The sequence below is a fragment of the Schistocerca nitens genome, chromosome 2, assembly GCF_023898315.1.
Source record: "Schistocerca nitens isolate TAMUIC-IGC-003100 chromosome 2, iqSchNite1.1, whole genome shotgun sequence".
In the NCBI taxonomy this organism is placed as follows: domain Eukaryota; kingdom Metazoa; phylum Arthropoda; class Insecta; order Orthoptera; family Acrididae; genus Schistocerca; species Schistocerca nitens.
In genome coordinates this window covers 661,985,990-662,236,097 of record NC_064615.1, presented here as the reverse complement: position 1 = coordinate 662,236,097, position 250,108 = coordinate 661,985,990, and the positions used below count along the sequence as shown (strand labels likewise).

General features: G+C 42.2%; 1 protein-coding gene and 1 non-coding gene across 2 annotated transcripts; one reads left to right on the top strand and one right to left on the bottom strand.

The window, feature by feature from the left end:
- Nucleotides 1-6,563: 6,563 nt before the first annotated feature.
- LOC126235228 (phenoloxidase 1-like) lies at nucleotides 6,564-147,590 on the top strand. The gene is made up of 10 exons (XM_049943959.1): nucleotides 6,564-6,577; nucleotides 29,050-29,200; nucleotides 29,292-29,393; nucleotides 47,024-47,188; nucleotides 59,733-59,861; nucleotides 75,980-76,168; nucleotides 84,509-84,644; nucleotides 88,402-88,625; nucleotides 95,091-95,258; nucleotides 147,465-147,590. The coding sequence occupies exons 1-10, from the start codon at nucleotides 6,564-6,566 to the stop codon at nucleotides 147,588-147,590; spliced, it is 1,404 nt and encodes a 467-aa protein (XP_049799916.1).
- Nucleotides 54,648-54,722, bottom strand: Trnat-cgu (transfer RNA threonine (anticodon CGU)). Its single transcript has one exon. It is a non-coding gene; the product is annotated as a tRNA-Thr (tRNA).
- Nucleotides 147,591-250,108: the final 102,518 nt, after the last annotated feature.

The window sequence follows — 250,108 nt, the reverse complement described above, 5'->3', positions numbered from 1 at the left end:
GTGTCTCCTTCACTTAGATGGTATCTTTTTTTGACTAGCTTTTACATTATCTCATTTCTATTTAAACAGTTAGTTAGAATTTTAATTATTTCTTCATCAGTACCTCAGATACTTTGCAGTTCACAGTTCAATTCAGATATTATCACATTTATGAAATTGACTCTAAACAATATCAACATTTCACTCATACCCTTTGTTTTACATCAGTCTATTCTCATAAATTATGTACATTCCATTCTTAAGTATACCTGCATTACTTTGTGATTGCCCCCTAAACTGTACAGAAGCAGTGGTCTAACAAGAATGCCCTTGGTGATTTATAAATAAGTAAAAATGAGGAAACAGCTGTTTTATGGGGCATACCATTGTAGATTTGTATTGAACTATTTTTAGTGGAGGTTTCAAAGGATGATGTTCTTACAGACTGCTCTTGGAGTTTGTCTTTTTGTCTGTATTATGTTTGTGTATGTTGAAGTTTTTATTTATCTAATTTAAGTTCTTTATCACATATTTACATGTTTCTAAATAAAAATGCAAGTCTATAGTAGGATCAAAGACTTTTCAAAGTGAGGCCTGTAGGAATCTGTTTGCTGTACATGGCACATTGCTGTTATAGCTCTTTCTTGGGTCAAGAAGGTGACTGAGCTAGTAGTTGTACTATCTCAGAATATAATCCCATTCTGTAGAATGCTGTGGAATTGAGCAAAGTATGCAATTCAGTGTGGGAGCTTACTTTGTGTGCAAGTAAACATACGCTGTAGCATGCTTCCGTCAGTGTTGGATTTGTTTGGTTATGTATTTCTGCCATTTATAATCATGTTCAAGCCATATGCCCAAAATTTTATTTCCATTGAGTGTGTAAAGTTAGGAAAAGTTGTTTCTCACGTATTTGTTATTTGCATCAAACTGGTCATTTAGCTCCTCTGTAGTTTTATTTATGTTTGCTTATAGTTTTTCTGGGATCGCCCTGTAAGGAGGATGGTAGTGTCATCTATAAACGAGGTATTTGTTTGTGATTCAGTGCTTAGATCTAGGTCGTTTATGTACAGAAGGAAAAGAATTGGCCCAAGAATGGATACTTGAGGGCCTCTACTTTTGTTCTGTCATTCAGTTCATGTGTTATTGCAATGTTTTATTTCCAATTTGTTAAGCATGAGTAGAACCATTTTAATGCAGTGTCTCTAATGCTGTACTTTAGGAGCTTTTCCAACCACACTTTCTGTTCCAATATGTCAAAAGCTTTGGTTGGATCTAAAAACTACCAGCAACATTTTGATTTTCGTCCAGTGTTTTGTCAAAAATTCTGCATATTTGTAGATTTATTTTGCTGGAAACTCTGTTGGACATCAGTACGGATTGTGTTCTGATCCACGAATTTCATTAATCTATTATTTATAATTCTTTCAGTGATTTAGGGAAAACCTACTGGTAAAGAGACTGGTCTATAGTTTTCTAAATTTGCTTTGTCAACTTTTGTAAAAATAGCATCTCTATGCCAATTTTAAGACAGCCAGAAAAAATTCCTCTTGATCATATCTGCAAGTAATGTTGAAATGTTTATAATACATTTCTTTATAAAGAAGTCTGGAATACTGTTAGATCTTGAGGACATTTTTTAAAGGTTTTTGCTACTTGAATTATTTCATTTAGGGTTGTTTCATAGAGAAGATTGTGTGGCAGCAAGAATTTACTTTGTTCTGATGGTTTATTGGGCTACTTCTATTATCAGTGATTATAAAATTTTTTGTATTGTCTGCATAGTACTGCCTGAAGAGTTCTGCGCTCTCTTTGGGGGTCAGTATCTCTTTTATTGTAACTGTTCATAGTGATATTTTACTTTTTACTATTTGCTTCCTGCTTTATTACCCACCAAATTGCTTTGCCTTTATTTCATGACTGTGATATACACTGAATTGCCAAAGAAACTGGTATAGGCATGTGTATTCAAATGCAGAGATATGTAAACAGACAGAATGTGGTGCTGTGGTCGACAACACCAATATAAGACAGCAAATATCTGGCGCAGTTGTTATATTGGTAACTGTTGCTACAGTTGCAAGTCATCAAGATTTAAGTGAGTTTGAACATGGTGCTATAGTTGGTGCATGAGCGATGGGACACAGAAGACCATTTCATGAGTGTACCATGAATATCAGGAATCAGGTAAAACATTAAATTTCCGACAACACTGTGGCCAGAAAAAGATCCTGCAAGAATGGGACCAAGGACAACTGAAGAGAATCATTCAACAAATTGCTGCAGATTGCAATGCTGGGCTATCAACAAGTGTCACCTTGCGAACCATTCAATGAAACATAATTGATATGGGCTTTTGGAGCCAAAGGCCCACTAGTATACCCTTGATGACTGCACGACACAAAGCTTTATGTGCCTTGCCTTGACCTGTCAGAACCAACATTGGACTGTTGATGGCTGTAAACATATTGTCGGGTTGGATAAATGGCATTTCAAATTGTATCGAGCAGATGGACATGTATGGGTTATGGAGACAACCTCATGAATCCATGGACCATGCAAATCAGCAGGGGACTGTTCAAGCTGGCAGAGGCTCTGGAGGCTCTTTAATGGTATGGGGCATGTGCAGTTGTAGCGATATGGGACATCTGATATGTCTAGATACAAATCTTACAGGTGGCACATATGTAAGCATCCTGTCTGATCACCTGCATCCATTCATATCCATTATGCATTTCGAAGGACTTGGGCAATTCCAGCAGTTAATGCAGCACCACACAAGTCCGGAGTTCCTACAAAGTGGCTCCAGGAACACTCTTCTGAGTTTAAACACTTCCGCTGGCCACCAAACTCCCCAGAAATGAACATTTTGGAGCATATCTGAGATGCCTTGCAATGAGCTGTTCAGAAGAGACCTTCACTCCCTCGTACTCTTGCGGATTTATGGACAGCCCTGCAGGGCGTGGTGTCAATTCCCTCCGGTACTACTTCAGACATTAGTCGAGTCCATGCCACGTTGTGTTGTGGCACTTCTGCTTGCTTGTGTGGGCCCTACATGATATTAGGCAGGTGTACCAATTTCTTTAACTCTTCAGTGTAAATTTATCATTAGCAATTATTTTTGGTTGATGTACGACTTTTCTAAAAATCTGAAGGAGAGGGGGTATGTTGTGGCCTTTTCTGTATCTGAGTAATTCTCTTCTTGTTTTGCTTGAGATTTTTAGAGTTGTATTCCTTACCGCCCATGTGTTGAGAGGAAACACTTTTTCAAATTATAGTTGAAAATGTTAGAGAACTTTTCAAACTTTTTTTGTTGGTGTCACACATCTGAGGAACTTCTTTCCATCTATCTCTTGATAACAAGTGATCAACGGTTTCTATACTCTAAGTGTCAGCCACAGTTCTTTTATGTTTTTGGTTGAGCAGTAAGTAGTCCGAGAGGTTTACCATATGGGCTATGCATTTTGCAGTACAGGTTGTGATTACAAATACTTGGTCCAGAATAGTAACAGTAGTTTTGATAATTCTTGTTGAGGTTGTTGTTGTTTATTTTAAATCAAAGTGTCTTTTAGGCTGAGTAATAGTACCTTTTTCCAGCTTGTTCCAAGAAAATCAGTGTTAAAATCCTCACACAGTACTGTTAAATTCTTACATACATGTATCCTATTTAGTAATGTTTTAAGTTTATTGAGAAATGACTAAAAGTTCCCATTTGGAGTGTGATAAAAAGTGTAAATGTCATGTTGGAGTATGATAGCTACACATAACAACTGTATTTATACTACTGATTTTTACACCTGTCTCTTTCTGCAGTGAGGTACTGAAAACTTAATAGTTTTGAATTTCAGTCTCCTTTTGAGGAGTAGCCTGGTATAAAAAATGAAGCAGTCTGTTCTACCTGTGACCAGTGTTCCATGAGACAGAGAACACTGGCAAAATAAAGTTCAGTATTTAGCAAAACCTCAGTGTCTAAAACTTTGTAACTGGTTGGACATTCTGGTGGTATATGGAGAGAGACCAGTCACAGCAATTTATTTTTCTGGATTTTGAATTTCCATATAAATTTTCTGAAGTGTAATTCACAATATACTCCATTAGTAACCCCAACCTCTCACCTTGCTAAAACATCATGTCAGTAATAAAAGTACATTCATTTTATTATTATCTGATTGTTAATGAAACTATTTTCAAACTCGTTACCAATTTATATTCAGCTATTTTTATTTCAGTACAGGACAGGAGTGAATATTGTTTCATTGCTTTAATATAAGATGTCCACTGAACATGTAGGTTGACCCTTTATAAAGCATTTCTCCCTCAAGAATTATCATGCATTTTGTGGTTCTAGTGGGATAATCAATACCAGATGTTACGTAAGACAAATACTTCCACACTAATCTCTGTACCTCGAAGGTTGACACCGTCTTCTCCAATACGACTAGTCATCAATTTTTAGCTTCATTACTGGAGCATGACAGTAGAAAATACAAGGCGAATCCTCTTCTTAGTATTGAGAACAATTAAGGATAGCAATTATTTTTCTAGTCACAAGCAAATAATAATTTGAAAAGTAATACAAACACAAGACAGAATGAACTAGCAAAATAGAAAGGATTTAAATATAGTGCTATTGATTTTTCCTTCAGCTAATTGCACAATAATTAAGAAAGAATGAATGTCACCATATTCTAAAATTCATCAGTTTAGCATCAATTTGAACTTATGTTATGTTCTCTTAATATTATTGCAAATTCCACAAAAGTTTCAGTTCAATAACTAAACTAACCATTGTGTTAGTAAATTAACTAGTCATAAGTTTGCCTATATCCTAGCCAACAAAATAAAAGTCTAGATGTTTCATATTGTGCAACAGAAGGGAATACACCAATAACAAGCATACATGAATGTTACAAGCTAAACATATATTTCTGACTACACAATACAAATGGCTTCCTCTCTCTCTCATCATTCAACACAAACTGACTGTCCAAAGCACAAATTGTAGAGGCTCCATACCTCCACTTGCCCACATTGATCAGCAACTTTCATTGCCTTGATGTTCCCATAGAGTTCCCCAGCCCCCTCTCCAGGGTGTGGAGCGTTGGAAGGTGTGGCAGGAAGTTGGCATCTGTGAGGCTTGACAGTTGTCAGTCAACATCACTGAGTGTTGCACGGATACTGTGTATGTTTGGTACTGTGTGAATTGAGGCGGAAAGTGATGTGGCCAACCATAGCAGGAGGCAGAGGGGCCAGTAATGGTTCTTGCACTTCTGGCAAAAGTATTTAATTTTCTGACATTTGCAGGCTGTTAGGATACATAGGAAATGTGCTGTTCAGGCTGGTAATTTGCAGAGTGATATTAGTTGACATGCCAGGGAGAGTTGGGAAGACAATGATGTGAAATTCACTGTTGTTGGCAGATGGCAGGTTCTAATGTGGCTGTTGGTGATTGTCTTCATTATGACATCTGAGCCTGCATATGTTGCTTCCACAGAGGTCATAGCCAACTAGTATTAAGGTGATTTCTTCTGGTTAAAAGTCTTGTATGTCAACCATGAGCATTTCTGGTTTGGTAGGTCATGATAAAATCGTATGAGGGACATCTGGATTGCTGCCTTCCTGTAGATTGTTTGTATCTTCTTCAGTGATGAGGATCCATGCTAGTTTTGGTCTGTTAATGGATCATAAATGTACCTGAGAGAAGTGCCTGCATTGTATTTAGAAATGACGAGGGGTACCTGCACATGTGAGGCAACTTTGCTTCACTGACACTCGAGGCACACGTGCCCACTGACAACAACCTGTGTGACACGTGGTAAAACAAAATTTCAGTGACAAACTGATTCATTAGTTGAAGACCTGTGTGTGAGAGATTATGTAGGCAATTGAATACTGTGCACCGCATAGATGTGGATAGTATTTGTCGGATCTTGAGTTATGACATATCACAAAGGAAACTGACCTCCAACCCCAGGATAGATCACCATTCACTGTCTTAGTTGCTCAGAGAAGAGGTTGTTTGAGGCACCATGCGTTGTGGCAATTGGGTGGACCTGGGATCAAGCTGATGCAGTGCACTGTGCTATTTCTAAAAGTGCACTGGTAGAGTCTAACTCAGCAAGCATCAGGCGAGAGGTCAGAGTGCAATTGTTGAAGTGGAGGTAGTGAGGCACATAGCACTGTACTGAGCTGTCTAATTTGTCAGCAAGACACATTATATGTTGTGGTGCTTACTGGCTGGAGGTTTAGGGTGTGGCCATCTAGTGGGGGCATGGCCAAGCAAGCTGGTGCCACTGCAGTTTGACATTTGTCATAGCTCATTGTGTGCATGCACATCTGCAAGGGATGTCTCATGTATTTGCTGACACAGGTCGTCATTGGCAAAGTGTAGTTGCTGTGATTCGACACTGGTCTTCTGGGGTCATTCTTGGATCATGTTGATGGTTTGAGTGATATTAACACATTTTTGTAGAAGTGGACCTGATGTAGGTAGTAGGCAGATGTGAGTGTTCGTTCTTGGCCTGTGGTGTAATTGGTCAAGAAAGGCCTAAGATCGCCTGCTGTGTGGAATAGTGGAATAGAGCACCATGGGTGAAGTCAGGTGAGAGGTGGAATCTGTGAAGGAAGTTAAACCCTGTCCTGGTTTTAACCACGCTGATGACGTAAAAGGTCCAAGGGCAACTTAGCTCATCCAAAAGTGTATCCACACTGCTGGCAATGATGCAGCCTGCCAGGAAAGGCAAGGGGGCCAGAAAAGATGGCGCAATGTTTGCAGCTGGCAGTGTGGTGCTGTGTGTAAAGTGGGATTCGACATGTGTGAAAGGGCCCATGACATTAGCTTCACTTGAGATTGGCTGGCCCTGAGTTTCTTTGGAGAGTGTGCCAGGTGGACAGGTGATGCACGAAGGTATGCCAAAACTGAGGTGCTGTGTTAGTGAATACAACCTGTCTGCTAGGGCAAAATTTTTGTCTAACAATTTCGTCTTATATGCAATCAGTGCAAGTTGTAGCTGAGGCAGGAGTTTGATAATCCATAATGCCCAAATGGCTGGGTCTGGTATCAAAGTGGGATCCACTAGTGAATGTATTTGATTTCACTATTGTGAAGGAGATTCCTCTGTGAGCTGCTGGTCAAAAATCATCTGTTGCCCATCTTGATCAGGGGTGCATGCAGTCTGTTGCAGCAATGCTGTTTTTGCTGTGTTGTAATTGTTGTTTATCAGCAGTGATAGGTGAGGTGGCAGATCAACATTACAAATTCTGAGTTGTCATTTACAATGTCTAGTGAAGTGAATACACACTCAACCATTGCAAAACCACAATGTCACCTGATCAGACTAGAAAGGTGGATGTTTAGATTGTGGTGTAGCTCTACACTGGTAGTACCACCTGAACGGAATAGTAAGGCAGGACTGGTGCCAAAACTATTGTTTGCAGCATGGTTGGAGCTGGGAACATGGCTTCAACATTGCACAACAGATGTGCATTTGAACTGATGATGCTGGTGACTGCATTGCAGTAGATGCAATTGATACCATGTCCATTCACATGGGAACCAAGTGTGAACAGTCTGTGAAGCTGGTTGCTGTGTGACCAGCATGTAAGTTCACTAACAAAGGCTCTGATGGTGGCAACTGTTGTTTTACATCATTGTGTCTTGTGTAGTGATGTTTGTGCACACTATGTTCATAATGGCGTGGATATTACATTTTGGTTGCCAGCATTCCATCACCACAGATCAGGGCGCCAGTTAGAGTTGGCACTCTTCACCACAGTTCACAGCTTTTGCAGCACCTCCCTCCATTGCACCCCAGGGTTCTGTAATGGCCTGGAGGAACGATGGCACAGCACAATGAAGACAACACAAATGTGCCATAAGATTTCCTTGAAAGTGCTCAGGACCCCAATTACAATTGTGTCTAGTAGGAACACATATATAAAAGGGTTGATATGCTTACTAAACAGTTGAACATTTGTTACTCAGAGATAGAATAGTCAGAACAGTTGAACAGTTGATGCTCATGGGTATGATTGTCAGCTTCTCATTATCCTAAAATCAGGTCAATCTAGCTTAATATCTATGCATTTTTCTTATGTATAAGACCTTTCTGTGCTCACCTTACTGCAAGCGGATATTTACAAAGAAGTCACTGAAAAGAAGGAAAGTTGGTATCCACATATTAATTACAGACCACATGTGTATGTGAGACATCACAGCATATTATAGTATAATATATGTACAGATGTAGAAATTAATACATCATAAGCAATGTAATTAATTAACAACTGCTAGTGTAATTGGTTAAGAAGGTACACAAATAACAAGTGAGAGGAAATTGTGAAAACACAACCTAGCAATGTAGATAATTAGTGGCAAGTGTTGTAGATACACAAATTCTAGCAATGCAAATCCATGTGTTTTTTGCACAGTATATATGAACCAAGATTTAATATAAAGAACTCAACTGAATTTACATGCAGAGAAAAATAAGAACTAATAAGTATTCCTCTGTGTACAACATAAATATGTTGTACTGTACTACATAAAAATGCTAAGTTACATCTCTGTTTTTGCATGCATAATGGAGGTTCTAAAAAAAAAAAAGTTTATGGCTAACTGCAGAATTACTCTGCTGCTACTAATGCACATTTCCCACAAGGTATGTAGAATACACGAGAAGTAGGCCATTCCAGGGGTATAGCGCTGTTGATTACCGTGCATGATGTCATGAGGTGGACAGCAGTGGTGCAGACTTCAAGTCTCCATATAGTGTGTGCACACCTCACGATATTTACACCCACATATCTACAACATGTCCCGCAAGACGGCAGTTATTGTCCCCATCATGCCTTAAGCCTTATTTTTATTGATTAACAAACGTATATTAGGCCCTAAACAATTACAGGCGAACTGAAAGTGCATGGCTTTGTTACCTTTCTCTAGTTAGTTACGAATGTTGTCAATATGAGGAAAATATGTTTTCAAAAATGCAATATTTTTACACTCCACCAATGCTGCACGTTGTTTAGGTAAGCTAGACCTCCTTTAAATATTATATCGATCTAGTCGTGATTCAAAAATTCTTTTGGACCTAAATGACAAATTTCTGGTGACCCTAATAGCGTTTGAAGGCGACGTAACCTGCCAAGTACCGTGCTTCAAAGCACCATGTCCAATATCTTCGCTGTAACACTCTTGGCCCTCAAAGTCGATGTCCAGAAGCAGATATTCTTCTTTTCTAGTATCAGAATCAATGAAAGCATTATTTTTGACAGACTTGGCGAATGCACTCAAACACAAAAAATTGTAAGTGCCTCCTTCGACCCTGATTACCATATAGGTGGAAGTTAAGTTGACAGAAGAATGACAGGACGAAGGTATTTAATTGGGGTTTTCTGTTAGTATTAAAACATGCATTCTTTGCTTCTAAAGCAGTACCGGTAGGTTTAATGTTGACTGCGCCGAGACAGTAAAATAATTTTCTATAATGTTGATTTAACCAGTATGTCAATATAGCTATAGGTTACACCAAGATTTTTAATGCAATTAAAAGAGAACTGTAATCGAAGTTTTCGACATTAAAAAGCCTTTTCTAAACGGAAGGGGACTGCATCTTTTTCCTGCCTTCATAACTGAACTGATTTTTTTTTTTTTTTAAAAAAGAAAGAGTGTCAGTGTGCGTACTTGATTGAATTCATGACCACTTCTGAGAGGAGTCTTTTCATCTGTCGGGAATCTCGAGTTTAGCGCATTGAAAACATCATTTACTAATTCATTCTATGATATCAGCCTCCTGAGCCTTCTTGAGGACAAACCTTACAGCATACGCAGCACACCTTGAAAATAACTGAGCAATCATTCTGACATTTTGGTGAATACGTCCAGTAACATTCACATATGCTTCTGATAAGTGATGTGTAATTGAAAAAAATCACAAGTGTCACGACTCAAATGGTCCAGTATTAAATGTTTATTAATAACCGTTCCATTAGTCAGCGAAATTCTTCGCCGAGAAAAAAGTTTCGGAGCAGCTTCAACAAGAGAGGCACCCTTATTTTCTGTTCACTGCCCGCAGGATATGTGGTATATTTTGTCTATTGTTACGTTTAGTTGTTTCCGTACCCTCAGACTCTTGGCTACCATGTCGCAAGTAATGGGAACAACGCCCAATCGAGCTTCTTAATGGTCTTTTATTACTGACTGCAGCAGCTCATTTGTGTTTTTGACGCCAAAATCATAATACACAAACTGTTTCCGTGTCAAAACTAAGCTTCGAACTGTCACTATTTACATTTTTGTATGGACTGAATCGGAACAAATTCGTCCATCAGTGTTTATTTCGCCGAAACTGAGAACAGTCATCGCTTCAAATGGTTTAATCATAAACACTTTGGCTTTAATCAGATTTATCACTTCTTTTACTTCTCAAATAATAACACGCATTTGGAAAGGCTGATTTCAATGTGAGTGCATTTGTCTCGTCCTCTCGACTCCATTTAAAACATCTTTCTTTTTTTTTTTTATGAAGAATCAAATTTGATTGGCCATTAAACACTGCAACAAACTTGCCACCCATTTCTTTTCAGAGCCACACGACTGGTGCTTCATTGTATTTTCTTCAGAAGCGTAGTTTCTTTTTTCAAGATAGAATTGCTTGCTCTTAGTAAAGACAATTCGCCTTTCGGCTCCTTAATTATTGTCTTTCTTAATATCTCTAGGTTGGCGATCGGCTCCGTGGATATGGCCTACATTTCGGAGAAATCCAATGTCACATAGTCAGCACTCTTTCGTACGGATCTGGTGTAATAGCAACGATCTCTTTCATTTGCGACCTATAAGAAAAAATAAATTATTGTAAACATATACTCTTTCTTTACGGAAGTAGTATTTTCACAGAGACGAAAACAGGCAATTATTTGAATGATCAAATTGTTTGCGAATTACGTATAATACATACTGTCTCGCTCCCAGTAAACTAGTATTAGTAACAAATTAATTCGTACTTGATCTTGTGTAGGACTAGAACATGATGTAGCCGTCTGAAGATTGTAGCAGTACCTGTTAGGTATTTTATGCGTCGGAGCAGCGTCGGGTTTAAGCACTTCCCTGACTGTCAGACCTCATATTTCATTTCTTAAACCTCGTATTGAAGTCACCTGGAAGGAAATGTTCAGAGCATATTGTTGCATGGCCTCATTAACTTCATCCTTTCGCTTGCATCGAGCTACACACGTGTTTAGACGCATGAAGTCTTTTACTAATCGATGATAAAATACTCCCAGAGTTCTGTAAGCAATATTTTGGCACTTGACTTTCTCTTATTCATTTTCAATAATTACTACGATGTCTATATTACTATACAGGGTGATTTAGCTGCCCCTACGATAGGTTTTATGCAACCCAGAATGCCTTCAAAATCCACACGTGAGGTTTTCATATAGTATTGCTTGCTACGTGCAGGCTGTTTGTCCTTCAGAAAAAAATAAACAGGAGCTTTCTTGTGGGAAATTTAATGTAGTTAAATTTTATACTAGGATACGTTTTTGTTGCATGCCATATTATTCAAGAAAAACATAACTGAGGTCACTTTCATATGTTTTTATTGAACATTTAGAAAATTACGGCCTCTTGGAAAAACCAGTCCCAGTACAAGATATATCGGCATCAAATTTCTTACAAAAAGATCCTGTCCATAATTCCTGTAGGACTAACTATTTAGATGTAGCAAGTAAGAGAATATGAAAATCTTATTTGTGGTATTTGAAGGCGTTGCGGGTTGTGTAAAACCCAAGGGTAGGGGCAGCTAAATCACCTTATATAGTGGGTTGTTGTTTGTCATTATGACCAAAAATTTCGATAGGTTCTTGACCGATTTACTACCAATTTTTATGCGATACTCTAACGAACATTCAGATGGACCGAGGCTATATACTTTTTAGAATAAATATAACACACACATAAATAAGTAAAATATAAATGGGAAAAAGGTGTTACCAAAAACTCGAAAAGCTCTTAAACCATTTACTTAAAATTTTAACACCATGCTCTAATGGACATTTAGACGGACATAGGTTACATAATTTTTTTTATCCCTGTGGTGCACTTTCCCACTGCAGTGGACAGCTGTTAATATCGTTTCTTTGGCGTTTTTAATCAGTTCTGATACTGTAAATGCACGTAGTCCACTCCGGTGGATACGCCATACTAGTGTTGTGCACTGTGTGTGTTTGCAGCTTCAGGACATTAAAAATGTCAGAAAAGCGTCATTAATAGCGTCCATTGCAGTGGACAACTGCATCACAGGATTAATATAGATATCAAGAAAAAGATAATAAAATACCAAATTTCCTTGTAACAAATACAACACAGACGTAGCAGTAAGTAATAAGCAAAGAATAAAAATTTTTTTTATGAAATGTCTGTTAACGTAGTGCATGTAATCTTACTGAGAAACGGTAAGTTCTATTTCATGGTGTTTCTTATCAAAGCAGTACCACCAGACTCTTCAGTCATTGCAGTAACTTTATCTGTTGCAATCAACGAAAGTTTTTCCCAACAAAGATAATTTTGTCAATAATGTTTCCTAAGCAAGTAAATATGTCCTCGGCCGGATTTGTATCGTACATTGCCACTTAATCCATGAGTTCCTCCATCATGCTGAACCCAGCATCTCAGAAATACAGCAATCTGAGCAATATCCGTTACATTCATGCTTTCATCCAATACGAAACAAAAAGAACAAATGTTCAGTCTCATCTTTCAGTTGCATTTCCACTTAGTTTGCTATTTCTTTGATGCGTCTGAAACCTCTCCTTCCAAAAGCGGAAGAATCGTTGGACACAAGATTGTTGAGGCAGCAACAAAAAACACTCTTTAACAAATTCTGCATCGCTGACGGAACACACTGTTTTGGCTATTTTAAGAACTGTGTGATAGCTCACTTTCATTGCGCCGTCATTGTGGATGACATGGTTCTCTTCTTGTAGATACGCTACAAGGAAAGAGACTTCGATACCGACAACACTAACGACACGAAGTGAACAGGCTCGTCATGTCGTGCTCACACCTGTAACAACCGGGTAGTGTTAGCAGAACTCCCCAGCATGGGACCTCCCGGCCAACAATGCCACACGATCATTTCATTTTGTGTTAGCAGAGAGGTGGAGGTGGAACTTCTGGCTGACAGCGCCTGCGGGCAAGCAGTGTGGATGTTCATGTGCGCCCGCGCCGGCAGTGGCGCATTTGCACACCCTGCTCTAGTGCGCGTCGGGAGTTTCATTTGAGCTGAGACAGCAACAAAATACCCAATACTTGAGTAAGTCCTCATTCGGGTGCTCTTACGACACCAGGTGTTTGAAGAGGGCAGCAGATGACCCGTGGCAGAGCATATGTTTATTTACATGAGAGGTCAACTTAGATGAACAGGATATAGCTTTCTCTATTCACAACAACTAACTCTGGTAATATTAATAATAAGCCACAGAAGTCTTATTCTTGGGTTATGTCCTATTCACGCAGCGGCACGTTTTCTGATTGCTCCCGCTCGATTCCTCAGCCGGCAGAGTTAGACAAAAGTCGGAACCCTTTGGTCAAATGGCATAATACTTCGGCTCGACCTTTGAGATCCTATAATATCTTAGACAAATAACAGTACTCCATTGCTGAAAATGAGAGCTGTGTATACGGCATCTGTGTGAACCAGGTGTACTGTCCCCAGATAAGCGGTGTTAACGATACGCTTCTGTTAGGTATTGGTCGTTTTGACACTGCTTGGGCGAAATGACATTGTGATAACAAAATGGTGAGAGAAATGCTTGTTCTCTTAGACAGAAGAAAGGAACACAAGGGGGTAGGAGAGACTCGCGTAGATCCACTTCTGCCGCTTACTTCTTAAACTGTCTTTCTTTTTTGGATTTTTTTTTGCTGGGCAGCTTTTGCGCCTCTCCTGTTTACGCGCTTGGTGGGGATCCTTCTCACCAACCCGTCAGTATAGTCCTGGGATTAAAGCCTCCATCATCAAGTGAAATGTCAGAACTACCTCTCTGATGCCTTTCTCTTTCGTCATGTGACAGATCCTGAGTTTTGTTTTAATTCTATTAATCTTGTCGGTACATCGGTCTACGAGCTGTTAAGCTGATTGCATGAAAGTTCTTGCTTTTACCTACTGTTCTTCCGCAAGTCCGATATTCAATATGCTACGTAAGTAGACTGTGTATGAATTATGCACCAATCACTAGATGTCGTAAAAACTTTCCATGAAGTCGAAATAACTGTTTTGGTTAACGGACATCGTTTCAGTTGCGGCACTAAGATTCAGTACTATAACGTGAGCATGGTCAACGCAAAAGTTACTGATGACAGTAATGCGGGTTCTATCTGGACAGCTGACACTCCCTGTTCCTGCTATGCTAGGGTCATAAACGTCCTACGACAAACACTCTGCCCCTGGCAACAGGCCAGGTTGCTACCACCTTTACTCCCACTTTCTTCAGCCTTCCCCAGCCTTTCTCGCAATAACTGGTTGTAGCAGATGAAACTGACTCGTTACTACAGACATGCTTCTACTCCACATTAACCTGATTTGTGGTCAGAAAGTTTTGATCAACAACGCTTCCTCAACGAAGAAGCAGCGTCCACAAATAGGGGACAGCAGGTCAAAAGTGGGTACCTTAACTTTTAATTCATATGAATTATTTTCAGCGAGCTATAAGTTTTCAAATTAAGATTACTGAGATCTCTTTTATACCCGACAACATGATACTGATTTGGTTTGAACTTAAATAAAACCATCTCAGCATGAAAAATAACAACCTCATTAGATGCAAAATATTCGATTTGGCACCACCAGTGAGGTAAGACTAGGCACCAACCAAAATGAATGGATAAAACCTCAAAACAAGAAAAAAATTTATTCTAATGAAAAAAACGAAGAGAAACAGAAATATTTATAAATACTAGCAAGGGTTATTATAAATCTCTTTTAAGTACCAAAATTGGTATTCCCACTAAGAAGTTCATATTTTCAAAATATTATACTAATAAATCCAAAGTTCTCACTAACTAACCCTAATAAAAACAAGAACGCACGTTATTAAGAACAGAAATGGCAGACAAAGTAGTTGTCTTCTTCCTCAACAATGGAACAATTTTCAAGAGCAAAGCGATGACAAGATAGACACTGCATCCATCTCTCCTTCGACAATGAGTCTGAAAATAGCCTACTGCAAAGTATATATATTTCATCTGCTCCTTCTTCGCCTGATGAAATCGAAGAACCTTACTTTTACAATTTTATTTGGAGTTGGTGTAGCCTTTACAGTTGTCGTTTGCTGCTTCTTCATCTTCTTTATGGCTTGGCCCTTTTCGTTCTCTGTCTGAAAAAGTTTTCGTTTTATGGTTTTCTCTTCTTCTCTCTCTTTGTTGGCGTTTTTCTTCAGCTTCCAGTTGACTTTTGCTTGAAGAGAAGACCCGTATTACTGTTTTTCTCTTTTCCTATTTGTGATTTTCTTTGGACTTTCTACCAAGAAAATCTTCAGACGAAGGCCTTAGAAGTTTTGGTGACACAGAAAATGACAATGGCATACCAGAAATTCCAGCAACTGCAACCAATCCGTCCAATGTCTTTTCCAAAGTCCCAAGAGCAGCTACCAATTCATCTTGTAGTTCTGGAAATTCTTCGATTGTAAAAGATCGACAATATTTGCTTTAGTGCACACTGACCTGAGGACCATCGTCTTGAAATGTCTCAGCTTATGATACTTCCTCTTGTGGTGCTTTGCTGGGTGGTTTTCTTTTTTTTTTGTTTAAAGTGAGGGGAAAACCAAGTTGGCTTGGTTCTGGGCCCAATAGCGTGCCTGGTTTTGCCCCACAGTGCAAAACTGAACGAAACATGGCACTGGCAAGTTAGCATTCGATTTATGTTCGTCATACAAACACTGAAATACACTGGCAACCATGTTTAATCGAATTATTTACTACCTATTTCATATTGGGTAATGTTTCTCTTCAGAACGCTGCTCCAAGAATAGCCAACAACAGAGAAAATTTCAGCAAAAACATTAAAGTATTCTAGAAGGAAAATGAACAGGCATCCGTTTGTTGACGACTATCTACAATTCCCTGAATGGCGGCTTCTAGTAGTTTCGAGTGTTACCAGGCCAATGCCAGTACTTGTCACGGAGATTTGGAGGGACCTGGTTTTCCCTAACTCGTCCCTATGTAAATAAGATGAAAAATAAAAGTTTCTTATTAATTTTACTGCCGAGATGTTAATGAAAGAAAATGCTAATTAACATTCCAACAAGCCACAACACTGACAGAATTATCAAGCAAAGGTGATTGAGGCACTTAAATCATTGTCTGAAATTATGATCTAATGAATATACACTTGTCTTGGTCGCCAAAAATACAGGAAACGTTTTGGCGACCAAGACAAGTGTGTAATCAGTGCCAACATGGTAGCAAATCTCCTCAAAGACTTCTTGTATAAGGTGATGAAATTATGATTCTCGCATTCTCTATAGTCTGAAAGTTGCTGTATCTTAGTAACACTGATTTGGGAAAGCTGATGCGAGGCAGGTCCCTATCTGCTCTGATGCTATTCCCCACTAGATTTGCAATGGAGGGTATGCAACGGAGGAGAGACAGTCATTTGCAATGAAGGGGATGATTCAGTGATCTTTATAAATGTTATTTCCAATAAACTTGGTAGCTTATATAAAATTAATCTTGAATCCTTGCTAGAGCGTTAAGATGAGTTGATAAAATGTTCATCTAGCACACCTTTGAAGCTACAGGGGTTATTTCACCGGTAGGTTGCGATCCTTTCCTACATATAGCGCAGAAAATAGCAGCCATCTTTATTTTAGATAGTAATGCTCTGATGTAATTGACGATTGCTAGGTGTTATGAGCTGGTTTATTCCAGTTTTTGATGGAGTCTTCAGAATGGCAGGGGATGCAACGCCTACAATGATAGCATCAAGTCGATCTTCATTGAACCTCATCAAAGACCCACTGTTGGTTTCATGCATCTCGCCCACATGCTGTGGTAAGCCTCTGCATCTGGCAAACTTCAGCCTGCTTCTGTCTTTAAGGACCAGCTCTCGTGTCTCTTCCACCATTCAGCTGCCACCACCAAGGAAGGCTCTCATTGGTCGTCTTTCACTCTCGTTTTTACGTTAATGATTTTGATCCTTAAGTGACTCAGAATAGTACAAAAATTTAGTAGTTATGTTCTTCGTCTAAATTAAAACTTTAAAATCTAAGTACATAATAAATATAGTATTATAACAATTTATATAATAAAATAAAATATTTCCCTTTGAATTTGTCTCCAAGCTTTTTTCCTTATGACAAGCTTTTGTCTGATCTTAGTGACACTCGCCCCACTATCTTTCTGTAAGGTGCCCATCTTTGTACCCTCCAACAGTATTGCGTCATAGCTAATAACTTTTTGTAACAACATGTTATATCAAAATATATCAGAACCGTTAACATTGGACCAAAAATGATGATGGTGTATCTGCATTCTCGTAAATTCTACACACTAACTCGAGTAATACTTGAACCGTTGGTGGCTCCAACGAATTTAGAGATTCTGAACAACTGCTACCTATGCTTTTGATCTTGGTTGATCGCAAGTCTTCTGTAGCTCTGTCAAACTCCCACATTCGTTGTTTCTATCATACCTATTTTAATAAAAACAGTTCCCAGTCTGAATATTGTACAATTCCTTTATATTCAACGCAAGCAAAACTTGTGGCTATAAACATTTACAAAAGCGGAACTGTAGATATGTGTACAGTTTCATGAACTATTCCAGTGTAAAGCAAATCCACGAACATGTTTGCTGTAAAACTTTATTTCGTAATGTGGATTAAGGAAAAAGTTTTGGTTACACCTCATGTCTATGAACTTGCGAGGATTAATTGTTCTGTACGCTGATACAAGGGACCTGGAGGAATACGTACTCATACAGTATGGAGTCACCCATAAAGTATCTAATTATGTAATACTCGCATCTCGCAAGGCAAGACTACAGATTTGCGCGTCATATTTTCTCATATTCGATGTTCACTACAGGGCCACTAGCAGCTCTACTGTCGTTTCCTGTTTCCATATCGTAACATGGGCCTTGCACGTCTCATAATTTTGTGGTGTAGACTGCACACCAGACTGGTCGGTTAGTCAAGTGGTATGTGTGTAAGGCTACTAGTATACGAAGTACTACAACAAAGATTCTGTTCAATGCTATCACGCTGGCTGTTTCAGATTGGTATAATGTTAACTATATGAAATTTTTCTCACATTCGACATTATATTACAGAATATATTGCAGTTACTAACATATACATAGGTTATTTGACAATCTTTAAACAATATTCATTTTTGGTCATGATGAATCATAAATATAATTACTTATGTAATGAAAAGGTAAGAAAATCAATTTTTCAATGGTGTTAGCTGTTGTAGTGTCAGAACTTCATGCATAATCAGCAGTTAAATATGTGACCAGGTTAAGGGTATTTTGTAAGATATTTTCTTTTCATAGACGATGGTTATCTCGGAGAATGAGATGATTCTGATGGAACATGCGTTTACAGAAAAAAGGTTGTGTCTTAAATATCACGTATTGTGTGTGATTGGGCGCAGTAAATGAAGCTCGAAAATAAGCATGTTTGCGCAAAGTTTATTGTAATGTGTAACACCTTTATCTAATGGCAGACAACAATACACACAGAATAAACAGAATAAGCCAAAGCATCGAAAGACTGGAAGATAACACAAATCAAAGAAAAACAGCCGGCCGAAGTGGCCGTGCGGTTAAAGGCGCTGCAGTCTGGAACCGCGAGACCGCTACGGTCGCAGGTTCGAATCCTGCCTCGGGCATGGATGTTTGTGATGTCCTTAGGTTAGTTAGGTTTAACTAGTTCTAAGTTCTAGGGGACTAATGACCTCAGCAGTTGAGTCCCATAGTGCTCAGAGCCATTTGAACCATTTTTGAACCAAAGAAAAACATTGTTGCTTTTTTAATATAACATTAACATTGTGCCTGAACACCCTCCCTCAATTCCCTAATTATCAGTGTTACAAAAACAAATTACAAGCTCTAGGTAAGTCCTAACAGCGCTCTAAATTTTTCATATTTTATTTTACTTAGTGGCTTTGTTAGAGTATCAGCTTGTTGGTCATTTGTGCTAATGTGCTTTAACATAACTGTCTTGGTAAAAACTTTCTCTCTCACAAATAAAATTTTCACATCAATATGCTATAGTGTATGATGGAACTGAAGGTTCTTGCAAAGGCTTATTTCTGGAATATTGTCTTCATAAAGTACAACAGCTCTTTGACTGCCAGAAAGACTACAATACAAATTATTGAGCCAACAGGCTTCACTAGTTGCCATGCTTAAAGCCACAAATTCCGTTTTTGTTGATGATAGAGACATATTTTACCTGGGTTCCTCTGGAAGAATCCTTGCAATTAATTGGTGAGAAACTGGATGAGGAAACAACCAAGCTTTGTCGCCATGTGCTGAGGTCGACGTACTTTTTATTCAATGACAAATATTTTGAACAGACTGACGGAGTGACTATGGGGAGACCATTGTCCCCTATAGTCGCCAATCTTTTTATGGAGGATTTTGAGGAGATGGTGCTGAAGACGGCGTCTTTAAAACCAACCTGTTTCTGGAGGTTTTTCTTGGATATACCATATTCACCAAAATTGCAACATGTTTATATACTCTAGATACCATAACCTAATTACCACACAATTCAGCCATGTCACTCAACACCACTCAGTTCAGGAATATGGAAAAAAACACCTTTTATTCTCCATGTGTGGTGGATCTATGCCCCCCTACAATATCTTTCTATTCATAAAAGAGTTCATCTGGTTTTGATGGCGATTTCCAAGATTTTTTTTGACTTACTCATAGCAATTTTTGCTGCCCCAGTCTGATTAAAGTTTTGAATAACACCTGGATACAGATGATACTCATAATGAAAGATCACAAAAGCACCGACTTCTCTCTTTACTGGTTTCATTTGTGGTCCTTTAGAGTTCTGTAAGTTTTCCTCCTCTTCTTCGTGCTCTACTTCCAGAAGACATCTCTCCCTGTAACACTCCCAGAATTGTCTGTCAGAAGAATCTTGTGTATAGTCATATTCATTTCTCTTAGAATGCCAAATTTGCTTTCTTTTACGTTTTCCTGGTTGTCTTCTAGGTGTCTGTGAAGCGGTTTCTGCTGCAACACTCACATTCTCTACCGTTCTAATACTGGTACTAGTTGCATGAGAGACATTTTTTTCAGGTGACACTGGAATCTTTCTTCCTTTATTGTGATCTTTATCCCCAGGAATGTTGAGAGTTCCCTTCGTTTGAAGACTGAGCAGAAATGAATTATTCAGATAATCATCTTGTATCTTTCTGTATCTGATGCGTTAAAGCAATGATTCAACATTACAGGGAACTATCCCAAACTTCCTAAAGTCACTTTCAAGGTTACTTTTTAAATTTGGTTGCATCACATCAAGAGCCCTTTTCAGCAGATCAGGAAACTGGTTTTTAGGAAGAACAGTACACTTCATTCCTTCAAGTGTCTGCATCCACTCACACGGTACCTGCCGCCATGCAGCTTCATGAAAGAAGGCAACGTCTAAAGGTTGAGTGAGATGGGTCGAGTTTGGCGGAAGACACACGAAATGAATGTCATTTTCTCTGCATATCAGAAAAATTTGGATGTCCAAATATGTAGAGAGATTTTCAGCAATCACAACCTTTTTTCCTTCGAGTTTCTTCAGCTTTGGGCAGCAGTATGGTCTTAAACCAGTCACTGCGCAAACTATCCTGAATTAGAATGATTGTACCTGCATCCCTATGGACCTCCCTCCGTCCATGTGTTACACAGCTTCCCAGACTTGTATATGGCATAGGGTGGTAAAAGTTACCATGCTGCCTGCCACACATCAGAATGTAGCAACTAGATTTAGAAAAGCTACAAATTCTTTCTGGGTATTTTGCACCTCAGCGACAGATAACTCTGCTTTTACCTGGATCGTCTGCGAGATTTGTCTCATCTAGATTCCAGATATGTGATAGTGTAGCATCTCTAGTTATACTGGACAGATTTTCAATGTATTTACGCAACATGGTTTCATCAATAGCTGCCCCACTGCATTTGATGTTGGTGTAAATCATTCAGTCAATTGAGGATGTCGTTGAAGGAAACCTGTTGTCCAATCTTTCCCTGGTATATTGTTGGAAAATGCTTTGACATTATGCCCCGTTCTATCCAGATAAGATTTTACTACATAACGCAGATCATCAGAATTTAAGGGGAAGCCATAATCGCTCATCATTTCTATATACGATGCAAACGCATTCTCCTGATCTCCGTTTTTGCTCCATTTTATGATGGGTGCAAAGTAGGCCCACAATTGTTGAAAATGTAAACTTACTTATTTATTGTTGAATTAGAGGAAAACAAACGCAACCGCTTTATCAGGCAATGCAAATTTTGATTCAGCATTAAATTCTATAACAAATGGTCGTATACTTACCCTTTCAGTAATAAAATTCTGTTCTGTAGAGACAAATTTTCAAACGCAAATTTCAGTCTAATAAATAACACTTCAACTCAATGGCTTCCACTCAACAACTAAGCACAAAACGGCAGATCCAGAAAGTACTGGAAGGAAGACTGTGATGTCATCTATGATTTAAAGCAGAAAGCTTTTAATTTCACTGAAAGACTTTCCATCTAGAGGGATTTGAAACTTTTTTCATTTCTGGAGCAAAGTAACTCCCATAGCAGTAATCTAGCCCCAATTTACAATGTGTTATTAATGGTCCTGCAATAATGTGCTTCATTTAATTACAAAACGCAGAACAACAGAATATTAACAAACTTTTAAAAATATGAGATGTGAAGAAGTAATAATGATAATGTTGACTGGTCCTCAGCTACTGCGTGAAAGTACAGATGCATATTCATACATTATTTCGTGTACACAGATATGCAACATTTGTAAAGCTGATTTTGACTGACTGACAAAAACTGGATCATATTTGAATGTTGCTCTCATTCTCCTCCAGATGAATTCCCCCTAAGCTGAAACTTCCTGGCAGATTAAAACTGTGTGCCCGACCGAGACTCGAACTCGGGACCTTTGCCTTTCACGGGCAAGTGCTCTACCATCTGAGCTACCGAAGCACGACTCACGCCCGGTACTCACAGCTTTACTTCTGCCAGTATCTCGTCTCCTACCTTCTGGAAACATCCCCCTAAGCTTTTAGTCTCTTATGAATGAGGACGCTTTTAGAGGTAGGAAGTGGATTATATCCACACGATTTTGACACTATAGTTTACACGCCGGCAAGGGGCAGTGGAGGCCAGCTGCCCCTCCTTTTTTCCAAGAATATATTGGTATAATCTTCGCAAAGTGAGCTTACATCGTGCACAGTCATCAGATTGACATATAAGTCCATTATCAGTTTGTGGAAAGACGCATCATGTAATGGATATTTATTGGTAGCAAGTGTATTCAGAGCTATTTGCTGTGAAATCTCAAAACTATTTCGCCCGTCACCGTTATTCACTTGCCACTAAAAAGGTGGACTTTCTTTTAATCTAGACAGAAAAATAATTTATACGAATCTCATACAAACTATACTGTTTTCCTGATAAAGTTGTAACAAGCCGATGTTGGTTTGGTGTGATCTACTCCACTACTTAGCGCTTAAGGAATGCTCTGAGAAGGAAAATTAAATCTTAAGCCGGCGAACCCAGACCCTGCCAGATGTGTAGGTCCCAGACACGCTGTTAGACATCCGAAGAATAGCTGCCGTCGGTGCACCTAAAATATGTCAGTGAGTAAAGGGGGGGGGAACTCTACTTTAGGACAAACAACAGTCTCTACTTGCACGAAAGAATTTATTACAAGAATTACCATACACATTTGAGTTCAAGATGTGGAAACAGTAATCTTAGGAAAATCCTATATAAACTAGGAAGATCCCGCAGAAAAATAAACACGAGGAAAATATTGATTAGGGTCACTAGCAACTTAATGCCGAAAATCTACTAAAAGTTCTTCAAAAGATGTTGCTATCAAAACCAAAACTGTATACTCTGGCAATATAAAGTAATCTTCTATAGTTGGACAATAATTTGTGTCTGACAGATCACTTCCTCAAATTTAAAAGATCACTCATGAAATATCTGGCTGGCATAGACACGAGGGGATGCGAATAATTACCCCAATCTAATGCAGACCTGCTGTCAAAGCATGCTGTTGACATCATTTAACGGCTGAACAATGGGTCATTTACTTTTTGCAGAATGGAGTGATAACCTCAGCGGCAGTCGGCTGTTGCGTGTGTCGCCTCTCGTACCTGTTGATCTGACAAAAAAACTATGCTGGCGTCTGACTGAATTTAACACTCTAAAACTTGCGAAGCTAAGACAAATGGCTTTGTACACTCGTCAAGGCTGGATGACGTGCACGATGTTGCCCTCAAAAATTCTCAGAAGGATGTTGACTGTAACAGCTCTTCTCGTGTCCTCCGGTATGAACAAAGGAGAAATCCAGCACGCGAATCAACAAAGTGTTCACTGAAAAGTATCTCTCTCGATATCACCACAGAGCATTAAGTGCTCCGTGCAAAGCACGCCATCTCCAGACAGAGACAGTGGCCTCAATTATCCCTACGTAATTGACTACATTGTCGCTAATTTCCCCACCGTACAGCAGCTCCGGCTCTTCCACGACTGGTACCGGCCAATGGGCGTGCTTTTTTATACAATGCATTGTCGCTTACTCGACCAATAAGAATATCCAAAACAAACTTCTGTGTATGCTGGTTTCTTCCTGTACAACCAGCGTTCGAGATTCCCTTCTTGCGTTAAAAGCACAGTGAGGCTAGGGGCTTAGCATGTGAAGCACACGCACTGACCACAGTTGTATCATGTAATTTTACTGTTAAGTGAAGACACGTGACGCTGCATTTTGTGTCCACTAGTTGGCCTTCCTGCTGCGAGGGTTGCACTCTTATGGTCCGCTAAATGGATTTCCCTGTCACACTTCTGCATTGTCACTTCAGTTCCACTTTACTACCAAAATACTACGTATTTATCTGCTTGCTAATGAGGCAGGAATTGTTAGTACCTTGTTTATGCATGCCATGTCTGTTCTTATTGCACTTCGTACTAAACAAATTACCTAACTGAGTTCAAAGTGTGACTTGTGACAAATCAAACGAATCGGGTTAACTAATAGAATGGACCTAACGAGGAGATGATCATGTTAGGTGGTAAAAATTACCCTGCCATCTTACAATGTCACAAGAACCAACATGAATGATGTTAACACATGTATGATAAAATTCAGCTGGCAGCTTCCTTATTGTTCCTGATAATTTTCGTTGAGAAAACATCAAATGCCTTTTTAAAATGAAACATTTATTTAAAACAGCACAATAGTACGGCTGTATTGGTAGAATACGTCAAAACCAACAAAGCACAACCAACACTACTCTGAAGTGAATTCAAGAAGTTTCTATAACGACAACTGTCGACCCTCAAAGGTGATCAATGCGTATATATAACAATACTGAATCCCGCAAAGCTTTATATATACGATGAAGTATGCACAATATCAGAAAGTTCCTTCATCATCTGTAATTTTGGAACCACATATGTGATCTGAAAGCTCCACTTGCAGCACATACTGCCTCCATTGAAGAGAGAACTGTAATTTACTTTCCCACATAACCGTGTCTTTAAGAAACTTGAGTGAAATGCCACTTGTAGTTGTTGGCCTTGTGCCTCTGTCCCCGCAATGATCAGCATCACTATAAGCTTCAATATTACAGTATTCATTCTTCTCAAACTTCATGTCCTTCAGTATCCATCCGTGTTTAAATGGTAAAGATAACTGTTTTGCATCCATCATACCACATTTCTCTTCACATATTCATGTGATTTTTGTGGGAAAAATTATCGAATTTGTTGACTTGCAGGCCCAGAAAGTAATCGTCCTTTTCTACTGTGATCTGGAAACGTTTACCCAATTGTTAAATAAATTTAGTTGTTGCATCAATTGAGCCCATACCCAATCCATCATCAGCTTAAAGCTGCAGTACCATGTTTTCACAATAGAATATACATGGATCTGAATAGCTCTCCCATGAATTACATTCAGTAAGAAATTTAACAAGACACTCATACCAGCATTTTGAGGTTTGCTTTAAAGCATACAGACTCTTCAGCAACTTATGCGTAGGTTCTGTGCCATTAGCAAAGCCCTTTGGTTGATACACGTAGATTTCCTCCTGCAAAATACAATTGAGAAATGCTGTCCTCACACCAAATTGCCGTATACACCAATCATGTTGAATTGCAACATTCAACAAGGTCCTCATCGTCTCAGATCGTGCTACAGGGCTAAATGTGTCAACACAATATATTCCAAAATCTTGAGTATATCCTTTTGTCATAAATCGAGTCTTATGTCGAACCACTTCATTATTTGCATTTAGTTTTGTGGCAAAAACCCATCGATTTTCAGTCATTTTATTTGTTTTAGTTTTGTAAAATATTTTCCACATTTTAATTGTCTTCAGGAGCACTCATTTCTTCCTCCAGTGCTTTCTTCCACTCTTCAAAATTTTCTGACTACACTGCTTCTTTATAATTCTTTGGTTCCTCACAAAGAAGCACCTTGGATGCTGCGCTGAATCTTCATAGTGAGGGGACGGTTTCTTCAAATTTCGCCATTCAGGTAAGTTGTGGCTTCCTCTATCTTCATTTCTTGTTTCCAAGCTATTCTCTACTTGTCCCTCAGTGTCATACAAGTGGCTGACAACCTGTTCAACACTTGCAGCTACATCTTGGTCCATACAATCCCGTTGGCTATCCTCTTCAATAACATTTCACGTTTACTTTCTGTAACCGCTTTCTTTTCATCTACATCCCACATCAACAACCCATTTTAGTTTCTTGAGTAAGTGGTTGCTGTAATTGTTTCTGTTGAACTTTACATCTCTGCGAACGCGCACGCGCCCACACAAACACACACACACACAGATTTTTTCAGAAAAAGAACTACTGTATCAACAGTGCTCATAATCATCCAGATATCTTTTTGAAGATTTAGCATCAAAATTCTTCTGCGCAGGAATGGAAGTGTAGCACTGTGTTCCAAATATCGCTAAATTATTAAAACCACTTTCTTCCTTCAAAACTTTCTCAATTGGAGTTTTACCTTTAATTTTCGTGGGGCCTGTTAGACTCAAAGTGTATGTCGCAGCCAAAATTGCCTCATCCCAAAACGCTTTTAGTAGGTATTCAGCAGAGAAGAGCCAAGAACATAAAATCTATTTTATCACTCTGCTGTTGAGGAGTATGTGGTGCAGTAATAGAATGTTTTAGTCCAGTTGAATCAGCAAACATATGTACATCTTTTTATAGAATTCCTTAAAATAGTCTGTACATAATTCTTCCACAGTAACATCATCTTGAGGTTTTATCATTGTAATGAACGGTGGTAGCTTTTGTTTAATTTCATCTTTGTGTTGCAAAAGCTACATTACTCTGGAACTGGAAAAATTATCCTTAAAATCGATGATCCTGCAAGTTATTCATTCCATTAGACCAAAATATCTAGATAAACTGATTCTGCAGGTTTAGTCTGTCGCCAAACGCTAGCTTATGATGTCTATCATACATGCACCCTTCACAAAGGCAACTACCAAACGTAGTCTCTATGATCCTTCAAAAACTGGTGCACATAGTGCCTATTTTAATGGCACATTTTATCGTTTCATCTCTGTAAGATGTCACCAGTTTCAGGAATAACACAAGACTTTTTTTTCACGACCAGGCTTCACAGGCAAATGATAACGGTCATTTTCGTCATTGGATGTAGCAAATGCATCTGAGAATTGTTTAAAAAACTAAAATTTTGCCATTTTTTCTTTTATTTGATTTATTCCTTTTTGGGCAACTTTCTTAGCGGAAAGTAAGCTTCCCAATACATCTGCGCAAATTCAAAAGTCTTCAAAATATTGCTCTGTCTGTTTCTGTCCAATGATTATTTATATATCAGTTCGACCTATACCATATGCTTTAGTTTGTACACCATTTTTGGCACTATCCATCTTCCTTGGATTTTCGAATGTTTCATATCAAGTGTACCAACACGCTGATTTGCTATGTGATGTCTCGCACCATCGTCAATGTACCACTCACCACAGCCCAGTTTGTGTACATTCACAGAAAAATTGTTGCGGCTCATCATTAAAACATCTCCTTAATTTTTGAAGTGTCTGTGTGGCTACAGTTTCTTGAACTACTCACTGATGTGCACTAGTTGACAAGATGGCAGTCTTTTTCTTTTTGTTTAAGCCAGTACACTCATTTCATCGATATCCCTTTTTCTTGCATTTAAAACAAATGAGCTTTTTCATACTTTTTCTTAAGTGACCTTCTTTGCCACATGAAAAGCATTCTCTTTCTTTGTTCTTTTTATAATGAGGTGTTTTTGATATATATTCTTCAGATTAAATTAGATTGCGCCTTTGTCACTGTTTGTTGATCTTCGTTTTCGACACCTTTACTATACCAACACTTCATCAATGGTCTGTTATTCCCAGCTCATAATTTAAACACCGTTTTTGTATCTTACTCCACGTTTTCTCTACAGCAGGTATATCGTGCCATGTAACATAAATGTAATCGAAGTCATTGGCGAAAGTTTTCAAAAACTGTACACAAAGCTCAACCCAGCCGATCGACTTGGCTAACAAAGAAAGTAGAGCTCGTACTTCCCCAATGTTGTTCGCTAGTGAGTTTTACAAATTGTCGTTTTAGTCGACAACTGTGTCATCTTTGGTACGTCGATAACGTCGAGCTATCGGGTTCAACTGTCACACTTCATGAAAACTTTAGTAACCGCGCAAGTCTGCTACCATTTTCATAAAATATGAAACGCAGTTTTAAAACGAAACATTTATTTGAAGCACCACGAAAGTACTACGATGCTGGAAGAATACCTTAAAACCACACAGCACGAACAATACCACTTAAAGTAAACACAAGACATTTCTGTAACGAGAACTAACAACCTTTAAAAATTAATAATGTATGTATATATAACAACATTGAATAAACATTGATACTTTTAATTTTTCACTCACTTCAAATTCCGTAACAATACTACAAAGAGCCAACTTATATTACAAATAATAAAAATTAGACTGCACTGTATTATTAATTTGTGCTTTGTTGTGTAAGATGTTATTAGCATCAGTACAACAGCTGAATTTTTAAATCTCATAAGTTCTGTTTACGCTCTTCTGCTTTATGTACCAGCATGTTCTTGAACTTATTTTGTTACGTGCCTTACAACGCAAAAAATTGTTAATATTACTTCTAAATTGTTAATGAAATGTTCGGATGTCACCTTGCAGAGAAATAACTACCTCGACTGCATAAATTTCACATTTGTCGACAGAAGAAGAATACATGGCAGGGTAGTTATATGGTGAAGGGAGAGGGAATGGTGGATTCAGAAAATGTATTTTCCCTTCCTTATGTTTTAAAGATGGAGTTATCTTAAGTGTATTGTTTTTATTGGAGAACGGAACAAAATTTATTAATCGTCATAGGGATAGCCCGCACAGGAACCCCGGAATATTTGAATAAGAAGCATCACAGCGAAGGGGGCTGCAAATGGCTGCAACATACATTGCAGCAAGGGTAATGCAATGGTGAGGAATCAAAATTGCAAAAAAGTGAATAGACGGAAAAACTCAATATGTTGAAACATTCTGGATTGTCACTATACATATGGCTCCTTCCAAATATTGGTACCCTAAGCTGAAGCCTTATCCGTCAGTGTGTAGAGATAGATGTGGATAGTAAAAAAAAAAAAATCTTTTACTCACATAATCTAATTAACTGCTTTAAGGAGGTAGAGGTACAGCAGGTCATAACGTAACTTGAAGTAACTTATATTTAATTTGTTATGACTGAAAACGTATTTCGCTGGTATTTTTACTTTGCAGATATGATTTTGAACGACTGAGCAACAACATGGGAAGAGTAGAAAGACTACTTCACTGGGATAAACCTATTGAAGAAGCTTATTTTCCTAAACTTGATAACATACTTGCGAGTAGAGTCTGGCCTTCACGTCTGAAAAATGCTAAACTTCAAGTAAGAAATTTATTTCATATACAGCTTGCATATTATTAACTTGAATGTGATTAGAATCATAATTGCTTATGGAAGATCTGTAAAACATCAGGATATCAATCGAGAAACGGATGGACTCATGATTGACATTCAAGACTTGCAACGATATCAAGAAAGAATCTATGAAGCTATTCATCAGCGGGCAGCTGTAAACGTGAGTAACATCTTTCATGTGTAACTTGTAATAATTGACTGGGTCAGCTGAAAAAGACCTGCTTCGTTTGTCTTCTCTTCTTTTTGCTTTCTAAAATGAAAGAAAATGTGAAGTTAATAATTGCGTTTGTATAGCATCTAACTTATAGAAGTATTGCCAATTTTTGTCTCGGTATCTACGGCACGTCTGTTTAATGATTTTTCTGAAGTTTCGCCAGCACGAGTAACTAGCTTGGCCAAAGTCAGAAAAATCAATAAGCGCGGAAGACCTCGAGACAAATGTCAATAGGTAATACGCCAACAAATGCCCACGAAACCTTCAAAATGATCTATATTCGTATAAACTATACTTCGGTTGCAAAGACTAATAAGCTTTGTTGTTATCAAAACACGAACACGCAACGTATATTTGTCTGTGCGAGAAACACGCTTCTTTTAAATTCATTCTGTCGTATTGCAATATATCCTGCTGTTGTGCCTTATTGCGAGTCATGCTGTACACCAATTTTACTGGAGTCTTTCAAAGCTGTATTATAGGTTACTGGTAGTTGAAATAATTGGGATTCGTGGTATGAATACCAACTTACCGTTTTCTATATCGGTGAACGTTTCCTCAACGATGTTGTATTGAGAGTTAACTATTTTTCTATGTCTTGTTATTATATGTTACGCAAGGTGCTGTTGTATACGTTCCATGTATTTTCTAATAATGCTTTATGTAACAATTGCTCTTTGCTAAGTCAGTTGTCTGTTCTTTCTTGTGCAAGCGTATTTTAAGTGACCCTAAAGTGTACTCCTTTAAGCATAGCAAAATAGTTACTTACCTTTAAAACAAAAATTTATCAAGAGGTTGTGGGTTCAGATACACGCAAGTAGAAAACTGGTTACGTAACTACTCGTCAGGTATTACAAAGGAGTACACCAAGTCAGAGGCGTGTTGCATATCAGCAAATAGTAGGAAGTAGCGTCAACCGGCAAGTTAGTTGCAGTGAATGAAAGTCGCCAAATTATTTTGTTGATCGTCAGTCAAAAGACAGTCTGAAAAGTCGGTTACGTGCTTTCACAGATTGTAAATTTGTCTATTATCAGTGGTTTTTATTAAATGACAACTGGAACTTTTGCTAGAGGATCATTACGGAAAAGGCAATTACTTCTCTTGGTGATTTGGACTGTGCTTGGCATTAAAGTCGAAAAGTTGTATTCATTAGCAATCGGACAGGAAGTTAAACTGACAGAAGAAAAACTGAACAGAATATAAAGTCTTGGATTGAGAAAGATCATGAGGCCCAAATTTTATAGGTTCGAGTGTAAGCAGCAATACAGCCAGGAAAATAGCCAACTGCAAATCTGTTACTCAAGTGCTTAAAAAATTAGAAACGCTAAATAGCAAGAAATCAGATTCAACGAGTGAAGTTTTGCAGATCTGTATGCATATTCATGAATACGCGAAAGATTTAGCGACAGAATGTGAAGTTATGAAAAAGAGCTGGATTATGTCGCGGATTCTTGGAATGTTACTGCCAAAACTTCATCACTTCCGTATTGCGTGGGATAATGTAGCAGCTTCCGACAAAATTCTCGACATATTATCTGAACATTTGCGTCTGGAAATAAATGAGACAGGACAACGTAACATATCCCAAAATGTTTTCATCTCGTAAGAATATAAACACCTTGTCAAAATAAGTCAGCAGGAAAAGTTTACAGTTCAGTGTTTCAAACGAGGCAAAAATGGGCCTCCAAAGAAAGGAATAAATCATGACCCAAATATTTAGCATATTGAAGAGTCAATTATTCATGTAACAACTGCAATCAAAAGCGTCATTTTTCCGGAATGTCCAGGTTTAACATTAGACCGAAATGACACTAACGAATAACCCGACAGCAAAGAATCGAAAGGTTTCAAACGAAAAGCACTAGTTGAAATGCGACTGTGGAATCTGTGAGGCAACTAGAAAGTAATTTACATAGTGCCTTTAGGGACAGAAGCAGACATACAGATACACGTCAGAGACGCCGTATAACATTCACCCACATCCTCCACACCGTGGTTTACCTCTATGGATGTGACCAGCTGGACAGGCCTGATGAGGCGTCTTCTACCGGCTGTTACAACTGCTTATTGTAGAAGGACGACGTCACCGACTTGGGTTCACGCAACAACTGCAAACAAAATGGTCATTTTGCCATGGAGTGAATAATTGTCTTTACAATATGCTAAATATTTGTCTCAGTATTTATTTCTGCAATGTTTCTTTGCATGCCCGTATTTGCCGCATTTGAGACATTGAACCGTAGACTTTTCCTACGGACTTGCTTTGACAAAGTGTTTATATTGTTCTGAAATTAAAGCATTTTGGGAAAAGTCTGACTGTTCTGTCCCATTTAAGCTATCTTCTTTCAGACGCAAACGTTGAAATAGTGTGTCGACTATTTTATCGGATACTGCTACGTTATCCCGTGAAGTACGGAAGTGATGAAATGTTGGTGGTAACATTCCGAGAACTCGCGACGTAATTCAGCTGTCTTTCACATCTTCACCATCTGCGGCTATATCTCCCACTACTCTTGAATCTGCATTGAATTTTGAAGCGCAGACTTACTAGTATCGTATTTATAACTAATGAAATTTCTCTGCAGACATGCACTAGTTAAATCTGATTTCTTACCGTATAGCGTTTCTTATTTTTTAAGCATTTGACTAACAGATTTGCAGTTTGCTATTTTGCTAGCTATATTGATACTGACATTCAAACGTATAAAATTTGAAATGCCTTAATTCTTTGCTGGATGGTTTTCCGCTTGTATCATTTCTGTCTAATGTTACATTTGCATATTACCGACTTGGGTCCACGTCGACGTTCCATTTGCGCGTTTGACTTGGTGGAAATAGTGGAAGAGCATAGAGGATGCTCTTCGCTCCTGTACTACCAGAAATCTTAAGCTTTTTTTAAAGAGAGTCTAAATTCTCTCGTCAGGTCTGTTAGAACTGGTGGATGTGGTCCTCTTGGTAATGTCATGAGTCTGTTCCGAACGAGGAAATATGGTGGTGGTGGGGTGAGGGCAGCACTTCGTCTTCATATTGGGTTGTTGGCTTAGAGTTGTGGGCACAGCCTGTAGCTGTTTCTCACCTATGCTGGCGAGCGTCCGGATAGCTTTTAGTTGAACCCAGTCTCTCCTTTCTTCCATCTCACCAGCCTATACGCCGAGCTGTAAACTTCCACGTAATGCCTTGTTGTGCAAGGTATTGGTGGGGCCTTATCAGCAGAGCTGGCCTTCCACAATTCCATTATCTTTTTGTTGGCTGCTTTAAATGTCTGGGCATTGTCACTATAAATGGTATGTAGAACACCGTATCTGCTAATAAAACTTATTAGTGACAAGGAAAATCGATTCGTTGTTGCATTGCATATTAGCTCTAGGCGAACGGCTCTAGTCACAGCACAGATGAACAGTAAAATATGGCATTTATATGTGGCACTTACTACGTCTTTGGGTACCAACAGCACTGCAAAATTAACATTAGTGACTTGGAAGGGTTTGTGCGGTGTCACCCAGTCGTTTGACATTGGAGTTTCCATTTCTCGAACGGCGTCGTCGAGCGTTATTTTACGTGAGAGGCAGCGATGAGCAGCCTTCTTACCACAATAACTGCAGTATTCCCCACAGAATCGATGGGTTCACGAGAGTCATACTCAGTGGCCTCACACGTCTAGCTCCTAGTGGACAGGCATATTCTTCACTTGGCCGTGCAGGATCGTACAGCCTCGTCAAGTACCTTGAGTCAGGAAAGGAGCCTGCTTGCAGCGAGACAAGTATCGACACAGGGGGTGCGACGACATGTGAAGCACTGACTGTCTGCACAACGACCATTGTCGCGGACTCCTTCGAATAGCGTCACCATGAAGGTATACGCGTTTCGTGGCTCCGAGTGGGACGAATGTAGCCAGGTTGCATTTGACATCGTTATACGTGCCCAGCACCTGGTATGATGATATGACCTGTCATTGGATACACACTGCTGGTTCATATGACCAGTAGTTTGAACACCAGCAGTTACGTTTCTGACATGTTAAGGTCAGTGGCTGTACACTATCTTCGAGGTCTCTGTCATGTTATCTTTCAACACGATTACGTAAGACCGCACGATGTTCATGCTGTTTTAAACAACTACTATACAGAGGGCGTTCGATGACTGCACTGGCCAACACGTTTATCGTGTTCCCATCATCTCTCACATCCGGTCGTGGGATGCTGAGAGACTGGCACGCCACAACTCTCTGGGCACTACGGCTACTGAAGCCTGCCGTAGAACGGAAGCAACGTGGAATGTCGTAACTATATGTAACATAGAAGCTCTCTTCGACATGATACTCAGCGGTGATAAAAGCTCTGTTGCTACCAGAGGTGTCAGCTTTCTGTACTAAATTTCGTACCCCATATACCACCAAACACCTACAAATTTAATCATGTACTCTTCCTGCTACAATGTACAGGCGCAATAACCTAAATTTCGTTATTTATTACCGTTGTGTCGCAGTTTTAGTAGGCAGTAGTGTATTAATTTTTACAAGATGTGAGACCGTCGCGAATGAAGACAGTGATCAGGAAGTACAGAATTTGTTTCTTTGATTGTAGTTCACGAACACAAAAATTATTGCTAGGTTATCGATTTCGGTCGATAATGACCAATGACAGGTTTTATGCTCATCGACTAGAAACAAAGTGTATTTATTGTGACAGGGCTCCACACTGAAAGTGCTACTTACTTGACGCCACCCATTGCGTACGCCGGCGGTGTCACTGATTGAGCTAGCATCTGAGGACACACATCAGCGGTGTAAGAGCGAATCTTATGTACGCTTGACACTGGACGTCAATGGGCGAGTGGTGGACAACGTCAGCAGAAAACTGGACGAAACGTCAACGCTACATCACTTCGCTTAGTCCAGTGACGAATGATGAAAATGAGGTTATGAGATACCTTCTGTGATATAAAAAGTCGTAATATGGTGTCAGAATGAAGGAACTATTATTGATAAAGTTTGCTATTGACCAAAGCAAAATCCATAAATTGGCCAAGTTTGTATGGTACGCTGCTGCGAATCGATAAAAAAGAAACTGAAAGAAAAGTGGTGGTTAAACGTTTCAAAACACAGACATTAATTTTTCTTGGGAAATATGTGCATTCCTTTTTTTTTCTTCTGACTGCTTTGGTGCGGCCCGCCAAGAATTCCTCTCCTGTGCCAGCCTCTTCATCTCAGAGTAACACTTGCAACCTATGTCCTCAATTATTTACTTGATCTATCTATTCCAAACTTTGTCTTCCTCTACAGTTTTTGCCCTCTACAGCTCCCTCTAGTACCAAGGAAGTCATTCTCTGATGTCTTAACATGTGTCCTGTCGTCCTGTCCCTTCTCCTTATCAGCGTTTTCGACATATTCTTTTCCTCTCTGATTCTGCGCAGAACCTCCTCATTCCTTACCTTATGATTCCACCTAATTTTCAACATTCGCCTGTAGCACTCTAAGGGGAAAAAACGAAAAGAAACGACGCACCACGAAGGAATATCCGAATCGGATGGAATTCGACAGATGTGATGTGCATGTACAGACAAACAAATGATTAAAATTTGAGAAAAACTGGACGATTTGTTCAAGAAAAAGAGCTTCACAAACTGAGAAATTCAATAACGTATTGATCTGCCTCTGGCCCTTAGGCAAGCAGTTATTCAGCTTGACATTGATTAACAGAGTTGTGGGATGTCCTCCTGAGGGATAGGGAGCCAAATTCTGTCCGATTGGCGCATAAGATCGTCAAAATGCCACGATGGTTAGAGGGCCCTACGCATAATGCCCCAAACGTTCTCAGTTCGGCAGAGATCTGGCGACCTTGCTGGCCAAGACAGCCTGGCATGCACGGAGACAAGCAGTAGAAACTCTCACCGTGTGCGGGCGGGCATTGTGCCGTTGAAATGCAAGACCAGGATGGCTCGTCATTAAGGGCCACAAAACGGGGCGTAGAATATCGTCGAGGTACGGCTTGGCTGTAAGGATGCCGCGGGAGACAACCAAAGGGTCGTGCTATGAAATGAAATGGTACCCCAGACTATCACTCCTGGCTGTCGAGTCACCTGGTTGGCTACAGTCAAGCTGGTATCCCACCGCTGTCAGCCATGTTCCAGATACGTGTTCGCTGGTCATCTGGGTCATTTCGAAGAGGGGCTCATCGCTGGAGACAATTCTACTCCAGTCAATGAGACTGTAGAATGTTATCTTGCTCATTTTCTAACGCTCTTTCTCGTGAATAAATCATCCAGTTTTTCTGAAATCGTAATCATTTGTTTGTCTGTAAAAGAACATCGTATTTACCGATTTCCGCCTCATTCGGACGATTTCTTGATGGTGCGGCCTTTCTTTTTTTTGTTTTGTTTTCGAGTGTGCATGCAGACACATTAAACAATGCTTAGGAGGCGATACATAGAACGTTTTACTTTATACGTGATTTTTTCCTCTCTAAATTTCAAAGAAAATAAAGAAACAACTCCATTTTTCTCCTACAGCAGAGCTGACTTTCTCAGTGCTGAAAAAGGTTATTAAATGAAAATTGTTTCATCAATTCATGTTTGTATTCAAGCCAAGGGTTTGCTAATTTTTTTGTCTACGTATTGTAAAACCTAAGCCATGTTTCGTTTTTTTCAAATATTTGGTCTGGAAAGAACACTCACTGCAAAAAAAAAAAAAAAAAAAAAAGAAATTCAAGTTCTCATAGAACTTTTGAAGAGCAAACGAAGACAAAGCGAACACTACATTAAAGACTAAGAAGACAGAAAAACACTACTGTAACATGAGTCAATAATCAACAGGTACACCACACAACGCACAATAATATGTAACGACCTTCAGACGAAACACTCTACTGTACTATGGCGTGGCTGCCGTCGCTGCGGAAACCGTTCAGCACAGCGTCGTTGTGCCGCTCTTCCATCGCATTTAGGGACCCCATCCATACACGAAGTGCATGTCAGCATACTCAGTCAGTATAGCTGTCCATACAGCTGCGTCAACGGCAGGCACCGTGAGCGAATGGAAGCAAGCGACACAGCGTTTAGGCCTACCGTCGAGACTTAAACTGCTGTTCGCAATTTTCTGTGCAATACTCATACAATGCTGGCAAGAAACCGAACGAAATGCAGTAACTCTGTAACGGGCGGGCGGAGACCGTGGTTCCTTATACCAAAGTGTACAGAAGATGTCCAACGGGTGCACGCTCATCATCGGCAGCATGTTGTAAGTGACGTCCCGGGAGAATTGGCAATATAAGGGATATGACGTGAACCATAATTCGAAGCAAAAATGTCTAGTGTACATGGGCCCTATATGCATACCTTAAGAGCCATGAGCCCTTCCCCATCTACGGTACTGTGAAACAAATTTTTTCTGCTGCAAGTTTCAAGATGAAAAAAGGTAAAGATCCGCGTTCTGATCCTGAACGAGCCAATCAAGCCAGAGCGACCACCGTGTCATCCATCCTCTGCCTATGGCGTCACTGGATGTGGCATGGACGGCCGTGTGGTCAGCACACGCTCTCCCGGTTGCTGTCGGGTTTCTTGCCCTTGGAACCGCTACAGATCGATCGAGTAGCTCCTTAATTGACCTCGCGAGGCTGAGTCCACCCCGTAACAGTCCTACCACGAAGGAAACATCACTGACAGTTCTGGGAACGGAACATATGCATTTTAGACCTATATTACTAGACTTTTTTTGCTTCGAACGATCCTTTCTGTCGCCCGCATCTCGTGGTCGTGCGGTAGCGCTCTCGCTTCCCACGCCCGGGTTCCCGGGTTCGATTCCCGGCGGGGTCAGGGATTTTCTCTGCCTCGTGATGGCTGGGAGTTGTGTGATGTCCTTAGGTTAGTTAGGTTTAAGTAGTTCTAAGTTCTAGGGGACTGATGACCATAGATGTTAAGTCCCATAGTGCTCAGAGCCATTTTTGATCCTTTCTGTCATTTTCCTGAATATTGTCCACACTTCCTGGGGTACACTGTATACTGCTTTCTTAACACAGGCCAATAATTCATATAAATATCTAATCATATGAAGATTTTAATGAACATATTAATTTTGAATATTGTGTGCTTGTTAATGCAGGTCTCTAGATGTTAAGCACACCGCGATTCGCAAGTATATCATATCTAAAATTAGTATGTTAACTCAAATGTTCATATAATTATACAGTTATATGAATGTTTTTGGGAAATGTCCATTGTACGTGTTCATGAATCAGTATATGACGTGCTGCTGATGACGGACATGCGCCAATAAAAGTCATATATGCTGCTTTCTAAATATTGTTCGTTGTGTTTCTATGTGTATACTCTCTTTTCTAGAGCCAATGTACATTGATGTTTTGAAGCATAGTATTTCTACGGTTCTTCGCCTGTTCTTTCAGTTTGTCAGCAGTGTGTAAACTTTACCAAACGAAGTTTGTGGGTAGCAGTCAGTATGAATATTACTTTCGTCATTCATAAACTCGACTGACATTGTTAGTTCCTTCTCAGTGACAGTGTGTTCCGACGTTTTGTAAGACTGACGCTCGCCATAATCTTACATTCACCGTCTATACTGGAGAGAGTGACTGACATTTTACTGAAGTCCCGTGTGAAGTGATCGCACCATCATTTGATCCTGACATTCCGTTCCGCTGACGTCCAGAGGCAATCAAGTAGACGAGTATACTATATACGGAACGGACAACGCGAAACACAGAACATCAGATAACGTGATGAAAATGTTTCGGCTCGAAGGCGAAATATCGCGCGACTTTGTCGTTCACCCCCCCCCCCCCCCCCCCACACACACACAGACGCATCTACATACATACCCTGTGAACAACTGTGAATTGCATGGCAGAGGTTACATAGCACGTTTCGGCATAGTGGGGATTTCCTTCCAGTTCCAACTGCGCAAGAAGTGCAGGAGGAATGACTCTTTGAATACCGCTGAGCGACCTGCAAATAGTCTAATATTGTCTTCACAAGCTCTACTTGAACGATACGTCGGGGCTCCTTGAAAGTATAGAAATTGGCTTTACCAGAATAAGAAACTTCCTGGCAGATTAAAACTGTGTGCCCGACCGAGACTCGAACTCGGGAACTTTGCCTTTCGCGGGCAAGTGCTCTACCATCTGATCTACCGAATCACGACTCACGCCCGGTCCTCACAGCTTTACTTCTGCCAGTATCTGTAAAGTCTGGAAGATAGGAGACGAGATACTGGCAGAAGTAAAGCTGTGAGGACCGGCCGTGAGTCGTGCTTCGGTAGCTCAGATGGTAGAGCACTTGCCCATGAAAGGCAAAGGTCCCGAGTTCGAGTCTCGGTCGGGCACACAGTTTTAATCTGGCAGGAAGTTTCATATCAGCGCACACTCCGCTGCAGAGTGAAAGTCTCATTCTGGAAGCATCCCCCAGGCTGTGGCTAAGCCATGTCTCCGCAGTATCCTTTCTTTCCGGAGTGCTAGTTCTGCAAGGTTCGCAGGAGAGCTTCTGTAAAGTTTGGAAGGTAGGAGACGAGATACTGGCAGAAGTAAAGCTGTGAGTACCGGGCGTGAGTCGTGCTTCGGTAGCTCGGATGGTAGAGCACTTGCCCGCGGAAGGCAAAGGTCCCGAGTTCGAGTCTCGGTCGGGCACACAGTTTTAATCTGGCTGGAAGTTTCATATCAGCGCACACTCCGCTGCAGAGTGAAAATCTCATTCTGGCAACTTTACCGGAATAATTTGCACGTATCTTCAAGAGCCGCCTCCTTCAATTTACTTCAAGAACCCGTCGACTCAGATTCTTCAACACTTCCGTGACGTCCGAGGTACCCGAGATTTCTCAGATTCTGTATTGTTTCACGTGAATTGATTCTTGACTCATACAGAACTTTTGCAAAGGATGGTTCTCACTGGCTGTTTCCAAATATGCATGGAACAGATAAAGGTCCTGCCAGAGGTAATACAGACCAAATATCTACAAAGAACCATAGAGACAAAGACTCAGTTCTGTTATGCCGTGATGCTACGGACTGTGGGATGTATGGCATTTATGGTAACAGATCTGAAGCAAAAACTTAGTGTTTGTTATTTACTGTCACCACCCTTGATTTTGATTTGATTAAAGCAGGGAGAGAAAAATAACAGTGATCGTAACCCATTGTTGCCCTTACAGACACTGAGTTCGTTGTGTGGTTCCGCTCCGTGTGCTTCTACTGAAATCAACTGATAGCCTTAAGAAGCAGTAAGATACCATTTACTAGTTTCTTATTAGACATGATTTCTCCAGGCTCTACCGACCCGAATATTCTGAGTCTTTTGCGCTCCAGAGCTCTGGATTGGGAGATTAGATGTGGTGCAGTTTCATTCTCCGCACCACAAAGTCTACACATAAGCGCTTCTTCCTCTACACCCATCGCGTGAAGTTTTGTCTTAAAGTCCTCATGTTCAGTGATGCTGTTAGAGACAGAGTGAAAAGGGGATGCAGTAATATGCTGGATTCTGTTTCGGGTATAAAACCGTTGAAAACCAGTAGATGCTCACTGTAGACCATTTCCGTGACAAGTAATTGATCATGGAGCTCCTTTAATAGAGAAAACAGTGACCAAGGCTTTTATTGTATTCTTATTTGTGGTTTGTTGCATTTCAATGATATATGCAAAATGAAAATACATATCTATTAAAAACAGCCACATGGCACCATGAGATGCTGTAACCTCCGCTGGACACAGTACTCGTTAATGCCTGTACTATGGTAAGTGAGCGGGTTTCACCTTATGAGAAAGGATTTTTGTATAGATATCGACCGCGTGTACCTGAATGGTGGCAAATCAGACTTACACCCACTCTGTAATAACAATGATCCGTCAAGCAAGTTCGGAATGCAATTACACGTCAGGATGGACCAAAATCAACCCTGAAGATGCTACCAGTTTGATAATAATACGGTCGCCAGCCTAATTAGGCATTAACTGAGTTTCTTCCCTGTGCAAGTTGGTATATATTCATGCAAAACAACAATTTGTAGCCGGCCGCGGTGGTCTCGCGGTTCTAGGCGCGCAGTCCGGAACCGTGCGACTGCTACGGTCGCAGGTTCGAATCCTGCCTCGGGCATGGATGTGTGTAATGTCCTTAGGTTAGTTAGGTTTAAGTAGTTCTAAGTTCTAGGGGACTGATGACCACAGCAGTTGAGTCCCATAGTGCTCAGAGCCATTTGAACCATTTGAACAATTTGTAACACTGCATAATATAGTAGAATTTTAGAACCAGAAAATCTATTGAACCGATAGTTTCACGTTCTGTACTGATATGGAAAAACCATGAATACATAACACTACACTATAATGTATACTACAAAACTTTATACTGTCTATTAATCTGATTAAAATTGGGCATAGGTTACCCTAGAAATAGCACTTTCGTGCCACACACAAAATGTCAATTTTGATAAAGATAAAGCACTGATAAATTTTGACTTTTATATTGACTTTAGTTGGTCAAACCAATTTAGAACACTTCAGAATTCAAATGGATTAAAGGGGGGGGGGGGGAGACCCTGAAACTGTTATGATCGCTGTATTAAAAAAATGATTACTGAATTGATTATGCGTTCAAGATTTTCAGTATTTAAGTTACTACTCTTGTCATCTTATTTACTGCTCATTTAAATACCTTTATATCTGTCTCGAAATAATAAACTTCATTACTACCTCAATATTAAAGTTATCTTTCAACTTCGTTAGACCTTCATTATTCATTTACTGGTTCATTAACAAAACATTTCTTTAAACACCATTCTAACATAGCTAGGTCTGCAAATGATTATTATTAACAAAAAATTTAATTTTGCATTTCGGGACACTCGGATTGCACAATATTTGGAAAGGACCCTGTCTAGGTTAGTTGTGAGGATAATCAAATGATGGAAAGTTCTGGTAAAATTTAGGTTATTATTGCATAGTTCACTCTCTGATCCATACGAATACAGTACTAAAAGTTTCAACCTGCTAGTATCGGTGCGGCGTTTGCCGGGCGGCGAGATGGCGAGGCACAGAGCACACATACAACCACAGCTATGGCTCTTGATGTATCGGCACTTTAATTCTTCTTAGCGTCGCAATACTTTTCCGTTTAGTGCCTATGGAATTTTGCCATGCTGTATGGGCGTTGGAACGGCATACCCGAGGCTCAGTGAAAATACGTCTTCCTCACTTCAGAAAGAAAACAACCCTCACTGTCTTCGAAATACACTCCTGGAAATGGAAAAAAAGAACACATTGACACCGGTGTGTCAGACCCACCATACTTGCTCCGGACACTGCGAGAGGGCTGTACAAACAATGATCACACGCACGGCACAGCGGACAGACCAGGAACCGCGGTGTTGGCCGTCGAATGGCGCTAGCTGCGCAGCATTTGTGCACCGCCGCCGTCAGTGTCAGCCAGTTTGCCGTGGCATACGGAGCTCCATCGCAGTCTTTAACACTGGTAGCATGCCGCGACAGCGTGGACGTGAACCGTATGTGCCGTTGACGGACTTTGAGCGAGGGCGTATAGTGGGCATGCGGGAGGCCGGGTGGACGTACCGCCGAGTTGCTCAACACGTGGGGCGTGAGGTCTCCACAGTACATCGATGTTGTCGCCAGTGGTCGGCGGAAGGTGCACGTGCCCGTCGACCTGGGACCGGACCGCAGCGACGCACGGATGCACGCCAAGACCGTAGGATCCTACGCAGTGCCGTAGGGGACCGCACCGCCACTTCCCAGCAAATTAGGGACACTGTTGCTCCTGGGGTATCGGCGAGGACCATTCGCAACCGTCTCCATGAAGCTGGGCTACGGTCCCGCACACCGTTTGGCCGTCTTCCGCTCAGGCCCCAACATCGTGCAGCCCGCCTCCAGTGGTGTCGCGACAGGCGTGAATGGAGGGACGAATGGAGACGTGTCGTCTTCAGCGATGAGAGTCGCTTCTGCCTTGGTGCCAATGATGGTCGTATGCGTGTTTGGCGCCGTGCAGGTGAGCGCCACAATCAGGACTGCATACGACCGAGGCACACAGGGCCAACACCCGGCATCATGGTGTGGGGAGCGATCTCCTACACTGGCCGTACACCACTGGTGATCGTCGAGGGGACACTGAATAGTGCACGGTACATCCAAACCGTCATCGAACCCATCGTTCTACCATTCCTAGACCGGCAAGGGAACTTGCTGTTCCAACAGGACAATGCACGTCCGCATGTATCCCGTGCCACCCAACGTGCTCTAGAAGGTGTAAGTCAACTACCCTGGCCAGCAAGATCTCCGTATCTGTCCCCCATTGAGCATGTTTGGGACTGGATGAAGCGTCGTCTCACGCGGTCTGCACGTCCAGCACGAACGCTGGTCCAACTGAGGCGCCAGGTGGAAATGGCATGGCAAGCCGTTCCACAGGACTACATCCAGCATCTCTACGATCGTCTCCATGGGAGAATAGCAGCCTGCATTGCTGCGAAAGGTGGATATACACTGTACTAGTGCCGACATTGTGCATGCTCTGTTGCCTGTGTCTATGTGCCTGTGGTTCTGTCAGTGTGATCATGTGATGTATCTGACCCCAGGAATGTGTCAATAAAGTTTCCCCTTCCTGGGACAATGAATTCACGGTGTTCTTATTTCAATTTCCAGGAGTGTATTAGGAATGATTTCTCCTGCCAGGCTGACCCTAAACAATCTACATCGAAATCTAATTAAATCCTCTCCAGCTTGCTGCAGTAGATCTTGGTGGATACCGCATCGGTGTGGTGACTTGAATGGTTGAAAAGCTCCCACCGGCCATAGGAATTTTTTGAAATCATCGCTTTTTTGACAGATTCTCAGTTTTCCATCGCCTGTGAACCAGTGCCTCTAGTTACTGGCTCCTGGACTGTATTATCTGCCAGAGTGCACTTAGGGAAATGAATCTTCAGGTGCACACCTAAATTCTCTCTCGCTGACCTTATATACCCACGATCCTGCTTCTTTAGAGTACCTCCGGGTTAGTTGGGTTTCTAATGATGCTTTTATGAAGTATGGCGCAACTAGTTGTGTCTTCCATTTCCTCATAGAACACCTTTCAGGAAGATAGCTTCACTTGCTTGATCGCATGGTTGTATTTGACAAAGGCTTCCCTTTCTATCTTGCAAGGCTAAACTGATTTCTTACCTAGATTGCTGTGTCCTCTAAGACTTTCGCGATGGCATGCTTCAATAAAACTTTTTCGGTTTTCAAGCCGCGTCACTTCTGCTTAGTAGGTGTAACGGCAGCGTCCGGAACGTTCCAGAGAGGACTGGAGTGACTCATGCGTGCAAAGCAAGTTGGGCAGTTCCTAGCAGCTATGGATTGCCGAAGATACACAAGGAAAACGTTTCTCTAAAGCCTACAGTTAGTGCAATCAAGCCACCCATCTACAGATTACCAAAACATCTGGCACAGTTGTTAGCACCCGAACTGGACACTGCGAACGTCACGTTGTTGACTCGTAGCCATTTGTTAAGACCGTCAGGAAAATAAAGGTAGGCCAAAATGACGTAATGGTTAGTCTGGATGTTGCGTCGTTTTTTACGAGAGCACTGGTGCAAGACAAGTTGGATCTTTTTTCCTCACAGTTTCCATGTGAGATTGTCGAGCTTTTCTGTCATGCCTTAACAACAACGTACTTTCTTTGCCGCAACGAATATTATGAGATGACGGATGGAATGGCTATGGGATCCCCACTGTCTCCGGCTGTCACGAACTTTTTCATTAAGCATTTTGAGAAGGAAACTCTAAATCCTTCGAGGTTGCATCAGTCTTGCTTAAAAAAATGGTTCAAATGGCTCTGAGCACTATGGGACTTAACATCTGAGGTCATCAGTCCCGTAGACTTAAAACTACTTAAACCTAACCAACCTAAGGATATCACACACATCCATGCCCGAGGCAAGATTCGAACCTGCGACCGTAGCGGTCGCGCGGTTCCAGACTGAAGCGCCTAGAACCGCTCGGCCACAACGGCTGGCTAGTCTCGCTTCCTACGGTACGCTGACGACATCTTTGTGATATGATCTCATTATGAAAATGCATTGCAGAAGTTCGTCGACCACATGAACGGTGCCCATTGCAACATCAGATTTATTATCGAGCTGAAGAGGGATGGTAAATTTCTGTTCTTGGATGTTTTAGTTGAACGGAAGGCAGGAGGCCGACAGCGTCATTCAGTGTCTCCACACTTCCTGGGAAGGGGTAGTACTATCCTCTTCAGGAAGGTAAGCTGTTTCACTCATGTTTCCTTCCTCATGTTGTTTCATTCTAATGGTCACAAGTCCCTGGAACATAATTCTTGAGGGTATTTTTGTTCTGTTAGTGCAACTACAAAAATGCTCAATTTTTTCCCTTGGACATAAGTCTGCAATCGGCATTAATAAAGTCCTTTCTTAATATAAATGCACGTCCTGAAGTTCTTGAGATTTCAAGCATAGCTCAGCTCACTTCCAGTTCCTCCGAGGCGTGAAACGTCCCCTTTATACAGATAACTTTTCTGGATCAGGGCCACGTCTATCTCCTGTCTTCGCAGAAAACGACTAAGGGTAGCAGTTACCCCTTTACTGTGTTGCAGGTTTACCTGCAATACATGCAGCCGACAACTTGCCGCCACAACCTGCGAGAATCGTAAGTACAATGTTAGGCCCCGTTTCTCGCATTGCCGTCGGGGATTTTTCGCAGACTCAAAGGTCTGGGCGTCCGGCAGAACGTTTTGGTTTATTAACGCCCAATCCTCTGTCGAGACCTTCTGGTTCTGCGTCCTTATTTTCTCAGAGGAGGAGTATCCTCAAGAAGTTTTGGTACTCAAGCTGATACCTTTGCGGTCTTGATGAGGTCAGTCAGTGTCTTGACCAAGAGCTTCGCCTCCTCCCACGGAGATATCTTGAGCACCATCTCCTTAAGCCACTTCACTGTTCTCATCTCATCACAGACAAAGTTAATAGCAACTTTGTCCAAATAGACCCTCCTGTATTGTGGATATTCCTGTTGGAGAACCACCATCTTCAAAACCGAGACTGCTGTACTACAGCTCTGTTTCCCTATTTCCTCCTCAGCTTTTTCTGGATCCGTTGATCCCGCGAAGTGTGAGTATTAGACTCCTCCCTTGTTCTCTTTTTCCCTGTCTTACAGGCAGAAAGCGTCTGATTATTTCCTTCACTCTGAGACAGTCGTTTTTTGGAAATCTTAGGTTCAACACCTTTTAATTCCTTCCTTTTATGTTTAGGTAGCCATTCTTTACTTGCCTTTTCTGTTTTTTCGTTGAGACATGTTCTCCTCTGAGACCCAGACAAAGGTTTGATCTTGTTCCGTTTCAACTTCTCAATAACAGTTCCCACTTCTCTCACTGGTCTATAGCCTGATCCAGTTGCGGGAACTGCTTCTATCCGTTCCAGTCCTGACAGTTCGATGTTTGTGGTCCCATCAAGTCCCTCAGTTTTTGTTTTGTTTTCTGCGTTCTCCATTTTGATCCCACGAGAATTGGAGAACTATTCAGTCGACACTATGGAATCGCACGTGGTGCAAGAGTAATTACTCATAGAGATCGCCTAGTATCCCTGAGGCTCCGTTAATGTCATTTCTTCCCAAGTGGAACGCGCTGCTCGGCACGGATCGTATCTCACCTTGGGTTGGATATTTGGGGAAATGGGGAAAGACTACGAGAGTGGACATGGGAGAGATGGGGCGTTGTGGGACACCCTTCATCTGCTTCACCTGCTGAGGGCTGGGAGACCCTGCGAGCAGCTGCGCTACAGCTGGTATAGCCCTCAGCTCCACGTGAACACGTAAGTCTCTCCGCCTGCAAGATACGAACTTCGACAATGCAGTGTCCCCCAGAGGGTTGTCACCCTTAGTCAATGGCGTATCTTTCCTGTTACAAATATATACGAGCAAAAGAAGCTACAAATGTTTATGTCATTTGTTCAGATACGTTGTTCCTGTTAACACCAAAAAAATATTTTAAAATTGAGTTTACTCTTGACTTCACGGAGGACCTCACTTGGCTATAATTTTATCCAAAGTTGTTGACACACAAAAAGTGTATACATCTGCTTTGTAGAGGTATTTCGCACTTCTTTCAGAAATGATTCAATAGAAATGTGTAAGTTTAAAAGTTTTACATTTAAGTATGGAACATTTAAAACAAAAACATCTGCTTTAAAGTGGACTGATGGAATAAATCAGGAGAATAACAATAAGAGCGGTGTCAGGTAAAAGCGTAAAACTGATTATTTTAAGGACTATTACTGGATTATGTGCTTTATGGAGGAGTACTATTAACCTGAATGAAAAATTACTGCACTATCGCAAGTCCTTTGTCAAACGTTACTGAGAAATGTATTTTCTTACACAAAACATGCTGTAGCCGAAGTATGTAATAGTAGAAAATTAAGAAAATGTCGTTCTCAATATGTATCATTGTCACAACTGATTTTGGAATTTGTGTACTGACTTATAAGCTACTACTCCATTGACTCATTCTTGTTGAGTATCAGTTCGTTTTCTGTATCTGTGTGTGTGTGTGTGATGTGGATAGTTATAACTTTTTTGTTTTTACAGGAGAATGGAGAATTAGTGCCTTTAACAGAAAGTAATGGCATTGAAATTTTAAGCCATCTGGTTCAGTCTACTGGTCTGTCTATCAATGAGCCTTATTATGGTGCTCTGAATAACGATGGGCATACTGTAATTGCCTTTATCCATGACCCTGATGGAAGACATTTGGTAAGTGTTCAGCTAAATAATTATAATGCATTTTGATATTTCTAAAGAGTTTGACTGGGAACCTTTTTTGAAAGTGAATCTTTATATGTGATTTCTATTAATGAATATTTATTTATAATTTGCAGTGTGACTCACTGTCAGTGGTTCTAGTCTACAGGTCGAGATAAAAGTGTCTTTCATCTTGGCAAAGTGTTGTTTCCATTAGACAGCATAAATTTGTAGGAGGTGCACCATTAAACCGTGCCTAAGCTCAACAGCTAGTCCTAATTTAAAACACATTTTTACTGAAATTTCAATCAGTAGCTCCTGTTTTGAAACAAGAGACTGAATACTTTTCAGTTGAAGAAAGCAAAGTTTTGAAACGTCGCGTCGGATTAAATCTATGCACTGGACCAGAACTCGAAGGTGGAACTTTGCTTTTCGCGGGCAATTGTTTTACCGACCGAGCTATCAAGGCGTGATTAATGACTTCACAGGTTCAGTTATGCGTCTTTTGGCGGGCCGGGACTCGAAGCGGGACCTTGACTTCTGTTGGAAATACTCTCATCGGATGCACACACTTCGTAGCGTGTTGCAGACAATCCCCTATGCTATGGCTAAGTTACTTCTCCGCAACATCTTTTCTTTCAGGAGTCTTAGTCTGTTAAGGTCTGCAGGAGAACTGTGAAGTCTCAAAGGTAGGAGATGAGTTTCTGGCGGAAGTAAAGCTGTGAGAGGGAGTCGTGAATAACTCAGCTGTTAAAAGCATTACGTGTCAAACGCAAGACCCCGGAAAGAGGCGTTGTCTGCCACACAGTTTTAATGTGTCGAGGAGTTACGAAACGTGCACACTCAGCTGCTGGGTGAAGATTCATTCTGAAAATCACCGGCTAGATGCCTTTCTCTTGCCTGTTGATAAGGTAATGAAAACAAGTTGGTCTCTATTTCAGAGTACTTTGTTACTAATTCCTGTTGTGACGATGAAAACAAATGTTTTTGGTCAAAAACGCACGTAGTAGGCTCCCTTAGATGAATGCAATTTGCCCAAAGTTTCTTCTGGGAATACATTCCACCCCTGTAATCCGATTTTGAAAGGTTTGTAAAATATCTGTCAATTTCTTTAGTTGTGGGAATATGTAAGAGTAAAGGTTTATCAAACATGGTGAACAGGCTAAAATTCCAATGAGACGTCTACTCGCGTATTTTGGGTCATTTAAATTGTCCAGAAGATGTGGGCAGTATATGTTTGCAATTGTTTCATCATTAGTCCAGAAGAATCTCTTTCATATCCCACGAAATATTAGCCGTAGTTTCAGACAGATGAAATTAGCATCTTTTTTCTTCTTGTCAACTGAACCTATCGATTCCGGACGTTGACTTTGACTCACGATGTAATGATTTTGTGGAGTGTGTCATCATATATGTCAGTAGCCCGAAGTTTAAATTTCGCTGAAAGATGAGCTCGCCTCAAGCAGAAGGCCGCTGCTGCTGCAATTGCCGTTACTGTTGCTCACTCGTCTATTCTCACTTAGAGTACATTTTATTACGATGAAACTTCTAGTCACATATAACGTTTTGATATTAATTATGAAGGTGGTACAAGCTCTTTAGCATTCTCCTGAAAACTATTCGGCAAACAATTTTTAAGCTATTTCAGTATTTTAATGACATTTGTTAGTGATTTCAGACTTACTGTCCGTGAAACTGCTGCGATTACTGTATATATATATATATATATATATATATATATATATATATATATATATATATATATATATAGTCTCAAACGTGACTGAAGGTTGGCGTATAATCCTCATGAATAAATTTTAATTTTACAGGCGTATCGACTTTTCAGGCTTTCCCCAATCTACACTTGGTGCCAAGTCGAAAACCAGGATTGTGACCCTTGTGTTATCTCTTCACTTTTCCCACAGAACCAAGTTTGGTTCCCACGTAGTATGCAACTGGGATAGTTAGTTGTCTGACTCTCGATAGGTACTTGCTTAACTCTAGAAATATAGCCTCTGTTTCACACTGTGTTCCTACGTTTTAATTGTTTTTTAATAGTTTTATTTGCTGTAAAGTGATATATTAAATCTTGGATGATTTATTTTAGAAAATACATTATATAACACTCTAAGCTGCTGCTTAATTTTTTTTAAATATCAAAGACTAGTATCCAGCACGAGCTGAACAAACGTGATGGACACAGGAAAATATCACGCCAAAGTCTGCTTGAAAACTGTAGTACAAATGCAAGCTATATTTACAGTTTGGTTAATTTATTTCCAGCAAAGAAGAAATGCCTTTCTTAAGAGAAATAACAGTAATACTTCTCCAAACTCTGCAATGGCAACGGCAGTGCTCAGTTTCAGAAATAATGGATGCGAAGGACTACTACAACTGAACACTATAAGAAAAGACTCTCCTGTGATCCAGAAACGCATCAGGAGCGATTAGAAGCTAATATCCGGGGAGGGGGGGGGGGGGAAGGACGTTTGAAAGCTAACGCACAAATTGCTGAACACCTTACCGGCCTTCAAAGTAGGATTCTCTGAGAACAAAATGGTGCATTGACGTATGATCCTATGGCGGACTGTAACAGACATGGGTTTCTTTCCAGTGAAGGCATTTAGGTGGAAGGTCGAACTTGTTAGTTGGTGGTTTGCAGACACAACAGTGAAATTTTCTTTATTATACCCACTGTTCTGCACTTGTAATAAGACGTTTCGTGCATGGTTCCCATGGCTCCCTATATCAGCGTTCACGTTGTGAGAAGAACGAAAAATGCACTAGAAACTATCCCTGATATTTGATTTAAGACATTAAGGGGACGGCTAGTCCTTGTTCAGAAGACGCAGTGTGACGTTGGGTCATAGACCAAGTAACTGAAAGCGATTCTGTTGCAAATGGTGTGTTACAGATTCCGTCGTTTCTTGACAAAGATATTTAATTATAAATCAACGTTGAGTGCTGCAGCAGTACGTACACAAGAATAGAGGAACACTGCTGAAAAAGGTAGCTTCTGAGATCAGCAAGGATGTACGCAGAGGATTGATAAAGTATGTTACACATGTCATCCCACGCTAAGATCATTGCGCAACAAGAGTGGCGAATTCACAGAAGGGAGTGCATGTTCTGGATTTTCTGCAGACGAAGCTCTGCTTCGGTACGGTTAACAGCTGCATCACAGCGTGGGAGTCAAAATGCGCGACTAATAGAAACATAGTCCCAAGTTGAAGTACGTAGGCCAGTATGATTCTTGTGGGAGAAACGTCAAAATTGCAGACAGATTTACAGTGAAATTCTGTTGGTATCTGAACCGAACGCAATGTCACATCCAACCGTAGTGAAGTTGTGCCAACAGTTTGACCAAGGTCTCACAGATGTGGATGATGCTGACCTGGAAGTCCAAAATGGTTCAAATGACTCTAAGCACTATGGGACTTAACATCTGAGGTCATCAGTCCCCTAGACTTAGAACTACGTAAACCTAACTAACCTAAGGACATCACACACATCCATGCCCGAGGCAGGATTCGAACCTGCGACCGTAGCAGCCGCGTGGTTCCGGATAGAAGCACCTAGAATCGCTCGGTCACAGTGGCCGGCTCTGGAAGTACAGACCTTGTATCATGAGACATCTATCTCTTCAGCTGACTGAAAGATCATCTGGCGGAAATCTTCCAACGATGAGGACGTCCACACAGCGGCTCTCGAATGGCTCTGTGACCAAAATGTGGACTTTTGTCGTCGAGGAACTGACCGTTGTTCACAGAGATATGATGACCATGCTGAAAAATGGTGTCGTGTGTCTATGTCAGTTTGAAGTGTAGAGCAGCATTCAGGAAAATTTACTTGGCCTACCATAATAATCTGTAACATAACTTTTGAAGTTCCGCGTAGCAGCTCTCCACCAACCGGTCCGCTACTGGAGTAGCAACAAAGTGATTTGCATATCCCTAAATCGGCGTACAAGACGTGGGCCCCAGAGTAATTTATACCGTAGTTCATCTTGTGAACAGTCGGTGCATATTTAAATGACAACAAGTCCCTAGTGTAGCTTGCTGACTTGAGTGGACAGTATAAAAGGGTGGAATCGATTGACTGAGTTCAAAATGGTGCAAATGGCTCTGAGCACTATGGGACTTAACATCTGAGGTCATCAGTCCCCTAGAACTTAGAACTACTTAAACCTAACTAACCTAAGGACATCACACACATCCATGCCCGAGGCAGGATTCTAACCTGCGACCGTAGCGGTGACTGAGTTCAGTTTAACATTTCAACACTTATTCATTTATTAATAACTTGAGTCCAGATGATTGCCTAAAAGTGCAGTTTTACTTGAACAATAAAACTGACCTAATAACTGATATAAAACTGGGGACAGAAAAAAATTTTAAACTCTCTAACGCAATAAAATTCTACAGCATTTAGTACCACAAACATAGCGACAAGTGGAACAGTAATTTCAATTTTTACTTAATTTTAAAAACGAAATATTTAATGACAGCCACTAGTTTGCTTTTAAGTATAATAAAACTTTAATTCAACTGTGTTTTAGAAAAACACATGCTCATTTCATCAATTTACAAGAAGGTCAATACCAAATCTTAATTTACCTAGAACCAAGAGGACAACGGTAACTCCTCTGGGATAGTGCGTTGGATCTCAAGGGCTAACTCTGTCATAGCCTCTTCGTATGAAAGTCAGTGCACTCCAGCTCACACACATCTAAGGAAATGTTACAGACTACCCCGAAACAACTCAGTATTAGGAAGAGGAAATCATGGCTTCTCAGCACAGCCAGACAGTGTAGTAGTACTACCTATAAGTCTAATAAGCAGGCTGTGGATCAGTAACGTGCACTCATTCAATAAGAATAACATTAAAATGCAGTGAGCAGTAACAAATCACCGTACCCGTTTCTATCTCAGCCATAAAAGCGTCAAGGCCAGAATTCACTACGTGCATCCCAGTTGGTTGGACACACTATAATCATTGCTGTAAGTTCACTCTCCACCGTCTTCAGAAACCACAATAAAGCAGGCCAGCGATGACTAAATGCATGTGGTAGGTCCCATGAAAAAAGCGCATTCACAACTTGGGGCAACGCACACATACAAAGCGAGCGAATAACTGCCTTTCCTCATGGCTCCATGCACCGACTGACTTCTTCCCCGTTCTTACTGCTGCCAGTGAGGGAGCAGACCACAAGGCATCGCGAAGTATAGTCGACCTATGACTTGGGCCTGATAGTGCCACCCTAGGAAATAGCGCCTTACACAGCCCTTTAGTAAAATAGTAAAATCCACGAAACTCCACCCTGACCGCTATCGATCATTTCTGATGTAACGATGACATTACTATCACTTCTTTTCCAAGAAGTTCTTCGTTATTACACTATAACATTATCAAAACACGGGCAAACTGCTCGAAAAATTTCAACACTGGGGAGGTACCGTGCAATTAGTCGAGACAATAGCATACAAAGTTGTCTGGATGGGCAGTATGCGTACGGTACATACAGCATCGGAATACTTAATGTGCGTGTGGCCATCAACGTAGTTTTTCCATTCTTGGCCACCAGGTAAAATAACGAAGAACTTCACAGTACAGATATAGATGTGTATTAGTAAAGTTATCTTCTCATCGCAAATTATTTGGTGGATTTTACAATTTTTCTTGGGGTATGACACCAGCTGCTGATGCGAGAGTAACAGTGTTCAGGCTGGTGCTTTAAGCTGCAGCGACCTTGGAGCATCAGTGCGAAAGATGTGACACTTTTGGTGCCGCTGGAATCCCCCCAAAACCACAATGTGAGTATGTAGTCAGACACGAAACATCAGAGTGGTTTGTCGTCACTCGAGGGTGAATGGCGGACAATGTCTGGGTGGATGGTGAAAGAGGGAACTGGCCGCACAGCTCCCCCTTACGCCTTAACAACCAGTATGAGGTGCTGCCATGTGCTGATAAAATATCTGAGCCAGTATGGGATGCCTCGTTTGTTTCTCCAGTGACCAATTTTTCGGCCAAATCTCGACAAGTGAATAGGGAAGCAAGCTTGTTACTAAGAGATCCAACGTTGTGCATTAGATTGGGAAAGGAGGCCAGTATACAGTCGATGTGTTCGCTTGGAGGTCTCGTCTGAGATGTGGACGATGCTCTGCTAGCGCAATTGAGCGCACTGGAGGAAACCAGCTGCAAATCATTGGTCCTGGCGGCGCGAATGGAGCTTGCCGATTGGGTTCTGGAGCAACTGTCGGTTCCTTTAGAAGGTTGATAGCACTGGTTAAGGCAGCTAACACTGCACTCAGGGCGCAGCCACGACTCAATAATTGCAGCATCACACTTAGGGTCGATCGCGGTCCTCTGGTTTGGAGCCTAGTGTAAGACCTAAACCAGAGGCATGATAAGAGTGTTGTGGGAATAGTATCGCCCTGCTTTACTGAACTGTAATGCGGAGGCTACATGTGGTAATGAGCATGGCTGGGGACAGGTGGAGATGCGTAGAGGAGGGTATGGACAGAATGAAGGGTATGTGGAAAGGACAGTGAGAGGGGAGAAGTGGGAGTTGCTCGAGCAGGTGGAAGGTGTAGAGAGGATGTTGCAGGTGGGAAAGGAAGAAATGGGAGGAGGATATGGTCTGAGGGAGGCGAGAGGAGGGTATTGCCAGAGAGAGGGGGTGAAGGAAATGGACAAGGGAAAGAGGAGACGAAGATATAGGGAGAGTGGGGAGGAGTGGATAGATGGAGGTGGAAGGATGAGGACATACCGAGGCAGGAAGAGATCCACACTGAGAAGGGGAGGAGGAGGTGTTTTGAATATATGTGTTGAATGCATGGAAGTGATACTGACTATACATTGTTAGTAGGTTGATTGAAAGCGGAAGTGCATAACAGCGAAAACCTAAATTCAGTTTTAAATGTGTATCACAAGGATAGAAGTCAATGATGGCGAAATACTTATTGCCACAGGGAATTTGACAATATCTACTTAAGTTATTACAGATTCTGAATGTGAAATACATGAAGATGGCGATGATCCGTTCAACTCCACATTTACGCTATTTATTCGATGTTTTGATGTGTCGGCATTGAATCGTCATACCTGAACTTTACTTAAGTGACGCCATTTGCAACAAAATTCTACTGGCTGTTCAAAGACTGGTTGATTGAATGTTTGCAAGCAGCTTAGGTTCATTTAGTCTAGCTGTTATTTAAGTAGCTAGTGACATAAAAGCCGATAAAGTAGAGAAAAATGTTGCAACGTTACATTGGAATGACAGTGGACTGTGGACCAAGGCGGTTCAAATGCCCTAAAGTGCTTAAGGGAAATGCTGTGGTGATTCGTTTGAAAGCTCACGGTCAATCTTCCTCCCCCTCCTTGTCCAGTCCGAGCTTGTGTTCTACTTCTGATGATCTCGTCGCCGACTGGACGTTAAATTCAGTGAAACTTCGTGGCAGATTAAAACTGTGTGCCGGACCGAGACTCGAACTCGGGACCTTTGCCTTACGGGGGCAAGTGCTCTACCAACTGAGCTACCCAAGCACGACTCACGACCCGTCCTCACAGCTTCAATTCTGCCAGTACCTCGTCTCCTACCTTCCAAATTTCACAGAAGCTCTTCTGCGAAGGTTCGCTACGTAGGTGGGTGTCAACAAAGTATTTTCGCATTTGGGAGAGAAAGTTGGTGATTGAAATTTCGTAGACAGATCTCGCCGCAAAAAAAACCACCTTTGTTTCCGTGACTGCCACCCCAACTCGCGTGTCATATCAGTGACACTCTCAACCGTATTGCGCGATAACACGAAACGAGCTGCCCTTCTCGCAGTCTTTGTTTCGCCTTACCCACAATATTATCTATGTGGTCTTTACAATTTAAGTTGCTTGTAATTGTACGTCCTAGATATTTAGTCGAATTGACAGCCCTTAGATTTGGGCGATTTATCGTATACCCAAAATTTATCGGATTTCTTTTAGTACCTATGTGGATGACCTTGCACGTTTCTTTGTTTAGTGCTAATTGCCACTTTTCGCGCCATGCAGAAATTCTCTCTAGATCATTTTGTAATTGGAATTGATCGCCTGATGATTTTACTAGACGGTAAATTACAGCGTCACCTGCAAACAATCTAAAGGGGCTGCTCAGATTATCACTTACATCATTTATATAAATCAGGAACAGCAGAGGGCCTATGACACTACCTTGCGGAACGCCAGATATCACTTCTGTTCTACTCGATGATTTACCGTCTATCACTACGAACTGTGACCACTCTGAGAGGAAATCACGAATCCAGTGACACAACTGAGACGATATTCTATATGCACGATGCACGCAATTTGATTAATAGTCGCTTGTGAGCAACGGTATCAGAAGCCTAGAAATATGGAATCGATCTGAGATCCCTTGACGACAGCACTCATTACTTCATGGGAATAAATTGCCACTTTTCGCACCATACAGAAAGAACGATATTTTCTGAATCCGTGTTGGTTATGTATCAATAAGTCATTTTCTTCAAGGTGATTCATAATACTCGAGTACATTATATGCTCCAAAATCCTACTGCAAATTTAGAGTCAGTGATATGGGTCTGTAATTCAATGGGTTACTCCTATTTCCTTCCCTGAATATTGGTGTGACCTGTGCTACTTTCCAATTTTTAGGACAGACCTTTCGTCAAGTGAGCGGTTGCACATGATTGCTAAGAAAGGCGCTATTGTGTCTGCATAGCTCGTGGTCTCGCGGTAGGTTCTCGCTTCCCGAGCACGGGGTCCCGGGTTCGATTCCCGGCGGGGTCAGGGATTTTCTCTGCCTCGTGATGACTGGGTGTTGTGTGTTGTCCATAGGTTAGTTAGGTTTAAGTAGTTCTAAGTTCTAGGGGACTCATGACCATAGCTGTTAAGTCCCATAGTGCTCAGAGCCATTTGAACCATTGTCTGCATACTCTGAAATGAACCTGATTGGTATAGCATCTGGACCGGAAGACTTACCTTTCTTAAGTGATTTGAGTTGTTTCGCCACACCTAAGATATCTGCCTATCTTGGCCACCATATTCGCATGATGTGAATCCGATGGAACCTATCTGGGTCTCTATAGGGCGCTATCACCACGTACACAAATGAAATACCCATTTTTGTAGGAATTACATGACTTGGAGTGTAGACTTCTGAAGTCACATACCTCCACAAACCTACCAACAAATTCGAGAATCGATGGCACTCAGAAACGATGCTGGGTTGCGTTCCATAGATGGACCAACAAGCTATTAAACACGTGGTCATAGTGTTTTGGTTCATCAGTGTAGAAAGCAAAAGAAGGAAACAAAACTAAAAATAAATTCAGGAAGGACGGATATCTTTTTATTAAATTGAACTTTTGGAGAAAACACATAAGAATCGACACAATAACAGAAAATTGAGAACGATATTTAAAAGCATTTTTACATAGGGTTCAGAAATTTGTATCATGAATTGGCAACCGTCAGGAATAACTAGAATGCTAGGAACTTATTAAAAGTTTGTCATAATAAAGACTTCCATTGTTTGCACCAGACTGGACACTGAATGCAAAAAAACAAGGAAAGGGAGGGAGGGGATTAGCGAGTCCTTAAGGTCTAATACCTCCTTGTGCACACGAGACCTGTCCAAAAAGGAGAGGATACTTAACGAAAGGATATTTGTGAAGAGCTGTGAAGGGATGAGAAGAATGGAGAAAAATAATTGGAGGTACGCCTAAACCAAAGCTGCTGGTAAAAGGTATAAAGAAATGGATGGTATCCTTCAATCGATTAAGGCAAATACCTGGATGCTTCCGCCAGCCGGCGTGGCCGTGCGGTTCTAGGCGCTATAGTCTGGAACCGCGTGACCGCTACTGTCGCAGATTCGAATCCTGCCTCGGGCATGGATGTGTGTGATGTCCTTAGGTTTCAGTAGTTCTAAGTTCTAGGGGACTGATGACCACAGCAGTTAAGTCCCATAGTGCTCAGAGCCATTTGAACCATTTGGATGCTTCCTCTAAACGAATTCCTTCCCCATCTTTGTCCTAACAGAGCTTGTGCTTCATTCCTAATGACTTCGTCGCCGAGTGGACGTTAAACTCTAAACTTCGTTCCCTAAATCTTTAAAGAAGAATGTAGTATAAGTGAATTTCGCAAAAAAACTTACAAGAAACTTGATCTAAATAGATAGTGGTTCCACGGTCTTTCAGTCAAAACCTCTGAAGGATAATACCAAACTGACGAATAATCCCATGCGTCGACCATTTGAGAGTGACATGACGTTCTGGATAATGTACAATTCAACCTGGAAAACAGGAGAGTTCTTCAATTGAACAGCGTCTTTATTTCGTAATAGCTTGTCAGTTCTGCGAAACAGTTATATCACTTAATATGTTTTATTCGGAACTGCCACTAGGAAACCAAGAAACTGCAATTCCCTTATAGGAAAAGGTAACGCCTTTATTCAGATAGTTCAAATGGCTCTGAGCACTATGGGACTTAACATTTGAGGTCATCAGTCCCCTAGAAGTTAGAACTACTTAAACCTAACTAACATAAGGACATCACACACATCCATGCCCGAGGCAGGATTCGAACCTGCGACCGTAGCAGTCACGCGGTTCCAGACTGAAGCGCTTGGCCACACTGGCCGGCTAACGCCTTTATTATGATGGTTACTAAAGTGAAATAAATACGGTGGTAATTATTTTATGAGCCTTTTGTGACTTTTCATCTTGGTGAAAACAAATTACCAATGTTTTATGTGACAAAATATGTTTAAAGTGAAAAAAGTATGGTTTGCTTCTGCATATATTGAGGATTTGGTGTAGTAGACTCAGCAAGTTTCTTCAAAGTCTCTGCGTGTAATTTATATATCGCTGTCGTTTTGAAAACAGCTCAAAGCTGTAAATTTTCTGTCATATGGGCACTACGAAGGAATTATCCGAATGGGGCGGAAACCGGTAGCTGTGACGTACATGTACAGAGAAACAAAATGATTACAATTTCAGAAGATTTGATCATTTATTCAAGAAAAAGAGCTTCACAAATTGAGCAAATCAGCAACGCGTTGGTCCACCTCTGGCTCTTAAAACAGTTACTCTGTTTGGCACTGATTGATAGGGTCGTTGGATGTCCTCCTCAGGGACGTCGAGCCAAATTCTCTCCAGTGGCGCGTTAGATCGTCATAATCCCGAGCTGTTTGGAAGGCCCTGCCCATAATGCTCTAAACTTTCTCAACTGGGGAGAGGTCTGGTGACTTAGCTGGACAAGGCAGCGTTTGGAAGCATGAGGACAAACAGGACGAACTCTTGCCGTGGGCGGATGGGCTTTATATAACTGAAATGTAAGCCTAGGATGGCTTATCATGAAGGGCAACAGATCGGATGCCACGCATGACAACCAAAGATGTTCTGCTTAGAAATGTAATGCCATCGCAGACAATGACTCCTGGTTGTCGGGCCATATGGCGGGCGGCAGTCATGTTGGTATCCCATCGCTGCCTGGGAAGACCAGACACGTCTTTGCTGACCATCGGGTCTCAGTTCGAGGCGGCACTCATCAGTGAAGACAGTTCTACTCCAGTCAGTGTGATACCAGGCAGAATGTGCCCGACAGCAATGCCAACGGTCTCGTTGGTGTACAGACGTCAATGGTAATCGCTGCAACGAGCGCTGTGAGCTCAACCCCTTTCTGCGAACCAGCTATTAATGGTCCTTGTGGTCAATGAAGCACCAGTTGCACGTCGGATTGATGATAATGATGAATCCGGGGCTCTGAGCCACTCTCTAAGGACTGTTCGGTCCTCACCTTCTGTCATCTCTTTAGGTCAACCGCTTCCATCTTGACTTTGTATTCGGCCATCGTTCATCCGTTTCTGCCAATATCGTCGAATTGTGGCACCGATCCTATTCAAATATCGAGCGATCCGCCGATTACTCCTACCGGCTTCTTTGAGCCCAACTGCACGTCCTCTGTCAAATGCGGATATCTGCGTATATTGTTCACGAACGTGTCTGCGAGCGTAGTTACTTTCCAACTGAATACACGGCATGACAAAATATATGCCCCGCTATCGACTTGTCTCCTGTTTACTATCTTTGCTAGCTGCGCAGTGAAATTGGGCTGCAGCATCACACATTGATCTATAGACCACCGAAGTTTACAATTCTGCATTTTGCTTTGTTACCTGTATGAATATCAATTTGTGAACAATCTTCGTGGTGCGTGACTTTTTTTTTTTCTTGGACTGCATACGTCGCCTGCAGCGTAAATAGATAGAAAAGGGTCACTTGCATTTCATTAGAGCTTTTACGTTTTATTAAAAAAAATGTAGCTATGATGAAATGTAAATCTACACTTTTTACCTGTTTATGCTGTAACCTTAAGTAAGTACGACCAGTCGTATCTATCTTCTTCAGATATTAATACGTATGTTACAATGTCAATGAATGGCACTCCGCCAGAAGACCACTACCGTCTTTTTATTTTTCTTTGTCTAATTTTTTTCTGTTGTGCGGTGATGATGTCTCAAACGATTAACACTATTTTTCAGGAGCAATCAGGCGTAATGGGAGGCACTGCAACGTCCGTGAGAGATCCCATCTTCTACAAATGGCACAAATATATCGATGACATCTTCCAAGAGTACAAAAACTTGTTACCAAGGTACACTGAACAACAGGTAATGTTCAACGGTGATCTTCCTCAGTCCTGTGTACTATGTGTTGTCAGTAGTTAGCACTACGTTTTCGTGGCTCCTGTCTCATATTGTGGGTTCGCGTTTTGCTTCTATTAGTTGAAATGCGGGTAAACAGGCCTGTAAGTTCAGTAACTACATCGCAGCAGGCATTAGGATTAAAAACTTGGAGATAATTGGTGCACAGGTGAAGAGCGGAAAAGGGTATCATGTTACTGCTGTTATTGTATGAACCTACTCATGTTATTCATCGGAACTTCCAGCGTCTTTCCATTCACTAACAGCTATGTTTACCCCCGTTTTCATTACTTCTGTCAATATTTCTCGCCACCACAACAGTACTACCCAAGTTTTAATTTGTTACTTCGTTAGTTAGTTAGTCAGTTTTTTGTTCCATGGATCATATTCCCGATAAACGTTAGGATGTACAGCATGTCGACAGAAATATTTCTGTGGTTTCAAGCTAGACATCTATAGATTTTTCTGTAAAAATGACTAATTATTTCTATTCAAGATTTCCTCTATGGTATAGAAGGCGTTATTAAGGAGAGACGTTGGTAATCTACATTTTAAAAGACTCGGGTTCCCGGGTTCAATTCCCGGCGGGGTCAGGGATTTTCTCTGCCTCGTGATGACTGGGTGTTGTGTGATGTCCTTAGGTTGGTTAGGTTTAAGTAGTTCTAAGTTCTAGGGGACTGATGACCATAGATGTTAAGTCCCATAGTGCTCAGAGCCATTTGAACCATTTGAAAAGACTTATGTTGATCGTCCGAAATTTTATTTTTGTGGGTACATTATCAAAGAGTTTTATAGCTGCGTATTTCACTCCTTGCTGTGACAAAGTTAGATTAATTGAAGTGCAGTGCATATCATTTCCCCTTCTAATGTTCTGCTTGTGAATATCTGTTCCTTTCAAACTAAAATGGATTGCTGATAAAAAGTTTCATAAGAATAAATATACTGCGAGGCGTGGTTAATATTCTTAGATGCTTCAAGAGATGCCTGAAAGATGTATGAGTCTAAACCCCACTCATTTCTTATTTCTTATTATTGTGGAAGGAGTACTTTTTACCTAAGTGAGGGATTACCCAGAATATTATCCAGTAAGACATCAGTAAATGGATATACAATTTATGTTAACGTACTGACTTAAGAATTTCCAAACTTGGCTGTTATTCTTATGGCAGAAGTAACGGCACTTAAACACTTAAACATTTCATCTATACTTTCTAGTTTTTGTTATTATGTACAACTACGAAAGTTGATTTTTGTACCATGTTTATTATTTCTTGTTGGTGTAGAGGTTAATAGGAGATGGAATATTCTTAGTTACAAAAATTTTCAAAATTTATAGCTAGACTATTTGCGCAAAACGTCAGTAAATCTCACAGAAACATCCTTCATTATATTCTCTGTTGATGTTTCCTTGCTCGACTTCACAAAAACGCATATACTGTCAACAGACTGCACTAATTCCGCCTCCTGACTGAAATAAAATCACACATCTGCAGCTACGCTATAGCTGCAGAATTTCCCCATCTGCTTGCATGTACTTACGATTGGCAGATACTCATGTGGGCCGTTGGTGATGAACGCTAGCACCAACTCTGGTCTGCACTGTCTTTTTCAGAATTCCTTACTGAATGAATTTTTTTGTTTCAAAATATTCTATGACCCCGTAAGAAAGATGTCTATTGCTCATTTACATATTAAGCTTAGATCTACGTTTACTACCACGTTTCATAATCATCTTTCTATCCGTTTCAGACACTTTAGAACCACTGCTACTAATTAGGTTGTTTTGTAAATAAACTTATGTCTGAGGTCGCAGCAAACTGACTAGAAGCGACAAATGGAAAAAATAGTGTGCACTCAATACGCCGTGTACTTGTGAATACGGCGAGACAGAAGCAATATAGTGTGTATCACAAAGGCATGCGCTTCAGTTTCGGTCATTATTAAGTGACCAGCATTCTCATGAAACAGGCATCTATCTATGATTTTCAGGAGAAAAGAAAGAAGAATAGGATTGAACGTTCCGTTGCTGATGATTATGGAAGATTGCGCAGCAAATTAACCGTAACCTATAAAAGTAACTATTTCGGTATTTATCTGGAGTGATTTACGAGAAAGACGGAACCTAAATCTGGACGGCCAGACTGGAATTCGAAGCGCCATGTTCTTGAATACGAGTCCAGGGCCTTACCACCGCGCACATCTCTCGACTTTACAGTAGGTCTGTTGTTCAGCCTAAACCAGGATATTCAAATTTATTTTACTCTTAGTTTTTCTCATTTATTTAAATCTCTGGATGATTCCTTGAAAAGTACATGTCTGATTTCCTTCCCATTCTAGTCCAAACCGAGCTTGCGTTCTCTTTGTAATGACCACGTCGTCGACTGGATGTTTATCGTTGAACTTCTTTCTTCTGTTTAATTTTGTGGCTTATTTGATGAAACGTACGCTTGTTTTTCGTTTTACTTGTTTTTAGAGATTTTTTACGCCATTAAAAACTGATTTTTACTGATGTCAGCTCATACGGTCAAATTTCAGTCACAGTTGCTAACACTGACATTACCTTTGCGTCTGTGTAATCTTTGACAGTTGCTAACACTGACATTACCTTTGCGTCTGTGTAATCTCTGACAGTTGCTAACACTGACATTACCTTTGCGTCTGTGTAATCTCTGACAGTTGCTAACACTGACATTTCCTTTTCGTCTGTGTAATCTCTGTTCAATATAAAGAGATTCGCATGCCACAAGGAGTTATTGCTGTCTAGTAGGAAAGCACTGATAGTTCTCTTGCAGAATTAAATTACTTTTTACAGAATGTTCTGTGGAAAGGTAGTTATATTAAATAATACGTTTTTTGTGAAAAGAAAAAGTTCAAGTTTCTGTGTTCAGCTTCTGATCATGCATCGTCCACTTGAGATAAGCAAGACGAACTCGTCAACCGATCGATGAGTGACATTTTAATCGATCAAGTCTACTTTGTTTTGACAGGCTGTCACCACCAAGCCAATATCTCGCAGCTTAACAAAGATATTTCTTTCTACAGCAAAGAGAGCTTGTATAACTGCGTGGTTCGGAGAGGTACTAACTCCGTTTCGAATTTCTGCATATTATGTACTTCAAGTTTTTAATATGTTGTAAGCTAGAATTTTCTTTCAACCTAAATGAAACTTCGGTATGTTGCCTTTCGATCGGTGTGATTTCATTACCAGGAACGGGGGTAGCTCTTTCCTCGTATCCTAACTCTGCTAACGCCATTTACGTCAGCGATAACAATACGTGTAATTTTACTATTTAAAATTTGCTTTAAATACGAGAAGTTAAGAGACTTACAGTGTAGGTATTATCGATCTGTTAAATATTTCAACATTAGACTACTACAGAAATATTTAGCACCTTAGGATCAGTAAGGTCTTGCTAAAGAGATTCTGTTAATATTTCCGTCGTCTGAATGGAATAACATTACGTTCAAGCTAGTTAATATTTTCAATTAGTCTTGGTTTTTCTACCTTAATGTTGCTGCAGTTAAAGAGTATTTTTGCACCAGACGCGTTTCGCTTTAATTTATAAAGCATCTTTGTGGTCATTCTGGAAACATCGATTCATAATATGTCTCTACATTTTTGCATTTATGAATTAAAAACAGCAATTACTTATAAAACTGGCTTACTATTTACTTACGGAGTTTTTGCCTCCTGTTTACATTATTGCAAACATCACTATTTCCTTCGCCGTTAATGGACGTTGAGGTCGAAAAAAACTTGGTTACACATTCAATTTCGGCAATTTTTCGTCTTTTTTAAACCCACTATTTCTCACTTTGTATTGGCGTTTTTTTTACTACTATACATTTTCCGCTCTCACCACACTCTTTATATTTATCTACATTAAAGCGACAAAGAAACTGGTACAGGCATACGTATTCACATACAGACATATGTAAACAGGCAGAAAACGGCGCTGCGTTTGGCAATGCCTATATAAGACAACAAGTGTCTGGCGCAGTTGTTAGAACGGTTACTGCTGTTACAATGGCAGGTATCAAGATTTAAGTATTTGAACGTGGTGTTATAATCAGCCACAAGCGTTAAGACATAACATTTCCGAAATAGCAATGAAGTGGGGATTTTCCCATACAACTATTTCAGGAGTGTACTGTGAATATCAGGAATCCGGTAAAACATAAAATCTCTGACATCACTGCGGCCGGAAGAATATCCTGTAAGAACGGGACCAATCACGACTGAAGAGAATCTTTCAACATGACAGGGTGCTACCCTTCCGCAAATTGCTGAAGATTTCAATGCTGGGCCTTGAACAAGCGACAGCATGCGAACCATGCAACGAAACATAATCAATATGGGCTTTCACAACCTCACGTTCAAGCTGGTGGAGGCTCTGTAATGGTGTGGGGCGTGTGTACTTGAAGTGACCTGGGATCCCTGATACGTCCAGATCGACTTCCTGTCGATATCATTTTTGAGACATGACAGGTGACATGAACGTAAGCATCCTGTCTGATCATCTGCATCCATTCATGTCCATTGTGCTTTCTGACGGACTTGGACCATTCCAGCAGGACAATGCGACATCCACACATCCAGAATTGCTACATAGTGGCTCCAGGAACACTCTTCTCGGTTTAAACACTTCCGCTGGCCACAAAACTCCCCAGATATGACTATTACTGATCATATCTGGGGCTCCTTGTAAAGTGCTGTTCAGAAGAGATCTCCACCCATTTGTAGACTTACGGATTTACGGACAGCCCTACTAGATTCTTGGTGGCTACACTCTATAAAAATACTTTCAGAAAGGGCTTCCTGACACTTAAATCTATACTCGATGTTAACAAATTTCTCTTCTTCAGAAATGCTATCCTTGCCACAGCCAGTTTACATTTTATATCCTCTCTACTTCGACCATCATCCGTTATTTTGCTCCCCAAATAGCAAAACTCATCTACTACTTTAAGTGTCTCATTTCCTAATCTAATTCCCTCAGCATCATCTGATTTAATTCCACTGCATTCCGTTATCCTCGTTTTGCTTTTGTTGGTGTTCATCTTATATCCTCCTTTCAATACACTGTCCGTTTCGCTCAACTGCTCTTTCAAGTTCTTTGCTGTCTCTGACAGAATTACAATGTCATCGGAAAACTTCTCCCTGTACCTTAATTTCTATTCTGAATTTTTCTTTTGTTTCCTTTACTGCTTTCTCAATATACAGATTACATAACATTGGAATAGGTTACACCCTGTCTCACTCCATTCTCAACCACTGTTTCTCTTTCTTGCCCTTCGACCATTTTAACTGCCATCTGGTTTCTGTACAAATTGTAAATAGCCTTTCAGTGCTCTGTCAAACTCTTCACGCAGTATGATATCTCCCATTTCATCTTCATTTACGTCCTCTTCCATTTCCATAATATTGCCCTCAAGTACATTACCCTTTTATAGACCCTATATATACTCCTTCCCACCTGCAGTTCATAACCAATAGATTGTGGTCAGAATCCACATCTGCCCCTGGAAATGTCTTACAATTTAAAACCTGGTTCCTAAATCTCTGTCTTACCATTATATAATCTATCTGATACCTTTTAGTATCTCCAGGATTCTTCCAGGTATACAACCTTCTTTTATGATTCTTGAACCAAGTGTTAGCTATGATTAAGTTATGCTCTGTGCAAAATTCTACAAGGCGGCTTCCTCTTTCATTTCTTCCCCCCAATCCATATTCACCTACTATGTTTCCTTCTCTCCCTTTTCCTACTGACGAATTCCAGTCACCCATAAACTGAAAGAACCAGAGGTTGTAGAGAGTTTCAGGGAGAGCATAAGGGAACAATTGACAGGAATGGGGGAAAGAAATACAGTAGAAGAAGAATGGGTAGCTCTGAGGGATGAAGTAGTGAAGGCAGCAGAGGATCAAGTAGGTAAAAAGACGAGGGCTAATAGAAATCCTTGGGTAACAGAAGAAATATTGAATTTAATTGATGAAAGGAGAAAATATAAAAATGCAGTAAATGAAGCAGGCAAAAAGGAATACAAACGTCTCAAAAATGAGATCGACAGGAAGTGCAAAATGGCTAAGCAGGGATGGCTACAGGACAAATGTAAGGATGTAGAGGCTTGTCTCACTAGGGGTAAGATAGATACTGCCTACAGGAAAATTAAAGAGACCTTTGGAGAGAAGAGAACCACTTGTATGAATATCAAGAGCTCAGATGGCAACCCAGTTCTAAGCAAAGAAGGGAATGCAGAAAGGTGGAAGGAGTATATAGAGGGTTTATACAAGGGCGATGTACTTGAGGACAATATTATGGAAATGGAAGAGGATGTAGATGAAGATGAAATGGGAGATAAGATACTGCGTGAAGAGTTTGACAGAGCACTGAAAGACCTGAGTCGAAACAAGGCCCCGGGAGTAGACAACATTCCATTAGAACTACTGATGGCCTTGGGAGAGCCAGTCATGACAAAACTCTACCATCTGGTGAGCAAGATGTATGAGACAGGCGAAATACCCACAGACTTCAAGAAGAATATAATAATTCCAATCCCAAAGAAAGCAGGTGTTGACAGATGTGAAAATTACCGAACTATCAGTTTAATAAGTCACAGCAGCAAAATACTAACGCGAATTCTTTACAGACGAATGGAAAAACTGGTAGAAGCGGACCTCGGGGAAGATCAGTTTGGATTCCGTAGAAATGTTGGAACACGTGAGGCAATACTAACCTTACGACTTACCTTAGAAGAAAGATTAAGAAAAGGCAAACCTACGTTTCTAGCATTTGTAGACTTAGAGAAAGCTTTTGACAACGTTAACTGGAATACTCTCTTTCAAATTCTGAAGGTGGCAGGGGTCAAATACAGGGAGCGAAAGGCTATTTACAATTTGTACAGAAACCAGATGGCAGTTATAAGAGTCGAGGGGCATGAAAGGGAAGCAGTGGTTGGGAAAGGAGTGAGACAGGGTTGTAGCCTCTCCCCGATGTTATTCAATCTGTATGTTGAGCAAGCAGTAAAGGAAACAAAAGAAAAATTCGGAGTAGGTATTAAAATTCATGGCGAAGAAGTAAAAACTTTGAGGTTCGCCGATGACATTGTAATTTTGTCAGAGACAGCAAAGGACTTGGAAGAGCAGTTGAACGGAATGGACAGTGTCTTGAAAAGAGGATATAAGATGAACATCAACAAAAGCAAAACGAGGATAATGGAATGTAGTCAAATTAAATCGGGTGATGCTGAGGGGATTAGATTAGGAAATGAGACACTTAAAGTAGTAAAGGAGTTTTGCTATTTAGGGAGCAAAATAACTGATAATGGTCGAAGTAGAGAGGATATAAAATGTAGACTGGCAATGGCAAGGAAATCGTTTCTGAAGAAGAGAAATTTGTTAACATCGAGTATAGATTTAAGTGTCAGGAAGTCGTTTCTGAAAGTATTTGTATGGAGTGTAGCCATGTATGGAAGTGAAACATGGACGATAACCAGTTTGGAGAAGAAGAGAATAGAAGCTTTTGAAATGTGGTGCTACAGAAGAATGCTGAAGATAAGGTGGGTAGATCACATAACTAATGAGGAGGTATTGAATAGGATTGGGGAGAAGAGAAGTTTGTGGCACAACTTGACTAGAAGAAGGGATCGGTTGGTAGGACATGTTTTGAGGCATCAAGGGATCACAAATTTAGCATTGGAGGGCAGCGTGGAGGGTAAAAATCGTAGAGGGAGACCAAGAGATGAATACACTAAGCAGATTCAGAAGGATGTAGGTTGCAGTAGGTACTGGGAGATGAAGAAGCTTGCACAGGATAGAGTAGCATGGAGAGCTGTATCAAACCAGTCTCAGGACTGAAGACCACAACAATAACAACATATACTCCTTCCACATTTCTGCTTTCCTTTCTTTGCTTAGAATTGGTTTTCCATCTGAGCTCTTGATATTCATACAAGTCGTTCTCTTTTCTCCAAAGGTCTCTCTAATTTTCCTGGAGGCGGTATCTATTTTACGCCAAATGATATATGCCTCAAAATCCTTACATTTTTCCTCTAGCCATTCCTACTTAGCCATTTTGCACTTTCTGTCGATCTCATTTTTGAGACATTTGTATTTCTTTGTGCCTGATTCATTTACTGCATTTTTATATTTTCTCCATTCATCAGTCAATTTCAATATCTCTTCTTTTACCCAAGGATTTCTACTATCTCTCGTCCTTTTACCTACTTGATCCTCTGCTGCCTTCACTATTTCATGTCTCAAAGCTACCCATTCTTCTTCTACTGCATTTCTTTCCCCCATTCTTGTCAATCGTTGCCTAATCTACATCTACATCTACATCCATACTCCGCAAGCCACCTGACGTTGTGTGACGGAGGGTACCTTGAGTACCTCTATCGGTTCTCCCTTCTATTCCAGTCTTGTATTGTTCGTGGAAAGAAGGATCTAAACATCTAAAACGTCATCACTAATTTACACTCACTCACACCTACTGACACACACACCCAACTCCCTCGCCCCCCCCCCCCCCCCCGCCCAACATATAAACATGATATAAAAGTAAGAAAAGTAATCTCAGGTCGGCAACTAAACAACCTACACAGAAAGAAAATGAAGCAGCAAACTGTGCTGAGTGCGGAACATGTGAAACTACAGTTCTGTTTCTCTCCTAAAGCTTTACAGAGGTAAGGTGCAGTGTAAAAAGTACGTATGCAGGGTTAGAAACAGTGGATTAAAATAAGGCGAAAAATTGCCAAAAGCGATTGTGCAATCAAGTTTCTTTCGAACTCATCTCCCTTTGCGACGAAGGAATTAGTTTTTGTTGCAGAACACGTAAACAGAATGAAAAAAATAAACGCAGGAAGTGAACTGTAATCCAATTTCATAAGAAACTACTGTTTTTGATCTAAAAATACCAAATTGTAGCCGACCGGTGTAGCCGAGCGGTTCTAGGCGCTACAGTCTGGAACCGCGCGACCGCTACGGTCGCAGGTTCGAATCCTGCCTCGGGCATGGATGTGTATGATGTCCTTAGGTTAGTTAGGTTTAAGTAGTTCTAGGTTATAGGGGACTGATAACCTCAGCAGCTAAGTCCCATAGTGCTCAGTGCCATTCGAACCATTTTGAACCAAAATGTAGACAGTTTATGTATTCTTATTTCCAGAATGACCATAGAAAATACCTTACAGGTAAAAGCGAGACGCAAATGGTGAATAACCACTTTAATTGCATTAAGCTGAAGACGGAGTAGCCAATAATAATTGATTACACTACTGGCCATTAAAATTGTTACAACACGAAGACGACGTGCTACAGACGCGAAATTTAAACGACAGGAAGTAGATGCTGTGATATGCAAACGATTAGCTTTTCAGAGCATTCACATAAGGTTGGCGCCGTTGGTGACACCTACAATGTGCTGACATGAGGAAAGTTTCCAACCGATTTCTCATACACAAACAGCAGTTGACCGGCGTTGCCTGGTGAAACGGTGTTGTGATGCCTCGTGTAAGGAGGAGAAATGCGTACCATCACGTTTCGGACTTTGATAAAGGTCGGAATGTAGCCTATCGCGATTGCGGTTTATCGTATCGCGACATTGCTGCTCGCGTTGGTCGAGATGCAATGACTGTTGGCAGAATATGGAATCGGTGGGTTCAAGAGGGTAATACGGAACGCCGTGCTGGATCCCAATGGCCTCGTGTCACTAGCAGTCGATGTGACAGGCATCTTATCCGCATGGCTGTAACGGACAGTGCAGCTACGTCTAGATCCCTGAGCCAACAGATGGGGACGTTTTCAAGACAACAACCATCTGCACGAACAGGTCGAAGACGTTTGCAGCAGCATGGACTATCAGCTCGGAGACTATGGCTGCGGTTACCCTTGACACTGCATCACAGGCAGGAGCGCCTGCGATGGTGTACTCAACGACGAACCTGGGTGCACGAATGGCAAAACGTCATTTTTTTGGATGAATCCAGGTTCTGTTTACAGCATCATGATGGTCGCATCCGTGTTTGGCGACATCGCGGTGAACGCACATTGGAAGCGTGTATTCGTCATCGCCATACTGGTGTATCGCCCGGCGTGATGGTATGGGGTGCCATTGGTTGCACCTCTCGGTCACCTCTTGTTCGCACTGACGGCACTTTGAACAGTGGACGTTACATTTCAGATGTGTTATGACCCGTGGCTGTACCCTTCATTCGATCCCTGCGAAACCCTACATTTGAGCAGGATAATGCACGACCGCATGTTGCAGGTCCTGTACGGGCCTTTCTGGATACAGAAAATGTTCGACCGCTGCTCTGTCCAGCACATTCTCCAGATCTCTCACCAATTGAAAACGTCTGGTCAATGGTGGCCGAGCAACTGGCTCGTCACAATGCACCAGTCACTACTCTTGAAGAACTGTGGTATCGTGTTGAAGCTGGATGGGAAGCTGTACCCGTACACGCCATCCAATCTCTGTTTGAGTCAATGCCCAGGCGTATCAAGGCCGTTATTACGGCCAGAGGTGGTTGTTCTGGGTACTGATGTCTCAGGATCTATGCACCCAAACTGCGTGAAAATGTAATCACATGTCAGTTCTAGTATAATATATTTGTCCAAAGAATACCCGTTTATCATCTGCATTTCTTCTTGGTGTAGCAATTTTAATGGTCAGTAGTGTATATTAGCTACTGGCTGAAGATAGTCATGCAAACATAGATATTAATCTTGTTTTAAGATTCGTTTTTTGTAAACAACATATGGGGAACGATTAGGACCTAGAGTTGGCAGCTACAGTCTATGTGAATGCCACTGCTCAAGACCAGCTGAACTTTACTAGGTGGTACTCTGGAAAGAGCCTCCAGCGTACGAGGTACATAGTATGAATTAGAACGAACAAAATTTGCATTTTTACCAACAACAGGAGGAAGAGTAAGAAATTCTAACTCTTGAGGTTAACATAGTTTCGCCTTGTGATCATGACAGACCGCTAGTGTACATGTTAACGTTAGCAGTTGTTAGAGCTTCAGATCATACACAATGTGACATTGTGAAAGTGGAGGAGTGGTTATTAATTGTAACTTGTGAGTTGAATGAAATCTCTTTACTTATTTAAACAGTTCCAAATAACAGAAAGATGACTCTCTCTTGGTTGGTCAGTGGACGACACGCGTTGGATGACGGGAGGATGCCCCCCTCGGTGCTGCTGGCAGAATCCTGGATCTCGGTCGAATCTCATGCAGACATCTCGCAGGACTGGCTGGTGAGACTTGACTCTGGCCGAAACTGCAACATGCTGCGGCAGGACCCGTGCAACTACCACTTCGGTTACTAGTTTCGTACTGCATATTAGTTAGCACAGACTAAATATCTGGCGACAACAACAACAAATCGGCTCTGAGCACTATGCGACTTAACTTCTGAGGTCATCAGTCGCCTAGAACTTAGAACTAATTAAACCTAACTAACCTAAGGACATCGCACACATCCATGCCCGAGGCAGGATACGAACATGCGACCGTAGCGGTCGATCGGTTCCAGACTGTAGCGCCTAGAACCGCACGGCCACTCCGGTCTCCCAACAACAACAAAACATAGTTCCTTTAACATAAACATAAGAGCTTGAAGTTCAATAAACAGATAAATATTATTCAATTTCTTTCGCTTGTGCCTTTGTCCTGCAGTTTTCGTAGGGACAGCATTGTTACAATCGGATTTGTCGGTTAAACTGAAGTGGTAAGCGGATGCCCTTCCTGCCACCACCCCGTACCCCCTCAACCCCTTTCCCCAGACGGAAACGATGTGCGCCGGCTCTCTGTGTCTAATGTAAATCATGAGATAGTGCGAACGTATACCAAATGTCTGTGAGTTGTGTGACTGATCTGGGACGTGGGGACCAGCCCGGTATTCACCTAGCGAGATGTGGGAAACTGCCTAAAAACTACCAGCCTGGCCGGCACACCGGACCTCGTCGTTAACTCATCGGGTGGATTCGACCACGGGCCGGCGTGCCTACTCGAGTCTAGGAAGCAGCGCATTAGCGCTCTCGGCTAACCTGGCGGGTTAGATAAATGTAATTCAATTTGTCGTCCCTTAAATAGAACGAGTATGCCCCTTGGTGCCTCTGGTGTGCGATGCCAACGCCATGAACCCAACAACTTTACAGTACTACAGCCCTCAAGCGCGGCAGGAAACTTAAATACCAAGGCTTCATTTTATCAATCAACTTATTTAAACGGTAGGAGAAGCAGAACTAAAGCTTTAGCAACAAAACTTTTAAAACTTGCACAAGCTGCGACATGGTCGTAAATGGAACAGTGACCCAGAAAGTGTTGAATAAATTTCTTTGTTTCACGTCTATGACCACAAACATGTTTTTAACAACATATCTGAAGATGGTCATTGCTGACCGAATCGGGGTGGTCTAAGAACCTACAAGTTAGAGATCATAGACGTGAAATAAAGAAATTTCTTTTGAAACTTAGTATACTTCAAAAAAGAGTTAAGGCTGGCGAAGCTCATAACTACTTTGCTTAAGTACATGTAAGTTACTGCCACAGAGGCTGCCAAGTACGCCCACAGAGTCACATCGGCTACAGATGGCGATGAACTTAACTATAACTGGACGTGGTCTCGCAGGCAAGAGCAAACACTGGATAGACTTTAACACAACTGACGTGGGGCGCCGTGCAGACCAAGTCAAGTAAGGCAGTCCGACCGTACGCAGATCAGTACTTTCGGTCAAGCACGCTTAATTAAAATAACGTGGTGGCCCGCTATTGTACTTGAGCGAGGCGCTCTACTTCACACAAAAGGGCTCCACAGTAACAGCCACATTAGAAAAAAAAAACAAAACAAAACAATACCAATTACAAACAGCACAACTGATCTCACAACGGCCTGCACTGTCGGGAACAGCATCACTGTCGGGAACAGCATGACCATGCGACAACACACCACAGGGATGCGTAAATGATCCACACTCCATGTTTCACCGTTTTGGAAATCACACTAAGGCGGTAGCCCACCAGTTCTCTTTTCGTTTAATCCGATAACAGGGAGAAGACAGGAAAACATCGATGCATATCACCCACTTGAGAGATGACCAATAACTCAGTAACGGTCGTATCCATCACATTTCGACGGCAGGTGTGCGTTATAACACACCTTCCTTACAGTACCCACAACGGGAGGACCAAACAACTTCTTAACGGCTGCGTGCTATATCGACGTTTCCTTCAAGTAAACCACTTTAAGACAGCGTTAACCACCTTACTGACAACGGTGAAGCTACGTACAACAGAGAATGACAGACCACTGATTAACCACCACTCTTGTCTACAATTTTCGGAAGCCTGTATCTTGACTGTGGCCAATGCAATAACCAGAAACAGCGCGCCACAACGTTAGGACTCTGCATGCAACGACGTGCTTAGTAACACCAGACAATAGAGGTTTTCACCAGACTACGGCCGAGCTATCGAAACCTACAACAGTAGACAACACCAACGCTTCATCGTTGCCGTAGTGCCCGTATCAAAAGCAGTGTTCGTAAAAACGGGCGCTCAGGAATTGAGAGCCGGCCCAGGCGTGCACCACACTTCGCGGTCACCGCGGACGCCGCTATCGCCACTGCACTGCAACGCGCGCATGTAGGATGTCAAACTCTCCGTGGAATACAGAGGAAGTACACATGGTGGCGCGATGGGGAGGAAACCAACCGACTCAAGTGACATTTAAATTTTCAGAATTTACGGAATTCCTCAGAAAAACACTAGACTGCAACAGAGGTAAGCAGCAGCCGACTTTCCGCATTCAGTCGTGCTTATCGTGGTCCTTTAACACTGACATGCTTGAATAAAATGACCGAGGCTCATTCTAAGCTCAACCCCCCCCCCCCTCCCCAGTTGGGCAATACCTTTGACGCCACACACACATCTTCGTTGAATACTTCAGAAATGTACTTGTACAGAGACAACCCTAGATTATTCCCTAGGCGCCTGCGGGCAGGCCTCACCTTCAACACCCCTCAAATTCCACATCCCTGCTAAAAGGAACTCCAGCACCAGTGTATGCCACTCAGTTGTATAGTGTCGAAGGGTATGGCTGCTCGCAGAATCCAAGGTATTGGTAGGGTGTTGTTTCTGTACAGGTACATTTTTAAAGTGCTCAACAAAGGTACAAATGCCACCAACAGTGTTGCCAGTCTGATTGTGTGTGTGTGTGTGGGGGGGGGGGGGGTTTAACCTTTGCCGTTTTATTCGTGCATGTGTCAATGTAGCACCCCACGAGATCACACCAAAGGACGGCGCGAAACGGGAGGGTTGAAAAATCATAAATACCGTTTGCTGCTTCGGATCACGTGCATGTTTGGCGTCCCTCCAGGCAAACGTTAACTTAGGATTATATTAATACCTTCAGCTGCTAACAGGCATTGATATGTATCAACGGGGACAGGTGAAAATGTGTGGCTCGACCGGGACTCGAACCCGGGATCTGCTGCTTCATGGCAGACGCTCTATCCCTCTATCCATTTGAGTCACCGAGGGCACGGAGGGACTGCAGGGACTATCTCGCGCACGCCTCCCGCGAGACCCACATTCTCACCTTGTATGTCCACACACTACATTCGTAGTGTCTCACCCGAACACACTCATTACTCATCGAAGACATTCTTACCAAGTCCCGTAAGAGTTCGGGTAATATGTGTGCACCCGCACAGAAGAAGAAGGTCATGGCCGGTACTGCCAGAACCATATACTTATATGTATATGGTGTCTGTTCTTTCGGACATGTCCGGAAGAACAGACACCATACCCATATAAGTACAAACGTTAACTTGTCTTGAATTCGAAACTAAAGGTCACTGGAACTTCTGTAGATTTACGCAATCTTCAATATTTCATCAATTAACTGATTGGTGATCATGAAGACTGCTCCACCCCGCCATTCGGTAGTCGTCTACTTAGCAAGTTATAGGCAGCTTCCGTTGGCTCGGGAAAATTAGATTTAATGCATAAATTGGCAGATTAAGTTCATCGTATTTTTAATTAAACTGGACTCATACTTGCATAAGCATTCCGAATCTGTGGTTGGAAAAGCGGTATTAATTTTATTTTACTCTCTCTCTTTGTAATGGGGCGTGACTGGACAGCTATAGAGACGTTGACTACGTGCTCTAAACGTCTCCGTAAGTCTGTGTGTCACAAGTGTGACTTGGAATAATGTATTCAGAACTTGCTGAGAAACGGAGATTATGTATAGGGACAGTAGTATAATCTACGAATCAGGAAAAGTGAAAAAGGAGGACGAGTACGTGAAATTGGCCCAGAAACCATCGAAACTGGAACTGACTTTTATGATTACTACTGAATTTTATGTTGAAGCCATAGAGATGGAGATAAAAATAAACAGAATAGAAGCAAAATTACAAAGAAAACAGGTATCAAGAACATGGTTCGTTCACGGTATTGCACTTTAGGCTGGAAAAAAGAGAGCTAGAAAAGAAGTTACGGAGCCCTTTGATCTCAGAAACCGAGTTTAAATGGAATGAAACATACAGGAAAGAGGTAAATGCTGGTCTGATTTATGCTTTCTTCCACGAAGATATTATAAAATGGGAACAGGGTTCAGGGAAAATTAAAATCTGTACGTTTGCAACACAGGACAGTAAGAATTAAAACTGCAAACCACAAAGAATAGTCCTTGCGTTCGCGGAAACTTGTTGGGCGAACTCAACTTCGAAACGGAAGGCACCGTGCATCTTTCACAATTTGCATGGCTTCCAAATAACGAGCAACGAAATCTGCGATGGCACCTGACGAGGACAATTAGGGCAGCTGAATCTTCATCTAACGAGAAAATGAGAGCTCGACTGGAAACACAAAAACTAGTAAATGAAATGGCTAGTAATGACTAGTAAATGAATGGCTAGAATAACAAGCGCGTAATGAAGTCGAACTCCTTATTATTAATGGAAAACTAATCAATAAGGGAGAAACGGACGCTAGAAAATAATAACGATTTACACAATCATTAATACTTTCTAGAACAATAAATTGCATTAAGTTTGTTATTGTTGTTGTTGCAGCTAGATTTTCCAGGAATCACGGTGACTTCTGTGGAAGTAGTTTCAGAAAACGCGCCAAGGAATGAGTTCGCCACATTTTGGCAGAGGAGTGATATCGACCTCTATAGGGGACTTGACTTCACACCCCGTGGACCAGTGCTTGCTCGTGTTACTCATCTACAACATTCTCCTTTTTCGTATCTGATACAGGTGAGTTTCTCTATATCTGACTAATATTTCTGCCATGTTTATATTAGTGGTATGTTTGTATTACGAGTTATCGGAAAATGACCGTATCTTTTATTCGGAAAATTTGTGGTAAGTTCCTATGGGACCGAACTGATGAGGTCATCGGTGCCTACTTAATCTAACTTAAACTAACTTACACTAAGGACAACACACACACACACATGCCCGAGGGAGAACTTGAACCTCCGACAGGGGGAGCCGCACGAACCGTGCAAGGCGCCCGAGACCGCTCGGCTACCCCGCGCAGCGTATCTTTTACGCTGCACGAAACAGCCGCAAGGGGGCAGAGTACAAATCCTAATTTAACTCTTGAAAACTGCTATGTCATGTGACTAGCTCATTTTAAATGTTGCAGTGCTATGCGTATTCAATTTTACACATAGCAAAAAAGTCGGTGACTGCGAGTAGAAGAAGGCGATGATCCTGTTATAGCTGGTTGAGTGTTTGGAACGCAATGTAATGACGCCCCTCGTGGAGTGGTTGTAGCAGCTACGGATTACACCGTTTCATTTATGATAATAACTTACGGACGCGCATAACCCAAGCAATTTATTAATTTTATTTTGTCACGATGGTCTCACATTTCTCGCATGGTTTTGCTAACGTAATGTTAGCAAAATAATAATAATATGCGAGTCGATTGACAGAGGTGCTAAGGGAATTATTATTTCATATGGTACAGCTTCAGTGTGGAAAATTCAGACTACAAAGTGGCGAAATAAGTGATTGTGTTATAATGATAGAAGCTTACGAAATGAATTAAAATTTGTTCCACGCCAGTACTCGAACCCTTCCTTAAGTTATTATTATAAATGAGAGTTAAATGGCTCAAGGAAAATTTAGTTATATTAGACCTATAGATCACCTAATCCTGAGGTACAGGCGGGATCTTCCCAGTACGTCCAACGCTGGGTTGCTATTCCACTACCGGTGAGTCTCGGCAATAGTGACGATCTAAGGAATGCTACGGTCGCAGGTTCGAATCCTGCCTCGGGCATGGATGTGTGTGATGTCCTTAGGTTGGTTAGGTTTAAGTAGTTCTAAGTTCTAGGGGACTAATGACCACAGCAGTTGAGTCCCATAGTGCTCAGAGCCATTTGCACCGATCTAAGGAAGGGAAAACAAACTCAAGTTCTGAATTGAAGTTTGTGTTAGGGAGGACATCGGGCTAGAGTAATGCGTGCAGGTGTGTGACTCTTACCGCTGCAGTGGTGTTATGGCACAAACGCCTGCCCAGTAAGCAAGGAGACCTAGATTCAAGTCCCAGCCGTGTCATAAATTTTATTCATTTCTTAAGCTTCTGTCATTATCGTAGATAAAGATGAGTCTAAAATGTCTCAAGGAAAATTTATTGATTGTGTTATGTCAACTCAAGTTGGACAAACTCTCAGAAACGACTTGGTAAAATAAAATTGATGAAAACTGGCTGATTTCTGTGTTTCTTCAAGTGACTGAAACGGTTTATTCTGTGTTTTTCTACGTTGGCTTATTGCTTGGAATTTTCATTGCTCATTGGTCCGGAATGTACTTCAGACTGCACATCAGCAGTCAGAAATTTATAAAAGTTGTAATGAGGAAATGTTCGCATGCAGCTAATGTGAATCTCATTACACATGAGCAGATGCGATTAATATATGTTTTCATTATTCTCGACTCCGAGACGGGACCTAATGATTTCTCTCTTACTTCTCCTTTCTCCTTCTCCATGACTTCTAATTAAATCTACAATTAAGAGTCCATGACTAGAATATGACGTACCGAAGGAAGTACTGAAGCATAAACATATCTTTCTGTGCTAATTCCTTAATGTTGGAATTTCAGACTGCTCTATACAAAGACTTTCTTATGTCAGTCATCTTGCATGCATATGATCGATATTATTCTCAACACTTCTAGTAGGCCTACAGGTCACTCACCTGGCAGGTATCAAACGATCCTGGCTGAGGGGTTGGTAGTGTACTAAGTTTATAGAGTTAATAGATCGTTGTTACTAAACACATCCTTTTTCGTAGAATGATATCGACGATTAGCAGTCTCTCTCTGTTGATACCAGAAGCTTGTTTTACTCACAAAGAGCTGAATTAGAACTGCTATGTTCAAGACGGAGCTCTCCTGCCGCCACGTTTAATGGAGCAGTTCAACGTGTAACTTGACTAGAAAGTCTTGGAAAGTTTTACTTGCCTTCAGCATGATTACCCTTTTGTAACACCGTGTGTACTTCCATTTGTGTACTGGTAGTAACATTAAAAATACCCACTGTTGGGAAGTGATAGAGACATGCAGATTTTTCTTAATTAACATCTTCATCTAAAACTTGACAAACCACTTTATGATGTGTAATGGAATGTAAGATAAAGTGCGACAGTGGTCCAGGAACCTTGATGCAGGACGTATTGACGTTCATGACGCAGGCGGTCAGGGAATGAAGCGAGTGTCAACCGATGATCTTGTTCGGCGATTGGATAAGGCGATCCAAGGAAATCGTTTATGAAGACAATTGATAACAAGTGAAGAGGAATGTTGTAATAGCCATTTTCTTCTTCATGTTAATGCTCGGCCTCACGGTGCAGTTGCAACATAGACACTCCTGCAGCATTTGCGATGGGAAAGTGTGATCACCCACCACACAGCCGGAACTTGGGTCCCACTGATTTTCATTTCTTTGCACACATGAACCACTGGCTATGAGGTCAGCATTTTGGCACAAATAACGAGTTGCAGACCAGAATAGAGAATTGCCAGAAAGCACAGGCGGCTACCTTCTGTCACGAGGGTACTGGAAAGTTGGTACCACACAATGACAAACGTCTATGTCGAAGTGATTACTATGTAGAAATGTGGCTGGAACCTGTTGCTAAACGCTGAAAATAAAACATTTTTGAATTTCACTATGGTTTCCATTTCGCTACCAATCTGACCTTAAAATAAAAATAGCCCTTGTACTACGGGCACCATGCTTCGAGGACTACTATCACTTCCACACTTATCAAATCCAGTGACGGGCGGTGCGCGGGAAGAACAACTATTGGTAAGCTTCGTATGACGTCGAATCTTTCCAATGTTATTTTCGCAGTCCGTTCACGATACATACTGCCCGAGAAGAAAGAGAAGCGACCAGAAGGGGAGGAGGAACCGAAATAAAACTTCACGAACTGAGAGGGTACGTGATGTTATTTCGGCGATTACAAAATCGACTCAATTTTATAAAGAACCTGGAAATATGAGCCCTCTGATCACTATGATGTTGCACCCCTTCAGGTCTGGATGCGTGCTCTGATTTGGTTGGGAAAGATGTCATAAAGCTGTTGTATTCTCTCCTGTGGCAAGCTGACCGACAACTTTTTTAACTGCTCATTTATGTCGTGGATACTGACATTGAGTCGGAGTTGAAGTCCTAGTTTGCGCCACATACACTAAGTGCTCAAAAGTATCCGACAACCTGGCTGAAAACGACTTACAAGTTCGTGGCGCCCTACATCGGTAATAGTGGAATTCAATATGGTGTTGGCCCACCCTTAACCATGATGACAGCTTCAACTCTCGCAGGCATACATTCAATCAGGTGCTGGAAGATTTCTTGGGGAATGGCAGCCCATTCTTCACGGAGTGCTGCACTGAGCAGAGGTACCGATGTCGGTCGATGAGGCCTGGCACGAAGTCGGTGTTCCGAAACATCCCAGAGGTGTTCTACAGGATTCAGGTCAGGACTCTGTGCAAGCCAGCCCATTACAGGGATGTTATTGTCGTGTAACCACTTTGCCACAGGCCGTGAACTACAGGGTTATTACAAATGATTGAAGCGATTTCACAGCTCTACAATAACTTTATTATTTGAGATATTTTCAAAATGCTTTGCACACACATAGAAAAACTCAAAAAGTTTTTTAGGCGATCACAAATGTTCGATATGTGCCCCTTTAGTGATTCGGCAGACATCAAGCCGATAATCAAGTTCCTCCCACACTCGGCGCAGCATGTCCCCATCAATGAGTTCGAAAGCATCGTTGATGCGAGATCGCAGTTCTGGCACGTTTCTTGGTAGAGGGGGTTTAAACACTGAATCTTTCACATAACCCCACAGAAAGAAATCGCATGGGGTTAAGTTGGGAGAGCGTGGAGGCCATTACATGAATTGCTGATCATGATCTCCACCACGTCCGATCCATCGGTTTTCCAATCTCCTGTTTAAGAAATGCCGAACATCATGATGGAAGTGCGGTGGAGCACCATCCTGTTGAAAGATGAAGTCGGCGCTGTCGGTCTCCAGTTTTGGCATGAGCCAATTTTCCGCGGGCTACGCGTGAAACTTGCCCGCACGCGTTCAACCGTTTCTTCGCTCACTGCAGGCCGACCCGTTGATTTCCCCTTACAGAGGCATCCAGAAGCTTTAAACTGCGCATACCATCGCCGAATGGAGTTAGCAGTTGGTGGATCTTTGTTGAACTTCGTCCTGAAGTGTCGTTGCACTGTTATGACTGACTGATGTGAGTGCATTTCAAGCACGACATACGCTTTCTCGGCTCCTGTCGCCATTTTGTCTCACTGCGCTCTCGAGCGCTCTGACGGCAGAAACCTGAAGTGCGGTTTCAGCCGAACAAAACTTTGAGTTTTTCTACGTATCTGTAGTGTTTCGTGACCATATGTCAATGAATGGAGCTACAGTGAATTTATGAAATCGCTTCAATCATTTGTAGTAGCCCTGTATGAACAGGTGCTCGGTCGTGTTGAAAGATGCAACCGCCACCTCCGATTTGCTCTTCAACAAGGGATGCCAGCCCCATTTCTTGAGAAACATGTCCACACCATAACACCACCGCCTCCGAATTTTACTGTTGGCAGTATACACGCTGGCAGATGACTTTCACCGGCCATTCGCCATACCTACACCCTACCATCGGATCGCCACATTGTGTACTGTGATTTGTCACTCCACACAACGTTCTTCACTGTTCAATCATCCACTGTTTACGCTCATTACACCAAGCAAGGCGTCGTTTGGCATTTACTGGCGTGATGTGTGGCTTATGAGCAGCTGCTCGACCGTGAAATCCGTTTTCTCAAATGGTCAAATGGCTCTAATCACTATGGGAATTAACATCTTAGATCATCAGTTCCCTAGACTCAGAACTACTTAAACCTAACTAACCTAAGGACATCACACACAGCCATGCCCGAGGCAGGATTCGAACCTGCGACCGTAGCAGCAGCACGGTTCCGAACTGAAGCGCCTAGAACCACTCGGCCACAGCGGCCGGCTTAAGTTTTCTCATCTCCCTCTTAAGTGTCATAGTACTTGCAGGGGATCCTGATGCAGTTTGGAATTCCTATGTGATGGTCTGGATAGAAGTCTGACCCTCTTCAACTCGGCTGTCAGTCAACAGACGAGGTCGTCCTGCACGCTTTTGTGCTGGGTATGTGTCCCTTCTCGTTTCCATTTCACTATCATCGGACCTAGGGATGTTTAGGAGTATGGAAATCTCGCGTACTGACGTATGACACAAGTGACATCCAATCAGCTGACCACGTTACAAGTGCGTGAGTTCTGCGGAGCGCCCCATTCTGCTCTCTCACGATGTCTAATGACTACTGAGGTCGCTGATATGGAGTACCTGGCAGTAGGCGGCAGCACAATGCACCTAATACGAAAAATGTATGTTTTTGGGGGTGCGCAGATACTTTTGATCACGTAGTGTATATTATATATGGGACAGACCTGGGGGTATTACTGCCCGCGGGAGTACATTAACATCGCACAAGGAATTTGTAGATACACACGTCTTGTGTGGACGGGATTGTGCTGTTGAAAAATGGCACCACGATATTTATGCAACGCGGCTAGTCTCCGACCAACGCTGCCAGATGAAACAGAATGTTGCAGGGAATCCATTACCTGTTTTCGGGTGACAGGTGCAACTATGAAGGGATTACGACGTGCTTGGTGAACAACATATAGTCGACGCAACAGTAGTATGTTTGCCTTCATGTTCTCGCGCTGTCCAACATCGGGTCACTGTTGTTTAGGAACACCTAAAAAATCAAGATGTTGCACGATTCGACAAGCCTGCTAAAGAGTGACCCATAATAAGGCCACTGTCGTATTTTGTCAGGTGATGGTAACACGCTACCTTAACACTGATCACTCAACATCTGACGCTGTTCAATTTATACACCATACTAGGCCTGGTAACAACACTAGCCACGAACAACACTAATGTACTCTCGCGGTCGTTCTGCCTGTCACAGAGAATTGCAACTCTAGTCATTTACACACCCATTGACGGTGTGTGCACGTACTGAGTTACACTGACATCCGACTTCTGGGTGGTTCACATTTGTTGTCAGGAAGTGTATATAAGCTGGAAGAAGCAATATGTTGCTTTAATCTTCTACGGAAGAACAGTCTCGGAATTTCAATAGTAAATCACACCGAGATACACAACGCCTCTCTTGTAGCGCATACCACTCGAATAGGGTACTCACCTCCGTGCCGCTTTCGCACATATAGAACGAACTCGTGACGAAGCATGTTTTCTTTGAATCTTCTCTGTTTCCTCTGCGAGTCATACCAGGTAAGGGTCATTTGCTGTGACTGTGTTCCGTTTGTAGCTCCGTTACTTTAACAGAACATTGCTCCTTCTGACATAAATACAACAGAGTTTTCAAAAATCATGTGTACCACATTGAAGAGACTTTGATCTTGTTTTGTATGTTGGTAAATTTACTTTGCTTGTGATACCACCGATTTGGTGAGTTTTAAGCAATGAAATGCCTTTGTATCTTCACCTTACTCCAGGCTAGCGTGCCTCTATTGCAAGCGTCTTGTAGCAAGGGTGCCTGTTTTCGGACGAACATTGTATTACATCTAATGCGTTTGGTTGTACTGTCAACTGACTTTGCATAATTAAAGACGTCTTCCCCTATTTACAGGGTGGCAGTTACTGAACTATATAAAAAAACGGAAATTAGTCGCAAACTACGGCGTGCACACACTTTATTCAAGATGTAAATGCCACTACAGATATTCGATATGCCTGCCATTATTGGCGATGATGTGGTGCAGACGAATAGCGAAATTCTGCATGACCCGCTGAAGTGAGGGAACATCGATGCTGTCGATGACCTCCAGAATGGCTGTTTTCAGCGCGGCAATGATTTTGGGGTTATTGTTGTGTGCCTTACCTTTAATATAGTCTCACAAAAAAGAGTCCCATATATTCCGATCTGGAGAACATGGCGGCCAATCGAGACCCATGCCAGTGGCCTCTGGATACCCCAGAGCCAGATTGTGTTCCTCCAGGACATCAAACTCTCTCCTGCTCCGATGGGGTCGAGTTCCGTCTTGCGTGAACCACATCTTGTAGAAATCAGGGCCACTCTGGATAATGGGAATAAAATCATCTTCCAAACCCTTCACGTACAGTTCGGTAGTCACGGCGCCATCAAGGAATATTGCACAGATTATTCCGTGACTAGATACTGCACGCCACACGGTCACCCGTTGAGGGTGAAGAGACTTCTCGATCGCGAAATGCGCATTCTCAGTCCCCACAACGCGCCAATTTTGCTTCTTGACGAACCCATCCCTATGAAACTGGGCTTCGTCGCTAAGCCAAACCATATAGCGCAAGCTAATTCCCATCGTGCCCTGCGGCCAACCGTGCAGTTTTAACGCCCTAAAGCAAACCGTTCAGAAATTATGACGATTTTACTTCATATAGTTCAATAATTGTCATCCCGTGTGGTGTTAAAGTTGTGTGAAGGTTTTGATTCTAGTAGTGTGACAGACTTCCAAAATGGAGTGAAGACAGTGATTTATTTTCATTTTTTTAATGAAACTCTAAGGAAACTAATTTCACATGTATTTTGGTATAAGAGAAGCAGCTCTTGTTGATTCTGAGTGAGAGTTTACTGCAGCTACTTCGAACGACGGCCTACAGTATCTTGTATTGGTCGCGAAGACACAACAGATCTCGGCAGTTCACTCGCCGTCTCCCGCCGCGCTGTACAAAATGCTGTTCTGTGTCTAGCGCTTGGGATTGTACCGAAACGCCTGCAGTTTTAACGTGGGTTCCATTTTAAAGCAGGCTCGTATTATCTTACAGAATAACGGAACTGATAGAGCCAACATATGTAGAAGCCGAGTGAAGAACTTTACAAGATCTCAGCCAGCGCAACTATTATTTTGTATCGTATAGTTTTCTCACATGCTCTTCTATCAATTACGACAAATGTTTTTTTGTCTATTATTCCTTTTAGTTATTATACCGTTCTAAATATGCTTACTTTTTTCTTAAAATATAGGTGGAAAATGCAGGACCACCGGTAAGAGGCACCGTGAGAATATTTTTGGCACCTAAGTATGATGAAGGAGGTCTGCCTATGTTGTTCCGAGAGCAAAAACTTCAATTCATTGAAATGGATCGTTTCAGTGTTGACCGTAAGTAACGTTCATTTCTTCACATATGTAGGAAACAGATTAATCTTGTTCCTACATGTTGTATTAGTGAATGGACTGCGGTTAGTAATTGGGATGTGCTTACTAACAACTTTTAAACTGACACTGAACCTCAAAATAGGTTATACTTTCTTACAAAAATTTTTGTTAATCAACAGTTCTTCAGAATTCAATCATTACGTACGTATTTCGAAACATTCAGTTTCTCATGTTCTCTGATATTACCAATAGCAAGTAAAAGAACAGTATAGCATCTGCAACGAACCATACAAATGTTGTCTTGGTTCCTGCTTTCACGCGGTATGATCGGCCCCAATTGAACAGCTCTGCTAGGAGAGTGAATATAGAGCTAGATCAGCCGCTTCGGGTAGCTGCTGTACTTTGTCAGGAATATTTTGGTTCCTGTTGATACTAAGGTAGATGGGACTTCACAAGGCATATCCTGCATCTCAGTGGGAAAGGGAAGAGTTAATTGGCTGGGATGATAGCGAAATCTTTAAGGGGAGGCACTGAAACTCATGGGAGTACCTCTTTTTGAGGCTACGTTCAGTGTCCAATAATTAACACAATGAAATTAAGCTAAATGAGAAGCTCAGAAAGGCAGGTACTAAGGAAGTTAAAATATCATAAGATTCACATAAAAGTACAGTGAAAAATAATGTTAGTATGTCACAAGATTCTCATAAAAGTACAGTGAAAAATAGCGTTAGTATATTGCATCAGAATATCAGGGGATTAAAAAACAAAGTAGATCAGCTTGTTGTTTGTTCAGAATATTGAGAATCTGAGGGTGGAATATATGTACTATGCCTGTCTGAATATCATAAAATCACAAATATGGATAAGGTAAATGTAGGTGTATACGAGTTTTCACCACATGTAAGCAGAGACACTGTAGAGAGAGGAGGAATTGCCATATACGTTAAGATTTATCATAGTGTGAAAAATTTAGAAACTAAAATATTTTGTGAAGAACAACGTATAGAAGCATGTGCGTATGAGCTTAAACTAAATAATGATATTTTTATAATTGGGTTAGCTGTCTATAGGTCGCCATCCGGAAACTTTCAGCTATTTTTTTGAAAAACTTGGATTCTTTGTTGTGCTATCTGTCAGCCAGAGTGAAACAGATTATTGCTTGTGGGGATTTCAATGTAGATTGTCTGAAAGAGTGTGATAGAAGGCTTGACACCGACTTGGTTATTTCAGTTTGACGTCAGTAACTGATTTCCCACTCGGGTGGTAGAGGAAAGCAGCATACTGATAGATAATGTTTTTGTAGACCTAGAGTAATTTAATCAAATAAAAACTTTTGGTGTTACGTATGGTCTGACCGAGATGCACAGATATTTACAGTATATGACATAGGTCCATACAATAAAGCAAAACAGTCGTCCAAAATGGTGAGTTCAAATAACGATTTAACAATTGCAAATTTTAAGGAAAGCTTGTAATAGTTGGACTGGGACGAGGTGTACAGCGAACCTGACGCTAATTTAAAATTTAACCTATTTCATGACACCTTTGTGAGTGTATTTGAAAACAATTTCCTTATGGAAACAGTGAAACATAATTGTAAGAAACTATATAAAAAGCCATGACTTACCAAAAGGATAAAAATATCTTGTAAACAGAAAAGTGAAATGTATCTTATCACTAGAAGGAGTAATTATCCAGAAAAATGAAACATTATAAAAACTACTGCACTGTAGTAAGGAAACTTATTAAAAATTCCAGAAGTATGTGCATTATGTCTGAGCTTAGCACCACTGATGATAAAATTAAAACAATTTGGAATATTGTTAAAAGGCAAACAGAGCAACTGAGAGTACAGGAAGACTATTTCTGTCAAACCCAATGAAAAGTTTGCTAACAAAAAGTCAGAAATTTTTAATAGCCATTTTTAAGTGTTGTATAGAAAATAGGATATAGCTATTCATAAGAAAATGTAAGGTTGCATATGGAAGAGGCAATACATACGCAATTTGATGAAACACTAATTGAGCCCACCTCGCCTATTGAAATTAGGAAAATAATAAATTCATTCAAAAGTAAAATCTCACATGAAATTGATGGAATTTCCAACAGAGCACTAAAAGCTTGTTCACAACAGATGAGTTGGATTCTCAGCTCACTGAAAGAGGGCAATTTTGCTATCATTAAAGCCTTGCATAAAAAGGGGATAAGTCTGATGCTAACAACTACTGCCCAATATAGCTTCCGATGGCTTTACCAAAATTCTTGAAAAAGTAATGTATTCAAGAGTAGCTTCACATATTAGTAAAAATGAACTACTAACAAAAGGTCAGTTTGGTTCTCAGAAAGGTTTTTCAACAGAAAATGCTATATATGCTTTCACTGATCAAATATTAAATGCTCTGAATAAATGAACATCACCCACTGGAATATTGTGTTATCTCTCAAAGGCTTTTGACTGTGTGAATGCTGAAATTCTTCTAGATAAGCTAAGTATTGTGGTATGAGTGGGACAGAGCGCAACAAATGATTTAATTCATATTTAATTGGAAGAATGCAGAAAGTTGAAATTAACAGTACAGGTAGTCTGTAAAAATCAGCAAATTGCTCTAACTGGGGATGTACAAAGAGTGGTGTCCCACTGAATTAGGACTTGGGTCCTTATTGTTCTTAATATGTAGTAATGATTTGCCACTCTACATTCATGAAGATGCAAAGCTAGTTCTTTTTTTTTATGATACAAGTATAGTAATCACATCCAACAAAGAAAAATTAGCTGAGGCATTGTAAATAATGGCTTTCATAAAGTTATTAAGCAATTCACTGCAAATGTACTCTCACTAAATTTTGAGAAAACAGTATATACAATTCTGTACAGTAAATGGCATAATGACATTGATAAATATAGACTTTGAACAGAATTCTATTGCTAAGGCAGAATATTCAAAATTTTGGGGTGTGTGCACCGATGAGAAATAGAATTGGGAGAAACACATCGATAATCTGGTGAAACAGTTAGGTTCAGCTACTTATGCTATCAGGGTTATTGCAAATTTGGGTGATAGACTTATCAGTGAATTAGCCTACTATGCCTATTTTCATTCTATGCTTTCACATGGCATCATATTTTGGGGTAATTCATCATTAAGAGAAAAAATATTCAGTGCAGAAGAGCGTGTAATCAGAATAATAGCTGGAGCCCACCCAAAATAGCCCTGTAGATATTTATTAAAGGAACTCGTGATATTCACAGTACCTTTGCAATTCATACATTCACTTATGAAATTTGTCCTTAATAATACATCTCAGTTGAAAAATAATAGCTAGAAGAAAGGATGATCTTTACTGTTCTGTGTTGAATCTGACTTTGGCACAGAAAGGGGTGAATTATGCTGCCACAAAAATCGTTAGTCATGTGCCATATAGTATTGATAGTCTCACAAATCTGACAGATAGCCAATCACCATTTAAATACAAATTAAAAGAATTTTTGAATGACAACTCCTTCTACTCAATAGATGATTTTTAGGTATGAAGTAATAAGTGTAAAAAAAGAATATATATATATTTTCTGTAATGAAAACTTATGTTAAACTGACACGTTCCACATCATTACGAAATGTCGTATTCATGATCTATGTAACATATATTAATGTAAAGCAATGTAATATAATATAAATGTAATTTGTGTCTTGAATGGTGAAGTCAAACGCAAAGTTTACATAGTTCTACTGCTTGTACTTACAGCGCGTCTATTTTACAGTGCTTCCTGGTACCAATAGATTTGAGCGGCCGTCTGTACAATCAACTGTGACAGTGCCTATTGAGCGCACTTTTATTAATTTGAACAGCTCCGATCCCACGAATTCAGATGGTTTCGTCTACTGTGGATGTGGATGGCCACATCACATGCTTGTTCCGAAGGGAAAGCCCGAGGGACTTGTATCCGAACTATTCGTAGTGGTGTCTGACTACGCTAAAGATCACGTATGTAATTAATAATATTATCTGTCAAACTGAACTGCAACTGTTAATCAAAATAAGATTTATTTTAAGCGTTATCACCGTCCTATGATCGATCTTTGCCTACTGATTAATGAATGAACTCCACGCATAAAATGTTCGCTTGTCGTCCAGAATCCGACGTGCAATTGAACGCACTAAGTATGTAGTTTGATATAATGAATTCCCTTGCGAAAACAAGATTAGGCGTAATACTGATAAGAAGAGAGTAATTTCTTATCTCATATTTTGAAATTTCGAAGTGTATTGGCTGTTCGTATATTGAGAATCTGGCAAAGTTGAGTTCTTCATTATTGCAGTTTGGCGTCGTTCGAGTCATGTTTTCTTGATTTGTGTTCGAAATATTGTTCATTATTTCTATTTGAGAATAATCCTTTAAACAGTGTCTACCAAGTATTACAGCCTTTCGTCAGTCGTCACAAGTAGTTAATTTTGTTTCTTCCATGTAAATCTATAACAACAAACGTGTTAGGAAAAATTTCATCATTCCATTTATTTGCAACATCTATTACAAGAGAGGTTCATTGTTATTTTTGTGAAATGCGTATATTATTCATGTTATAATACTAAAGGGAGTGGTTCAGTCTTTAGCACTTGCGACTAATCTTACGTTACCTTTCAGCATTAGGCTTTTAAGCGCTTGCGTTCTCAGTTACGATGAAGACTTTACAGGATCGGCCTTCTTTGATTGTGTTGAAACGACTTTGTTATTGACCGGATGTAATCATTTCCACTACAAATCCAACATCTACCCGTTTCATTTTTTTCTTTCCTCATTAGTCGACATCACAGATAACGACCATTTAGCTCTTCGTTTAGCTGCAGGTGAACAGAAATAGCTTTTTACATTTCAAGTCTGCTTTACAGTTTGCCTCCTAAGAGAAGTAACTTTCCTGATAACCTTGGGCTAACGTTGCTTATCGCCGAACTTCAGGACTACTTCTACAGCAGATTCAGCGTAAATCAATAATTAGTAATTTATTGTCCTCGTACATTGCTGTATTTGTCAAATACGCTTACATACCATTCCTTACGTTATGATTAATACTGCAACAGTGACTGGGGAACTAGGGGTGAATTCTTCAATTGTGTAGCTTCAGTTGTTATATACATCAGTTACTTTGCTTCATAGAACTGCTACTGTACAGTCATGCTTATACTGAAATTCAGAGCATTTGGGTTTATGTCAGTAGCGATCAAGTTTGTGGTCAGTTAAGATCAGTTCCTGTCTAAGGAAATGAGCGTTGAAGAAAATTCAGAAACCCCTCACTGGCCTCTTGAGCAAGGCCCTTCTTGTGGTGGTTTGCCATTTCCCTCCATCTACGTGCAATGACGTGTCAGACGTGAATGTTGTGTGGATGACAACGCTGAATGTTATTGTGCCTTGATGTGGATATAAAGAATAGAGAGATTAAATCTTGTGTCGTTAAATGTTCTGCTACTCTTGAATAACATTAGGAAAGCGGGCGGCCAACTTAACGTCTCCCTCCCATGGACGAATCACTACCACCAACAGTTGCCGCATGTTCTGACTCCATGAGAGACTGCGAAGTGCTTTGGAATTTAATTCAGAACTTGGGATAAAGTCTGAGGATGAGGAACTACGGGGCACCATGTCTCCTCTCACTGCTGGCAGTGAAAATTTATCTAGAAGCAGGATTCGAATCAGTAATGTCCAAGCCAAAAGCGACTGCACAATCATACGTTAGCGATCTCGGCTATGGAGGCGGCTAAGTCGGGGTTAGACGTGCCAGTTGCACTGTTATGAGAAGACTCTAACAGAATAACTGGAAGAAGGCACATGGGCGTAGTGTACGCTGTAAACTGCGACAGGTAGCGGCAGATTTCGTGACGGCAAGGCCCTGGTGGAAGCTGCACTATGGGAATTACGTTCTGCCTCTCAGTCCAGTGGCGCAACTCAGTGAGCAATCTAAAGTGGCACGATGGATTATGGCAAGAAGTGAGCTTTGTACTCGTACAAGAATTAAATTTATGTGAATGTTTCAAAGTTCAAGGGATGAATCAACAACATAAATGGTTCCAGGAGGAAGACATTTTCTGAAAACTGGAACAATTCATTGTTCTTTACAATGAAGTCAATACATCTCTCCACAACGTACGTACAGAAGCACACTAAAATTATCGTCATCTGCATGGAAGAAAACCTTAGAATTTAAGGGAGGTAAGGAACATGATAGCTTAAGCAGTGGATACAGCACAGTGGACGACTTGCAAGTCGTGGACGAAATTACAGATTGGTGCAATGAGTGTGAGTTATCACTCTGTGTGGAAATGATCAATTCTGGGATAGCTTACGACTAAGCATTAACGTATCTTGAGAGTGAAGGCACTGATTGAACCTATTATAGTATACAGAAGAAAATGTCGAGTTCCATTTGACTACTTCAGTACAGTGAGAAATCGATGATTGGAACAGGAATAAGGCAAAGAGATTTCATGTCGACATGCTTATTAGCAATCCAGTAGTAAGTGTTAAGAAGAAGATGAAGAAAAAATACTTTGTACATGGAAGATATATAATGCTTAAAAGCTTTGTGAGACGTGGTGGTCATAAATTGCACTTATAATACAAGTCTCACCTTTACTATAAGTATTTACTATATTTCTTTTATCCTCTACTTAAGCAAGTAGATATTTACTTTTGATGCGATACTTCGTATCCTTTGAAAATGGCTTAATGCTGAAAGGTGTAAGGTCTGAATAAACATAACAAGTATTCGTTTTTTATTATTAGTGAATAGGTGTTAATGGAAGGTATCTAAACCATTTCTAATGCATTGCACTGTTTACCTCTTGAAAAACAAACTCCAGTCACGAAAGGAAGAGCTTCAAACAGCATTTTTGTTAAATGGTCGTAAAAGTCAGCTGTAGTAAGTTCAAATTAACATATAATCAACAATGAAGTCATAGAATCGGTAGAGCGAAGTTTGCGTATAGATCAGCTGAGGACAGCCACTGGATGGTCGGCGTAAGAAATAAACAGAAGAATAGAAGTTCGACTGGAGTGCTTTTCATCAGCTAAATAGAAAATTTTGAAACGAAACCTCCAATGCATCGAAAACATTGAGTTTACAATTACTGTGTACTAACGATTTTGACTTATGTAAAGTGGGACATGAAATTTTAATGAGGATAGTTTGAGTGATTTCTCTGAGATAATTGAGGGACGTATGTTGGGAATCACTCTGAGATAATTGAGGGAAGTATGTTGGGAATAAATGGAACAGACAGGAAAGGAGACGTAATATCAGGGAACAGAATGGCTTGGAAGACGTAATTATGATCGTAATGAAATGAAGATGGAGGCGAATGGATAGCAAATGGAAGGAGGAAGAATTTTTTTATGGATTTAATGAGAGAGACGTCGACTTAATGGAGGGTGGCAGACGCCAACTGAAAACGTGTACATCAAAATTCTTGCGTGTTGCTGAAGACTATAAAGAATGGAAAAGCCTGGAGAAATGCTTTATCCAACAGCAAATGTTATTATGTCATGATGATCAAGAACAATATATACAGAATGTTCGTGGTAAAACTACGAGGGATACCCATAAAGCTTTAATTATTACCTAAAAAAGTGAAGCTGTTACCATGAAATTTCATCATGGAGTCCATTCTTCTCTACATATATGACCTCTAATGCGATACATGTTTTGCGACAATAGATGATTTGGCGGAGTCCTTGTTGTATAGGTCTGCATTTTGGCTTTTCAGGAAACTACACATCTTGAAAATCACCTAGTCGTTAATCTGGAAAATCTGTCACGCAATTGTTTCCTCATCCGAGGAAAGAAGAAGTCAGTGTGTGCCATGACAGGAGAATACGAGGGAGTGAGTCAAAATCTGATAGCTGAATGAAGCAATGTATGTGACTGGGTGTAGCGCAGAAAGAGCTGGGGCGTTCTGAAGCAAAACCACCACCTTAGACAGCTTCCCGTAGCCTCGGTAGCATATTCCTGTGACGGTCCGTCTCTGTGTGCACCACACCCGTGCAGTCCCAAAAAACGCCCGGCATCGTCTTGCTCGATGATATTCACATCTTCGTGTTTTATTGCCAGTGATGAATCTGCTTGTTTCCACTGCTTTATTTGCTCCTCTGTCTCGGTTTCAGAGTGATACGCCCAACATTCGTTCATGGCGGCTAGTTGGCTAAAGTCACCTGAATGTAAGTGAAACAGCTGCAGCATTTCCGCTACAGCCCACATTTGGCGGCCTTTTTGAAAGGGAGCGACCAGTCGCGGTACGTGGCGGGCGACGTTCTTAGTCATGTTCAAAACGCCGTGCAGAACTTTGAAAACTGACCCATGACTGATTTTCTCTTTTTCCAAAATCACCTCGATTGTGATAAGCCGGTGATGGAATACCAGGGGCTCTAGTTATCAATCCGTTCACGATTCTTTACAGATATGGATTTTATTTAGTCGAGGTACTTGCTTAAACTACGAGGTGCGACAGTAAAGTAATGAGACTAATGTGAAAAAAATGTTGCTTACAGTTTTAGTCAAGTTTGGTTTTGCCTCCTTCAAAGTAGTTCCCTTCTGATTGCACACAGTTTTTCTAGCGCTTTCTGCCATTGATGGTAACACTTCTGGAACTCATCTTCTGTAATATCCTCCAAGACCCTCGTCGCAGCTTTTTGGACATCTTGTGTTGTTTGAAAATGGTGTCCCTTGACTGCCGTTTTGACTCTTGGAAATGGAAAAAAGTCGCACGGAGCGATATCTAGTGAAAAAGTTGGCTGCGGTGGTACTGAAATTTGTTTTGAGGTTAAAAATTGCTGACAGAGCAGTATGGGATGGCGCATTATCGTGATGCAGAATCCAGTTATCAGCAATGTTGGCACGGACACGAAGAACTCTTTTACGAAGTCTTTCTAAAATTTCTTCGTAGTAATGTTGGTTAACTGTCCAGGAGGCACCCATTCTTTATGAAAAATACCCTTGGAATCGAAGAACCACACAAGCATGCAATTCACTTTTGACTTTGACATGCGAGCACTTTTTGGTCTGGGTGATCCTTTTTAGCACCATTGCGAACTTTGGCGTTTTGTCTCTGAATCGTACTGAGAAAACCAACTTTGATCACCAGTGATAACACGGCTCAACAATTCTGGATTGATTTCCGTTTGCTCTAACAGATCGGCTGCCAAATTTTTCCGTGTTTCTCGCTGTTGTGGTGTGAGATTTTTAGGGACCATTTTTGCACAAATTGTTCTCATACCAAGATCTTCAGTTATTATCAGACGAACCGTTTGTCGATTGATGTTCAGTTCTTCTGCAATCATTTTCGCGGATAATATTCGATGAGATCGTAAGAGTTCGCGCACCCTGGCCAAGTTGACATCCGTCCGTCAGGTTGATGGTCGTCCACAGCGGTCTTCATATTCAAAGTTCGTTCTGCCTTTACTAAACATTTCATGCCAACGAAAAACTTGAGCTCTTGACACAACCTCCTTTCCAAAAGCCTTCTGAAGCTTACCGTAAGTTGTCGTCGCCTTTTCAACCAATTTCACGCAAAAACAAATGGCATACCGTTGCACAATATTATGCGGTTCCATTTCCTTGACGAGAGACACAAACACGTGTTAACTTATTACAGCATAACTCACGACTGAGCAGTTGCATCGATGTGCCACTTGGACTAGAGGCAGCTTATAGACCAAGGTGAGGGTTGCCACATCTTGCAAAGAAAGTCAATCTCATTACTTTATTGTCGCACCTCATATGTGTGACTAACCCTGGTAATCCAACCCGGACTTTAATAGCACTCTGTGAAAGCTATCTGCCATTTCGTGATGTGACCATAATTTCTCTCCAGTGTATACTAATCTATATCTACATCTGCATCACTATTTTGCAATTCAGTATTAAAGAGTCTTAGAAATGACTTTTTATATTATGATCTGCAGATAATCGGAAACAGTCGAAACTAGTTATCTAGTTCGCGAATAAGTGATCTTGGAGAGTAAAGATTTTCGAAAGAACTCGACATTCATTGAAACTTTTTATTGCTCAGGGTCAAATGTAACTTTCTGCGTAATAAAGATATCTTGTTTAAATGATTTTGTAATTTGTATTGATCACCTGACTTAACTGGACGGTTTACGAGAGTATCATTTGAGGGGGAGGTTCAAATTGTGTCCCAAATCATTTATACAGATTAGAAACGAGATGGGGTCTGTAATACTTGCTTGGAGAACATCAGATATCACTTCTGTTTCGCTCGATGGCTTCCAATCAATTACTGCTAATGGTGTATTATCTTCAGAGCAAGCTTTGCTTTGGTATTTGCTTTAGTTCTTAAGACAATGTCTTGTACATCACCTTGTACTGATTACTTCCAGTTTGTTTTACTTTCGCGTACCTGCCGCATTCTCCAGTGTGCTGATAGCGGGCGCTATGTCGGCAGGTGGAGCAGCCGCCGCCCTCCGGCTGCCGGCAGCCCGAGGTGTACTGCGGGTGGCGGGGCCGCCGCTACCCAGACGCGCGCTCCATGGGCTTCCCTTTCGACCGCATGCCTCGGCCCGGCGTTGACACCTTACAGCAGTTCCTCACTCCGAATATGAGAGTGCAGGAGGTTAAGATAAGGTTTACCGAGAAAATACTCCCCCCACAATCTGCCCCGTTTAGAGTTGATTAAACCGATTCGGAACCTTGTGTTCGGCAAATTACTCCTCAGTTACAACATGCACATATAATTGTAAAACTTCAATATGAACTAATAAAAATAAAATTTCTCGTAATATAATTTAGTTTCGGTAGCACTGCAAACGTAAATTGTTATTTTTCTAACCTGTATAATAGTGTACTGTGTTATAAGATGGAGCTACTACCATGAGCAGTTAATTAACGTCCTGATCTATTAAGCCATGCCCTACCATATGAATGTTTATGTGCTTGTGTACAATAGGAAAAGTGATCTGCCCTCGAATGATTAACGAAGTAGTCACAGACAAACCCGATTACTTAATAATAAATCCAACGGTAATGAATATGCATATTGGTGTATTCTAACACCCAACATCAAAATGTAGTCCAAAACTTACATAGTGTGTATACTTCCGATTGTAGGCAAAAGCAGTGCAATGAGGCTGTTTTCTCCTATCTTTAATCACTGGATTCTCGAAAAGAACAGTTAGACAACGGTTTCATTAAACCAATCAAATGATTAAAAAAGTTGTTATTTTTTTATGTTCCACGAGAAATCTCACTTTTTTTATTTGACATATGACTGTATGTAACAATGACGATCTACTTTTGTCTGTATATGACAGTAAGAGCGATTCAGCTGATCAGACTATGACGACGTGTAAAGCCTGGTGGCTGGTGTAGACGGAACCATCAGAAGATGATTCGTCAATGAGCTGAAAGCAGTTACCAAATAAAAGTGGTTTAGCGATCTTGACTTAGGATTTTTTATCCACATATTTCAAAATATCTCACAATTGTATAAAAACGCAGTACAAAGTCTAAAGACGTCATCAGCATTCAGCACAGCGTCCAGTGACCTATCTTCCTTCAACTGTACTTTGATTGATACAGAGACGCGGTATTTAATATTTGGTGAGTTTGAACCAATAACGCAACGCACTGGAAAGATATTACTCTATACTAGAGCTCAACCTCCATTTTATGAAAAGCCAGCAGTCTGTGAGCCTCTGTGTTGCCACGCAGAAGGATACCATTTCACTTTATAATGCAATCCAGTTTCTGTACACGGAAAGATCGCAACATAACTTTAGGAATATTTAGAACACACAACTGAAATAAGCTACACATTACCTATTAGTCACCACGGAAAGTATCTGCAAAGACTAACGCAGAATAATCATCACTGCAAGACTCCTACGGCAGCAGACCAAAAACCAACCAGACGAGTACAGAACCAGAAACTAACAGATGGCCATCTCCCATTCGAACTATGAGGCCTCGTGACTACACACCTGCAAACGTTTCCCATTAGTTGATGGCCATAGTGTTACTCCAAAGATATAAATATGCTTCAGTAAGACAAAAAGAGACAGCTCAAAGAGCTTGGCTATACTGATTGAAGCTGACGATTGTATGAACTTGCGAAACATTGCTAAGATAAAGTCGTGATTTCAGGAAGCAAAATGTCCAGTGGAAGAAGCAACTTTCAGACGGCAATGTTCTTCTTCTTTCGTATCACAAGGGTGCATGCCACGCTGTAAGCTCAATTTCAAGAATATACGCACACAGTACAACGAGGAAAAGTGTAGAATCAGATGATAGCTAAACTATTTCATGTGAATACAGTGCTGGCCATTACAGTTGCAGAATCAAGAAAGATAGAAAATAACGAAATTTTCTTACTGTGCCTTTAAAGTGTAGTAGAAACACTATATGATTAAATTTGTAGCTTGTTTGGAGTGTACAGCGTTTCAGGTTCAGTGCACGAAAGTGATACCTCAGGCAGCAACAATTCCAGTCACTGAGCAAGTCTAAGCTTGGACGACAGATATGAGTACGTCATTCCTTTTTGGTTAAAGTATGTGCCAGGGTTCACCAGTCTTAGTAGCTGGCGAGTGGAGGTGAACCATTTTCTCGCCATTTTCTCGCACGACCCGGTGTTTTTAATGGGTGACTGATCTGGAGCCACAGAAACAGTCGAATAACGTCTGTATCGAGGAAATTCAGGACTGCATGGGGAACATGCGGACTTTGACGTACCGTACTCAAAAATAACGTCGAAGATAGAGCTCAGTCACAGGCATTAACACGTCCGAAATGTAACGCCTGCTGTCTACATAACCGGCTATGTGAAGCAGACGCGATTGAGTTACGTACCCCTTGACAGCAGATCATGCCAGGTGTTGGCCGGTATGATGAAGACAAATGCAGTCTAGAACTGTTCGTTTTCCTCGGAGCCTCCACATACGGATACGTCCCTCGGGACTGATCTCACTGTTGGTACCTGTCTTGCTTCAGACTAGATCATTTGCTGACTGAAGGTACGTGACGTTGCTGTACGATGCTGCACGGCCGAGCTAATATGTCTGCCCTTTCTGGCGCTAGTCTTTGAGATCCTGCCTTGCGCTTGAGCATGGCCCTCTTGAACCGGTCGCTCTCAACGAGAGCAGTAATTTCGCGGAACGATAAGCTGCAGTTTCAATAGACCACGAACCTGACGCTGTCGAATTCCGATAAGTGCTGGTACACATTTCGCCTTGTTACACGAGGCACAACACGACAACACGATCTCTCAACAATCGACCATCATTCAAAAGTGACTTCGAAACCCGCTGCATCATTTTTCCTTATACAGGACGGTACAAAATAGTCGAAAAGCTTGTAAGGGTGTTGCTCTGTAAGCTGTGCCGAGAAACAATCATTAAGTAAAAAAAAAATCGATATGTTGCGCCGCTTTCGAGTCAATTAGCTTTGAAATTAGCCAATCAGGGCGTTACACACCAAAAATTCAAGCACCCCTACAGAGACGGTGTCAACAAATTTGTTCTTCGTTTGCTTTCCTACAATCGAACAAGAGGGCGATACAAAAATAGGACGCGGGACGGTAATAAGGATCTAACCCGAGCCAAAAGATCAGCAGTCTCGTGCGCTATCATCTGCACGAGGAGAAAACGAACAGTAATTGTGTCTGGCGGGCCGCTTGAATTTGTGCGCGCAACCGCCCGATAGGCTACCTTCAGAGCTGATTAATTCGGAAACGCCGCAACTTATCAGATTTTTTTCGTTAACGACTATTTTCGAGCACAACCTACGCTGCAACATCCTTAGAATCCTTTCAGACTTTTTATAACCACTCGGTATATAGAACATACGCTGAGGTGACAGAACTTATAGGATACCCGTAACACAGTGTCGGACCTCCTTTTTCCCGGAGTGGTGCAGTAGCTCGACGTGGCATGGACTCAAGTCGTGGGAAGCATCTGCAGAAATATTGAGCTATGCTGCCTCTATAGTTGTCCATAGCTGCAAATGTGTTGAAGGTGCAGGATTTCGTACACGAACTGATCTTTCGGTTACGTCCCAAAAATATTCCTTGTGATACATGTCGTGCGACATGGATGGCCAAATCATTCGCTCGAATTGTCCAGAATGTTCTTCAAACCAACCGCAAACAACTGTGGCCCGGTAACATGGCGCACAGTGATGAAGTCCATGTAGCCGAACATAATAATTTCCTGTCAGTGATCGATTCAGCTCCACCGGAAGACCCAATCTACTCCATGTAAATACGGCACACACCACTATGGAGCCAGCACCAATTTGAACAATGCCTTGTTTATAACTTGGGTTCGTGGGCTTATGGTGTCTGTGCCACACTCGCACCCTACCAACAGCTATTAGCAACTGAAATCGGAACTCATGTGACCGAGCCACGGTTTTTCAATCGTCAGGGGTCCAACCGATACGGTCACAAGCCAAGAAGAGGCGTTACAGACAAAATGCTGTTAGCAAACGCACTCGTGTCGCTCGTCTGCTGCCAACGCCCTTTAACACCAAATTTCGCTACATTGTCCTAACGGATACGTTCTCCTTACGTCCCACATTGATTTCCGCGGTTATTTCACGCAGTGACAACTCTACGCAGACGCCGCTACTCTCGATCTTTAAGTGAAAGCAATCGGCCACTGCGTTGGCCGTAGTGAGAGACAATGCCTATAATCTGGTATTCTCGGCACACTCTTGGCACTGTGGATCTCAGAATACTGAATTCCTTAACGATTTACGAAATGGAATGTCCCTTGTATGTAGCTAAAACTACAATTCCGCGTTCAAAGTCTCTTAATTCCCGCCGTGCGTCAATTATCACTCCGGAAACCTTTTCATATGAATCACCTACGTACAGTCCGCCTCGGTCAGCGCTGCAGAATGCCAAGCCAAGGGGCTCGGGTTCGATTCCCGGCTGGGTCGGAGATTTTCTCCGCTCATTGACCGGGTTTTGAGCTATCTCCATCATCATTTCATCCCCATTGACGCGCAAGTCGCCGAAGTGGCGTCACAAAAAAAGACTTGCACCAGGCGACCGGTCTAACCGACGGGAGACCCTGGCCACACATTTCATTTTACGTGAGTACAAATGGCAGCTCCGCCGATGCACTATCCTCTTATACTTTGTCTAAGCGGTACTACTCCCATCTGTATATGTGCATATCGCTTTCCCATGACTTGTCATTTCAGTGATGATGACATAGCACGGATGTGCTCCTGAGGGATGTCGTGCCAAGTTCCGTCCAACTGGTGACTTACATGTTCAGAATACCGAGCTGGCTTGACGGCCATACCCATAATGCTCAAAACTTTCTTAGTTGAGGCAAGATATGGAGACCTTGTTGGCCAAGACAGGGTGTGGCTAGCACGAAGACAAGCAGCAGAGAATCTGTCCGTGTGCGAGGCGGCATTATCTTGCTGAAATGTAAATCCAGCATGGCTTACCATGAAGGACTACAAAACGGGTAAAGAATGTCGTCGACGTACCACTGTGCTGCAAGGCCGCCACCGAAGACAACCAAAGGGGTCCTGCTCTGAGGAGAAATGGCACCCCCAGACCATCACTCCCGGCTGTAGGGCCATATGGCGGGCAACTGTCGGGTTGGTATCCCATCACCACCTAGGTCGTCTCCAGATGCTACTTCCTTGGTCATCGAGATTGAATTCGAAGCGGGACTCGTCTCCAAAGACAACTATACTTCAGTTAATAAGATTTCAGGCGGAAGACGTGACTGCAGACGCCCTGGACTGCGGTGGGACATCAGCCTGACTGTCGTTCGCTATATGGCCCGACAACGAGGAGTGATGTTCTGTGATGCGATTTGTTTTCATAGCAGGTCCCCTTTAGTTGTCATATGTGGCACCCTTACAGCGCAGCGGTACGTCGACTATATTCTACGCCCCGTTTTGTAGTCCTTCATGGTAATCCATGCTGGATTTACATTTCAGCAAGATAATGGCCTCCTGCACATGGGGAGAGTTTCTGCTGCTTGACTTCGTACTTGCCAACCCTACCTTGGCCAGCAAGATCGCCGGCTGTCTCCCAGATTGAGGACATTTAGAGCACTTGGGCAGAGCTTCCAACTCTCCAGTTGGACAGAAGTTTGTTGCGAAGTTGCAGGATCGCATTTTTCGAATTTTCGACGTATGTACCATAACCACTTAACCTCATATTTTTATTTACGCTGTATTTCATTGTTTGGAGGTTAGTTATTTTCAAATAGGGCGCTTCTAACACTGTTTTCTACCGTAGGGCAACAACACACCAAAAATACTTCGCCACAGTGGAATAATAAAAATCGAAAACGGACGATAATGTAAAGTGTATCTTGAAAATCATGTGAACAGCCGTCTGATGATGAACTTGCCAGTTCGAAACCGGAAACGGCGCTATTTATCTAAATAAATAACAGTATTAATAGTGGCTGGTTGCTGTTTTCTACTTTGTAAGAATTAACCTACATTAATTGTACACAGCCACGGTCTCACCATGCCAGTTTTAGACAAAATAGCAGTGCGAAATAAGATCACGAACTACAGACATTATTTTCGTTGACTGGAAATAACACAACGGGAAACCTGATAGTGGATAAGCACTATGTTTTCACTGTCGCTTATGGCCGTATGCAGTTTCACGGACAACATCTTCGGCACGATAGCTGTGTGATTCATGGGAGAAATCATGGTATGTCAAAACAGCTATCCTGATATGAAGGCACTTTTCTGACAGAGGAGGCTAAATCTGGAAAAGCATTAACACCCACCTCCACCTGGTGTTCAGTACTTTCAGATAGAATCCTCTTCCCCTCTGCATGAATGCAAATTTATTAGCCATCCGCATATAAATAATATTGGAGACATCAACTTAATACATCAACTAGTTTCAGGTCAAGTTAATTTCATACTTACATTAAACTATTTACTCTAATCTCATCATAAGTTGGTGCACACTCTATAATACTGCACACATTACTGACAAACGTTTTCAGCTGGCACCAAGACCATGATGACACCCCAACTGCTCCATTACGTTTACGTGGCTTTTTCCCTTTTGTTTATCTGAAAACCTGAGTCACGATCCCTAAGCAGTGAAGCAGATGTTGAGCTTACGAAGCTGAAAGGAGAATAACATCCTCTATTAAAGATCTTAGTCACACAATTTTTCAGTGACTCATCTTATACTCTGAAAAAATTTATATAATGACTGAGATGTTATGTTTCTTAATTTCTACCAAACCTAATTTTTTTACCAATTTCTACATTGTTTTTATTTAAATAAATCTTTGCTGTATGATATTATTTAAGAAGTATCCTTTAACGTCTTCTCTAAAGATGTTTTTCAAGACATAATTCACCGTCAGAAGCTGCTGGTAATAATTACTTTCTATATAATAAGTTTTAGTCCACAGCCCATCGTCATATATTCTGTACGCCAATATAAAGAATACATTGCTTAATGCACTGTCAGAATATAGCCAACTGGAACACATGTTTACGAAAAACTCGCGAAATGAAACAGAAGAGGTAGGGAGCTGGTTGTGGCTTTTAAAGTTACTGAGACCACAAAATAAAGTATATTTTAATAACACTTTACCGAAAGAAATCTGAAACTTCACAATTATTGAAAATATAACAATAATTAGCCATGTATGGAAGTGAAACATGGACGACAAATAGTTTGGACAAGAAGGAAATAGAAGATTTTGAAATGTGGTGCTATAAAAGAATGCTGAAGATTAGATGGGTACATCACATAACTAATGAGGAGGTATTGAATAGAATTGGGGAGAAGAGAAGTTTGTGGCACAACTTGACTAGAAGGAGTGATCGGTTGGTAGGACATGTTCTGAGGCATCAAAGGGTCACCAATTTAGTATTGGAGGGCAGCGTGGAGGGTAAAAATCGTAGAGGGCGACCAAGAGATGAATACACTAAGCAGATTCAGAAGGATGTAGGTTACAGTAGATACTGGGAGATGAAGAAGCTTGCGCAGGATAGAGTAGCATGGAGAGCTGTATCAAACCAGTCTCTGGACTGAAGACCACAACAACAACATAACACTAATGGAAATACAGGAAACGAAACATTTTATGACAAAAAAAACCACTCGCAGTACACGTAGTGATCGAAGAAGAACTAAAAAAAAAACACAGAAAAAGACTTAATGCCAATTGACAAATGTCATTAACAATCGTAGCACAGATGAGCTATAAATCAAGCGAAATTAATCCAGAATTACTCAACAGTTGGTGTTAAACAGTATAATAAATTTACCAGCAGCTAAATTGACTGAAGGTCCAGTTAAAGATGACTTTCATTGGTAAGCCAAAATATTTTAAGTAACAAGCAGGTGTAGTACAGTACACTATAGTTAACAAGATAATGATGCAAGGCCAACCCAAAGTGGTAACTCTGGGAATACCAAGAACAGTTACAAACTAAGAATGTAAATACACTACGTAAAAACGAAATGACGCACCACAGAGGAATTATCTGAATCGAATGGGATGGAAATCCCCGGAAATGATGTATATGAACATGTAAACAAATGATTACAATTTCAGAAAAATTGGCTGATTTATTCAAGAGAAAGAGTTGGTCCACCTTTGGCCCTTATCCAAGCACTTATTGGGCTTGGCATAATTGACACAGTTGTTGGATGTCCTCCTGCGGGATATCGGGCCAAATTCAGACCAATTGGTGCGTTAAATCGTGAAAATCCCGAGCTGGTTGGAGGGCCCTGCCAATAATGTTCCAAACGTTCTCAACTGGAGAAACATCGGCAACTTTTCTGGCCAAGGTATGATTTGGCGAGGACGAAGCAAGCAGTAGCAACTCTCGCCGTGTGCCTGTGGCCATTATCTTGTTGAAATCTATTCCCAGGATGGCTTGCCATGAAGAACTACAAAACGGGTCGTAGACTGTCGTCGACGTACCGCTGTGCTGTAAGGGTGCCGCAGATGACAACCAGAGGGATACTGCAATGAAAAGGAAGGATACCCAAGATGATTACTCTCAGTTGTTGGACCGTATGGCGGAAGAAAGTCAGGTTGATATCCCATCACTGCCCGGGGCATCTCCAGATACGTTTCATTGGTCATTGGAGCTCAGTTCGAAGCTGCACTCATAACTGAAGTCAATTCTACTCCAGGAAATGAGGTTTCAGGCGTGTCTGGAGGCACCTTGGACAGCGGTGGGACACAAATATTACTTTCGCTCGCCATACGAGATGACAACCAGGAGTGATGGTCTGGGGTACCATCATCTTTTATACCAGGACCCTTTTGGTTGTCATCTGTAACATCTTTACAGCAGAGACCTACGCCTGCGATATTATATGGCCGGTTTCGCTGCCGTTCATGGAAAGCCATCCTGGGCTTACATTTCAGCAAGATAATGCCAGCCTGCACTCTGTGAGAATTATTATTGCTTGTCTTCGTGTTCGCCAATTGAACAGAATTTATGAGGCTAGTCCTCAGGACACTCATCAACTCTCATCAATCAATGCAAAGCCGAATAACTGCTTGCAGAAAGGCCAGAGGTGGAAAAGCGCGTTATTGACTTGCTTAATCTGTGAAACTCTTTTTCTTGAATAAACTTTCCAATTTTTCTGAAATTGTAATCATTTGTTTGTCTGTACATGTAATCAGTTCTAACGATTAAAGTCCCATTCGGATAATTTGTTCGAGGTGCATCGATTTTTCGTCTTAGAGTGTACCAACATTAAAATTATAGCCAGAATAAAATTTATTTTACAAGAACTTTTAAAAGCATCGTAAGTAATTCAATTGAATGACTGTGACACTGTGTTACTACTGTAAGCGCCGTATTTGACTACCGACTGTAAACTTTCACTCTGTCAACTTTGATGTTGTATGAGCCTAAAACGAGTATGAAGTATTGAAAGTTATCTAAATAAATATAAATAATGAAAGGTGGAAATTCTGTCTCTAATAGTAAGATGTCAACTGTCGTAATGAAACTTGTACTGTCGCAATGTGGAAACAAAGCAGCTCTGCAATAATTACGAGTTAATTGTCGTAATGTAAATGGAAGTCTTTCATACTGTAGAAGTTAACAACCTGACTACAAGAATTTTGAACAGTACAAACTACCTGATTAATGAACTTTAACATAAAACCTACGATAATTGGTTTGCAAAACTGATCCCAGATGTAAAAGTGATGAAAATTACTGAAAATCTAACTGCCTATGAATGATATAAGTTGTCTCTGATTGAATAAAAAGGATCATCAAAATGCAGGGTGATACGAAATACCAGGAATGTTTGAAATGAGTAGTGGCAGCCATGGGCAGCTGGCAGCACTGCTGGCTCGTGACAGCGAGTAAACAGTCCGCTATTTCAGTAATCATGGATCAGTGGAACGAACAACAGCGTGCGTTAACCATAAAATGTTTTATAAAAACAATGGTAGTTTGGTTGCGGCGCAGAGGGAGTTTCGACTTTTTTTGTAATTTAGGACGTCATGATGCCGTTCGGTCGAAACAAACGATAAAATGTTGGATTATTAACGTTGAGGAGAATGGATCTTCCCTCAAGAAGACGCCAACAGGACGACCAAGAAGTGTGCGTTCTCCTGCAAACATTGATGTTGTAAGCGAGTCTGTCTTACGGAGCCCACGGCGTTCAATTCCTAAGCAAGCAGCAGTGGTTGGAATGACACGGGAGAGTGTTCACAGAATTCTTCATCTTGATTTAAAATTTCATCCGTACAAACTACAGTTGGTGCAACAATTGAAGGACAACGTTTACCGGCTACCATTAGGAGTCTGTCAACAAATAACAAAAATTAACCATGACGATGAATTTCTAAACAAGTTGTGGATGTCAGATGCTATACATTTTTATCTCACAGGCTATGTGAATAAACAGAACTACCGTTACTGGGCAAACACAAATCCTAATGATGTTCATAAGCGCCCTTTACACGCTGGTAAAGTGGCAGTATGGTGTGGTGTTTCATCACATGGGATTATCGAACCACATTTTTTCGCAAATGAACAGGGAAACACGAAAACTGGCAATGCCGATCATTACGTGGAGATGTTACGAACTTCCGTTACACCTGCATTTCCAAACGTTCAAAAAGCCCGTTTCCAACAGGATGGAGCGACATCACACACTGCACGGTAATCAATGGCATATGTGCGAGAATTGCTTGGCAACCGTGTGATCTCACGATTCGATAACAATCCCTGCCTCCCTAGATAGATTTATCCGTTTGTGATTTTTTCTTGTGGGGCAACCTCAATAGCAAAGTCTACACTACTCGACGAAGAGCCCTAGATGAATTAACACAGAGAATTCGGGATGCAATTCACAGTATCCCAGCTGAGATGTTGCAACGGTCAATGAGGAATCTCAGAAGCCGATTTCACGAATATATTCGTACAGGAGGACGCCACCGAAAGGACATAATTCTTAAAAAACTGATAAATACCATCAATATTTCGTAAATGACGAAGTTTTAAGGTTTCAATTACTATGAATGCAATTTCTTTCCTTCATCACTACTAGTTTTATTGGATTGTGGAAATGTTCTCGTTTTTCTGTGTCATCCTGTATTTAGTCGTTACCTCTATTCAGCGCAAATCTAGATAATTGGTTGCAGTACTGCTCTGTTTTACGCACCTCTATGCTAAAGCTGCAAACTACTATATTTACACAGAGACACTCGTGAGGTGCAATGAGTTCTCTGTTAGCTACAAATCGAAGTATACTTTGGGAAAAATTATGATCAATTAAAAATTGTAAGAGAAAGGTAAGGAAAAAATTAAATATGGGCATAAATGAAAACACTAAGGTTTTTTCTTCATACTGTGAAAAACTGTTCAAGGCTGATTTTAAATTTAATGAACATCTTAACATCCAAACAATATATTTTCCTAGCCTTGAAATCTACCAACTCTCAGTGCAATAATGATAAAAAAAAGTAACGTCGGTTTAATATTTACCTCTGACATCCCAATTCTGGTATACACTTGTTTCCATTAAACATCCTCCTTCACAAATCAGTTTCCGTTACAATCTTGATATAATCATGTTCATTAAACACATTGATAAATTGAGAGTTTACATTTGAAACATAACATTACCATTGCTTCCTCATTCTAACACAACTTAACATTATCTGCACACTGTGCCCTCACGCGCACCACAGATAACAACCTACTTCTGCGATACAGCTTTACAGCCGGCCGAAGTGGCCGTGCGGTTCTAGGCCCTACATTCTGGAACCGAGCGACCGCTACGGTCGCAGGTTCGAATCCTGCCTCGGGCATGGATGTGTGTGCTGTCCTTAGGTTAGTTAGGTTTAATTAGTTCTAAGTTCTAGGCGACTGATGTCCTCAGAAGTTAAGTCGCATAGTGTTAAGAGCCATTTGAACCATTTGAACAGCTTTACAACATCGCTGCTCGCTCACAATCAATTCAGATACACAAATTATACATGACACCTATCAATAGGCTTTCACCTAATTCTTTTTCACCTTACACCCTATGGCGACTATGAACGAAACCAATAGACGTATTTCTTTATAATTAACAGGTGATCGTTAATAATGCAATTTTCCAAGTACTAACGGTCGTTGCTTGTCAATTAACGAAAGCTTTAAGGTTAGCCCAAAATTCAGCTAAGAGGCAGGAAATCTATATGGTAACATATAGAGATAAAGGGAGAAACAAACTATTGACAGAACGTATATTACAGGTCGCCTCTAAGGGTAGCTTCTGTACGCAAACGTTTAAAGAGAGAACTTTTTCACGTAATCCTGTACTGTTAGATAACTGAAAGTTTTCAAGTGAGGTAAGCCCCCAATCTGGGGCAACAAAGGAGTAAATAACGGCAGTAGCCGATCAAATACACAAAGAGAATCGGCTAGGCCCTGCGGCAGCGAGGTAAATACAGGCGTGGCGATGATATGACTCAGGCGGCTAGTTTTACAAGGCAGCTAGTGACAAATAATGCGGACCTAAGGAAACCAGCTGACCAGTTGTCTTACCAAAATAAGTACCTTTCGTCAGTCGTATTGCAAAACTGTTTGGTGAATGTCACAGTGATGTCGCTGACAAACGATTCATTAAATAACGACTAATAGTGCAACAAATACATATAAACAAGATTAAACGTCACTCAGCTTAGATATAAGCCAATACACAAGATACAGTAGACCGAAACGTAAAATCAACTTGACGAACATTAAGGGCGAGATTTAAATGAAGTGACCATATGAGCAGAGACTGATTAACTTAACTCCATTTTCGTTAAAATGCATGACCCCAAATAATAGGCAATAAAACACATTGCATCTTTAAGAAAACTGACAGGCGTGACATTAAAAGAAAAACTACGACAAGAAAGATACAGAGTGAAATTAGGAAAAGCTCCTTAAAGAAATTACAAGCAGCTCATGCCATTCAGTAACATGGTGTGAGCACACAACAAACTTGATGCAAGTTCGTGACAGTTTGCAAAAACATGAATAACACCAACGAGCGCCTTTAGTTCATAACACGAGACCGTAATAATGACACAAATGACAAGCAAGTGCGGAGGAAACCTGGATGCCGCAGCAGAGTACAAAATTGATGCATGTTACCAAAAGAGCTCACCATCAACCACAATATGGGCAGGCAACATTTCCCCAAGCAGGCTCGCTTAGTTTAGTGGTGAAGTAGATGAGAGTCCAGGTGGTGCCGGTAACACTCTGCAGGCGAGGCTGCCGCCTTACAGCAATGGTCGCCCAACTTGGAGGACTCAAAAGTCCTCAGTCAACACAAAATGCCTACTACCAGGCTTTCAGCTAGTCCTTGCCTATAGTATTCTTTTTGAAGCCCCTTAGCTTCGTCAGCGATCTCCGCCTTTCAGTGACAAAGTAAAGTTTAGTTTTTATTTGTTGCACCTAGGGAGGACTCGTGGGCCCCAGATCCATAAGCCTCTCCTAAGACGGTTTGTTTCTTGATTTGTAGTGTCTCATTTCTAATTTCGTATACAACTAGTTCGTTGGGGACGCTGTAGCGATGCCAGGGTTTTGCGCTGGTGATACCAACTTCTCGGATCTGGCGTATGACATGTCTTGGTTGGTCTCATTTCTCATGAATTTTTTGGACCTGGATTTGATCGTTACTATAAGAGGTTGTATATTTAGCTCCTCATGCAGTGTCTGGAGGCGTGTGTATCGTGCAGCACTAAATATCCATCACAGGACTTTATTTTGTAATAATTGCATGTGATGTATTTGGGTCTTGCTAACGACGCCCCACGATGTGCTCGAATACAGCATTCTTGATAATACACTTGCTTTATAAAGTCTAACTTTTGATGAGATTTTGAGAGCCCTACTTCGAAACAGAGGCATCCCTTCCCTCGCCATGCCAGGGGCTGTAAGCTTTAGGTCTTGTAGATGTCTATGAAACAAAAGGTGTCGAGGCAGTGTGACTCCCAGATACTTGACAGTCGAGGTCCATGGTACCTCTTCTCTAGGCGCAAATTGAGACGCGTATAGCGCATGTGGCGCGGCGCAGCGCAGCGCTTATTTTCTAACTTCACAGCTTCAAATGGGATCGAGGAAATTGGGACGCGACGCGACTTGGACGCGACTTGGACGCGACACGCGCCTGCATCTGGTCACACGGCGTTGTGGTTGTGGCACAGTTTCACGCGCCGCGCGCCACGCGATTACTGCGGGAGGGATGAGGCGGGGAGCGGGAAGGCAGGTAGGCCTTACTGTATACTGAATTTTACTGTCACTGAGTATCGTTTCGTTTTTCGCGGTTTAAGCGCTACAACTCTTTTCGATAGTACATAATAGTTTTCAGTTACATACACTACTGGCCATTAAAATTGCTACACCAAGAAGAAATGCAGATGATAAACGGGAATTCATTGGACAAATATATTATACTAGAACTGATATGTGATTACATTTTCACGCAATATGGGTGCATAGATCCTGAGAAATCAGTACCCAGAACAACCACCTCTGGCCGTAATAACGGCCGTGATGCGCCTGGGAATTGAGTCAAAAAGAGCTGGGATAGCGTGTACAGGTACAGCTGCCCATGCAGCTTCAACACGATATCACAGTTCATCAAGAGTGGTGACTGGCGCATTGTGACGAGCCAGTTGCTCGGCCACCATTGACCAGACGTTTTCAATTGGTGAGAGATCTGGAGAATGTGCTGGCCAGGGCAGCAGTCGAACATTTTCTGTATCCAGAAAGGCCCGTACAGGACCTGCAACATGCGGCCGTGCATTATCCTGCTGAAATGTAGGGTTTCACAGGGATCGAATGAAGGGTACAGCCACGGGTCGTAACACATCTGAAATGTAACGTCCATTGTTCAAAGTGCCGCCAATGCGAACAAGAGGTGACCGAGGCGTGTAGCCAATGGCACCCCATACCAACACCCCGGGTGATACGCCAGTATGGCGATGACGAATACACGCTTCCAATGTGCCTTCACCGCGATGTCACCAAACACGGATGCGACCATCATGCTGTAAACAAAACCCGGATTCATCCGAAAAATGACGTTTTGCCATTCGTGCACCCAGGTTCGTCGTTGAGTACACCATCGCAGGCGCTCCTGTCGATGATGCAGCGTCAAGGGTAACCGCAGCCATGGTCTCCGAGCTGATAGTGCATGCTGCTGCAAACGTCGTCCAACTGTTCGTGCAGATGGTTGTTGTCTTGCAAACGTCCCCATCTGTTGACTCAGGGATCGACACGTGGCTGCACGATCCGTTACAGCCATGCGGATAAGATGCCTGTCATCTCGACTGCTAGTGATAAGAGGCCGTTGGAATCCAGCACGGCGTTCCGTATTACTCTCCTGAACCCACCGATTCCCTATTCTGCTAACAGTCATTGGATCTCGACCAACGCGAGCAGCAATGTCGCGATACGATAAACCGCAATCGGGATAGGCCACAATCCGACCTTTGTGAAAGTCGGAAACGTGATGGTACGCATTTCTGCTCCTTACACGAGGCATCAGAACAAGGTTTCACCAGGCAACGACGGTCAACAGCTGTTTGTCTATGAGAAATCGGTTGTAAACTTTCCTCATGTCAGCACATTGTAGGTGTCGCCACCAGCGCCGACCTTGTGTGAATGCTCTGAAAAGCTAATCATTTGCATATCACAGCATCTTCTTCGTGTCGGTTAAATTTCGCGTCTGTAGCACGTCATCTTCGTGGTGTAGCAATTTTAATGGCCAGTAGCGTATATCTGTACAGTTCTTTTGTTTTGTTTATTCTTTTGTCAGAAACAATGCACAGTTCAATAGCTGGTGAGAAATTAGCCACTGGGATTATATTTTCTGCCTCCACAATGTTTCCACATCGTAAAAAGGGACATCGTGAGAGTAGTGAATAAGGAAATAAGAAATATTATAAAATCATGTGATCTAGAAGCAAGGCAGGAAAGTATAACAAGGTTTCGCACTTGCTGCCTGGTGTGCTGACGTATCTCTATGATGTGTTACAAAAAGTCGAAAAGGCTTACTTTCCACAGGTATGGCCCCATTGCGTTCCTGGTGAAAAGTGTCCAAGATATGAATTACGTAAGTTTCACTGGCATAATTGGGGTATGGACAGAATAAGAGACATTGTACTACGTACATGTGGTCATCACATTTCCACTGCAAGCTAGAAACAATCGGGAAGCCCTCACTAATAGCGATGTTTTAATCGGCTCATCGTGACGAGAAAAAGCATTTCAGTGGTTGCATATACACTATCAGCATTAACAAACTAATTATACAACAGACTACACAAATGAACTAGTGGTTGGTGTTATTCCGAAAGTATGAATATCTTGAAAGGGTGTGCTTACCTGATATATATAATTTGTTGAATTGCTGACAAAGGCAGATCTACTTTCATAACAATGTTTTTTCTAACGACGTGAACTCTTCCTCTCGTAAAACACACTTGGCCAGCTTCTGCAGTCCTATCGCGCGCACATTTTTAGCTGCTGACAATACATTGACCGTTGTGTTGTGCCACGTATCAATTGCTTACTTTTCTCAATAACAACTATTTATTCTGGAATCACACATTTTCAGTTTGGCAAGGTATAAGTGAATAACCAGCATCTGGCATGTGCGTGTCATTCCGCCTGAAGGGTAAGCTCGTCATCATTTTAATATTGCTCAGATGGAAATGAAATGAATGAGCATATGGCACCGTTGGCCGGGAGGCCCCATCTGGGGAAGTTCGGCCGCCAAGTGCAAATCTTATTTCATTCGACACAACATTGGGCGATTTGTGCGCCGATAATAAGGATGAAACGATGATGAGGACACAACACCCAGTCCACAAGCGGAGAAAATCTCCAACCCTGCTGGAAATCGAACCCGGGCCCGCTTGCATGGGAGGCGAACACGTTGCCACCCAGCGGAGCAGGTGGACATTGCTCAGATGAAGAAAAGGAATAAAATCCATTGGTAAGTTTCCATTACAGTCGCCCAGTGTTCTAAATACGGTGGATTGTGGGATTCAACCAAAATTCCAACAGAATTGGCAATTTATTTTTGTGTGAATTTTTAACCTTTTCTCATTCGAAGAAGCATCACCATTTAAGAATAATGGACACATTTCTCATGCTGACAGATTTAATTGTGCTTCTTTTGCCAAAACACAGCATAATTGGCACAAACTCATTTTTGCAGCAGCTATTGTGACAGAATTATGAAACAGAGTTTCATTAAACAAGTAATTTGCGACCAGAGAGCTCAACAGCTTACGAAAAACCTCATTATGTCGGTATGCGTTAACATAAGAGAAGAAATTTCATGTTTATTTTCATAGTAGGAAACTCTCTATTTCACTAGCTGTCGACCACTCTCAAAGAATTACAGTCACTGTCATGAAAAAATTATATATAGAAAGTACAACGTCTGATATATCTCATAATAAGGACGTTCAGTGTGTTTACGAACTAACAAAGTACTCTCCTCCTTGTGTGCCACCATTCGCCGAAATCTCGTTTCGATGTCTCGAGCGGTTTAGGAGATATGAGGGATGTTTTAAATATTTCATTATCGCGGGCGTGATATCGGGAATGAATGCGCTACATAGGATCCATTTTCTCGAGATCGGAGACAGATAGAGACCTCCTCCCAAGCCTAAGGAAAAATTCAATATGTTCGCTAAATTTCATATGCAGTAATATATGGAGTGTTAAGTATCAAACGCAAAATCATAGCAACTCCTATTTTTCATTGCAAACTTTTTGAATTTTGCGTAGTGTCTTACTTAATTGTCTACATCACAATAAGTATGACCGTTAGCGAGATGACGGGCACTTCGGCAGGAAGCTTACATATAATGCTACAAGTAAGGCAAAAATTAAAATATTTTCTCTGAATACTTTCTGTAAAATGTTTGAAAAAGATTACAGGGTGCGCGTGCTTCGGCTCTGTCAGCGCAGATCGTCGCCAATCGGAGTGTGCGGAGTATGTGTACGTATCGCAATATGCGCAGGAGCAGCGCGACATGTACGGAACGTGCGCATCGCGCTGTAGTTTCGTGTCACGACACACGTGCTACACGCGTCTCAATTTGCGATTAGCCTTACTCTTGGATAGTAAGGTTTCCGTCTAGTTCTGGACGTTTTTTTACTAAAATATAATGCTGTTGTTTTGACCGGGTCATTTTTGACCTTGTTATGTCTGCACCACTCTGTGGTGAGGTTCTGTTGTGCCTGTAGTTTTCTGGTGATGGTGCTATGTCGACATTCACTCGTAAATTACGCAGCGTCATCAGCGATCTGTGTCTGTTGAACGTTTTCAATCGCCAGCAGGTCGTTGACGTAGATCGTAAACAGGAGTGGTGACAAAACCGACCCTTGGAGTACTCTTGCCTTTACGAGTTTGAGCGCCGATCCGATGCCTTCAGTTTCCATTTGCAGCTTTTTGTTGGAGAGATAGCTCGCTATAAGTTTAATATAGTTATCTGGGATCGTTTTTTAGTCTGTCATCTTCCCTAACAAATTCTCACGCCAGGCGTTATCATACTCCCGTTCCAAGTCCAGGAAAACAGCAGTGGTTGAAGTTCTCGTATTGCCATTCTTCGTGACATGTTCCGTAATTCTCAACACTTGAATCTCCACCGAAATCTTCCGCTGGCACACATATTGCTCTGGTCGGATCGTCTCATCTTCAGTTAAAATTGTAGTGTTGGCAGAAGAGCCAACACCGTGTTACAAGAGGAGGCCGAAAAGCACGCGTTTTAGCTCACGCAGGCTGGCGTGAGGAAGGAAGAACTATACTGACGTCAAGTCTGAAACATGACAAGGAATGAGAATTCAGAAAGCGGACGTAGCTGGTTTCATGCTTAACTTTAATCCATTAATGATGAACGTCGCTCTTGACGGTACATGATTCACAATATCATCAGTTCAGAATTCATTCTAATTACTGAATATGGCGCCTTGCTAGGTCGTAGCAAATCACGTAGCTGAAGGCTATGCTGAAGCATCGTCTTGACAAATGAGAGCGTATGTAGACAGTGAACCATTACTAGCAAAGTCGGCTGTACAACTGGGGCGAGTGCTAGAGAGTTTCTCTAGACTAGACCTGCTGTGTAGCGGCGCTCGGTCTGCAATCACTGATAGTGGCGACACGCGGGTCCGACGTATACTAACGGTCCGCGGCCGATTTAAAGGCTACCACCTAGCAAGTGTGGTGTCTGGCGGTGACACCACAAAAATGCCCTGTAGTCTGTCCTTCATGAGTCTTCCGAAAGTTCTTCCAGGACTGCTCAGTAAACTGATCGGTCTGTGACTGGCAGGTTAAGTCTTTCCTTGGTTTTGGAATAGGAATGACTTCTGCCAGCAGCCATTTTTCTGGGAAATAGCAGTTGAGCAAGCAGCTATAATAAATTAAAGCCAATAGGGTACTTGATTTCCTCGGTAGTCTCTTGAGTTGATCATTTGTTCTTGCATCTGGATCAGGTGCTTTGTTGTTCACTAGATTCTTTAACTTGGTCCTCCTCCGCTGGGTGTTGTCAGTCGAGGTACATTCTTGGTCTCTTGTATGGCTATCCATAGCGCTGTTTAATTAGTTCTTATTTCGTATTTTCTTTTCCTGACGACCAGGTCTTCCTGAATCGGTGGATATTGTTTTGCAAATGTCTTAGCAAAGACTTTTGCTTTTTCGAATGGGTCGTTTGTAAGTTCGTTCCCAGTCTCCGGCGTCTGCTGAACCTGTTACAATCGGCATCAGTCGTCTTGCAACGCTGTGGTTGTTTTATAGCTGTTTGGATTTTTCTAGGCTATGAGTAGGCTCGAGAGATCCCCATATGGTGGCGTCAAGGTCTTCCACCAAGTTCAACAATTGTTCCCCCTGAACTCGCTATGGTTGAGTGTCATATCGAGTGTTTTACGTTGAGGTCGCTAACGAAAAATATTTTCTGGGAACCGTGATATATCCTCTGTAGTTCTTGAGATACTAGCTGGACATTTGGTCTTAAATAAGACGCTACGAAGGTTACTTATGTTGTTGTCTACATGGTTACTGCTGTTGCCTCACGTTTTTGAAACGGTCACAGCTGTACAGGAGGGGCGTATGGGCAGGCGGTGGGCGTTGTGGAATAATAGGTTAATTTTTAGAGAAAGGCCATTTATTTGCTAAAGCATGTTGAAAGGGGCTACATAGGCCAAGGGAGGTGAGGGTGAGCCAGAGCTTATAATTTGGCGAACATTGTACGCGAAGCTACCGAAAGTTGTTGTCTGCCAGAACTAAGTCCACAGTGCCGCAGCACCGGGAGAAGCGGGAGATGTTCAATGCTACAGGGCGCGCATCCGACTCGCGGGTGAGCAAGAATACAAGAGAGCGGGCCCGGCGACGGGCGGCCGGGTATATTCGACGCACCACGCGGCTTCCTCCGCCCTGATTGGTCAGGACCGAGAAAACCGTGCGGGCGGTATGGAACTTTCCAGAGCGTTGCCTGCTAAGCGACGCCTGGGGCGGCGTTACCTCGTAAGCACATGAGAGAGGCGCGTGATCAAGGTGCCCTTCCTCGGTGCTGACTTCCTGTTACTAGACCGTGGGAGGAAAGAATTTACAGGCAGATAACACTGCCGGCCGTGGCTTGGCCACAATAGAAAATTGAAGTTACCGTTTGGAGGCTCATATAATAAAGTAAAATCCCTTATTGTCTGGCTCATCCTTCACACAGCCTTTCTTCCCGATGAGTGATGTTGTTGCGGAGGGAAACTGCCGGCCCACCTCCTCTTCTATTTTGTCTGTACTTTCTATAACCTCTCATAGTCCGTAGTCGGAAGGTTTCAGACATGCGGCGATGTGTTTCTGTTAATAACAGAGCGTCAATAATGTTATTGGAGACCTGTAGTTCCACTTTTGTTTCAAAACCGAATCGCATTCCAGACGAAGATTTTTAAATCGTTCGTGTTTCTACTTTCCGTGGTGTATGGTACTTCTAGTCAACGATGTTCTCTCGTTTTCGACTAAGATAATTATCTTAGTGATAGTGTTAGGTGCTTCTGTGTTGTTGTCTAAGATTATTGCCATCTCGTCTTCCCGGTTGCTCAGTACACTTGGACACAATTTTCCTCTTGAGGGAATTCTTCATGGTGCATATTGGTGTCTGGTTTCAATCCATACTGATGTGCTGGCTTCTGTCGTCACAGTTGGTTCTTTTGTCGTTATTGCTGTCAATATTTTCACAGCAGTCAATGTTGTAGCTTTTGGTTCAACACTGGTTCGTGCCTTGTAGACTCTGTCCTTTCTTCCATCCTTTCCGATCGACGGCGACGGACAGCGGCCAATTGCACTGACGTTTTCAAAACACGTGACGTCACGCCGCGGCGTGGGAGCGCGCGGATACGGAATTTAGCGGCAGTCAGTAGCGAGCCAGTGGGTGTTGGACCTTCCATCGAGCTACGGACCCCCTTGAAGATATCTCCCGCAGTCGGAGACGAAACGTTGGGAATCGACACAGAATTCATCAACCGACCACGGCATAACAGCCCGGATAATTATAATGGACGTGACAGACTATGTCAATACATATTGCGGAATACTTAGATAAATTGTATTTATACCGTGTTACCATCTGGCAAATACAAAAATAGGTTACGGCGACAACATTAAAAATGCGCCAGACACTCCTCTCCTTCAAGTTATATTAACAGCTAGCTTACAGTGAAACTTCCCCTTTGAACAATTTTACACGACTGTGCTTAACCTGACACACAATATTTTTTTTAGCGCAACGCGATCTGACTTTCAACACACAATATTTTGTTAGCGCAACGCAATCTGACTTTCAATAATCTCTACAAGAGAATGGCCCTGACTAACATTAAACTATACCTTCCGAAAATCACTCACCTCACAAAAATCTTCGCTGCTCAAGCTACTGCAATACAGCGAGCGCCACTACTGCCAGCTAAATAAAAGATTCAAACTATGGAAGGCACTAACTACTGATAGGGATAGTTAGCAAATGAAAGATATTAATAGAGAACAAACAATGTATTTACCTTTATATCATCATATATATATATATATATATATATATATATATATATATATATAGAGCAGTTCATGACAACTTCCAAAACTCCGCCATCTCTCTCCCCACATCCACCACTGCTGGCGGCTCACCTTCAACTGCGCAACGTTATGCGCTGTTCACAGCCAGCTGCCTAACACTACAATGGTTGAGTATTACAACAATGCAAAGCAGCCACAGACTGCACACGGCACAGCCGGTGATTTTCATACTGAGGTGGCGTTACCAATAAAAAAACCTAAACAGCCTACTTACATAGCCCCCATGCTCCCCACAAAAAATTTTACAAATTTTGTTGGGCACTGGCCAATACATATTTGTTAAAATTTTTCATAATCGTAATTACAATAACAAAGAAATCAAATGCACACACTTATTGATTCAATGTTGGTCAAAAGCTAAAATTTTCTCACAGTCCATAAAGACAGTCCTGATCATTCATCACATTGCAGTGTTTTTCTCAAAGTCTGAGCAGTAAAAGAAAATGCACACGGAAGTAGTGGATTTCCATGCAGTCTTGAAGAAGTATCGTTGTCCTTCCAACGGAAAGACAGTGCTGACTCTTGACATGCAGGCAGGTAATGGGCCACAACAGAGCAAACCCACAGCGGAGTCAATCGAAGTTTTGAAGAGTATTGGTGGGTAGGTTATCACAGAGCAGACCCACTGTAGTCCTGGTAGAAATGACGGTACTGGTGGGCCACCAGAGGTGCAGACCCACTGTAGTCCTTGTAGAGATGGCCAGCAGCCATCTGTTGTGACTGTGCAGGTGCACAATCACCATTGAAGAGTCTTGCGGATAATTTAGCAAGTCCATAACCACCACTTGTGCACTCACAAAGTTTTTGGAATAGTCCTCAAAACCAGCAATGCTGTTATCCAGTCCCTTGCTGAAACATTAAAACATGTGCAAACACTATCACTCCCTACTTCTCACATATTGTCCATATACTATGACCAATAGAAACGTGTGCAGTGAAATGTAACTTACAAGTTACTTAATTTGATGACCTGGTGTCAATTACAATTTTATAACATAAGAATACAATTACAAGGGTACAGAAAACATCATTAAAAACATAATAGTAGAGATAACATTCGTAGTAATAGGGGCTTTACAAAAGAATAGAAATAAACATATACATCAGTGTTACAAAAATAATGACATAAGTACTTACATAAAGATCAGAATAGCTTTTGAAACATCAACTTTACACATGAGCATTAAAATAGAACAGAATTACTAATGTCTAACATCTTTACAAAGTAAATAACATATTATCAATGCAAATTATATTTGAGGATAACAGTATTCCTCATCATAGTGAATGTAGCTTAGTATTAGAAAAATTCTACAACATAAGTCTTATCAGATATACATATAAATGCAGAAAAAACATAAATACACAAGGGAACACAAACACATAGGGGGATAACACAATGGAAAGGACAGGGTTCGTTTTCAGTGTAACTTTTGGTACTGCAGTATTTTGCGAACAAAACCTTTTGTTTGTTCTTGGAGATCTCCCTTCGTTCGTCATTATTCCCAAAAAGTCCTATCTGTACCTCTTTTCTGTATTTTTTTCGTATAACTTCAAAATGCATTTCTTCCAATTCATCACAACGCAGTCTCTTATATAGTCTACCCCCTCTTAAGCTAACTTAAATCTACTGAGCTCAGACATTAAACTAAGGGACGAGGCAATGCAGCAACACATAAAACAATAAACGCAAACAGCAATGACAAAAATTGCAGATTTGCAAAGGAAGCAGCATTTTAGAAATTAGCAAAGCAATTGTAATATTACAATAATCTAAGGTAATGTGCAACAAATAATAACAAGAAATCATTAGTAAAACTGGCTTAACAGAATAATACAAAGTCAAATTCAATAACACTATGCCTGGCAAACAGCAGCAACTTATACCTAAACATGACATAGCTCAAGCAGAAAAAATAGTACACTAAAGATAACAATGCAGATAAGGGAAATGTATAATCACATCTTAATGTCTAAGTAATTAAAGTGGTGCACCACAACAACGTATTGTAAAAAAAATATTACCATATACTTGAAAAGAAAATTATGTGTTACTGTTACTAGTCCCTTCTTATTGTTCTTTCCTTTCCAAGTGCTCCTTTTTTTTTTTTTTTTTTTTTAATGTGGATTACAAAATTATTATTTAATAGATCTGTAGACAGAAAATATTTAAATTAGTACATCTATAAAATTTTATTTTAACCAGTGCTGCAGTGCAGCTAGAAACTAGATATTAAACAAAATGGGCAAAGCAAGGCGTGAAACGTCATTCACTAGCCATATGGCATTTCTCTCAATTAACACGACAATAGCCGTGAAATGTTTCTCATCGTTTTCAAGTTCGACCGTGTCGTTTTTGCGATGCTTTCTACAAAGGAACGTCAATAGCAATTATAATGGCCTCCCCTAATGGCTTTTTCTTCTACCTGTGCCGCTGGAAGGCTAATAGCCCCTTTTTTTTTTGTTCGGGCGGCTGTCGCCCAGGTGGGTGCCTGCGACGCATTACGTGCAGGTGGTCACTTAACTTTCGTACAGAAATATTTACGACAGCAGTTTCCACTACAATGACAGTCTTAAATATTTCACAGGTCAAGAATTAGCGTTGCAAATCTGTAAAAACAAAATCCTATGAATATAACAGTGTCCAAAAAATTTTCGTCGGCATTGTGATACATTCACGCATTTACACACATTTCATAATTCTAAAAGTACGATTCTCGGTTTCCAACATACGTCTTCACAAGGCAGAGTTCCTAACCGTTACTCATTACTCCTTACCTTATTATACATATATATATTCGTCGACGCTTCTTTAATATTTCATTACATGAAATACGTAGCATAATCAAATTCCTCATATAGCATCAGCTTCTTGACCATAAACATACCTCAGCAGCACAAAACACATCGTCGTCGTCAAAATAACATCATAACACCTCAGTCAAATCTCAAAAACGTCGTAGCTTTCTGCAATAATTTCAAAACCTAAAAAGTTCTCTGCTCATGTCAGTAGTGTCATTTACCTCAAACGTACTTTAAAAATCATGCTCCCTTACCAAATACATCATTCAAAGCTCTCATAGTATCACAATGGTTCTGAAAAAATATGAAGAGTTCACAAGGTACATACAAAATACAATTTCGTAAGAGTGAAGTTATCCAACTGTGTAATTACGTAAACATCTGTCACTGATGTAGTAAAAAAAATGTTTATCTCTCAGTTACATGATCAGATAGCTGTGTAATTTATGTGTTGGAGAAATATGGTACCGATGTGTAAAGTTGTATAAGCAAATACCATATTAGCTAGGGTTCCTTGTGGTTGCCACACACATGGTACACAAAGTAAGCGTGTACCCCCCTGAGGATAAATGTAATTATACCCTCAGGTGTTACAAATTACAGCAATGGAATGAAATGTATCTCGGAAAACTTTCTTTGTAATTCAAAAATCTTTAAAAATAAATGTTTTAAGTACAAAATTAATCACTGAAATACGTGTCCTGTAGCGCTAAACTGTGCGTCATGTTGTAAGATAATCTCTGTGGAAGTCTTGTAGTTATCGTCCTCCGAAAGCTAAGTTCTGCAGAAGTCAATGTACTTACCTGATGATACACAAAAGTGAAATGCTTTGCGTATAGATATCTTAGTTATTACGCTTATTGTTGTGATGAAGAAAGTACTGTACTGTAACGTATTGTTGTGCCACGAAAAAGGCTGTCTCATTGTTGCTATACCACAAGAGTTACTACTAAAACATGTTTTACTTTCCAGAAGAATTCAGAAAAACTGTGCAGATATAAAACAGATACACCGCAAAAGCAACAAGGTAAATTGTGTCACACATTAGTAGCGTCGTGATATAGTCGTGTAGCTGTCAAATAAACTAACCTCTGTGTCATCTGGTATCTCTCAGAAAGCACTTTAATTTCAGAATGTATTTGCAAGTAAACCAAAATGTTGCATTAAAATCTCAAGTTAAAAAAGCACATTATCTCTCAATAAACGGTTTTACGTGTGAAATGTGGTGTAAACCTTTGCTCTTCATAGTACTCAGAGTTTGAACAATGCAATTAACATGCGGTATACGTCGTTAAAGAATACTGGAATTTTTCTCAAGGTTAGCGTCAATGTTATTTTTCTCGGAGCCAGCCGGCGCAGGTGTCTGCCTGCGGTGCGGGTCATTGTTGGCGCGCGTCGTTAATGGGATTCGCAGACCGAACTTCTAGAAATTCACCTTACCGAGAGGGTCCTGCCGTGTTTAAATCCCGCCAGTTCTGATGCAATTCAGGTCTGTCGTTACGAATATATCGTCTGTCGTCATGTCGGTAGGTTCCGTAGTTTCTTCCTTGTCCGTCACGTGGTGGAGAATTTCTCCCTGAATCGTAACTGTGCATTTTGTTAGCGCAACGCAATCTGACTTTCAATAATCTCTACAAGAGAATGGCCCTGACTAACATTAAACTATACCTTTCGAAAATCACTCACCTCACAAAAATCTTCGCTGCTCAAGCTACTGCAATACAGCGAGCGCCACTACTGCCAGCTAAATAAAAGATTCAAACTATGGAAGGCACTAACTACTGATAGGGATAGTTAGCAAATGAAAGATATTAATAGAGAACAAACAATGTATTTACCTTTATATCATCATATATATATATATATATATATATATATATAGAGCAGTTCATGACAACTTCCAAAACTCCGCCATCTCTCTCCCCACATCCACCACTGCTGGCGGCTCACCTCCAACTGCGCAACGTTACGCGCTGTTCACAGCCAGCTGCCTAACACTACAATGGTTGAGTATTACAACAATGCAAAGCAGCCACAGACTGCACACGGCACAGCCGGTGATTTTCATACTGAGGTGGCGTTACCAATAAAAAAACCTAAACAGCCTACTTACAACAGCACTTTACATACTGCCAACTGCACAGCTAATTGATGTTTACAAGATGAACCGAAGGTGATCCGTGGGTCTGCATAGATCGAAAGCTACAATATGGTTCCACTCACAAGTATCTTTTCGATTATACATTTTGTGTACCACATTTTAAAATGAGCTTATGTAGCAGCCTTAAGTTTACGTTCTATGCATTCTAAGCAACACTGCATCATGCGTGTTACTAGAACATTTGCACGGGCAGTAATAAAATGCAAATGAATGACAACTAATATTTATACATTCACGACTATGTTAAATAAGCTACACTTAGTAGATTATGCACATCGTGTGTTTTACAGCAACCTTTGGGGGATACAATACACTTCACCTACAAGTAAAGGGGTACATGAAAGTAAATTTGTATATGTGGGCCGTCGCTGGTTCCATGTAAATGAAAATACAGTAATTGTAGGTTCTAATTACTGATGGACAACAATGAAATGGAAAAGCCATAATATGCAGGCTGTTAGTATTTATGGTAATAATAACATTCGATGCGTTAGTAATGGTAAAAGGTACAACTAGTGAAAATTATACTAGTAAGTCATAGCTCAAGCCTATCTAGCACTTACTGCTTAAACCAACAGCTGCGAACAGTGTAAAACTAATGCTAGCTGACAATACGTTCCACACCACGAACAGATACACTCACTGATTACAACACCAGATCATCTAATGTAAATTGTCTGAAATATTACCCTACAGCAGGTATAAAAATGGCGCTTATATTAACAAATGGCACACACCACATCTCACATAGCTGATTAGAAGAACAGTTATGTCAAGTTTACGAGTAATGTAAGTTGACGAATAATTTTAAAATCGATCGAAACAACGAATACGAGGTGCGACAATAAAGTAATGAGACTGATGTGAAAAAAAATGTTGCTTACCGTTTTAGTCAAGTTTAGTGTTGTCTCCTTCAAAGTAGTTCCCTTCTGATTGCACACACTTTCTCCAGCGCTTTGCCATTGATGGTAACATTTCTGGAACTCATCTTCTGTAATATCCTCCAAGACCCTCGTCACAGCTTTTTGGACATCTTGTGTTGTTTGAAAATGGTGTCCCTTGACCGCCGTTTTTTGAAAATAGAAAAAAGTCGCACGGAGCGATATCTGGTGAATAAGGTGGCTGTGGTACTACTGAAATTTGTTTTGAGGTTAAAAATTGCTGTACTGACTGAGCAGTATGGGATGGCGCATTATCGTGATTCAGAACCCAATTATCAGCAATGTTGACATGGACACGAAGAACTCTTTTTAAAATTTCTTTGTAGTAATATTGGTTAACTGTTTGTCCAGGAGGCATCCACTCTTTATGAACAATTCCATTGTAATCAAAGAAGCACATAAGCATGCATTTCACTTTTGACTTTGACATGTGAGCTTTTTTTGTTCTGGGTGATCCCTTTGAGCACCATTGCGAACTTTGGCGTTTTGTCTCGGGATTGTACTCAAAAACCCAACTTTCATCACCCGTGATAACACTGCTCAACAATTCTGGATTGATTTCCGTTTGCTCTAACAGATCGGCTGCCATATTCTTCCGTGTTTCTAGCTATTGTGGTGTGAGATTTTTGGGGACCATTTTTCACAAATCTTTCTCATACCAAGATCTTCAGTTATTATTAGATGAACCGTTTGTCGATTGATGCTCAGTTCTTCTGCCATCATTTTCACAGATAATCTTCGATCAGATCGTACGAGTTCACGCACCCTGGCCAAGTTGACTTCTGTCCACTGCGGTCTTCATTTTCAAAATTCGTTCTGCCTTCACTAAACATTTTATGCCAACGAAAAACTTGAGATCATGACAAAACTTCCTCTCCAAAAGCCTTCTGAAGCTTACCGTAAGCTGTTGTCGCGTTTTCACCCAATTTAACGCAAAAAGAAATGGCATACCGTTGCGCAATATAATGCGGTTCCATTTCCGTGACGAGAGACACAAACACATGTTAACTTATAACAGCACAACTCACGACTGAGCAGTTACATTAATGCGCTGCTTGGACTAGAAGCAGCTTATAGACCAAGGTCAAAGATATTATGTCTACGGAAGCCTGCAGGGTTGCCACATCCTGCAAAGAAAATCAGTCTCATTACTTTATTGTCATACCTCATACACTGCATACGACTTATGTGAAACACTGGATATTTTTGTATTACAACCGATTCAATATGTTTCTCAAAGATCATTACACAAAACTGTATCTGGTATTTTATTGTACTACTGGTTTCAGTTATGAACCATCATATGGTACGAAACTCGAACAGAAACCCCTTACAAATTACTAGAGTATGTAATATGATAAAAGAACCAAATTCAGATTTATATTATGAATTTTGTGAAAAAATTTTGTGCTGTTGGCAACTGCCTGAAGAAAATGTCCGAGATTCAATTTACTCGCTATGTTAGACAGGCTAAGCATTAAAATGAAACTATATCATTTACAAATAAGATTCAAAGACTCTGCAAGCCTAGCTGTGTTCAGTATGTTTAAATATAAAGTAAAATGAAGATATGCATATTGCAGTCATTTTAAGAAAAGTTTTAAACAGAGTAAAATGAAGACATATCATTGAATCTATATGCTGTATTTAAGCAACATTCTATATAATGGGATACTAACGAAAAATTGAGAGCAGTAGTACAGATATCTCCCTTACACTTGTTTTATGGTTTTTGTATGTCTTTGAAATTTTCGCTAAAATTCTTCTTTTCTAGGTCAGCTTTTTCATTTAAAATGTACCATAGATGTAAGAAGGTAGCCTGTTCTTCTAAAATATCTCTATGACGACCCTTGCCAGTTATATATATATAAGTTTTAGATTGTCTTCCATAACTGAAAAGAAATGTTTTTTTTTTTTTTTTTTTTAAAGTTTCAGACTAGATGTGGACTGATTGTTATCATTTTTGTAAATATGTTCTTTATATCTTACACATATTTTCAATAAATTTTGACCTTTATAAAAGTTACCACACTGTTTATAGTTTATGTCATATTTTCCTGAATGATCAAACTCAGTTATCTTAAAGATAGTGTGTACTAAACTAGTTTTGATGGTGTTATTTTGTTTATAAACTGTGTTATCGAATGGAGTTATAAGACAGTACAAGTTTTAGTACCTGAATAAGTTGTATAGTTGGTGCTTGTCCCAGTTTTTTTCTATCTTAACATATTACTTTTCTTGAGATCAATGGACTCATCTACAGGTATGTTTGTGTACGTTAATTATATATAAGCATAAATTTGGCTTCTCTCAGTATGTTAAAACGTGTTGTCAGATTCACTAATTCATTTGCATTTCTTATAGCACACCTGTTAATAACTTTCACTATAGGGAAATTCTTGTTAACAATGTTATTTACTTTCTTGGTAAGTAAATAACCAAGAACGCCTATGTGGTGGATGGTAGGTTTATAAGATGGTCTGCTTTGCGTAATTTTGACTGTGATCTTAGGATAAATGTACTGGGATTAATGTTTACACAAGCCACTTGGAATTATCAGTAGGCTCTTTATCCATAAATATTATATCATTTTCATTAAAGTATTTTAACATTTCTAAAGTAACTATCTTCTTTCATAATCACTACAGTATTTTCTTTATCAGATTTTAAAGCAACTGCTTCATCAGAATGTAATTTGTGGTTAATTTCCTTCATGGTTTACTTATTAGGATTACGACTACCTAAAAATTTTTCAGGTTCACTTTTGTCACTAATTTGGTGGTTATGTTATACAACGTAAGTTTTAACGCAATGAAGCACTAATTTAATATGTGCTATTAACATTTCTACATTTGTTACATTTGATTTGACGTAATGTTATATTGAAATCCTTTCTCTAGCAGCTCCAATTTTTTGGCATGCTGATTTTTTGGTTCGTAAGTGCAATAACCATTTTCTGTCCCATCTGTATGATAACATCTACTTCGTCGTAAATAAAACCATTTATAAAATCAAGGACAGATGAAACACAAATTACAATCACACGCTTTTATAGTATCACTTTCTTTTATATTGCCACTTTAATTATTCTGGAAGCCACTATTATTCAGAAAAACGTTTCACGTTATGACTCACTTCATTACTTACTTTTATCTTGATCGGTGCTTATGCAGGTGTTGATTCTACATCTATATGACTAGTCTGTAGTATACACATAAATGCCTGCAGGGGGCTCATCAGACCACCTTCACACTATTTCTCCAATTTCCCCTCTCGAACAGCGCACAGTAAACATGAACACTTTGATCTTACCCCCGCGATCATTGATTTCTCTTATTTTATTACGATGGTCATTTCTTATTATGTAGACAGACATCAACAAAATGTTCTTGCACTCGATAGAGAGAACTGGAGACTGAAATTTCGTGAAAAAACTAGCCACAGTCAAAAACGACTTTAGTTTAATGATTGCCACCCTAACACGCGTATCATATCCATGACACTCTCTCACCTATTTCGTTATAATACAAAATGAGCTGCCCTCCTTTGAACTTTTTCGATTTCCTCTGTCAGTCACATCTGATAAGGATCCAACAACAGAGCAATACTCTAGGAAAGGACGGTCTAGCATAAGGCAGGCAGTCTCTTCATTGGATTTGCGCTACCTTCTAAGTGATCTGTCAATAAAATTTAGTCGTTGGTTCGTCTTTCCTACAGCACTATATATGTATCATTTCAATTCAAGTTCTTTGTAATTGTCATTCCCAGACAATTAATTGAATTGACAGCCTTTACATTTGTGTGATTTATGGTGTAACCGTAATTTAACGGATTCATTTCAGTACTCATGAGAATGACTCCACACTTCATTATTTAGGCCCACTTGTCCTCTTTTCGGACCATACAGATATTTTATCTACATCATTTTGCAATTGGTTTTGATCTTCTGATGACTTTACTAGACGGTAAATGACAGCACCATCTGCAGAAAAATTTAAGATGGTTGCTCAGATTGCGTCCTAAATAATTTATATAGATTACGATGATCATTTCTTCCTGTGTAGGTGGGAGTCAACAAAATATTTTCGCACTCGGAGGAGAAAATTGAAGGTTGAAATTTCGTGAAAAGATTGCGCAGCAACGAAAAATGCCTTTTTTTAATGACTACTATTCCAGTTTTCCCTTGGAGAACGCCAGATATCACTTCTTTTTACTGTATGACTTTCTGCCATGTACTACGATGTGTGGTCTTTCTGACAGGAAATCACGAATCGAGTTACACATCTGAGACGATCCTCCATAAGCACGCAATTTGATTAGAAGCCACTTGCGAGAAGCGGTATCAAAAGATTTCTGGAAATTTAGATCCCCTGTCGATAGCACCCATTATGTCATGAGAATGAAGAGCTAATTCTGTTGCACAGAACGATGTTTTCTGAATCCGTGCTTACTATGTGTCAATAGACTTTTTTCTTTGCAGTAATGCTTAACGTTCGAACACAATATGTTCCAAACCTTACTGCACATCGACGTCACTGATATGAGTAAGTAATTCAGAGGATTACTCCTATTTCCTTTCTTAGTATTGGTGTGACCTGTGCAACTTGGGATCTTTCGTCGAGTGAACAATTGTATATAGTTGTTAATTATGGAGCTATTATACTCTGAAAGAAATCTAATTCGTATAAATCCACACCGACGATATCCACTTCTTAGTTATTCATGTTGGCAACAGTTCTTGATTCGAGTTTTGGAGTAATTACTTCTCCTTATTTGGTGTAAGAATTTGGGAAAACGTTATTTAGTAACTTCGCTTTATTGGCATTACCACTGCTATCACAAAATCGCGTGATGCCTTCCGTGTCTTACCGCTGGTGTACTTCAATACGGCCTGAATCTCTTTGGCTTTTGTGGTATACTTCAAGAACAAGTTTCGTTGTGTAAACTGTTAAATGGATCTCGCACTGAAATCCGCACTAAATTTTGAACTTCCATAAAACTTAGCGTGTTGGAGATTTTGTGTTCTTTTAAATGTGGAGTATTATTTTTGTTTATTCTACAATAGCGTTCTTACCTTTTTTGTGTACCATGTGGAATCAGTTCCGCCTCTTATTAATTTATTTCGCATAAATCTATTAACTGCTCTCCATACTATTACTCTGAATTCAAGCCACATGTGGTCTATGCTTACATAGTTAGTTGCGGAGGAGTGGAGATTGTCTCGTAGGAAGGTATCACGCGATTTTTTGTTTGCGTTTCTAAATAGACATATTTTGTGTTTATTTGTGGCGCGTTTGGATGGTACTGTGTTCAGTCTTGCAGGGAGGCTTTATGAAAAACATGATGCCATGTAACAAAAAAGCGTATATTACTTTTTGTGGGTGGGGAGCGTGCTTTTGAAGGAGGGTTTCTTTTCTGTCCTGCTTTATTTACGAGCTGCAGCCGTTTTATTTTAATTGTATTGTACAATAATACTGTATAAGATTTGAAACACAGCTTTGATTTTAAAGAAGCCTCGCTCCGCGTTACATTATATCTATAATATGTAAGCACCATCATTTCCTCTTTGATATGCACTGATCAGCCAGAACATTATGACTATCGGCCTAGTATCGATATAAACCCGTTCAGGCGATAGCAACGTCATCTGGCGGAGAATGACTGCTAGTCAGAGACACGCACAATGCACGTAGTATCAGTGAGCGTGCTGTCCGTGTGTAGAATAGGGATGGCGCGCGAGCTTGACCGAGGGGAGACTGATGGCTCGAAGGCTCGGCACAAGCATTTCGGAAACTGCACGACCTGTCGGGTGTTCGAGGAGTGAAGTTGAAAAATATCACTGCCGTCGGGAAGCATGATCGTCATAAAGGGGTGTACGAAATTTGCAACCAGTGTACGATACTTCTTGTCGGTCATGGAGCCTTGCACGAGCTTCACTGGACCCTTGGATGACCCGAGCCCAGAGCACAATGGAGCCGCCGCCAGCTCGTCTGTGTCCTTCAGTATAGGTGTCAAAGAGCTGTTCCCCTATAAGACAACGGATTCACGTCCTCTCATTGGCATGATGAAGAAGATATCGGGATTTATCAGACCATGCAACGCTCAGCCCCTGCGCCAACGTCAAGTGCCTATGGTCACTTGCCCATTTCAGTCACAGTTGCCAATGTTGTGTTGTTAACATTGGCACATGCATGGGGTCGTCGGCTGCGGAGGCCCACCTTTAGGAGTGTTCGGTGCACTGTGTGTTCAGACACACTTGTACTGCACGACAGTCCAACTCGTTTCCTCAAAGAGTCAGCATGTATGTCACAATCATGTTCACGGTACTCAAAATTTGTAACTAGTGGCGAAGCTTCTATGACTAATTATTATGGCTGTACTGTCAATATACGTAATGAGACGGTAAGCGTCGTGTACTGCATCTACTCGGGTATGGAAATGTTGTCATATTTGCTTAAAATTTATGTTTATGTCCATCCCCCCCCCCCCCCCCCCCGCCTGCCGCCGTGTCACCTGTATAGTGCTGTTATAAGAGAGTGTTCAGTGTTGTGCGTCCCCTGTCAGTGTTACGAACAGCCACCATTTGCTCACTAGTTGTGTTTTTTATCTCGTGCGAACAGAAACCAGGCCGGCCGCGGTGGTCTCGCGGTTCTAGGCGCGCAGTCCGGAACCGTGCGACTGCTACGGTCGCAGGTTCGAATCCTGCCTCGGGCATGGATGTGTGTGATGTCCTTAGGTTAGTTAGGTTTAAGTAGTTCTAAGTTCTAGGGGACTGATGACCACAGCAGTTGAGTCCCATAGTGCTCAGAGCCATTTGAACCATTTGAACAGAAACCAGAGTGTCACCTTGTTTATTTAATTCTGCCTGTCTACTTGTTGTGTGTTTTCATCCGCACCACAATGTTTTCATATTTTAAATTCCACAACTTTCCTCAATTTTACAGTTTTTTTTATAATGTCACCGTTTTAACTCCCTTTTTCTTGTTTATTTGTATTCTCATCATGTTTTTTTTAACTTTTCTGTAGGCTGTAGAGCAGCATTTTACGCTGCTGCCAGCCTCCCCCCCCCCTCTGGGGGGGGGGGGAGGGGGGGGACGTGTTTGTGTATTTGTAGAATTTTGAAACATTTGTACGTAACTCTATCTGTGTGTACTTATTTTCAGATTTGAAGATGGTTATTGTTCACTGAAATTAATAGCCTGATTGATAAACATTTGTGGTCAGTGACTGGATTTATAACAAAGGATTGGTGGTCAGTGAATGGATTTATAACAAAATAAAATTAATTTATTCCAGTTATCAGTATAAGGTCTATACATTTAAACTCACACGAGTGATGACAACCAACTCAAAGAAGCGTGAAACATGGTGTCAGGGGCTTAAATCCTGGACGGCCGATCAGTGGAAACACGTTACATGGTGCGACGAGTCAACGTTTTCGTTATTTCCAATATCCCGCCGGGTTTACGTCTGGAGAACGCCAAAAGAAGCCTACAATCCTGATTGCTTAATTCCTACGGTTAAGCATGGAGGTGGAAGTGTGATGGTGTGGGCAGCCATATCATGGTATTCTGCTGGTCCCATCACTGCTCTCAAAGGCTATTCAATGATTATATGCCAGTATTCCAAGAAGAATCGCAGCTGTTCAGCAGGCAAGTGGGGGTCCAATTCTTTATTAATAAAACATTCCCAAGTACAGCTATGCACATTATTTTACCTATACCCTGTACTTCTAACAGCAACAAACACCATGCTTAATTTATCCGTTGAAAAATTTCGGTTGAACGTATCTCCAGCTTTAGCCTGCCTTCAGTGCTTGTAATGATTTGAGCTTCAGTTCTTTCCACTAGCGCTTGGATCTCTGGTTCTTCCCCAAAACAATTACTACTGTTCTGTCTGTGGTTCCTAGATTTACCGTTGTCGTTTGTACTCTACCCTTTAAGGTTGAAGCCTTTTTGTTCTTTCCCGAAACTCTACACAGCCTCTGCTACACGATTAGCTGCCTCCTTTATGTAGTGGAACCCAGTCATATTAAGCGGAACCCAATACCCCACCACCCCAAGAAGCAAGTCAAGGAACCTGCAGGCTACATTGTCGCAGAACCGCCGGAGCCTGTGATTCAGGCCCTCCAATGCTACAGATGGTGAGTACCTTGCAAGCAACACTGGCAGTCTGCCACTTCAGACAGCCACAAGAGCCCGGCGATAATCTCTTCTGATCCAAAACGACACACATCATTAGTGCCGATATGAGCCACCATCTGCAGTTGGCTGTACACTGTACTCTTCATGGCATCCAGAATGACCTGCTTCACATTTGGAATGACTCCCTCTCGGTATGTACACTGAGTGTGCGCTGGACTTCTACCTTGCCTTAGCAGCCAAAGCCTTGAGTCACCCAATTATGCACTAACACTGGCACTCCCAACTACCAGTAGTCACACCCTCTCTGAATACCTGGTTCTTCCTGGCCAAGAGGCTTTGTAAGAAACAGGTGAAGCGACTGTAACTGGCTCAGGATCTTTATCAGCTACAAATAGCACCTGGACCCTGTTTGTTACATGAACTGGGTGGACGTTTAGATCGACCCCTGGGAAGTCTTTCACTGGCTGCCACATCCTGAAACGATTTCCCACTCGACAGTGCTGGCATTAACCGGGGCAACCTTAGTAGTGGACTGATCGGAGGACACGTGGAATGTGTTAGACGTCCGTTGGATCCCCACGTTCTCCCTCTGTGACGCCCATCGTTGGTAACAGCCACCATCTGTGTGACCGAGCACTGTCTTGCCTGGAGCTGTGACCGAAGGGTAACCAGGTCAGCCTGCGTCCGAAAGTAGCAGTCAATCTCTCTCTCTAAAGACGGCAGGAACATACGATACATAGTTATACAACGTAGGACTGTGCCGTGAAACTAGCAATAAATTTACGAATTAAACTATTAAGGACAAACGTAAATGAAAATAAGTCGGTTCTCTTAGAAACTCATAAAAATTAGCAAACGAGCGCTGCCCTTTCCTGTTGTCCTGATGGAACAAGAACTGCTTACTGAACCCTAAGTGGTACTGGGTGTTCAGACCTAAAACAAATGAAAGCATGTGTCGATAGAGACACGATAATTATACACGTCACATTTATTAAAAAGCGCGTCTGTGCCTAGTAAGCACACAAACGCGCAAAAAATTTACGAATCATACAATTAAGCACAGAGATAAATGGAAATAATTCGCTTCTGTTTGAAGCTCGTATAAATGATTCACGAACGAACGCTGTACTCTCCTGAGGTCTTGCTGGAATAAGAGCTTGCGTCTTATTGCGCTCAAACTAGGGTCTAGACGCTGTTTGTTAGATTAACTGGGTGGGCGTGTGGCAGTACAGGTGGGGCATCTATACACGCCACAGTTATTAAAACGTGGGACTGTGGCTAATAATCACACAAACATGACAGAAAATTATGAATTAATATGCAGGTGAATGAAAACAACACGCCTTTGTTTGAAAATAGCATAAATGATACACAAGTGAACGCTGTATCCTCCTGCGGTCCTGCTGGAAGAAGATCTGCCGCCTTACATTCAAAGACGGGCGTTACTTCTTAAGTTTCACGCTTCTGATGCATTTTATAAATTTTGGTTTCGTCTGTTGGTATATTAGGATGAAAAATTTAGCTTGGTTAAGCTGTTTCTGAAGTATTTTGAGGTGGCGCCTTCCAGCTCATAAATATAAAATAGACGTCAAGACCACTTCCAAGAGCCATTAAGAAGGTGCATTTATTACGCATCAAGTATCCTGTATACCAATGGAAAGAGGTTCATATTGATGGTTCTTATTTCTCTATAGCACTTCTTAATTTTGTTATAGGCGACATAGAAACATTTGAGATGTGGTGTACGTTCGAATTTTGAAAATTAGGTAGACTAAAAGGTAAGGAATGAGGAGTTTTTCCGCAGAATCGGCGAGGAACTGAAAGGATGATCGGACATCTGTTAAGACACCAGGCATTAACTTCCATGTTACCAGAGGGAACTGTAGAGATAAAAACTGTAGAGGGACACAGAGATTTACAGAGATTGCAATACATTCAGCAAATAATTGAGGACATAGTTTGCAAGTGCTACTCTGAAATGAAAATGCTGGCACAGGAGAGAAATTTGTAGCGGGCCATATTAAAGCAGTCAGGAGACTAATGAAAGAGAGTAAAAAAAGCGGCATCAATCCATGTGTTCCCCACACACGCTTCAACAGAATTGTTGCAGCAGAAATTTCAAAAAAATTGTCACCAACTGTTTTACCTCCTTAGTAGTTGAATTTCTAAAACTGCTGAAATACTTTTTTTTATTCCTGACTGAGAAACCAGATACCAGTTTTCTTAGTTCTTCCTTTGAAATGGCCTCGATAGCGAAATACTTTCGAAAAGCTTTACATCTCCTACTTCACCCTTTTAGGAGTGAAATTTCGGACAGTCCGTTGTTAAACGATGCCTACACCCTTTCCAAATTTCAAGTATCTACCTTTAGCGGTTTGGGCTGCGCGATGACGTGTCATTGAGGAGGCATGTATCGAAAGTCACTGCTTTACATCAAGAACAACTGGTGCTAAGATGATACTTTCAGGCAATCTCAAAATGGTTCAAATGGCTCTGAGCACTATGGGACTTAACTTCTGAGGTCATCAGTCCCCTAGAACTTAGAACTACTTAAACCTAACTAACCTAAGGACGTCACACACATCCGTACCCGAGTCAGGATTCGAACCTGCGACCGTAGCGGTCGCGCGGTTCCAGACTGTAGAGCCTAGAACCGCTCGGCCACCCTGGCCGGCAGGCAATCTCATACTGATTTATTTTGGATATGGTAAATCAGGTGAGAGTATCATCTGGAGTGCTCCAGGGAAGTGTGATAGGTCCGCTGTTGTTTTCTATCTACATAAACGATCTTTTGGATTGGCTGTTTGGTGATGATGCTGTGGTGTACGGGAAGGTTCGTCGTTGAGTGACTGTAGGAGGATACAAGATGACTTGGACATTATTTGAGCTTGGTGTAAACAATGGCAGCTAACTCTAAATATAGATAAATGTAAATTAATGCAGACGAATAGGAAAAAGAATCTCGTAATGTTTGAATACTCTATTAGTAGTGTAGCTCTTGAGATAGTCACGTCGATTAAATATTTGGGCGTAACATTGCAGAGCGATATGAAGTGGGACAAGCATGTAATGGCTGTTGTGGGGAAGGCGGATAGTCGTCTTCGGTTCATTGGTAGAATTTTGGGAACATGTGGTTCATCTGTAAAGGAACCGCTCATAAAACACTAATAAGACCTATTCTTGAGTACTGCTCGAGCGTTTGGGATCCCTCTCAGGTCGGATTGAGGGAGGACATAGAAGCAATTCAGAGGCGGGCTGCTAGATTTGTTATTGGTAGGTTTGATCGTCACGCGAGTGTTACGGAAATGCTTCTGGAACTCGGGTGGGATTCTCTGGAGGAAAGGAGGCGTTCTTTTCGTGAATCGCTAATGACGAAATTTAGAGAACCAGCCTTTGAGGCTGACTGCAGTACAATTTTACTGCCACCAACTAATATTTCGCGGAAAGACCACAAAGATAAGATAAGAGAGAGTAGGGCTCGTACAGAGGCATATAGGCAGTCATTTTTCCCTCGTTCTGTTTGAGAGTGGAACAGGGAGAGAAGATGCTAGTTGTGGTACGAGGTACCCTCCGCCATGCACCGTATGGTGGATTGCGGAGTATGTAAGTAGATGTAGATGTAGATGTTTTACCGAATTTTCCTTTCATATGACGACTGTACTATCTCGTATTAACTTGATTATTTCATACAATGTGCTTCCATCGCTGTAGAACAACACGTCCTTTGTCTTAAGCCCCGGTCTATGGCTTCACTGCAATATAGGCGTTTACCTTCTTACGGCTTCATAAAATAAAATGAAAGGAGCGCTGTTTCGTGCACGATTGTAGGTGGACGTTACGGGTCTCGGTATAGGAGCAGAGCCATCTTCCTCGGAGAGCTGGTTTGTGTGGACAGGAAGGGACGGCGCGTGTGCGGGAGCCGTCCCCGGGGCGGCAGTGGCAGGGCTGTCCGGCGCTGTCTCGGGGCTCGCCAACTTGCGCCGTCCCTGCCGCCTGCAGCTGGCGTCCAACTGTCTCCTGGCCGTGGCGCTCAAGTCTGGCCGGAGAACGGCTGCCGAGGCCACACTTACACGTTACTCCTTCTCGTCTGACGACTTTCCGCCACTATACAAGATACCCGATAGTTAAAATTAAAGTGCAGGAGATATTCTAATGCGTTAATGCGGAACCGATTTACACTGGAAAAAAATTTAGCTCCAGTTTTGGCTACCAGGTGCAAATCTGGCGCTGTGAACTCAAGAATGATGTATAGAAATCTCTCCGTACGTAATGGATTAGGAACGGGACGTTGGCAGCAAAGGTAAGAAAAATGAGGAAAGCACAATTTTTGAGTCATCAAGTCTTCTCACTAGTTTGATTAGGCACGCCACTAGTGCCAAACTCTTTCATCTCAGAGTAGCACTTGCAATCTACGTTTTCAATTATTTTCTGAATATATTCCAATCTTTGTCTTCCTCTACAGGTTTTATACTCTATAGCTATCTGTATCGCCATGGAAGTTATTCTCTGATGTCTTAGCAGATGCCATGTCATCCTGTCCCTTCTTATTGTTAGTGTTTTCCATACATTCCCCTCCTCTCCCATTCTGCATACTACTTCCTCATTCCTTACCCTATCAGTCTACTTAATTTTCAACATTCGTCAGTCGCACCACGTCTCAAATGCTTCGATTCTCTTCTTTTCCGGTTTTCCCTCAGTCCATGTTTCACTACCATACAATGCAGTGCTCCAAACATTCAGTCTCAGAAATGTCTTCCTCAGATTAAGTCTTATGTTTGATACTAGCAGACTTCTTTTGGCCGGGCATGCCCTTTTGCCAGTGCAAGTCTGCTTTAGATGTCATACTTGCTCCGCCCGTCGTTGGTTGTTTTGCTGCCTAGGCAGCAAAACAACCATGTCTACTCCGTAACCACCACTCCTGGTGTTAAGTTTCTCACAGTTCTCATTTCTGTTAACTCTCATTACTATCATGTTTCTTCGATTTACTCTCAATCCCTATTCTGTACTCATTAGACTTCATTTCATTCAGCAGTTCGTATAATTCTTCTTCACTTTCACTGAACATAGCAATATCACGACTGAATCGTATCATTGATATTTTTCCACTTTGAATTTTAATTCCACTCCTGAACCTTTCTTTTACTTCCATCACTGCTTCTTCAGTATATAGGTTGAACAGTGGGAGCGAAAGACTACATCCCTGTCTAATGCCCTTTTTTAATCCGAGCGCTTCGTTCTTGGTCTTCCATTACTATGATTCTCACTTGGCTCTTTTTCTATATCACCCGTCTCTCCCTATACCTTACCCCTATTTTCCTGAGAATTTCGAACATCTTGCACTAATTGACATACGACCGCTTTTTCAAGATCGACAAATCCTATGAATGTGACTTGATAGTTCCTTAGTCTTGCTTCCAATATCATCCGCAACGTAAGAACTACCTCTCTGATGCCTTTACCTTTCCTAAAGCGAAACTGATAGTCATCTAACCCATCCTCAATTTTCTTTTCCATTCTTCTATGTATTATTCTTGTCAGTAGCTTGGGTGCATGGACTGTTAAGCTAACTGTCCGATACATCTCGCACCTGTCAGCTCCCAAAGGTTTTAGAAATTCTCTATTTGATCTTAAGTCTTCCAAAGCTCTTTTAATTTCTGATTTTAATACTAGATCTTCTCTCTTTATATCGACTTCTTCTTCTTTTTCTTCTATCAAGTGGTCAGACAAGTCTTTCTCCTCACAGACACTTTCAATGTACTATTTCCATCTATCAGCTCTCTCCTCTGAATTTGGCGTTGGAATTCCCATTACACTCTTGATGTTACCACCCTTGTTCTTAATTTTGCCGAAGATTCTTTTGACTTCCATAAAACCGTAAATTCGGAGTGAGTCCTTCGGACAGTTGTTCTTTCTCGATTTCATCACATTTTTCATGTAGCCATTTCGTCTTAGCTTCCGTGTTCTTCCTACTTATTTCATTCCTCAGCGACCCGTATTTCTGTATTCCTGAATTTCCCTGAACTTTTTGTTGTATTTCTTTCATCGATCTGGTGAATTATTTCTTCTGTTACCTATGGTTTCTTCGCAGTTAGCTTCTTTATACTTATGTTTTTCTTTCCATCTTCTGTGGTTGCCTTTTTTAGAGATGTCCATTCCTCCTCAACTGAACTATCTACTGAGCTATTCCTTATCGAAGTATCTCTATTGACAGAGAACTTCAAGCGTATGTCTCTATTCCTTAGTACTTCCCTATCCCACTTCTATGCACATTGTTTCTTCCTGACTACTCCCTTATACTTCAGCTTACTCTTCATCACCACCAGATTGTGACCTGAATATATATCTGCTCCTGGGTACGCCTTACAATCCAGTATCCCATTTTGAAACATCTGTCTGACGATGATGTAATCTAGCTGAAAGCCTCCAGTATCTTCCGGTCTTTTCCACGTATACCTCCTCCTCTTGTGATTCTTGAACAGAGTGTTCGCTATTACTAGCTGAAATTTATTGCAGAATTCAATGAGTCTTTCTCTTCTGTCATACCTAGTACCAAGTCCATGTTCTCCCATAACTCTTTCTTCTACTCCTTCCGCTATAACCACATTGCAGTCCCCAATGACTATTACATTTTAATATCACTTACGTATTTAATTACCTGTTCAATATCCTCATATACTTTCTCTATCTCTTCATGTTTAGCCTGCGACATCGGCATGTGTACCTGGATTAACGTTGCCGATGTTAGTTTGCTGTCGATTTTGATGATACTAACCCTATCACTGAATAGTTCACAGTAACACAGTCTCCGTTCTACCTTCCTATTTTCCCGTTATATCATTTGCTGCTACTTTTGATGTTACCCTATACTCATCTGACCAGAAATCCTTATCTTCTTTTCATTTCACTTCACTGATCCCCACTGTACCTAGACTGAGCCTTAGTATTTCCCTTTTAAGATTTTCTAGCTTCCCTACCAAGTTCAAAATTCTGCCATTCCACGCCCCATCTCGTGGGACGTTATCCTTTCACTGATTATGCAGTCATTCGTATGGTCACCTCGCCCTTGGCAGTCCCGTCCCTGAGATCCGAATGGGGGACTACTCCGGAATCTTTTGGAAATGGAGAGATCATCATGAGACTTTTTCAGTTACAGGTGACATGCCCTATAGATTGACATTACATGACTTTAATGCAGTGGTTTCTGTTACCTTCTACATCCACATGTCGTTGATCATTGCTGATATTTCCGCCGGCAGTTTCTCACCCGAAAGGCAAAACAGTGTCCCGAACCTCTGTCCGCTCTTACTACCTCTTTGACAAGGCCGTTGGCAGAATGAGTGTAACTTCCTATAACGAAAGTCGGCGGCCGCCAACATTGATTTTTATTCAAAATTTAAGGGATGGCGGAGTTCTAACCCAGGACCGAGGACGTTTAAATTACCGATCAAAGATGCTACCCCTTTTTTATTATTTTTTAAATATAGTTCGATATTGTTCGTTTCGTTTGGTCTGAGCAGACGTTACTTGACATCCGTTCAGGTTGATCATTGGTTCCATTACTCAGTTTTTTATTATAGAGGACAGGCGGCTCTCTAACCAAATATGCTGAGTTACTGCGCTGGCCCAAAATCTAGATTTCGGACTTTGGCCATTATCAAGTATTACAAGTATTAATAATCATTAGACTTGAGTGGAACAAGTCGTCCCTAGACCACGGGCGAATGACAACATTTTTCTTAGTATACACCACTTAAACAAATTGTTCATTACGTTCACCAGAGACTTCGAAGAGACGCTGCATCTGTAAAACGATGTGATCAACAGTTACTTGCAGCAGTTCCATTGGAATCTGAGCAACGCGTTTCTGTATCCTGGTCTTCAGATCAGGTAGAGATCGAACGTGATCCTGGTAAACGCGTTCTTTTAGATTTCGCCAGAACCAGAATTCTCATGGATTCAGATCAGGTGATCTTGTACGTCTTGTATCTGGAAATTCTCTGGCGATAATGCGTTCGTGGAAGGTTGCAAGCAGATATTTCAACGGGCGCGCGACATGACGTATTGCCGCATCTTGCATGAATAAACAGTGATTTCCATAAAGTTGCCTTCTTGCAAAGCAGGAATCACATGTTGTGCAAGGAGGTCTCAATAATGTGCAGACGTCACAGTAAGACTAATAGGTGCTCGTGATGTATTTTCTTCAAAGAAGGACGGCCCCCGAATAAAGCTGCTTGTCCATGCACAGCATACAGTCACATAAGAGGAGTGCACTGGCTCCTCATGCACAATACGCAGTTCAACAGCACTCCAAATTCGGCATTTCTGTGTATTCACAGCACCCTGTAGTGTAATATGAGTCTAGTCACTACATAGAATATTGCCAACTGAGATACTATTAACTTCGCCCCATATCAGAAATCGAAGAGCAAATTCAGAACATTGCTGCGTATCATGAGATTTTAGTTTCTGCACCGTTTGGATCTTGTACTCATCGCTGTGGCCGTCCACTTCGTACGTCGTAGCGCCTACGGCATCGGCAGCCCACTTCACATCCAACTAACACGGGGTGCCTGATCACTGGCCGTATATGTACGAGGCCTGTTCAGAAAGTAAGCTCCGATTGATTGCCAAATTGAAACCACAGTGAACATCAGAAATGTGTTACTTGTAACATTTAGCTACACCTTTCAGCTACTTCTCTACGTAGTCGCCGTTCTGACTTAGACTTTTGTCATAGCGTTGTACCAACTTTTCAATAGCCTCATCATAGAAGGCAGCCGCCAGTGCTTTCCGCCAATTCTCCACGCTGGCCTACACCTCGTTGTCTGTGTCAAAATGTTGTCTTCAAAGACAGCGGTTCATGTGACCAGAGATGAAACTCAGGGGGAGACAATTGCGGACTGTATTGTGGGTAATCTCACATTTCCATTTGAAAACGATGCAGGAGCATCTTCATTGCCCCTGCAGAATGCGGCTGAGAATTGTCTTGAAGAAGAAACAGCACGACAGTTATGTAATGTGAGCTGCACAGCTTCAGGCGAAATTTCTCACCAGGCCCTCGTACTTGGCGGCAGACACTATTTTCTAGACATCTTTACGCACTCACTGCGAGCTCAGAAATGAGAAGAGCGACGTGATGCTAACTGGGGTTATACTAGAGACACTACCCAACACATCTGTGCAAAGCTTTATCGGATTTTCATAGTCGTTTCCATTTCGCGACCGATCGGAGCTTACTTTCTGAACGCCCCTCGTATATTCACCAGGAAAACCTACGTCGGCCGGCCGAAGTGGCCGTGCGGTTAAAGGCGCTGCAGCCTGGAACCGCGAGACCGCTACGGTCGCAGGTTCGAATCCTGCCTCGGGCATGAATGTTTGTGATGTCATTAGGTTAGTTAGGTTTAACTAGTTCTAAGTTCTAGGGGACTAATGACCTCAGCAGTTGAGTCCCATAGTGCTCAGAACCATTTTTTGAAAACCTACGTCGTCTGTGTTGTCAACACAAATATTTACCGGCAGCCACAACACAACACAACATCAGGTCTCCACCGACGGACGCCAGGGACCGACGCTACCGTTTGTAGAGTCTGCAGAACAGCTTCACCAGAGGCTGCAGCTAGCCCAAGAACTATGATACGCCAGGCACATGATCGCATATACTTCCGGAACATACATCCACCAAACGGGCTTTATAGGGCAGCGCACTGCCGGCCAAAGGCAGTTCGACGCACCGCTTGGAAGTATACAGAGCTGTCCTCCGGCAGCCACGTTCACACTCCTCTTCTAGCTGGACGGTATCTTGCGGATGGACATGGTATAGTCGACGAACATCTTGACATTGTAGAATTGTTTTCGTGATCGTTCCCCGTGCTTGCTCCGGTGGCTGAGGGTTCTAGGCGCTTCAGTCCGGTACCGCGCGACTGCTACGGCCGCAGGTTCAAATCCTGCCTCTGGCATGGATGTGTGTGATGTCCTTAGGTTAGTTAGGTTTAAGTAGTTCTAAGTTCTAGGGGACTGATGACCTCAGATGTTAAGTCCCATAGTGTTCAGAGCCATTTGAACCATTTCGTTCCCCGTGAAGAGTCGAGTCTTATTTGTTATTTTATATTTGTGACGATCCGCAGTTGGGGTTGAGTCTGTTGTTCTTTTGGAGATTGTATTATTGTTTCGTTTTGGTGAGTCTTATAAACTGTTTTCGGACTTGTATTTCGGCATTTCTATTCTGCTAGCGCAGATACTTCACTCATGCCAATGTAAAACACTGGATACTTCTCATGACGCCGCACGAGCACTAGCACTCCGCGGGGCACATGTTGTATGGTCAGTTACAGTAACAATAACTTCGTCAATAGCTTCCACCTTAATAGGATGCCTGCCTCTTCCAGATCGACACACCAAGCCCACATGTGTTTTCGAATTTCTTTATCAACTTCTTTAAATCATTTAATGACATCCGGCCTGTCCTTAGACATTTCGGTCGCCATACTCTCTTGCTGCAGGACTGTAACTGCTGCCATGCACATAAAACAATTTCACTAACAGCGAACGGTTTCTCTTAATTCTCACGTCATGGCTTGTCAAATGACGGCGTGGATATCATAACGTTATACAATCAGTGCACAGCGCAAGATTAGCACCTGGTGGCCAGATCTGGAACTAATTTATTTACCATTGAATTGCCCCCTCTGTTTATTGATTGTATAGCCACTGAATTGCTATTGATTTATTTAATGGGATAATAATAATTATTAAAAGGTGACAATTTTATTTAAGCATTGATTTTACTCTTTCGATTGTTGCGAGTCAGCGATAGTGCAATGCTGCTCGCTTTGGAGAATACACATTTTATAAGAATTATTTGGTCCAGGAAACACTTTTGCGATCACGGTTGCGATTTAGACGGTATTCGTGTAATTGTACTGATTAAAAGTTATCGTTTCCGAAAGACGCAGGTTCGATTAAAGCTGTGTGCACTTTTGCACGTAAAATGAAAATATCCATAACACGTCGCGTAACAAAAAGAAACATGCGAATCACAACCGTGATCAAACGAAGAAAATATATGATAACATAAATGTTCTTCACTGTTACTCAGGACAGGCTCAGATTAGACCTTGCAATTTTTAGTTATAGGGAATCACAAAGCGTTACACCTTCGAGATATTTGTTTTGAATAAATTGTATTTACCTTCTCTCTCTCTCTCTCCTTTTTATAGCCTTTATACCTTCACATCGATTAAGGAACTTTTCCTTTTCTACCGACCAGTACGAGAACAAAATTCAGACTCAACAAAATGTCTTACATCGAATTATTACATGCTTAACCCTTAACAATAATATTTAGTTTCGTAGTACAAACAATGCTAAGTTATTCCGTGCACTGGAAAGTCTGTGATACACTGAGCACAAAAATGAAAATAAAAAAAAATTATAATTACATTTTTAATATCATAAATACTTCTTTAAATCATGGAAATAAGGTTTGACATCGTCGTAATATTAATTTTCATCGTTGTAGCACTACATTGCCCCCTTTGGATGTACAGTCACACTTGTTTGACTGGACATCCAAGCAGGCTTATTTTCCTTGTCTGTTCTGTTTAAAGTTCACTGTGTTCTTTCACTTGGAAGCATGTGCTTTGTTTCTTTTTGAGTCTCAGGGAGTTTGAGTTACGCTCCCCCATTCGGGCAAAGGCCAATGGGAAAACCCCGGAAAAAAATCCAGGGCGGAGCGAGCAAATCTTCCATACCCTCTTTTTTATTTTCAACATTTGAATATTCACTTCGTATGATATTTAATAATGCTACAATTTCGTGATAGTGCTGCTGGTAACGACGGCTGGCGACTTGGTGTACTGCAACACCGATGTCTCGCCCCATCAGGTAAGTCTGCGATGGACTGCGATGACGTGGCAGGGTGCGGCAAGGGATGACGGATGATGTCGCTGCAGTATGCTGCCCTCACCGACACGTGTGCTCAGCATCCCAGCATACAGTCACATGAAATTCAAACAGCAGTATCAGTTCCTTAAATTAACATCTAAATTACATCATGTTTCACGCACTCTTTCACTCAACAATGTGTTTTTTTTTTTTTCGAAGTGTTCGACTGTTTGTGAGTTTCTTTATCATGATGCAAGTCCATTCGTCCTTCCGACGTAACTGATTATCTGCAATTAAAGGTTCATGTAATTCCGTTCCAACATTGATACAGTTCTGCAACGGGTTTAATGATATAGTCAGTAGCAGTTCCCAACACTGATACGACTCACCACTGTTGCTGACTGATCGATAAAAACACTTGCTCTTGAGTTTTAGTTTGCCTGGAATGTTACGTCCACGCATGTGGTCCCAGTAACACTCTGAATACTTGGCATTACTAAACACTCGTAGCACAAAATTTGAAAACGAAATCATGGTAACACAACGCACTCATTGAGCGTCCACTTTTGTGTTAAATTCCACTCTTTCGCCAGTGAAATAAAGTTCATACGCGTAGAGGATAATGTTCACAGGAAGTATTTGTTCATAGGTCATCTGTGACATGTCCACTCCACCACGTAGTCACTTGATCACAGTTATCAAGTCTGACAAGGTAAAGTCCTTGTGCTACCCATAAGAATGTCTTTACACAGTCTAGTTATATAATGATAAATAACTGAATGATTGTACATATCAAATGAAGTACATAATTGTAGTCATTTACAATATAAAAGCAAATCCTAAGTCATATATTTTCTCGAAAAGGTGCTCCTGGACTTACAAAGAATTGTGCAGTGATAAACACAATGCTGTATATGTTTGTCTGTGTAATGATCTGTTCAGTCATGGACAACATCTTGTTCGACCTGGTTTATAGCTCTTGCAAGTCCGAGCACTAACTTACGGGGTAAAATTTGTTAAACCTATACGTAACTCGCGTAAACTTTACATGTTGTAAGTGTATCCTGTACACAGTCTGAAAGGAAAAAATAACATAACCTGCTCACCCTAGTGAGTTCAAAATAGTTAACAATCAACAAAATGAAACGTTTATTTTCTAAAGTCACTATATCCTACTGTTGTGTGAAATATGCAGTTCTGTTCACTGTTCGTAGGTTCACACGCATAAGTTCCTGAAAGTTTACTAAATTTCAACAAGTTTGTATTATGTTTGATTAAGTGTCTTAGGGTGGAATCATCATGAAGAAATTCTTCTTCCCCTTGCTGCAGCTCGGCGTCCTCTTCTCCGTCGAACTGGAGCTGAAATTTTTCTTACAACTAATTGGTATTCTGAGAGTCTCTTCCTCCAAGCAGTACTGATGCTTCCAATGTTGTATGTTCCTGTTCTCCCACACGCCACATCGCAGTGTGTCCATGAAATACTTATAGACTAGTCCATTAATTAACAATTGTCACTTAGCCTACTCGCACAGTACTTGAGTCTCTGATGTTTGACTTCACCTCATTACGACACACATAAAAGGTCATCTACTGTACTTAAGATACATATCTTTTCAAGTCTTTGTGATTATATAGTCCTTTCTGTCTATTTGAGTTGGGATAGACTAAGAAATAACTATTTTTATGTGGTGTACCTGAGATCACAAATGGTCCTGAATATAACGGAAACCACTTCATTATTTTTTTCTTTAATAATGACGACTTCGGATAATTCCTTACTAACACCATATCTCCCACGTTAAATTGTTGAGTATTCTGTAGTCTCCGGTTGTGCGATTCTTGCCGTTTCTGTGCATTCTCGTATAGTGTGACCAATGCTTGTCTAACTTTGTCCTCCCAGTCTTCCGGTTCGGTATTTAGTTTTGGAAGTGGGTTGACCCAACTATTGTCCTCTTTTGTTTTTAATGTGAGTTCTGCTGGAGTAAAACCTGTCGATAAATGTGGTATGTAGTTTACAATACTTTCAAACGCCTCTATGTATTCTACCCACTTAGTTTGTTTAGCTGAGCAGTACGTTCTCACAAAGCGATTAAACTCGCGGAACACACGCCCTGTGAGATTACCTTGGGGGTGGAACTTCGAAATGAAAATTGGTTTTATATTATGTTTCTGTAAGAATTTTTTCCAGGTAACACTCGTAAAATTTGAGGCATTGTCAGAGAGTAATGTTTCTGGCGTTCCGAAATGAGGTATGTAATCATTTTCCAATCGGTTTATTATCGTTCTCGTGGCTGTTGTTTTTGTAGCAAATAGCTTTACAAACTTAGTAAAGATATCTAGCACTGCTACGAGGTATTTGACCCCTCCTCTGGCAGTGGGCAGAGGTCCAGCGATTTCAATACTTAAAAGTTGGCGCGAAGCAGTTGGAACAATTGACTGCATTAATGTCTGCGATGATAAAGCACACGGCTTTACGCGCTGGCAAATGTCATATGCTCGCGTCATCCGTAGGATCTTTCTATACATGTTATTAAAGTAACAATACATTCTTAGTTTCGCCAGGCACTTCCTTGAACCGAAATGACCCCAAACATTATGTGTATATATTATTAACTTTTGCTCACATTGCTGCGGAATACATAGTAGCCAGTTTCGTGAATCCTCATGTCTTCTAAAGAATAACACATCCTGATGTAACCTGTAATATTTATGCAATTTCGAAGTAGGATCCGTCCTCAGTTGATCCTTGATCTCTTGCCAAATATTATCTATATCCTGTTTTTGTGCCCTATTTTTACACATGTCTAGAAAATATTTACGGTTAACATTGTCCGCCATTAGTAACACTTTAAATTCCGATGCTTGCTCTGTGAGTTCACTAAATTGAGGTAAACCTTGGGGTAGCCTAGACAAAGCATCTGCCACAATATTATTACTTCCTTTGATGTAAATAATCTGGAAATCATACTCCTGCAACGCTAATGTCCATCTTGCCAAACGTGCATGGAGAAGTTTACAGGTCAGCAGGAAACTCAAAGCCTGATGAGCACAGTATACCCGAATGTGTCTACCATAAATATAATAATGAAATTTGCGAAACGCCCATACCACTGCCAATGCTTCAAGCTCTGTAGTGGAATATGCGCTTTCGCATTCCGATAATACACGACTTGCGAAAGATATTATTTTTATTTGCTCGTGTCGTCTACTGTTTCTCTTTGAAATAAACACGCACCTAACCCAGTACATGAAGCATCTGAGGTTATGCACAAATCCTTACTGAGATCTGGATGGTGCAAGATTTCAGCATTTAACAAGCAATGCTTGATCGTGTCGAAATCATGTGCACACTAGTCAGTCCACACCCACGGCGCATTCTTTTTCAGAAGCCCCAATAGATGTTCGCTGTTAAGCCGTTGATTAGGCACGAACTTTCGGCAAAAGGATACAAGACCCATATATGCCTTTAATTGTCTTTTGTTGGCCGGATATGGAAAATTTCTGATAGCCTCGAGTTTCGTACTATCCGGGAAGATTCCTTCTGATGATACTATATGTCCTAGAAAATCTCCGTCTTTCCAAACTTGGACTTCTTAAGGTTAACCGTAACACCTGCAAGTTCAAATTTGTGTAACACCAAGTTATTTAGTTTGATATGCTCGTCCTACGTTGGTGAAGCAATCAATAAATCGTCCACATAGACAGTAACTTTCTCTAACAAATCCGGGCCTAGGACAGTGTCAAGCGCATTGACAAAGACTCCGGCACTGACATTCAATGCGAATGGCAATACTCTGAATTGATAGCTTCTTCCTCTATAAATGAATGATGTATATTTCGTAGATCTTGGCGTTAAGACCACCTGCCAGTATGACGTGCGGAGGTCGAGGCTTGATAGATACTTTATCCCATGGAACTTTTGTAATAGTTCTTCTAGATTCTCAGGCCGCGTCCTGACAGGCATAATAATTTGATTAATCCGGCGAGCGTCGAGAACCAACCTTACGCTTCCATCGGATTTCATTACCGGTAAAAGTGGGTTACTATATGGCGATAACGAGGTCTCAATAATTCCCCATTCCAGCATTCGTCCAATTTCTTTTGTTACTGCTTCCCTTTTCGCGCTGGGTATTGAGTACGTTTGATGACAGTAAATTTCATGGGGAAACACTTGTTTGTCGTACACGTAACCTTTAATTAGTTCAGGTTTTTTCAAAAATACTCTACGATAATTAGTAAGTGTGTCTAATAATTGCTTTTGTTGCAGACTGTCAAGAGCAGAGGATTGTTGTACTTTTTCTACTATTTCAGAGAGGTGGATATTCTCATCGTCCTTCACATCTTCCATTACCGGGAATGTACTGCAATTGAAACTATCTTGAAGCCGCCATAAATGTGCGCGAATCGATTCTATCATTAAAATTTGACAATATTTGCCATGCAATTCTTTGGTCTTTACCAAGTCTAACCTGACTCTCGTGTCACCGAAACACATGCTGCATTCACCCTTTGCGAGATCGATTATAGTTTCCGTCTCTCGCAAAATATCTAATCCGAGGAGACAGTTCACGGCTAAATTCTTTACAATAATGAAGGTGCACTCTTTGGCTCCCATTCCAAAATTAATACAAATCCGTGTCTGTTCCCGAACTAGTTGGGCTTTCTGACTAATGGCTCCTGTAACTCGACAATTAGTGACTGGAAAAACCGGAATCGTTCTAATCTTCTTTAAGTGAAGAAAGAATGATTCATTCAGCACAGAAACAGATGCTCCAGTATCTAAAATCACCGTAGTTTGAATACCATAAATATCACAAACTATAGCTGCTTGTACAACTTCCCGTTCAAACAAATTACACTTCTTCCGAAAATCTTGACATAATTCCTCTCGTATATCGACTCCGTCATTATATCTTAACATCTGCATAGTTGAACTACGTTACTGAGCAACATCAACAGAGTTATTCCTACACACTGCATCTTTTGCGTCGTTCGACCCCGATCGCTGCTGACTCTATGCGACATACATTCTCATTGTTACTACAGCTGGTTGTCTGCACGCTTGGTTGCTCGTTATTACTAACATCATTCATGCAAGTGCCCCCTAGACACCCTGCGACTGACACACGGGAGCAGAATGTCGTCGCATCTAGTTTGACTGACTGGTACTGGTTGCTGGTTGCTGTTCACTTACCTCAATGATCTTGATATTTTGATTCGGTGGTTGCCATGGCTGCGCATTCATATGCTGCTGCATGTTATTTGACATATTTGTATTGTACGGGGGTTGTACATGATTGTTGTTGTGATATTGCGGTGGCCTAGGCTGCTGCCATTGCTGTTGTGCATAATTCTGTGTTGACCAGTTATGTGGTGGTTGCATGTTTTGCTGATTATTTGAAAAATTACCGTTATTGTAATTGGCGTTAGCTCTAAAATCTCGTTTCCGTTTCTTTGAAAAGTTTCCGTTATTGTTTTGTCCGCTATTGTTCTGTGGATGATAATTGTGATTCGGTGCATTACTGTACTGTCCATTTGTGTCCCTATTGTGGTTCTGCCATTCTGAATAATTCGGACTATTCCAATGATTTTGATTCCCATAGTAGGTGTTTCTATTACTATTGTTCTTGTGGTTTCGCCCGTTACAATTACCATTGCCATTATTCGACGAATTATTCCCGTAATGGTGTCTGTCCTCTTCGATAACCAAATCTAAAGAGTCCAGTACAGATAGAAAATGTTCCACGTTGTCTTCAGGAATGTGAAACAATTTCTCCTTTAGATCACGCGGTAACTTCCCCTTTAATATCTTTAAAACATCACACTCAGGAATTGGTGTGGATAAATATTTCACTTTGTCCAGATACTTTTCGAAATATTTCCGCAAAGTACCGCCTTTTCTATTAAATGGCTCAGGACTATAAACTTCTTTTCTCAATCGTTCTTGTACCCCACGCGACCAATACTTGTTTAGAAAAGCTTGTTCAAATTCATCGAAGGAGCTGCATTGTTCAGCTTTCTGTGTCGCGAACAACGCTGGCTCACCTTGAATATGGGTAATGGTAAAGACAATTTTCTCCCTTTCGTTCCAACTTTTTGGCATTATTCCTCGGATCCCTTTGATAAACACAATTGGATGGGGTCCGTTCTTATTATTGGTAAACTTCTGAAAGCATCCTGAGTCAGCAATGATTGTGTATGGTCTTGATAAACGGGTGTTACTCCACGTGTTGGATTGAAATTATTGCCCGTCTGCCCCCTACTTTCAGTTAAAGGCGTTTCATAATGATCAGGGTCTGTTTCTGTGATACTAACACACTCCGGTGAACTGTTATGAGATGTTTGCATACGTGTTTCATTAAGCACTTTCTGCACGTTTTGTAATTCAGTCTGGAGTTCATGAATCTTTGTATTGTTTTCATGTATCAGTTGTGTTCCTGCTCGTTGTAACATCACAGGTAGTTCGTTCTGTATAACAGTACTAATTTGTTTGTCTTTGTCATTTAGCCATGTGTTGAATGTGGTCACAACGCGTTCTTCTTGTTCTTTGCATTTTTGTTCTATTACGTTTTGATTATCAACCGTAAGGTTTTCTATACGTGTACTTATGTTGCGTATTTCTGCTTCCAAAGAAATGTGTGTTTGTTGTAATTTGTCCACATCCTGGGTTACTTGCTTTACATTCTGTGGTAAGTCATGGTATGTTTGATGCATACTTGAAATGTTGTTCTGTATAGCAGACAACTGGGCATCTATTTGCTGTCGCAGCTGGCGATCGTGTTCTTTTAACCGGTTTTCAAGCTTTTGATCCATCTCTTTTGAGACCTGTGAAAAGCTTAACTGCGTACACTCGTCTAATTGACTGATGCGTTCATTCAAGGTCCTAATCCGTTCATCTACTCTGCTAATATTATTATTAATCTCAGTTGCAAGCTGTTTAGCAGTTTTTTGTTCGCGCTGTATCTGTGATTGTTCCTGTATTTTAAACATTTGTTCCATTTTCATCATTAAGAGAGAAAATGAATCCATTACAGTTTGTGTTGGCTCTACCGGTGGTAAATCGACTGTAACTGGTGTTTCTTGTGGTTCTGCTTCACTATGCACTTGAACTACCGTCTGTAATCTGCCTGAGTGTTCTGCAGCAGATCGATCACTGCCTTTAATATTAGTTTCCTGTTCTATATCCTCTGTCTGATCTGAAAAAATATTATAATTTCTACATCACTAGTTATTCCTTCCTCCTCTGAATGTTCTACAGTTACTTCCTGCTGTGTAGCTTTTCTTGCACATCGCACTGTTTTCACCATGTTTGCAAATGTTTGGGTGCAAGTCTAATCGGGAATACGTCACACGCAACACATCAATTATTCCGTCACACAAATCATAAAATAATTACTACACTACACCAGATTGGAATCAGTACTATAAATGTTCACTTTCGTTTGATTTTAAATTCAGTTCCAATCTCGTTCAGTTAACCTCTACTGAAAACGCTTGATGCTGTATTTTACTGATCCTTCTCGCAGTTATTTAAATATAATTGACTATTATAGCTTCCTAAGAGGACACACTCACGAAATGTAAATTTTATTTGTTTCGTTAGTAAGATACAGCCCCATGTTGAAGTAGTTGTTGTGCCTACATTACACAGTACTTCGTTCTGCTGCCGCTGGGGTGGAATGGTACAGCATAAATATCGTGCTTAGGGTCGTCGTAGATTTCCGCTCATTACAGCATGAAACAAATAGAAAAAACACACATTAGCACACACATGTAAGCTAGTCCTGTCAATAGATTGCCACTGAATTGCCCCCTCTGTTTATTGATTGTATAGCCACTGAATTGCTATTTATTTATTTAATGGGATAATAATAATTATTAAAAGGTGACAATTTTATTTAAGCATTGATTTTACTCTTTCGATTGTTGCGAGTTAGCGATAGTGCAATGCTGCTCGCTTTGGAGAATACTGTAGTGTTGGCAGAAGAGCCAACACCGTGTTGCTAGAGGAGGCTGAAATGCACGCGTTTAATTACACGCAGACTGGCGTGAGGTCTGGAACAGGTCAGAGAAATAAGACTAGCAAAACAGGAGGTACTGGTAGAATACTTAACTTTAATCCACAATCGGTGTACATCTCTCTTGACTGTACATACTTCAATATAAATATCAATTGAATACGGCGCCTTGCTAGGTCGTAGCAAATGACGTAGCTGAAGGCTATGCTAACTATCGTCTTGGCAAATGAGAGCGTAATTTGTCAGTGAACCGTTGCTATGAACGTCGGCTGTACAACTGGGCCGAGTGCTTGGACGTCTCTCTAGACCTGCCGTGTGGCGGCGCTCGGTCTGCGATCATTGACAGTGGCGACACGCGGGTCCGACGTATACTAATGGACCGCGGCCGATTTAAAGGCTACTACCTAGCAAGTGTGGTGTCTGGCGGTGACACCACAAATACACATTTTATAAGAATTATTTGGTCCAGGAAACACTTTTGCGATCACGGTTGCGATTTAGACGGTATTCGCGTAATTGTACTGATTAAAAGTTGTCTTTTCCGAAAGACGCAGATTCCATTAAAGCTGTGTGCACTTTGGCGCGTAAAATGAAAATATTCATAACACGTCGCGTAACAAGAAGAAACATGCGAATCACAACCGTGACCAAACGAAGAAAATATATGAAAACATACATGTTCTTCGCTGTTATTCAGGACAGGCTCAGATTAGACCATGCAATTTTTAGTTATAGGAAATATAGGAAATCACAAAGCGTTACACCTTCGAGATATTTGTTTTGAATAAATTGTATTTACCTTCTCTCTCTCTCTCTCCTTTTTATAGCCTTTATACCTTCACATCGATTAAGGAACTTTTCCTTCTCTACCGACCAGTACGAGAACAAAATTCAGACTCAACAAAATGTCTTACATCGAATTATTACATGCTTAACCCTTAACAATCATAATATGATATATATATATATATAAATATATATATATATATATATATATATATATATATATATATATATATATATATATAATATAGTTTCGTAGTACAAACAATGCTAATTTATTCCGTGCACTGGAAAGTCTTTGATACACTGAGCACAAAAATGAAAATAATAAAATTATAATTACATTTTTAATATCATGAATACTTCTTTAAATCATGAAAATAAGGTTTGACATCGTCGTAATATTAATTTTCATCGTTGTAGCACTACACCATCATCAGAACGGTTCCACATTAACGCATTAGCGTTTCTACCAAGTTTCGCTGCAATACGATAATTACAGTCCACATTGGCTTCCATCAGTAGCTGCACTTTAATTGTAAGCATCCCGTACGTCTTCAGATTAGCTAACGTGCGAATATGTGAGTGAGTGAGTGACAATGATTGTTAAAAATACGCGCATAAGTATTGAGATTTATTTAGAGTGTTTACACGCAGTGTTGAACACTGAAAGCTGTGTGAACAGTCATGTCGTACTAAGCACAGCACAGCCCCAGGAGACAGCATACTAATCATAAAGCCTCTAGGCTTCATAAAGACATCAGTGCGGCGAAGGAGGGAGTCCACAAGTTTCTGTAGGAAAGCTGTCTCTAGCAGAAGCCATTCTTTGCTGCATAGGTACCACTTTGCTGGGCTAATGATTACTGAGTTTCAATCACTGTTCCAGATAGTCTAGACTTTTTTTGTGGGATTAGAATCGAGTGATTTTGTGAGCTAGTCGAGGTGCAATAGGACCTCTGATTGTTTTCAAACTAGGAACTTATGCACACAGCCCAATGTACTTATTGAATGAAAATATAAAAAAATATGTCAACTTACTGATAAGTCTCTCTCCAAGATTTGTAGCGGTTCCAAGTCCAAACATTGCTGAGCTTAGTTGCTTTATGAGTTCCAAAATGTGCTTTTTTCAGTTTAAATTCTCATCAATATAGACACCTGCGAAGTTTAAAGTTTCCACCCTATTTATTATTTAATCACCAGGTGTTGTACATATCATTAGTATAGTATCCCTAGAAGTGCAGAACTGAACTTTTTGTGTCTTTTTAAAACTGAGGGGGAGGCCATTCGCAAGAAACCAGTCAATGTTACTTTTAAATACATTTCTTGCCCTTTTTCTGTTTCTGTACGTATGCTTAGACTGACTACAATACATCTGCAAAAATAAACAAATCTGCTTGTTTTATATCAGATGGAAGATCATTTACATATTCGGGAACAATAGTAGACCTAAGATTGAGCCTAGAGGAACTCCATACCCGATTTCTCCCCAGTGTACATTGATCGAATTACTAAGTACAACCTTCTACATTCTTTTGGTTAGGTATGACATTATTCATTGGTTGGCTATACCATCAATCATATAAAAATTCAATTTATCTGGAAGAATTCTATCATTCACTCAATCAAATGTCTTAGATAAGTTGCAGAAAATACCAACCGGCGCAGCATTATTATTTAACGTTTGTAAAATTTGAAAAATTTGGGGAGTGATCATATAAATGCCATTCTCAGTAGACAACTCTTCTGACATACAAACTGTGATTTTCTGAGGATATTATTGTTGCCCAAGTAGGCTACTTTCTACAATACATCATCCACTCAAAATTTTGCAAAATGGTGTTGGAAGTGAAACAGATCGGTAGTTACTGTATATCTCCTAACACCTTTCTTCTGGAGGTTTGACAATGGCGTGTTTCAGTGTCTCTGGAACAATGCCTTGAGTCAGTGATGCATTGTATATTACAGATAACACAGGGCTTATTATGTGTGATCAAACGCTCAGTACTCTACTGAAACCACCATCAAAACCGAAAAGGTTTTGTTTTTCAGAGAATATATAATTTTATGAATTTCGTAAGAAGCTTTTGAAATTAGATCAAATAGCAGTTAGTCATAAAGAACACACGCCTCCAGTCAGCTGCTGTCCAGTTTCTATGTTGTTTGGACCAATTATTTGCTAACAGTAGCTAGTCCTGCGGGTTTTTGACACAGGATTTTTACGATCACTGTTCTTACGCCATGTTACTTGACTGCGACTGCGTCTGCGGGTGGTACACCATTCGCCGTACACCCGTTAGAAAAGCTGTGGAGAGACAGCAATGTATTGGGCAATTTCCTTCACTGTGCAGTCATGGGCAGGTACAAAACTACGGTTCGTTTCTGCCATTCTGTCACATTTCCACGTCGAATGTTCTCGCTGCGCTGATAACATACGAGTGCAACTGATTCGCACATGGTACACTCCGCTTCTATGGCACGATTTACGTCAGCGGTGGTACAAGTTGTACACCATCTGCAGCGCTACAAAGCGACTAACGTGCTGTTCCAAGTGGTGATTAAATATTTTGTCCGGTGGTCTTACAACTGAACAAAGCAGAAACATCAAAGTTTGATACAAAAAAAAAAAAAAAAAAAAAAAAAAAAAAAAAAAAAAAAACCAGCGATCGAGATGCATGAGGTATTGGCGCAAATGTACAAAACAGAAGTTGGTAACCTGAAAATGTGTTCGCGTTCTCAGATAATTTCTGTACGGAAAAGGATGAATCGGTTATGTGTAGCGTTTAGTTCGACCATTATGCGTCGTAACGATAGTTACTATGGAGGATAAGAAAACAGACGGGGAAAGCGGATCGTCAGTTCCAAATTTGTTGTGCTCATATTCAGCAGAATGCTAGGTAATTGTGAACAGGTGGTAGTTTCATTGACACGTGTGGCACAGATCCATACTTTACGCAAACCATCAACGCATTAAGTGACATTTTGTTTTAGTAGTTCGATCTATAATACAGTAAGCAGTCGACAAGGTCTCAGTTCATCACATTTCGATTGACATACAAAGATAAGTTAAATCAATTCTTCGACAAATTTGGGAAGCAACTAGTTTTCCCGTTGTTTCATCTGTTTTATTTGTTTTACGTTACCATTCACTGAACTTTTTAAATGTATGTACCTTCCACGATAACCACCGAGTCTTTCCTCCTTTTTGGAAGTACACAAAGGTGCCAACGATGAAATCATCTGCTATGGCAAATTCATTTTGATGAGAATAGCAAGTCGAAACTTGATACCGACGTCACGGAACTACCGATTGTGAGTTAACATAACCATGCGACTTTAACTTGCCTGATAATAATTAACGATAGTCACACACTTAGCGCCTGATAACTTGTGCCAAATACATTGCCGAAACTCGATGGAAAAGTTCATCCAATAACCTTTAGATTCTACTTTTAGTTAGAAACAATTGTGATCTCTTGGTTACCGTTACCAGTTAACAACACTGTAATATTATAGTCGCAATGATTGCTAAGAGGAAAAATTATCACAAACGGTAAAAATGATGTAATGAAATAGTATATACGAATACATATGATACAGTAGATAATCCATAAAGTATCAGATACTTGCGAAACGAAATGTGATGTCGCACACACTCGAGACACTCAACTGATTTATAACTGAAATTGCGTAAATATCAACAGAGCAAAATGTAGTCCATATAATAGTAGCAAAATACTGAGAAAACAAAAAAGCACACTCTGTTTAAAAGAAAATTCAAGAAAAAGTGTGGGAGAAGGAACAGCTGTGCTTCCCAAATTTATCTCATGTTGAAGACCTACGTCTATGAAACATGCTTTTGCTAATCCTACAAAATACCGCTACAACATCAACTCGTTTAATGTGTACTAAACTTACACGCAACTATGCTTCGCTAAGTTTTGTGCTGAAACGAAACTGAAAAAAGGCCGAAAGTTTAAATCCCGTATTTAGTTTACGCTGAAATAGCGCACTACACAACCATCGCCTGACCTCAACTAGGAGCTTTTGTAATAAGCAGACCAGTTGTTGAAAGCACTTGTAACTGCTAAATTTTTAGGGGTGAGACTCCGACGGAATTTTCGTTTGATTGCAATTGGCTGCAAATCGAATTAGCGTTAACTATCTTGTGGAGTGAACAACCGAACAGTATAAAATATCTGTAAAAGTATGCAAGTAATTTCCGTTAACAAGAATGGAAAACGACAGCCGTGTTTTATTACATTCCAGTACCCGAAGGTTTGTATGTGGAAGGTTCTCGGAACAATTCCGAATCACGAATACAGCAACGGCTCTTCTGCAAGGTACTCCATCTCGACAAATCAGGACGGGTTTAAGTAGTGCGGCTCATATTAAGTACAGCTTGTTCTCTCCACACATCGCCTCTTGAAGGGCTTCAATACCAGCTTAAGAGATTTGTGTGAGACTTCGGGTACCACGCTATACTAGCATATATAAATAAACTAGCTTGTGTATGTATTCATTCGAATCTTCTATTAGTGCATCTCTTCCTTCGGCCTCTTTGCCCATCTCCACCGCCCAGCTTCTGTCCACCTCCACCTCCTCCTCTTCCTCCTCCTCCTCCTCCTCCTCCCTCCTTCTGTTTATCTCCCCCTGTCCTCTCTCTCTCTCGATCTCTCCTACCCATCGCTGTGTCAATCTGCTCCATTCCCTTCAGTCCGTTTGCTCCTTCCCTCTCTAATTCTCTCTTCTCCTTCCCTCCTCTCTCACTCCGTATCCTCCTCCACCCTCTTTCTGTCCATCTCCTCCCCCCCTCTTTTTGTTCATCTCCTCCCCTTTACTTTCTGTCTCTGTCTCCTACTCTCCACTCTCTCTGTTGTCACACTCACCTCAATAGAATGCTGGTGGTTTTTCCCCTACATCATTTCTTTCCATATCATAACTAATATTTGTATCAAATTTGCCTGCAATCATTGCAGGGGTTTGGGTTGACCCTCGGCATTGCCCTTATACTCACCTTTCAGATATATTTCACACATGTTTAACATATTTCACGCGTATTTGTACACGTATTTCACCCGTATGCCTAGCCAATTTCGCTCTGCAGATTCATTTTCAGACAGCTCAGTGTTCATTACGTCGTATCTCCTGAACTATGTGTCGTAAAATAATATTGTTTTGCAGGCACATCCAGTGGTGCATTGGCCTACTGTCTCCTTTTGTGCTGTGAATAGCGTTAGTAGTAAAGAAGTAATAAATTAAAACGCTGTGCATGACGCGGCAGTTTCTCATGCAACTCAGTGTTTATGATGTCATATCTTCTGAACTATGTGGCGTACAATGGCATATTTTTGTAGGTACATTCAGCGGCATATGTAGATACTGTATGCGAAATATGTGGGTAACAGAGTTAGCAGCAAAGAAGTATTAAATTAAAACGTCATGTATGATGAGGAAGTTTTTCACGCATCTCGCAAAGATCCCCTTGAGTGCGAGGTCGCAAGTTCATTGAAATTACGACAAGAAAAATATTACCTGCTAGTGACTCACCGTGTACATCAGGAGGGCTACAGAAAATGGGTGTCCGGGATGTGCATAGATCAACCTTCTATGGGATGTATCTATTACACTTCAGAAAAAGGACATTTGTAGCAACGAAGTAATAAATTTAAACATCTGCGTGATGCAGTAGTTACTTTCGAAGTCTAATTGTTTGTAATGTCATATCTCTTGAACTAAGTAAGTGTTGTATAATTTAATGGTTTTTCTGGTACATTCAGTGATATATTTGATTACTGTCTGCACTCTGTCACGAATACAGTTAATAGTAAAGAAGTAATAAATTACAGCATAATGCTTCATATGGGAGTTGTGCTGTATGAACAGCGCAACTGTGGTAACCGATAAACATTTTTTCCTTTCCTGTGCCGGTCGTCAGTGAGGAAAAGTTTAGTAACCGTTTGAAATTATGTGCAAACACTGTTGCAAATCTCTCATTGCTCTCATTCTCAAACACTGGGTGACTAAGAATGAAATTTCTTGCGTCAGGGGCTGCACTGATTTTTCACCCCTACCCCTTTGGGAGGTGGATTTATCTCCACATCTCCACAGTGATTCTTCCCAAGCAGCAAGCGATATGTGTACCAAGTTTTGGTTGAAATCGGTCCATTGGTTTAGGAGGAGATGTGGAACATACATACATACATACATACTGTATGTACATACGTATGTACATCCACTTTTATAATTTGTACGGATATGGAATCGATCGGAAGGGTATTTTCCATATTCCATTGCCTCGAATAATTATCACCTATTTTGATCAAACATCGGAAATTCTGTTATATAATTTGGGACAATAGTAAAATTTCTACAGGGGAAGGAAAGAAGAGATGACAGAACTATTCATTGGCGGATAATTTCTTGGTTTTCCTTTGGGAAGAAAATTTATCGGCAACGACAGCAATGACCTTAACAAGCTTCAAGGTTTTAATCAAGTCAGTTAAATGTTGAGCATTAGGAATGAGAAATGCTATGAAAAACGTACAAATAAATTCATTTGTAGCCACGTGCTACAGAAGTCGCTTCAACCGAACAGATATAGGGAGATATGCAGCACATCCATAAAAATCACGTTAACGAGAGGTCTATTGTATTTGAAGCCCCCATAATTTGAATACGAAGAAAGAGACTGAAAGAATTTAGAGACGAGCTGCAGATGGCGGGTTTAATCAACACAGGGGTGTTCTGGGCACAGTTGGGGAACTCTGTTAAGAATGAGAGAGACAGAGAACGTTTTTGTCGTAGATAGCAGCTATTTTCACTGAGGTCCATTCACAAATGAAAATGAAAAGGCAGCAGGTACTGACAGAATATACTTTCTTTTTCCGTAGAATACTCCGAAGTTTTATTTATGGATGTGTATGAAATCGCTGTGTACAAACCATGACTGACGCGTCGTTTGAATATTTTGCTACAGACAGCAGCTATTTTTGCAGAGATCCATTCCCTAATGGAATTGAAAAGGCAGCACTACTAACAGAATGAACTTTCCTCCTACATGCAATACATCGGATTTTAGATTATGGATACAGTTGAAACCGCTGTGTAGAAAACATGAATGGCGCGTCGCTTGAATTTTTTGTGAAAAATACTGCGAAGCATCTCGCAAGTCTGGTTCAATAGTTCGCAAATAAACATGCAAATGACTGACCGACTTGTGTACTGTAATACATCCATTATATTGAATATCCTCTACACAAGAGTATTTTTTTATATAACAATAATACTAAAGAGAGCACTTTACACAGTATTACTTAAGAGTAAGTGCATAAAAATGAAACTTAGCTAATTAGGAATAGAGAGAAATAAAACAATCAACTGATAAATTAAAAACAAAACTGAAAGTGATAAGCTTCTTTTAGAATCTCCTCATAAACGGTGTAGTGTTGATGGCCTTCGGTTTGCGGCTGTCTCAGAATTTCTGTAGTTTTATGGACGGGAAAGATCTTCTAAACTTAGAGCGAGATTTACATTTTCTACAGATATTATCACCAATTGCTAGTTGCACTGCGTGCTTCAAAAATATTCATTCGAATTCACAGCACTATAACTTCTACATGAATGAAACAGCGTTTTGCGTTCTCCGTTTCAGCAGGTGCACTCCGGTTACAACTGTGCGGCGTGATATTCGTCCTGAGTACGACACCGCACCATTTGCAGCTCAAAACGTTCTACCATAGCATTGGTCTCCCAATAGCACGTTATGTGACGTTTTGGGAAAGGGATGGCGAGGGATTGTCAAATATCCCATCTATGTGCCTTCCCTCCCCTTCCAACAACTTCTTGTTAATGAGGCACCAGGTACCGACAGAAGAGAAAGGAGTAAACTCCAGATATGCTTGCAAACGTTTGTTTCGACATTGACTGTCACGTGGATATTTGTCGAGCATCCAGATGAGGGGCAATGAATATTTCTAATAGCTAAATGAAAACTTTGACCCTAGTTGTAAAAAGTACTCTACAGTTGCACCTTCTTGCATATAAAGGATACGCACTTGTAAATTCATACGTGACATTTCAAAATAAATCCTTTATAGTCCTAAGCGTAAGTTATAAATCACCTCATGTTTCTGTCTTCATTTCATTACGAAATCGGGTGAATCATGTGATATAATCTGTGCTGCCTATACTACTACATAAGGACGAGACAATGTTTAACGTTGTTACCAGAATTGTGGAAAAATTCTTGAGCAATTCAATGCAAATTTTTACGCGCTGTTACAACAAACGTTCTGTCGGACATGGCTGCAGAAGTGTATTCGTGTTATGCTGGAGCCAAGGTAGCCCCTGAGGGCCGGCAACCCATATTACACTGCAGAGGATGAGGTTGTCTATGTCCAAGGCGTACCAAAAGCACTATTGTAAACACCGGCTATTTACATAGAAGGTAATGGAAACAGGCATTCCGAGCACTACTTCCTGCAGGGAGAGCTCGAGCCACGGCCTGCAGGAAGTATCACTACGCCAAAACCTGATTGGCTGGAGACAGCTATTTAGGCGCTCGAACCAGCCCCAGAGTGGAGAGGGTTGGATCCCCTCATTCGAAGGCGCCTGATTGCAAAGCCTGGGCTACTCTCAGGTTGGAATCTCCGCTTTCGAAGATTGTGTCCGTCCGTCCGTCCGTCCGTCCGTCCGTCCGTCGTTTACTGCTGTAGCTGTTCGTCCGTCCGTCCGTCCGTCCATCCGTCTGCCTGCTCGTTGTCCGTCTCCGCTGCTGCCTGCTGTCCGTCCGTCTGTTCGCCGCCGCCTGCTGTCCGTCCGTCTATTCGCCGACGCCTGCTGTCCGTCCGTCCGTCCGTCCGTCTGTTCGCCGCCGCCGCCGCCGTCGCAGCCGGTGCTCGCCGCCGCCGTCGCAGCCGGTGCTCGCCGCCGCCGTCGCAGCCGGTGCTCGCCGCCGCCGCCGGTGCTCGCCGCCGCCGCCGCCGTCGCAGCCGGTGCTCGCCGCCGCCGCCGCCGCCGCCGCCGCCGCCGGTGCTCGCCGCCGCCGCCGGTGCTCGCCGCCGCCGCCGGTGCTCGCCGCCGCCGCCGCCGGTGCTCGCCGCCGCCGCCGCCGCCGCCGCCGCCGTCGCAGCCGGTGCTCGCCGCCGCCGCCGGTGCTCGCCGCCGCCGCCGCCGCCGGTGCTCGCCGCCGCCGCCGCCGTCGCAGCCGGTGCTCGCCGCCGCCGCCGCCGCCGTCGCAGCCGGTGCTCGCCGCCGCCGCCGCCGCCGCCGCCGTCGCAGCCGGTGCTCGCCGCCGCCGCAGCCGGTGCTCGCCGCCGCCGCAGCCGGTGCTCGCCGCCGCCGCAGCCGGTGCTCGCCGCCGCCGCCGCCGCCGCCGCCGCAGCCGGTGCTCGCCGCCGCAGCCGGTGCTCGCCGCCGCAGCCGCCGCCGCCGCCGCCGCCGCCGCAGCCGGTGCTCGCCGCCGCCGCCGCCGCCGCAGCCGGTGCTCGCCGCCGCCGCCGCCGCCGCCGTCGCAGCCGGTGCTCGCCGCCGCCGCCGTCGCAGCCGGTGCTCGCCGCCGCCGCCGCCGTCGCAGCCGGTGCTCGCCGCCGCCGCCGCCGCCGCCGCCGTCGCAGCCGGTGCTCGCCGCCGCCGCCGCCGCCGCCGCCGTCGCAGCCGGTGCTCGCCGCCGCCGCCGCCGCCGCCGCCGTCGCAGCCGGTGCTCGCCGCCGCCGCCGCCGCCGTCGCAGCCGGTGCTCGCCGCCGCCGCCGCCGTCGCAGCCGGTGCTCGCCGCCGCCGCCGCCGTCGCAGCCGGTGCTCGCCGCCGCCGCCGCCGTCGCAGCCGGTGCTCGCCGCCGCCGCCGCCGCAGCCGGTGCTCGCCGCCGCCCGTCCTGGTCGTTGTCCATCTGCGTCTTCGCCTGTTCCCAGTTTTGTGTTCTTGCTTTTTCGTGCTGTGCGTTTTTTCTTCCGGTCGTCATGTCCGCCCCCACTACCACCGTCCCTACTACCACCACTGCCATCGTCTATACATCCCCTTCCGCCGCCTCCACCACTATAACTTGGTGTACCCAGTCACACCCCCCTCCTTCCATCCCACCTCTCCTCACTATCCTTCACCCTCGCTCTTTGTCGCCCCCTCTCCCGCTTCTTCCTCTCGCTCCTCTCGTTCTGATCCTTTCCCCCCACTCCCCCAGCCTGTCACTGCAGCTCCGGCTCGGGTGGTGGCCCGTCGGGCCACTGTCAACGCCCAGCTCTCCCCGTCACCTTCGCCATCACCGCCGCCACTCCCACCGTCATCGTCATCGTCATCGTCGCCGTCGCCTTCACCATCTCCAGCGCCGACTCCAGCCCCGGGACCTGCCACTCCCCGCCACATTCCAGTTGTTCCCATCCCCCACACCTCCTCCGCCGCCGTCAAGCGCCCCAGTGGCACCCCTGCCTCGTCTGCTCCAAAAAAGGCTCCGCCTCATCCCCCTTCCCCCACCCCTGATGCCATGGATGTCTCCCCGCCCGTCCTTGCCCCCTCCTCCTCCTCCTCCTCCTCTACCCCCTCCTCCTACCGCTACCTCCTCTCCCGTCCGGATCCCTCCCTCCTTGAAGCCCGGAACCTCACCCTCTTCCTTCGCCATAATTGTCCTGGTGCTCCCATCTCCCTCCTCACTCCTCGCCGTGATTCGGTACTCATCTTCTCCCCCAGCCCTACCCTCCACACAGACCTCCTTTCCCGCATCCCTGTCACCCGCTTTGGCCCTCATGCCTCTCTCACCCCTGCTCCCTCGCCACCTTCCTCCCGCCAACCCCAACCTCCGCGTCGTCCGCCGACCCTCACTGCCATGATCACTCGGCTCATTCCAGTGATCACGGAGGAGGAGGTGTTGGCGGAGCTTCAGGCCCATCCCCATCTGGAAGTGCGTGCGGTTCGCCGTATCCATAACGCTGCCGGCCCCACCCGACTTATGCGGGTTTTTTCTGAGCATGCCCCCTCCATAGACCGTCTCCTGAAGGAGGGTGCCCTCCTTTTTAACCAGCGTTGTAAGGTTGACCCCTCCCGTTCCCCTCCTCAATCCCTCCGCTGCCAAAGGTGCTTGCGGTATAATGCGCACCCAACATCTGAGTGCCGCGAGGCCCCCACCTGCCCGCACTGTAGGCAAGCCCACTTTTTACGGCAGTGCCCCAATCTCCAGTCTCCCCCCCCCCTCCTGTAATACCTGTAACCTCCCTCATCCCACCTACTCCCAGAAGTGTAAGGCCCGACCCCCTCCGACCGCTCCTGAACTCACCGTCCCTGTCCGTCCCCTGGACGCCCCCACCCCTCCTGGCAATTCCCTTCGTCCCACCCCCACCGCTGAGGACATCATCAGGTTCATCACCATCGTCCTTCAAAATGTTCATCCCTTTCAGCGCCCCCACACCCTCCAGCAGATCTCCCTTGCCGCCCGTTCCATCTTCCAACTCAAGATGTACGCCACCTACTCCAACAACCAGGCCCATTTCACCTTCTCCCGTCTTGACACCCTCGTCTAAATCCCTGTCATGGCGCGACAGCAACGTATCCTTTTCAACAATATCCGCTCCCTCTCCGCCAACAAGAACCTCTTCCTGCACACCCTTGCCACCCACCGCGTGGATGCCTTCCTCCTCAATGAAACCTTCCTCCAACCCCACCACTCCATCCACACCTCGCCCTATCTTCTCCACCGCTCCGATAACCCCCTCCAAATTGCGCGTGGCGGAGTTGCCATTGGTCACCACCGCCAGATCCCCGTTCGGCTCCAACCTCTCCTTCCCGACCCCACCGAACACCTGATCCTTAGTCTCTTCTTCCCCGGCCTTACCGTTACCTGCGCCACCATCTATGTCCGCCCTAACGCCCCTATTCCCTTCGACTTCCTCTCCCACATTGACCGTACCTTCTCCTCCTATGTGATCGCCGCCGACCTCAACATCCATAGTCGTTCCGCCGCCCAGTTACGGCGGTGGCATTGGTTCCTCTCCAACCTTTCTAGGCGACCTCATCCCCATCCCCCAGCATACCCGTCCCGAATCCAACTCCACTCCTGATGTTATCCTCTCCTCCCCCAACCTCCTTGGCCGCATCACGGTGGATGTCCTGGAGCCTATTGGTAGCGACCATCTCCCTGTCCTCACCGTTTCAGACGGTCGTCGCCCTCGCCCCGACCCTCGTACTGACCCTCCCCCTAAGTATGTCCACGACTATTCCCGTGCCGACTGGAATGCCTACCGGGATACCCTCTCCACCCAGGTCGATAGCCACCCTTTCACCTACCACCACCCCGATGATGTCACCCATGCTGCCTCCTTTCTCCAGCAGACCTTGTCTGAGGCCGTGGAGGCCCACGTCCCTACTGTCGCCATCCACCCCCATCGTCCTACCTTACCCCCACAGGCCGTCCTCCTCCTCCTCCGTGAATCCCGCCGTCTCTACCGTGCCATCCTCCACACGCGTGACCCGGACACACTACGATGCCACCGGCAACTCCAACGACACATTCGCAATTTGCTCGCGGCTAAGAAACGCCGGGACTGGCGACAGACATTCACCCGTTTAAATGCTACCCTACCAATCAACTCGTCCAAGTTCTGGTCAGCCTTCCGTCGCCTTACTGGAACTAAACCCTCCCCCTACTATCCTCTCCTCCATGATGATCACCCCCTTCCCTGACACCCTTAGTAAGGCCAACCACTTTGCCTCCTACCTCTCCGATGTATTTTCCATCCCCGATGATCCCCAGTTCGATTACTCCCTCTTCCCGGATATCCGTGATCGAACTGACACCTCTGTCCCTCCCCTCACTCCTGGTTTCCAGTACTTGGACAACATTACACACGCGGAACTCAATGCCCCTATCACTACACAGGATCTCATTGCTACACTCCGCACGAAACGCAACACCGCTCCTGGTCACGATTGTGTCACCTACCGTCACCTTCGTGAAGCTCCTGTCTCTTTCCTCTCCACCCTGGCCAGGCTCTACAATGTAGTCCTGTCCACCGGTTACTACCCCGACCTGTGGAAAACCTCCCGTATCCTCATGTTCCTTAAACCTGGCAAACCGCCGTCCGCCGTCTCCTCCTACCGTCCCATCAGCCTTACCTCGGTCTTCAGCAAGGTCCTGGAATCCATCCTCACCCGCCGCATCCACCAGCATCTCCGCCAGCACCGCCTCCTTCCCGTTACCCAGTGTGGCTTTCGGCCGTCCTTCTCTTCCGACGACCTTCTCCTTCACCTCACTCATCTCCTTTCCGAACAGCTTAATTCCCGTCGCTCCGCAATCTTCCTCGATGGTGCAATCTTCCTCGAACGTGCCTATGACCGCGTATGGCATTCCGGTCTCCTCTTCAAGCTCCAAACCTTCGCCCTTCCCGTTAACTACGTCCGTCTGATCGGCTCCTTTCTCTCCCGCCGTCCTTCGTATGTCACCGTCCATAACACAGATTCCTACACCTTTTTCCCCTCTGCCGGTGTGCCCCAAGGCTCCGTCCTCTCCCCCCTTCTGTACCTTTTGTACATGGCGGACATGCCGCCGCCGTCAGCCCCCGTCCACCTTCTCCAGTTTGCCGATGACACCGCCTTCCTTGCCCTTGCCCCCACCCTACAGCGCTCCCAACACCTTCTCCAATCCCATCTTGACCGGTTCACCGCTTGGTGCAACCAGTGGTTGCTCAAGGTCAATCCCTCCAAAACCCAGGCGATCATTGTAGGCCAAACCACCCCTTCCTTCCGCCTCCTTGATTTGTGCATCACCATCTATGGCCGTCCTATCGCCCTCACTCCCACCCTTAAGTACCTTGGCGTCACCCTCGACCGTCGCCTCTCCTGGACTCCCCACCTCCGGACAATCCAAGCCAAGGCACGCTCCCGACTCAGTCTCCTCAAGCTCCTCTCCGGCTGCACGTGGGGTCTGGCCCCTCCACCATCCTCCACACTTATAAATCCCTCATCCGCCCTATCCTTTGTTATGCCCATCCGGCTTGGATCTCCGCCCCCCCTTCCTTTTATAAATCCCTCCAAATCCTTGAACGCCATGCTCTGCCTCGCCTATCACATCCGTCTCCCCTCCCCTACGCGGATCCTGTACGATCTCATCCCCTTCCCCCACCTCCTCCTTTTCCTTGAAAGGATACGGATCCTGTACACCTCCCGCAAACTCGATCCTCCTCACCCGCTCGTCTCCCCAATCCTCTCCCACCCCCGCCCGCTGCCGCGCCTGTATGCCCACGTCCCACCTGGTCTCCATCTCTCCACCCTCCTTACCCTCTCCCAAGGTGGCTTCCGCCAGCTCCCCCTCCCTGATGATGTCCTCCTCCCCTCCATCTACCCCTCCTATCAACTTTGACCCTGCCCCACCCCCCACTTCCGGTGTCCTTTCCTTTAGGCACCCTCCCTCCCTCCCTTCTCTTCCCTTCCCTTCCCTTCTCTTTCCTTTTCCCCCGTCCCCTCCCTCCACCCCTCTTCCCCCCGGGCTTCCCCTCCCCCTTCCTCCCTCCCCCCTTTGTCCCCTGCCCGTGGCATCTCTGCTCTCCCCTCTCCCTCTCCCTCTCCCACTCCCCTTCCTCCTCCTCCTCTCTTGGCAGGTTCCCGGACTCCCACACGCATAGTGAACATTCGCGCGCAGGAGATCATCGCCATCAGTGTTTAGTGTGTGTGCTTCGTTTTGTGTTTCGTGCAGTTACAACTCAACTGTTCACATGTGCCGTCGCCGTTCTCCGTGTTTTGTGCGCTGTGTCAACAAGTGTTAGTGTTTTTATCGTCCAACGTGAACGGCTTCTTGTTTTTTGCTTTTTGGTTTTTGTAACTACTTTCTTTGCCCGCCATTTTTTGTATTGTCTGTGTCACCTATATCATATTATTGTACCCCATAAGGCTGAAGAGCAGCGTATTAAGCTGCTGCCAGCCCGCCTTGTATGAGGTGATTAAAATTACAATAAAGAAAAAAAAAACCCCAAAGTGTAGTTCACTCCGGATGCCAACCTCGTATACTTCGACCGCTGACGATTACGTCTTCGTCTCTGAACTGGACTCTTACTAGTGCGTGTGTGTTACCACGAAGCTTTGAGGAAAATTAGAAGTGAACTTTCGTTTGCCTCAATTAGGAGACTTTTACTGGCATCGTTATTGTTACCTTTCGTTTGTTGTTCAGTCATCAACCTTGTGAACTTACATCTATAAAAGTTGTGTTTGTGAAAAATTGCGAATTGTCAGTCACAACAGTTAGTGCGTACGTTTCTAGCATTTTTGACTTGCATGTTGATATTACTGTTGCTATGGGTTCCTTTATCGATTGTCATTTTTTATTTGCATTTAACTGTTGCTATTTGAGTTAACCTATTGTCATTTTGTCATTTGGAGATAGTGACTGGATCTGTGGGGGCTAGAACATGGATTGCCAAGTGAGTTCAGTATAGGGTTGGCAGCAACGGAAGGAGACATAAACATTTAGGCCGTGTACGGGGATAATGCCATTGGATAGAGACGGCAAGAAAATGGTTTTCTCCGTTTAAGGAGGATCTTTTTGGCATTAGTGACGCTCCGCGTTTAGAAAAACGTTCGAGGTTTGATGAAGATCGCTTAAAAACTCTAATCTACAATGATCCACGTCAGTGTATTCGAGAACTGACAAATGTGATAAACTTTAAGCATTCTACTGTCGTGCGACGTTTGTATGCAACGGGAAGGTTCGGGTGTATAGGTACTGCATGCTCTGAGCCAAAATCACATAAATAGCAGGTGTTCGTATGTGCAGCTCTGCTTGCTTGTCTTCAGTTGGCTCGTGGGCAACACCGACCATGCCCATCCTGTATCGTTGCTGGTGACGAGAAGCGGTGCCTTTATGGTACCACAAGGCAAGAAAGGAATATTTGAGTCCAAAAAAAAGCAGAAACTCTCCGTATAAAGGCCTGCGCACTTTCACAAAAGGTATTGTTATGCATCTGGCGGAAGAGCGACGGTGTGGTGTATCACGAATGGGTTTCACGAGGTGTAACCATCGCTGCTGATATTTATTGTCCAAAAATGAGACTTCCTGCAGGCACACTAAAAGATCAACGATCAAGAAGACTGCTGAAGTGACGGTACTCACGATAACGCCCGGCCGCATTATGCTAGAGTCCCAAAGAAAGCTATGCAGGAGTTGGTTTGGGAAATCAGTCCACATCCCTCTTAATCGCCTGATCTTGCGCCCTCAGAGTTTCACCTTTTCCGTTCTCTGTCGAACAAGCTTCCATTTCGAATGATAATGCGCTCCGAACATGAGTCGACGAGTTATTCGTCTCGAAACCACGAACCACATGATTTATATAGTCGTGGAATCGAAATGTTCTGTACGTGCGTATAAAGAGGAAGCGATGTTAGCAAAAATCTAGAAAATTCATGACAGATTTACTTCAAATTTTTACACGCTACTGTAATAAACATTCAGACGGACATAGGCTGTATATTTTTGAAACAATGTGCAGGTTTTCTGTTATAACCGAACGCGAGAAAAAAATACTGTGCTGTGAAAATTAACGGTTTATTTTCCTTTCTCACAGTCAGTTTGAACTACGATACCGTGGCACTTAAACCGTCAGACAAACTGTTTGTAACATATATATTCTTATCTGTAAACAGAAGTTATATAAACAAGAATGAGTTGTTTTGTTTTCTTCCTCGAATTCGGTTTGAAAGGAAGGCTGGAACGTAGAATTTATGGCTTATTGACTGACGATCAGAATGATACTGAAAATCTGGATCGTACGAAACTTTTTAATCCTACCTGTTTGCTTGTTAAAATTAAAGAAAACATTGTCATACAAGCATATATTCTGTCACATCCAGCGGCTGGAGATGTCTTTCTCATACCAATGATCGCAACCGATTTATCCATTCATTTTAAGCGAACTTCAGTTGATAACAAGGTTTCCTTTGCAAAACCAATAAACAGGGCTCAAGGTCAGAGAGTGGGGGGAGAGGAGATGGGGAGAGAGAGAGAGGAGTCTAGGATGTACATTTAGTCCCTATACATAGATCGCAATTGCAGGGCATTGCTGAATTCACTAGTTCTAGTATAATGTGGCTTTCGATTAATGTATGAATCAATATCTTTCTAGCCATCACAATTCTGTAAGTAACCCTACTTTCGTACTGGTATCATCCATATGTTACAAGTAATATTTTGCTCACCGTTTATTGTGCGACACATAAAAACATCGAGTCTCACAGATCTGTACAGATTAAACATTCTATTCTGTTACCAGTTAATAACGTATTTGTGCGAAAGTGTGTAAGGTGGACATATATAGGTGACTGGGACATTTATTTGAGGATAGTTTCAGAATGAGGGGAAATTTCATGTCATCAGAGCGAAGGTGTCGCGTGTGACAACTCTGGAATAGTCGACTTACGGCAGTGATAGTAGTATCTCTGATCTTGTGTATCTTTGCCTCAGTTGTAAAGCGGAGAGTTGTCGATTGCTGGACATGGAGTAAGCTGACAGAACTTTAAGCGTAGTGCATATTGGAGGAGGATTTTGCTGAAGAAAATTTTTAGGAATTATTAACCTGATGGAAGGACGTAGAGACGCAGCATTTCTGGAAGAGAGAGAATGGACTTGCATTACTGATATGCTTTTAAGGTGATAATGTTTGCTAGCGCGTACTGATAGTGTTAGCGATCCTTGCACCAAAACAGTCCACCTCATCACCTCAGTGTAGGTCATTTCATCTTAATTCATTTCAATCTCCATAATCGTAAAAGTATTGCCTTGTAAGTTATAAAGAAAGTGAAGTTTTTGATTTTCTGTGAGTTTTATGTTATTGTGAAATAAGAGTTCAAAATACAGCGTTGTCATTTTAATGAACGGATTAGTATTTTCATTTCAAGTAAGATTCTTTTCTTTTTTTTAATATGAGAAAATCATCCCAATCTTTCTCCCTCTCTCGTTGTTGCTATTGATTATGTTGTAATTTTTTAGGTGAGATTGTTTTCATATTTTGTTGGTTCTTTCGTTTCTCATCTCACGTTTCCATTGATCAGATCCTAAGCGTTTTCTTTGTAATTCAGATTTTAATGGGCCAGTGAACAGTATGTGCTTCATAGTGTTGCTACGTAATTTCTGTGTTTCAGTTTTTTTGGGCAGTGCACAGTTTGATTTTCGTAGGGGTTTTTGAGTAAGTATTGATTTAATTTCCCGCACAGTGAATGCCAGCTACTTTTGTTTTTATGTAAATGTTTCAACCTTTTTATAACAGAGGATACTATATTCAGTTTTCAGTAAAACGCAGGCATAGATTCTAATGCTCTCGAACGAACGATCGAGTCAGAGTAAATAACTTTCAAGTTCCGTTAGGTATGCTGCTTTTTTGGTCGAGCAAGTTGTTGCAGTGATAAGTTGGACTGGTATCCAGGAAAACGACGATTCAGATCCCGCTTTGGCCATCTAGGTTAGGTTTTCCGTGGTTACGTTTCTAACGACCTCAACGCTGATGGAACGTTAAATACCAATTTTCATATTTTTACCATAGTTTGCAGGTAGTTCGTATAAAACGAATACTTCACTGGTCACATAGTGTTTCTGCTTTACTTGTTTCACTCGTACCTGTGTCAGCCGACCTAAAAAAAAAGCCACTGTTACGTAAATATTACAAGGACCTATAAAACACATGGGACGTTAACTGCGCCCAAGTATTTACACTGAGGTGACAGAGGTTGTGGAATGTCTCCTAATATCGTGTCGAACCTCTTGTTTGCCCGACGTAGCGCAGCAACTCTCCGTGGCACGGATTCAGCAAGTCGCAGGAAGTTTCAGCCATGCTGTCTCTATAGCCGTCCATATTTGTGAAAGTGTTGCCGGTGCAGGATTTTCTGCACAAATTGACTTCGCGATTGTGGTCCATAAATGTTCGATGGGATTCTTGTCGGGCGATCTGGTCGGCCGAATCATTCGCTCAAATTGTCCAGAATGTCTTCAAATCAATCGCGAATAATTGTGGCCCAGTGACATGACGCATTGTCATCCACAAAAATTCCATCGTTGTTTGGAAACTTGAACTCCATGAAGTGCTGCAAGCGGTCTCCAAGTAGCGTATCATAACTACTTCCAGTAAATGACCGGTTCCGTGTAATGCAAACACATCCCATACCTTTATGGAGCCCCTACCAGCTTGCACAGTATTTTGCTGACAACTTGGGTGTATGGCTTCGTGGGGCCTGCGCCACACAGCTCTGCCATCCTCTCTTAACCAGCTGAAATCGGGACTTATCCGACGAGGCCACCATTTTCCAGTAGACTAGGGTGCAGCCGATATAGTCTCGAGCTTAGGGAGGCACTGCAGGCGATGTCGTGCTGTTAGCCAAGGCAGTCGTGTCGGTCGTCTGCTGCCATAGCCCATTAAGTCCAGATTTCGCCGAATTGTCCTAATGGATACGTTCGTCGTTCGTAACACATTGGTTCCTGCGGTTATTACACACAGTGTTGCTTGCCTGTTAGCACTGATAACTCTGCGCTCTCGGTCGTTAAGTAAAGGCCGTCGTCCACTGCGTTGAGAGTAATGCCTGATATGGGGTATTCTCGGCACACTCTCGATGCTAAAAATAAATGTAAATGTCGCGTGACTCGGGCCTCCCGTCGGTTAGACCATTCGCTGGGTGCAAGTCTTACGATTTGAAGTCACTTCGGCGATTTGAGAGTCGATTGGGCTGAAGTGATGTTGATTAGGACAACACAACACCCAGTCCCTGAGCGGAGAAATTCTCCGACCCATCCGGGAATCGAACCTGTGACCTTAGGATGGACATTCTAACACGCTGGGTACTTTTTTTTAAAAAATTCTTTGGTGATCTCATTTTGTTCGTTGTATACGTTCGGGGTGGACATCTCATGAAACCCGTTCAGGTTGTTCGTTGATCCGTGCACTCAGGTTTTTTTTATTACAGAGGGTAGCTAATGCTCTGACCGAACACACAGAGCTACAGTGCTAGCTACCACTTAGCTACCGGGGGCGGCACTTTTGACACTGTAAGTGTCGGAATATTGTATTCCTTAACGATATATGCAATGGAATGTCCCATGATTCTCTAGCTCCAACTACCTTTCCGCGTTTAAAGTCTGTTAATTCCCGTCGTGCGACCATAACCACGTCGGACACCTTTTAACATGGATCACCTGTGTACAAATGGCAGCCCCACCAATGCACTGTCCTCTTATACTTTGTCTACGCGATACTACCGCCATTTGTATAGGTTGTGACGACTGCGATTCTACCCTCTCACTAAGTATTGCCAAAATACCCGAAAAATACCGTGTTAACTAATGTAATCCAAATCAAGCCGTATCTAAATAGACGTTTCTCCAAATTTTACTTCCCAACAATATCTGACCGTGCATTTATCCCAGTTTAGGATAGAATAACCATATTAAATAAGATTTAAGGAAATTGACAAAAAAATTGTTTCTAACATCAATAAACAAAAGAATACCAAAGTTGAGTGATGAACCCACAATTTTACACGACTCTCATTCAAAGTAATCACAACCCGTGTGGTTTGACAGCTACCCACCTTTGAATTACCCACTATAGAATGTTAGCACCAATAGCAAGCGACCTTCACTGTCATTGGTCGACGTTTAAGACATTAATGGCGGGCGCCCTTGTCTACGTAGTAAAGCATTACAATACTTCTAGTAAATGCTACGGCACACGAATTTAGACACATGCCCTCCAAAAGTTATTCTAAAGAAGACAAATGTAACGTGTATGTCAGCCAAAAGGAAATTAAAATTGTTTGCAATAATTTTGAGTCTTTGAGAGGAGAGCGCTGCTTTTAAATCTTATCTTGCGTGTTGTGACGATGGTCGCGATATCGACGGCAGCTGGCTGGTCCTGGTGAAACGCTGAGATCTGCTCCCACGGTCGTGTGATTGCAGCTGATGATTTTTCCTCGTAATCGGGCGGGCGGTGGTATTCATTAAGCTGCAAATCTGATTACAGTGGCGTTTTGCAGCCACAGGTTGGTCGATGTAATTGTTGTTACAGATGTCCGTATGTGCACAGTATTAATGTTTCTGCCACACACAGTTTATAAAACTTGCCGACGGCGAATTCTATAGAAAGTTAATTCGTATTATGACTGCCGCGATCGCGAAAAACCGTCCTGGGCGGGAATGTACTCACACACAATAGACAGTTCGCATAAGTTCATAACGACTGTTACTGATTATAGGCGTCAGACAGTTCATCGAAACGCGAATAAATATTTAAGTTCACAGTACTTGAGTGTACGAAAATACAGTCAAAATACAAGTGAAGTTCAATTCACAGACACAGAGCTACAATACCGCTCATCCTCTGTTGCATTGTCATAGTTACTTCGTCTCACGGCACAGTCTCAGTATTTACTTCGCCCAGTTTCTACATTCACTATTATCATAGCATGTACTGGTATAAAACAGTCATTCAAAACGTACATCGATTGCCACTAAACTCAATCTTCACTAGTTCGTAAAAGTCACAAATCGCACAGTAAAACATGTGTCCACATCTCTCGCTACCCAACAACTCCCCCTGCCGGTCTGGGGTAAGAATAGGCCCGAGGTATTCCTGCCTGTCGTAAGAGGCGACTAAAAGGAGTTTCAACCGTTTCGGCCTTCCATGTGATGGTCCCCCTTGGGGTTTGACCTCCATTTTGCAAAATTCTACAGAAGTACAAGCCTTTTGGGGAAGGACGCCTTAAGTGGTGTATCACTGGTCCTCCGTGCACTAAGACCTTGGCACTCAACATTGTAACGGCGTTGTAACCATACCCACTATTCCTCAAATTGGGCCTAAACGCCTGATGGGTTGTACAAGTTACGCCCATAGTGCGTCCCCATCTGCACCTACGATCATGATGGACTTTCCATGGCTGCCGAAATCCAGCACGGTAGCCAGCCCATTGTGGTGGGGTCGTCATTTACCCTCTAGGTTGTAGCCCCCTGACAACATAGGGATCGTACTGCCGATACCTGAGCTGCACCCTCCCCACGTCGGCCAAGGAGTAGATGCCCGTCTCCTTGGGGCATCAGGACTCTCGGCAACGGTCATCCTGCCAGGTGGCCCTTGCTGAGGCTGGGTGGCGCCCGTGGGGAGAGCCCCTGGTCGGAGTGGGTGGTATCGGGGCGGACGTTTCGCAGATGAAACGTCAACATGTATCAGGTCGCTCTGCGGTACTGTCTCTGGTTCTGGTTCTCCTGCCCTTTCCCCCTTGGCCACTCCCTGGGAGGAAGGACAGGCCCGCCGGCTTGGGGCGAAGTACTTCCCCCGCTATTTGGTCTGTTCTCGGACCGATGGGGGTACGTTGGCCACCTCCAAGCCCATGTTCTTTGTTCAGCACATCGAGGACATCTTCGGGGAAATCGAGGCTCTCAGTAAAATGCGTTCGGGGTCCGTTCTTATAAAGACCACCTCCGCCACACAGTCGGCGGCACTCCAGGCGTGCGACCGACTAGGGGACATCCCAGTGTCCATTGTCCCGCATCTGGCACTGAATAGGATGCAGGGGGTTATTTTTCATCGGGACCTCCTGCTGCAATCTGATGAGGAGCTCAGGGCCAACCTGGAGCGCCGAGGCGTGCATTTCGTCCGGCGAGTCCAGCGCGGCCCCAAAGACCGTCGCATCGACACCGGGGCCTTAATCCTCGCCTTCGAGGGGGACGTTCTCCCAGAGAAGGTAAAGGTGATGTGCTACCGGTGCGACGTGTGACCTTACGTCCCCATTGTCCCGCATCTGGCACTGAATAGGACGCAGGGGATTATTTTTCATTGGGACCTCCTGCTGCAATCTGATGAGGAGCTCAGGGCCAACCTGGAGCGCCGAGGCGTGCATTTCGTCCGGCGAGTCCAGCGCGGCCCCAAAGACCGTCGCATCGACACCGGGGCCTTAATCCTCGCCTTCGAGGGGGACGTTCTCCCAGAGAAGGTAAAGGTGATGTGCTACCGGTGCGACGTGTGACCTTACGTCCCATCTCGTATGCGCTGCTTTCGGTGTTTGCGCTTTGGGCACGTGTTGTCACGGTGTGAGGCTGAGCCCCTTTGTGGCGATTGTGGACGTCCTCTTCATGAGGAACATACATGCACCCCACCACCTCGGTGCGTTAATTGTCCTGGCATCCACTCGCCTAGATCTTTAGACTGCCCCGCGTATCAGAAGGAGAAGAAGATTCAAGAACTCAAAACTTTGGATCGTCTCTCTTATTCTGAGGCCAGGAAGAAGTATGACCACCTCCATCCCGTGAGGTTGACAACTTCGTTTGCCTCAGTCGTGTCCACTCCTTCCATGGTATCCTCACCCCTATCTTGTCCCCCCTCCACCTTCTCCCCCCATCCGGGGTCTACGCCTCTGCCTCCCAAATCTCTCCCTTCCAAATCCTCCTTCCCCGCGGCCGCTGCCCCCTCTGCCCCAGGGGCCACCCTTCCTCCTCCTCCCCCCCCCGCTGCCTGAGAAGCGATCCTCTTCTTAGGCGTCCATCGGGGAAACGTTCCGGACCCCGGCTTCCGAGGTCCGGCGTTCCAAAATGGACCCCGCGCGTGAGGACCTTCTTCGGGTCCAGCCCACCATGCCTGTGCCTCCTCGGACTTCCAAGATGGCCTCCAAGAAGAAGTCTCTATCCCCTTCTCCACCCCGGTGCGTTTCGTCTGACGCTCCATCCGTGAGTCGCTGCTCCCGGCCGTCCTCAGTTTCGCCGGGACGCTCTGCTGCCAGGTGCTCAGCTGGCCTCTCGTCAGCAAATGATGCTGCCCCTCCTACGCAACCCGTGACAGCGGCCGCAGCTGGCGACGACTCGATGGAACAGGATCCGCCTCCCGCCGGTTGTAACGTTGTTCCCTCGAAACCTGGCCCTCCGTGGCCGTCAAGGTGACCAGCTCTTCCCCCGTCTCGTTCCCCCCTTTTTTCTGACTAGCGATGGCCTTGTTACATTGGAACATAAGAGGTATTCGATCTAATCGGGAGGAATTACAACTGCTCCTCCGCCTGCACTGTCCGCTCGTCCTTGGTCTCCAGGAAACCAAGTTGCGCCCAACTGACCATATTGCCTTTACTCACTATACCTTGGAGCGGTATGACCTCACCCCTGTGGACGGTATTCCAGCTCATGGTGGGGTCATGTTGCTCGTTCGGGACGATGTCTATTACCATCCAATCCCATTGACCACCCCACTCCAAGCAATAGCTGTCCGTATTACTCTTTCTGCCTTTACTTTTTCCGTTTGTACCGTCTACACTCCATCGTCATCCGCAGTTAGTCGGGCTGACATGATGCACCTGATTGTTCAGCTTCCTCCGCTGTTTTTATTGTTTGGCGACCTCAATGCCCATCATCCCCTTTGGGGCTCTCCTGCATCCTGTCAAAGAGGCTCCCTCTTGGCGGATGTCTTCAACCATCTCAATCTTGTCTGCCTCAATACTGGCGCCCCGACTTTCCTCTCGGACTCTACTCATACCTACTCCCACTTGGACCTTTCGATCTGTTCTACCACTCTTGCCCGTCGGTTCGAGTGGTATGTCCTTTCTGACACCTATTCGAGCGACCACTTCCCCTGTGTCGTTCGTCTCCTGCACCACACTCCATCCCCACGTCCTTCGAGCTGGAACATACCGAAAGCTGACTGGGGACTTAACTCCTCCCTGGCGACCTTTCCGGACCACGATTTTCTCAGTTGTGACAGTCAGGTCGAATACCTCACGGCTGTTATCATCAATGCTGCCGAACGTTCCATTCCTCATACTACCTCTTCTTCACGTCGCGTTTCCGTCCCCTCGTGGAATGAGGCTTGTAGAGACGCTATCCGTGCTCGACGACGTGCCTTACGCACCTTTCGCCGCCATCCTACGTTGGCGAATTGTATTGGATACAAACGACTCCGAGCGCAATGCCGTAGAGTCATTGAAGACAGCAAAAAAGCTTGTTGGGCCTCTTTCACCAGCTCCTTTAACAGTTTTACTCCCTCTTCTGTCGTTTGGGGTGGCCTGCGCCGGCTGTCGGGCATTAAGGCCCACTCCTCGGTACCTAGCCTGACCTCAGGTAATGAGGTCCTTGTTGATCCTGTGGCTGTCTCCAACGCCTTCGGCCGCTTTTTCGCGGAGGTTTCAAGCTCCGCCCATTACCACCCTGCCTTCATTCCCAGGAAAGAGGCAGAAGAGGCTCGGCGACCTTCCTTCCACTCGCTGAATCTGGAAACTTATAATGCCCCCTTTACTATGTGGGAACTCGAACGTGCACTTGCACTGTCCCGGTCCTCTGCTCCGGGGCCAGATGCCATTCACGTTCAGATGCTGGCACACCTTTCTCCGGCGGGCAAAAGCTTCCTTCTTCATACCTACAATCGCGTCTGGACCGAAGATCAGGTCCCCATGCGTTGGCGTGACGTCGTCGTTGTTCCTATACCCAAACCTGGGAAGGATAGACACCTTCCTTCTAGTTACCGCCCCATTTCTCTCACATGCTCTGTCTGTAAGGTGATGGAGCGCATGGTTAACGCTCAGTTAGTTTGGATTCTTGAATCTCGACGGCTACTTACCAATGTTCAATGCGGCTTTCGTCGCCGCCGCTCCGCTGTTGACCACCTTGTGACCTTGTCGACATTCATCATGAAGAACTTTTTGCGTAAGCTCCAAACGGTAGCCGTGTTCTTCGATTTGGAGAAGGCTTATGATACCTGTTGGAGAGGAGGTATCCTCCGCACTATGCACAGGTGGGGTCTACGCGGTCGCCTGCCCCATTTTATTGATTCCTTTTTAACATATTGAAAGTTTAGGGTACGTGTGGGTTCCGTATTGTCCGACGTCTTCCTCCAGAAGAACGGAGTGCCTCAGGGCTCCGTCTTGAGCGTAGCCCTTTTTGCCATCGCGATCAATCCAATTATGGATTGCATTCCCCCTAATGTCTCAGGCTCTCTCTTTGTCGATGACTCCGCGATCTACTGCAGTGCCCAGGGAACATGCCTCCTGGAGCGCTGCCTTCAGCGTTGTCTAGACAGCCTATACTCATGGAGCATGGCAAATGGCTTCCGGTTCTCTGAAGAGAAGACGGTTTGTATCAACTTTTGGCGATATAAAGCGTTCCTTCCACCATCCTTACATCTCGGTCCCGTTGTTCTCCCATTCGTGGAAACAACTAAGTTTCTAGGGCTCACATTGGACAGGAAACTTTGTTGGTCTCCACACATCTCTTATTTGGCTGCCGTTGTACATGTTCCCTTAATGTCCTCAGAGTTCTTAGTGGTTCATCTTGGGGAGCGGATCGCACTGTCCTGCTTCACTTGTATCGGTCCCATAGATTATGGGAGCTTCATCTACTCGTCTGCTCGGCCATCCCTCTTACGCCGTCTCAACTCCATCCACCATCGGGGGTTACGTCTTGCGACCGGAGCCTTCTACACTAGTCCCGTCGAGAGTCTTTATGCTGAAGCTGCCGAATTACCATTGACCTACCGGTGCGACGTACTGCTGTGTCGGTATGCCTGCCAGTTGTTGTCAATGCCCGACCACCCCTCTTATCAGTCCTTCTTCGCCGATTCTCTCGACCGTCAGTACGGGTTGTACGTGTCTGCCCTGCTGCCCCCCGGAGTCCACTTCCGTCGCCTGCTTCGACAATTGGATTTTGACCTCCCTACCACCTTCAGAGAGGGTGAGAGCCCGACACCACCTTCGCTCCAGGCTCCGGTTCATATTTATGTCGACCTCAGCTCGCTCCCGAAGGAGGGTACTCCGGCTGCAGTGTATTGCTCACGGTTTGTCGAACTTCGTGCGTGACTTGCCAGTCACACCTTTATTTACACCGATGGCTCCAAAACTGACGATGGTGTCGGCTGTGCCTTTGTCGTCGGGGCCGTCACCTTTAAATACCGGCTCCTCGACCAATGTTCCAGCTTTACGGCCGAGCTTTTTGCTCTCCATCAGGCCGTTCAGTATGCAGGCCGCCACCGCCATTCATCGTATGTACTCTGCTCTGATTCACTCAGTGCTCTTCAGAGCCTTGGAGCTCCCTATCCGGTCCATCCCTTGGTGCAACGGATCCAGCAGTCCCTCCATTCTTTCGCTGATGATGGCTCTCCTGTCAGCTTTCTGTGGGTTCCCGGACATGTAGGAGTGCCTGGGAATGAGGCTGCTGATGCTGCAGCCAAGGCTGCAATCCTCCTGCCTCGGCTAGCCTCCCATTGTGTCCCGTCATCTGACGTTAGTGAGGTTGTTTGTAAGAGGCTTGTGTCGTTGTCGTGGGATACTTGGTCATCCCTTCAAGGAAACAAGCTCCGGGCAGTAAAACCGTTCCCAACTGCTTGGACAACCTCCTCCTGACCATCTCAGCGAGAAGAGGTCCTTCTGACCAGGTTGCGGATTGGGCATTGCCGGTTTAGCCACCGCTACCTGCTCTCCGGTGGCCCAGCCCCGCAGTGCCCTTGTGGTCAAGCATTAACTGTGCGCCATGTTTTATTGTCAATCTCGTGTTGTCATGTCCCTGCCATCTACTTTACCGGATATTTTAGCTGATGACGCTCGAGCAGCTGCTCGTGTTCTTCGTTTTATAACTTTGACTCGATTGTCCAAAGACATCTCTTTCACTTATTTTATCTGCATCTTTGTAAGGACTTTCTGGTGTCTCCCCCACCCCTTGAGTTTTACTAGATTTTATGTGCTCTAACAATTGTGACTGGGCGCTAATGACCTCAGTAGTTGAGCGCCCTTAAACCCCACCAAATAAAAAAAAAAAAAAAAAAGCTACCCAACAACACACACTCCCTTTGTTGGATGGACTATCGATATTGCTCTCTCTCTCTCTCTCTCTCTCTCTCTTTCTCAATACTCTCGCCCACAGTTTATACAACATCAAGTAAATTACATATATCTTCACACAACTATTTTCTACCAAACTTATTACAGTAAACGATAAACACAAAAAAATTAAAGCTTTCCACAATCAATAAACTCTAAACATATTTATCTACTTACAAAAAAGAAATAATTTCCAGTTATGTATTACATCTAGAAAACAACTTTTATCTCTATATTACAGGACAAAAGAAAAAAAATGCGCCACAACATCAAAGATATATGAACAGACGGGAAAAAACACACAAGATATATATATATATATATATATATATATATATATATATATATATATATATATATATATATATATACATACACTCCTGGAAATTGAAATAAGAACACCGTGAATTCATTGTCCCAGGAAGGGGAAACTTTATTGACACATTCCTGGGGTCAGATACATCACATGATCACACTGACACAACCACAGGCACATAGACACAGGCAACAGAGCATGCACAATGTCGGCACTAGTACAGTGCATATCCACCTTTCGCAGCAATGCAGGCTGCTATTCTCCCATGGAGACGATCGTAGAGATGCTGGATGTAGTCCTGTGGAACGGCTTGCCATGCCATTTCCACCTGGCGCCTCAGAAGGACCAGCGTTCGTGCTGGACGTGCAGACCGCGTGAGACGACGCTTCATCCAGTCCCAAACATGCTCAATGGGGGACAGATCCGGAGATCTTGCTGGCCAGGGTAGTTGACTTACACCTTCTAGAGCACGTTGGGTGGCACGGGATACATGCGGACGTGCATGGTCCTGTTGGAACAGCAAGTTCCCTTGCCGGTCTAGGAATGGTAGAACGATGGGTTCGATGACGGTTTGGATGTACCGTGCACTATTCAGTGTCCCCTCGACGATCACCAGTGGTGTACGGCCAGTGTAGGAGATCGCTCCCCACACCATGATGCCGGGTGTTGGCCGTGTGTGCCTCGGTCGTATGCAGTCCTGATTGTGGCGCTCACCTGCACGGCGCCAAACACGCATACGACCATCATTGGCACCAAGGCAGAAGCGACTCTCATCGCTGAAGACGACACGTCTCCATTCATCACTCCATTCACGCCTGTCGCGACACCACTGGAGGCGGGCTGCACGATGTTGGGGCGTGAGAGGAAGACGGCCTAACGGTGTGCGGGACCGTAGCACAGCTTCATGGAGACGGTTGCGAATGGTCCTCGCCGATACCCCAGGAGCAACAGTGTCCCTAATTTTCTGGGAAGTGGCGGTGCGGTCCCCTACGGCACTGCGTAGGATCCTACGGTCTTGGGGTGCATCCGTGCGTCGCTGCGGTCCGGTCCCAGGTCGACGGGCACGTGCACCTTCCGCCGACCACTGGCGACAACATCGATGTACTGTGGAGACCTCACGCGCCACGTGTTGAGCAATTCGGCGGTACGTCCACCCGGCCTCCCGCATGCCCACTATACGCCCTCGCCCAAAGTCCGTCAACTGCACATACGGTTCACGTCCACGCTGTCGCGGCATGCTACCAGTGTTAAAGACTGCGATGGAGCTCCGTATGCCACGGCAAACTGGCTGACACTGACGGCGGCGGTGCACAAATGCTGCGCAGCTAGCGCCATTCGACGGTCAACACCGCGGTTCCTGGTGTGTCCGCTGTGCCGTGCGTGTGATCATTGCTTGTACAGCCCTCTCGCAGTGTCCGGAGCAAGTATGGTGGGTCTGACACACCGGTGTCAATGTGTTCGTTTTTCCATTTCCAGGAGTGTATATCTATCACAAAATAACGATGTCTTCACATGTGCCCCCCATTTTATCATGAGATGTTCCCAAAAATCTCTCAACATAAAATATCCATGACCCATATGAGACAACTGACCTCATAAAACTAGATATCGCGATCGCGGAAGTCATAATGCGAATTGACTTTCTATAGAACTCGCCGTCGGCAAGTTTTATAAACTGTCCGTGGCAAAAGTAAACTTAAATTGTGTGTGCCAGAAACATTAATACTGTGCACATACGGAATCTGTAACAACAACTACATCGACCAATCTGTGGCCTGCAAAACGCCACTGTAATCAGATTTGCAGCTTAATGAATACCACCGCCCGCCCGATTACGAGGAAAAATCATCAGCTGCAATCACACGACCGTGGGAGCAGATCTCAGCGTTTCACCAGGACCAGCCAGCTGCCGTCGATATCGCGACCATCGTCACAACACACAAGATAAGATTTAAAAGCAGCGCTCTCCTCTCAAAGACTCAAAATTATTGCAAACAATTTTAATTTCCTTTTGGCTGACATACACGTAACATTTGTCTTCTTTAGAATAAAAGTGTTCCCCACGAAGTGGTGTGTTGTATGTAGACATTGTTGACTTCCATTAGCAGTAGGCATTTCCCTTTCAATTATTTCCATTTTTATTATATTTTTTACATTTTACATCCGCTGCCACTGTATGTGTATTCTTTTATAACTTTTGGAGGGCATGTGTCTAAATTCGTGTGCCGTAGCATTTACCAGAAGTATTGTAATGCTTTGCTACTTAGACAAGGGCGCCCGCCATTAATTTCTTAAACGTCGACCAATGACAGTGAAGCTCGCTTGCTATTGGTGCTAACATTCTGTAGTGGGTAATTCAAAGGTGGGTAGCTGTCAAACCACACGGGATGTGATTACTTTGAATGAAAGTCGTGTAAAATTGTGGGTTCATCACTCAACTTTGGTATTCTTTTGTTTATTGATGTTAGAAACAATTTTTTTTGTCAGTGTCCTTAAATCTTATTTAATATGGTTATTCTATGCTAAACTGCGATAAATGCATGGTCAGATATTGTGTTGGGAAGTAAAATTTGGAGAAATGTCTGTTTAGATACTGCTTGATTTGGACTGCATTAGTTAACACGATATTTTTCGGGTATTTTGGCGATACTTAGTGACAGGGTAGAATCGCAGTCGTCACAAGGTGCATATTGCTATCCCATGAATTCTGTCACCTCATTGTAGTTTGGTACATTGAATTATGCAATTCGTCGATATGTATCACGTTATTTCCTGGTATGAGTTTCGATCTCAGTTCACTTGTGATTTGCTTTATCGATCTACGTCACCTTTCGCTGGCGAGAGTGGTAATACGTCTCTGCGGTCTTTCTTTGTAACATTTTTTCTTTTCTTTTTCTTTTCTTTTTTTTCCACGTGACACTCCTTCCCTCTCGACCTAAAAGCAGCTGTCGTATTAAGAGAGAGACAGAGGGAACAAAAGAGATGGAGAGCGAGGGACGGGAGGAAATAGGTGTTGTCAAAGACACAAAAAAGAGAAAAACTGCAGTATAAAGATGTAGCAGTATGGACACTTGAAAAGAATAGAGCGAAATAGGAGGAGGAATGAACACTCCAGCGACGCCACGGCGTGTACTTATACTCACGGATATTCCGGTGGATTCCCTTGGCGAACTAGGCGCGGAGGAAAGCACTGTGGTGTTCACCGCAGCGGCGCGCTGGGGATTCCCCCAGTTCCCGGACGTTCCACCTTCCTGTTGGAGTGGGCATTACGCGGCCACGCTTGCTAGTCGCGCCGTATAAAAGTCCCAGCCACAATCTCTGACAAATAATTTAATTACACGCGGCTTTCCGCGGCCAGATTACTGTAAATAGTTCCGCCGCTGTGGCGGGTAGCTCATTTGCATAGCGGTGAGTCGGGTCCTCCCTGTGTTTCCCACAAACAGAAGACGAGCAGTGTGCACGAGTGGAGTACTCGGCCGCAGAGGGACTCATTCCACAGCGTTTTTATTGTCTCAGATGATGCTACGACCAAGTTTTCTAGCTGTATACGCTCATTAAAATTTTGCAATATCTGTGATTTTTTTTTTTTTTTTGAAGAGTTGGACTGTTGTCGCTCTCCGCTACAAACAAGTGTCGCATTCCATTAGTTCTTGCTGTCTTGCGCATGAAATGGCAACAAAGACGCCTGTCCTGCGGCTGTAGTGTAGTTTACACAGCAGATAGTCCTTCACTGGGTCGAAGGGTGTGGGTTTATTGCGAATACTGGATATGTAAACCAAAACAAAGCCTAAGCAGGGACACCAGACGAAAGGGTGATGTTCCTTAACATGATCTATGCAGGCGTAAGGGGCGATTGAAAGGTTTCCTTTTAAGGGCGTCGCTGCAGCACATATGCAACGTTGTGCGACTCCGTTACTTGTTTATAAGCAGCGACATGTAGCCAAGGGATTAGTGTGACATTCATGTCTTTCCGATGGGTGTGTGACAAATGCGGAAACGTGAACTATTGCAACGTTAAAACTTCCTGGCAGATTAAAACTGTGAGCCGGACCAAGATTCGAACTCGGGACCTTTGCCTTTCGCGGGCAAGTGCAAGTAGGAGACGAGGTACTGGCGGAAGTAAAGCTGTGAGGACGGGGCGTGAGTCGTGCTTGGGTAGCTTCAAATGTTCAAATGTGTGTGAAATCTTATGGGACTTAACTGCTAAGGTCATCAGTCCCTAAGCTTACACACTACTTAACCTAAATTATCCTGAAGACAAACACACACACCCATGCCCGAGGGAGGACTCGAACCTTCGCCGGGACCAGCCGCACCGTCTATGACTGCAGCGCTTGGGTAGCTCAAATGGTAGATAACTTGCCCGCGAAAGGCAAAGGTACCGAGCTAGAGTCTCGGTCCAGCACTCAGTGTTAATCTGCCAGAAGTTTCATATCAGCGCACACTCTGCTGCAGAGTGAAATTCTCATTCTGGAAACGTCCCGCAGGTTGTGGCTAAGCCATGTCTCCGCAATATCCTTCCTTCCTGGAGTGCTAGATCTGTAAGGTTCGCAGGAGAGCTTCTGTGAAGTTTTGAAGGTAGGAGACGAGGTACTGGCGGAAGTAAAGCTGTGAGGACGGGGCGTGAGTCGTGCTTCGGTAGCTCAAATGATAGAGGACTTGCCCGCGAAAGGTAAAGGTCCAGAGTTCGAGTCTCGGTCCGGCACACAGTTTTAATCTGCCAGGAAGTTTCATATCAGCGCACACTCCGCTGCAGAGTGAAAATATCATTCTGTATTGCGAGGTTGTTACCAAAAGCGTCAAAACAGGACCAGTGTGTTGCTAAGAATGAAGAATGTATTGGGGTAGCATGCTTGTCGAAAACCACCATTGTGGAACGGTTCACCAAGTTCCGTGCTGGTCGCGATTCGACACAAGACGCCGGTCGAACTGGGAGGCCAGACTCATCCATTACACCAACTCAAATGGGAGGCACTCGAGCACCCGTTCTAGTTCTGATTTTTTCCCATGCGATTGTGACACCTTCGGTCGCTTAAGAAAGGCCTTGAAGGGTCGGCGATTCCTGTAGGACGAGGATGTGTATCAGGCAGCTATGGAGTTCTTCAAGCTGGAGGACAGTTTTTTTCCAAACGGTTATCTCCAACCTGTTGTCTCGGTGGGATGCTTGCCTTAATGCTCACGGCGATTTTGCCTGATCGGCGTACGTATTATGAACTGTACAGACCTCGAATGGAACCTTTTTGATCGCTCCTTATAAATCACAAGATGGCCTAGCCAGGGGCACAGATAAAATGTTGGTGTGTACTGAAAATATCCTTTGGGAATTAACAAAATTAATCTTAAGCAAGAACGTTTGACCAGGGCAGGTGCGTCTGTACATAGCATGTACGACGTACTGCACTTACGCGGATTGTCTGACTTCATGAGCTTCCAAAGGCTCAATGAAAGCATTAACACTGATTATAATCGCAACGGATAGTTAGTGTATATTAACGCACAACCTCAGTAGTAAGTGACAGTGCAAGAATGAGCGTGGGATTCATTATTGTCAGTCAGTTTCGCTCCTGAAACATCAATGAACAAATCACGTCTTTGTAGAGGGCTAAACTGATGGAACTGGAACAAGTATGGAATCGTGCTGGTTATCAAGAAAATAGTGGGTTGATGATAGCAAAAAGTGACAATTTGTTTTTAATTAAGACATGAGCTTGCCAGGGATATTATGGTGATAAAATACGACAGTAAACGCTGTTGGGAAAATTAAATATTTGCAACTGAATATGACGTCAGTCTGTGTACAGTGCAAATAGCGTCCCGTGAATTCCGTCCTCTGTGTTATCAGAGATTTCACGTGCCTGTCCACATCTCTACTGAGACTGCAGAACGTGCGAGGGTTCTACATGCACACTGCTGCACAAAGACAGAACACAGAAATTCTGAAATCGTCCACATACGAATTTTAAAACGAGTCGCAATGGCTTTTAACTGACGTATCATGAACTGCTAAAAAATGAGAAATTAAACGTTCGACAACAGTGCCACATGTAACACGGTTCGAGTACTTAACGTTAAGAATCATTGACATGAAATATTTAGTACATATTGTGGTCACATGTCAAATCAAGCTTCGTATTTACACTGTTCTTCTCTGCACTCTTCGCAGAGGCGCGATTCTTTAAGATAACTACATATACAGCGAGTAATCAACATGTTATTCGTACGGCCTCCCGCCTAGAAACGTACTGCTCAGCCGTTCGATTCCGAACTCGACTAGTCAGTCCAAACACTTCCCTCGGTGCAAATTTTTGGTGCAAGCTGAAGGCGCACAAAGTGCCTCGCCTGCATCTCGTAATACTAAAGTTGTTAAAAAAAATTGGTTCTGAAAAGAATTTGAAATAGCATATGACACCTCAGTATTGAGAGGATGGTTAATATGTCCATCAATAAAATCAAATTTATATGTCAATGACATTTAATAAATAAAAGTTAGTTTGTACCTGAGTCCAATTCTTACTACATCCCTCAGCTAACGCATTCTTTCTCGAGTGAGAAGCGAAGCTTGGAATTAAATATTATAACCCCAGGGCCAGAAATGTTACAATCTTCACAAAGAAGGAATATGAAACTTCTAACAAATGCAAACACTGTAAAAGATGGTAATTTAGTCTTAACAATCTCTTAAGAATTTTTATTAACTAAAGACAACACAAAAAATTCTTGAATACAAAAAAAAAAAATGATAAATGTTTGAGACAGGTATGAAATGGATATCACATATTTGATAGCCAAACATGCTATGATGCTATGGCTGATATTAAATATCATAAATAATTACAATTAAATCCACTGGGGCCCAAACAAGGAGAATAGATATCGTACTGTGGTAGCGAAAAAAACTTTAAAATCTATAAATGAAAAACCAAAAACAGTCCCTTACTCATATTGGTAGTCACTCTGCACGTAATCTCGCATATCGCAAGAAGGATTAGAACATTATTTGATGGGTTTAACACAAGAGACATCTGACACGGGCTGACCACCATGTCCAAAACTGAAATGACCAATAGAAGAATGATCTCGAAGTGACAAAACTATATTGCTGAAGCTGATAATCGTTAATCGACTCAGAACGAACTGAGTCTTAGTATGGTACCACGTAACTACACAGGGCAATGGACCAAGGTGTAAAATGCTGATTAATGTGTGCTAAAAATGACGAAAATTCCGAAAGAATGATCTCTCTAAACATCATGAACATATACGAGTGTAATTACTAATTGAGCGATTCATGAGAGGCGAAATGCAACGAACCGTATGCACATATGGCTGCACTATGCACGTAATAATTAAATAGAAGAAAAATGTGCGAATCACTGTCGAATTACACTTCTGAAGGGTACAAATTAACCGTCATTACATGTTGAAATATCGTAAGCCACTGTCTTACTTTAAAATATAACGGTAAACTCTACAGAGCACAATCTTATAATCTGACGTCTGGAACAAGAGCACTTGTCTGCTGGCAATTAGGTCTTGTCGTGACGAGTGGTGGACGGGAGAACAGTCCCGTAACCTAGCCTCAACCCCTGGTTCTCGCCTGAGGTGAATTCGCTGCTAACTACCTACAAGAGCACTGTTAGATTGTCAAAGCTCACACATACAGTGGTTAACTCTGTTTACTTGCTAAACTTTCAAAACAAAACTCATTCACTTATCGAATCATTCAGAAGGGTGAGCCGGAAAGGATATGGATGAAATGGGTAAAAATACGTGCGAAATAAATACGTTTTCCAGCTCATGTTTTCCCCCAATGGCTGGTGACTAAGGCAAAAAGCAATTTCCGATGTGACTTGCGTGTTGTGAACATGCTCAGAAATTCTGAATGGATACCTCTTACCAATTCAAGGTGTATTGTGCAATGGAGCACCAGGGAACTGACAGAGGGACTGAAACATATCCAAGAAGTGTAGGAACACCGAAGTGGGAGCAAATGATCTAATTATGCCTTGACGTGCTTTCACTTGTGACATCACTCCTTCCATATCCACACTTTTTTTTATCCCAAACATCGATTACTTAAGTACGGACATTATCAAGGAAACTACTAAGCGAGGCCCCCAGACGAAGAAATAAGACAATAGTTAATCCAAATATCGTCGTGTCACATCCAATAGCGACATCTGGAGCACCAAAGAGAAAATGCACGCAATTGTGACGTCGGTGCCATTTGTTACGTTATATATAAAGAAATTATATATATATATATTATATATTTTTATTTTTAATTTATCAGCATGAATTTTTCTTTTGTTAGAGCATGATTCTTTCTCTCAGGGATATTATCTTTTCTTATCACTTTTACTTACGTGCATAAGTAAATATGAAACGGGTTCTTGAAGGGCCGCTGTTACTCATGCACCAACTTTAGATTTTGAACGTGATGACTAAAATATAGTTGCCGTTAACTGAATTGAATGTAATTTTGTTAATTTTTATTTATTGATTGCAAAGCAAGGTTCGAGAGAATTTCGATTTTTGCCGTGGAGCGGCCAAGATAAAACTGAACTCATGGAATCTGTATAATTTAAAAAAAATGAGCTTTAACGTAAATTAATTATCTGTTGCAATTTAGAAAGGTTCTTACCACAAAATCTCTCGCATTTACATTTACTGTTAACACTTTCAAAAATAAATTAATACTTTGGCGCGCAATGGCCGACCAGAGGCTGCATCGGAAGATGAGCTTCTCGCAGCGCAAATTACTGAAAAAATGCTTATTAAAAATAATTAGCCACTGTGAGAATTTGAGGTGACAACTGTTACAAAGAAATTCATTTTGTGATAATAATAATTAGTTTATTTTGATGGAATACAGAATAACTTACATAAAATATGTGTAGCCGCTCAAGGGCTGCCTTCCGTATCCTTAAGCAAAACGGTGTGTGTACCGTAAAATACGTCCTTCCTCCTCGGCCGTACAATCGCGTCTCTTTCGATCCTTTTTTATTTTCATAGACATTAAATAAAGATTCTACTCTTAAATTATCGCTGCATATCAGATGTTTCAAAAACATTAACTGTATCTTTTATACTAATTATATTCATAAAATACTTTAACTACGGTTTACAACCGATAAAAATGTCAATATTTATGTGACGTACCGTCACACAATCAAGGTAAAACAGGAACTCAGAATAATAAAAGCCGAAGTCACAGGAACCGTAAAATCATGTCCTTTCACTTACGAAGCACAAACACGTAAACTCAGGAAAAGCTCCAGAGTTTGACAATATCCTCCCTGAATTCCTAATAAACTGTGGCAAATGCACAAAATTGTTGGTTCATTTTTTCTTAGACATTATGCAAATTGGCAGTATACCACAAGAACTTAAACACTCGAAGGTAATAACTATATTTAAACCTGGTAAACCAGCTGATACTGCAATAGCTACAGACCAATAGCTCTGCTATATGCGAGCTACAAGCTACTAGAATAGCTTATCGATAATAGGGTGCGTACGAGACTGTCTGAAGCAATTCTGGTCGAACAAGCAGACTTTCAGCCAAAATAAAGCTGCACGGATCAAGCGTTGCCACTCACCACCTACACCGAGGTAGGATTTCAAAGACAAAATTGCAGCTGACCTATCAGCGGCCTACGATACTGTGTGGACAGAAGACGTGATGAACAAGCTCCTTTGCGAAATTGCTTTCCAGCTAAACGCTCGGCAGTATGCTTAACGACTGAGTGTTCGAAGTACTCATGCGAACCAACATCAGCTCCCCATGAAAATTAAAAAATGATCTACCATAGCTCTTCGAGCTGTACATTATGTTCATGCCAAAAGCAAAATCAAAGAAGTTTGGTTATGTCGACAATTGGGTACTGGCAACAAGTTGTAGATCAAGTGAACAGTCATAAGTCCTAATTGTGGACCTAGATGTAATGGGGAAGCACTTACACTAACTGAGACTTCAATCACATGCCACCAAAACAAAGGTTTCTTATCTCCACCAAAATAATAAATTCGCTGGAAGAAAACTCAGCATTCAGTTTGAAAACACTAAACTTCCAATAAAACACCAAATTACCTGCTGGTAATTCCAGATCTACCAAAAACAGGCGAAAACTGAAAACAAGAAACAACATAATCCAAAAACAATGGGGAGCATCGGCTCCAAACCGGCGTTCGTCTACCCTGGGTATTGTCTTCTTAACCGCTATATGTACCTAAATGCCACTATGAGAATGATTGCTGCTTTTACCATGCGAATCCCTGCTTAATGGCGGCAATGGCTAAGAATACTAAGTCACATTCTACCCCTTCAACTACGACGCTTAAACCTTCCCAGAAATAGAGTACAAAACACGTTGTGACTGATAAAGACCTAGAAATTCTTCAAGATACACACATCAAAAAAAGGTTTGGATCACCTCGGTTCCGGGACTTCCGGAACCTGTACAGAAAATTGGAACAGAGATCAACATAAACATCATTTCCGCCATTTTTATTGCTCACGAAGACCACACATTGCATACTGTACCACCATACAGCGAGATATTCAGAGTTGGTGGTCCAGATTGCTGTCCACACCGGTACCTCTAATACCCAGCAGCACGTCCTCTTGCATTGATGCATGCCTGTATTCGTCGTGGCATACTATCTACAAGTTCATCAAGGCATTGTTGGTCAGGATTGTCCCACTCCTCAACGGCGATTCGGCGTAGATCCCTCGGAGTGAATGGTGGGTCACGTCCTCCTTCTCAATCTATGGCTTGGTTCAAATGGCACTGAGCACTATGGGACTCAACTGCTGTGGTCATCAGTCCCCTATAACTTAGAACGACTTAAACCTAACTAACCTAAGGACATCACACACATCCATGCCCCAGGCAGGATTCGAACCTGCGACCGTAGCAGTCGCACGGTTCCGGACTGCGCGCCTAGAACCGCGAGACCACCGCGGCCGGATTTCTCAATCTATCCCAGACATGTTCGGTAGGGTTCATGTCTGGAGAACATACTGGCCAGTCTAGTCGAGCGATGTCGTTATCCTGAAGGAAGTCATTCACAATCTGTGCACGATGGGAGGGGGGGGGGGGGCCGAATTGTCGTCCATGAAGACGAATGCCTCGCCAATATGCTGTCGATATGTTTGCACTATCGGTCGTAGGATGGCATTCACGTATCGTACAGCCGTTACGGCGCCTTCCATGGCCACCAGCGGTGTACGTCGGCCCCACATAAGGCCACCCGAAAACAGCAGGGACCTCCACCTTGCTGCACTCGCTGGACAGTGCGTCTAAGGCGTTCAGCCTGACCGTCTCCGACGATTGTCTGTTTGAAAGCATATGCGACCATTATCGGTGAAGAGAACGAGACGCCAATCCTGAGCTGTCTATTAGACATGTTGTTTGGTCCATCTGTACCGCACTGCATGGCGTCTTGGCTGCAAAGATGGACCTCGCCATGGACATCGGGAGTGAAGTTGCGCATCATGCAGCCTATTCCGCATTGTTTGAGTCGTAACACGAGGTCCTGTGGTTGCACGAAAGCATTATTCAACATGGTGGTGTTGCTGTCAGTGTTCCTCTGAGCCATAATCCGTAGATAGCGGTCATCGACTGCAGTAGTAGCCCTTGGGCGGCCTGAGCGAGGCCTATTATCGAAGGTTTCTGTCTCTCTGTATCTCCTCCATATCCGAACAACATCACTTTGGTTCACTCCGAGACGTCTGGACACTTTGCTTGGTGAGAGCCCTTCCTGGCATAAAGTAATAATGCGGACGCGATCGAACCGCGGTATTGACAGTCTAGACATGACGGGCCGCATCAAACCAGTCAGTAGACTGATGACCAAAAAAAAAAAAAAAAAAAAAAAAAAAGCATGAATAGACCACAGACAGCACGAGCCGTTTACCTCCTTCCTGGTGGAATGACTGAAACTGTCAGACCCCATCCGTCTAATGGGAGTTGCTCATGTATGGTTGTTTAGATCTTTGGGCGGGTTTAGTGACATCTCTGAGCAGTGAAAGGGACTGTGTCTGTGATACAATATCCACAGTCTATCTTCAGGAGTTCTGGGAACCGGGGTAACGCAAAACTTTTTTTGATGTGTATATTAAAGATGCAGACCACGACCATGACGACCGCCAACAAAAACTGCAACGATCTCCAAGGATAATGAGTTCAGCCTTATAAACGGATGGGTTACAGAGTGGACTAGACAACAAACTAATAATATGCCAGGTATGACCAAAAAATGGTGGGATTTGGCCTGCCACGCAAAATTTGGCCGATACTAAACTGAATTAGAACCTAACATGGCAGATATGCATATTTCTTGCAAAAATGAGATAAGCAACCAACCTCACTTTGTGTTTGCGGAGAACCACGGACGAGACACATGAAAAAAGAATGCCCCACAAGATCATACGATGGTGGGCCGGAAGACTTTCTGTCGGTGACTCCAAAGTCCGTGGATTACATAAATACCATAGATGTTTGCTTGTGAAGTTTTATATTATGTATTATATTGGTGCATAAGTTTACATCGTTTTCCGTAAGTTTAATAAACACAACAGATACACACGACAGAGACTTTAATCATCAATAAGATATTCTTCTGTACTATTTATAACGGTCTGCCAACGTTGGGGTAACTTTTCGATTCCATGACTGTAGAAATCAAGTGGTTTTGAGGCAAAGAACTCTTCGAGCCACGTACGGAGCGCATTTTCATCAGGAAAGGAAGTTTCATCCGGAAAGGAAGTTTCTTGAATGTTGTTCGATAGAGAGCGGAAATGGTGAAAATCTGAGGGCACATTGACGGGTGAATACGGTGGATGCGGAACGACTTCCCAACCCAACTCCTGTATAGTGTCTTTTTGTCAGTCTAGCACAATGCGGTCCGCCGTTATCTAGGATTAACATCACCTCACGCAGTTTTCCTGGTCGTTATTCGTGGACTGCGTCTGCAAGTCGTCTCAGTGTCGACAATAAACGTCAGCAGTGATGGGTACACCTCGGGGAATCAGTTCGTAGTACACCACATCGTTGCTGTACCACCAGATGTATAACATTATCTATTGTGGCTACCCGCAGGTCTTTGTTCTGGAAGTTTCTGCTTTGTTTGGGTTCAACTATTCCTTTCTTTTCTTTATATTAGCACGAAGACACCATTTATCGTTACCAGTAACGATAAAGGATAGGAATGGTCGGTGCTATTCACGGATCAATTGATCATGAGCAAGCAGATACGCAGATATGGCCACCCGCTGATTTCTGTGGTTTTGGCTTACAGCATACACCCGATTTTTGAACCTGCCCCATTGCATGTTGCACGATGGTGGAATGATCATCATATTTGCCAGTTCTCTTGTACACTGACGTGGCTCATTGTAGATTAACGCCTTTAACGACCTGGTTAAATATTCACGAGCTTTCAGGCCAGTGCTCCTTGGCCATTGTCAAGTGACGACTGTCGTGTATTTTTTATTTATTGGTATTTCAGCTCCTGAAGATGCAAGGAGGGGGGGGTATGATAATAGTGGATAAAACAGCTCTCTAGTTAAATATTTTATGCTTTTGACAAAGTTTTTATGTACATAAAACGTAAGCATGAATTGTTTTTCAAAGACATGCATTAGTTAACAAATACGACAGTTTCTAAAGTTTTTAAAATAATTTTACACCACAGTTAAAACATAATCGATGTTGATAATTATTTTATGGTATAATGGTGATGTTGGAGAGCTTGAGAATGATGTTTATGATAGACGTAGAATGGTGAGTACGACGATGGGAAGCTATGAAACTGAAAGTCACTGAGGGAGAAGACAGAGGGAGGAAAGCCGAAGGATGGGGTGAGGTGAGCTGGTATATTTTGGACGGATTGCATCGTTGGGCAATGAGAACTGATTGATATTCCGGCAGAAATAAATGGTTAAGAGGTGTAGGTACATGGAAGGAGGAGTTTTGATGAAGAGACGCAGTAAGGCAGCCGAATTAATGACTAGTAGATAGGATACTGAGTGCCGGGACCGGGTTTTCGGATTAAGGTGCTCCACTAGAAGAAGGTGTAGGACGAGATCTGTGGATGCGAGAAGTCAGGCGGAGTGCGTATCTTGCTTAGATTTCAAGGGATTTGTAGAATTTAGGGGAGAATCGTGTGGCTCCTGTTGCCGTCCTAATGCATGATTAGGTCCGTGACGCCACTGTTATAAAGCGCTGTCAAGCGGCGATAGCTCGGCTACATTAGGACATCAGCAATCTCGCGGATATTTAACCACATCACGAGGCTCGAGAAGATTTTATTAGTTTATATCGCCGTGAAACTGCGTTCGCAGAAGAAAACTTATCTTATTTAATGGACTCGCTCTTCGCTGCTTGGAGCAACAAATCTGTTTTTAAGCATGAAGAACACTAACGGAACATACTTCTGTGTTTATTTTTCCTTTTTGATGTGTTTAACGCTTGAAAAGGCATTGTCAAATAATTACCGTTGTTTGATGATGTCAGTACATACCGAAAACTGGTTGACAGTCACTGTTTGCGTTTCGTGTTCTTAATACCAAATGTAAGGTCAACCACTTCCAGAACTGCAAGAGGCGTTAGGTGATCACGCTGCTGGTAGAGTAAGGCTATAGGCAAATATTTTACAAGGATACACCAGGGTATACATTCATATTAGCGACTCAAGTGTTAAGAATTTCGATAATGCACTGTGTTTCAGGACGAAAGTTCTTACAGCGTCAGATTTGGAAATGTGCTACAAAAACTTATTTGTCTGTTTCAGTGCTATGTCCGGTGGCTGCCGAAAGGAGGATCATGTCTAAGTCCACAGCCTGACAACGGGGGTTCGCAGTTCTGCCGTAGCCGCAATGGAAGGGCCAGGATGACCTCGTCGCAGCTTCATATCTGAATACCGCTGGCGATAATAGGTGACTTATGCTGATACGCGGATTGTGTGGCGCGCCATGTTAAATGTTACGTGAACAATGCTCATGATGTAAGCGCCAGCGATGCGGAAGCGGATATTAGCTGCAATAATTTTCGTTTCACTGGTGCATACGCTGAGCGTCAAATATCTGGTTTCCATTAAAGAATATGATGAAATAAATCAGGTTTCACCTCCAGCAACGCACTTGTCAGAATTCACGCTCAACTTTACCGTTATTTCCTGCCATATGTGTAAATCCACTCAACATGTAATTCGCGTAGGGGGGCCTAATTATGCTTTAAAAATAGATTACCTTAATTTTATGCAACTCTGTTCGCATTAACCGTTTATTTGTCGGGTCTCCGGCAAATGTTTGATGCAAATGTGTCAGAATGGCGCCGCTTTTTATCGAATCTGTTTCGTTCTCTACTAGTGTCCAAACCTTCCAGCCAAAGAAGATGAGAGGGGCAGTATTGCAGTATTAAGATTTTGCAATAAGTTGACTTATTTTCTTGGTTACCTACTCGTGCGTTGAACGGAACAAAAAAATAGTGTAAGTAATTTATTATTTACCGCTGAATCACAGCTGAGGAACTCTTACAAGGTTAAAGCTAGAAGGATTTTTTTAAAAAAAACTGATTCCTACTAATTTCAGTTACGAGAATAAACGCTCTTCATGTGGACGTAACATCCTTTTTGTAATGTGGTTTCATTGGGACGAACTATCGACGCTTCCAAGAGGTATTTCATGCTTTTGCAGCGGAGCAGTGAGACTTGAGTCTTCTACCTGACTGGTTCAGGAAAAAAACCTGTACTGTTTAAAGACGCAGTCGGTGTTGCAAGACCTTTCGCTACTAAGCACGAAAGTTTTCGAATGTACAAATGAAAATGCAAATAGCTAATTGGAAAAGAACGTATATTTTGAAGCTTTTGTGTATGTGTAGAACAACTGAGAATTGGTATCGCCTCATGTGGATCATGCTAACGTACTGAATTCAGAAATTGGAAGTTTGCTTCTGTCAGTTCTGTAGTTGGAGGATAGACGGTCTAGACCAGTTCATTATAGTATCGCTCTGAGAAACTAATGTTTTATCCTATTAGTATCTTGAAAGTGGTAGCTGCTTTTATGCAACGTACGAACATTTTTCAGCTTGAGATGCTTGAGATTCTTGGGATGTTTTTACGCTAATGGCTAATGTCCGAATTACCAACAGACGGATAGGAACCCGAAGAGGTCTGGAATAGAGAAGATTACTCTTCCAGACTGGCTTGTTATTGACATCCTTCGCAGGAGACTTGATCTTACGATGCTGTGGACTATTATTCTGTCGTTTCTTATTCCTTTCTCTAATGGTTTGCGTTAAAAAAGCAGGGTGATCCAAGAGTCTATTAACATTTGAAACTTGAATACATCAAGGAACAATGACGGAAGAGAGCTAAAAATTGACACACATGCCTGGTGGTTTTATTGAAATCAAAATGAACGACAGATGGCGCTCCATATTATACATAAACAATAATTAGCATAACAACTGATTTTTTGCAAAGGCGATGTACTTTCTAACAAATACTCGGCATATCGGCAGTCATCGAGGGACGATGTTATGAAGAGCACTGTACAGGATATCAGCAGGTTTGGTGAGAAATTTCGTCGGATGTTGTCTCTTAGCATCCCTATTGGGCTCAGATATCGCGGTAAACTTGCGACTCCAGGGAAATCCATAACTAAGTATCACAGGGGTTGAGGTCTGGGGACTTGGGAGGCCAAGCATGACAGCACTGGTGGCTAAGCATGCAATATCTTCTGGTAAACCTTCCGGGATGTAAGGTCGTGGTCCATGAAACTCTTCAGCTCCTAACGTTTCGTCCAGAGCTGCGCTGGACATCTTCAGAGGGGTGTTTCTCCTCCGGTGAGTCTTGCCGGACGAAACGTTAGGAGCTGCAGAGTTTCATGGACCACGACCTTACATCCCGGAAGGTTTACCAGAAGATATGTCATCCGGTCGTGAAAGCCTTCATACTATGATAAGCATGCAATCTTCACCAAAGGATGTGAGTAAGATACTTTCACACGTGTAGCTATATGGTGGGTGAAGTACGTCCCGCTTAAACATCGTGCCTTACAGCAGGTGTTATGTTGTTCACCCAGGCCATGGATGATGCGATTCTGTAACATATCGACGTACTTCACACTCGTCAGGCTAACAGTTTGAAAAGCAGCACCCCGCATTTCCTCGAAGAAAAACGTTGAGATCGCGACTGATGTGGAAAATCCACACCACACCGACTTCCTAGTCATGCAGCAGATTTCCACGACAGTTTTGACAGACCCTCGAACTGAGTATTGGGCTTCATCGTCCTACAACACGTCAGACAACCAAGCAATATCTTTTTCCTTTTTTTAAATGGACACACGGAAAATGCTCCCCGCGTCACAGAACAACAGTAGTGCATGGAATGCCGGTGTGACGTGCGACTTCAGGAGCAGTGACTTCATCTTGCGGAGATGAACCATTAAAGTCTCAATTTCTTCCAGAACTGCCCGAGTGGCAGCAGCACTTGTCTGGTCGCCCACTACAGTGTCGATCGTCCAAACGATCTGTGGCTTCGAACTCCGTGATCATTTTCTTCACAGTGACACTTTTCACAGGTCCCTTACCCTTCAGAATACGCTTCTTACTGCGACTGCTGGCGCACCTGCCTCTATCTCTCCCTACAGCTCATTTTATACACGATTCTCGAGCAGCATCACCGAGATGTTGCTTTCTTGCTCCATCTGTTAGCCAGTTTTGCACTCGTTTTTGGTTTCAATAAAACCTCATTTCATTTCAGGCATGTCTGACAATGTGTACCTCTCTACGGATTTTTTCCCGTGATTTAGTGCATTATCAGTGGTTAACGAACTTTTGGATCTCCCTATACCTACCGTAAGCCACCATAGGAATAAAATTTCTTTGATTTTATTGTTGTCGTAATTTCATCGTAAGTATGTTGGAGAAAGAAAAATTGTCCCTTGACTCTTCTTGGAACGTGTTCTCTCAGAATTATAACTATAAATATCTCCTTGTTACATAACGGTTCAGTTGTAATGTCTTCCAGTGGAAACTATGTCGATGAGGATCTCGAACTGACTAAAAAGAACAAGTGGCGGAAAGCAGCGCATTTATTTGAATATTATCTCCTGTGTTTATTCTATCAGGTACGTGTCCCGGAAATGATAGAGCTGTGATTTTCTAGTGAACTTTTTCCGTGGGGGAATTAGGTTTCCTTAAGTTTCTTTCAGCTTATGTCAGTCTGACACTTTCTATCCTACAATTACAGTTATTTATTTACTTATAAGCCTGTAGACAGATTTAAGGCTGTAAAGGTCGCAGTCCGCGGTTACACAGATGTAATACACTTACCTGTTTAAATATGGTCTCTATTGGTCCATACATAATGCATGGTAAACAATATCGATGTAGGGACAACACTTTTCAATGAAATCTATGGCAATGTTCATAGGCTAAATTTACTTACATTATACATAGTTATTATGGACACATTTTTAAGAATAATAGGGGCAGAAGCTATTTGTTTATAATTAAATTAACACATCACTTTTATCGTTATTTACAGACTCGTTTTTTTAGTCATGGTTCTGTCGACTTTATGAACTTATTAATCTGCAACTGCCTCATCCCAATTGGTAACTTCTTATTAAATATTTGTTGGTGTAGTTGAGGGAATATTCAGAGTTACTGTTTCTCTGAGAGGAAATATATGAACTTGTTTCATGTTCATCCCAACTGATCTGACTGTCATAACAGTATGAAATATCTGTATGCTCATAACAGTTAATAACTTATCAGAAATGAAAGTTATTTTGCAGAAAGTGTTAAAACCCTGACAAATACATATATTGGAAGGCAGTTTTACAAAATGAAAAATTCTTTTGTTCCAGTAGAGCTACCCCCAATCATTATACTATAATGATTCTTATGAAAGAAGGCACAGCACGGAAGGAGTAGCTGTTTTCACTGCGGCAGGTTTTTAATTTTAATTTTCTAACGCGGTACAAAGCACGGGATTGTTTGTTGCGTATGTTATCTGAGTCATTATTTTATTGGGGTTGTCGACGTGGATGATTAGTAAATTGACAGTTTTCACCATGACAGTCATTACTTGCAGCTTTAAACGAGAATATTATATTCTCAGTGCTGATGACGTTTAGTGATAATTCATTTGCACCAAACCAGGAAATTACTTTCTTCATCATAAATTAATTCATTTCCTCTATAATATTTGTATCGTTATAGGACGTGATAAATGAAGTTTCATCAGTATACATTATTGCTTTGAAAGAGTTAAGCAAGGCTCATCATTCACACATGCAATGAACAAAAATGGCCTGAGCACATATGACATGAGAAACTTAGTAGAAGTTGTCATATCACTTTACCACCGTATTTTTATTAATTGATGGTGAATAGTTTATTCATACAATAATGCGTTCTTACTCCCATTTATGCGAAATAATAATACTCCGTAGCCGAATGGCGCCGGTACGGTAGTCCAGCATGTTCAGCCAGGGGACTGGTCTCCCCCTGTGCTTAAAAAACTGAATAAAGTTCTCTCCGATGGTAGCTGAGAGGTGTCATGCGACATCCACATAAAACTAATGGCGGTAATTAACGAAGGGGTAGGAAAAAAAAGCTCTTAGCACCACTACCTTTTGTGTGAAAGAATCCAGCTTCGATTCCCAGAACCTACTCAGTTTTTTTTTATAATGGAGGTCTGCAATGGGATCTACTAAGCTTCGGACGTAAAAGGGAGAGTTGCCTAATAAAGAGGCAGCGGTGCCATCAAGATTGTTCTACCGGCAATGACGGCAGGGGAGATCGGCGACAAGCTGATCACATGTCCCACGATTATAGATCGCTCCTAGTACTACCTTGTAGGCAGTAGCCGGCCAAAGGCAGCAGGCCAAAGGCCTAATCCATGAGTGGTGTTTGCTTTTACCATACATTTGTCAAAGTTTAAAGTCTGCTGACGGATATTGCACCAAGCGACGATCCTGTACAAGTCTTCCTGCATTTCGCTGTAGAAATCTGCCAAGCATAATTAATTTCAAGTAATGACACGGAATGAAATTCTACTACCCTTGCCGGGAGCGCGGTAAAATTGCACTGCAGTGTCAGACGATCATCCATCAGCCGCGATAGTTTACAATCTGTCATTTTCCGTCGATACATGTATGAATATTTGTGACCAATTTGCATAGGTCCTTCGTGGTGAGTAGTTTGTCTGTCTCAGAGTGTAATTTGGTTTATTTTCAACATTAGTCAAAGTCTAGAAAGCCTTTACGCTGACTACAAGAAGGAGAACTCCTATCACCGTGGCATAAATGCACAAATCGCAAAGAAAGATGGTAATATAATATTCAGTCATCTGTATGACCGTAAACAGTGAATATTCTAACATCTCAGAAAATCGGTGTGATGTTTCTCATATTTGAAGTGGGTGATAGATCGGCTTGTGTGACAATAACCAAGAAGTATAGATATTGTTGACTGGGTACATACAACCTTAATTCACGTAGGAAGAGAGACCGTATGGATTCAAGACAAATAGCGGATTACGAGGAGAACAGTTCTCTGTATGTTGCCTTTGGATTTCTAATATTGGCAATTTGACTCTGTTTCTTCCTGTACTTGATGTAACCATCTTGCTCTTGGGCTTTATGACTGTCCAAATACACCCAACCCCCCCCCCCCCCCCCCCACACACACACACATACAGGGTGTTACAGAAAGGTACGGCCAAACTTTCAGGAAACATTCCTCACACACAAAGAAAGAAAATATGTTATGTGGACATGTGTCCGGAAACGCTTACTTTCCATGTTAGAGCTCATTTTATTACTTCTCATCAAATCAAAATAATCATGGAATGGAAACACACAGCAACAGAACGTACCAGCGTGACTTCAAACACTTTGTTACAGGAAATGTTCAAAATGTCCTCCATTAGCGAGGATACATGCATCCACACTCCGTCGCATGGAATCCCTGATGCGCTGATGCAGCCCTGGAGAATGGCGTATTGTATCAAAGCCGTCCACAATATTAGCACGAAGAGTCTCTACAGTTGGTACTGGGGTTGCGTAGACAAGAACTTTCAAATGCCCCCATAAATGAAAGTCAAGAGGGTTGAGGTCAGGAGAGCGTGGAGGCCATGGAATTGGTCCGCCTCAACCAATCCATCGGTCACCGAATCTGTTGTTGAGAAGTGTACGAACACTTCGACTGAAATGTGCAGGAGCTCCATCGTGCATGAACCACATGTTGTGTCGTACTTGTAAAGGCACATGTTCTAGCAGCACAGGTAGAGTATCCCGTATGAAATCATGGCGGTGAATCGAGGAAGTACAGTACATACTGACGAAACTAAAATGAGCTCTAACATGGAAATTAAGCGTTTCCGGACACATGTCCACACAACATCTTTTCTTTATTTGTGTGTGAGGAATGTTTCCTGAAAGTTTGGCTGTACCTTTTTGTAACACCCTATATATATATATATATACACTCCTGGAAATTGAAATAAGAACACCGTGAATTCATTGTCCCAGGAAGGGGAAACTTTATTGACACATTCCTGGGGTCAGATACATCACATGATCACACTGACAGAACCACAGGCACATAGACACAGGCAACAGAGCATGCACAATGTCGGCACTAGTACAGTGTATATCCACCTTTCGCAGCAATGCAGGCTGCCATTCTCCCATGGAGACGATCGTAGAGATGCTGGATGTAGTCCTGTGGAGCGGCTTGCCATGCCATTTCCACCTGGCGCCTCAGTTGGACCAGCGTTCGTGCTGGACGTGCAGACCGCGTGAGACGACGCTTCATCCAGTCCCAAACATGCTCAATGGGGGACAGATCCGGAGATCTTGCTGGCCAGGGTAGTTAACTTACACCTTCTAGAGCACGTTGGGTGGCACGGGATACATGCGGACGTGCATTGTCCTGTTGGAACAGCAAGTTCCCTTGCCGGTCTAGGAATGGTAGAACGATGGGTTCGATGACGGTTTGGATGTACCGTGCACTATTCAGTGTCCCCTCGACGATCACCAGTGGTGTACGGCCAGTGTAGGAGATCGCTCCCCACACCATGATGCCGGGTGTTGGCCCTGTGTGCCTCGGTCGTATGCAGTCCTGATTGTGGCGCTCACCTGCACGGCGCCAAACACGCATACGACCATCATTGGCACCAAGGCAGAAGCGACTCTCATCGCTGAAGACGACACGTCTCCATTCGTCCCTCCATTCACGCCTGTCGCGACACCACTGGAGGCGGGCTGCACGATGTTGGGGCGTGAGCGGAAGACGGCCTAAAGGTGTGCGGGACCGTAGCCCAGCTTCATGGAGACGGTTGCGAATGGTCCTCGCCGATACCCCAGGAGCAACAGTGTCCCTAATTTGCTGGGAAGTGGCGGTGCGGCCCCCTACGGCACTGCGTAGGATCCTACGGTCTTGGCGTGCATCCGTGCGTCGCTGCGGTCCGGTCCCAGGTCGACGGGCACGTGCACCTTCCGCCGACCACTGGCGACAACATCGATGTACTGTGGAGATCTCACGCCCCACGTGTTGAGCAATTCGGCGGTACGTCCACCCGGCCTCCCGCATGCACACTATACGCCCTCGCTCAAAGTCCGTCAACTGCACATACGGTTCACGTCCACGCTGTCGCGGCATGCTACCAGTGTTAAAGACTGCGATGGAGCTCCGTATGCCACGGCAAACTGGCTGACAATGACGGCGGCGGTGCACAAATGCTGCGCAGCTAGCGCCATTCGACGGCCAACACCGCGGGTCCTGGTGTTTCCGCTGTGCCGTGCGTGTGATCATTGCTTGTACAGCCCTCTCGTAGTGTCCGGAGCAAGTATGGTGGGTCTGACACACCGGTGTCAATGTGTTCTTTTTTCCATTTCCAGGAGTGTATATATATATGTTTGGGATCTCCTCCCAAAAAGCTATAGATCTCTTTCAGCCAACTTGACAGAGAAGCAGCATCCCTCATGAGCAGCAGCACCTGGGGTTTACAACTTCCTAGCACTAATAGCAGGGGAGATATGGGTAAAAATGTGTTTTCCCAGTCCTCAGTACCGTATAAGTGCTGCCCTGCGTGACAGGCATGTTATGTTGGGAACAGTAATGGTCTGCCATATCAACCTGAATTGCAGGGTGGCCGATATGGCAGGGGAAAATAAATAATTTTCAAGCTCCTGCTATGTAGCCTGCCCTGCATGTCGTGGGAGTAGTATTGACCTCTCTACTAAAATGTCTCACCAGAGCTACAAGCGCCAAAGAGTATTGCTGGGGACAGGTTAAGATGGATAGAGGAAGGGAACCGAGAACAGAGAGGAGGAAATGGACAGAGAGAGGGGAGGAGTGGGATACATATGGGAGATGGAAGGTGTAGAGCAGCAGTGTGCAAGTGAGAAGAGGAGGTGGGGATGGCAAGAGGGAGGAGGAGGGGGATATAGTCAGAGGGAGGGGAGAGGAAGTATGTGGTCAGAGAGAGGGGGTGGAGGACATTGAGACAGGTGGATATGAAGAGAGAGAGAGAGAGAGAGAGAGAGAGTGGGGGGAAGGAGACAGACGAAGTTTGGAGGAGGATATAGACAGACAGAAGGAGGAAGATGTGGACACAGAGAAGGGAGTAGGAGAAGGTGTGTTCAATATATGTGCTGAATGCATATGTGGGCGAAGCAATAGGGAAAAGGCTAATACACAATAATCTAAAAATTAATTAATGATGACATGACAGCTTTACTAATGATAACATTTTACTGGCATGAAACGGGATTGTATGATAATTCTCTTTTCTCCATGTGGATTCCATCTATTCTACTGCCAAAGTGAAAATTAAATTTCGACAATATTAAAAATTGCGTACTGCTAAGATGGGAAACTTGTCAACCTTTAAATGCCTTCTTGCGAAAATCAGTATGCTATGAAGCTCCAGTATGCTTTTGAAAGCATATGCCAGCTCTAAATCATATCGGCGGAGGGTACTTGTGTACCACTGTCACGTCACCCCTTTCTTGTTCCAATCGCGAGTGGTGCGCGTGAACTACGATTGCTGGTATGCCTCGTGAAGAACTCTAATCTCTCTAATATAGCCTTCGTGATGTTTGTGCGAGATATACACGGGTGGAAGCAATATGCTGGTTGACTCTAGGAAACTTAACAGTAAATCATATAGTGTTGCACAACGGCTCTCTTGTAACGTCTCCCAGTGAAATGGGGTTAGCAATTCGTGACACTTTCGCACTCACTAAACGAATCTGAGATGAAACGCTCTGATCCGCTTATAATCTTCTCTTTATCATCTATCGAGTCTGGTATGGATCTCAGGCTGACGATCAATACTGAAGTATCGATCGAAAAAGGAATTTTTAAGCTACCCCCTTCGCTGATGGAGTACGCTTCATAAGGATTCTTCCAGGCAGTCTCAGTGTGGCCTCTGCCCTTCCTACGATCGGTTTTTACGTGGTAGTTCCATTAAAAATCGCTCACTTTTCAAACTCCTAGATGTTTATAGAAATGAATGCTTCCAGAGAATGTTCGGCAATCGCATAATCAAACAATAAAGGGGTCCAATCGCCTATTTAAGTGCAATGGGTTACATTTGAGTATGTTGAGGGCCAACTGTCAAGCGACGATCATTTTCAGTTGTTCCTGGATTTCGCTGCAATTTTCTGCCACTTCGGCTTGTCTACAAGCAACAGCGTCATTCGCGAAAGGCCTCAAAGACCTTCCGACGTTATTCGTTGTATCTATTGTCAACTATAATGGTCCTATAACGCTTCCTTGTGTTGCAGCTGGAGTTACTTTTATCACTGAAGGTCCCTCTAGGTTAAGAATAAAACACTGTGTTCTATTTGTAGGGAACACTTCAATTCACTCACACAGCTGGTCTCACATATCGTACGTAAGCTCATTAGATGGCCCTGTAGAACTGCATCTAACGCTTTCCCCAAATCAAGGAACAGGCATCAACCTAGGCGCCTGTGTCTACTGTATTATGGCTCTCGTGAACAAAAAGAGCGAGATGAGCACCACCCGACTGTTGTTGGCTGAATTCATGTTGATTCCTACAGTGGATATTTGAGAATTTATTTGGTCTCCTTATAGACCACAATACGTGACTATAAAACTCAACAACAGACTGGTGTCAACGACACAGACGTGTGTGATTGTCCTACGACCCTTAATGGAAACGGGAATGACCTGCATATTTTGCTAATGACTTGGAACGCATCATTCCTCCAGCGACGTTCGACGGACGACTGCTAGAGGAGATGTAATTTCTTTCGTATACTCTTTGTAGAATCGTACAGGTATCCAATCATGCCTAGTCGACTTAACTCTATTAGGAATTTTAGTTGAATTTCTAAATTCTGAATATCCAGACATATGACTTTGATCCGTTTGCTGATTTAACGTAAGACCAAAACGTTATAGTGTTTTCCGTCACAACGGCACAGAAAATTTTACCTTCGAATACGGTAAACGCTTGGACATGGTTCTACTTAAGTTAATCTTTAACCGTTCAGTTTTTAAGCGCCGACGATGCTTCACCTACATTTAAATCACACTTGTTAAGCAGCAATATCATCCTGTCTCCCTTTGCTTTTCTATTGACATCTATAGTCAGTGATGTTAAAAAAATCTGATAGTATGAATGCAGTGTGCATTATAGGTAGAATATGACCTTAGGTCAATGGGCTTCCTAGGTGCAGGGGTAAACACATGATGTCATCGTGCCCCTCTGTTCTCTTATGCCATCCCATCTTCCTAAGTCATGTGTTTTTTAACTGATTGGTCAGCCTTTCAATCAAATTTCTCAACTCCTCGTTAACCCATGCCCCTTCTAAGCCGGCATATAGATTTAGCTCAGTAACAGATCAATATTTTATTGTCCAGTTACACTTCTGAAATAATTCTCAACCCACGACCGTTTTTTTTTTCTTTTTTTTTTTTTTTGGAAATAGGCCAATGATGGGAGGGACAATGCACCATTTGCATGTCCAGTGGTATTGGCAATTGTTTAGCGTATCCATGCCGTCGGACATACGAGTATTTGTGCCATTGTCAATGTTAGTTTGTCTTTTGTGACATAGGCCCTAAAACAGTGAACACTTTGACGTCTTTTTTGTCAGCATATTTACTGTGATATGGAGTTCTTTTAAGTTCTTATGATTCCTTAAAGAAATATGGTTTGACATTTTACTGTAGCAGTAGGGTCATAATTGTTTTCGATTAGTCTATATGGGTTCATCCTGAGAATGTGACCATAAAAATAAATTTTTCTTTTCTTCGATGTGTCTGAGATTTTTTGGGTTGTTTGGTAAAGGGTTTGATTCCGATGTCGATTAGTCTGTTGTTATGGAACTTGCGACCTATATTTTTTCTTGTTATCTTCCTGGCTTCTATCTCCAGCCTTTCAGCTGGCCCATGGTTGGTGATTGAAAGTTTCCAATTCGATTACTATGTCACGGTGTCTTATTTTTGGAGTCCTTCGGGGGGACTGTTTGTTAGACTTTTTGGTGATTTGGAAAGCCAGTTCATATTTCCTCTAGACTCCATTGCCTTTCCCTTGATCGAATTATAGCTGATACATTCTCCAGGACATTCGAATTCATTAACGCTTTCAATTTTTTGTTTTGTGATTTTGAAATTTTTCATTGTGGCTTCTTATGTTTGTCATTATTTTGGTCTTTTCGAAGGAGATTTTGAAACCAATATTTATTGTTTGATTTTGTAGTCTGAGGGTATGTTATTTGACTTTTACCAGGTCTCGATTAGTAGCACAGTATCATTTGGAAAGACCAGGCAATTACTTTGTTGCATTAGCGTTTTGCTCCCAGTCGTAGTCCACTATGGATCTCAGTGTTCCACTCTGACTACTTTTTCCAGGGCGTAGTTTAACAGCAGTGAGGAGAGTCCATTTCCTTGTCGTACTTCAGCTTTTATGTCAAATAGTCGGAGAGTTCTTCCATGAATTTAACTTGGTAAGGGTTTCTCTGATTACGTTTGTGGTTTTACTGTGTAGGTTTCGTTCATACCACAATCTATCGTGCTGTGTGCTTCTTGAGTCACTGAAAATGATATTGCTCTTGACCTTTGTAGGCGCTTGGGTTTTTGAAGTTTAGGGTTAGTTCTTGACGGAATCTGCCTTTCCTAAACCGCACTTGATATTCTCGAAGTTGATGGTCTACTTGGGGTTCCGCTTTGATCGGGAAGATTTCAAAGAATATCTCCTACTAGTGAAGCAATGCTTCGTGATTCTTAAAAATGCATGGGAATTGAATACACATCGTAATCTCTTTCTCTCCTCTCCCTCTGTCGTTTTTCCTCTCCCCCTATCTCTGCCCATCACCTTCTACTCCCTCTCTCTGTCCATCTACTCCCCACTCCTATCGCTTCATCTCCTCCTGCCCCCTGTCTGACCATCTTCTCCTTTCCTGTCCCAATGTTTTCCATTTCCACCTCCCGTGTCCATCTCCCCTCGTCCCCCTTTCCTTATGTAGTAGATATATCAAGGCCACATTCCATTTTGTTTTCCAAGTTTTCTCAAAGATTAATTTTAGATTCTTCTCTGCTGGAGTCTTCTTCACTAGTTTTATGAACTTTTAATAACTTCTGGATTTTCATGTGTGCTTGAATATTAGAGCTTATTGATTTTCTCTTGAAGAGAAGATGCTGATCAATATATTTTGCAAGTATTTCGTAATTTTCAGTGTTGTGTAAGCCAAATTGTAGGGCCGCGTTGCCCATCTGTTGTTAGATTCGTTTTGAAGTGCATCTACCTACCCCTTTAAACGTCACGTTTGTCCGCCAAAGATCTACTGGAAAGAGTTCTCTTTGGCAGATCCTCTACGGATCATCTAGTGAAAATACTTTCATTCTGAATTTCCTCATGTACTCGCTTTTTTTACAACTAGCTAGTAAGTAGCCTTTTGACTTACAGGGGAAGTAATCGTACCAAAATTGAATATTTTAATGTTATGTATATAAACTGAACTGTTTAATTAGATTTAAATTTTATAAATAATAGTGTAACATTGCGAGGATACAACAAAGGAAGTTGATACCAGCAGGAATCGAACTCAAGTCCATGAATTGCCACTCTGTGCATTAGTCTATTCAGCTGTTCTGCCGTTTTGACTGTAGCTCCTCAAAAATTCTTCATACTCTATGTTTGTACAATACATTACAAGCAGTTTCAAAGAAAAAATACTGATTCGGTGCTGTGAGCAACATAGCACTCGTAGTGCCGGCAGGGATGAAATTACATCAGAGCATGTGCGGTTCAAAATATATGGCTGCGTCCCATCTCTGATTTGATCGTAGAATGGCTGTCCATCATTTCAGCACTCGACGCTCGTTTCTAGTTATCGTGGAGAGAGCGCTACAAAATGTGTTTTCGTCCATTTTATTTGCATACCAGCATATATTTGAAGAGAAATGGTGTAATTTAAGTGTGATATTTACAGAATGCTGTAACTCATTAGTACACCATAATCGTTATGTCTTCCTTTATATGTTGTGTGGTTCTTTAGTGGATACAGGAGCGAGGAACAGGTGCCGTTCATGAATGGAGAATTAAGATATTAATTTATTCCACATCTAATGTCAAATATAAAAAATAAAGCATAACCTTGTGTTGAAATTGCAGAGTCAGTAACTACAGTAGCTATGAATGTAGAAATACAAATAGATACAAAATATTTATATATAAATCTGTCACTCTTCCATACAATGTCTGTTCAGATGTCAATGTCTATTCAAATATCGAGCCGCTGGAGCTCCGGAGACGGGATGCTTGCATCTCTTTGGCAACGGCGTAATCGTTCGTGGCAGCGCCCTCTTGCAGCGGCGGCTGCTATAGGAAACGCGCCGGCGTAACTGGCGGCGCACTATTTCAAAGTGCGGCCGACCGAGTGGCGGCCGATACTGCAATGACCAACCACCACTCCATCTGTTTAAAAAATATAAAATCTAATTCTGCCCAAATCTTCATTAATTCTGCCCAAAACTTCGCTAGAGTGTCGTGTAAAAATTACTAGCAAATCGGTGAAGTACATTTCGAGAAAAACCGACTTGACTTTATACAGGGTGTTACAAAAATATACGGCCAAACTTTCAGGAAACATTCCTCACACACAAAGAAAGAAAATATGTTACGTGGACATGTGTCCGGAAACGCTTACTTTCCATGTTAGAGCTCATTTTATTACTTCTCTTCAAATCACATTATTCATGGAATGGAAAAATACAGCAACAGAACGTACCAGCGTGACGTCAAACACTTTGTTACAGGAAATGTTCAAAATGTCCTCCGTTAGCGAGGATACATACATCCACCCTCCGTCGCATGGAATCCCTGATGCGCTGTTGCAGCCCAGAATGGCGTATTGTATCACAGCCGTCCACAATACGAGCACTAAAAGTCTCTACATTTGGTACTGGGGTTGCGTAGACAACAGCTTTCAAATGCCCCCATAAATGAAAGTCAAGAGGGTTGAGGTCAGGAGAGCGTGGAGGCCATGGAATTGGTCCGCCTCTACCAATCCATCGGTCACCGAATCTGTTGTTGAGAAGCGTACGAACACTTGGACTGAAATGTGCAGGAGCTCCATCGTGCATGAACCACATGTTGTGTCGTACTTGTAAAGGCACATGTTCTAGCAGCACAGGTAGAGTATCCCGTATGAAATCATGATAACGTGCTCCATTGAGCGCAGGTGGAAGAACATGGGGCCCAATCAAGACATCGCCAACAATGCCTACCCAAACGTTCACAGAAAATCTCTGTTTATGACGTGTTTGCACAATTGCGTGCGGATTCTCGTCAGCAAACACATGTTGATTGTGAAAATTTACTATTTGATCACGATGGAATGAAGCCTCATCTGTAGAGAGAACATTTGCACTGAAATGAGGATTGACACATTGTTGGATGAACCATTCGCAGAAGTGTACCCGTGGAGGCCAATGAGCTGCTGATAGTGCGTGCACACGCTGTACATGGTACGGAAACAGCCGGTTCTCCCGTAGTACTCTCCATACAGTGACGTGGTCAACGTTACCTTGTACAGCAGCAACTTCTCTGACGCTGACATTAGGGTTATCGTCAACTGCACGAAGAATTGCCTCGTCCGTTGCAGGTGTCCTCCTCGTTCTAGGTCTTCCCCAGTCGCGAGTCATAGGCTGGAATGTTCCGTGCCCCCTAAGACGCCGATCAATTGCTTCGAACGTCTTCCTGTCGGGACACCTTCGTTCTGGAAATCTGTCTCGATACAAACGTACCGCGCCACGGCTATTGCCCCGTGCTAATCCATACATCAAATGGGCATCTGGCAACTCCGCATTTGTAAACATTGCACTGACTGCAAAACCACGTTCGTGATGAACACTAACCTGTTGATGCTACGTACTGATGTGCTTGATGCTAGTACTGTAGAGCAATGAGTCGCATGTCAACACAAGCACCGAAGTCAACATTACCTTCCTTCAATTGAGCCAACTGGCGGTGAATCGAGGAGGTACAGTACATACTGACGAAACTAAAACGAGCTCTAACATGGAAATTAAGCGTTTCCGGACACATGTCCACATAACATCTTTTCTTTATTTGTGTGTGAGGAATGTTTCCTGAAAGTTTGACCGTACCTTTTTGTAACACCCTGTATAATAGTGTCATATTACGTCAAGGAGTAAGATCCCTCTGTAGCAGTATGTTATGAACCCTTCCATTGGAGTTGGTGGAGAGAGCCGTTCTCCATTCTTGTAGAATTCTTTCATTTTTCCAAATTTTTTCAGAGATATTTTAGGAGGATTCTATGGCATTTTTCTTGATGTTTTTCCAAAGTAGAGCTATGATGTGGTTTTCTCTCGAGGTGTTTCTGTTTTTGAGATTCAATACGATTGTTTGTAGTTCCTCAATGGTGGGTGATACCGAGATGGGTTTGGTTGTTGTTGAGGTACCAAGCCCGGTTTTTACTATGGGTTCTTCATAGCTGAGGAGGTTGCTGACATATTCTGCCAATATTTTGCAGTTTTCCATTTTTGTGGGCAGCATTTTAGTTTTTGCCTTGGAGTTGTAGCGTCAGCGGACTGTAATTTTTTTTTTAATTCTGTAAGTAGGCTGTTTAGGTTTTTATGTTGGTTACGTCACGTAGCGCTCTGTATGAAAATCACTGGCTGTGCTGTGTGCAGTCTGTGCTTGGTTGGCATTCTTGGAATATTCGCTATTGTAGTGTTGGGCAGTTGGATGTGAACAGCGCGTAGAGTTGCTCAGTTGGAGGTGAGCCGCCAGCAGTGGTGGATGTGGGGAGAGAGATGGCGGAGTTTTGAGAGCGGATGATCTGGACGTGTGTCCATCAGAGACAGTAAATTTATAAGACTGGATGTCATGAACTGACTTTTGAACACTATGAAGGTAAAGACATTGTTCTCTATCAAAACCTTTCATTTGGTAAGTTTGCCTATCAGTAGTTAGTGCCTTCAGTAGTTAGAATCTTTTATCTAGCTGGCAGTGTTGGCGCTCGCTGTATTGCAGTAGTTCGAGTAATGAAGATTTTTGTGAGGTAAGTGATTCATGAAAGGTAAAGGTTATTTTTGGTCATGGCCATTCTTTTGTAGGGATTATTGAAAGTCAGATTGCGTTGCGCTAAAAAAATATTGTGTGTCAGTATAGTGATAATCAGAATAAGTAAAGAGAGAAATGTCTGATTACGTTCGGTTTTGCTCAGCTGTTTGAAAATCAAATAACGTAAGAGGTTTATCAGCACAGACATTCATAAGTTTTCTAAGGGAACGTTTCAATTCTTACGAAAGTTCCTTGCGTTTGGTTTCGATGAGATATTCATTGATCAGAAAGAGGAGTTGGTCTTACTGGTTTCTTATTCTTTCTAGACCTTTTCTCACTAATTTTTTTAAGCTAAGTCCGTTATGTTCGTTTTTCCTTGATTTCCACTATCGAAATGCTTTTCTTCTTAGTTTAAGGAGTCGGTCACATTCTTCCATTTCAAGGCATGTTTTCTGGATTTGGTTATGGAACCTAGTTATTTGGCTTTAGTTGTTAGGCTTTATTTGATCTCGGTTTTGGTTTCCCATGTCTTCAGTCGCGATGGGAAATGCTTTTTTGTTTACAGCGATACAGATGGCCGTACCGTAGGTGCAACCACAACGGAGGGGTATCTGTTGAGAGGCCAGACAAACATGTGGTTCCTGAAGAGGGGCAGCAGCCTTTTCAGTAGTTGCAGGGGCAACAGTCTGGATGATTGACTGATCTGGCCTTGTAACATTAACCAAAACGGCCTTGCTGTGCTGGTACTGCGAACGGCTGAAAGCAAGGGGAAACTACAGCCGTAATTTTTCCCGAGGACATGCAGCTTTACTGTATGATTAAATGATGATGGCGTCCTCTTGGGTAAAATATTCCGGAGGTAAAATAGTCCCCCATTCGGATCTCCGGGCGGGGACTACTCAAGAGGACGTCGTTATCAGGAGAAAGAAAACTGGCATTCTACGGATCGGAGCGTGGAATGTCAGATCCCTTAATCGGGCAGGTAGGTTAGAAAATTTAAAAAGGGAAATGGATAGGTTAAAGTTAGATATAGTGGGAATTAGTGAAGTTCGGTGGCAGGAGGAACAAGACTTTTGGTCAGGTGATTACAGGGTTATAAATAGAAAATGAAATAGGGGTAATGCAGGAGTAGGTTTAATAATGAATAAAAAAATAGGAGTGCGGGTTAGCTACTACAAACAGCATAGTGAACGCATTATTGTGGCCAAGATAGACACAAAGCCCATGCCTACTACAGTAGTACAAGTTTATATGCCAACTAGCTCTGCAGATGATGAAGAAATTGATGAAATGTATGACGAGATAAAAGAAATTATTCAGGTAGTGAAGGGAGACGAAAATTTAATAGTCATGGGTGACTGGAATTCGTCAGTAGGAAAAGGGAGAGAAGGAAACATAGTAGGTGAATATGGATTGCGGGGAAGAAATGAAAGAGGAAGCCGCCTGGTAGAATTTTGCACAGAGCATAACTTAATCATAGCTAACACTTGGTTCAAGAATCATAAAAGAAGGTTGTATACCTGGAAGAATCCTGGAGATACTAAAAGGTATCAGATAGATTATATAATGATAAGACAGAGATTTAGGAACCAGGTTTTAAATTGTAAGACATTTCCAGGGGCAGATGTGGATTCTGACCACAATCTATTGGTTATGAACTGCAGATTGAAACTGAAGAAACTGCAAAAAGGTGGGAATTTAAGGTGATGGGACCTGGATAAACTGAAAGAACCAGAGGTTGTAGAGAGTTTCAGGAGGAGCATAAGGGAACAATTGACAGGAATGTAGGAAAGAAATACAGTAGAAGAAGAATGGGTAGCTCTGAGGGATGAAGTAGTGAAGGCAGCAGAGGACCAAGTAGGTAAAAAGACAAGGGCTAATAGAAATCCTTGGGTAACAGAAGAAATACTGAATTTAATTGATGAAAGGAGAAAATATAAAAATGCAGTAAATGAAGCAGGCAAAAAGGAATACAAACGTCTCAAAAATGAGATCGACAGGAAGTGCAAAATGGCTAAGCAGGGATGGCTAGAGGACAAATGTAAGGATGTAGAGGCTTGTCTCACTAGGGGTAAGATAGATACTGCCTACAGGAAAATTAAAGAGACCTTTGGAGAGAAGAGAACCACTTGTATGAATATCAAGAACTCAGATGGCAACCCAGTTCTAAGCAAAGAAGGGAAGGCAGAAAGGTGGAAGGAGTATATAGAGGGTTTATACAAGGGCGATGTACTTGAGGACAATATTATGGAAATGGAAGAGGATGTAGATGAAGATGAAATGGGACATAAGATACTGCGTGAAGAGTTTGACAGAGCACTGAAAGACCTGAGTCGAAACAAGGCCCCGGGAGTAGACAACGTTCCATTAGAACTACTGATGGCCTTGGGAGAGCCAGTCATGACAAAACTCTACCATCTGGTGAGCAAGATGGATGAGACAGGCGAAATACCCACAGACTTCAAGAAGAATATAATAATTCCAATCCCAAAGAAAGCAGGTGTTGACAGATGTGAAAATTACCAAACTATCAGTTTAATAAGTCACAGCTGCAAAATACTAACGCGAATTCTTTACAGACGAATGGAAAAACTGGTAGAAGCGGACCTCGGGGAAGATCAGTTTGGATTCCGTAGAAATGTTGGAACACGTGAGGCAATACTAACCTTACGACTTATCTTAGAAGAAAGATTAAGGAAAGGCAAACCTACGTTTCTAGCATTTGTAGACTTAGAAAAGATTTTGACAACGTTAACTGGAATACTCTCTTTCAAATTCTGAAGGTGGCAGGGGTAAAATACAGGGAGCGAAAGGCTATTTACAATTTGTACAGAAACCAGATGGCAGTTATAAGAGTCTAGGGGCATGAAAGGGAAGCAGTGGTTGGGAAAGGAGTGAGACAGGGTTGTAGCCTCTCCCCGATGTTATTCAATCTGTATATTGAGCAAGCAGTAAAGGAAACAAAAGAAAAATTCGGAGTAGGTATTAAAATTCATGGAGAAGAAGTAAAAACTTTGAGGTTCGCCGATGACATTGTAATTCTGTCAGAGACAGCAAAGGACTTGGAAGAGCAGTTGAACGGAATGGACAGTGTCTTGAAAGGAGGATATAAGATGAACATCAACAAAAGCAAAACGAGGATAATGGAATGTAGTCAAATTAAATCGGGTGATGCTGAGGGGATTAGATTAGGAAATGAGACACTTAAAGTAGTAAAGGAGTTTTGCTATTTAGGGAGTAAAATAACTGATGATGGTCGAAGTAGAGAGGATATAGAATGTAGACTGGCAATGGCAAGGAAATCGTTTCTGAAGAAGAGAAATTTGTTAACATCGAGTATAGATTTAAGTGTCAGGAAGTCGTTTCTGAAAGTATTTGTATGGAGTGTAGCCATGTATGGAAGTGAAACATGGACGATAACCAGTTTGGACAAGAAGAGAATAGAAGCTTTCGAAATGTGGTGCTACAGAAGAATGCTGAAGATAAGGTGGGTAGATCACGTAACTAATGAGGAGGTATTGAATAGGATTGGGGAGAAGACAAGTTTGTGGCACAACTTGACTAGAAGAAGGGATCGGTTGGTAGGACATGTTTTGAGGCATCAAGGGATCACAAATTTAGCATTGGAGGGCAGCGTGGAGGGTAAAAATCGTAGAGGGAGACCAAGAGATGAATACACTAAGCAGATTCAGAAGGATGTAGGTTGCAGTAGGTACTGGGAGATGAAGAAGCTTGCACAGGATAGAGTAGCATGGAGAGCTGCATCAAACCAGTCTCAGGACTGAAGACCACAACAACAACAACAAACTTTTCCATGACGTCCGACTCTTCTTCGTGTAATGCTGCAAACTACCCAGAACCCGACTGTCTGCTTGCGCACTTTGGTGCGTTGGCTGTCCTTCTGGGGTAATTTGTTTCACATCAGACTCTTCGATAATTATTAATATTACGTATGGGGTTACTGTTGGGGCCACTAATTTACAACCGTATTGTTAGGCCTGGAGGAACTTCCCAGCCACCCGTATGCTTGGACGCTGACCAAAGGCCGCCAATCTGGGGACATCCACCTTTGGATTTTGATTTCTGTATTGATAAAATGATTCAAATGTCTCTGAGCACTATGGGACTTAACATCTGAGGTCATCAGTCCCCTAGAACTTAGGACTACTTAAACCTAACTAACCTAAGGACATCACACACATCCATGCCCGAGGCAGGATTCGAACCTGCGACCGTAGCGGTCGCGCGGTTCCAGACTGAAGCGCCTAGAACCGCTCGGCCACAGCGGCCGCCTCTGTATTGGTGCTCGGATGCTATTTCATTCCCCACTTAACTGGTATATTTGCAGAGACTTTCCCTATCCGCCACCTGGGAACGCGCCCAGTTGAGGAACAGGAACCGCACGGAGCATCGTTGTTTTATTCTGTAAATATGTATCTATGTTGGTTTTTATATATTTCTAAAAAGCACCAGCGAGTCTAAAGACATGTTAGCAAAGAGTCTCATTTGCAGGTACAGTCGTTCTGCAATTGTTTCCTGTTGTTAACAATTCTTATTCTGGGAATGGTGTTGCCTATGAAAGGTATCAGTTCTGCGACGTATTAATCGAGACACGTGAAAGGGTCCGTAATTGACATAATTCAATACGGCAGTGCCGTGCAGAAGGCTCGTAGTGGGAGCGACTTGACATTAACTTGATTTTTGCCGGACACCGGTGTAATTCGTAACCGCATTTGCTTCTGTCACTCAGTAATAGGCAGTCCGGCGCCGCTTCCATGCGCTGCGTTCGGTGGCGACTCCCCAGCTAATTTGGCGTCATTCACGGCCTATTCAGTGTCAAACAGCAAATTCCAAACAACCCAGATAGTCACCGATTGCCTCAGGTACGCACGCAGAGGCAGTAACTTCTGCTAGTTGGCTAATTAATTAGGACCATAGTCAGCAAGTGACTAGCAGCCTCTGAGTGTGCCTTCAGAGTCTACCGAAGCCTACCTGCGTCCTTGTTGTGCAATTCCGCAGCTGCTTTCGTAGCGCAGCTGTTTCTCGCCACTGATGCGTAACGCACAGCCTGTGTCACAGTCGATATTAGCATTTTACTCAACATTAATTTCTCATGGTTCTTGAAGTGAACCAGTGCGGAAATTGTCCTCGTCTTTGCGGGCGAAGGGGAACTTCTCGTGTAATAAACATCTGGGTTCCGATGGCGTCAGAGAACCGTAGACTCAGAAAACAGAAAAAGAAACAACAGACAGTACATAATATGTGATGGAATATTTAAGACATACTCTCTGTAGACAAAAGCGAGTGAGGTGCCGCAATGTTATGTCAATGGAATCATATTCGGAAGAACAGCGGTTGAAATATCCTTACGGACATTCTTATTTAACCTGTCTGTGGTTTTCTTACACAACATCAGGTAAACGACGGAGTGATTCCTTTCAGAAGGACCCCCGTCGTTCCCCAGTTCGTCTCTAGTGACCATGTTGTGACGAGACATTATATTCTGGTCTTTTTTCTCTGTAGGCACGAATTCTATTTTTGGCTTTTTACCTCATCAGGCAGAAATGGAACCCTTATAGGATCACTTTTTGTCTGTCCTTCTGTCTGTCCGTCTCCTAAGAGCCCTTTTTCTCTGGAACAGGTAGAGATATCACATTGAAATTTGTCAAATACTAAGGCCTACGGTCTCTTGGCGGTATGAAAAACTTAAGCTTATAAATAACTGTAATCAAAACATACGGCCATTTATGTCACATGTTTCGATACTCGCAAACTCACTCATCTAAACCTATGGGATATTCCCGTTGACCTAGAATCACGCAATTTAACAAAAAGCAAGGCTACATAGTAAAATTAAAGGAAAAACCTGAAAACAGTTAATTTGTAATTGTATCACAAAAAAAAAAATATTTTTTGCCACTTGTTGTCCATCTGTTTGTCCGACTGGTAAGGCCACTTTTTCTGAGGAACAGATAGAGGCACAAAGTTGGAATTTGTGGATTACTAAGGTCCCTTGGCGGTGTAAATAAATTAAGATTCTAAGTGAATGCAGTCAAAAGATATAGCCAAATACTTCACATATTTTGGCAGTCGCAACTCACTCAGTAAAACGATGCATGAACTATATTCTGTAAATAAACGTCAGTTCTGGTTGTTCAACGGTAAAATTGGGCGCGTGGAAACCGAGAGGTCACGGTATCATATCTCGGTCGCATAACGGATTTTTCAGTCTTCGTTTTAACCTAGCCTTCAAGTCTCAAGGCGCCAGGAAGAAATTCTCCAGATTCCACGCTAAGCTGCAGGTCCTCCTTCCCAAGGTTGATAACAGGCTTTGGTTAGGGACACACAACTCGCTGAAATTGCGTCCAGTAGACAGACTTGCTCCAGACCACTAAGCCACACGAAATATAATCTGTAGACATAATTACGTTTGTACGGAACCCTCAGAGCGCGTATGCTAGTTGCATGTGTCCAGTTTTTGATATATTACCTCGATTTTCCAGGTTAATAAACTAAGATGTGTAGCTGCTATAAATTTCTACTTTTCATAATAAATTGTTCTAGGTAAGCTGCACATAGTTCAATTAGAAGTGCTTTTTCCTTACTACCGCTTGTTTCGGCCATAGAGCCATTCCCAAGTGGATGTTACAGCTGGTGAGTCTACTTATGTTTATAAAACTTGTACATAAAGGTCAGTTTACATATATACTTACGTGTTTTTGGAATAGAATTGCATCAATGTGTAAACTGTCGACTGTCTATTTATTGCTAGACTTATAAGCTACGTAATTTCTATTTGTGTAGAATTTTTTCGTGAAATACTTCTGACAACTAGATTGACAATTTATTCTCATTGATGCTTCATGTTTACAGTGTAATCTTTGCTAGTCTGTGATGATAGCGTTGTTTCATTGATATTACAGTTTTATTATGACTTGTATCTATTGTTATCGTTTGTTTTCGTTTACTGTGTGTGTTTATCCGTTCTCGATTTCCAAAAGTCAATAAAATTTGGTTTATTTTATTCGACATTTATTCCAAGTATATTGCCTGTTGCTTTTTGTTTGGTTTTATTTTCTTTTATTAATTTAATGTCATTGTGGATGTGTTGGTTTCTAGGTTGCTTTTTGTTTGGTTTTATTTTCTTTTGTTAATTTAATGTCATTGTGGATGTGTTGGTTTCTAGATTTCGTGTGTTTTTCATACAGTTTGTGCACTATATTTGGGTAAAAATTATTTTGTTGGGCAATATATTGGAGTATTGTAAGCTCACTTTGTTTTCTTTGGTCTTCGGGTGGTAAATCGATTATTATGTTGATCATTGAGTGGAGGTAGGCATGTTTTTACGATTTTCGGGGACAAGAACTTTCATTAATTATGTTGTCTGTAGTTGTTGGTTTTCTGTAGATTTTAAACATGTGATTTTTGTTAATGCTGCTTATTTTAAGGTCGAGAAAGTTTATCGATTTGTTTGTTACTGTTCCCACTGTGGATTTAGTTCCTGGATGCAATTTGTTAAGTACTTGAAGAACTGATATGATGTTGGATTATCGTTTTCAACTATTAGTACCAAAATGTTATTTACATAACTATGGTAATATTTAATTTTGTGAAATAATGACCAGTTGGAGTGGAAAAATTATTCTTCTAGTGTAATGATAAATATATCTGGAACTGTGCTCGAAATGCTGTTTCCTATTGCCACTCCTCCAGCTTATGTGTAAATTTTGTGGTTAAATTCAAAACAGTTTTGTTTCAGCAGGTTTATGATTTCATAGGTTGCACTATCATAGGTTTTTCTATAGTTTGGAAGGCAGTTTTTTTATTATCTTCTGGTAAACCTTCCGGGATGTAAGGTCGTGGTCCATGAAAGTCTTCAGCTCCTAACGTTTCGTCCAGAGCTGCGCTGGACATCTTCAGAGGGGTGTTTCTCCTCCGGTGAGTCTTACCGACTCGGAAAGACTCACCAGAGGAGAAACACCCCTCTGAAGATGTCCAGCGCAGCTCTGGACGAAACGTTAGGAGCTGAAGACTTTCATGGACCACGACCTTACATCCCGGAAGGTTTACCAGAAGATATGTCATCCGGTCGTGAAAGCCTTCATACTATAGTTTTTTTATTATTTCTATTGTTTGCTATACTGGTATGTTGTGTATACGTTTGTAGCATCAAATGAAACAAATATATCATTCTGTGGTATTTTTATATCTTTTGTGTCATGTGCTAAGGTTCTCGAGTTTTTATGGTGTACTTTTTGTAGTAGGTATACAGCTTGGTTAGTAAATGTGTTAAGCTTTTTACTTGTGAGATAAGTTGCGTTGTTAATACAATAAGTAATAGGGCAGATCGGAATTAATTGTTTGTTTGTCTTAAGTGCGTGTGTAGTGTTGTTATTCGTGGGTCCACAAGGATGGAAACTCTCTTTTCTTGGTCTGTTAGAGCTATATTACAATTTTTAATGCATTTCTTTGTTTGTGAGGCATTTTTGTTGGTTGGGTTGTTTGGAAATTCTGCAATGCTGTTGTCTTTAATAACAGTCATTACTTTGTGTGCATATTCATTGTGATTTATAATAATTACATTGCTTCCTTTATCAGATTTTACTGTTATTGCGTTTTCTGTTAGTAGTTTCTGATTTATGCTCTCGAGAGTATTGCGTTCAGTTTGGGTTTGATGTATATTTTTCTGTTCTGTAATTTCCATTCAATAATATTTGCATCTTTTACTGTCAGTTCATTTTGTTTTGTTATTGTAAGTTTTGGAGTATTGAAAGTAACTTTTGTAACTATAAACTGTTTAATGGCTGTGTTGTGAAGTTTTGGTTCCATCTTGTACTTATGACTTTTGTCAATTTATTTCTTCATCTGTAAATTCAATATTTGTTAGATTTTTTATAGAAAGACAAAGATGACAGAATTTCCTGTAAGTGGTGTTGGGGATGCAATAAATTATTAACTTTCGTTTATGTGTCATACGAATATGTTCACTGGACTACCATATGTATCTGTCTATAAATTTAACGACATAAGCGTATACCAGCTGCATACTACAGTCAGTTCTTCTTTCAACTGTTCTTTATGATGTAGTTTGTTCTCGATTTCTCGTTTCCTCTACAACGTAGGTCCAATATTCTTCATGTGTGTCACTAAATTCGATTTTGCTGTTACCTTGATGCATATGTACGATCGAATAATTATGGGTTTTAGACATTGTTCGCTGAAGCGGATTCTTTCTATAACTTCTTTTTCAATTTGATTTTCAAACGTATCGTAGAGAGTTCCCTGTGGCTTCATACGAAGTTAAAGCTAGTATTTTGTTTCCGACTGGGCCTGCAGCATAGAATACGTCACAAAATGATATTTTTAAATGAATTATTCCAGGTAAGCTGCAAACAGTTTAATTTGTATGCTTCTTCCTTACTAAAAGCTTCTTTCGGCTATGGCACCATACTTTATTCTATGCACCTGTAAAAATATCTAATAGATATAAAAACATTACAGAATTGTCAAGCAACCCAAACAACAAATATGCTGCACAAACAAAGAACTGCATTAAAAATTGTTATATACTTCTAACAGACCAAGAAAAGAGAGCTTCCATCCTTGTGGACCCACGCACACCAACGCAATACGCGAACCTAAGACAAACGAACAATTAACTCCTATCCTCCTTATTATTAATTGTATTAACAGCACAACTTATCTGATAAGTAATATCCTTAACACATTACTAACGAAGCTACTACAAAAAGTATACCATAAAAAACTCGAGAACCTTAGCACACGCTACAAATGATACACAAATACCAGAGAATAGTACATGTGTTACCTTTGATGTTACAAACCTATACACAACATACCAGTACAATAAACAATAGAAATTATAGAAAAAACTGCCTTCCAAGCTATAGGAAAACCTCTATCACAATAATCTATGAAATCATAGATCTGCTGAAACTAACTGTAAACCAAAATTGTTTCTAATTTAACCACAAAACACACACACACGTTGGCAGAGTGACAATGGGAAACAGCATTATAAGCACAATTGCAGACTTATTTATTAATACATCGAAAGAAAAATTTTTCAACTCCAAATGGCCATTACTAAACAAAATTATATATTACCATAGATATGTAGAAGACACTTTGGTACTAATAAATGGACACGATGAAGACATCCTATCACTGCACGAAGACTCAACAACTTGCACCCAAAAATTAAATTCACATTGGAAATAGAAACAAACAAATCCATAAACATTCTTGACCTTGTCAGCAACATTAACAAACAGCATGTGTTCGAAAACTACAGACAACCAACTACTATAGACAACATAAGTAGTGGACGTATCTGTCACCAAAAATCGCATGGAATAATCAATTTACCACTCGAACACCAATTAATGCAAAACGAGCTACCTACCCCAATATATTGACCGACAAAATTATTTCGACCCAAATATAGTGCACAAACTGTATGAAAAACATACGTATGTAGAAATCAACGCATGCACAAGGGTATAAAAGTAAAAAAAGGAAATAATTAAACAGCGACAGTAAACTTGGGACAAATATCGAATGAAGTAAACCAAATTTTAATCAAAACAAACATCAAACTAGCATTCCGAACAAACAACAATTTAAATATGGAAAAGCGATCTGGAAAAACCAAAATTCCTGATTTTGCTTGCCCTGGCATATAAAAAATGTTGTGTAATGACTGGGCTGATTCTGAATCGGTCAAGAGGCGCGCAACTTCAGCATTAGATTTAAAGAATACACCAGAAAATGCGACAGCAATAAATCAAGCTTATGGCCGCTACGTAACACAATAATTATTAAATAATATCTTATACGCACATGCGATAACATACAACTTTATTTCTCTTTCTCGTTAAAAATAAAAGCAAATAAATAACAACGGAACGTTCTAACTCCATAGAACAAAGTCAAACAATAAACAGTACTCAAATAATTGACGTCTTTGCCTCCGACTGCTGCACTGTGCGTAGGTGTTTATTTATTTTGTCTATCTTCCCGCTCTCACAAGCTTTTTATCTACGTCTAAAAAACGAAAATCACAAAGCAAAATACATCGAAAATGCGTTACAATGTGTAGACACAAAAAATACAAAATGGACATGCTATGAACATTCTGGAAGAATTAGAAATATATGGGCACACGAAAAATCATCCAAAAGATATTCTCAACGAACAAATCAACCTTAGGCTTAAAATTGTCTAGAAAATTTTATTGTCATTTTGGAAATCGAGAACGGGTAAAAATACTCACTAAATGAAAACAAAAGATAAGAATAGATACAAACTATAACAAAATTATAATATCAATGAAATACCACCAACATCACTGACTAGCAAAGATTACACTGTACACATGAAACGTCAACGATAATAAATTGTCAATATAGCTGTCAAAAGTATTTCACGAAGAAATTCTACAAACGTAGAAAATACGGGACTTATTACAGTCCAGCAATAAACAGACAGTCGACAGTCTACACACTAATGCAATATGGGCGTCAGTTCCAACTAGATATAATTATTTATGTAAACTGATCTTTATGCACAAATTTTATAAGCATAAGTAGACTCACCAACTGTAACATCCACTTGGGAATGGCGCTATAGCCGAAACAAGCTTGTAGTGAGGAAGAAGCACTACTAATTAAACTATCTGCTGCTTGGTTGGAATAAATCGTTAAAACTGTCATATTATGACGCATTCTATGCTACAGGCCCGGCTGAAAAGAAAATACATTTCTACTTGTTATCTCATAAATCAAGGTCCACGAATTTCAAATTTTAATATAACTGAACTCCAGGTGAGACGAATTTCCATCATTCACTATGTTATAGCGTGTCCCTGCTATCTAACACTATAGCATTCTAACCGAGCTAAACTAAAATAAAATATCCTGTGTAAATAGCACAGTTACGTTTATCGGTCCATATCACTCTAGAGAGCAGTTATTTGAATTACTTTCTTATATTCTGGCAAAAAATTTTATTCAACAGTTAGCAATGTCTTGAAGTATACTCGATGTATTTAGGGCATTAGAGTCGGAGCACATACTCAGTTTAGTGAAGGATTGGGGAAGGAAATCGGCCGTGCCCTTTAAAAGGAACCATTCCGGCATTTTCCTTATCTATTTACGGAAATCAGAAAACCGAAGTCTTGTTGGCTTGAGGGGGATTTCAACCGTCATCCTCACAATTGCGAGCGCAGTTGTGTTTAACCACTGCATCACCTCGCTCGGTACAAATTATTAGGACTACGGAACCGTCTCTTCGGCAGTTCCAACCATTAGTGTACTGCATAGTATCTAATTTGCGGTATGAAGTTCACGGCCTGATATACAGTGGTCCGTTTACTGGTCGCTTCCGTTGATTGGACGATTAAGACGGCAGTATTCCGCCGACCTGCCTCTTCCTCAGTGGCCATCAAACTGCGACCCGAACGAATAATCATGTGGCCCGCGGTTCACAGCCGTATTTATAATAATTTGCATCTAGCAACTAACGGGGCCCAAAGACGTCAACTAACGTTTAGAACCTCCTAAAAGTGTAATTTTCCTGCTCATTGTTAGTAAGAAGCAAAAATAATTACAGAGACAATAGCAATTTAGGCAGGAATTAATTTAAATTTACGTAGGTGAATTGGACTATGAGCTAAGTGAAGTTGGTTATTTGCCTCGGGGGTAAAGAGGCAAATAGTGGGGCCACTGCAGGGTTAGAGGATGTAAGAGGACGAATGTTTTATTGTTTGTCATTCAGTACTGGTAATTCACGGGTGTGCGAGACTTGTACCGATTAGTTGCTTTGGTATAAATTTTGACACGCAGTAATGTAGATTCGTGGATGCGCATTACCAGCGCGGCAATCATAAAATGTGCAATATGAAATTAAATTAAGGCTGTTGCAATTCAACCCAGTGAGTAGAAGAAAAATGACATTCAAAGCATTTAGTAAACATTTGTGATCGTGTTTCGTGTGGCATAGTGCATTTAAATGTCAAGTACAGTTACTCTTATTAATCAGTTAATCATCCACTCACGCATACAGCACGACAAAACGTCGTCAGGCAGTTACAGAGTCACAACTGCATGGTCGCTGAGGGTAGCAGCAATCAGACACGAAAAGTTGCGGATGGCGCCGGCTTTCAACGATCAGTAATTCACTAATTTGGTGCCAGAGGCCACCTTATCGAGCCTTTGCTATACCTAGTCTATTGGAGGCTCCTGGCATAATAATTTATACATGATATCAATTAATAATAAGATCGGTACTTACACGGTCCGAAAAGTCGACCCACAGTGTCAGTATTAGCTCCTGAGCAAAAACGTTTGACGATGTGTCTAGCTGCAGCGTCTCCTTCCCTCTGCATCGCCTCCTACGTGCCTGTCAAGTTTTTCAGAACCCATTCTGTCGTATTGCCACCAAAGCGATAATTCTTGAAGAAAATTACTTGGATGTTCTGAAAAATAATAAAAAAAATGGTTCAAATGGCTCTGAGCACTATGGGACTAACATCTGAGGTCATCAATCCCCTAGAACTTAGAACGACTTAAACCTAACTAACCTAAGGACATCACACACATCCATGCCCGAGGCAGGATTCGAACCTGCAACCCTAGCGGTCGCGCGGTTCCAGACTGAAGCGCCTGGAACCGCTCGGCCTCTGTGGCCGGTGAAGAATAGTCCCACCACATTTATTTTACGTGAAAACTCTTACCGTGTTTATATAAAACAAACGTTATTGGTGTTCTAGATATTTATCCTTCATGTGAACATATTTATTCCTCAACATAGTTACCCTGTCGACGAATACATTTCCCCCAACGAAAGACCAGTTTGTTGATGTCGTCACTGTAGAATGTTCGATGTTGTTGACGGAGTCACAATTTCACCTCTATTTGCACCTCTTCATCACTATCAAAGTGAAGTCCTCGAAGATGTTCTTTAAGAGTTTGAAATATATGAAAATGGGATGGGGCCAAGTGGGACTGTATGGGTAATGTTCGATGACAGTGAACATAAGGCGTCGGATAATTACAGGTGTCGCAGCGCTCGTGTGTGGTCTGCATTGTCGTACTGCAGGAAAGGGAGCTCCATCTGTGGACGAACTCTTCGAATTCGAAACCCGATTACAGCTTGGTGTTTCTCACGCACCGCCATCGTTACATTACACACCGCCATGTTACACGCTATGATTCGGGGCCCTCCAGCGGCAGAGGGCTGCAAATTTATAGACCTGAAGAATGAAGAAGTAAAACGTTAATAAAGTTTGTTTTATTCAAAAAGTTTTAAGAGATTTCACGTAAAAAATTTGAAGGCATAATTTTCAGCACACCATCATAATTTCTCACATTCTTCGAGTGCTCGATGACAATACCTGTGTTACTGCGACTAACTCTCTGTTTCAGTGCAGTTTCAAAGTGTCCGCCGTCACGAAGCTACTTTACGAGAAACTTACTGTTGCTAGAGTTTCATCACCAAGTACGAGTCATTTCAAGCAGTTTGCACGCATATCATAAACTTTACGATAGAAAGCACGGACACAATGAAACCAGAAAAATTTTATAGTATTAGACTGTGGGATATGTTTTTCAAACTCTGCCAACTCATTGTTGAATTTAAATTTACTACTCAATGCAAATTTATATTGTAAACAAGAGGTAGACCACTGTATATATCGAGCAAAACAGTTCAACCGGTAACTCTCTAGGAATAGCTCTCCTTACTTTTCATATCTTGCGCCAAAGTAGGTTGCTTCATATCTCTGTCCCCTGCAGAGCTCTGTCAAATGCAAGAGATATTAGACTGGAGCAGCAGAGGTCACATTAAGGAATATTTGGGAGGGGGTTTCCAGTTCCTGTTTTTCCCTTACAAGAAAGGGAAACGTCTTGGAAACCTTGGTTAGAACGTGGAGATTAGGACTGTTTTCCATCTATCTCTGGGATGTCACATCTGAGACAATAATTTGAAAACATAGTGCCCATACATCTGACTTAAGCAGTTATGATGTTAAATACCATTAATGCGCTGTTTTGATGCCCTTGAATTTAGGTCTGTGGAGACCATTGCTGAATACACGAAAATAAGATTGAGGTCGCGAAAAAAGACCAGTGGCTGCACAAACTGGGCGATGATCTGGTGACCCATGCGTTGGAGACGAACGATCAGCAGTGATCATATGCGCTGCGGTTTCTCGCTCCTACTCTGTTGCCTTAGCACAGAAAACCATGCAACAGACTGACGGTTCCTGACGTCGAAGACAGCGGATTTCACGAAGTGAACCGCTGGCCAGAAACAAATCCAGAGCGTAGCAATGTCGTCTTATTCGTGTATAACAGTTCAGGGAGCAGTCCAAATCACAGACGTAAAACAGGCAAAGGTCGCAAATCTACTGTTCAGTGACACGTAACTAGAGGCTTCAGAGACTTGGGAAAGATGGCTAGTAAGAGATCATCCGCCGTATTTGCCAGCATACTCGCGTCAGCGGCGGGCTCCATGTGACATGCTGCCCGCTGCGGCAGTGTTTCGCTCTGTAGTATGACGGAGTTTGTAATTGGGGTATCTCTGACGTGTTCTTCCTATCGATACTCTATCTGCGCGAGGAATCCGAATCAGTGTCGGATACTAAAGCTGTCACATGCATTGTCTGTCCTGTCCTGTGCTCAACTGGCACTCTGTCGGCCTATACAAAGTCTGAAGGTATCACATCGCTCACTGGGCCTTGCCATTGGCAACGTCGACAGAAGCATTCACCCTCCAATACTTCAGCTATCTTTAATTCGATTGCCCATAAGCGTTGTTACCTTTACGTTGCGACTAGCGGAGACGAACGAAGACGGGGAAAGAGACTTAACCAAAATCGGCGACATTCGGTCTTGGTTGCATGAACTGTCAGTCCATGACTCTGAGGCCAGAGTCTTACAGGAAAGTATAAAACCCCCGTTAAAACTCTTTATAACTCGTAGTGCTGCTATTTTACTAAATTTTGACCGTTGTCGTGTTTGTAATTGGTAGTTTAGGCAATCGGACTCAAAGATAATTATTCTCGTCCGAACTAAGCAATGCAGATTGCAGATATTCTCTCTCTCTTTCCTCTCCTCTGCCCACCTCTTCATCTAAGATTAGCACTTACAGCATACGTCCTCAGTTGTCTGCTGGATGTATTCCAATGTCTCTCTCTTCCTCTACCGCTTTTGCCCTCCGTAGCTCCATCTATTATCATGACAGTCATTCCCTGATGTCTTAACAGATGTCCTATCGTCCCGTTCCTTCTCCTTGTCAGCGTTTTCCACATATTCCTTTCCTCTCCGATTCTCATTCCTTACCATGTCAGTCCACCCAATTTTCAACAGACGTCTGCAGCACCACATCTCAAATGCTTCGATTCTCTTCTGTTGCCGTTTTCCCGCTGTCCATGTTTCACTTTTCCATAAAAAAACACACAAAACTGCAGCAAGGTAGTAAAAAGGTCGCCAATGCAAATGGAACATCGATTTTTATGAGCAAGAAAAATGTAGTAATTAAAAATAAAATTTCGAAGTGTAAACCGTTTCATGCGAAAGCTACTGAATAAAATTTTAGCTGTAGGGGATTATGCTCTTTATTGTGAGACATTAATTAACCTGATAATCATTCTGTCGCATTAACGATTACGAAGTTCTACACATGACCAATATACTTCGCACATTTACGTACCGTGGCTCAATCGGGCCTATTATGTCTGGTATGAAATCTTAAAGGGAAACAAGTATTTTTTGATATTATAATACATGAATATTCGGTTTTAAGGTTTATCAGTATAATAGAAGACAGGTGAGTTCATCTTTAATTGCTTTATTTTAAACCTGAAGAAGATTCTTTGAATAAATTACGTTATGGACACAAAAAGAAGCCACCGCTATTATTTGTCGCAAACTTCACACATTGTTGTTACAATACTTACGTAGAACAAATCCTAAAACACAAAAGCATCACATTAATTTTCTCCATTGTCGCACACCACACTGCTGAGGTCCTGGCACACATGGTTTGTGCACTTACAGCACAGTGTCTTTGTTTTTCTGTCCTTAGAGGCAGGACATAAGGAACACTTCCTATTCAGACGACGTACCATACTCCTGCTGTTATCACTGCTGCTTTGTGTTTGAGAGATAGTAATAAATTTCTCTATACCCAGGTATGTGGATTTCTCTCCTGATGATAAACGATTGGGCAAAACTATTGAAAGTTACTTGATTAAAAATCTCCTCTTGTGCAAAGGCCCTTCTTGATGTGTGGGATTTTGTGTTATGTAAAGAATAAAGGCATTTAGAGTGCATACGTCCATTATGTTGCACCAGAAACCTATGGGCCAGTGTTTAGTTTGTCTTTCGCATTTATAATTGCGCATCGGTTGATCCATAACATCCACAGCAACCTTCGTTTGTTTATAAAATTTCACAATCTTAGGCTTCCGTTTAAGATGTTTTTCATCTGTAGGGTTATTGTGATGCATTTTACTTAGGATGATTATACTCTTGTTTTTCTTTGGCGAAAAGTAACTAGTGATACTACTTTTGCAAACGCAAATAGACTTGAATGTACTTCTCTGCTACTATTTTGCTTCATCTCTTTTGAAATTTCTCTTTTATTCGATCTCATTGTCTCCACAACAGTTAGGTTTTTATTCAAGAGATGGTCTGCCAATGGTACACTTGTAAAATAATTGTCTACACTGACATTTCTGGCTGTACCAGCCATATTTACTGCGAGGTGTTAAGGCTTAAATTTTTGTGGGATGGTTCACCCGGTTTTCTTCCCGTATACACAGTCCCATCAATGGAATAACCAGTTATAGCTTCACATCCAGAATATTTTCATTCCATAGTTTCCAGCCTTATTTGGAATGTATTGCATGAATGCAACTCGGCCCCTATATGGATCCAGTTGTTCAGCACCGTAACATTAATTTTCGGTATCACTTCTTTCTTGCACTGGCCTATAAATATTTTCCATATGTAGAATGTAGCAGCAAGCTTGTCAGTTAGATCTAGACTCTCTTGTTCTTTTGTCATCAAATCTAGTGAATATTCTTATTGTCTGAATCCAACTTACAGGCATTGCAGCTCTGTATAATGGATTGGAACTTTATACCAGAAAAATCCCCTGACTGGAACATCCCAGTCTTTATCTGCCTCCAGTATGAAGCACAATTCCCCAGAAAGATGAACATTTCCTCGCTAGTTACATCATACCAGTTTATTTAACTTGATTCACAAGCTACTCTTGCTCTGTTTGAGCACCTCACAATTTCATGTGCAATAAATGGATCCCAAACATCTTTGGCGGTTTAAGTGATTATCCCCATGCCAGTCCTGGTATAAGCTTCACCAAATTGTGTGCAGGCGTTTCGTTTTACATTTGGGGAGGGGGGGGGTGCAGTTACTCCAAGGCATACCACTTGGAGTAAGATATATGTAAGCAGTTTCACTGCTTATTCGTCCAGAGGCGCATTATTACCTACATCATCATTACCAATGTCACCACCACTACTTTCTTCTTCATTTAAAGAGTTGCATGCCGCTGCCTGAGGAACTTCTTCAGAGTTTACATCTGAAACAGTACTTAAATCTGAAAGGAAGTCGTCATCCTCAGCTACCCATTGAGTAACAACTGATTCAAAATATATGCTTGAAAAACGCACCGGTACAGCCTACAGTTGCAGGTTAACTTTATCGTTTACCTAGGTTTCAACGTTAGTAATAACGTCTTCTTCAGAACATAAAATATTATTTGAATGTTTGCCTAAAACAGGACATGTCCTAAGTCACCTTTATAAAACTTGTTGCATAACCATAAGGTTTTGTCACTTCTATTGACAAGCTGTAGCAGATTCACTTTAAGTCCGTTGTATGGGCCTCATCGTGTATTTTTTAGACGTAGATTCCGACATACTGTTTGAAAAAGAATATGAAAAACTAACCTAAGTACTCTCTTCTTCCATGGGCTGCTGTTCATGTTTTTGTTTATGCTCTGCAAGTTGAGAGAAGAGCTCTGACAGCTGGCAGCGCAGTTGCCAGTATTCGACACAGACGGGCAGCGGGCCAGCGGGGGGGGGGGGGGGGGGGGGGAGGGGGGGGAGCAGGGTGGCAGACCTTCCCGTCCCGTCCCACCCTTCGGCCCGCGGCTACACTCGCCTCCTTCATAACCTAACGATGCAGCGTCATTCACTGCAGCATTACTGTATGGGCAGCATTCTGCTGACCGATGTGTTCCTTGATGGAATATTTTTTCACATGCCCTACCAGTGTTTGTCACCTTACACAAACACGCACATAAATATTTTCTTTAGTGATGTTTCAGCCATTTGACTCCAACAATTTTTATTTCTTTGTTATACGGTACAGATTTCGCTGTATTTTATACCACTCTATCTCTTGACATATAAATAAGTTACTGCACTTGAAAATGGCCTATGGCCGAACTCTGGATCGTATAACAATAAAATAAAAATTATTACCGTCAAATGGCGGTAACATCATTTAAAAAATACCATGACTGTGGTTCTGCACATAATCAGATTTTCAACATTAACAAGGTAAAGCAAATTGCACATGTGTTACGTGTAAAATATTGAATAAGCACGTCACCTCAATTTTTTGTGTGGGAGAATGGAAATCCCAAGATCATCGTCATCTGATTGGTCATCTCTCGTCACGACCACATTGTCTTCGGTATCTTCGCTGTTGCTGTCCTCATCGTTTGATAAAGAAAGTACAATATTATGAACGGATGTTCACGACGTTCTCCCAATTTTCTGACGTTATTCGCGTGACAGCCTCATTTACCAGGCTCGCTCTGTCTCGCAACGTAAAGGTTTTGTTTCGGTCCGCAACATGTGCTTTTATTTGAGCCCAGATGAGTTCGAATGTCTTGTACAGTGGAAGACGTATAACTTTGTGGCTGTGGCTCTCTGCTAATGTATCAATCATATAATGTGTCTTCTGTGGCTTGTATTGTTTCACTAACTTCAGAAGTTCAGCTCTCTACATATTATGTTCAAAGCCTATTTCATTATTTTTTAACCAGCTCACTATTTCGTCTCTCCTTGCAGCAGCCGTTGGTGCCTTATTTAATTGTACAGAATGGTACAGTACATTGTCCATTACAAAAACACTACCAGAACTGACGTTTGATAGCAAACGAGTTTCGAACCAATCTTTTAATTTTTCTGCATTCATCTCCTCATGGTAGTCGACAGTTGTTTTGACTGAAACATCATCATAGCACCGGGCACAAAACCGTTCGCAGAGCCAGCGTGAACTATAATCAGTTGCCCTCCCTTACCAGTTGGCACACTCATAGTTCAGTGACGCGTGTCGTCTGTCCATGCATGACGCACGTTGACCCATGTTTCGTCAATCCATATTATATTTTCCGGATTCACTACTAGCAACTTGGGCAGTAAACGACAGCCCCCTGCTACAATGTCTCCGCATTCCATTAACACCTTTCGTCCTGAGAACTTTTTCCAACGGAAGCCATTTTTTTTAAAAAACAATCTAGAGACTTGTCATTCTGCCTGTGAACAAACCACTGTCCCACAGTGATGCTATCAACTGCTTAAGTGTCGGATACTCCTTCTTGATGTAGTAAGCGTATATGTGTTGCCTGATAGCACTTGCGTCAAAGTTGTCTGTTTCAGTCACATGACACGATCTCTTCCTCGACTTTCCAGGCGTCACAATAACAGGACTCACAGCTGAATTGGTAGCCTTTTTATCATTTGTGACTCTCTTCACTGCCGCTGTAGATCTGTTAAATGCTTCTGCCACTCTGTCAACAACTTTACTAACTGATATCGAAGGCCCACCATCGTCCTTTTCCCTTTCAAAGTAAACACAAAATCTGCATATAAATTCGCGTGCTTAGAATTTCAGCGTAGTTCCTTTCCCAAAAGCCCTCTTCTCTGCACTACAGGCAGCCATTTTCCACTTACACACACGGCAAGAAACTCACAAAGTAGCGGAATACACACATATACACACAAACCTGAATGTAGTATGTGGCGCAACCGACTGAAAGCAGCGGTCGCCCAGCACTACACTACGGCAACACCGGGGCTTTGCCACGGTAACGTAAACAAAAGCTCCCGATCTTATTGGCCATTCTGGATGCGCGAAGCACGTACGCGAAGGCCACGTCAACTGTCGGAGCTCTTCTCTCGCCGTATGGAGTTTAGCATTACAAATGACGCTTACCTTTCTTCCAAATTAGTATTGCACATCAAAGACAACCAGCAAACTCCTACATTATTTCTACACAGCTTCAAATACTAATAACCATCTACGGCAGTATTTCGCTCTCTTCCACTATGCAGGAATACGCTATCTGACAGTTGAACAGAGTTGGAAGTGGTAACAATGTATTTTCTGCAAGCACAACTATGCAAAGTGTGCCAATAATGTATTATGTGAATTCCAGCAAAAAAAGTAATTGGCTACAGCCTAATCTAATTTAAAGATGTCCATTAGAGTCGGATTATGTAAATGTGTGGTCTAAAGAAGAAAATATGAGTGACACTAATGCCACAGATTTCTGATAGTACCTTTAATGTGTTACTGAATGTCGCAACAGAGCATACCTGATGAATGGGGATCAATTTCATCGCTTTCATAAAGCAATTAGAAGTTAAGACTCTCTCTGGGTCAATTGAACACAGCGTATGCACACTAGGGTTAAATATCAGGGACGCAAAGACAGCGGGCCGCGGGCTGCGTGCGGCCCTACATTGATCTGGCAGCGGCCCGCCTCTTTCTTTTTTTTACTCATATTCCATTGTCTCCCGGAAAGAAGAGTGCGGGATCTTGTGCTTTTGAGCCACACTATTGTACCTGTAACTGGGTCACGAGGATCCCAATTAGCAATAATAACTTGTCTCATGGGACATTATTTTTTAACTTGCGCAACAACACAGTTACGGCAACAAGAGTTGCCCATGGGTCTGCAGAGAACGACATTGTTTCGTTGTCAGTGGTTCGCGTATTGTACAGTACATACCTTGCGTCAGCGAGCTTCATAATCCTACTCGAGTGAACTGAAGCTTTTGCGACGAAGGTACGCAACAATTCTATGCATTTATGTGAACCTGTTAGCATTTACTTCACGATCTTCGGTGATTAATAATATAATAATCGAATACAATTTAAATGAAATGAAAATGTTTTAACAAATGATGTAAATTCTTACTTTCTTTGCCATTGTCGCTGTGGCTCTTATGTAGTCACAGTGAGAACTGTTCCAGACTGAAGCGCCTAAAAACGCTCGGCCACTCTGGCCGGCCCAGGATTCGAACCCAGGTCCCCTCCTCATTAGGCAGATGCACTAACCCCTACGCCACCGTGGCACAGTGGCCTTGTACAACTGCATGGACTACACTACCACGCCTCCCTCCTCAATCCAAATTCCCATTCACACCTCAGACCACTTGGTAATTCCCTTTAAACTCGAGCAGCATTACAGAGGCTCTAACTGGATTGGAATAGCACCTCAGCATCGTACGAAACAGAGGCATAAGTGCTTGAATCAAATGAAACTATCTGACTCCTCAGACCTTTTCGTCTCTGATGTGCGGTAGCGTTGTCGCTTCTCGCGCCCGGGTTCCCGGGCTAGATTCCCCCCCCCCCCCCCCCAAAAAAAAAAAATGGTTCAAATGGCTCTGAGCACTATGGGACTCAACTGCTGTGGTCATAAGTCCCCTAGAACTTAGAACTACTTAAACCTAACTAACCTAAGGACATCACACACATCCATGCCCGAGGCAGGATTCGAACCTGCGACCGTAGCGGTCGTGCGGTTCCAGACTGTACCGCCTTTAACCGCTCGACCACTCCGGCCGGCGCTAGATTCCCGGCGGGGTCAGGGATTTTCTCTGCCTCGTGATGACTGGGTGTTGTGTGATGTCCTTAGGTTAGTTAGGTTTAAGTAGTTCTAAGTTCTAGGCAATCTAGGGGACTGATGACCATAGATGTTAAGTCCCATGGTGCTCAGAGCCATTTGAACCATTTTTTTGTCTCAGATGTATATATGCAGCCTGAAGTGACGAATGAAAATTTGGAGCCGGCCAGGGTGGCCGAGCGGTTCTAGGCGCTTCAGTCCTTAGGTTAGTTAGGTTTACGTAGTTCTAAGTTCTAGGGGACTGATGACCTCAGATGTTAAGTACCATAGTGCTCAGAGCCATTTGATCCCATTTTTTGAAAATTTGGACCAAGGCCAAGCGTGCTACGGTAATCCATGCTGTTGTGAAAATCCACTGTGACAGAGTACAAATTTTCATTCGTCTCTTCAGTGCGCATATATACATCGTATATGTTTGACCTGGAAAGGCCTCTGGAATCATACTGGTATCAAAATGAAATGGCTTGGGCAAGTTACAATTATTCAAGTCCAAGCTGGTTGAAAGAAAATACGATAAAAATGTGGAAAGGAAGGAAGGTAAAATTATAGCACACAAAAATAAATGAAAGACTGAAAAATAAGCGCAAAAGACAGACGCAGAGGATGTGTCAATAACCAGCAAGCACAGAATATGAAAAACCTTTTTTTTTGTCATCAATCTACTGACTGGTTTGATGCGGCCCGCCACGAACTCCTTTCCTGTGCTAACCTCTTCATCTCAGAGTAGCACTTGCAACCTACATCCTCAATTATTTGCTTGACGTATTCCAATCTCTGTCTTCCTCTACAGTTTTTGCCCTCTACAGCTCCCTCTAGTACCATGGAAGTCATTCCCTCATGCCTTAGCAGATGTCCTATCATCCTGTCCGTTCTCCTTATTAGTGTTTTCTACATATTCCTTTCCTCTCCGATTCTGCGTAGAACCTCCTCATTCCTTGCCTTATCAGTCCACCTAATTTTCAACATTCGTATATAGCACCACATCTCAAATGCTTCGATTCTCTTCTGTTCCGGTTTTCCCACAGTCCATGTTTCACTACCATACTACGCTGTACTCCAGACGTACATCCTCAGAAATTTCTTCCTCAAATTAAGGCCGGTATTTGATATTAGTAGACTTCTCTAGGCCAGAAATGCCTTTTTTTGCCATAGCGAGTCTGCTTTTGATGTCCTCCTTGCTCCGCCCGTCATTGGTTATTTTACTTCCTAGGTAGCAGAATTCCTTAACTTCATTGACTTCGTGGCCATCAATCCTGATGTTAAGTTTCTCGCTGTTCTCATTTCTACTACTTCTCATTACCTTCGTCTTTCTCCGATTTACTCTCAAACCGTACTGTGTACTCATTAGACTGTTTATTCCGTTCAGCAGATCATTTAATTCTTCTTCACTTTCACTCAGGATAGCAATGTCATCAGCGAATCGTATCATTGATATCCTTTCACCTTGTATTTTAATTCCACTCCTGAACCTTTCTTTTATTTCCATCATTGCTTCCTCGATGTACAGATTGAAGAGTAGGGGCGAAAGGCTACAGCCTTGTCCTACACCCTTCTTAATACGAGCACTTCGTTCTTGATCGTCCACTCTTATTATTCCCTCTTGGTTGTTGTACATATTGTATATGACCCGTCTCTCCCTATAGCTTACCCTACTTTTTTCAGAATCTCGAATAGCTTGCACCATTTTATATTGTCGAACGCTTTTTCCAGGTCGACAAATCCTATGAAAGTGTCTTGATTTTTCTTTAGCCTTGCTTCCATTATTAGCCGTAACGTCAGAATTGCCTCTCTCGTCCCTTTACTTTTCCTAAAGCCAAACTGATCGTCACCTAGCGCATTCTCAATTTTTTTTCCCATTCTTCTGCACATTATTCTTGTAAGCAGCTTCGATGCATGAGCTGTTAAGCTGATTGTGCGATAATTCTCGCACTTGTCAGCTCTTGCCGTCTTCGGAATTGTGTGGATGATGCTTTTCCGAAAGTCAGATGGTATGTCGCCAGACTCATATATTCTACACACCAACGTGAATAGTGGTTTTGTTGCCACTTCCCCCAATGATTTTAGAAATTCTGATGGAATGTTATCTATCCCTTCTGTCTTATTTGACCGTAAGTCCTCCAAAGCTCTTTTAAATTCGGATTCTAATACTGGATCCCCTATCTCTTCTAAATCGACTCCTGTTTCTTCTTCTATCACGTCAGACAAATGTTCACCCTCATAGAGGCTTTCAATGTATTCCTTCCACCTATCTGCTCTCTCCTCTGCATTTAACAGTGGAATTCCCGTTGCACTCTTAATGTTACCACCGTTGCTTTTAATGTCACCAAAGGTTGTTTTGACTTTCCTGTATGCTGAGTCTGTCCTTCCGACAATCATATCTTTTTCGATGTCTTCACATTTTTCCTGCAGCCATTTCTTCTTAGCTTCCCTGCACTTCCTCTTTATTTCATTCCTCAGCGACTTGTACTTCTGTATTCCTGATTTTCGTGGAACATGTGTGTACTTCCTCCTTTCATCAATCAACTGAAGTATTTCTTCTGTTACCCATGGTTTCTTCGCAGCTACCTTCTTTGTACCTATGTTTTCCTTCCCAACTTCTGTGATGGCCCTTTTTAGAGATGTCTATTCCTCTTCAACTGTACTGCCTACTGCGCTATTCCTTATTGCTGTATCTATAGCGTTAGAAAACTTGAAACGTATCTCGTCATTCCTTAGTATTTCCGTATCCCACTTCCTTGCGTATTGATTCCTCCTGACTAATGTCTTGAACTTCAGCCTACTCTTCATCACTACTATATTGTGATCTGAGTCTGTATCTGCTCCTGGGTATGCCTTACAATCCAGTATCTGATTTCGGAATCTCTGTCTGACCATGATGTAATCTAATTGAAATCTTCCCGTATCTCCCGGCCTTTTCCAAGTATACCTCTTGTGATTATTGAACAGGGTATTCGCTATTACTAGCTGAAACTTGTTACAGAACTCAATTAGTCTTTCTCCTCTTTCATTCCTTGTCCCAAGCCCATATTCTCCTGTAACCTTTTCTTCTACTCCTTCCCCTACAACTGCATTCCAGTCGCCCATGACTATTAGATTTTCGTCCCCCTTTACATACTGCATTACCCTTTCAATATCCTCATACACTTTCTCTATCTGTTCATCTTCAGCTTGCGACGTCGGCATGTATACCTGAACTATCGTTGTCGGTGTTGGTCTACTGTCGATTCTGATTAGAAGAAACCGGTCACTGAACTGTTCACAGTAACACACCCTCTGCCCTACCTTCCTATTCATAAGGAATCCTACACCTGTTATACCATTTTCTGCTGCTGTTGATATTACCCGATACTCATCTGACCAGAAATCCTTGTCTTCCTTACACTTCACTTCACTGACTGCTACTATATCTAGATTGAGCCTTTGCATTTCCCTTTTCAGATTTTCTAGTTTCCCTACCACGTTCAAGCTTCTGACATTCCACGTCCCGACTCGTAGAACGTTATCCTTTCGTTGATTATTCAATCTTTTTCTCATGGTAACCTCCCCCTTGGCAGTCCCCTCCCGGAGATTCGAATGGGGGATTATTACGGAATCTTTTGCCAATGGAGCGATCATCATGACACTTCTTCAATTACATGTCATATGTCCTGTGGATACACGTTACCTGTCTTTAATGCGGTGGTTTCCATTGCCTTCTGCATCCTCATGTCGTTGATCATTGCTGATTCTTCCGCCTTTAGTGGCAATTTCCCACCCCTAGGACAAGAGAGCGCCCTGAACCTCTATCCGCTCCTCCGCCCTCTTTGACAAGGCCGTTGGTAGAATGAGGCTGACTTCTTATGCCGGAAGTCTTCGGCCGCCAATGCTGATTGTTTATTAAAATTTAGGCAGTGGCGGGAATTGAACCCGGGACCGAAGACGTTTTGAATATGAATCAAAGACGCTACCCCTAGACCACGGGGTAGCGAATAGTAAAATAATCTCACTATCTGCCATATCGTAAGTTTTATGCAACGATTTGGAATCGATAACTTGCAGTATTTTCTGTCCTACTTGTAAGAAACGAACCCTACCTTCTTGAATTGCTGATTTCTCATCCATTGATGTAGCCCTAATACTGTACAAATGTTCTAATTTGTGTGAATGTTAAGGGACGAAATTGCTGAGGTCATCGGTCCCTAAACTTACACATCGCTTAAACTAACTTATGCTAAGCACAACTCAGATGCCAATGCCCGAGAGAGGTAAACTAACTTATGCTAAGCACAACTCAGATGCCAATGCCCGAGAGAGGACTCGAACCTCTGGCGGGAGTGGCCGCGCAATCCGTCACATGGCGCCCTAAACCGGGCGGCTACTGCGCGCGGCTCCCTAATACAGAAAACTGGGAAATTGCATTCATTCAGGACAGACTTGATTACTCAGTAGAAGTTGTGAAGTAAACATCCTTTTATATTGGTCTTCAGTTTACTTCTGCTGTCTCTCATATCCTTCAAATCACTAGGCCAGTATTCATATTCGTCCATACAAATAGCAGCTTCAGTTCCGACACTGGTGCCTCACTTCTCCGCTACGCTGTGATCGCTCTGGTGACGCGACACACTGGCTGGCAGTCTGGAGTACAGAACAGCAAGAGAAGTAGTATGTTCATGGAAGACTCTCACCATAAGAAAATGTTACAGGGAGCTTAGCTGCGGCATCCACGAATAGTTGACGCATCAAGGAGCAGTCTTCTTCTTCTTTTCTTCTTCTTCAGTTGCCTTGTTCTCTAAGAACATTGGCGATCAGTAAAATGATTCGTTGTTTGTCCATGGCTTTTTTGAACTATGGTTCTATGCTCGATCCAAACAAATAGCTGGGTCACACTATGGAGGGCGATTCCTTTCATGGATACCGTTTTACTTTTTAGTCTTTTAGATTTTTTTGCTGCATTTTACAAAGTAAATCGCAAAGTCTACAGTGCTGGATTTAACTTATTTCTGTTTCCAACGTCAGATTGAAACGGTAAGTAGGTCGGACTTCAGTTTTTTGAATAGTTTAATGTTGTCTGCCCTCTTTTCCCAAGTTATGCAAGAAGCTCTTTTTAGAAAATGAAGGACGTTCTGATTAGCCGTGACGTAATATAACACTTCGCACTTGACTACATCGGTGCTACATGTTTCATATCCCACACCGTATGGAGCTGAGTCATCGATACTAACCGCAGTATTAGGTAAGAAACTGGAGGCATTTCAAATCTGGTCGTATCGAATGATGTTAAGGATATCACGGACACACGATCACAAATGTGGCAATACTGCAGAGTATGAACAACTATTCTGAAATTCTTAATGGCATCAAGAGAACAAAGCGCGAATACTTTGGCCGTATAATGCGCAACAACAAATATAACCTGTTGCAATTAATGCTTCAAGGACAAATTTATGGGAGATGTCATCTAGGACGTAGATTACCCTGGCTAATGAACTTCTAGCTAGTTGTTTTGATTGAGCATAGAATCGCTATTCAGAAAAGCAACTGATCACTCTACTGATCGCCACTGTTGTCGGAAGATGAGGCAAATGAAGGAGAATACTGCTCCTTGCAGCTTGAACTATTCGTGGATGCCGCAGCTGACATCACAAGAGCGACGTCTCACGGCAAGAGTCCATCATAAAAGCCGCGAGGGATTAGCCGAGCGGTTTACGGCGCTGCAGTCATGGACTGTACGGCTGGTCCCGGCAGAGGTTCGAGTCCTTCTCGGCCATGGGTGTGTGTGTGTGTTTGTCCTTAGGGTAATTTAGGTTAAGTAGTGTGTAAGCTTAGGGACTGATGACCTTAGCAGTTAAGTCCCATAAGATTTCACACACATTTGAAAATTTTCTATCATAAAAGTCTTTCTTCATCTATTGTTCTTAAAAATTTTTTCACTATTTACTTTAGCTGTCCAAAACATTTTTAATATTGTTCGATAGCACCATATTAAAAATACTTCCAGTTTCTTACTCCCAGAATCAATGGTCCACATATCACTGCCATACATTGCTATGTTCCAGATGTACACTTACTGCAATTTCTTCGTAACCAACGTAACTAGCCAATACCTGGCACTGAGGAATGCTTTCTTCGCCTCTACCAACCTGCTTCTGATACCTTGAGTTGCTAATCTCCTGAAGTAACACAAATCGTGTGTCGAAGATATTTATTCTACTGGTAGCACAGCTGAATAGGGGTTCATTCAGTCTCTTCCTACTCAGTAAAAGTACCGTGACTCACAGTGCAAAATCTTTCAGTTCGTCGTCACTCCACTAGATTGTGTGACAACTTCGGTGCTTATTCACTCACGGTCCCACGAGGGGTCCGGTTCGAGAAGTTCCCACCACAGACAATACCTAACATGAACGAAGCCGGGACCCCAGGGTGAGCATGATGCTTGTTACCACGTAGGCTTTCAACACGGTAGCACGTTCACATTTTTATTAGACTAAACCTACAAGGAACACAGGTTACTGATTTCAAACAACGTTACTTATTACGAATATATATATAGTGAAACAGTTTATACTCAGCGACCGGTGTTGTTTTGAGATCTTAGCATTCTCATAATATGAACAAACAGAACCACATTCGGGGGAATGCGACTGTTACGTGAAAGATGAACAATGAAAGTAATGATCAAAGAGTTGTTCTGTAAAGACTGTGTTTATTTATAATGTTATCGATGGTGAGGAGTGTCGATTTTTTAAGTATTTCAATTTCTTAACTAATATTTTTTACAGATGTGATACGAGACATAGTAACTTCCTATCACGCATCGTAAATATTCTACGAAAGAACGAAACATCGAAGATGGATGAAAATGCGTGGATTGATGAGTCTGTCGGGGTTTTAGCCGAGTGGCATTGGTAAAATATCTTGATGTCTTGACGGTTCGGCGAGTGTCATATCCATCACTTCCTGACGAATTAATTTTTTCTGCGTTATCTTTTATATAATGGGGACACGGCAGACTGTTGCGGAACTCGATACTTTTCAAATAAATCACAGCGAGAGGGGTGGGTAAAGGTTCCTAAGTCGGAATATATGTAGGAGGGGATTTCTATTTCCAATATATAAACAAGGGAAATCTTGGCCGGAATAATGGATCTGCAACTACGTACTTTTCTGTGGCACAAGAAGTTAAAAAGCCGTGTATATGTACTGTGTCGAGACACTATATACCCTGCCGTTTATACGACAAGGACGACTGAGTGAGGAGGGCTCAGTTCTGGGTCGGTTGGTGGTGGTGTGTGTGTGTGTGTGTGTGTGTGTGTGTGTGTGTGCATGCGCTAGAGCCGACGAGGAAGAATGGTGGTGGCGGTGGTGGTGGGGGTGGGGGGGGGGGAGAGCGGGGTGTTAGAGCGGATGGAGCCCGCGCTCGGTTCTCAATGTAGCAGTCTTTTTCCGGTTCGTGTACCGTCAATTTCTGACTGCGCTCTCGGCGCATAGAAGCCAATGCAGGATTTCATGCCGGAATGTTTCTGGATCGTGTTGTGAACGTGTGTATAAAAACTAATTGTCTGTATTTTCTGTTTGCATGAATCTAACGGAGAGCAAGTAAAGCAAACAGCCAAAATTGAGGAGAGAATTTTGGAAAGAAATAACAACTGAACACAGGTTACGTAGATTTTTCCATAGCAAGCTGGTTTGTTCGGCGCAGCAAAGGTAGGAAGGCTACGCAAGTTCAAAAAATGGCTCTGAGCACTATGGGACTTAACATCTGAGGCCATCAGTCCCCTAGAACTTTGAACTACTTAAACCTAACTAACGTAAGGACATCACACACATCCATGCCCGAGGCTGGATTAGAACCTGCGACCGTAGCGGGCGCGTTGTTCCAGACTGAAGCGCCTAGAACCGCTCGGCTACATCGGCAGGCGCTACGCACGTTGCTTGCATGGTTAGGCTTGGTAGCGCCTCTTATGATGTAGACAGTAACCTTTTCCTCATTATTCCATTCCTTGAATTTTATGGTGGAAAATTTACAGGAATTTTTCAGTGTGATACTCGTTGTCAGTAAAACATAAAGAATTGTGACACAACAGTTTGTGTATCATAATAGACGTAAAAAAGGTTTTGACATCGCGTAAATTACAATTGCCAAGTGTAATAATTAGCATATTAAGTAACAAAATTTTAGTGAAATTTTTATTTTTCCGCCCTCATTTATACAACATGGCAGAAAAATATATGTCCGTTGCTGATAGCAATAGCGAAAACGCAATCAGCCAAGATGTCGTAGAATTGCGCGATCGATCAATTTAAGTTCAGGCGCCATGCATGCCTACTGCTGAAAATTTAAGTAGGTCAGAGATGAGTATCGCAGTTGTGACAAATAACGACGCTCCACAGCAGAATTACCTTGACGTCACAATGTTTACAACTGACGAGACAATGCCACGCATCCCCCAGAGTGATATACTGGTCATAAATGAAACATTGGAGAGCGATACAAATATGAATCTTGACAAAACGTTACAAACGCCAGTTGTTCACAACACAAACATTAACTTGGAAAGTTCAGCTGACAGCAACCACAGTAGTACAGCTGACGCACTGCTATGGCAATTATTATCTAACGTAAACACGAAATTAAAAAGTATCAACACAAATTTCAGTGATATGACACAACATATGTATACCAAAACTTGTAATTTGACACAAGATATGAACATGGTAAAAAAGCAACAAAACACTGTTACACAAGATCTAAATGCAATGAAACAAGAACAAAAGCAAGTATTCAAGGATTTGCATGACATGGTCTCACAGGAATTCAATGACTTAGCCAAACATTTTCGCACTGAAATCGACGAAAAATTGAATGATATGAAAAAACAAGAAAAGCGTAAAGTTCTTTCTGAAGTTAACAGTAACATTACGGAGTTAAAACAGAAGGTAGATTCTTTTAATGACCGTAATGATCTAGTAGAGCAACAGGTAAAGGAAAGCAGGGACGCGAACACAGAGTACCTCAGCGCTCGTGCTGGCGCGTACGCTTATGCGGCGGACGGACAGAGATAAGTGGTTACGTAATCGCTGAGGTCGAGGCTCACACAGAGTGCATCACAGAGTACTTTCTGAAGTTAACAGTAACATTACGGAGTTAAAACAGAACGTACATTATTTTAACGACCATCATGATCTAGTAAAAAATCACAGATGCGAACACAAAAGCTGAAGCCACACAGAATCAGTTGTGTTCGCCAGTAAAAAATGTAACCATTGTCGTTAACAAACTAAACATAGACTATGAAGGTGTACCTCTAGCTGTGGAAGAGCCTTCTTTAAGGGTAGCAACATTAGAAGTTGACTCAGCGTGTGCTAAGAAGGAGAGGGAGAAGATCAATGAAAATTTAAGTGATAGCATAAGTCAAGCTGAAGCAGGTACGTTAGATAAGAGTAATACCATTGCAGAGAAGTTAGAAACCGATTGTAAATTATACACAAATGTAGTAAAGAAGGCTATTCAGAAAAAAGAAAATGAAATAGTGAACAAAGTTAACATTAATCTACAAGCCGCAGAAGATAGGATCCGCAATCTTTTAGAAGAAAATATTACCCGATCTCGAAATATACATGTAAATAATACATAGGCTGCTTTGTACAAACCACAACCTGTCGGTATTTATCCACAAATTGTTACGAGTCCTACAGCAGGTACCAGTGATAGTTGTAGAGTGCAAAATGTAAATTTACCTACAATTCCAACACCTGAGCAATTACCAACCAGAATTACAGGTAATTACAATAACAACATGAATGCGACCGAAAATGCCACGTATCTATCAACTGTTTTTTTCAGACGAGGGTCTGCTGAGACATCGACAGTTTCCTACATTCACTACCGAAGGTAAAATAATGAATCCAACAGTATTTATCAGTGCTTTTCGTCGTGTATTTCTACGCAACTAGACGGAAGCATAGAAAATCAGATCTATCGTGGGATATACGCAAGGTGACGCCCTTTTACTGGCAACTGAAATGGCTGAACTTTGCAGCACTTATATCCAATTTGAACGAGCTTTCCTCGACAAATACTGGTCTGAAGCAGTACAAGAAAGACCCAGACGCGAGGTTTTCAACACCGCACCATTCAATGGCAACTACGGTAGTCTACGCTGGTACTTTGAAAAATACCTGAACAAGACACGCTATTGGACGAACCCAATATCATAGGTAGACTTTCAGAAAATTTTGAAAAGTCGTTTACCATCGCACATTAGGGAAAAATTAGTCACAACGCCAGAGCACGACACTGAATATTTTCTGTGAGTGCTTGATTCGATCGGCTTAACCTATGAGGAAAGACCTGTACCGAACAGAGCAGTAGAAATCAGGCACAACAACAACACAGTTATGTAAATCAGTCAGTGAAACAATACCAGAGAAAGAAAGTTCCTACTTACCATATAGCGGAGATGCTGAGTCGCGATAGGCACAACAAAAAGATTCACACAAAAAAAGAAAGTTGCTACTTTCCATATAGCGGAGATGCTCAGTCACGATAGGCACAACAAAAAGATTCACACAATTATAGCTTTCGGCCATTAATGCCTTTGTCAGCAGTAGACACACACACACACACACACACACACACACACACACACAGACACGCACACGCAACTTGCAGAGCCAGTGAAACGTGATCTGAACACACAGCAATGTTACATACCCAGAGGTAACGAATATTGCAACGGGAACGGAAAAAAGCAAACGATTTAAAAGAAATTTTCAAAACAACTTGAGTAATTTCAATACACGGTCGAATTGCAATCTACCATCACAAGGTCCTATGCCGAATATAAACACAAATAGTCAGCCACAGCAGTGGCCGACGCGCGGCAACAATACCATGCCTTACGCGGTACCGAAACCGACGTTTGGGCAGCAAAATGATGGCACAGCAGCCAACAACATAAATTGGCGAAGTACTCACACTGTGCAACTAACTGAAATTACTCCAAGTAATGAATTAAGTCACACTACGCCATCAGAAAACACCAACCGGTCGTAGTTAACCCACAGGCTATTGACCTCTCTGGGAGTAGGCGCAAAGGAAAACTACAAGCATGCTTCATAGGATTTGACGAATGAGGTGACATCAAGGATGATCTGTACCAGCATGACTTAGATTCAACGAATAATATCCAGGGAAAACAAGTACAAGCCATCATTAAGGTGTGAATCTTTAAGATTGACACACAGATAATTTTAGATACAGGTTCAGCTACCAACGTAATATCAAATGCATTTTTCTGTGAATTGAAGAAGAGAGCCAAATTTCCAACATTTCCTGTCCAAAAATGCAAGGTGCAAACTGCTACAGAATTTTACAGTGAAGAGCAATTTTCTTATAATTGAGAAACTCATAGTTAATTGTCTTATTGGCAGGGACACGTTTAGAATATTCAAAACACAGATTGACATAGGCAATGGTAAATGCCACTTTTATGTAAAGGATCAGACTTTTTCTATTGATTGAATCAAAACACCTGATGAAATTAAAAAAAAAAACCAGAGTCAAACGTAATAGTACAGTATTCCTTTCCAACTGTATATTTCACAAACAAATTTTATACTGAACATGAGGCAAACACTGAGGTCCGTTACGAAATGGTAGAGCAGAAACTAAGTGAATCACAGATACTAAATAATATGTAACGACAAGAACTTTCTAGCTTGTTATTTAAGTACGTATGTAAATGTTTTCAGTAAGGAGCCAGGAGTAATCAAAGACTATGAATACAAATTTGAAGTCTTGTAAATAATAGATTGCAGCGATCAGTCGTACTTTTCAAATTTTATTGTGCAGATCTACATTTCGACTAGAAGCTAGCCATTCTCAATGCACTATTATTTCCGCTCAATGCATGTAATGCCTTGTGCCTTGTGGTCAGGTTAAATGCACAGTTGTGAAGCGCAAAAACAGGCAGCGAAGCTGAAGCAAACAACATTATTGTCAGCGAGCTAAATTCAAATATGTAATGAAGTATCATATTATGTATGTAATCTTTCAATTTCTTGTAGAACTTTAACATTACATTAAATAAAAGAGGAGCCGACAAATAAAGGGCATCGACCCCTATCAGCAAATGTAAATGTAAATGCAAAAACACTGTACATCTCCATACCATGTCAACATACAGTGTGGAGCAATTGTGTAGGTACATGGTGAACCCCCCCCCCCCCCCCCCCCGCCGGATATGGTAGAGTTAAGATTTCTTTAAAAAAATGAAAGAGTTATCGACAATAAGCATCGACAAAGACATTAATTGTGACTGGGCGGTAAGGCGCAGACAAATGAACGAAAAACATCATTCACTTTTCTTTGTACATGATTTTGTTTCACTCTCTCGTATGTAGAAGGATGGTTAGGATGTATTGCTCGAAGTATGACGTACTACGAGTGTTATGTATTATATTTGATTATGAATGAGAGCAGTCTTAGCAACGATATTAAGTACTTTTATTGAAATGAAGTGGAGCTAAGTTGGGAGGATTTTCTTCATTTTTTGACACGCACCGGTGCCCTTGGTGTCGGCTGCCTGCATCTACAATAGAAATGTAAGAGAGGAAGTCCGAATAGCACAATTTCGTACACGCAGAACATTTATTAATAATAAAATTGTCCTATACTTTAATTTTAATTACAGATAATAATTTTTTTATTATTGTAATACACTGCACATTCCGACGCAAACTTCCATATTCCACACATCTATCTATTTCATCTCCTAGGTTATTAATTAATTTACACTCACTCGCACATCTCGTGGTATCCGTGCAGGTTTTAGGATTAAGACCACCTAAAGTAATAGATTATCGTTGTCATTACCGACACCGGCCCATCTGCACCTTACGTAAAGGGTGATCCAGCTGCCCCTGACGCTGTCGTCCTATACAACCAGCAATGCTACATCTGGCCCTCAAAAACCACGGGCGAGGTTTTCACATTTTCTCGCTTGCTATACGCAAACTATTAGTCCTACAGGAAAATGAGTACGAATTTTTTGTCGGAAGTTTAAAGTATTGGGATACGTTTTAACTGAAGGCCACGGTTTTCGCGTTACTCAGGAGAACCGTAAGAAAGTGACTTTCAAACTCTCCTCCACCCCCACACTCATTCCTCACCATCTATTATTTCTAGTATGTTGTTCATGGCACTCCCTCTTGCCAATGTATAAAAAACTCCTATTACACGAACTTTTTCCGACACTCGACCGTTTTTGGCCTCTATTGATTGTGCTGTTACGCTACCAGTATAGTTTTTTCGTTAACATTATTAATTTAAACGTGCCCATCAGGTTGAAGAAGAGAAAAGGATTTTTTAGACGTTATGCTAAAACTAACTACGTTGGCAATGCGATCCAGACCTCACCGTTGGAAGTGCAATAGGTTCGTAGTCAGAAGTTTGATGTAACTGTTTATTTTATGCTGTTAAAATTCATAAAATCGTTAGGTACAATTTACACAAACGTCAATTTTGAAATTTTTAAATGCTCGACTAAGCCGGCGGAATACCGAGGCCGGTTAATTAAGACCGAAAAAGGTCGAATGTGGGAAATAATTCGTGCAGTCTCAAATTTTTGTACTGTGCCGTGAACAACATACTTGAAACCCTGATCGATGGGGGGTATGTTTCAAGATCACTTTTGTACCTTTTTTTAATAACTCTAAAAGTACGGCCTTTAGCGAAAACGTATGCGGATACAAAATTTAACTATCTTAAATTTGCGGCCAAGAAGGTCCTGTGCATTTTTTTTCTGTGGGGATAATAATTTGCGCCTAGCTAGAGAGAGAATATGGAAATCTCGCTCGTGCTTTTTGAAGGCCAGATCTAATATAATGGCCTCCATAAAACGACAGCGGTAGGGGCAGCTTAACCACCCAGTGTATTTATATTTGATGAATAACTACAGTTTCAAATATTGAAATTTATTCCTGAAATTCAACTTAACTGTAATAGATATAGATTTACTACCCAGAGCGACGTATGAAAACATCTGTTACAATTAACCTGTAGTTCAGGAATAAATATCAATATTTGAAACTTAGTTCGTCAACAAATATATACATTTTTATGTTGCAGTTTACAAATGCAGTGTAAATGAATGAGTACGTTATTAAAGTAGAGGAGGAGGTTAGTGTTTAACGTCCCGTTGACAAAGAGGTGGCCGGCCGGAGTGGCCGTGCGGTTCTAGGCGCTACAGTCTGGAGCCGAGCGACCGCTCCGGTCGCAGGTTCGAATCCTGCCTCGGGCATGGATGTGTGTGATGTCCTTAGGTTAGATAGGTTTAATTAGTTCTAAGTTCTCGGCGACTGATGACCTCAGAAGTTAAGTCGCATAGTGCTCAGAGCCATTTGAACCAGTTTTGAACAAAGAGGTCATTAGAGACGGAGCACAAGCTCAGATTAGGGGAGGACGGGGACGAAAACGGGCCGTGCACTTTCAAAGGAACCATCCTGGCATTTGCCCTGAACGATTTAGGGAAATCACGGAAAACCTAAATCAGGATGGCCAGAGACGGGTTTGAACCATCGTACTCCCAAATGCGTGTCCAGTGTGCTAACCACTGCGCCACCTCACTCGGTATATTAAAGAAGAAGTGTGGCGCCTTTTAATGAATGACCTAGCTATTGTGCGTTATTTTGTCTGGATTGTAAAGCTGACACTGTTAATGTGAAACCATTTGCAGGAGCTGCTCTATTTTTCAGTAGGACGGCACTGGTTTTCGTGTTATACAGCAGTTCGCTCTCGTACATTAAGCGGGCGCAGTGGGGCGGAGCGAGTGACCAAGTGGTGCGTGTGTGTGTTAAAAGTTGTACATTCAGAAGATCATAACTACGTTCTATCAGAATAATGGCCCAAATTTTCGCGTAGGATCGATTGCAGGAACCGATATCTTGCACGTGTGCTTTTTTGTGCTTTATTCTTATTAAATTGGAGGTCGATTTTTTGATGTTTCCTTGTACGTCATCCTTAATTTATGGATGTTTTGCTTCACAGTTACGATATTTTAACAGTGTCTTTAACCTCCTTAGGCAGGTTGCTGTGAATTTTATTCTTAGTTAGAGAATGCTGTTCGTGGACACAGCAGCTTGTGCAGTAGTTCTACCAGGGGAATAGGTCTGAGGAAATGCTGAGCGGAAGTTTGGAAAGAAGCTGGATGCGGCGAGAGTGGCACGTGAGAGCACGGGAGCCGTGCGTGGCGTGCAGCAGGTGGCAGCGGAAGGCGCGAGCAGTGGCGGACCATTAGGGGGCTTCCGCCGCAGCGCTGTTGCGTGCCTAGAAAGCTGCGTCTGAGTTCCGGCCCAGCCGCCTCTGCGTGCAGCAGTCGTTTGCCGAGAACGGCAGCCTCCAGATTGTACTGGCACGCTCCCCAACAGTGGCAAATGAATATCGCCCACCAGGATTAG

What these genes read in the sequence shown, in the direction of transcription:
- LOC126235228 (XM_049943959.1), top strand. An exon ending in ACCCTGATGGAAGACATTTG is followed by an intron (nt 47,189 to 59,732) that starts GTAAGTGTTCAG and finishes ACTATTTTTCAG; the next exon opens with GAGCAATCAGGCGTAATGGG. An exon ending in CGAATATGAGAGTGCAGGAG is followed by an intron (nt 95,259 to 147,464) that starts GTTAAGATAAGG and finishes CTTTTGTTGCAG; the next exon opens with ACTGTCAAGAGCAGAGGATT.